Raw genomic sequence first — 272,331 nt, forward strand, 5'->3', positions numbered from 1 at the left:
ACAAAATTTTCAAGATGGCTGCACGCTGGTTCTCTGGCTCATAAGGTGAATAAGGTTACTGATATGAGTGGAGTCTTCATTGTAAAATTAGTGCTCATGATTTCCAACATTGCAAAATTACAGTTCATGTCTTTAAGAGTTAATCTTTTTTAATATGGAAAAAAAATAATGAGTGAACCTTTAAAGGGATACAGGATAAAGGCATCGACGTTTGGTTCTATGCAGCCTTCAAAGACTGGCAAGATAAACGTATCTTATTAGACAGATGCGATGCTTATATTGGATTCAGACGTGTCTTTCTGCTCTCCTATCTTCATAAAGTAAAGCCTCCGAAGGAAAAAATAACATCAGCTTTCAGATGCAGCTCATATTTGCACCAATGTAGTATGAGTCATCGGGTTATTCCACGCAAACAGAACAACTGCACACCGTGCATTGTAAGAGCTATGTTAGTATGCTAACCAACATAGCCACATGGAAAAGTAGGCAGTACTGTGTACAGGAGCTACGCCAGTTTTCCATTATGAACACACTCAAAAACATATTTTAGCCTATTTTTAAGAATTATCCATCACAATTGAATAACACATTTCCATCTAATTGAATTGAATAGTCTTGAAGAAAATTTAATTATTAAAACTTACATTTTGTAATGGACACTAATATATGAGGGACACACACACAACACAAGAAGAGATAGTTTGTGAGAAATGAGAGATTTTACTGATGCTGCTAAAACTTTTCATTCCATTATTACAAAAAAGCTTCAGTTTCACTGTACCATAATCCTTAAAAACATTCAATGCAAAGAATTACTAAACTAGGCTGAGGCTTTTCAAAGTAAATATTACAAATTCAACATTAAAACATGCTCTTAAAATGGATGACTCAAAATATGTTAACATGCAAAATAAAAGTCTTTTGCAAGTGTACCAAAGCACAAAAACTATAGCAAAAACACTCAAATAAAACTTCATCAATGGTGCAAATAGGAAGTATTAATAAAAAATTCTTTTTGATTGCCATGGCCATTAAATAAGGCTGTTGGTTAAAGATCAGAAGGCATATTATTGAATGTGTAGACGTGCATAAAGTGTGTGTGTGGGTGGATTTGGGTGGTTTATGAGGAAATTATTTTAAGATACAAACTGGTAATTACAAGGGTATTGTGATAAATGTGAATAATGAGGACATTTGTAGTGTCCCCATAGTTCAAATCACCTTAAAATCATACTAAACTATGTTTTTTTGAAAATGTAAAAATCATTGTGTCTATGGAGAGTCCTCATAAGTATAGCCGCACCAACGTGTGTGTGTGTGTGTGTGTGTGTGTGTGTGTGTGTGTGTGTGTGTGTGTGTGTGTGTGTGTGTGTGTGTGTGTGAGTGAGTGAGTGTGTGAGTATGTTTTTATTAGAAGGAAGCGCTATTAAAAAGCTCTGTTGGATGCATCAATGTAGGAGTGGAGGTCAGGGCCCACTGGGTACATTGGAGGAGTTATTACACATGTCTGCAAGAGTCTTTATATCTGCTTTGCGACTGTCCATGACAGGCTGGAGGGAAGATAATATGTGTCTGTGCTGAATACAAAAGAGAAATGTTGTGCTTTTGGCTCCTCCAGCCATTCACAGCTGCAACAAAGACACTTTCAATAAAGTTTTTATCACCCCAAAGGCAGAGCCAAAGGTTTCTCTGAACCAATAGGAGAGCTCCATAAGCACAGTGCAGTGAGAAAGCAAACACAATGAGGATTAGAGAAGATAAAGCTGTAAACAAGAGATCACTGTTTAGTGCTCATTTTGTCCAGTGTGTTTAAACGATTAGTTCACACTAGTCCAAAAAATGAAAATTCTCTCATCATTTACTCTCCCTCATGCCATCCTTGATGTATATGCATTTCTTTCTTTAACAGAACACAAATCAAGATTTTTTGGAAGAATATTTAATCTCAGTAGATGCAAAATCTCGAAGCTCCGAAAAGCATACCAAGGCATCATTAACGTTATCCATATGACTCCAGTGCATTAAATGTTGTATTATTAAGTGAAATGCTAGGTGTGTGTAAGAAATAGATCAATATTTAAAACTTTTTTGTACTATAAATGTTCACTTCAGGCCAGCTGTGGTGTGTGCACTCACAAAGGTCGAGGTCATGCAGCCACTAGTGTGAATCTTCAATTTCAGAATTCTGCCGAAGAAAGTAAGTCATACACATCTGGGATGGCATTAAGGTGAGTAAATGATGAGAGAAGTTTCATTTTTGGGAGAACTATCCCTTTAATCTGAGCCGCAACTCTGTCCAAGTAGCCCGAAGGCCTGTTCACACCAGGTCCAATAGCATGTAAGTAGAAAATATTAACAATATTTCGCATCACAACGATTCACTCTCTGTCCGATGCCAATGTTGTTCACCCAATCAACTGAAAAAATTGACCTAGCATTCAATAAAATGGCAAATCTTTTCCATATTTCAGACTCATATGAAGGACTTAATAGAGACGCATTGTTTCATGTTAAAATATTGTCATGCATATTTTCATGCCCAAAATATGGACTTGTGAATAGACTTTTAGCTATAGTAAGCACATCCTAAACCCAGCCTTATTCCTGATCATAACGCTAACCCCAGATTTTATTTTTGCCATTTGTTCTTGTGTGTTTTGGGTATTCATTTATAACAGCCTCCCCAGAACCACACCCTCTGTAGGCCGTGCTTCTCCCCTAAGGATCTCCAGAAATCCAAGTTTTGACATAAATTCTATCCGTAAGCCATCTGTGGGCTGGACCTCGCAGAATACGCCTTGTGAACCTGTAAAGAGGGAGAGAGAAAGAGAGATTAAATACTTGGCATTAAAGACTAACATAGTGTTTTCCAACCTTTTTTCTGCCACGGCACCCTTTATAACAATTAAAAAAATTCCACGGCACACCACTATCCCACATAAGCTAATCATCGTCAATATTTTTCCTTTTCTTAGCGTGTGTTTTTTCCCGGCTATGCAAACAAAAACAAAAAAACAAGTCATCCGTCATTTTGACGGACAGGGTCATAAAAATTCCGTCCTAATCTATTATTACCCATGATTTTAATATTCATATGTTAATGATAATAAGACATTTAATAGCTTTTATTTTAGTTCACATTTTCAATTTTAATCATGAACTTATAGGATGAGCATACTGCAGATTATACATTTATGTATTTATGAAGAGAACAGATGAACAACAGAGACACCACATGAAGCAGATGAATGTTTTTTCCCCCACAGTGATAGCGAAGGCCACTAAAACACGACAAATGAACAACGCAATATGACAAGAAACAAATACGATTAAAATATGAACAAAACACATAAAAAATGTACTGAACAGAACTCAATCAACAACTCAAACCTTCCTCCTGGTCCACATCGACTTAAACTGGGTGCTCGCCTGTGCGTAATGAAACGCATCAAGGGAGACTGATACTGAGGTAATTGTCATTAGATTTTGTGTCTTTGCCTCGGACAGACGACTTCTCGTGGCAGTTTTTATTTGGTTCTGGAGGCTGAACAAAGCGTCAAGCGCCTCATCGCCCTCCACATGACAAGATTTGCACAAAGCGTCACAGAGGGGCGATTTTAGGAGTTTGCAGCGTAAAAAAGCGGGAGGTGTGCACAATAAACATTGAAAACATGTATTTGGAAGAGAGAAAAAAAGATTGCAGTTGCTTTGATAGCAGAAAGTAATAAAAGGACTCGTTTATGTTTAAGTCTAAAGCATTTTCTTGGTGAATTTAAAATAGTTCAATAACTAGGGTCTCTGATATTCGTAAAGGATAAGGTAATTTTTAATTAAAAGAAATTATGAGACATTCAATGTCTCTTCACAAATGTGGACCGTTTTTAAATATTTCTTGTTGCTTAGTACTCTCAAAGACATTACTGGTGAAGCAAAAACGTGTGTGAAATACACTTTGGTGTAAAGCCACTTCATAGACTTCAGTGTATTCTGCAGCGCTGACGCGAGTCACGTGAAAGACCTTTAACGCATATAAATATCAGTCACTTTTCACAAAATTCCGTGTTTGGCGGCGAAGCATTTTTTCATAAAACACGGAAAATTCCGTGTTTGGCGGGGAAAGAGTTAACAGATTACAGCATTCACACTGCTCACTTAGCTCACTTGCTTTTGTATTGAATTACAAAAACCTAGTTACCACAGCTGTGATGGGGTTTCTAATATAGCTGCCGAGGGAGTGATAGTAAATTTAGCATCTTTTTCTCTTCTGACTGTCGCAATCCACCTCTATTATTTTTCCTCTTTTGGAAAGTAGTGGAAATGCAATTGTGGAGTCTTTCTTTAGCTCCTGGAGCAAATGAGTATCTGAAAAATGTATATCTGCAGTGGTCTCCCATTCACCCCTATAGAAGAGTAGCAGCTCTGTTGCGCAGCAGAAATATTATAGGTGTGAAATCACAACACAAGCCTGCTGCTGGAGTTAGGCTGCTGTTCTCTTATGCACTACTTCTACGTTCAGCATGAAACAGGCCTAAGAAAGAGCTGACGGAAGCTAAGAGTGTGTGATAGAGAGAATCATGATAGAAGGGAGGTGACATAAACCTTCGTCCTTCCTATACCATCTCATGCTGTCTCACCATTAGCTTTTAATGCCATCAGCAGGGCGGTCAGGAGGCTTCGACTAACGCTGCAGTCCACCAGCTCAGGAAGAGCCTCCAGTCTGAGCTGAGATGGGAAATGATACAGCAAGGAGTCTGGGTAGTCCTGTTCTTCATGGAAATACAGCAGTGCCTCCTAGAGGCATGGAGAAAGATGTGCCGTTAGAACAGTGTATGTGACTGAGAGTGTTACAATTTTCTCTGGTTCATCACTGTAATGGTAAGGGTGAGATGGATACTATTAGCACATTTTAGATGTCAGTTTCAGTGGTGTCTAAGGTGCGGCTATGTATTTAGCTATAACTCTGACCTTTGTTGCAGTATGCCCATTGGCTCCGTGGGAGCGTGAAGGATATTTGTCCCTCATAGCGGGCAGCCAGGTGGCCTGGCATCGTTTGGAAAAGGAGCTAACATCAAGAATGCCAACCGCACACCCACACACACCAAGTTCATCCTCCAGAACTAAGCTGTACTCTGGGCACAAGGCCAGAGATGCACCCAGACACCTGAAACACAAATACAGATTCTTGTGTTTTAATAGCTATGTTCTGAACTAGAGCCTGATATTTTACAGCCTTTTCAGGGCTCTCACTTACTGTACATCACAAATAAATGATTATATCTAATTTACTATTCAGCTTTACTTTCTTATTTTATGGTTAGCAAATCATTAGCTATGGATTTTCCCCTGTATTACCAGTTATAGTTTTAAAACCTCTTCCTGTTATTCTTACACATTTCTGTTGTGTGGATTACTTGTATGCTGCCTAAATATGCCTTTTGGACCGTCAAACAGCCAGCAGCCTGATGGCACCCGTTTACTTGCATTTTATGGACAAACAGAGCTGAAATGGGCTTATAAAATACTTCACTTCGGTTCTGCTGAAGAAGGAAAGTCATACACATCCGGGACTCAAAGGTAAGTAAATCATGAGAGAATTTTCATTTTGGGTGAACTAAGCCTTTAATGTCTCTTGGTTAGTCAAGCCCAACAACCCAAATTAGTGTTTTAAAGCTAATTATGAGAAGGCAAAATAAAAGGATATAAAAATCTTTTCTTACAGTGTCCTATTCGGTTGGAGCAAATGCATCTTTCAAACAATAAGAAACCAGGAGTTTTTAAATACTCAAGGTTTAGAGTGCTGTAATATACTTTTAAGAGAGTAGTGCTTGCCTGTCCCCAATAAAGTCTGGATGGGAGATGGCAGCATCCGGGCCCCCTCTACCCCCCTGGTGCAACTGACGCACCATTCGGTACAGCTCCACCTAAAGGTGTGAAAAATATAATGAAAGTTTGTGTGTAATGAAGAGAGAGTCGACAGTGGGTTTACAAGCATGCTTGTGTCACCTTGTCTTTTTGCTGGAATGGCCTTATGTTGAAAAGTCGACAAGTGGGAAAAAGAGGGGGTGGGTGACTGAATAACTCACTGCTGGTCCCCACAGGCAAAAGTATCTGACAAAGAAAGACAAAGACAATTTCAAATTGCAAGTATTTTCACAGTGGACTGTGAGATTTTATCATAATTTAATGAAAACCTTAACTATGCACTAAAAAAAACTCTGCAAAGTTAAGCCAATAATCTTGAAACTAATAACCTGAAAAACTGATATCACTCCCACCTGCACCTCTCCTGACAGTCCTCCTTTAAATACCCATGGCTCCGCCTCCACACCAAGAAGCTCCGCCCCTGAAGAGGCTCCACACCCTGTGAACAGTCCCAAACCACTGCAAAAACCAGTAAACTCCAACAAGATAATGAGAGGTATAAATAAAAATCTTTACGAGATCTAGGGATTAGCAGAAATTATGGACAGTATGCTATAGTGTTTTGGTAAATGTCTGGCACTGTAGGGTTTACTCACAGTGGAAGCAGTTCTTCCAGGAGCCTAATGGAGAACTTTCACTCATAATACGACCCTCTGCGAGAAAGGAAAGATGGTAATGAGAAAGAGATTGGAGAGGAAATGAGAGGCCAGAAGAATAGATTTTAGACATACAAACACAATGATTTAGACAAGTAGGACATGGATGAACATTCATTCTTGGTCCTGGAATAACATCCTATCAAACAATGATAGGCCTATCCCTATCCCAGGCCTAAACCCTAATCATAATCTACCCCTAAAATCTGTGGAAAATGATTGGTTAACATGAATGTTGTTCAAATCCTGACTCTACACTCTGATTGGATGAGAGAATTGCTGTTCTCTGAATAACATTAAGGATGTTAATCCAAGAATACATTATGATTAATCAATAATGCACATGACGAGATTCTCTCATCCATATTATCTCTTTCTCTAAAGGCCGATTTATACTTCTTCGTCAAGCCTCCGGCATAGGCTACACGTAGCTACAGCAGTTACGTAGCCGATATGCACCTTTTCAAAAATGTAACTGCATGTTGCATCAACACAGACCACAAAAGCTGTGATTGGTGCACTTTGTAACCATAGACCACCCCCCAGGATGATAACGTTTTATCAAATATTATTTTATTATCTATGTATTTCCAATCACACGTCGACGACCGTATTTTTGACAGTATGTAAACAGTAAATAATCACATTTCATAAGTTATAGAAATGAAACATTTCTAATTTGCCAGCAAATTAAAAAGGACCTAGTAAATGGTGGTTATATTGCCTACATGAATGAAGTCTTTGAAACGACGTGTTGGTCAAGCAAGTAGTTATTAATTAATTTAATGATTTCTTTTTCAGCATGGAACATCAAAATATTTATTTCTATTTAAGCGACTCATTTATTTTCTCCCTGCAATGCAGGCAAAATGTATAGTAAATAATATGTAGATAATAATTTAATAATTACTTTTGAATCCACAAATTACATTGTTACATTGCTTTTGTTTATTTATGAATGTATTATTAGCATTTTGAATGTACTTGCAGAATGACGCAGACACACCAACGCAGAACTATAAATTCAAACCAATATGCTGGCCACAACGTGGAGTCTACAATGCAGAAGCATAAATCAGCCTTAAAGGAATAGTTATCCCAAAAATGAAAATTCTCTCGTTCTTCACTTACCCTAATGCCACCCCACGTCTTTTTCAGCAGAACACAAATTAAGATTTTTTCTATGTTGGGTCTTAATAATGCAAGTAAATGGGTGCCATCACTTTGACAGTCCAAAAGTCACATTTAGGCAGCATAAAAGTAATCCACTTAATGTAATCAATGTCTTCTAAAGTGAATTGATAGGTTTATGTAAGAAACAAGTCTATAATAAAAATTTTTAGATTTTAACTTTAAATCGGCACTTCCGTCCAAGGCTCTGATGCAGTTTGAAATGGCAAAAATCTCGTGTGACATTCGTTCTTCTGTTGTAAATAAGCACCACATCCGAATTATCGCGTGAACTCACCGATGCGTTTAAGTCACGTGACAGTTACATGATGCGTCAACTTTTTAATAGTAATAATTCTCAATGTATTTGGGGGCCTGGGTATCTCAGCGAGTAAAGATGCTGACTACCACCCCTGGATTCATGAGATTGACTCCAGCCAGGTCTCCTAAGCAACTAAATTGACCTGGTTGCTAGGGAGGGTAGAGTCACATGTGGTAACCTCCTCGTGGTCGCTATAATGTGGTTCTCGCTCTCGTGTGGCGCGTGGTGAGTTGTGCGTGGATGCTGCAGAGAATAGTGTGAAGCCTCCACATGTGCTATGTCTCCACGTTAACACGCTCAACAAGCCACGTGATAATATGCGCGGATTGACGGTCACTACGCCACCATGAGGACTTGGGAATTCCAAACTGGGGAGAAAATGGGAGAAAATATGAATTTATTTTTTACACAAATGCATCGATTTGCTTCAGGAGACTTTCATTAATCGACTGCAGTCGTGTGGATTCCTTTTAATGTTGCCTGAATGTGACTTTTGGACCGTCAAAGTACTGGCACCTGTTTACTTGCATTATAAGGACCAGCTCTATCTTCTTCTAAAAAATATTTATTTGTGTTCTGCTGAAGAAAGACAGTTATTCACATCTGGGATGGCATTAGGGTAAGTGAATTAAACATTTTGGGTGAACTATTGCTTTAAGTCTCTCTCTTTCACTTACCCAACCAGCAGATGAAAGCTTTTGCCACCAGCAGGGTGTTTCTTAGGTCCCAGATGTAAGGGTAAAGGTCATAGAGAACAGCCCTATTACTGCTGTTGACCATAGCACTGTGCAGTGAAGCCACATCATCACATGCAGCCAGGAACCGGCCAGCACGGGCACGCCATTCCTCTACCTGAAAGAGGGAGACGTTAAAGGTAGTGGGAGAAACAAAGCTTTTCGAAACTTCAAGTCAATTGAACAAACAATCTACAATATCCTTGAATACATATATCTGAATATCTGCTGAATACATAGGCCATATATATATTGTAATTTGGGCTTTTTTTTATGATTATTGCTTTTAATTTAAGTTTGACTTCATACTAAATCAATATTGTAAATCAATCATACTAAATCAATGTATATATATCTTAAACAGATTGTGAAATTAAGATCTGTAAACAGAAAGGCTATGGGGACTATTTGTTCACAGTCAGCACAGCAGGACTCACACTAGTACAAGATACAACATGTGGTCAAGTTCATTGAACAGTAGACTATCTGATCATGTAAACGTTTTTGTTGACCATAGTTAATTCCAAGTTACAGATTCAACTTCTTTCGACCAAATAAATCCCCTTAATTAAATATCACTTAATTAATATTTATTATTATTATTAATTTCCAATAAACGCCACTCCAAAGCTTGACACCACACCCACTGTGTCTGTCTCTTGCTCTTGCACTCTTGCTCACAGCTGTTAGAAAAATCTAGCTGCACATATGGTGCCATTAACCAAACAGAATGTAATAAGTGATTTTAACCATTTTGATATATTCTGCCATTTTGCTAACCATTTTGCTAAACACACAGCCATACAATGATATTTTAAACAGGGATTGCCCAGCACAATAAACATGATTTCAATTTTATAGAACACAGACAACAATGACAAAGGAATAAGTCTAGTAAACAAAACATTATTTCAAGAGAAAGAAAAGAAAGTCAAGAAAATGGTCACCTTCTGTGGTGAGACCTTCTTGCCGTTTCCGTTCACACTGACCCAGTGACAGTTGGCTTTAAGCCACGTCAGGTCCTTCAGCAGACTCTGAGCAGGTGGCCCATGTTCATGCGGCAGATAGTACAGGCCAACCAGCAGCTGGACCTGGGCCTCACTTAGAGGAGACCTCCCAGAACACAATCCCCTACTTGAGGTCTTTTCATGGCTGGAGCTGCTGGAGACCTGGTTCTCCACAGATTTCAGATCTTGACTCGTAACAGGGTCCGCTGGGATCTCATCGCAAGCAAGGGCCCCTGAGCTCTGGGAGGAAGTTATTGGAGATTTGGGCTGGGCTCCATGTTGATTGTCTGAGCTATCGGATGACTTTGATTTAATAGGTCTTAAGGGCTTGAGATCGACCGGCCTCTCTTGACGTCCTACAAGATTTCCGAAAACAGAGAGCAATAGTTTTACTCAAAGACACATTTGTGTCTGCACTTACAGTATATGAGATTCTATGTGATGACTAAAAATACCAAAATATACATGACTAATGGCTTGATAAAGTTGTGTGGCCACTTTTCAGAATGCAACAGTACTAATGTGTTAAACTCAATTTTGTACAGTTACAATACCTGAATGTACAGAAAAAACTATAAGTAATTTTCACGATGACTTTCAAAAAGAGTGTGAGCACTTTCAAAACATTCCTGCTCAGTTTGAGGATTTGAATAGTTTGTCCAAACACATACAAACACAAATCTATTTGTCTGTTTGTCACTGATGGTGCAGAGTTTACAAATTTCACCATGAAAGCAATAGTAGATCTGACTATTAGCTTAGGTGGATATAGTACCAGGCTGCAGGGGAAGGCTGAGTTCTTTCATCCAGTCTTGTAGAGCAGCTGAGAGAGCTCTCTCCACACTGTAGGCCTCTTCATCACCTACAGAGGTCAAACTGGGTCAACAAAAGGCAGACATTTCTTGATTCATCTACTGAGAGCATGGTTCCTGAATTCTTTGGTTTAGGGTTTACACCAGTGATTCTGAAAGGGTGGGGTGTGCATGAAAGCCAGCACTAGTTTTCAAATCTCGTTCACTTTTACACATTTAAATTTGCCATGGTAACAATACATGCAAGAAGTTGTTTTTTTTTTTGTGCAATTTCTTCTCCACCTTATGTAGTGTAGTGCAGTGAATAGTCATCTAAAGTCAGATTGTCAGATTAATCAGCCAATCAGATTGATTTATTTGTTCTTGGTGGGTGTAGTCTTTTAGATAAGACCAGTCCAGGCCTTCTAGCTGGCCTTGAGTGATGCAAATTGCATTAAGTAATGTACATAATTTGAAAGCGAAGAGCGCGAGATCAAGACCGAGACGGCTGTCATCACTACCATTATTGAGAAAGGGATCCTCATTGCTTTATAAACTTGAGATGTTCTGCATGACCGTGTGATCGCTTTATTTATTAATTAGGAAAGGAGGGCTGATTTTGACTTCAATTCATTTGGTAAGTGCTTATTGCATTGTTATAGCAACATCAGGACTTTTCAAAGTGTAAATTGGGATGTCTTGAGCATTCAGTTAAATTTATTGCAAGCAACATTTAAAATCGCAAATATTATCAGATACCTTTTCCAGGTATTATAGACCTCCTTGGTAGATTCATGTTAAACATTATGATTTTTGAATGTCCATTCGAGAGACGTATCCAACTCTTTATTTAATAAATATTTCACAAAACAATAATGCTGCAGTTAAGATTAGAGCATTCAGTGTCGTTTCAATTTTGGCTTTCGTTCGTTGACGATTTTTGCCATCAGCTGGTATTATTAGTTGGCTGCGACATAATGTATGATGCCCATAAGGTGTTTTCTTAATGGCATGAATTGCACTGAAAGCCTAGACTTAAAATGCACAGGTCTCCACTGCTCACCACACAACAAAGACTTTCTTGTGGGGGGCCTGGATAGCTCAGCGAGTTAAGATGCTAACTACCACCACTAGAGTCACGAGTTAGAATCCAGGGCATGCTGAGTGACTCCAGCCAGGTCTCCTAAGTAACCAAATTGGCCCGGTTGCTAGGGAGGGTAATGGGGTCACATGGGGTAACCTCCTCATGGTCGCTATAATGTGGTTCGCTCTCGGTGGGGCAAGTGGTGAGTTGTGCATGGATGCCACGGAGAATAGCGTGAGCCTCCACATGTGCTATGTCTCTGCAGTAACACGCTCAACAAGCCACATTATAAGATGTGCGGATTAATGGTCTCAGATGAGGAGGCAACTGAGATTCGTCCTCCGCCACCCAGATTGAGATGAGTCACTACGCCACCACGAGGAATTAATAGCGCATTGGGAATTGGGCATTCCAATTTGGAGAGAAAAAGGGGAGATCTGTGTGTGCGACAGATTAAAATGGGTAAAGGAGAAGATTTTCAGTGAATTAAGACTTACATTTCTGTCCTTTCCTTGCACAATGAAATCATATGACTTTAGAAGGCTTGAAATATAGCACACTAGTGATATGGACAATTTTATGGTGCTTTTATTTGGTTTTGGAGCATTACAGTCACAATCACAATCCTCTTATGCCTCATCCTTGTGCTTCAGGATGAAAAAAGTCAAATTGGTTTGGAAAGACTTGAGGGTGAGAAGTGATAATAGAATAAAAAAATTTGGGTGAGCTGTTCATCCAACATTGCTTATACAAATCAGTATCGTTTTTTTTATGCATTTTATTTCTGAATATTTAAAAAAAGTATATCATTAAAAACAAATTTAACACAGAAAGGATACAGAAAATAACAGAACAATGTAGGCTTAGAGACAAAAAGTTAATTCATAATTATAAAAAAAAAAAAAAAGCATTCCAATGATTTCTAAGTTCATTCCAATTTTTTGTTTTTAATTACAGGGTGTATGTTTCAAAGGGGCCTTGACCAAAAAAAAACTGAGAACCACTGGTTCACACATTTTGCTATGTTACTGAGCATTTGAAAATATTTTCATGGATTCTAGTCCATCTTAGCCAGTCATTAGCTACAGTGTCCTCTTATCTGCTGCTAATATTATTCCTCTTTCCACACTCATTCTACTCTCACCTTTCCCCTCTTCTTTTCCTTCTTTATGCCAGCTCCCCAAGGTGTGCAGAGGGATGAAGTTGGCTTCAAACTCGCAGTTCGGATTTAGCAGCAGACCCCTCAGATGGGCCCTTAGTCCAGGGGGGCGACCCTTAAAAGGCCCCAGGAAGACACGTCGGGTGTCATAATCATTGGCATGGAGGTTGTCCCAAACGAGGGGAGGCCGTCGAAGCACAGATTGGACCTCAGCTAATGAATCAGCACTCAGTTCCCGTGATATCACTTTATTTCCTACAGGACAGTGATGAACAAACATGTGAATGCAGGAATTGTCCCTTAGCGAATATTCAGTTTCAGTACAAATTAACAAACATTTTTGTGCAGCCGAGTCATAACACAGGACCAGGGGCGGATCTACGGGGTGGCAAAGGGTGGCAGCTGCCACCCCTGGGATACAGTCTTGCCACCCCTGTTGCCACCCCATTTATAAATCAGATAATATTTTTTTAAGTATATTTTATGTTCATAGCCTACACGTTGAAGGCCAATGAGACCCGCACCAAACTCCTCTCAAACAGAAATCGCCGATTTAGAATCCCCTCCCCCTCACAATGGTTTCACCCATCACCAGCACGGCAGCGACCCCCGCGAAATTTCACCAGTCAGTCACGCCAGCAGAGCAGCTTGGATAGTGCATCGGAGTCGGAGAAGAGAGGCTGATAAGCAGCAGTGAGTTTTGAGGTAAGTTTTTGACACAAAGTCAAAAAAGTCCATAGCAGACAGTTAACCCTGCAACAACCACATTGTTACGTTATTTACATCCGCAATACTTTGTTGTCTCATCGAATTTGTCCATGATCGTCAGTCAGAATAAGGGTCTAGCGTTAGTCTAGCTCTTTGAGTGTGTTTAAACTAATGTTACTGCTGTCATGCATCCACTTTCCCAGCATCTATGACTATCCAATTTTGAAAAATGGTCAAAATGCCAAATTAAACTGAGATATCTAAGCAGTGTCATAAGCTGGTGATGCACAAGCACTGCACGTGTGACTCACGTACTCAGAGTAGGCTACTAGTCTAGACATTTGAAGCTGATGTCAGCACATCACATGCTTAGTGCATGAGATGTAATTGCTTAGATTCCAGTTAAATATTTCATTGGGTTTGCTGGTAGATGAACCAACATAAAGCTGAGGCCAGCACAGCATCTGATGCATGATTAACCACATTTGTCTTAGTAGCTTATGCAATTTGAAATGTATTTCTGTACAATTACTTCAACTTACTGAAGTGAGTGCATTTTTATTAAAAACAAAAATTCCACTACATTCCACATGATACTGGTATTTCATACAATGTATCAGTGCCATGACCAAACTTGCAAAAATCATGATCAACTAGAGGAAATAAACCGTAACATTGTTAACAGCTGTTCATGGCTCTGCAGCATTGTTAGTTAAAAACTTCTCATGATGGGAATACACAATAGTATGAACCTAGTTAAAGTATTTACATTTTACTAAGGATTAAGATTCAATTAACATGGATAGATGAATTGGAATTGTACAACATGGTTTTAACCAACATGCTATTTTTACGTTTGACAAACTGCAGGTCAGATTAGGATGCAAAATGAAAAGGTTTGGCATAGCCAAGTTCTTTCAACCCAAGAAAAAAGGGGGAACTAGACACAGGTGGAGAAGACAGGGAGAGAAGAAGGGAGACTGGAGAGAAGTTAGACAAAGATGAGCAGCACAAGAGACTGGAGCAGACCGAGGGCCAGAAGCAGACCAAGGTTCAGGAGCAGCAGGAGACACTAAGGCGGACTGAGGGCCAGAAGCAGTGTGAGGGGCAGGAGCAGCATGAGAGACTAGAGCAGACCGAGGGTCATGAGCAGGACGAGGGGCAGGGTCAATATGAGGGTCATGAGCAGCATGCGGGGCTGGAGCAGCCCACTGAAGAAGAGGGAAATGTAGGACGAGAGAGAGGGCAAATCAGTGAAGAGTGTGAAAGTGAAACTGGAGAGATGGCTAGGAGCAGCGAATGTCAAGCTGGCCCTCATGGTATGTTGAATCACTGCTGTAATAAAGACATGTCCAACTCTAGGCGGCAAAATTAAAACTGATCTTGTTTAGATAAATGCAACAAAAATTTTAATATGTTGTCAGTACTGTGATTTTGTTTTGTTTTCTCTTCTCAGATATATCAAAGCTGAAGGCAGATGATCCGACACAACCTGTGTTAAAGGTATTTCCCAAAACCATGCAGGGAGGGGCAAGGAGGAGCTTCCATGGACAGTGGTATGAGGAATATCCTTGGTTGGAATATTCAGTGGCCATGGACGCTGCGTATTGCTTTGCATGCCGGCATTTTTCGTCTAGCAAAACTGTTTATACCTCTTCTGCGGGATACAAAAACTGGTGCAAGGCCACTTTCAAAGATGGTGGCTTTAGTGTACATTCCAAATCTGAGGCGCATTTGAATGCAATGACCACATGGCGAGATCATCAAAAGATGATGAAACGCAACATATCAGTATTAGGCATGATGAATGATAAGAATCGCAAACAGATAAAAGAGAATCAACAATACATAAAGACTATAGGTCAGGTATTGTGTCTTACTGCAATACAGAATATAGCTCAGCGTGGACATAATGAAAATGATGAGTCTAGGAACAGAGGCAATTTCCTTGAGATTTTGCACGTAGTAGGAGATCATGATTCTTTTATTCAAAAAAGACTATCAGAAGGCCCCCGCAATGCGACGTATACTTCCAAAAATATCCAAAACGAAATATTACAAATCCTGGCAGGGATGGTCCAGGAGGACATACTAAAAGAAGTCAAATCGAGTCAGTACTTCTCTGTTACATCTGACTGAAACAAAAGATCTCAGCAAAAGGGAGCAGTTGTCCATAGTCTTAAGGTATTATTATGAGGGAGCTGTACGGGAGGGCTTCTTAGGCTTTTGGGAAGCCGAACATTTGGATGCCAGCTCCTTAGCTACCAAAATCATCTCTTCTTTGGAGCAGTATGGCCTTGAATACAAGGAGAATTTAGTGGGCCAAGGGTACGACGGCGCTGCAGTTATGAGTGGCCGGTGCTCAGGGGTGCAGACAAGAGTTAGACAAGTAGCCAAATATGCTTTTTATGTCCACTGCAATGCTCATTGCTTAAATTTGGTCATTGTCGATTAGCGTCAAAAAGGTCCCTGAGGCTGGGGAGTTTTTACTTTGCTCCAGCAATTGTATGTGTTTCTTTCCGGCTCTTATGTCCATCAAAAGTGGATTGAAGTACAAGCGGAGATGTTTAGTGGCCCCCCTAGAGAACTTCAAAGCCTCAGCGACACCAGATGGGCCTGTCGCGGCATTGCCTGTAGGAACCTTTTTGATAGATTGCCTGCAGTACTCAAAGTGTTGGATGACATATCATATGAGGTTGATCCTGAAAGATCTACGAAGGCCCGAGGGTTAATGTCTCAAATTGACCTGAACTTAATTGGGCTACTTGCCATATTTAGACAGGTGCTGGGTGACGCAAAGTTTTTGTCTGAGCTGCTACAGTCCCCAAACTTGGATCTCCTCAGAGCTGTAGACTTAATTGAGACCCTCAGGGAGACCTTTGAAGAGCATCGCAATGAGGATGAGTACTTTAATGAGCTGTGGAACACAGTAATCCACACATGTGAAACCTGCAACATCCCCATCACTGTTAGGCTAAAAAGAGCCAAACAGACACCCAGAGCACTAAATGACAGTTATGTCACATCCACACTTGGTCACAGAAGCCAAGTTAATGGCAAGGATGCCTTTAGAACAAACATATTCCTGCCCATAATGGACTCCATTATTGGGGAAATGCAGAAGCGTTTTTCAGCGCCCAGTTGCAATATAATGAAAGGCTTACAGGGGCTAAACCCAGTTAGCAATCACTTCTTAAAAGAGGATATTGTCTTGCTGCTTGCTGAAGCATATGGCTCAAATATTGAGGATCTGAAAAATGAAGTCGCTCAGGTTGAGAGGCTTTTTGCAAGGAGTAAAAGAGATGGAAAAAATTGCCCTTCATCTTTGATTGAACTGCTAGGTTATTTGGACCCTTTTAAAGAGGTGTTTTATGAGATGCATCGTTTATGCAAGATTGCAGCTGTTTTACCAGTTACCACAGCTGGATGTGAGCGCAGTTTTTCCACTCTAAAACTCGTAAAAATCACCTGCGCTCAACTATGCTAACTGAGAGATTGTCCCATTTAGCTGTGCTCAGCATTGAGAGTGACCGTGCAAAAGCAGTGGACTTAAACGAGTTTGTTCAACGCTTTTCTAGCATTCATGGAAACCGCCGTCTGCAATTGATTTAACCTGTACAGTTTAATAGTCATGTGCAATAAAATAACAGCATCTTGCAAATAAGAAAATTGCATTAGGTTATAATTTTATCAAGTTAGTGTTTTTCAGTTCAAGATGTTCTTTTTCGTATGTTTGCTGCATACAGTATGGAGCCTCACAAATGCCTGGAATCTATAAATGTTTATCTTGAGATGAAATGCCTAAACTATAGGCCTAGTTAATATGAATTCCATAGTTCCTTCTGGATTTTGAGGTCTTGCCTCAGAAAATTGTGTTTTTGATGTTTGCCCTCAAGTGATTAGCAGTTTAGAGAGAGAAAGAGAGAGAGAGAGAGTGTGTGTGTGTGTGTGTGTGTGTGAGAGAGAGATTAATTAAATGTACATAAGAATGTCAATTGTTGTATGTTATATTGTAATAAATCCAAAAATAATTTTGACTAAAAAGGTACTTCACTGAGTCTTTATTGAATCAGAGGGAAATGTTTTGACAGTCATGGTTATCATTGCAACAATCCTGCATTATAATCTTGTTTCAATCCAGATAACCTAAATCTATTGATGGTTTATGGTGAATGATTAAATCTGTCCATATTCCCTCAAAACTCACTAGAAGACATATTTTTATCTCCTGGGGAGCATACCCCAAACCCCCAATAATTGCTTTTTCACAAAGTACAATTTAAGTATAGACTACACAGACTGTTGATAGTGATTACACAGAGAAAGTGTCCACAATTCACAAATTAAGACCCACACCATCCAAAAACCCATCTACATCTCTGATTTGACTCCCACTCTGTGTAATGTAGTGTAGAGAACAAAACACATTCAATGAAAACCGTAGCATTTTAAATTATGAATAATTTCCATGGCCCCCCTCCTGAAACCTCATGCCACCCCTTTGCCACCCCAGGAAAAAATCTCTAGATCCGCCACTGCACAGGACAGCTTTCTACGCAGGAATTATTTGGCTATGTGTTACATAAACTGACACTGATTCAGGGTTATCATTGCTTTCATTTTTGTATTTTGTTTTTTTTTTCTAAACATTTTCTCATTTTTGTTTTCTAAAATGTATTTAGTTTAGTTCCATTAGTATTAATTCTATGGGCTGTATTTTTGTACCTGTGTTAGGCACTATCACATTTCATGTCTTTGGAATTACAGTGGAGCATAAAAGTATGTCCCTGACAATTACAGTTAAGCCATGATGTTGTGTGACTGTAGATCAATATGATTAAAATATACTTATATTCTCTATAACTTAACAGAGCCTACTGTACATCCAATCTGTTCCAACTACCTTTTCCATGTGTATAAAGAGCATGTCATAGAGCTATAACTGACATTTAAGAAGGACGTAGTTACTATGTTTCTGATTTCAGTGGGACAGTCTGATTTTTATGGCCTAACATATATTGTTCGCTGTTCATTTCCAGTGGTGCTGAAATTCTGCATATTGATGATTTACTCCATCTTTACTCTTTCTTTTCTTCATGGCACTTACAACTGTCGTTGCAGTGAGCCTTTTAATCTTAATTTCAAACAAATCTGATATAAGCAATATTTTTATTTCAGTCTGAATCCTCCTTTTACCTGTTGTAAAAACTTTAAACTTCGCCACATTAAGTATTTTGCCACAATAGTCAGTAGGTGTCGGATCCTGGATCCTCTCGATTGTTTAGGGCGCAAAGCTGCAAGAACATAAAGCATACAGCTCATTTACACTAGCTTCTAATGTCTTATGAATGGGATGTCTTCATTTATTACTTGTTATAAATTATATCCTTGCATGACCTCCTTGACCATGACCACTGACTTTACGCAGATGACGTATCACATAGCACTGCACTTAATACATTGTGGTCTTAAATTAGAGCCATGTGACTGTTTTATTTTTTTCAGTTTTGTCTAGTTTCCTGGGTATCTGGAATTTTTTAAGCCAAATTCCCAACTGAATTCCTGTATGAATGCCACAGCTTGTGTGTTGGAGCATATTTTACTGATGTCTCTCCCTTTCGAAGCCAATGAGCTCTACTGCTTTTCATGCCTGTAAAGACTGACTTCAGTGCAAGCCAATAGCATTAGAGTGCGGGCTGTTAAGGATGGTATGAATGGTAAATTGTAATGGTAAAAGATAAACTAATTTGTGTATGACTCATGAAAGAAGATCTGCTAAAAGACTGAATGAGATGGGGGAGTGTTGTTCGTTCAGTTCAGCATGTGAGTCAGTCACGTTCAACAAGGAGAGAAAGTGGTGAAATGCACTTAAGACACGTTTATAGGTCTTTTGTGGTGAAAATGGTTATGGTGTTTAAAGGCTATTTTTAAAGTGTCTTCGTACATTTGTAGATATGCAAATTCCATTTGTCTTTCTTTGTCGAGCTTTTATAGACTGACATTAGCGTGAGCCAATAGCATTCTAGAGTGGGCTGTGAAGTAGTATGTCATTGGTTGACCCATTTTGTATATAAGTGTTTTTTTACTTGGTTATAATTCTGTGAGTGCAGTAAAGACAAAATATACATATATTCAAGATCTATTCTCTAGAAGCAAGTCTAAATATCTTATATGCTTCTCCTCAGGTGAATGCATCTTTTTTTAAAGGATTTTTAGATATTATTTTCAACATTCTCAGAAATGTTTTTTTGTTCTGCAGTATAGCTGCTAAAGAAAATGTACATTGTTTTAGAGGAGTTTTAGATATTTCTATTGGAAAACAGGTAAAAACAAAAACAAATCAAAAACATATTTTGTTGCAGTGTATAATGGGGCGAAGACTTCACCTCTCTCAACTTTCTGTTCACTTCAATCTAGCTATTACTGACAAAACAAAAACTCTATCGTATTAATAAAGCTGCATAGTGCCAATTTTCTTCACGTTAAGAAATGCACATTGACATTAATTCTAATTCAATAAGTCACGAGACATCACGTTCTAATCTAGCTGCATTAAGCGTGCGCGCTCCAGGGATGAGCGTCCCCATGACAGAGTGTGCATCAGCCGGATGCAGTTTCAGTCTCTCCCCCTTAGATCGGGACAACACCACAACTCACAGAGAAGTCGCTGACCGCACAGAAAAATGACAGTTTCGGAGTTTGAGTTATGTACATGATCTGCTTCTGTATTATTTGACCTTTAATAAATCTATAACGCATTAAATATAACTGCATTTAAGATGTAACGTCAGGGTGTTTCCTTTAAAGATGTTCAACATGCAAGTTTTGCTTCAGCGGAGCGAAGTTCTTCTGTATTTACTTTATATTTTTGCATTATAATTCCCTCATACTTTGTGATCTACATCACCTGAAGCTGTTTGGAAAGTTTAGAGTGCATCTGGACTGTGAGCTGTGATTCTTCCTCTCCTCATTCAGGCATGAGCTGCAGTGCTGCTCTCATCATTACAGTTTAATGTGATCTCATGTTACGTTAAATGAGACCAAACGACTATTGGTCAATGAAAATTGCACAGTTCACAGTATGATAGATATGTTTGTTGTCATTTATGGGGAAAGACTTATGATGCTTTAACACTCTACAATGCTGAAGTCTCTTAGTAGAATTCTGATAAAGGATAATTAGATTGTTGACTGCTTTCGGTTCAATGCAATAACTTATAAACCGGTGATTTGGTGCTATCTACAGGCGCAAAGGCGTAACTTGATGTCACGAACCCCGCTCCTCTGCCCCATCCCTGCTTCGTCGCACACACACACTCCCTCGACCTCACTCCCTCGCTCCGCCCCCTCAAGCTTTTCACGCTCTTTTTGCTCGCTCAAGCCCTCATGCCCACTTTGCTCCTACTCGCTCACATGCTCGTAGGTTATCTCCCTTCCTCGAGTCCCTCACGCGTTTCCAATCCCCCAGAACATTATGACCACCTGCACTCGCGTCATCTGCACTCCTGCACATTAGTTTCACCTGCACTCGTCTCATCACCTGTCATGGTTTACACCTGCACTCGCCCCTATATCTATCACTACCCTTTCGTCTCACGTTGGTTGGTTATTGTATTTAGTTTCCCGTGTCTTTGCCCCCCGCTAGTCTCGTCTAGTTTTGACCTCATCTTGTCTTCCTCTTAGCTTGCCAGCTCCCCTTGTTCCCCTGTCTTTTGCTCCCACTGGTTATTCTTATTCTGATTACCCCGGCTTTGACCCCCTACGCTCTCGTTGACCACTCTCTCCTGGATTTGCCCCTTTACCCTATCTTGATTCCCCGGCTTCGATTTAACGCTCACCCTGACCATTCTTCACTGGATTTGCCCTGTTTTGGTACTGTTGCCTGCTTAGTTGGAATAAAGCAGTTTTCTCGGACATTGTGACTGTCTCGTCTTGTGTTTGTGTGTGGTTAGACTTGAAGATCTGGTCAGTGAACTAATCAATGAACAAATCTTAATTAATCATTTTGGTGAATGGAATCAAAAGAATCAAGTCACTGAAATGAATCAAAATCACCACTACTTATGAACTGTTAGGCCAAGACTCAAAAGATCATTGATTTCTAAAGAACACAGTGAAAAAGTCTCTTGAATCTCACCGGTCCAGATGATGGAGATGCCAGGGAGTAGGTCCTCTCCAATCATCAGAAGGTATGGAGACTTTGAGACACTAGGAGTGCAGAGAGAACTACAGTACTCTAGAGAGAGAAAAATAACAGCTCAGGACTGTTATGGAGGAGATAAAATGGAAGGGAAGGCACAGAGAAAGAGCATGGGACTTTTAGACTATTGGAAGGGAAGTGTTGCTTTTAGGGTACCATTCAGTAATGTATGTGTTGGATTATACATTGTAAAAAAGATACTTTAGAAACCATGTGGGGTTCCTCAAATGCCACAGTGGTGGGACCTGTTGGAGATCCTCCAGTCACCCAATAAAGTTTATAGCCTTCAAGCCTCATATATCCTATTTATTTTCTCAAGGAAGTTAAATACATATACTGTATATCAAAAGTTTTAAAGCATTTAACTTATGATGGGGTTACTGAAGGAACCGTTGACAGTGCTTAAAGTTCTTTAGAGTTCTTGTAAGAATTAAGAACAAGTTTCTCAGAGAACTGTAAATACAGTGCTTTGCATTATAATCTTAGCATAGTATCAATCCATCAAACTGGTTTATTGCTGTAATGAATTAGGATAAGAACTTGTAAATTAGATCTATCTATGTATTACCAGTTGGACAGAAAAGGAAGACCGGTGGCTCCCCCAAGAAATGGAAGATCTCATTGGCCACGGAGACCTGGGCGTGAGCAAATGAGGAAAAGGCTTCAGTATCAGACTGGCTCATGGAGTGATCAATGTCATCAAAAAGGAGGGCAAAGGCCTGACACCCCAGGTCTGCCACCTAGTGTTGGGTTAAAAAGAACAGAGAAAATTGGGACTGCAATACTTAAAATTGCAGAATAGTAAAACAAATGATGTAGGTGCTACAGCTGGACAGATGTTCACAAGAAATAAACTGTAACCCAGATCTGTGAGAGAATGAAGAAAGAGAGATCAAAAAGAAGAAAGTCAGACAAGCAGATAGAAGAGGAGAAAAGTTACCTGTCTAAGTTTGCGTTTGAGCAGTGTGAGGTCACAAGAGCTGGAAAAGACGATGTCTTGACCAGGGGAAAGAGCATATACAAACCTCAGTCCCCTCGACTCTGCTTCACAAACCAGAGCTTTCAACTGAGCTGTAGATCATGGGCGAAATAAAAATTGGATGGTTTCCAGGGGTTTTAAGAAAAAATTTGCCAGCATGAATTATATTAATATTATGGTAAAGAGAGAAAGAAAAAGGAAAAAATATCATTCCTATAAACAATTATAAACAGAAATATACTGGCAGTGCATATCAGCTGGCATCTTAAATATGACATGATTATGATATTTGCAACACTCTATAATATTATTTATAATATTATAGACCGTGGCCAGAGACCAGAAACGCTGGAGAGACCTTACTGCCTGATATGCTACTTAGCATAGGAAGATCTAAGTCTAAGTATAATACTTTTATACTGTATGATAATTGCATCACACTATACCTTATTATTGCAATACTTTTATGATTCGGTTTGTATTGAAATCATGAGCACAGAGACAAATATAACACTAAATAATAATAATTTTATTTAGTTTAATTTAGAAAAAAGCATAACTGGTTAAGATGTGAAATCCTACCCAGCACAGTAGTATTTTGCACCAATGGCTAAACTTCTTCAGGGTAATTTTCTATGGCCACAAATGACAGCCATGCTAATGAAGTTAAATGAAACCAATGTGTTTCCCAGCAACAGCAGCAGGACAGGACATCTACGTATCAGATATGACTGTAACCAGGTACACCTTATTTACAGTATGTACTTTTTACATCACCACAGTTTAAAATAAATCTGTCTGCCTTAAAAGCTTAATTGACTTCAACTCTTTTTACCAGTGTTTCTATATGCTGATATCTGAAGGAAATACTGGGATACAATATGAGGTTTATGATGGTGTGTAACTTTTACACATATGCTTCAACATACCCTCTTCGTCTGCTGAATACACCTCTCTCCATAGTAACCTGTGCTTCAGATCATCTTTAGGACCATACAGATACGTGTTCAAACCCCACATTTGCATCCTGTGTGAATGAGGGATAGAGAAAAGGAGAATAGAAAACATACATGAAGAGAAAATTGCTCCATCATGCTCTGAGAACATAAACCGTGTAAGAAGAGAGTAAGAGACAAACAGGAACCAGAAAGAGTGAGCAAGAGAGAAAGAGACATAAAATAGAGGTATCTATTGATCCCATAACTATTATGAACCATTAATAATATAAGAGGTCACATTTCCTGCTGAGAATGAGTCTGGCTTTAACAACAGCAGTGGGTCGATTTCTCTGCAGAGAAAAAACAGATCTGAATGATAGATCCCGCTATGAAATTCCACCCATCTGAGAAGAGAAATACTTTAACTATAATTATGTCAATGCCAATTTCTATGGCCTCTAATTAAAAGAAAAATCATGATTTCTGCAGAAAATAACAACCGTTTTAGTGCTGTAATCAAGGCAGTTCCCTATCTGTCACTCACTCGATATTATGTTGATGTAGTGACACTAGGGGTTGCCCTTGGGAGCTCCAAACACCTCAGATCTTTGAGAAAAGGCCAATGAGAATTGGGGAGTGGCATTTGCATTTGGGAATAAAAGGAGCTGGCCTGCAACCATTCATTCAGATTTTTTCTTCGGAGCCGAACGGTTGTGTTCAGTGAGCTGAATTCCTCTGCCGGTTCATTCACCTCTAAAAAGCAAATTGCTATTGGATACAGGGCCGACATCAGGATTTGGGGGGGTGCGACAGACTTTGACTGTGTGGAGTGCTTGTATGCTGCTTATACATGCTCATTGCTAACCTGAATATGAATAACTAATATTCTAATAAAGAGCATTTTCTTACTCTTAATGATTTTAGTTTTATTTATAAAAAAAAAACAAGAACAAAAACAGCAACCCCTAATTACTGCCCTCATCCACACCCACTCCAGCACCGTCCACCACCACCCACCCATCCTGGTGTTACTCACTCACTCACTGTTTAGGGATGCTAGTCTCTCCCTCAGTGGACCTGCTCTGTATGGTGGGGATGCTCGTCTCTTCCTCCGTTTCTGATAGAGGGTGATATCATAGGAAGAGTCTGATTATTCTCTTGCTGACTTCATGCCTACAAATGAGCTAATTGCAAGCTTTAGTAATTCCAGCAGGTTGCAATATAATTACCTTATAAGTAGGGATGGGTATTGTTAGGATTTTATCAATACTATTACTCTGATCGATACTCCTTTTCGGTTTGTTTTTATCAATTATTAAATAATTGATAAAAATATATTATTTTTAAAAGAATGTTGTTTCTAGAGTAGCAGCAAAGTCACTATATAAACTAATTATCTCACTGGAAACAAATCTAAAATGTCAATAAAATAATTGTATCCAATGGTTGTGAAGAAAGCAGTGAAGGCTGTCATCAAGGACCATCCTTGATGACACCAGGACCATCTGACTTGGCTATGCAATTCAGTTTGCCAGGTGTCCACCCCGGTTCTGTGGCATCAGATGCAATTGTCCCCTTAGTGCTGCCGGACTTAGAGAACGAGGGAGGAATGTGGCAGACCCTCCCTATGGTTTGCTTTCGATGGCCGGGCATATCAGTACAAGGTCCTCCCCTTCGGCCTGTCCCTGTCCCCTTGCATCTTCACGGAGGTCGAAGAGGCAGCTCTTGCCCTGGTAAGGGAAGTGGGCATCCGCATACTCAACTACTACGATGACTGGCTGATATTAGCTCACTCGCGAGAGTTGCTGTGTCCACACAGAGACCTGGTTCTCATGCACCTCAGCCGACCAGGGCTTCGGGTCAACTGGAAAAAGAGCAAGCTCTCCCCGGTTCAGAGCATCTCCTTTATTAGTTAGACCGAGTTAGACTCTGTCTCAATGATAGCGAGCCTCACAAGCGAGCATGTGCAGTTAGTGCTAAACTGCCTGAAGTCATTCAGGCACAAGACAGCGGTTCCACTGAAATACTTTCAGAGGCTCCTAGGGCATATGGCATCCTCATCGCTGGACGGGTTTATGCATATGAGACTGCTTCAGAACTGGCTTCAGACTTGAGTCCCGAGGTGGACATGGCGCTGTGGCACACATCGCGTGGCCATCACGCTGGGCTGCCACCACTTGTTCAGCCCTTGGACAGACCTTGCATTTCTGCAGGCCGGAGTCCCCCAAAAGCAAATGAGGCGTGTCGTGGTTACGATAGATGCCTCCAAGTTAGGCTGGGGCGCCGTATTCAACGTGCTTTATGCCCGGAAGTGGTGTGTGTTCACAAGTTGGTGTTCTTCCTGAGGCGAAGACTCCCAGACATGCGCAGTCGGGTCAGTGCATTCCTTCCTGCAAGAGATGTTGGAGGGGCAACTGTCCCCCTCCAGGCAAGAAAAAAATACAGGCAGCTGGCCGGGTGTATCGTTGCGTATAGTGCCTTTCCCCTCCATGAGCCGATGACGTGCGCTCCTTCCCCCCATGCGAGTTCACTAACCCGTGAACCCTGGATGTCCTTCTTCCCAAGCCCTCTGGCTCTCAAATTCAGCAGAGGAATTCATAGTCGGACCCAGTACGTGTGATAGCATGCCCTGTGCTGGGGTAGGTGCTCCACAGGTGCCGGTTACCCGGTAACCCCCTGTGATGTATCTTCCTATTGGTAGACCCGTGTCTCCCCGGTCGCTGTGTTTGTAGAGCTCCTCCCCTTCAAGGCAGGACCTACCACTGCACTGCTTCCATGTGCCGCTGTGAGCCCAGGACATATTTGCCACATGTTAACCACCCCTTCTTGCAGGATGTGGTCTCTGTGGGGTCTTTTCAATAGAAAAGAATAGGAAAGGAAAAGAACACCTTCCTCAACACATATAATGAGCGTTAAAACGCCCCAGCCGAAAAAAGTACTAAGTGGAGAGAAAACATAGAGAGAAAAGGCCACGGCTGGCATGGCCTGCTCCCATATTAGATACGTCTCTCCCCCCCACCCCGGAAATGTGGGGAACTACACAACATTTTTTGGGGCATTGGGGCCAGCTTGCACCTGCATCGGTGGTCCACGTAACACAGTTCAGCTGTTGTGCCGTTTTGTATAGGGACCCCTAGTGTCACTACATCGACACAACGTCGAGTGTGTGACAAATGAACGTCTCGGTCACTGTCGTAACCTCCGTTCCCTGATGGAAGGAACGAGACGTTGTGCCCCCTTTGCCACAATGCTGCACTACCCGCTGAAATGTCCGGGACCCTTTCTCGGATCCTCAGGACAAAACCTGAATGAGTGGTTGTGAGCCAGCTCCTTTTATACCCGTATGTCCAGGGGATTGGCATGCAAATTCCACTCGCCAATTCTCATTGGCCTTTTCTCAAAGATCTGAGGTGTTTGGGGCTCCCAAGAGCAACACTTAGTGTCAATACATCGACACAACATCTCATTCCCTGTATCAGGGAATGGAGGTTACGGCAGTAACGAGACGTTTTCAAACTTTGTTATATTGTTTTTTAACATTAAGATGAAAAATAAAAACTCTGAATGTTTGTACAAAGTCACATCTATTTTGAAATCTAAACCAGTTTCAAAGAGTAGAGTGATTGTGTTTGAGCATAACTGAAATGGTGAGATTCCACATGTGTGTGTGTGTGTGTGTGTGTGTGTGTGTGTGTGTGTGTGTGTGTGTGTGTGTGTGTGTGTGTGTATGTGTGTGAAGATATATGGAGCTACAGACTTGTTAATGAAGTACAGTAAGTGACTGTGAGAGTGTGTGTGTGTGTGTGAAGATATATGGGGCTCCAGACTTGTTAATGAAGTACAGTAAGTGATGGTGAGTGACTGTGAGTGTGTGAATGTGTGTGTGTGTGTGTGTGTGTGTGTGTGTGTGTGTGTGTGTGTGTGTGTGTGTGTGTGTGTGTGAATGTGTGTGTGAATGTGTGTGTGTGAGCGTGTATTTATCACTTTGTGGGGACCAAATGTCCCCATAAGGATAGTAAAACCCGAAATTTTTGACCTTGTGGGGACATTTTGTCGGTCCCCATGAGGAAAACAGCTTATAAATCATACTAAATTATGTTTTTTGAAAATGTAAAAATGCATAAAGTTTTCTGTGAGGGTTAGGTTTAGGGGTAGGGTTAGGTTTAGGGGATAGAATATAAAGTTTGTACAGTATAAAAACCATTATGTCTATGGAAAGTCCCCATAAAACATGGAAACACAACATGTGTGTGTGTGTGTGTGTGTGTGTGTGTGTGTGTGTGTGTGTGTGTGTGAATGTGTGTGTGAATGTGTGTGTGTGTGTGTGTGTGTGTGTGTCCTCTCAAGAGAAAAGCACTCTCTCTAAATAGACCGAGGCTCAGTTTGTGATTTTCAGAAATATTACAGAAACTCCCCAAAGGTTAACCTCAAGAAAGCGCCTACACACAAAAACATGTATACAAGCTAATTCTGAGTCTCTTCCTCTCCTTATCACGTACAATGCTAATGCACAAATATAATCTATCGCTTTGTGTGTCTATTCTTCACCGACATCTTTCCTGCTATCCCTCATCTACTCAGATTCTACTGCATCAGCACAGGTGCTCTGCTCTCAGTCAAGCGTGCAAAAGTTCTCATCACTTTCTCACCCCTCCTTTCTCCTGCACTATTAATCCTTTCATCCAGGGCCAGGTTTGGACCAGTGCCTCTCTCTATCTTTTCTTTCTCTGTGTGTGGGTAGGATGCTCTCACGCATCTCTCCTCTCGTCCTGTGCAGATGGATTCCCACACACTCTAATTTCTCTGTCAATGATCAGAAGCACTACACAGATATACATATATAAATTCACAAGTTCACTGGTTCATATAGTACTGGAGTGCACTAAGGTAAATGGAATTGGTGTGCTGTCCATAACATAGGGGCTCAAGCACAAGACTGGGCTCTAAGATACTTATGTTTGGAACAAGTATCAGATCATCACTAAACACTAATATATACAGAAAATACAGTATGTTTATGGCATTTAGAGCATATGAGCCACTGGCAAAATGGAGAAAGACAGTAAATTAATTCCAAATTATCAGTGAATCATTTAATGTCCTTAGCTAGGTAGAGCAGAACAACTTATTCGAGGTGAAATAATCTTTTTGGTGAGTGTGTTTAAACTGTTTGATTTGGGAAACACAACAATACTGTGTAAAATTTGCTACTGTATGTCAGGAGATTTCAACTCTTAAAGACCCAGGGACTCCCAATATTGAAAAAAAGCTAAATTAACAAATATTATTACCTCCAAAATGCTTAAAAAAGAGATAACATTTTGAAATATACAAATATTATATTCAAAATATTTATATTTTTAAAGAAAATCCTATGTTTTACATACCTGTCCATAGACCCACTAATACTATATGCTATACTTAATGTAAATATATATAAAAAAAAAAAATGTAAATGCACTAAGGTCTAATTTTATGGCATCAATTGAACTGAGAGACTACATGGAATATTGTAGTTTTTAAAATGCCAAAATGTAATTTGTTACACCGCAGGATTACTTACAGTAAGTGAACTGCAAATACTAAATGTAATTAAAAAAAGTGAAAAAGAAAGAATAAAAGTGGGGCCTGTGTAGCTCAGCAAGTATTGACGCTGACTACCACCCCTGGAGTCGTGAGTTCAAATCCAGGGCGTGCTGAGTGACTCCAGCCAGGTCTCCTAATCAATCAAATTGGCCCGGTTGCTAGGAAAGATAGAGTCACATGGGGTAACTTCTTAGTGGTCGCAATTAGTGATTCTCACTCTCAATGGGGCGCATGGTAATTTGTGCATGGATCGTGGAGAGTAGCATGAGCCTCCACATGCTGTGAGTCTCCACGGTGTCAAGCACAATGAGCCAAATGATAAGTTGCGTGGAATGATGGTCTCAGAAGCGGAGATAACTGAGACATGTGGTGGGTAACCACGCCACCATGAGGACCTACTAAGTAGTGGGAATTGGGCATTCCAAATTGGGAGAAAAGGGGATTACAGCTCCTCGCAACAGCACCTCCCTGGCAAATTCCCCTGAGGGGAATTAAAAATGTTCAGATCACACCAACATCTGCTAATCCAATCCGGCACACAGATAAACTGGTGCATGTGCATGTCTGCACGTGTTTGTGTGTGTGTGTGTGTGTGTGTGTGTGTGTGTGTGTGTGTGTGTGTGTGTGTGTGTGTGTGTGTGTGTGTGTGCTGGGTAAAGTGTGAGCCTGTTAATTAGCACTGCAGTAGAAAAAGGAAAACTACCTCTTGACTGAAGGGGAGCTGGGACAGAGCCATTATATTCATATTTATTCTGTTCCCATCTAAAATATCCCATTACATGATCAGAGTTCAAGAAAAAGTTCACCCAAAAATTTAAATTTTGTCACCATTTACAGACCCTTATGTTTCTGGCAAAATGTTAGCCTCAGTCACCTTCCACTCTATATGGAAAAAAGATGTAGTGAAAGTGAAAGGTGACAGACTAACATTTTGCCCAAAATCTCCTTTTGTGTTTCACAGAGGGAAGATAGTCATTTGGGTTTGGAACAACATGATGGGTGAGTAAATGACAGAATTTTCATTTTGGTGTGAACTATTCCTTTAATGAAACACTCTTGTTTCTTTCTTCTTCATGTAAATCTGTATCTTTTCAAGCCATATTTACTGTATCAAACCCTTATCTCTGAGAAATAGTCTCACTGTTCATCATAACACTCATTATAAGCATTATCATTATCTTATTTCTCTCTCTCTCTCTCTCTCTCTGTCTCTCTCACTCTTCTCTTTCTTATCTTACTTTACTTCACTCATGCTCTCAATTCACAGCTATAAGAGAACGATCAAAAACGGATCCACTCCTTGCAACTGGTTCCATTATGCAAATGTATGCAGATATGTGAAACTATGGCTCATGCTGGTGTGTCCGGTCATTAGCACATAAAAAGCCATTCACCTCTTTGCCAACACGTCATGACATAACACCTCTGTAACACACCAAATGCTCTCTCACAGTTCACCATAACTATGGTACCAACATGATCCAAACAAATAGCCCTTATTAGTGATGAGGCAAATTAATCGATATTTGGCCATTTTGAGATTATCAGATAAGGCATCAACAAATAGCTGTGGCCGATTGGCAAATGAGAAGAAATAGATCACTTTCTAGGTAAGTACATTTTGTTTTCAAAATTTTAGTGAATTTTGAGAATCATTGTTAAATAATTGTTCAATAACTGTTCAATAACTGTTCAATTAAATTCAGAAATTAATGTATGTACATCTTATTTTATTTATTTTTTCAATTTTATTATATTGTATATTAAATATATTGGCAATATATTTGCCATCAGCCTCCCTGCTCTAAAGATTTTGGTATTAGTATTAATATTACGCTGATATAACTTCAGAACTGCACAAAACAGACATGCAGTGTGATATTTTGATCTTCCTTTATTAATTCAAGCCTATAAAAAGAGTTTTAATCTCATCTCTGTCTGCTTTAAAAACCCTCAAGCATTCACTGATAAAATACTCACCACTGAAATAGAGCCTTCCTTTGCTCCATTGACCAGGGCCTCCCGTAAAAGCCTAAAGAGTAGAGTAAAAATTCAAAAATAGACACAGTCACACATATGTTTTCCTGTACTTGAACAAGGAGCCATTTAATAAGCAATGTCTGTTCTCTCTTACCTCTTTATTTTCCTCTTTATTCCAACCCACTCAAAACAGCATTTATGCAGCCTTTTAAATTATGGTCTTAATACTACTGGACCAGATTAGACCTGTCATATAATGCTAGCTACTCATTCTAGTGCATTACTAAAGTTTGCAACCGTGGAACAGAAGGGATGTGCCACTGTGGGTGACTAATCGACTAGTCGTCCATCAACTGACTAATATTTTTATTGGTGGTGATTTTAATGGGAGACGCAATTCTCAAATTCATTGAGAGAAGCAACTTCTTGGAGATGCTTTTGCATAATTATTGCTTGTTGTTCTTAAAAGTGAATAATAGTCTACAGTACACAGTTAAAACTTCTGTAAGAAATGTCATCCCTTTTATGCTTTAAATTTAGTCCTTTTATGCACCGCTTCTGTTTCAGCCATCAAAGCTTCACATCAATCATACATTACAAGATGACCGCTGTTGGACGTTAAATCCTCTGCTATGAGTAATGTTTCTGTATTTGTGAGGTGCTTTTGAGAAATTAAAGTCTTTTGTTAATTCTGTCTTTTGATTGACACTGTTTAAATAAATAGTCGCAGTAAAGAGGTTTAAACTGCTTCGTGAATTAGATGTGTACCCGCATCATTATCTTGTAGTTTTGTGCTTTTGAAAGCCCAGCAAGGATCAATCTGAGACTTCCAAGTGATCTGGCAACATTGGAACATGTCATTCTACATTCAGGATGTGCATAAGTGGTTTTGTGCATATTGGAGAGTTTCTTATTTCTTACTTCTCTTACTTTGATAGTTTTGTGCAATAAAATGCTATAGTTATTTAGCTTATATTTCTCGATGAATATAAAATATAATCGATGAATATCGATTAGTTTCATGTTTAAGTGCTGTGCTTAGCATTCCTATTCTGAATCATGTGTGATCGAGGTCACATGAACATAACGGAGCCTAATTATACACTATTATTATTCTTAACACCAACTAATCAACTAGTCGTTCAAACAACTGACCGACTAGTCGATTTTGACGCAATCCTAGTCAGAATAAACTACTGGCATCCAGCATGGTGGTATTTCACTGGTAAGCTAGGACAAACCACCGAGCCAATGAAGTAACACTGAGCTACAAACAGGAGATAGGCCAATAGACCTTTTTCACACTCTGGGATTTGGAACGCAGAAGTAAACTTTTGACAGCTGTGAATGGCAGTGAATGGGAGATCACAGCAAATATTATTTTCACTTACCCAAAAGGAGAAAAAAAAACTGTTACATCTGAATGTCTTTCCAGAAGAAGAAAAAATAGAGAGTGGTTGATTAAGACTGTCAGATGGGAGAAGATGCTAAATTTACTGTCACACTCTCAGCAGCTGCCATAGAAACCCCCTTGTAGCTTTGGTAGTTTATGTTTTAAAACTAATTCCAAGGTTTAAAAGAAAAATGAATACACTTACACTCATATAAAATGATCATATAAAAAGTTGATAGATTTACGCTGCGGAAACGCGTCATCACAGTCTGTGAAAAAGGTCTGTCCACCTTTTTCCTGAACGCGGAAGTGTTTAATTCCCGGTCTCCAGTGTTTTCTCTCACATCAGCGTATATTCTTAGCGGGTAATGTAATGTTTAAGGTATTACATAAAATGCGTGTAGATTAATTTTTTACACCAAGTAACACTTAAATAGTTGTTCTTCTCTGAATAGCTCCTTCTGGCAGTTTAAACTTGGCGTCTCGAGACCAGAAACAGAAAACAGGCAATTAGATTCATCATGGCGCCGCCCAGTGGTTGCTCATGAAAACTGTGGATTTGTGTGTAATGGTTTCTGGCCAGCTTCTTCCCTGCTTCAGACAAATGGAAATAAATACCCAGAATAATATGAATTGCCCTACTTGCCCATAAACGATAAATTGGACATTTTAATAGCTATTACCAGGAGACAAAATCACTACATACAACAGAGAGCTTATTTCAATATATAATGTGTCTATAAAGCGTATGATGCTTCATAAAATAACAACCAATTCACGTCAGCATGCTTTCATGAGACTGCACGAATAAATCCCATTTACTTGGTCGTGTTTATGTCTCCCACCCATGCATCTCGATGAATGATGTGTGTGTTGCTCAACTTACCCTCAACAATCCCGCATAAAAACTCGTCTCGCCCCTCCATCGTGGCTTTGATTGTCTATCGGCGCGCTGGTCGGGATGCGGATCTTCAGTCCTCAGCCGCGCATCCTCCTGTCTGCTACACACAGCGCGTGCGAACTGATCACGCCCCTCATTAATCCGGCTAATACCTGAATGTTGGACAATATGTCTTATTATTGCGAAAATGCGTTGTTTTTAATAATCAAACATTTGTAAACTGTCGGATGTTTCTTGTGTATGTCAGCTGTGGTCTTGGCTCCTCCTGTCACTCAATCCGAGAAGAGCAGCTGTCGCCACCTAACGGTTATTTAGAGTGTCACATCAACACAGCTCGCAATTTGATATAAAGACCCAAATCAAATGTAATCACAATCTGTCATAATAATGAGTCGCTAATGCACATGCAAGGTTAGCAAAACATAAATAAATGTAAGTAACTTTATATAGGCATGCTGTGAATCCTCTCGGCTCCTGCAGTCGTTGTGATGTGTGGTTGTCTTGGTTACACAGTGCACCATCTGCTTTGTATGTGGGTGCAAAACGGGCCGCGAACTTGATCGATGCTTCATTATGTTGGATCTCGTTTTGTAGATGTATTAGTGTGTTGTAACAGCTCGTATATGACTTTTTAGGATGTCATCAAAGAAGAAGAAGAGTGAGTCTGAGCGAAAGCAGGACGCAGACGTCGCAATACCAGAAGAATCCGAGAGAGCGACAGTATTACAGATTGAGTGAGTGGCTTTCTTTCTTCTGCTGAACACAAACAAAGATTTTCAGAAGCATATCTCAGCTCTGTTGGTCCATTCAATTCAAGTGAATTGTGGCTAGAACTTTGAAGCTTCAAAAAGCTCATAAAGGCAGCATAAATGTAATCCATATAACTCGAGTGGTTTAGTCCATGTCTTCAGAAGTGATATGATAGGTGTGAGTGAGAAACAGATCAATATTTAAGCCTTTTTTCTATATATCTCCACTTTTACTTTCTGTCAAGGTCCAGTCACCTTGTCAGGTTGAGTTTCTACCTGATGGGACCGTGGCAGTATCGGCCTGCCTTTGTGTTTTGTGTTCCCCCTTTGTGTGAGCGCATGGGTCCGGTTGTTTGGACTGCCGTGCGTGTCACCGCCGTGCGCTCTCCGGTGATGTCATGGTTCTGTCAGCCAGTCAGGTTGGGTTTTGTCTGACAAGGACCATGACATCATCCCCTGTCTGTCTTGTGGTTCGTGTTTTGTGTGGTAATGTCACGTCATGGCACCTTGCCAGGTTGTGTGTTCGCCTTATGAGGACCGTGGCATCAACGTTCCCTTGTCTGTTTCTGCCAAAGCGTGTTTAAGTTTTGCCCTTATGTGTTTCAGAGGTTGCTGTGCCTCAGGTGTTGCTGGCATGCTGAATCAGCGTTTCCGTGGCATGGGAACCCTGATTGTATTCATGGGAATACTGATCATTATAACCTTCAGCTGCGAGCAACAGCTGCCCCGTGTTTGTTTCTCTTATTTAAGCCCCCGCATGTGTCATGATGTTGGATCATTGTTTACTGCCACCGTGTGAGTTTACTGTTACTGTGGTGTCTGTAACAGTTATTGTTACGGGGGAGGATTCCTCAGATCTCTGCCCACGTCTCGGGGGAGGATCAGGTTTGCCTGGACTTGTTTTGATTTAAGTTTGAAAAGGAACTGTTTTGTGTTTGATTAATAAATCCAAATGATTGCACTTTCCCTCTGCTCTGGTGCTGCCTTGTCGCATCCTGACACTTTCACATTCATCTTCTTCTTTTGTATTTGCCGATTTTCATTCTTCATGCATATCGCCCCCTGCTGGCCAGGGAGGAGAATTTATAGTTAAAAGGACATAAATATTGATCTATTTCTCACCCACACCTATCATATCACTTCTGAAGACATGGATTAAACCACTGGAGTCATGTGGATTACTTTTATGCTGCCTTTATGTGCTTTTTGGAGCTTCAAAGTTTTGGACTTACAGTTTGGAGATATTCTTCTAAAAATCTTTGTTTGTGTTCTGCAGAAGAAATAAACTCATACACATCTGGGATGGCATGAGGTTGAGTAAATGATTAAATAATTTTCATTTTTGGGTGAACTATCCTTTTAATATCGCTCTGTGTTTGATCTGACCCCACAGATATGACACCATTTCTGAGAAACTGAGCACATTGAAAAGACAAGTTAAACAACTGTATCCTTTTACAAACAAATTCACGTTTACTTATATGACGGCAGTATTGGTTTTATATAAAGCTAATGATAAAGACTACAGACTGGGGGGCCTGGGTAGCTCAGTATGTATTGATGCTGACTACCACACCTGATGTCACAAGTTTGAATCCATGCCGTGCTGAGTGACTCCAGTCAGGCTTCATAAGCAACCAATTGGCGGGTGGGTACAGTCACGTTGGGGTAACCTCTCTGTGGTCGCTATAATGTGGTTCTCACTCTCGGTGGGGCACGTGGTGAGTTGTGCATGGATGCCATGGAGAACAGCATTCACACGCACTACATCTCCATGGTAACATGCTCAACAAGCCACGTGATAAGATGCATTTATTTATGGTCTCAGACGCAGAGGCAACTGAGATTCGTCCTCCGCCACCTGGATTGAGACGAGTCACTACGCCACCACGAGGACTTAGAGTGCATTGGGAATTGGGCATTCCAAACTGGGCAGAAAAAGGGGAGAAAAAAAAAGACTACAGACTAACCCAACCTCCTAAATAATGTTTTTGAATTAAAAATGTTGTAATATTTAATTTATGTAGCCAAGTGGAGAAATTTCATGTAATTTAACTCTAGTCATAAATTGGATTTGGCCCCTTTAAGACCAGAGTTTTGTGACACTAGAGTTTTGCAACGTCTGCTTTCCGGCACTCTCTTGTGTTAGAAGCATGAGAACATGCATAGTGCAAGAGAGCTCCCGGCTTTGTTCATCGTTTGAGTATTTTTGGGATTTCTTTTTTCCCCTTTTCAATACGGCCCCATCGATCGTTGTCCTTTTTCTGAGACAGCAGTCAGAAATTAAAACCCCAAAGGTTATTTTTTTGTATCATGTGTTGTTTTTTACAACCCAACTGTTACACCTGCAGCACCTGCTATCTCTACAGAACGCCGCCAGATGTCTCCATCTCCGGAATTCTAGCGCTCCCTTCACAAACTACATTTCCCATAATCCCCCGCTCAGACTGATTACTCACTCACCTGTTTAATGTAATCCCAGACTATTTAGTTCTCTGTTTACCTGCATTCAGTACCAAGTCTTGTTCTGTCTAGTCTGCAATTCTGAGCGTTATTTTTTTTTACTCCTGCCAACTTATCGTATTTCTCTCCCTGCTTGTAAGTTTTTGGACCTTTTGCCTGTTTATTGGATTACACTGTCTCTCAGATTTATTGGTTTGCATTTCTTGGACCGTCCACTTTGTACCAGACCCTTGCCTGTTTAGTCATCTACCCTTTTATTTGCTACTTTGTTGTACTGTTCTTATGTTTATTAAACTGCTCATGGATCTTAACATTACAGCCCTCAGTGCCCTGGGCGTCTTCGCTACATCAGCATATACAAATTATTTTATTTCATTTTTTCCAGTTGAGGTTGTCCCCAAATTATAATTTTGTCCACACGCACACAATTAAATTCTAAAAGAATTCAGATTTTTTTTTTTAAATAATTGAAAAATCGATTGACCACAGATATTGGATGAAAATTTCCACCTCAATGTCTATGCCCTGAAATCATATGAACATCATCCAGATGTCTATTTAATGTGTGTTTACATCTGGAAGACGTTTTTAGGTTGTTTGCTCATCTGCAATACGTTTGAGATGTTTGTTCTCGGATGTCATTAAGATATTCAGCAGATGTCTTTGAGACGTTCATGATTTCGAATGTTTGTAAATGTGATATTTTAAAGATATCTAGCAGGTGTTACTTAGAAGAATGTGATGCTTTTCTGATGAAGCGTTCTTAAACAGACGTCTCTGAGATGTATGTGTGATATCTGGGTAGAGGTTATGGCTCTGCCAGTATCACAACTCAAGTCTGTATTTGTGAAAGTGTTTGACAGTTTAACACACAACCAACTTCAGACGAAGAGAAAATGAGTTTCTTCAGAATGAGGTCAACCAGACCCATATGGAAAATGTGAGTTTCACAAGCAACATGAAAGATGCAGAAAAAGACATAAGAGACACACTTATCAGTATCTTATGTAAATTAAACCTTTTGAAACAGTTCTGAAATTAATGCATATTCTTTCTCTCTCTCAGTTCAATTAAATTCACTGGGCTTTATTGGCATGACATTGTTGCCAAAGCATTTTATAGAATAAATAAAATAAAAGCAAAATACTTTTTGTCCAATAACTTGGACAGTATATAATATAATTATTAGATACATAAATGACAATAATATTACAATTATTATTTATTTCACCACATCACAAAGTGTGTGTGTGTTTGTCCAGATCTTTCACTGTCCCTCAGGTTGTGGCATGTTGATACATATTGAGCAGCAAGATTTGCTCTGTCTCCTTCTCCTAGGAGTATTTTTAATTTTGAGATCTCTCTCTCTCTCTCTCTCTCTGCATAGAAGGAGCAGATCTCATATCTGTCTGAGAAGGCAGAGAGGAAACAGAATGCAATAGTGACTCTGAGTGATCAGAGCCAACAGGAGCTGAATGAGCTGAGGAGACAGGGACAGAAAATACAGGATGACTACAAGGAGCAAACCAATGGTCAGATATGTGTGTGTACTACACAAATAGTGTTGTTTAAATAGACCAATAAATTAACATTTGTGTAATAGGTACAAGTCCACATGCTCCCATACACTGGTTTTAAACTAGGGGTGTGTCCACATTGTTCTTACTCATTCCATTGTTTTTGTTGTTAACGACTTGATGTTGTTTAATGAGTCAATGGCTGCATCTGTTTTTTGAAGAAAAAAAAACAGTATATAAATGGAGTAGGGTGTCTGAATCATAAGAGTTCATGAAAAAGTATGCAAGAAATAACCAGATGACCTACTACAGTATTTCCAGTGACATTCTGAAGTACTCATCCACTGGACACCGTATTATCCTATAATGCCATTGAAGCTATAAAGACTTCACGTTCAAAAGACAATAAATAAATAAATAAATAAATAAAAAATTAAATAATTTTGTTTTTAACAGATGAGAAGTGCATCTTTCATCAAATGCAATATAATACTTGACTGTACACAATTCTGGATCCAGCTAAGAATTTTTCTTTTTTTTTTTACAGTGTTTAAACTAAATAGTTTTGCAAACCACAGGTTTCAGTATAGTAATTGCTCAGTACAGTTAGTTAGCCATAGGTAGTCCTTCAATAACTTCTGATGATGTGGAAACTTCAGATGTGGCATTTCATGTGTGTTGTTTGTGTTTTCAGAGTTGAAGAATAAGATTCTGCAGAAAGAAAATGAACTGACCCTGCTGAATTTAGAAATTGCAGACCTTAGAGAGAGTAAGGTACAGTAGCAGGATCACTTCTCTAATTCATTCATAAATTGTTTAGATATTTATCATTTCTGTGTGTTCTGGAAGCTGCTGTTGTACAGACAAATTCCTTGTGTGTACTTGACAATACCAAACCTGACAATAAATATCTTTCTGAATTTCTTTCTGAGTTTGTGGAAATCAATTTATAAATTTCCGGTTCAATTTCACAAATGTGTGTGTGTTTATGTGTTTCATAGACTCTTCAACAGCAGCAGTTGTGTCGAATAGCTGAGTTGGAGAGGGAGCTGGCTGCCATATACTGTCATAATACAGAGTCTTTAGTGGCTCTCAAAGCTGGCTTCCTACAAGAGAAGAAGAGCTATGAGCGACAGGCCACTAACAAGCTGCATGCTTTCAGCATTTCAGCTAAAAGGGTAGGTGAATCTTATCGCAATCAAGCATACATTTTTGCAAAATCCTGAATAAAACAGTACCAGAGGGTATGTTTCAAAACAGTTTCCATGTGAAATGCCCACTGGGTGGTGCCAAACCCTTATGAAAATTAACCATGTTTTTACTTTAGTAATATTTTGGAAACCATGTAATTTGAGGGAGCCCCTCCCTGGTTTTGTATTGAACAGGAAGTTCTTACCCCTATTTCGCCATTGCAAAGCATTTCTATCAAACTAACCGGAGAAGTTAACCCTCTGGGTTCTGAGGGTGTTTTGGGCCCTGGAGAAGTTTTGACATGCCTTGACATTTGTGCTTTTTTCAGTTGCTTAAAAACACATTAATGGCTAAAGTCTGATAACACTGTATTCAGCACAAACTGGGCTACAATAATATGTGTACAACATGTGTGTACATGTTTGTATTTTTGAGAAAATAACATTTATGCGTCATAAAAAGTCATTGAAATAAAGCCATATAACACATTAGGGTTGTGCCGATAGACGATGATATCAGGGATCGACGATAGTCAGAGATATCACCAATAGCTGATGCCTTTGACGATATCAAGACGATATTTGGCACGTTTTTCATTAATGTATTATTATTATTATTATTATTATTAGGCTATTATTATTATCATCAAATTAATATTATAATTAATTTGCCCTGCCATATTTTCACATCGACATCACCGCATATAACCGACACTTGCGTGTATTGGCGATCTCACAGGCTGACGATAGGACGATCTGACAATGAAGAATAACACATACTAAACATTTGTAAACAAGCCTTTTGAGAACTGGATCTAGTAGCCTAGAGTTTTTGCTACAAAATGATGTGAAAACCATCCTGATCACTCATTAATACAAAACAATATATTAATTGAACTTTTGTGAGACACTTTTAGTGTTGAAAGGTCATATGCGAGGAGGCGTGAACTATCATGAATATTGAGGTTATTTACACCTGAGGAGACAAAAGACCCCTCCTCTGGGCCCATCACTGAGGAATGTGACAGAAAGAAAATGAATGTGAGGAGACTTAATGATCAAAATCAAGTTTTAAGTTAAAAGAAGTAATCTGACTATATATTTTCTTTACATAAAGATTTAATTTTAGACCTACACTACCATTTAAAAGAAGTCTCTTCTGCTCACCAAGACGGCAATTATTTGATCCAAAATACACTAAAAACGGTGATATTGTAAACTCCTTTTACAATTTAAAAGAACAGTTTTCTATTTTAATATATTTTGTAAAATGCGTTTGTGATCAAAGCTGAATTTTCAGTATCATTACTGCAGTCTTCAGTGTCACATGATACTTCAGAAATCATTATAATATGCTGATTTTCTAATATGGGCATATTTAAAGTGCATTTTACTAATTTAACCTGAACACATATTTGCAAGCACAAGCTTTGTTGATGATAACGAGGCAGCATAAACACTAGTTAAAATATACTCTAAACATTCATATTATTTTTATATCATATCATATTACATACCATATTTATATCACACAGCATACAATTTAAATACCTGCTTTACAGCATTTAAACAGCATTTAATGTAACTAAAACTTGCTTATTAGGAGTCATATTTCAAATGTCAATACTCTGAATCCTGTCTGGAAATGTTTATATAAAATATCATGTCAACTAATGAAAATTAAATGACTTACTCGTCCGAAATTGTATCCTTGGCTGGATAAAGTCTCTCTTCAACATACAAACGTTCACCGGAGTCCCTCTCTTCTTCTGAGGAAAAGTTTTACTCTTCGTCACTATACAGGAGTTTTCTCACTTGTGTATCGTGCTGTCTTTCAAACGTGCAGAAAAGTGAATGAAGTGAATGAGTCGGGGTCGAATATGTGTTTTAAATTTGAATTGTTTTATTTAAAAGTAGACATTTTAAGCTTTCTTTAGACATATGTTTCATGTTTGTGTGTTAAGTATTCGTGGAGTTTAAGTTCATTTTTGTGACATGTTTCTGAAATATGCTCGTGAACACGGAGACTGCTGACAGCTCACCCTTTTTATTTTCTTTATTTTACAAAAGCACAAGGTTTTGTCGTTATTGTGAGTGTACACAAATAAAAGTAGACACTTTATAGTCTCAAATGATGTCTTACACTTATCTGTATACTCAAAAATAACTGAGAATTTTATGTTGTTTCCGCTGTAATGACGAAAATTTAATTGTAACATGGGACCTCCCGAGCAGCAAGTAGGGGTGCTAATCATGTTTCATGATGTAGGGTTTCTTGGTTCAGGTTTGGGGAATGTACAATTAATATTAATGATTGTAATCAATGATTAATCATACGGTTTGAACCAGATACCAATACATTCTAAATTGCCCCAAAACAGGGGTTATATAGCCCAAAAGTCTGCTTCAGATATATATAGATAATTAACACAACGAATTATAATTAATTAGGAAATATACATCATATGCATACAGGCTGTATTAATTTTCAGAACACCTTAATGGAATTAATCCGTACTGCAACTAACCAGTTCGTCCAGCAAACCACTTTGCTAAATACTCGTGATCAATTCTCCAGAAGGTTTATTCTTAGTATAAGCTTACTTAATCAAAGCACGTTAACTTACTTTGATAATATCAGCTCGTAGCTTTAGATCGCATATTAAAGAGGCTTTGTTTCATGACCAACAAACACAGACAATCAAGCGTATAATTGGGTTTAATACAAGGAACTAGGATATATCACTACACTTAAACAAACATAGAACACATTTAACAACAAACATTTAACGCGGGAAGTTCAAAACGTCTTAAAGAGTAGTTGTTGACTGAGGGAGCTGAGTTTTGTCCGAAGACAAGGAAAAGACTGAGATAAACGCCAAATAAAATAAAAGACAAAGATAGAAAAACGAGAGAGCTTGAAAAGAGAGAAGAGCGAAGAGGAAGAGAGTGATTCCACACCAGGTCCTGACTTTTAAGGTAGGGAGGTCACGCCTCCTTTGGGAGGAATGACCCAATGAGGCTCCTCAGTTTTGGCGCGAGGTGGTTCCCTTTGTCTTGTCAAGGCTACTCATTTGCCTAATTTATGACAGGGCCAGGATGTGGTTGGAATCACTCAAAAGATGGTAAAACATAGCAGAATACATTTTAATGTAACCTTATATATATATTCAGCTAGGGCGTGTCGTAAGGTTTAATTTGATACCAAGAAACTTGTATTTGGTACACTTAAAAGTGAATATATATTCTTAGACCCTTTATATAAGCCCCCAGAGTTTATCTTAACTAGTTTGATATAATAGCAGAAATACCCAAGCATAAGGGAATAAAACATATTTCCTTAAAACTAAGCCATTTCTTGGTTTTAAATGGTATGAGTGTATAGATTTTCAGTGTGTAGATGGCGATATCACGAGTGTCTCTGGAGAGGCTCTTTGGGTTGTAAAAACGTCAAGAAGCATTCTAACTCCCAGACTTGCTGGCACTACCTGGTGATTTAGATGGGGAGTCACAGGGTGTGGGGGTTTTAGGATCCTTCGCACAAATGTGTGCATTGCATTCAGAATTAATGAGTTCATGATTTTCCGTTCATACTCTTCAGTGACTTTTATTTTGAAGTTTTGTATCCATGTTCACTGTTTTCTGTCATGTAATTCCCCTGTTGTGTCATGTGACCCTCTTGTTTTCATTAGTCTTGTCTTGTCATTGGTTAATGTTTCATTAATCTTGTTATCCTGTTTATTAGTTCAGTTTTTGTTTGTCTTGTGTTTAGTCTTGTTAACCTTCATAAAGCTTCACTTTCCCATCACTAGTTTATTTACAATAACAAAACAAAAGCAAGTCCTAAAAAGGACTAACCTTGTGTATTTAAGCCATTATGCTTGCCTTTGTCCCCAGTCAAGAATTGTTATTGTAATGTTTATGTTAAGTGATGTCCAGTCAATTTATGGTATCGTCCAGTCTTTTTAGGACTTGCTTTTGTTTTGTTACTGTAAATAAACTAGTGATGGGAAAGTGAAGCTTTATGAAGCATCAAGGCTTTAAACACAAATGTATGAGAATAAATTAGTAATTGATTATTAATGTGTAGATATACGTAAACAAACCTCTCTACTTCATGCTACCGGAAGTGGAATTCCTTGGACTCAGTATATAGACTTTGTTCATTAATAAGTGTTTCGGCCTTTTCTGTTGGAGTAGCAGATGAGAGCCTCCGCTCTTCTATAGAGGATTCTGTCCCCACCATAATGGCCACCTCCTCAGTGTCATCCGCAGTCCTGGCTGCCAGGTCAGAGTCATCCCCCAGCTCCGCCCGGTCTTCTGGCTGTCTGCATCTCTACCCTGGTCTACTGGTCAGGGGCAGCTGTGGCTCAGGTGGTAGAGCAGGTTGTCCACTAATTGCCGGTTTGGTGGTTCGATTCCCAGCCCACATGACTCCACATGCCAAAGTGTCCTTGGGCAAGACACTGAACCCCAAATTGCTGTCAATGGCAGGCAAGCGCCATCAATGGTATGCGTGTGCCTGCATGCATGCATGTAAAGCGCTATGAATACTGCTAAGATTAAAAAGGCACTATATAAGTGCAGACCATTTACTGGATGTCCACCTGATTCCCCCATTGACTTATACGCTGAAACATTGCTTGGTGCAGAACCATCTGGAATAATATGAAACAATGCAACAGTCCCCTCTTTACAGCCTGAACTTCTTCAGAGCATTGAATCTTTGTGACACCTGCGCTAAAAACAATTTAGATGCATCGCAAAGAATGAAACGGAACGCAGGTGTCTCAACATGCGTTTTGACAATTTTAAGTTCTTTTTAGCTTGACACAGCGTTTAAACAGTGCCTGTCCTGCGTGAGATGCTGAAGAAACAGCGAGACATGGCGCAACAGTCAAAGACATTTGTCCAGCATGTGTTTACATTAGAAAAAAATAGGGGAAAACAGAACAGACGTGCACAAAAACACGGTGTGAACAGCCCAAACTCATCAGTTCGCGTGTGACTGAGAGCGCGTGCGCGAAACAAGTTCGGTAGTTTATTTTTTTTCATTAGATACAAACCTGAACCGGACCTAAACCCGAAGTCCTACTTGAAAAACTGACCAGAACCCAGCCCAAAACCTGGTCCCGTAAGGCCCGGGTCTAAATTTCATTAAATGTGTTCAGAAGAGTTGTTTGTTATGGATCATTTTTGAAGTATGTGTGGAGTTTGACCAAGTTTGTGCACATGTGCGAGAACTGGGTATGTCCATTTTTTATTAATCATATCTTATTTAATGATTTGTAATCCAAATAAGTGTAATTTGTGTTATATGTGACAATATGAGAATTCTATTGTTTTAAACTGTTGTACATGTCCTTAAAGCCTGGTTAGAAATGCATAAAATGCTTTGAGAGATTTAAGCAAGTACTTGAATGTATAAAATGTTGTGAATGATACAAGCATGTATTAAGGTGATGTTTGCTGAAGCATATGGGTAGACTAATGCTTTGTATTTTCTTTTTGACATTAGCCTCTACCATATTTCATAACCGTATTTCATTGTACTGTATTTTTTTCTACAGTTTACATTGTGCTGAAATTCACAGAATCATTTTTGCTCTCATTTGGAACTTTTTTGTGACTTTTTGAGTCACATTTACAAATCACTTATCTTCAAATAAGTACAAAAACATGGTTTTAGATTGTATTTTTATTTATTTTTCTGTGCTGCCCCATCAATCGTGTTTTTTTAATTTATTTTTTATTAAATTTTTTATGTATATAAACCGCCGTCAAAATAAAACCCCAAAAAAGATTATTTTCAACCCACCGGCTACAATTGTAAATAAGCTGCACTAGGGTTCATCACATTGTCTTTGTGTGCTCCATGCCCTGCCAGTCTGCCATTACATAACAGTGATAACTTTTCTTTTCCTATTAATTTTCATAAGGGAAAGTGACTTTCCCAATAGAGATGAGGCTTTACTAAGGTTAAAATGATCATATATCGTCAGGAGGACTAGGAGTGACACAAATTCTAATTTTTAAATTCAAACATTTAAATGTACATAAATAAGGCCTCAGTTCATTGATTACTCCCACAAGTGAATCTTTCAGTGACATTTTTAACTCAGTTGGCAAAAAGACAAAGAAAAGCAATTGACAAGTACTTCTTTCTTTTTTTTTCAAATGCAATTTAAAAGTTGCATTTAAAAATATTTTTTTAGTTTATTGTTTTATTTAACTACATTGTAAAACAAATAATTAAATGAAGCACTTTAAAATGTCTTTATTTGTCAATAAAAAAAAATATTTATGTGTTATTTAAATAAATTTGAATATGTGAATTAAACAACTTTGTTTAACAAATGAATGTCTATTAAACCGTCTATTTAAAAGGGGGATTTAATGTTTGAATTAATAGATTTATCATTCAATTCTTAATTTTATTTTAAGTAGTCCTCCATAATCTCCAAATAGATAGTTCTATTTAATTGAATGCATGTTTTTATTAAATATAACACCTGAAATACCCTTACCTGGAGTTTTACATTTCAAATCCAAAATGAAACTTCAAAAGGGACCATTGCATATTTTGATGTATTTTAGCTTTTTACAGTGCATTAAGGGTACATTCTGTCAGTTTGTTTTTCCTGGGATGTGTTTCCTGGTTGTCAGACCCATGACTATGGCATTGCAATCGCTCTATCACTCTAATCACGCTATCAGAAAACCTTAAAACAGGTATACAGGGAAATATTTCACTTCACATAAAATTAAAATCTGTTATAATCTACCCTTACGCTGCTCTTTTTCATACAACCTGTGCACTATACAGTACTGTAAGTGTCTATAAGCATTACAATATTGGTGTGTGGAACAATAAGTTATTTTATTGCCACTTTGTTCACCCCTCTCTTTCCCTAGGAGGTGCCACGATACCTGATGTCCCACCAGAAGGAAGTGTTTCAGGAGAATCAGTGCCTGCTTGAGACATTAAAACAGCTAGTCCCTAGAGCTGAAACACTAAACAGACAACATGATCTTCTGCAGACACAGCGTCGGCAACTGCTGCTGGAGAGAGAAAATATGCAGTGGCTTCACTGTCAGCGTTTTCCCCCTCGCTCAAAATCCATAAAACCAACAGAAACGAACAGAAAGAACACCCCAAAAGATTCCACCAGTAACCAACAGCATGAAGATCAGTAAGAGATGTTGGCCTGTTCAGCAATTACATTTATCAAACTCTTGCTTTCTTTTCTGTTTGGTTTAAACCTGCCCTTTATTTTACTAAGACCTATGCTGGAGCCAGTTCTCTAACAAAAATAAACATTGCACATCACTTTTGACTAGTTGCTTTAAATAAACAAATTAACTTAATTAAGTCCTTAAAGGGATAGTTCACCCAAAAATGACAATTCTGTCATCAGTTACTTTACCTCATGCCATGTGCATGACATTCTTTCTTCTGCAGAACACAAATTAAGATTTTTAGAAGAATATTTCAACTCTGTAGGTCAAAAAAGTGAATGGGTGCCAAATTGTTGACGCTCCAAAAAGCACAAAGGTATCATAAAAGTAATCAACATGACTCCAGTGTTTTAATCAACATTTTCAGAAGCAATATGATAGGTGTGGGTGAGAAGATGATCAATATTGATGTCCTTTTTTTTCCTGAAATTCTTCTCCCTGCCACACAGGGGCAATATGCATGAAGAATGTGAATCACCAAAAACACAAGAAGAAGAATGCGAAAGTTATCTGTTTCTCCCCCACACCTCTCATATCACTTCTAAACACATGGATTTAACTAATGGAGTCATATGGATTACTTTTATGCTGCATTTATGTGATTTTTGGAGTGTCAACTCTTTGGCACCCATTCACTTGCATTGTTCTGACCTACAGAGCTGAAATATTCTTCTAAAAATTATCATTTGTGTTCAGCAGAAGAAAGAAAGTCAAAAACATGGGATGGCATGAGTGTGAGTTAATGATGAGGGAAATCTTTTGGGTGAACTATCCCTTAAACCATTTACTTTCTCCCCTATCTTTACCTACTAAAGTGAAATTATTGTGGATAACAGCCTGTTGCTTGTAAATCTATGATTAAATGTTTAAAAAACTAACTTAAAACAAATAACCTTGTTTACGTACTGTGTGCTGGCAAAACATTTACTAAATGATAGGACGGGGTTCTTTAATGTCATTAATACAGAGATAACACTCAACACATTAAGGAGAGCACTGACACTGCAGGAGACTAAATGAAGCCCTTTGAAATGTGAAAAGGAAAATTATAATTAAACATTCCAAATTAAACTGTAAACGCTGGTCACATAATCCACTAAAACATTTTATTTGGTATAGCACAATCACAAAGTACTAAATTACACTCAAGAAAAACTAAAGATGTCAAGAGACTTTACGCATGAAAAGAAATTAAATCTGCAGTAAGTAAAGTGTCAAATTCTTCAATTGCTCATGTAGCACTCAATGGGCCTTATTCATAGGAGGTTTAAAAATCTAATGTTCATATCGTTCATATGATCTAAGCTAAAGAAGCACAATTTAGGATACCATTATTGATAGATTTTACTGCTGATTTGAAATATGTTCTTTGATCGTAATCTTGAACAATAGTTTCAGTCATTCACCATTCAAGTATAGGACCTGCACTTTTATCCTGCTTGAATCCAAAGAAAACAGCTATCCAGGTGTGTTCCCAAGATAGCCTATGAGTGAACTGACTTGCCTTGAAAGAGACTTTGGCAGAAATGAATAAAAGCTATTCTCACATACTGTATTAACTTTATTAGGAAAATCATCAGGCTGAGTAAATACTGTCCTGAATGACTGGATATAAATCCTTTGTTATAACAAGAAGCTGTTTTAAATACACTATATGACATCCAAACATGACACTTTTTTGAGCTTTTAATTTAAAAGCCATTTGGCCCTGTTTCTCAACCTTTCCATCTGAAGGGGTTTTCTTCCTGAGTTGCAGGATAACGAGGAACAAACTTCATAGCAGGGCGGTAGTGAGGGAATGTATTCCTGGACCAATCAATTGTTGTTTAGTATACACAGTATTTCCGTATATGAATGGCCATAAGTGGTTTGGTCTGGTATCATTTGTTGGTTCAAGTTTCTGCTGTCTTGTAAATTAGATGTGATGTTTTCCAAGGTAATAAAGGGACAAAGCCCTCTGGTGTAATCTAGTTTGTGTTTATACAGTAAGAATCCTTTGGTCAGTTTGTTTCTGCTGTAAATGGTTAGTATATTTGAAGTACAGTCCCAGATCACTTCCAGCTTCCATGGAAAAGTAGCTTGGAATTCACATGGCACTGTAACAGTCTCTGTATATCTATGCAACGAATTGTAATAATTCGATTGAGAGTCATATATTGTGTGCAAAGATGAGATTGTTTTGTTCTTAATCTTCAGTCCGTAGACATCAGAATAATTCCCGTTGGTGGCGCTTTTGTTACAAAGCCCAATTGTCCAGTCACAGTGTTCAGAGAGTCGAAGGAACCAGCGCAAACTGCTTTCATTTGTTTGAAGACAGCGAATTGTCTGCATCCCATGTGATGCTCTATTAGGCTGGGTCGGGTTTGTGGGGGAGAAGTTGTAGAACAAAGTTTTAAGGTCTTTAGAAAGAGTCATCCCAGACCCAAGAGTCTTTGGGTCAAAGGCCATCTCTGAGACAGGATTCGATTCATACTGAGGGACTGGGTGGTTTTCTGGATCAATAAAAGCAAGAAACTTTCCCTGGAGTTTGTCCACCTGCTCCTCAATGATTTGTGCATTCTTTCTGATCTCCTCAACTAATTGAATGCGAGCAGTTTTTGACTCCAAACCCTGCCTCAGATCCACCATGCGAGCCTCCTCTAGAGCCTTGTGCACACTGGAAAATCTCTGCAAGAAGATGAAATGATCCTCTTCCTTTAGAGCAGAACTGACAGCTTGCTGGGCAGTGTGAAGTGCCCCTAGTCTGGCTGAAACTGAGGTTTGTAAACTTGTGAAGACCTGATCTTTCAGGAGCGATCCAGTCTTTACTAGCTGACTAACAGAGTTCTCCAGAATCTGCCTTTGGCCCTTGTTCCAACTTTCCAGATTATTTGCCTGATCCTGCCTCTCAGCCAGCGCCTTAAACTCTTCCCTCAGTTTACCCACCAGGTCCTTATGGGCAGTCTGTAGTGTCTTCATGTTATGTAGGCGATGTCCGTCCTCAATTGCACAAGACATGCATACCAGCACATGATCATCCAGACAGTAGTATTCCACTAGCTTGCCGTGAGCTGAGCATCTGCTGACTACTTGACCAGTAGAGGCTGGAAGCACAGGCTTGGTTAAAGGATGGGTTTGCAGCAGCACTGGAGAAGTCAGGTGGGGTTGCAGGTGCAGAGCACACATGGAAACTTCACATTTCAAACATGTCTTCAGTGCCAGGGTTTCCCCCTCCACACATAAGTCACACATCACATATGAGGCTGTCTTGGACACTTCAACCTTGGTTGACATACTTGCTGCAGGTCTTATCAGACTCCCTTCAAATACTCAGAATGTTTTTGTCAAAAATGTACTAAGATCTCTGTCTGTCCTCACTCTGACTCTGTATGGAGAGTCTTTTTAACTTTCTCAGGTTCCTTATATATGCAGAGAGTGACCTTTGGTTGCTGTTCACTTAATATTTTATGGTAGATGAAATATTATACCTAAATGATACCTAATCAAATACAGAGATGTTTACGATGGATCATTTGTGACCTTTGTCCTATAGTTTGAGGAGAAGGCATTTACTTATACAGGCAAATATTATCTTTGGCCTTCCTCGTGACTTATGTTTCACTTTAAATATTAACCCTTAAATGCATACCTTGGGTCTTTACAGACCCGGGACCTCATTCCACCCCCTGTACCTCGTACAATTTGTATTTTATTGAGTTGTGCCCACACCTCTTTAGTATTCCTCAATCTCTTATAAACAGTGTAACACACACACACACACACACACACACACACACACACACACACACAAATGCCAAAACTGCCAACAACAAAAAAAGAGCAGAAAAACAAATCAAAATTATAATGGTTTAGGTATTGGGTCTTTTGAGACCTGAGACGTGTTTTTTTCACACTTCTATAAATTACCATTTTTATGATTATTTCATATTTAAGTTTACTATCACAGGATATCTATTAAAACTATTCACAGGGTTTCAACAAGCTTTGGAAGGAGCCTTAAAAGTTTCCATATCTTGCGTAGATATCTGTATTTTCCAAATTGACTGCATGGGGTGAGTACTGCAGGTTCGTCAGCACTGCACGGGTGGCCCGGTACTGCTCTGCTCTCGCTCAACAGCCAGCAGATGCTGGGTTGTCACAATTTTGTAGTATTTGGTGTTTCCCATGTGCAGCATTAAATGACAGCGTGACCATTTAGTCACATAAACATATTCTACCGAACTGTCGGCTGCTCGACCGGCCCACCGGGAAAAGTCCCAGTGCTCACAATGGCACAATGTTGTCTCACAGAAAATCAATGTGATATAGTAGTTATTTTTGTGAATATATAAATACCTATCCTGTAATAGCAAACTTATATAGATATAAAATAATCCTAATAATTTGATTTATGGAAGCACAAATAAGTGACACTATTACTTACATCTCTGGCCATTAATAACACTATACACGTTTGGTCATTAGAAATTGAAATATATTCCACTACAGATTACAGAATTCATGCTGTAAAATGTAATTTGTAACATATTCCATTAGATTACTCAAGCTCAGTAAAGTATTCTAAATACTTTGGATTACTTCAGCACTGGCAGATGTTTTCACTTAAACTATAAGTGAAAATAAAAACTCAGTAAGACAAAATACACATGTTAAAAATACATTCTCTGAAATTCCTAAATATTTTATGCAGTGTTGTTTCTAAAACAAGATTAATCAAATTGATTTTGTTTTAAGGATTTTTAAATATTTTTACTGGAAAACAATACAACAATTATTATCAAGAATATAATATTTCTTGATAAAAAATATGATCGTGTCTGTAACGTGCATGTAAAATGTTTAGAAATAGCATTTTAGCTTAGCGTAAAACTGACAATTTACACAAGGTTTATTTCTATTTCTTCTGCTCCAAACTTACTTCAAACGTACTTCTCTGTCTGCTCGTATGAATGTAACACATCATAAGAAAGTGTTTCACCACTGTTCAAATGCACTTTGGATCACATAATTTATATGTATAAATGTTTTCCATCTGAAAGGACTAAATATTAAATGAAACAAATGACAATAAAATGCAATTGTAATCTCTTAAGTAATCTAAATACTTTTTGAATGTAACTGTATTCTAAATACCAATTATTTAAATTGTTTACTGTAGTGGAATTTTGTATTTTAAATACATATTCCCGTTACAAGTATTCCGTTACTCCCCAGCCCTGTATATATACATACACACTATGCATGTTAATGTGCATGTAAACATAATGTGCCGAATACTTTGGCAATGTGAGGCTTTTTTTGTCATGCAAAGAAGACTCCTTGACTCTTGAACGAGCATAACTTTTAGGTGTAAATAGAACTTTTGTATGTGGCGATCTCTTTTTGAATGTCAAAGGGACACATGAACATTTATCGAGAGCGCAAATACACCGCCGGCATGGAGCTTTTATTTTGAAGCAACTCTAGCTTCACATGCCAATGATGCGACAAACCAAACCTGTGACAGCCCTCAACTGTGCGACCCAAAGGCGAATGCGGTTGCCAGGGAAATACGCTTTTATTTCGCCGTATTTCTTAAGTAACCACCTTTCTTGAGGTCTAATACTCCGGGCTGTGTCCGAGCTGTCTATTTGACTTTATATGCCTGTGTGTGAAGCCTGTGTAAAAGCCACCCCAAGCTCTTGTGTTAGCTCGCTTGCTAGTCAGCCTTTGTTCCATATCCAGACCAGTGTGGCCATCCTTTAGGATTCAGCCTTCAGCTCCTGCATGCAACTTCCTATAGAATTATTCTCGCAAATGAAACTCGTTGCATCGTTGGCGCCGTCGTACGTGGACTTTGTTTTGGGAGAAATCTAGCTTGCGTATGAATTACGTCTTGGCTCGGTCTTGCACAGGTAGCGATGGAGCAATGCTCAAGCACACGGGCTTCACCTCCAGACCCAGTGACGTGTCCTGAGAGCCCAGCGGGAAACACTGGCGGGCACGCCGGGGAGACCGTCAAGGATGCGTACGAGTGTCGGATTTGTGGTTATAAAGCGCTAGACGTTAAATGCCTCAGTCAACATCTGCACGCCGCGCATCCAGTCACCAGCATTTCGGACTCGAACTCGGTGAGGAGTGAAGACGATGACACCCCAGAACAGGAGCGTGGCAAAGGTGTGCATGATGGGGCGACGTCTTGCTTAAATGGTGAACTAAGCTCACGACTGGAAAAGAGCCCTGTCAAGGATAAAGTGAGTAAACTTAAGTGTGCATGTCATTACTATGTACGTACATGTGTGTGTTAGAGGCGTGGACCATTAGTGTGGTCAAGAATTAGACATGTTCACTATAGGTTTCTATTGTACCAAGACGTTTTAGTGCCACATTAAAATAAAGTTTTTGAGAATAATTTTGTCACATGCGTCAATACTGAGGTTTATGTACTGAAAAGATCATTTAAAAAAAAATACTCACCGAGTATTTAACACAGAACAATTACTTGCATATAACACTACTATAATGAACATGTTTTCAGTTTCTGAGTTTGTCTCATTAAAAGCTGAAATTCTTAAAAAATAATCTGTTTTTAATTTTTTTTTTTTTTAAATAAGCAGTTTAGTATTTTTTTTTAATATTTATTAATTTAATATTAGTTTAAAAATGTTTATGTGGCGTTATCAACACAAATTTAGCCATTTTGTTGTTTGTAAACAACAACAAAAACAGAGAGGATATATTGCTCTTGTATGCTCTGTTTTTCAAAAAATTATGAAACCAAATTTGACATTTGTTCCAACTTCGCGTGAGTTTCAAACTAGGAATGTGCAAAACTAACAATTTTTATATTCAACTAGTTGGTCGGATGTTTGAACAACTAGTTGATGTTATGAATAATAATGTAAAAAATTAAAGTGGCCCCAGTCAGACACCCTTTAGAGAGATGTATGGACGCTGAGGCTGCAGTGGTTCAACCATCTGTGTACCTAATCAAGATTCATCAGACCAGGCAATGTTTTTCCTGACTATAACTGTCCAGTTTTGGTGAGCCTGTGCCCACAGCAGCCTCAGCTTTCTGTTCTTGGGTGACAGAAGAGGAATTCGACGTGGTCTTCTGCTGTTGTAGCCCATCTGCCTCAAGGTTCGGCATGTTGTGTATTCTGAGACAGGGGCAGATCTACCGGGCTGGCATGGGATGGCAAATGCCACCCAAAGAAAAACTGCCACCCAAATGTATTAAATATATTATAAATGTAAGTATATTATCGTTGATTTTGACATTGTGTAGGGGTTTATTCATGTCAAACTGCCTAAATTCTCACCGAACGCACAAATGACTACAGACCCAGTGATTGTTTACAGCAGCAGCCAATCACAGCATCGACCAATTGCCTACCTACTATAGGCCTTTATCACAGTCCACGTGTCGTCACATCCGGCTCCGAATATTAGCGTAACTTAACATCTGCCCGTTGATCTGTCTATGGATGATCACAGTTTTTCTAAATAAATTAAGCCTTATTGGATGCACTTGGCAGTACACATCAGCCATTTAATAATTTTTTTTGGAATAGCTCAGCATTTCACCATGTGTTATCTAGCACTTTAATATGTAATAGTATCTGAGCGAGGCAATTATCAGCACAGAGTTGTCCCTGTTCACTCCCAGAGGATTATTGTTCTCAACTCAAGTCCGAAGAGACTGCGTTTAAATGTTTTAATGTTGTTGTTTTCACTTTTGTAAATATAATTGTAGTACAGTTGTAGACACTGGGACATTTTCATCTCTATGATTTATTTACATTGCATTCGGTCGCGACTCGTGAGCAGACGCTTTAATCATAGTACTCAAACCATGAGGATATAACCCCACGTTTACAATGATTTAACCAGTTGATTTCTGCAATCGGACTCTGGGATGGAAACGTTTCTTTATTTGAACATTTTTAATACATGGAGATTACAAGTAAGTAAGTATATGAAAGTAATGTGATCATTATCATCGCAAATAATCTCTAGAATTTTTACTCCGAATATAAATAGTTTTTTTTGTGCCTTATTATATACACTTGTCCTGTTCTAATGCTCTTTAATGTGTAAATGTACTATTTTTTGTATTATATTCTTGCATTCCTCTAATAAAAACATAGTTATACTCTGTGAAGTGGTCCCTGCTTACATATAATCCTGTTTAAAATAATAAAACAACATGACATAGTTTTCTATTCTTCATTACCCCTAATGATTGTAAGGTGAGGTAGGTCTGTTTAGATGAAGCATTTGAGATTATTGTACATAAAATAGGCCATAATAGTCCAGCGCTATGGGCACTGCCATTTAAACAAACTGCAGCGGTAGTTGTTTTACACAACTAAGTGAAGCTTCCGCTCTGCGAACGCGGAAGTGTGATAAAGGCCCATTATAGCACGTGTACAGTGTTTGGGCTGATGAGTTTATTTCCTCAAGAACAGTGACCACACTGACAAATATGTGAAAAAAGTTAAAAGATGAATTTCTCAGTTGTTTCCAAGTATTCACTGAATGATTAGATACATCGTTGTCAGTTAAGGGTTGAGACGGGTGAGATGTATCCTCACCAATTTTTTAAATTGCTTTCGTCAGATATGTGTGGATCTCCAGTTCTTGAGTTAGAGTTTCTGTTTCATCTGTGTGTGTATTGACTGACGATCGGCACTGGAATGAGTTATTTTGAATGTTAGGATAATTGTTCGTTGCAGCTGTTATCAGAGTCATTAGTGTCAGCAGTTTTGACACAGCTCAGGCTCTTTTACGTGTCCTCCATTGTGATGGCCTTCTCGGACATATTGTTTGTGTAGTGTGTGTGTTATTTCTCTTTCTCTGCCTCTCTCTTAATTGCTCTCAGGTGTGGGTTATCCAGGTGAGCTGATTGTTGATTGGGCGCACCGGTACGCCAGTGTGTTTCCTCCCTATATAAATGGAGCGTTTCATGGCTGGGTTGCGTGATGGGAGATGGTTGTTCACACGCGCACATTATGGGTTCCTGCTGCTGGAGAGTTTGTGGTTGTCGCTGTCTGAATTTCAGAGTTCACTCTTCTTTCATATTGAAAGTATATCAATACATTGTCAATAAATGTGTCTGTTTCCGCTACTCTCTTCTACCCACATCTGTTATTGCATTTTATTTTTAAAATGTAACACCTATCCACTGACATACAGATGCAGTCTTGTTTTATTAAAATGGAAAGTTATATTTGGGCGAATTAGAATCCAAAACCTATAAAAACTAAAGACAAAAAGTTATTGTTAGATCAGTCAGTCATGTGCTGTTCAATGTATTCATCTACTGACTAACAAAATCCCAATTACCATATTATGTGAAATATTTATTTGGGTGCTTGAATTAGTCATTATGCATGACTTGATCAAAACAGGTCATTTAAGGTCATTTAAAAGAATCTTTTACTGTGCATAACATAATTAAGCACTGTGCCCCCCCCCCAGTACAATGTTCTGTACAGTTTATCTTTATTTAGTCCTAACTTTGTGTTAATGTTCCTTTTTTATTTGATAATTCCAGCTGTTACAAATGTGATGGGCCTACAGGACTTTATTAGCAGAATAACATGGGTTACACATGCATTTCCCATCCATGGGTACACTTAACAAAGGTGGTGATGTTTAGTCCAGATTGACGGTTCTATATGTGAAGCATAGGAACATGACAATATCTTAGTTCTCTGGAGGTAGAAATTTTATTACTTATTTTTTATTATGCAAGCATTTTTGGCACCATACCAGCTACATTCACACAGTCAGTTTTTGGGATTGACAACCATATTTACTTACAGGTGAGAGTCTTGGAATGTCCCATTCATACAACAGCGTACAGTAGCAGTTTAAATACTGTCTGTATGAACAAACAACCAAAGTCACAACTGTATTCTAACAGCTGTAACCATAGTGACTGTGATTAAAAGATGGGGATGTCCATAACACTGGCATGTCTTATCACAATTGCTGCCACGTTATTAGATAAATGAGTCCAATCTAAGCGCGAGTTCATCCATCAGATCATAATGAACCAAAAGTGCAGCTTATGTGTCGCGCGGCTCGTGTCCGTGAGCAGCCAGTGGAAAACAGCGTCTGAATCTTCGGATGACATGCAGCTTATTTCTCTGTCTCCATGAGTTAAAAACCCCAACATGAACCACAGGAGACACATGCGTTTACAGTGCAGCGTGTCTCTTACTGTACATGACGTAACTAACAACTAGTTGTCCAGTACGTTTCCTTTCACACAGCACAGGTTTGCCAAGAATGCGGTTGTGAGATATGAAAATGTGCGGGTGTCAGTTTGGTTATAGAATGCGGTTGTAAATAAGTGTCCTGTGTGTGAATGTAACTGTATTAAGAGCTCAAAACAGATCCGACAACCGTATTCTGCTGCTGTGTGAATGTAGCCACCAAGTAAACTCTAGATACTGTTGTGTAGGGTTGCACGATAATGGTTAAAATGATCATCATGATTATTTTGGTTACAAAAAATTTAATCACGATTATTCTGCCCATATGAAGCTGTATTTATTTATTTTTATTGCAGGGCTGCATGATTTGGACAAAAAAATTATAAATAGTTTTGCCACCGCTTTGATGTTTTTTTCTTAAATAAAAAATACAATTACACTAAACTGTAGGGCTGAGCAAAAAAACATATTTTTCGATTATTTGTTTTTATTTTTATTTGGTCGATTCAATATCGATTCTGAAAAGCAGTGGATCAGTCTTTGTGGACTGGGTCTGATCTTGAATCCTTTTATTAATAGCTTCTCATCTAGATATCTCTCTCTCAGCATTTCCTTCTTCCTAGTTGCAGTTTGTGAGTGGAGTGCATCTAACTTGTACAGTAGGGAAGGGCGATCGATACTAAAGCATTGATACTTCCGATGCTGACGTGGTATCAAGAATATCGATCCTCACATAAAAATATTGATTCTGGAGTTTTTCTTATCTAGGGATCTTATTATTTATATAACATGAATATTAATGCATCTCATAAGCTTCGAAGTGGAAAATAATAATTATATTGGCAAATTGATGCATGGCACCAGAACTGTTTTTCCTTCTGCTCATCTTGACATGCAGAAATGCTAATATACAGTGCATCCGGAAAGTATTCACAGCGCTTTACTTTTTACACATTTTGTTATGTTACAGCCTTATTCCAAAATTCTACAAACAATACCCCATAATGACAACGGGAAAGAAGTTTGTTTGAAATCTTTGCAAATTTATTAAAAATAAAAAACAAAACAAAAATCACATGTACTTTATTCACAGCCTTTGCTTTGTTGAAGCACCTTTGGCACAATTACAGCCTCAAGTCTTTTGTGTATGATGCCAAGTTTGGCACACCTATTTTTGGGCAGTTTCTCCCATACTCTTTGCAGGACCTCTAAAGCTGCATCAGGTTGGATGGGGAGCGTCGGTGCAAAGCCATTTTTAGATCTCTCCAGAGATGTTCAATCAGGTTCAAGTCTGGACTCTGGCTGTACCACTCAAGGACATTCACAGAGTTGTCCCGTAGCCACTCCTTTGTTATCTTGGCTGTTTGCTTAGGGTTGTTGTTCTGTTGGAAGATGAACCTTCGCCCCAGTCTGAGGTCCAGAGTGCTCTGGAGCAGGTTTTCATCAAGGATGTCTCTGTACATTGCTGCATTCATCTTTCCCTCGATGCCGACTGGTCTCCCAGTTCCTGTCGCTGAAAAACATCCCCACAGCATGATGCTGCCACCACCATGCTTCACTGTAGGGATGGTATCGGCCAGGTGATGAGCGGTGCCTGGTTTCCTCCAGATATGACGCTTGCATTGAGGCTAAAGAGTTCAATATTTGTTTCATCAGACCAGAGAACTTTGTTTCTCATGGTCTGAGAAATCACAGGGTCAGACTGAGAGTCCTTCAGGTGCCTTTTGGCAAAATCCAGGAGGGCTGTCATGTGCCTTTTACTGAGGAGTGGCTTCCGTCTGGAGTGCTACAGAGATGGTTGTTCTTCTGGAAGGTTCTCTTCTCTCCACAGATAAATGCTGAAGCTCTGTCAGAGTGACCATCGGGTTCTTGGTCACCTCCCTGACTAAGGCCCTTCTCCCCCGATCGCTCAGTTTGGCCGGTCGGCCAGCACTAGTAAGAGTTCTGCTGGTTCCAAACTTCTTCCATTTACGGATGATGGAGGCCACTGTGCTCATTAGGACCTTCAATGGTGCAGAAATGTTTCCGTAACCTTCCCCAGATCTGTGCCTCGATACAATCCTGTCTCGGAGGTCTACAGACAATTCCTTGAACTTCATGGCTTGGTTTGTGCTCAGACATGCACTGTTAACTGTGGGACCTTATATAGATGGGTGTGTGCCTTTCCAAATCATGTCCAATCAACTGAATTTACCACAGGTGGACTCCAATCAAGTTGTAGAAACATCTCAAGGATGATCAGTGGAAACAGGATGCACCTGAGATCAATTTAGAGTGTCATGGCAAAGGCTGTGAATAATTATGTACATGTGATTATTTATTTATTTTATTTTTTATAAATTTGCAAAGATTTCAAACAAACTTCTTTCACGTTGTCATTATGGGATATTGTTTGTAGAATTTAGAGGAAAATAATTAATTTAATACATTTTGGAGTAAGGCTGTAACATAACAAAATGTGGAAAAAGTAAAGCGCGGTGAATACTTTCCGGATGCACTGTAGGTGTACATGTGTTACTAATAAAGTGGTCACTGAGTATATACAGTATGTGCTACATACACTCTCCAATCACTTTATTAGGTACCAAATCCAATCATGTGGCAGCAGTGCAATGCATGAAATTATTCAGATACAGGTCAGGAGATTCACATCAACCATCAGAATGGGGAAAAATGTGATCTCAGTGATTTCAAAAGTGGCATGATTGTTGGTTCCAGACAGGCTAGTTTGAGTATTTCTGTAACTGCTGATCTTCTGGGATTTTCATACACAACATTCTCTAGAATTTACTCCTAATGGTGCCAAATACAAAACAACATCCAGTGAGTGACAGTAATGAGGATGAAAATGCCTTGTTTATGAGAGATCAACAGAGAATGGTCAGACTGGTTCGAGCTGACAAAGTCTACGGTAGCTCAGAAAATCACTCAATTGTACAATGTACAATTGTAGTGAGCAGAATAAAATCTCAGACCGCACATCATGTCGAACCTTGAGTCGGACGTTGGGCACTTTATTAGTACCACAGTGTTCCAAATAAAGTGCTCAGAGACTCTGAAATGTTAAGAGATGAAAGGAAATTGCATCCTTTTGACATTTTCACTTCAACTTTAACAATCAGAGAGAATTTGTCATGTACATTTATTCATATTTTTGTTTCTCAATCCCTTCAGCCAATCTCCCATGAAGAATCTGAATCTGCTTCACTTCAGAACCCTGAAGATTCAAATGAGACGTTATCCTCCATGGAGGCCCAAGAAGAAGAAGAGAGGATGGAAGTCTCACCTGGTCCCAAAGCCACTGAGAGCTTAACGGCTGTATTACCTCAGGAGAAGTCCCCTTGCTCTTCATTGTCTAAGCAGGCTTGCCAAAAGAGGCAAAATGCCTCCACTGGCACATCGACCCACAACAAAACTAACTTGGTCTGTCTCCCATTGGTATCGGATGGATTAAAACTTATTTGGGTTCGCTCTGAGCAGATCCATGAGCTGGATGCTGTGTCAGAACTTGTGGAAGCATTTAACGAATTCCCATACCCTACCCCACAGGAGGCAAGTGCTCTAGCTCGAAGATGTGCATTACAGCCAGAGCGGGTTAAAACATGGTTCATGATGCAACGGGTACGCTATGGAATCAGCTGGGGTGACGACGATATCCAGGAAACACGACGCAAGCTGTGGTGCATTCAGAAGAGAAATGTAGTGGAGGAATGTGTGGAACTAAACGATGAGGAGGATGAGCTGCATGATAATTCAGGAAATGAGAGGAGCCTAGATGGACAGCAGCAGGCAGATAAACCGCCACCAGTAGCCGAGGCCCATATTTATCAGAGAGACCACACCCCCAAACCCAGCCAAACTGTTCCTCAGCACAGCACCAGTGACCAACACCGCTTTGATGTTAGTCAGTACAATAAAACTCCCCAATACAACAATGGTGTTCAGCAGTTCCTCAATTCTAATGTTGTGTACAATAATGGTGTTCAGCTCTCATCCCAAGTTCCTCAAGTTATTACTCAGTTCCAGACTAACAGTAGAAACATAACCCTTCATAATACTGGAGTCCAACTCATTGATGCTCATGGACAATCACAATATATGATTATGAATAACCAACACTCTGCAACTCCGTACCATTCAGGACCACACCAACTTTCCGAGCTTTCAAAGTCTTTGCACAGCCTTCCGGGGAAGAAATCTAAAGCTCAGCTGATGGCCCTGCGCCGCAGTTTTGTTCGGAAGTCATGGCCCACTGACGCCGAAGTCGAACGTCTTCAGGGAGCAACCGGACTGAATCGCCGTGAAATTCGGAAATGGTTTGCAGATAGCCGCTACCAGCTTCGCAGGAATGGCCGGGCTTGGATAGCCAAGCTTGCAAAGCTGAATCGATCATTTCAACAAACTGGACAGAACTCTCAGAGTGAGCTGCCTAGTGGGAGTTTATATAGCAACAATGAGGTTGCAAACACTGAGTTGGGCTTTGAGGTTGATGTGGGTGATGACGACGAAGAGGGGGCAGACAACCAATCGGTTGAGACCAGAGAAGAAGTAAGTGATGAAGGCGAGTTCGATGATGGCAATGCTTCCATTCAACAAAACTCTGCAGACCGCTCCCCCTCTCCTTCTGCTCCTTCTCCATCATCATTCATGCATGGCCGGGTAGAATCCAGTGTGCGACTTCGTAAAAAGACAAGGGAACAGTTGGAAATATTGAGACAAAGCTTCCTTCGCTGCCAGTGGCCCACAAGTGATGACTACCTGATTCTGCAGCAGAAGACGGGCCTTACGCGGACAGAGATTATCCAGTGGTATGGAGACACTCGATACCACATCAAACACAATCAGATGCGCTGGATGACTTCACAGGAGAGACAACGCATCATAGAAGTCATAACCCAACAGCAGAAAAGGGGCGGAAAGTATTCACGCCCCAAAGTTTTGATGGAGGGTATGGGCTCTGGGTTGAGTTTGGGGGATTCTTCTTTAATTAATGGAGGGGGAGGAGGTGAAACAGCAACATGGGATGACTTCTTTAGAGGAAGTACACCAGTTCTTCCCTAGGGTGAATGTTTGCCAAGGCATTTGAAGCTGTGCAGATAGGTGGAAACTTAACTCCACATCACTGCCAAAGATGTTACACAAAAAGTTCAACTTTTTAATTTTCTTCCTTATTTTTCTGGATGTTTTTACTCCAAAATTAATGCTATGATCCAGGGCCTTGTACTGTAGAAACTCTTTCACAACATTGTTATGCAATAACTATCTCCAAACTTAAGTATCTTACTTGAATCAAAATATTTAGTATTAAGGCCAAAACATACTCTATGCAAGTACGTGTTTGCAGACGCACCTTGCTACGTAAGCTCGATTTTACACCTGTTGCATTGTGAAATATGTCAGTCCTTAATTCATAACTCAACACAACTACACACTGTATTCTCAGAGTTGCCACAAGGGGCGCTATATCAGATTTTCGTCTTTCAATCAACTACTGTCATGGTGGACTAAGGCAGCGATTTGAGTTGAAACTTTTAGAAAAAATACAGACACATAATTGTCCCCAGTCCATTCAGAAAATGTAACTCTGTATACAGCCTCCTAAGGCAACATTTTCCTGGTTTCGGACGCAGCACCAGTTTCGTGGTCATGCCTAAAAACATCTATTTCCCTCATGTGGTCTGAGGCTTGTAACCACAAGAGCAACGCAAGAACGCATGTAACATATGTACAACGGGACCACGTGTTGGTCATGCGTTCGCCAAGTACTCGTGTTTGCTTGAAGTATGTTTCGGCCTTTAGAATGTGTACCTTAAAGTGATCAAAACTAAAATTGTGTGCGGCAAGGCACTGAATTAATGTATAATGTAAAATGTATTTTATTTTGTAGCTTGTTTTATCAGAGTTATATTCATCGTGGTTCTCAGTGTGATTCAACAGAGCGAATGCATGTGTGTTTCCATTTTAATATTTAGGTTTCACTTCGAGCTTGGATATGTAGATGTTTGCTTTTACAAAGTTCAATTGTATGTAAGGTTCTAAGCATAACTAGAAACTTTTAAATCCACAGTGCTTTACACAGCTTTGTTTCTAAAATAACTCTTTGATGGAAACCATGTGTTGACAGAAAAATACTAATTTATGTGCTTGATTTTATTCCAATCATGTGCTTGATTTTATTTCAATCATAATACTCTGTCTTTTTTTATTATTATTTAATACTAATTAAAATTTTGTAGTATCAAATAAGTTTATTAGTCTATGCATTGAGTAAACTGACTAGAGAGACTGTCCTTTTGTGCTCAAGCTTTTTGTACCAATTTGGTTTTACTTAATAAATTGATCTTAAAAACATGGAAAAAGTGTTTGTTGTAACTGTTCACTATTTCTGAACATTTATTTATCTATTTACATTGCCATACAGATGTTATTAACATGTAAACTTAAAGAACGCTAAGCATGAAATTACATTTGCATCTATGCATTTGGCAAACTCTGGATTAAAAAAAAAAAAAAAAAAAAGTAATTTTACAGTGCATTCGAGGTATGGGTTTGTGAGTTTCCTGGTGTCATAAACCAGTTGAGCTACAAGAACCCCTAAATAAACATTTATAAATTAAATGAAATACACAGAATCAGTTTATGGTAACTGTTAAGCCCTGAACAAATCCTTACAATATATTCATTAATTAGAAGTGTATTGTCACTAAAGGTTTTCTTAAAGGCATAGTTCACCCAAAAAGGAAAATCCTCTCATCATTAACTCACCCTCATGCCATCCTAGATATGCATGACTTTCTTTCTTCTGTAGAACACAAATTAAGATATACAGAAGAATATTTAAGCCCTGTTAGTCTATACAATCCAAGTGAATGTGTGCCAAAATGTTTATGCTCCAAAAAGCAAATAAATGCATAATAAAAGTAATCCATATAACTCCAGTGTTTTTATCCAAATGATCATAAGTTATATGATAGGTGTGGATGAGAAACATCAAAATGCAAGTCCTATTTTGTTTGAAATTCTTCTCCCTGCCAGTAAGGGGCAGTATGCATGAAGAACGTGAATCACCAAGAAGAAAGTGAAAGAGATCTGTTTCTCACCCACACCTGTCATATCGAATCTGAAGATACTGATTTAACCACTAGAGTCTTAAATTGTTTGGCACCCATTCTCTTGCGTTGTATGGACCAAACAAGCTGAGAAATTCTTCTAAAAATCTTCATTTGAGTTCAGCCGATGAAAGAAAGTCAGACACACCTGGGATGGCATAAGGATGAGTAAATAATGAGAGAATTTACATTTTGGGGTGAACTATTCTATAAAGGGGTTTCATGTAACCGGCTACAGTTTTAGAAATATTTTTTTTTCCTGGAGTAAATGGTAATTCTACATTTAAATTTCCCCACAGACAGTGACAGCCTACAAATGGAACCAAAATATACATCCATGTCTAGGAAACATCCCCAAAGTCTCAGATCAACATCTCTCCCTCAGTTACAATTGCAGTGAAATTCATGTCCATTGAATTTACATCTCTCATTTTATTTCAAGTATGCCGTGTGACTGATAGGTCTGCCATGCTGCGCTTCAAGAAAATCCGCCCCCTGGACAATACGACGAATCACATTTGCGGATGTGATCAACATGTGTCCAGCAGCGTGGAGGAGAGAGGACATGAACCTGAGTGCCTCCCTGAGAGAGTTGGGATGAGAACAAAAGAAATGCAGCGTATGAGTAAACAATATGGCTTGATACAAGTTACTTTGTACAAAGAATTAGTATAATAAACCACTGTTTTAGTTACTACAAAGATGACGAATTAGGCCTTTGAGAAACCCTACATGCTAGAGTTTCCATCTCTATGGCAGTACAAAGAGGGAAACTTCTACTATGCCTTCTTACCTCAGGAATTTCTTGGGTCCGAGGCATTGAAAATCAGCACTGACAGAGTAAAGCCCTTGGTATGTGGCTTTCACATTCAGAGAGCCAAATACATCTTTGGGGCTATTCCGGTAAAGATCAAAGGTGACCTGAGCAATATCTCTTCCTGTCCTTGGCTTGTGGTCACCTGGTTTGCTTTGACCTCTCCTTTGATGCAACTAGGGGGGATAGAAGAGTAAAGTGAAAATATATGGTACTGAACAAGACCATCCTTAAGAAAGTCACTAAACAATTTAATTTAAACCAAATTATTTGAATTGGTTTAAATACATAATAGCACAGCACATATTAGACTTAATTTGTCAAATGCATAAACATGGTTATGGTTGCTTCATATTGGGATGTGTTATACTGTGGAGATTCTCATAATCCTGCTGATGAAGTCACTTGGATGAGAGGTGAAACAGCTTCAAGCAACCAGAGATAAATCCTGAAGTCACAAACAAATTCTGCTTGACATAAAACACGTACAGGATGAGGTCTCCAGGTCTCTCCAGAGTTAAGCCCCATGAAAACCGTGTTGTCTGGCAGGGCCATGAGAAACTCATCCGAGTCGACCTCTGTCCCATCCTCCTCACACACCAAAGTCAGCGCAGTAGATATCAAGAGAGCCTGGGTTGCCTGAAGCACAAATAACACTATGACACAAGTCTGTGCCAAAACATTTGCAGAATGAAAATGTCCCACAAGGTTTATCTTGAATAGACTTTAAAGCATATCTGTGTTTTTCACATGTCTGTGTAGTTTCTCAGTTACCCAAGTCTTTGTAAGATGTCTAGTAAATTAAATTAAATTTGATAGAGCCCCTGCAAACCCCTCCAGGCAGGATTAACTGATGCACAGTATCTACTTCTATAGGACAATGATGAACAGATATTAGGCAAGGCAACCAGATGGTTTTAGAGAGGAGTGAGACAGGCCATCTAAAATGACACCTGCGACACTGATTGTCAGCTGACTACAATGCTATCTATCATCATTACTGTGATGATCACAATTCACACCAGTGCAAAAACTCCCAAAACAATTTGTGAGTCATATGACATTATTGACATTATTAAACAATTGGTGATGTTTCTTGGATGAGTAGCAAAATGTCTTAGCAACAGAGAATCTCTTCCAGTTGAATCCAAATAAATTTTTCTAGACAGTATCCTCTTCAAGTTTCTGCTTGTTAACAAGTCATAAATGTTTTTTATTAAATGAATATTTCAGGTTCAATACAAGTTAAGCTCAATCGACAGCATTTGTGGCATAATGTTGATTACCACAAAAATTAATTTTGACTCGTCCCTCCTTTCCTTTAAAAAGAAAAATATCTGCATTACAGTGAGGCACTTACAATGAAAGTGAATGGGGGCCAATATGTAAACATTCAAATACACACTGTATCAAAAGTATAGCCACAAGACATAAACAATATGTGTGTTAACATGATTTTAGTGAAATAAAATCACTTACTAACCTTTTCTGTGTAAAATTATCTAATTTTACTACTTTGTTGCCATAACAACGCAATGGTTTAAACCATAAAAGGACCGTAAAAAGGAAGATTTAAACAACTTTTCAGCTCAAAAATAATTTAAGTGAATTTTAATTGAGTTTTAACAGAAGATTTAATGTATTTTGTTTTATACGATTATAAGCTTTACATTTCTGCCTTTAAACCCTCCAAAAATTGGCCCCATTCACTTCCATTGTAAGTGCCTCACTGTAACCAAAATCTTTGCTATTTTTTTTTTAAGAAAAGGAGGGTCGAGTCAAAATGAATTTGAGTTAATCAACAATATACCACAAATACTGTCGATTGAGCTTAACTTGTATTGAACCTCCAATATCCCTTTAACCCTGATGGATTAACCTTTTCAAACCATGGCCAGGTCTGAGAGGAGGCATTGCCCCCCTAGATTTTCTTTGTGCCCTCCAGAAACTTCTGATGCCCCCAACCCTGGTTGGACTACAAAATGAGAGAACCTTTTGACCACCCTAAAGATCTCATCCTAGTACCAGCATTGTTCCAACCCCATCTACCAGCCCCCCAACATGGGTGTATTGTCCTGTTATCTTTCATTTTCTTGCCTTCTCTTTAAGCTCCTCTAGAGTTCCTGCAGTGACTCCTTTTTTGACCTCTCTGTTCCAGGAGCACACTCTGAATGGACGTTGAGGGGCGGACCACACCCGCCGAGACACTGACCTGAGTAAGAGTGAAGAGTGGGGATGAGAGAAGGACAACATGTCAAAAACAGACAGGAATATGTTTAAAAAGAAGAGAACAAGAAAAAGTAAAAAGCTGGTTGCTGTTGTTAAGAGTGTTGAAGATATAGCGGATAATCAAATCAATGGCTGCTTTAAAAGTGGGGCACAGCACATGGCAAAGTGATGTAATCAAACAGTCTTTTATCTGAAGAGCCGTCGATGGAGCATATTGTGAAAGACCAACAGTTAAAGTCCATATTTCAAGCCTATGGATAAACATTTAGAAAACCATTTAAACTTATTAAAATACGTCAAATATATATTTGTTTGTTTGTTTTACCAACGACTGTGGTCAAATTGATTAATAAGTATATAGTCAGGTTGGTTTTAGTCAAAACATACTTAGTAGATAAATATATTGTAAAATAAACAGTTCTGAATGTTCATTAAATGATGTCAGTAAACTTACTTTAAAAAAGAGGATGTTGTTTCCATCATGGTCTTTGTTGTTTCAGTTGTTTACAGTCCCTTCAGTCTCAAAATGACTGTCTGGAGTAAATACTGAGTGGCAGTTGTTGTAGACTAACATTATCTGAGAATCTGGCCAGGTGGACTTTGAGTTTACTGGATGATTTAGTCTGGTAGTCTGTGTCATTGGCCAAGGTCTCCGCTATGACTGTACTTGTGCGTTTAGGGGCGTAGGTATTACCAGGGTTGTGAGAGTTACTTTTGAAATGTAGTTCACTACAGATTACAGAATTCATGCTGTAAAATGTAATTTGTAACATATTCCATTAGATTACTCAAGGTCAGTAACATATTCTAAAGACTTTGGATTACTTCTTCAGCACTGGCAGATTTTTTCACTTGTTTTGATAATAAAAACTCAGTAAGACAAAATACACATGTTAAAAATACATTCTCTGAAAAACCTAAATATCTCATGCAGTGTTGTTTCTAAAACAAGATAAATCAAATTGATTTTGTTTGAAGGATTTTTTAGATATTTTTACATGAAAACAATACAACAATTATTATCAAGAATAAAAGATTTGCCCCTAATATCAAAGATCTTAATAGAATAAAAGAAATTATGATCTAATGTGATTTTTCTTGATATAAAATATGATCGTGTCTGGTAACTTGTGCATGTAAAATGGCTATAAATAGCATTAGCTTAGCATAATGCTAAATTCACACAAGGTTTATTTCTATTTCTTCTGCTCCAAACTTACTTCAAACTTACTTCTCTGTCTGCTGGAATGTAACACATCATAAGAAAGTGTTTCATCGCTGTTCAAATGCATTTTGAATCGCATCATTTATATGTATACATTTTTTCCATCTGAAAGGACTAAATATTCAATTAAACAAATGACAATAAAATGCAAAGTAATTTCTTCAGTAATCAAAATACTTTTTGAGTGTAACTGTATTCTAATTACCAATTATTTAAATTGTAACTGTATTGGAATATAGTTACTTGTATTTTAAATACATAACTCTGTTACATGTATTCTGTTACTCACCAACCCTGATTATTACCATTTAAATATGCAACTGTCAAACGTTTGGAAGAATGTTAATGTTCTGAATTAAAAATGAGATTAATCCATCTGTAGAGTTGTATGGTGTTGAACTCTTATTCTGATGGGTTTGATTGAGGCAGGACAGATGTCAACCCAGGTTGACCAATCGCGTTCCAGACCCACCCACATGTGCTCGTCAAATGAGCAATAAACAAAAGAAAAGTTTGTTTTTATAACAAACCAAATGTACACGGACCACGCATAATATCATTTAAATTAAAGAATCGGCATTCATAAAAACAAAATAAAAGTTAATTTACCCATTCCAATTTTTAAGGCCAGAGATGTTTTTTTTTTTAACTTAATAACAACTTTAGCGTTTTTACCATAGGAGAGACCGTACGTTCAACTAGCGTGTTACGACAGTGAGTCACCGTTTGCGGATATCATACAAATGAATTGGGAGTGCCATAAACTGACAAGAACGTGTCGCAAAAGTATATTGTAGTAAACTTCACACATAGCTCATTTTAAAAGAATTGTTTTGTAAAACGTATTAAAGATTAGCGGACAGGCTGTCAATTAATTACGTGATGAACTGTTTCATCACAAAATCAGTTCATTCATTGCACTACAACACCTCTTCCATAGAAGACAGAAAGATAAATAATGCCTCTGGTCTCATTGTCAGGCGAGTGTGCCGCCCAGAGAATATACTTGGAAGAACACTTGGTAGTAGGGCTTTTGACAGGGCTCTGTAGTCTCTCTTCCCACCACACCGGAAGCAGTATTTTCGTCACTTTGGCGCGAGTAGTGTTTTTTTGACAGATGTTGTTATTATTTTCATTTGGAAGATTTCTGTTTTCCAACGTGCGGTTAGTAGTTTGTAAATAACGGTAGATCATACCCAGAAGACAGAAGAGTTTTAGTACTTTACAACTGCGCTGTGTCCTTTGAATGTTGTAGATTTTCAGTTGTACACTGTTCAACTTTTACGGGCAGTAGTGCTGTAAAGTAACAGTTTTACAAAACACTCGAGGTGCTCGTTTTCAGGACGGACAGGACAATGAAAGCAACGACACACTCGAAAGATGCAGGTAGGCCGATTTAATATAGCTCGTTATACTAATTAGTCAATGATAAAGGTATCATATGATGAGTTGTTACGTTGGTGTTCGTGGTGCATTCACTCACTTGCATAAAAATGTAAAATCTTACACCTCATACTTTATTTTCTTTGTCCGCATAACAGAGCATAATTAATTATATAGATTAAAGTTTCAGAGCTATGAATGTTTTTTGAAACTTTTTTTATCAATTTTTTCTTATTCTTTTGTTTTTATTTTCTCTTAACGATTGGGAGGCTACATCAAGTATAAATATTTATTTATTAGGGCTGTCAATCGATTACAATTTTTTATCAAATTAATTACATGGTGTCCCGATTAATTAATCGCATTAATCGCATATACAAATATTTGCTGAGAAAGCCCCTCATATAACAATAACTCAATATATAAATATTATACATATTTATATCAATATATAATTATACTTATATATATATATAGTAAAAAATATTCAGATAATTAAAATGCATTACATTCTTGTGGCAGAAGAGTTAATTGATAAGACCATACAAAAAGCGGCTTTAGAATATAATGTATTGTTTACAGTTTTCACGATTACATAATCGCGGCAGTCGTAATCGCATTAGTTTTTCAATTAATTGTGCTGCCCTAGACTATACCATATAAAACTGATTCCCTGCAGCAGCAAAAATGTGTTAAAGGCATGACAGATTTCTGATGGCATATTTATTAAGCAGTCATTAAATGTAACATAAGAAGGAATCAATATAGAGAATGTGTTTTTATGTTTACTGCTTTTCAAAAATTTGACTGGTTTGTAAAATAATTTGATGAATTCTGTGATGATTGCCATGTGCTTTTCTCAAGGATGATGTGCATTTGTTTCTGAGTTGTCTAAAAGTCATCCAATGGGCTGCTTCACCAGTGCATGTTTAAAAGGTGCATGCAAGTAACACATTTGTAAAATATTCTAATGCAATTCTACATCTGATATTTCAGAAGTGTGATGTATATTACTATCAGCGAGGTCACTGAGGAAAGCCTGTTCATTAAAAGTTCTTAAATATCTTTTTATAATCCTAGAGTTTGATCTTTCCAGTCTAGTACTTCTAACGCAGGCTAGACGACAATGATCACTAAGGCCAAGCCCAAAAACTCCAGAAGCAGCATTTTGTCCCCCCTTTTGGACAGAATAAAATCTATCAATGTTGATATTGAATGATCCTTCAGATTAGGTCTGGTCGGCTCATCAATAAACTGTTACAGATTGAGATTGTCACTCATTTCTTTTAGACTATTTGTATCATTTGCCAACCAATTTAGGTTAAAGTCGCATAGATCTAGCATCTCTGAGTTACTGGACTGCACAAATAAGTCTGCTAATTCATTAATTGCACTAGAGACAGCTGAGGATGGTCTATATATATACCCACCACATTAATTTAATTATTACTAGATTAATACATTTTCAGAGCAGTAAATTCAAAAGAATGAGGTATAGTGACCACATTTAAAACAGTAACAGGTAAACATGATTTGACATGTATATTTTTTATATAGTTATAGAGTTTTTATATAGTATGTTTATTAAAATAAAATTGCCCTCATAAAAGTAAAAAATGCCCCTGAGAATCAAATGCAGAGAGCAAATATTGACCCGTTATTGTAAAGTTGTTTTCTGACACTGACAATATCAGTTGGAGATTTCAAATTCAGAATTTCAAAAGTACGGGACGGTTTTATTTGTAGGCCTATTTTATTAAAGTAGTCATTTATTTCAGCAGATCCACCGCTGCCTCTGTCAGCTCTGCAGCTCTTGGCTCCACCCCTACGCCTGGTGTCTGCAGCCATGTGGAAGGTGATGCAGCAGAGGGATGCTTTTCAATATGGGAAACTGGAGGAGATTATAACATTAATCTCTGAGACTGTCCCTGGTTTGCTCAATTACAGACATCAGGCCAGGCTGACAATGGGTTTACGGGCACTGGTAAGACTACTGAAATGTCACTAGATACATTAGTATTACTACTAAACATGGCATTAGATATACATACAAAAATTCTGTGATTCTCTAACTTTTGGACACTTAAAGCTCCACTTTTTTGTTTTGACTGTTCAACGCAATGTTTACATGCGCTTATTTTCGGCAGTCCAAATAAATTCAATCCGATTGCAGATTCTGAATGTACTGTTTAAATGTACTATAAACTTTGCAATACATGTATTCTGAACAAAACTTCAGCACATGCAAAGAGCATTAGTCGTCGCGTTCTTTAGATGTGGAGAAAGGCTGAAAAAGCCACCCTGACAGTGTATGGCACATAATTAGGGTTTTTGCTTTGTTGAGATATATAAAAATATGCTAGGCAGAAAAGCTTTCTTCTTATGTTGCTCACATTATTCGGCACACAAATAATTAGAAGAAGAGTCCTATATCCTGTCTGGCTTAAACATATTTGCCTCATGCCCTTTCCTCCTCTAATATTACTGTCTGCATCTCTGAATATGAGTACAAAGTAAAGACTGGTGGGTGAGAAGTGGAATTGAAACAAAATAATAGGCACTTAAGCAACAGCTGCGGAAAAATCACTAAGCAATAACGTCGACAGAATGGAGCATTTAATCATTTAATATAAAAACTAATATAATACAGCAAGAGAAGGGGTGCTTGCAGTGTTAAATAACTGTCAGAAGGAGTTTTTATTCTTGTATGATATAAATAGCCTATGTCTAAAACCTAGATATTAATGTTATTAATTATTTTATATATATATATGTATGTATGTATGTATGTATGTCACATTCACGCAGTGGAACACAGAACTCCGTAACTGCACCTGCTGCTTAACATTTCCATTAAGAATGACACAGCTTTATGTCATACATATGTGCTCTGGCATTAATAGTAAAGACAGCTTTTTTTTTCACCTTGCTATTTTGCAGCTGATCTTGGAGAAGCTTCATCAGTCAGATCCTCCTGACACTCCAAATGTCCTCCAGGAGCTGGGCAAGCTGCAAGCTTTCTCCATTACCAACAGAAAGGTGAGGGCAGCTTAAACACTGTGCAGAATCTCTTTTTGTTTTGTTATTATTCTGCTATCTTGTTTACTTCTCTGCTTCATCCAGCTTGTTATGGGCTAAATTCTTGGAGCTTTCTTGCATCTGAGATCACAATAGTTGCATGCACGCACACACACGCACACACCCATACCCACACAGTAAGTGCTCTTCCTATTCTTATCATCAGAATAAGGATCAGAAGGTGGAGGAAGCTAAACGCAACTTCCACTCCATGGTGCACTCTCTCCTAAAGAATCCAGCAACTAGAAAACAATTCTTCAAGGTAATAAGCTGACTATCTAGTCAAATGTTCCTTAGTGACTCTTTCAGACACACTTATGTGGACTGACATTGTTTTGACTTTGACTGTAGGAGGATTTTCAGGTTCAGTATGGAGGGCATTACGTGGCCAATCTAGAGAAGCTACTTTGGGAGTTTCTAAACCGATTGGATCAGCTATTACCTGCTCCAGATCTTTCTCAGGTACAATTCGTTTAGTTCAGAAATGTCTATATTTTCCATTTTAAAAGGTTAGTTCAACCAAAAATAAAATTCTCATTATTTACACTCATGCCATCCCAGATGTCTGTGAATTCTTTCTTCAGTAGAACACAAGTATTTCCACTTTGTAAGTCCATACAATGCAAGTGGATGGTGATCAGCTCTTTAAACTCCAAAAAGAGTATTTTAAGTAATCCATATGACACCAGTGGCCATGACGTAGGCACGCTGGCATGTTCACATTAGAACTGATGCGATACAACCAGAAGTGCAGCTCGATTTGTTTTTACAACAGGACGGTGTTCACAAGCTTCATTGGTTTTGCTTTAATATGAACATACCAGCACGCTTACATCACGCAAAAACTGGCTGGCGACTGGAATTAATATTTATAGTGAAAAGTGACCCTAGCTGGGATTTGAACCCACCTATCAGCCCTGATTCTTAACCATAATTATCATGATAATTACTGTATCGTGAGGTGGTTGGCGATACCAAGCCCTAATACCAATACATGCAGTATACTGCCCATAGTCAGTCCACTCCAGTTCTTTCATGGCTTTTGATTTCTTCACAGCTGTTGATTGTCACAGGCTGGTTATCATTTCATTGTGACCAAAGGGGGAAAGTTAGCATATTAGCTTGAAGGTAGCAAAATAAGCTAAAAATTCCACCTTGTAATGTAAAGATTAGAGTCAACCCCAACCCTGTTGAATACTACTCAGTAAGGCTGAACAATATGGATGGAAAATGCAATATGTGTTAAGTAGATATACAGTGCATTCAGATAGTATTCAGACCCCTTCATTTTTTTTTTCGTATTTTATGTTTCAGCCTTATGCTAAAATGCTTTCAATTATTTATTTATTTTAAATTCACATAAATTTACATTCAACCCCCATAATGACAAGGCAAAAAAACTGATTTTTGATATCTTGCAAATATATTAAAAAGAAAAAACTGAAATATCACATTGACATAAGTATTCAGACCTCTTGCTATGACTCTTAAAATTTTTGTCATCTTTGAGATTTTTCTACACTTTGATTGGAGTCCACCTGTATCAAATTACATTTATTGGAAATGATTTGGAAAGGCACACACATGTATATACAGTGCATCCGGAAAGTATTCACAGCGCTTCACTTTTTCCACATTTTGTTATGTTACAACCAAAATCCTACAAACAATACCCCATAATGACAACATTAAAGAAGTGTTTGAAATCTTTGCAAATGTATTTAAAATATAAAATGTAACAACACACATGTATATAAGTATTCACAGTCTTTGCTCAATACTTTGTTGAAGCACCTTTGGCACAATTACAGACTCAAGTCTTTTTGTGTATGATGCTACAAGCTTGGCACACCTATTTTTGGGCAGTTTCTCCCATTCTTCTTTGCAGGACCTCTCAAGCTCATCAGGTCAGATGGGAGCGTCGGTGCACAGCCATTTTCAGATCTCTCCAGAGATGTTCAATCGGGTTAAGTCTGGGCTCTGGCTGGGTCACTCAAGGACATTCACAGAGTTGTCCCGTAGCCACTCCTTTGTTATCTTGGCTGTGTGCTTAGGGGCGATGTCCTGTTGGAAGATGAACCTTCACCCCAGTCTGAGGTCCAGAGCGCTCTGGAGCAGGTTTTCATCAAGGATGTCTCTATACATTGCTGCATTCATCTTTCCCTCGATCCTGACTAGTCTCCCAGTTCCTGCCACTGAAAAATATCCCCACAGCATGATGATGCCACCACCATGCTTCACTGTAGGGATGGTATCGGCCAGGTGATGAGCGGTGCCTGGTTTCCTCCAGACATGACGCTTGCCATTCAGACCAAGGAGTTCAATGTTTGCTTCATCAGACCAGAGAATTTGGTTTTTCATGGTCTGAGAGTCCTTCAGGTGCCTTTTGGCAAACTCCAGGCGGGCTGTCATGTGCCTTTTACTGAGAAGTGGCTTCCGTCTGGAGTGCTGCAGAGATGGTTGTTCTTCTGGAAGGTTCTCCTCTCTCCACAGAGAAATGCTGGAGCTCTGTCAGAGTGACCATCGGGTTCTTGGACACCTCCCTGACTAAGGTTCTTCTCCCCAATCACTCAGTTTGGCCGGGCGGCCAGCACTAGTAAGAGTCCTGGTGGTTCCAAACCTCCATTTACGGATGATGGAGGCCACTGTGCTCATTGGGACCTTCAATGCTGCAGAAACTGTTCTGTACCCTTCCCCAGATCTGTGCCTCAATACAATCCTGTCTCGGAGGTCTACAGACAATTCCTTGGACTTCATGGCTTGGTTTGTGCTCCGAGATGCACTGTTAACTGCGGGACCTTATATAGACAGGTGTGTGCCTTTCCAAATAATGTCCAATCAACTGAATTTACCACAGGTGGACTCCAATCAAGTTGTAGAAACATCTCAAGGATGATCAGTGGAAACGGGATGCATTTTGGAGTGGTGGTTTTGTAGTGGGCTAAAGCACATAACTGGTAATAAGAAGGTCACTGGTTCGATCCCCACAGCCACCACCATTGTGTCCTTGAGCAAGGCACTTACCTCCAGGTTGCTCCGGGGTGGTATTGTCCCTGTAATAAGTGCACTGTAAGTCGCTTTGGATAAAAGCGTCTGCCAAATGCATAAATGTAAATTTGGAGTGTCATGGCAAAGGCTGTGAATAACTATGTACATGTGATTTATTTTTTATTTATTTTTTTCATTTTTTATTTTGAATAAATTTGCAAATATTTCAAACAAATATCTTTAACGTTGTCATTATGGGGTATTGTTTGTAGAATTTTGAGTAAAATAATGAATTTAATCCATTTTGGAATAAGGCTGTAACATAACAAAATGCAGAAAAAGTGAAGCGCTGTGAATACTTTCCGGATGCACTGTATAAGGTCTCACAGCTGAAAATGCATATCAGAGCAAAATCCAAGCCATGAGGTCAAAGGAACTGGCTGCAGAGCTGACAGACCGGATTGTGTCGAGGTACAGATATGGGGAAGGCTATAGAAATTTTTTGGCTGAATTGAAGGTTCCCAAGAGACCACAGTGGCCTCTATAATTGTTAAATGAAAAAAGTTTGAAACAATCAGGACTCTTCCTAGAGCTGGCCACACGACCAAAGTGTCACCAAGCAATCAGAGGAGAAGGGCCTTGGTAAGAGAGGTGACCAAGAACCTGATGGTTACTCTGGTTGAGCTCCAGAGATCATGTGTGCAGATGGGAGAAACCTGCAGAAGTACTACCATCACTACAACACTCCATCGATCTGGGCATTATGGCAGAGTGGCCAGACGGAAGTCTTCCTGCAAGACACAAATAAGCACCTAATGGACTCTCAGACAGTGAGAAACAGGATTCTCTAGTCTGATGAAATGAAGACATCAGACCAGAGAATCAGTTCCAATCGTCATGTATGGAGGAAACCAGGCACCGCTCATCACCTGTCCAATACAATCCCAACGGTGAAGCATGGTGGTGGTCGCATCATGCTGTGTGGGTGTCTTTCAGTGGAAGGGACTGGTCAGGGTTGAAGGAAATCTGAACAGCATAATACAGAGATATCCTTAATGAAAACCTGGTCCAGAGTGCTCAGGACCTCAGACTGGGCCGAAGGTTCACCTTCCAACAGGACAATGACCCCAAGCACACAGCCAAGACAATGCAAGAGTGGCTACGGGACAACTCTGTGAATGTCCTTGAGTGGCCCAGCCAGAGCCTGGACTTGAACCCAATCAAACATCTCTGGAGAGATCTGAAAATGGCTGTCCACTGATGGTCCCCATCCAACCTGACTGTGCTTGAGAGGATCTGCAGAGAAGAATAGCAGAATATCCCCAAATCCAGGTGTGTAAAGCTCGTCACATCAAACCCAAAATGACTTTGAGGCTTTAATCACTGCCAAAGATGCTTCAACTAAGTCAGTGCGATTATTTCAGTTTTTTATTTTTAATTAATTTACAAAGTTATCAGAAATCAGATTTTTGCTTTGTCATTTTGGGTATGGAGTGTATATTGATGTGAAAAAATAAATAATTGAAAGCATTTTAGTTTAAGGTTGCAACATAAAATGTGAAAAAATTAAGGGGTCTGAATTGTTTCTGAAAGCACTGTAATATAATATTATGATGACGTCATTGGAGTGTGCAGAGCATTGGAACCCCACCACTCAAATATACAGAAGTTTATTGAGAAAGACAAAAAGACTTCACAATCATAGTTGTCTTGTTCCAAATTGCATATAGACTTCATATAATGCACAGTTTAACCATTAGTTGCATATCCACAAATGTGACGCACTCCCATCATTTGATTCAGTAGTGTTTTTTTGGAGAAACAATTTTAGGCTCTGCTTTCAAATGATGTAAATGTTATCACCCAATTCAGCAAAAAAAAAAAAAAAGTATGCTCTTTAATACTGTGACCACTCACGGTACCTGCCCATTCAAAAGGAGCGAGGTGCTACACACCCTCTCTCTGACTTCTATTATGAAAAAACATCAGAGGGTATGCTCAAAGATACAATACAACTTAATAATATTTGTGAACTCGTATGTAATCATATAATCTGTGAATATTAAAATGACATTGAGAAAATGAGTGGGGAATTCCTTGTGCTTTGGACCTTTACATCAAGTGACATACACCTAGTCTATTCTTTGCTATCTGCGTCACCATAAATGCTACTTTTTGAAGACGTGTTTTTTTTTATTTATTTATTTTTTATTTTTTTTTTATTAAATTATACGCTGAACTTTCTATATAAAAAATGTGCAGTTCTATGTTACTTTTATTTCATTGTTTTTTTTTTTATTGTCCTGTTTGTGTCAGACGGTCTCATGGCTCAGTGCTTCCCCAGCTGTTCTGGAGGAGTGTGCACGCTCAGCCTCTCAGCCCCAGCTCCTCAGAACTCTTTTGCAGCATGAGAAATGCCTTGGACACCTCGGGTCAGGTATGTTTGGTTGTTGAAAACAGGGACTAAAAACAGACTGGCTTTTATTAGTTTTTTCTGATTAGAGTATATTTGTCCGGTGTTCTGCTACAACTTTCCCAATTGGTAACCGGTTAAAACTAAATTAAAGAATGGTTAACACTTTTTTTTTTTTTTAAATGACAACACTGTGCTAAGGGTGAGTAATATACCAGTTGCAGTGTTACCAGATCGCTCAAGAAAAAAAGTAGGACCTGGTCTGCAAAAATAAGCTCAAAAAACTTGCCTTACTCAAAATAAGTGAAAAGAAGCAATTCAGCCATTTTTTCCCCATGTGGGGGAATTGTCAGCATAGAAATCTTAAGAAAAATATAAAATAAAACTATATAAATATAACTATATAAAATAATGTGTTTTCAGTAAAAGTATTCTTTTTGTTATCCTTTTATTTTATTTTATTATTTATCCCCTTTTTCTCCCAATTTGTAATGCCCAATTCCCACTACTTAGTAGGTCCTTGTGGTGGCAAACAGGCCAATTTGGTGACTTAGGAGACCTGGCTGGAGTCACTCGGCACGCCCAGGATTTGAACTTGCGACTCCAAGTGTGGTAGTCAGCGTCAATACTCGCTGAGCTACACAGGCCCCAGAAAATGTATTCTTAATAATAAACATAGATGCACAGATCTGGAAAAAAATTAAGAGGCCACTCCAAATATTTCTTAAATCAGCATCTCAACATGTATGGCAGCCATTCCATTCTGGTGTCTGTTGAATTCCAACACAAGCACACCTTACACTGAGACCGAGACAAGACCAATCTCGAGTACTACAACAATGGCTAGTGGTACCTCAAAAGTAATTGGAATCAAAAAATAACTATTGACCATGCCAATAGAGTTGAAAAGATAAGTTGTCAGTGAGGAAAAGAAGGGTTCAATTCTGGCTTTGCCATCATCAAATGGTTAGATGGAGACCTGCAGAGGCCTTCAAGCCACAGTGCCGCATGCTTGTTTCATTGGACCAACATTGGATGAAGAAATATTCATCAATCGAAAAAGTTGATCGATCGAGGGAGGGACCGACCACTTCTCCTACCAATCACTTTGGGCGATTTAAAGAGCGCACTCACAAAATGTGACAACATCCATTGCAACGAGGTCAACTCCACCTTACTCTTAACATTTCCTTAGTAAAACTTGCTCTTAGCAATTTTGTGAAATGGCTTTAGGCAAAATCTCCTAGCTAGGAACACCACCTTGGGTGTGTATTATTTTTAAACAATTTGAAACAGGCCATTGTCGATTATTCCTCATATAATTTAGACTTGTCCCTCCTTTTCTTTAAAAAAAAATTATCAAAAATTAGGTACATTGAAGCACTTGAAGGAAGTGAATGGGGTCTAGTTTTTAGAAACTAGAAAAGGTTTTGCCTTAAGACATAAACAATATTTGTGTAAACATGATTTTAGTGTGATTTTAAATAATTTACTAACCTTTTCTGTGTTAAGTTATTGCCAATTTTACAACATTGTAGCGCATTAAGCGACTGTAAAAGTGACGATTTAAATTACTTTACAGCTCAAATAATACACAAGTTCCTTTATCAAATTAAAAACTTCAAATTTCTGCCTTTTAAAGCCTCCAAACATTTTCCCCATTCACTTCCATTGTAAGTGCCTCAATGTAACAGAGTTTTGCATGTTATAGAAGAAGAGGGAGGAGTCTAAATACAATTTTGTGGGAATCAACATAAGACCACAAATGCTGTCGATTGAGCTTCACTTGTATTGAACCTGGAATATTCCTTAAGTCAAAGAAATGTGTGATGCAGCTATTTACTTCAGAATCAAACCACATGCTTATCATGTCCAAATAAAAAGAGAGAAGCCTCATTTGTTGGACAACAGGAAGTGGGTGTTATTCTGAAAATGTAATGAGATAAACCATTTAGACTTTGGTTTCATGAAAAAATTATCTGAATGAATTAACCGGTTACCAGCATTTAAAAATAACGTTTGCACTCTGGAACACTTGAAAGGGACTTTGTAATTGTTTACAGTTACTTTTTGCAAAAACTTTGTTTGTTATACTTTTCTTCCTCTGACTTTATTTCTCATTATCAGCATCTCTTCTGTCCTCCACTGGTGAATCGATCCTATCCTCGCTTTCTCTTCCTCTTTCTGGCAAAGTGCCGCAGACCGTCCAATCAGAATCCACTCCCAAATCTAACACCGTCATAAGTCCTGCCTTTTTAACACCCAGAGCTACTTGTAGAACAGCAAAAGAAGCCCTTTCGCAGGTTGCACCTGTGATTGGGTCAATTACCAATGAAGATCTCCAAAACAATGTCCTAACAAAGAAAGAAGCACCCAGTGTAGGAAGAGAATTTAAATCAGGCTTGGATAGATCCAAAAATACTGGGACCAAACAAAGCTCATGTTCTGAGAAAGAGATTTTAGTGAAGGATCCAGAACAGGATTGTTTTGTTGGGAATATGCTGGTCACAGTCCTCAGTCAGTCATCAGATAGTGGAGAAGAAGTGGAGGGGGACAACAAAGAAAATAGAAGTGATAGAGAGAGGAGTATTGAACGTGAAAGCAGACTTCCTAGAAAGAACGGACACAGAGAAAAAGGGAGAGATGTTCAGAGAGAGTGTTCACCTAAGACAAAAACCCAAGGCATGGGCTCACAGGAAGAGGTAGATGTCAGTGCTCTCCACATTTCCTGTATGAAGCGACAACTCCGAGTTGTCATTCCCAGATTGAACCTCAGCAGTGTCAATCTTCCGGTCCACCTCAATCACCTGTCTGATAAGGAAGATGACACCAGATCTCCATGTCAAGCTAACGTAAACGATATATCCAGAGCGGGAAACAGTGACTCTGGGACACGGAAGAGGAAATTTATTTCAACTCCTGAAAAGCATCTGGTGGACATGATCAATAAACCGTAAGTAAATGACCATATATTATATTATACAGTTGTTTGAAAATGGCAATTCAAATACATTGGATTTCAAATTCATGTTGTATTGTTGTGTCTAAGATGATCTTTATAATTCTTGTAACCATTTCAAATTGTCTGGATGGCTCTAAGAACCTTGTCTGCCTCTCCGTGTATCCCCCTTGTTCTGCATCGTAAAATGGCAACCCCAGGTAACAATACATTTGGTAATTACCGCTCTTATGCTTACACAAGTCGTCTTTCCCCAGTTGATCAGATTACACTTTTGGTTTGACATCTATTTTAGAAACACCGTCTTCTATAACTGATTCAACTGATGGCATGATAGTCGACTCGGAGGATGAGGCAACAGATAAAGTGAGGAGAACGGTTTGTAACCACACCTATATTATTAAAACATCCAAATAAACGTTTTGGTGGTAGTCATCTAAAGCGATCGAAGGGACAGGCCTCTCAAGAGTGCTGGAGTTACGGCAGAAATCTGTGGCCACGTACATATTGCAACTAAACACAGTTTTCGCTATTCTTCTTAGTGCGTAATCATGTTATGTAAACAGAGTTTGGTTATTTACAGGAGCATTAAACACGCTCTTCAACTGGAAAAACTCTAAAATAATTTTCATTCAATCCGTGTATTGGACTGCATGTCTGAGATGTGTGTCTCTCTTCTCCAGGAGCAGTGCTAGCAAATCTGAGGCAGAAGTATGTGTCTTAAGTCATTCACAGATTTTGGTACAAATCTGTGTGTCTCTACTTCATTTGCTCCCGCCAGCCCTGTGGTCTATGGGTAACCCATACATCACAGAGAGCAGCAGCTTGCCAAGCATGAACAAAACACTGTGCTTCCGATGATGACAGTTTACTTACTATTGCTGCAAAACAACATGTCTTCAGTCTCTATTATTTGATTTAAAAATACAAAAACAACACCAAACAGGTTAAATTGATGTTATGTTACTACTATATCACAGTTTTCCTTACATTGCACTGTGTACGTGGCTTATATGTGCTATTTATGGACAAGTTTGCTCTGTTAGGATAGCACAGTTCATATCTCATAATCATTTAATCAGTTTATATGTTCATATTTATACTTGAAATTTGCTCATTTTGACAGTTCTGACCACTTGTGATTTTATTTCCCTCGGATTGTCAGGTGTTCACTCAGCACCATTACAGAACAAATAATGGCACTTATGTGCCCACTCTGCAGGAGTTCTGGAATCCTATGTTCTATTGCCGAGATATGGTGTCCCCTGGAAACAGATGTTGATAGAGTGAAATGGGAATGTCACACTTGCTTATAGATGGTGCTACAGTTTTTGCAATTATGAATAATCTATGTAGTTTCATTTTTTTAATAGACTGTTTTGTAACGGAGGAGTACTGAATGTTGTTTTAAAAGTATGCACATTTATCATTGTCACATTTAAATGTGTATCATGTGTAATGTTATGTATGTTGTTATTAATAAATGTACAATATGTCTTTTAAAATAAAGAATTTTGTTTTCAGCTATATCGGCTCTGTCCTCTTTGAGGAAAAACTATAAATTTTAAACAATTTCCCAACAGGTGTAGAAAACCTGGAAATATCAGGGAATTTTACAATTGTGATTTCCAGACATGGGAAAGTCGTGGAAATGTAAAAAAATCAAATAAGTCATGTAAATATGTGTGTGTGTGTGTGTGTGTGTGAATGGGAAAATAAATCATGAAGTAAATGGTTTTGGAGCTTTGCATAAGAAAATCCACTAAAAACAATCAATACAATGAAGCAAAAATCATTTTATTACAATGATGATTTTTAAATTTGTGATGCAGTTGCATACCACATGAACTGTTACAAAATGTGTTAATCATATTAGCAGTTTTCCCTCAGATATGCAAGCGCATCATTAACATCTACGAGACCACCATACACTGCGGCACTTAGAGTCTGCAGTTCCAGCCTCCGGTTACAGTGACTGTCTCTCCTGTGATATACGAGGCTTCGCCTGAGCACAAGAATGCAATTACCCCACCAACATCCTCTGGTTGCCCAAGTCTAAAAGCGTAAAACATACAAATTGAGTTGCTTGTGCCACACAGAAGGAGACTTCTGAAAACTCTCATAAAGGATTGGAAATAAATGTTCTTACTTATAGATTTCATTAATTTTGTATTAGCAAGGAAAGAAAGGATAGACCTTTTGATGCACGTGTGCTTCATGATCTCATCCACCAAACTCTCATCCACCCACATCTGTAGAAGAACAGTGTCAAGCAAAGCTCACTTTAAACACTGTTAAAGCTTGATGTACTTGATGTATAACCTACTATTAAAATGGCTCACAGTAAATTATAACTATGGACAGGGATGAATTTCTCAAACGTACGTTAGCATTGAAACTGCTAAAATTAACAGACAGATGTTTTCTTGACTGATTGTGAAAACATCTTTAATGGTCATGATGGTAAGGCAATGATGAAAAGCGAAGTGTGCACCTCTATTGACAGAAAAAATAAGAATATTTGCAAATGTCTAGCCCATTCAGGCCGCTCAAACTAACATATTGCCATTCTTTTTGGTGCTGCTAGTGCCATATACACCGATCAGTCACAATATTAAAACCACCTGCCTAATATTGTGTTGGTCCCCCTCGTGCTGCCAAAACCACCCCAACCCGCATCTCAGAGTTGATATTCTTCTCACCACAATTGTACAGAGCGGTTATCTGAGTTACCATAGACTTTGTCAGTTCAAACCAGTCTGGCCATTCTCTGTTGACCTCATCAACAAGACATTTCACAGAACTGTCGCTCACTGGATGTTTTTTGTTTTTGGCACCATTCTGAGTAAACTCTAGAAAATGTTGTGTGTGAAAATCCAAGGAGATCAGCAGTTACAGAAATACTCAAACCAGCCCATCAGGCACCAACAATCATGCCACGGTCCAAACCACTGAGATCACATTTTTTCCCCATTCTGATGATTGATGTGATCATTAACTGAAGCTCCTGACCCATATCTGCATGATACCATTGGCTGATTAGATAATCGCATGTATGATTGTGGGTGCCAGATGGGCTGGTTTTTGTGTAAGTGCTGATCTGGGATTTTCACGCACAACAGTGCCATCCCAGATGGGTGACTTTTTTTTCCTTCTGCAGAACACAAAAGAAGATTTTTAGCTCTGTAGGTCCATTCAATGCAAGTGAATGGTGACCAGGCTGTTGTAGCTCCAAAAAGCATATACAAGCAGCATAAAAGTCATCCATACGACTACAGTGGTTTATTTCATGTCTTTAGAAGTGATTTGTGAGGGTGAGAAACAGATCAATATTTATTAATTTATTGTATCTCCTTGTTCACTTTCACTTCCAGTGGAGACTTCTAGTATAAAAAGGACTTAAATATTAATCTGTTTCTCACCCACACTTATCATTGTGTTTCAGAAGACATTAATTAAACCATTGGGGTTAAATGGATTACTTATATGCTGCCTTTATGTGCTTCTTGGACATTCAAAGTTCTGGCCACAATTCACTTGCATTGCATGGACCAACAGTGCTTAAATATTCTTCTAAAATCTTAATTTGTGTTCTGCAGGAGAAAGAAAGTCATACACATCTGAGATGGCATGAGCGTGAGTATATGTTGAGAGGATTTTCATTTTGGGTGATGTATCGCTTTAAGGCTTACATGCTGGTGCTAAGAACAAGGAGAAATACTCTGGTACCATGACAGTGTAGCACTTACAATTGAAATTATCATTATGAGTGCACAACATCAAATATAATTTGGGATTTAGGAGAGGGCTGAAAAAAAATAGAAGTGTAAGAAATCCTTACAGCAGAGCTGAAACGGGTTTTGATGACGCCTGGGGCAACACAGTTGACACGGATGTTGCTCTGGGCGAGATCAGGAGCGAGCGCACGGGTCAAACCAAGCAGAGCTGTCTTACTCACACTGTAGGGGCCCAGATTCTAAGAGTCAAAAAAGTGACATCAAGATGAACTCTCAAATACAGCTAAATGTATTACAGAAGATAAAAGTTTCCAACCCCAATTGGAACACTATTGTTGGTTTTAAATTTGCCAATGCCCAGGCTATTGCATGCTTAAACTTTACATACATTACATTAAAGAAAGTATATGGTAACTTATGGATCTTCATACTTGAAAAGGCTGATACCCTGCTACTGAAGACACAATCACAACTGACCCACCCCTGCAAAATAAAAAAAAATAAAAGTATTTTCAGTGAGCCTTAAATGAAAAGGTTATCATGAAACACTTATTTTCTCATGTGCTTATCTCACCCTCTTTTCACCATGTGAGGAGTGACTAATTTGGTCAAAAGGAATGCAGCTTTCACATTCACCCCAAGTATCTGAGGAAAAAGCAAACAATATAATGATATACATACTGAAGTTAGGGAAAGAATTATTAAAATAATTGAATTATATTTTTAAAGTGGTGAAAAGTGACATGCTGAAATGGGGGGTTTCATGTCACTAAATTCTCTGCATAGAACAAACATTTAATCATCAAGGCTAAGAACGTGGTCATACTTTGTCCCAGACTTCCTCTGTGGAGTCTAAAATGTTCCCAAAAAATGGGTTTACTGCTGCGTTAGACACCAGTATGTCCACACCACCACACTGCTCTACTGTCTGCAATGAAAATGACATCATTTAGTGATTTAGCGATTAACATTTAAATCAGTTTGTAAGCAAAACAATCGTTATATATTTGCAGCAATACACAAACTTAATAAAAGTTAATTGTTACGTTTGCACACTTACCCACTCTGTTTTCTCTTCCATACATGTTTCCCGAATTCATTTTTTGCAAAACAAACACAAAGAACAACAACCAAAAAATCTCACCATGTTAATGAGCTTTTCTCTCTCCTCCGCATTCCCCACATTGCAAGTGGTCCCGATTACTTGTATATTTTTGCTGCGCAAGAGTGACACAGCCTTGTCAACATTGGTTTGCCTTCGACTGCTCACAACAACATGGGCTCCCCTCTGGCCCAAGGCCTCAGCAGCTGCAAGTCCAATCCTGAAAAAGACCACAGTCTGAATGTTACACCACTATTTAGAATCCATTTTAAAGGAATATTCCAGGTTCAATACAAGTTAAGCTCAATCAACAGCATTTGTAGCATAATGTTGATTACCACAAAAATTAATTTCGACTTGTCTGTCATTTTCTTAAAAAAATAATTTTTTTAAAAGGTTACAGAGAGGCACTTATCATGGAAGTGAATGTGACCAGTTTTTGGAGGGTTTAAAGGCAGATATGTGACGCTTTAAGTCTTATAAAAGTACCTACTTTAATTCTTCTGTTAAAACTCATGTATTGTTTGAGCTATAAAGTTGTTTAAATTGTCATTTTTACAATCATTTTATGGTTTGTTGACTACATCGTCATGGCAAAGAAGTTGTAAAATAGGCAATAACTTTACACAGAAAGGGTGTTTAAGTGCTTTTTTCACACATAAATTATGATGACAGGCACATATTGTTTACGTCTTGTGGCTATACTTTTGAAACAGTGATTATTTTAACATAAAAAATTGCCACCATTCACTTTCATTTTAAATGCTTCACTGTAACTGATTTTTTTTAAAGAAAAGGGGCAAGTAAAAATTATTTTTTGTAGTAATCAATATTATGCCTCAAACGCTGTCCACTGAGCTTAACTTGTAATATTCCTTTAACAGTCAATCACATTTTATTTTATATTAACATTTTTGTTTTAATAGCTATCATACGAGTCAGTAAGACTCATTCATGCAACACAAGCAGGACGAATTTCTATGTAATAGTTTCTCATTTATTTCAACTGCGTATTGTGTTGTGACAACTGCGCACACTTAATTTAAAGGGGTCATGACATGTGTTTTTTTTATTTTATTATAATTATTTTAATGTTCCTTGTGGTTCACTTATAATATTAGTAAAGTTTTTTTGTTTGTTTTGTTTTTTTCACACAAAAAAAGGAACATTTTTGTAAAACGTGATAATTTTTCACCCTCATTCTGACCCTCTGTCAGAAATAATAATTAGTAATAATAAGTATTAATAATAGTAATGTCTTTTTGCTGCTGCTTCTCCTTTAAGACTTGACAGTAAACACCCACTGTTATGATTGGCTCTCTGCTCTTGACTGACTAGGGCTGTGTTTCCCAAAAGCATGGATCATAGGGATCATTGGCACCAATAGTTTCTACGATCAACTTAAGCTTGCAGTGCTTTTGGGGAACTGAACCCTGCTCTCTCCTTGCCATCTCACTGATCACCACTACGGATGTGCTGTTGTGAAGGCGGTAAGATGCAAATGTCTACCACAGTGTGACATCACAATGTACAGCAAGTAGGAAATGGGTCATTTTGACAGCTTGGTTTCAACAATAGTTTTTGTTTTTTTTACTTTTACTTTTTAAGTTTTTATAATATAATGACCTCTTATATGTCCAAAGATAAAGGAAAATGTGATGCCTTCTGTCATGACCCCTTTAAAGGATCTGCAGCTGTGGGCTAATAATGGAAAATCAGGCGTCATACCCATCGGTGGATGCAGTTATTATAGCAACTTTTCCTGTTAGACTGTGATGGGACATCATTCTTCTACCAGAAAGAAGATTTGACCACAGGCACCTGCTTACAGCCTTCAACATTGCTTTCAGACAGACAGAACAAGATCAAAGGAATATACGTTTATCCCATTCTATCTTTTACACCTCAATGCAATGATATATTTATTATTCCTTGAGTCTGCAAAACAGTGGGTCAAAGGTCATCTAGAGTAAAAGCTACAGACAGGTTCATATAACAGTTTTACTGTAGCGTTAATAATATTTTATTCCCTGACAAAATAAATACGTTTTAATAAACTATTTCAGTAACAAGTTATCGTGCTTAATGTTAGCGTTAAGTTAAACAAACACTTCACAACAAAACTACGACCAAAGTCACCACAAATGAATATGTTTACTATTAAAACTTAATAAAAATTGCGATAATGAAAAACGACAGCATATGACTCTTACCAAGAGTAGCGGTTTTTTACCTAAGAGGGGCGCAAGTCTGCTGTTCTCAAGGCACTTTTTCGGTAAGAAATGATCAACGCCTCTCGACGTCATCATTACTCTCGGAATACAATCAGGGAGTGGAATGGGCACTCAGTTTTTGTTTGGCTCAACAATGGGCGGGAATGAATACTACGGAGCAGAGAGCCAAAGTCACTTTCAAGGCGAGTCAGTCCACTCGCTGGCCATATTTGAAACGCTCCGGCAGCTATTTCCATGCTAACAAGCGACAGCTCATTTCTACTTGAATGAGGAAGAACAAAATCTCAAAAATGTTACGATCAAATAACTTTTTTCAAATTAGCATTAAAAATCTGACAACAACCATATCTTAAAGCATGCTTCTTTACGTCAAATTGCGCTAAAAACAAAACAAAATAAAAAAATGCAATTTTCCCTGCTTGTTCCGTGTGAAACTTCACCATTGATATTAACAATTGTATGAGAAACTCTTTATATATACCATGGCATTGAAGTAAATCCTTATATTAATTCCACTCAACTGTAAAACAATATTTATTGTCTTCCTAATTAAGCTCTCCATATCAATCCAAAATATTGTTGTATGTACAATGAAGAAATAATTGAAAAATGGTTTCCTTGTCATTTTTACAGAAGTCACAAGATTAATCAATATTTTATTTAAAAAGCTCCAACACATGTTTTACTGGATATATTCTATGTATTATTTTGAATGAAACTCCTTTTACTTTATTATTGACATAGAATCACTGTTCTCCAGGCTTAAAGCCCATTCAAATCTACAAACACAGAAGAAAAATGAGCTGGAGGGTATGTGATGTTATTTGAGACTTTGTCTTGCAAAATATTTGTATTAACAATAAATATTTTGTTTTTAATGTCAATAAGATTTGGATTGTTATCCCACCATGCATTCTTGAGAAGAATCATTACCTTTTGGGGGATTGCATTCATTACAATTGCAAATGCCTTAGGTCTAACCGGTATTTTCAATTAGTTAAAAATTCAAGTATCATAACTCTATACCTCTAGACCACACAATCCTTTTTAGATAGTGCGGCTTAATTTTCCAAATAAAATTAAAAAGCATTTTATCCAATTTCTTTGAAACTTTTGGGGGAATATCCAGTACATAGACTGATCTGGAGATTTCTTCCACTTTTGACAAAAGTACCCTCCCCTGAATCGACAAATCCCCTTGTAACCTCTTATTAAACTTCTTACTAATTTTATCAATAATTATATTAAAAACCTTATAGATAAGAACTCCAAGTTATGTCACTTTATTTTCAATTGGAATACCGCATATATTAGTTAAGCTGAATTTTTATGAAGGGGAAACAAAACAGATTTATTCGTATTAATTTTGTGTCCTGACCAGTCTGAAAACTCTTTAATGCAGCTCACTGCTATAATAACTTCACTCCTATCTTTCAGGAATAAGGCAAAGCAACTGACACAACTCTTTTCCTAAAGCAGTAATGTCTTGAAAATGTCCTTTCTTAAAGTGAAGAGCCATTATTTGAGTTGCTAACAACAAAAAAAAAGAAGAAAAAAAAGGAGAAATTTGACATCCTTGTCTTATCCCTCTGTCCATTTCAAATCTATTAAAAGTCCCCTTTGCCAATTTCACTGAATTGGTGCATCCCTTGTATAATGTTTTGATATCTTTCAAAAAAGAATTACCAAACCCATAAAATGCCATTGCTTTAAACAGAAAATCATGTTCGATGTTATCAAAGGCCTTGTGAAAATCAATAAATAAAATAAAATATGCATTCACTGTAGTCCACCATATCTAATATCAATCTAATATTATTACTAATGTGCCTTCCTTGGATAAATCCAGTCTGTTCTTCGTCAATAATATTACTAAAAACTTCTTTGTAATCTTTTAGCAAAAAATGTCTGCAAATACCTTGGCATCATTATTTAACAAACTAACTGGTCTTCAATTTTCTAAAATATATATATTTTTAATTCGGTTTCGGAATGAATGTAACCCAACTGATAATCAATGGTACAATGCTTGCATTTGTGCTGCAGGTGTATGATTATCAAAAGAGAGTATCATTTACCATGTGTTGGTTTTATACACCTGTTTCTGCAGGCATCAGTTAAACAAACTTTAGTATCATGTAATGTAGGAACTTTGACTCATTTATCGATATTACTTAAGCTGTCCTCTATGCACTTATAAAATATACTATGCACTCAGCCATGTAGTGTATGAGTTTTCAAAGTGTAGTATCATCCCAAATGGAGCACTTAATGTTTTTTTTTTGTTTTTTTTTACTACACAAAAGCATTCGCCATTTAACAGCTGACGGAAGTGACGTTTCAAATGCACATGATGTATTGCCTTTACTGAGTTTTTTGTGACGTCATGCACCTGCATCTCAGTCAAAAATTCCCGTATGAGTTTTCCAGTTGGAATTCTGACTTCAAGTGGTGTTCCATTGCACTTTTCCTAGTAGGAAGTTGGAAAATCTGACTTTCTGAGTTGAATGGAATGCAGCATAAACCAATTAGCATATCATCACAACAGTGGTTCCAGCAGAAACATAATGATGAGTTAACACCAGAAAACAATACAAGATACATGAGAAAATTTGACATGATCGGAGTGGAGTGTTGCTTATTGTTTTTCATGCTTTAACTAAAAAAATCCTTTTGCAAAGAACTTTGTGTGGAGTTTATGACATCCGCTGATGAAGTAGTACATAGACGCCATTGTCATGTGGTTGCATAACTGCATATTTGGTTGTACTGGATAAGGATTTAAGTGATTTTATATGAATGTTTGGGGCTAATATAATTTGTATATCAATTGCCAAAACTTAAATATCTCCATTAACCCAGAAAATATGTTTAGATTTGAATACAGATCAATGGAGGATTCGGCTCTCTGAGCCACCATGCGCCCCCTGGAGGAAGACAAGCTCTTTGTCTCAAGAACATTTGAATTATCTTACTACATTTTCCGAGAGGGTCCTCTGCAGACTGTAGCGCGATGACATAGTGGATTTAAATCTCTGGATATTGGATTTTGGTGATGTAGTGCATTTTTTGTTTTTTATGCATTACAGTGAGTATGTTTACTTTGTCTTGAAGTATTATACTGAGACATTTGTTTAAGTTAGCTATTATTATTTGTATATTAACATTTAGTGGTCAAACATACTTGGAAGTATGCAAAAGTTAAATTAAAGTGAATCTGGAGCACTTTAAAAATGACGCGCTCAGCACAGGGAACTGAATGGGGCACATCTGTTTCCCTGAGCATGAGATGGAGTTGTGCAGCACAGAACAGTTCTGAATACACTGTAATAATGCTTATACATAATACAGACCGGACAGAGCAGCATACATAGTCTTTGAAGTGAACCGCTTGATTTATTATTAATTTAATTACATCGCATTTAATGATCATACAATGTCATTGGGATTTTATTTTAATTAATTGTACAGCCCTAATATATAAATGTGTGTGTGTTATATGAATATATACTATATTAATGACCGGTACGCTACAGTAATAAAACGTAACATTAATATGTGAATACGCATGCACATTAAAACATCCACTATGTCACTGGGGCCTGGGTAGCTCAGCGAGTGTTGACGCTGATTACCACTCCTGGAGATGCGAGTTCACATCCAGGGTGGGCTGGGTGACTCCGGCCAGGTCTCCTAAGCAACCAAATTGGCCTGGTTGCCAGGGAGGGCAGAGTCACATGGGGTAACCTCCCTGTGGTCGTGATTAGGGGTTCTCGCTCTCAATGGGGCGCAAGGTAAGTTGTGCGTGGATTGCGGAGAGTAACATGAGTCTCCTCATGCTGTGAGTCTCTGCGGTGTCATGCACAACAAGCCACATAATAAAATGCGTGAATTGATGGTCTCAAAAGTGGAGGCAACTTAGACTTGTCCTCCACCACCTGGAATGAGGTGAGTAACAGCACCACCACGAGGACCTACTAAGAAGTGGGAATTGGGCATTCCAAATTGGGTAAGTTTTATAAAAAAAAAGGAAAATATCCACTACGTCACAAAAAGTCAATACGCATGGGATTAGATCCACTTCGTCATCGCGCTACAGTCTGCAACGAGGAGTACTTGGGAGATACTTGCATTTTCTGCCCATTAGTCATAACTCGTGGAAATGATCGCTTGTGCAATGCTCTGATGATCCATTTTCTTATCCATTAGCCACAAAGTGTAAAAATCCATGTAATAAATAAGTAGGATGTTATGTGTCCATTTATTCATTTCAATTTGAGTAAAGTTGGTCATTGATAACAAATAAAAATAAACCTCTCGCTCCATTTAGGGTGGATCATCACACATTTTAGCCTTCAATCAACACCAGCATTGTTACTGTACTTGTAACTGTACTGTTACTGCAACCCCATATAGTGGTTTTGCGCTGGCACTTAGTCTGATTTAAATTTTAAATACTTTTTACATACAAAAAGGGGTTTTAACATAAATTAGGCATGTAATTGTGATGATAAATAGGCAGGTAACCACAATTTAGTGTAATTTTGTAGTCAAGGACTCTAACACATAAAAAAAGAGAGTAACAATTACTTGAAATTTAGAATTTTTAGTTCAACCTTGAAACTATTTTTCTTATGGAAAAAGAAGACATATGCAAATATTCCAATGAGATGTAAATGCATCCACAAAGGCAACAATGCACAATGGACATAAGCACAAAGGAAAATCAAATTGCAATATTTTAGAAATGTATTTACTTCTCGTGCACAACTCTAGTTTGTTTAATATCCAATTGTCTGGTGCTGAGGTAGAGAGCTGTTATAGGAAATGTCAAATCTGGGTTTCGTTTTCAGTGTTGTGGTAATTATTTAAAAAAAAGTTATTATAAAATCTAATGTCAGAATTAAATATTACATATTAATGTGATCCTTCATATTGAGATTGGTTATGTGTTTGGCTTATTTTAATAATTCAATTGAAAATAGTTCAAAACAAGACATGCGTGCGGACTGTTAATTAGTAATGTTGCAGTATGGCTAACCATAAAAAGCTCTAAATTTAGAGGGATAGTTCTTCATTTGTGTTCAGATGATGAAAGAAAGTCATACATAGCTGGGATGTCATACACATCAGAATGGCACGAGGGTGTTCTAACCCTTTAAGCTCTGTTCTGGAAACCAAAAACTAGCATTTCAGAATGTTCTGGGAACCAAAAACTAGCATTTCAGAATGTTCTGGGAACCAAAAACTAGCATTTCAGAATGTTCTGGGAACCAAAAACTAGCATTTCAGAATGTTCTGGAAACCAAAAACTAGCATTTCAGAATGTTCTGGGAACCAAAAACTAGCATTTCAGAATGTTCTGGGAACCAAAAATTGTTAATTGTTCTTGTATTCAAAGCATTTGTTTACCGTACCATCTGAAGCTGATTTCTAAAAAGATTATATTTATGAACTATGTATGTCACAGCAAATTATCATACTCAATCCCAACACAGCTCCCCATCAAATATTGGACAAGTGAGCTTCTATGAATCGATCAATCTAAAGCCGTCTTTACACTGCTAAGATAAGGCTACTCTGTGCCTGCTCAGACTTCTGTGTAAAAACGCAATGCTGCATCAAAGCCAGACTAAATTATGCCTGCTCTGACCCACCTCAGCCCTCAGTGTCAAATGTTTGTTTTAGTTCTGTGTAAATGAAATGCAGCAGTATAGCAGACATAAACTTTTTTGTTGTCATGATAGAGCATATATTTCATAATTTATAGTTTAATATTTAAAAGCCAGATCATGCAGATTTGCACTGTACAACATAAGGAAGATCAGACCTTTCCTATCTTAGCATGCTGCACAAGTCCTTGTCCAGGGGCGGAGCCAGGAGTTTTTCACAGGAGTGGCCTGGCAGGGGCCAGCGATCAGTCTGTGGTGGCACAGAAATTTTCAGGCAGTACATGTTAGGTGTTGTGCTCAAAAATGGCAATTACGAGTGGGGTGGTCAATGGGGTGGCCAGGCTTCAGTCCATAGTCAATGGGGCGGCTGTGGCTCAGGTGTTAGAGCGGGCTGGCGGTTAAATTCCCGGCCCCCACGACTCCACATGCCGAAGTGTCCTTTAGCTAGACACTGAACCCCAAGTTGCTCACAATGGCAGGCCTTGCATGGTAGCTCTGCCACAATTGGTGTATGAGTGTGAATGTGTGTGTGAATGGGTGAATGGGATACAGCTTTGGTAACCTCTACGGTAAAAAAAGGCACTATATAAGTGCAGTCCATTTACCATTTACCCCTAGCTCCGCCACTGTAATTGTCCAAGCTTATGTCATATCTAGACTGGACTACTGCAATGCTCTTCTGGCAGGACTTCCTGCATAGTTAAACCTCTGCAATTGATCCAGAACGCAGTGGTATGTTTGGTTTTCAACAAGCCCAAGAGAGCACATGCAACACTTCTATTCATAAAACTGCACTGGATGCCAAAGTTGCTCTTTCGAGCATTGATGATCGGATACGAAACAGCCACTGGTTCCGCAACCCGCTTTCTACTTCAAGTCTATGTGTCCTCCCGAACTGCTGATCCTCTAACCATTTCAAGACACATCTAAAGACACATCTCTTTCAATCCTAATGCACTAACTGTTTTTTATTCCTTCTTCATTCTTCCTAAATTAATAAAAGTCTCAATCCATTCTTTCACACTGTCTCTCACCTTCCTCCCTACTTGTACTTCTCTGAGCAATTTGAAAATGTGTATTGCAGCACTTCTCACATTATTGCCCTTTGGGACTAATCACTTTTGCTGTATTCCTCATTTGGATAAACGTGAGTGCTTAATGAGCAAATGTAAAAGTATAATTTCATATTACGTTTCATTACATATTTCTGTATTCATAACTTTATATTTACAGCATTAATCTCATAACAGTATTTATGCTCTTTTAATTACTGTGTAAATGCATTTATGCCAGCAGCATTAAACTGTCTGTGTAAATATACCCTTTCTTGGTTTATGTGCCACCACATATACCAGTGTCAGTTGGCACAAGAGTGTTCCACTAGAGGGCGTGATGTTCCATTAAGAGTCGTGCGGTGTCGCGCGCAATGAGGGGGAGCAACCATATGCGCTCAACTGTAATTCAAAACCAAGAAGGCCAGGGGTAGGGCGAAGCCTGGTGGAGCGAGGCGTGTATCCCCAAAGAAAGAAAGAAAAATAACAGCCGTGCGTTGCAGTCTTTTGAGGAAAGATGATATGTAAGGTTTGACTCGACTGCTGTATTTCAAGATGATTTTTCCAGTCATGTGAACGGTAAGACGTGCATTGCTTATTTAGTTCATATTTTCCTCAGGGTTATCGCCTTTTTGTTCGCGTCTTTATGCTGGAAATAAAATGCATCTCATATTGTGAAAATGTTTTATTTTTTAATATCTCTACCTCTGGTTTGTCCTACGAATGAGCTTTTCCTTGTTTTCTCTGTTTCTCCGTTCTTGATGCCCTTTGTTTATCTCATTGGGCGTCCAGTGCATCTAGTCTTATTGGATGCGAAACGAAACGTGGCTTAAACGGTTGTGATATTTCTGCTCTCTTTTTTGCTGATACAGTCTACTGTCATTCAGTATTCGCGAAAGAGCTTGAAATAGACTTGTGCAGATGGATTATAAACTGTCTGTGTATTCAAATTATATGTATTTGTCCTGTTGTAAAAGGCCAGTGTCCTTGTCTTTAGTAGGCTGCTGTGTCCAAATTGAAAATTGTTTTACTAATACATTCCATGCATTTAGTGTGTGTGTGTGTAAAACGAATGCAGAACGATGTCTGGTATTACGTAATTACTAAGGTATTATGATATTGAATAGCCCACTGGCCAATCAGGATCTACAAATTCAAATATGAAATTGAATTTGTTGTTCCCAAAAGTGAAAACAATCCAGTTTTGTCTGAACACCACTGCTCCATCCTCATGGCTGGTCTGACTAGTTTAACCACTACAGCTCATTGCCTTGGAGGGTTTTAACAAAGTGTGGAATTGAAACACTTGAATGTTGTTTTGCATACAATATTGTCATCAACACACACACACACACACACACACACACACACACACATGCTTAAATGGTTGCTCTAAATGGGGACATACCATTGACCCTTACTATAATTATAATAAACTAACCCACACCCTAAACAAAACACTTACAGAAAACATTTTGCATCATTAAAAATTTTTAAATCATTATTTCATGTATATATAGATTGTTGTTCTAAACGAGCACGTCCCAAAATGTCCCCAAAGGATTTTTTATTTGATTCCCATTTGGCTACTAAATTGTCCCAAAACTATAGCTAAGTACACACTTACACAAACACGTTTGCACAGCGATCTAAATTGGGACATACCATAGATGACTTCTAGTTTTTATATAAAGCTAAATATAATTCATATATATTTAACCCACACCCTAAACCTAACCCTAGCAGTAAATATTTTGCATTCTTTTTTATTTTTTATTATGAATTATAATTTAAAGGTGCACTAAGTAACTTCCTGTCATCTTGGACTTCATTGACACCTAGTGGTGTGGATGCTGCATCATTCAAAATCAGAAGTTTTCACATACAGTATTTCATTGTAGAAATTCACTATTTACAATCAGACATGATTAATTTAATCGAAGAGTGAAAGTGACTCCAACTAGGTATTCTAAGCAACCAAATTGGCCCGGTTGCTAGGGAGGATAGAGTCACATGTGGTAACCTCCACGTGGTCACTATAATGTGGTTCTCGCTCTCGGTGGGGCGCGTGGTGAGTTGTGTGTGGATGCTGCGGAGAATAAGTTGAAACCTCCACATGCACTGTCTCCATGGTAACATGCTCAACAAGCCATGTGATAAGATGCACAGATTGACCGTCGCAGACGTGGAGGCAACTGAAATTCGTCCTCCACCACCCAGATATAGAGTCGAGTCACTGCGCCACCATGAGGACTTGGAGCGCATTGGAAATTGGGCATTCCAAATTGGGGAGAAAATAAAAAATTCAAGAGTGAAAGTGTACAAGAACAAGACTAGTTACTGAGATTAAGCAAGTAGTATTCAGCTGGTCATGTGATTCTAATATGGCAGCCCCCATGAGTCCTCATCTCATGTGAGTGCTCGGGATTTTCTACATACTTTATGTTTCAAAATTACATTTCATTTCTTTTGAAGTAAAAATTTAATGGGGAAAAATTACTGCGTGCACCTTTAATTTATCTATGGATATTTGTTTATTTGTTTGTTCCCAAAATAGCCCTGATTAGGTTCACATTTGGGTATATAATTGTCCCCAAATTATAGCTAAGTACACACATGCACACACACAGAAAGAAAAGTGATGGCATGGAAAAAATAAATAAAGGTGCCACCACCATGACACTGCTATCGTCGTAACACAAATCAAAAGTGTTGATATTTATCAGTAAAATATATATTTTTCATCCACTAGGTTCCAAATGGTCAGATGTGATGAAAGTCACAGACTGCAAAGGAGGCTGGTCATGCTTTTGTGAACTCGATCTTTCTGGATGTAAAGGCCATCGTATTTACCACCACTGCATAGTTCAGGTTAATGGAAAACCAGATGTGTAAAACATGCGGATGAGTCACACAGTCTGCATGTGAACTGGATACCGGTTCTCTGGAGAGCCCATGTGGATTTAACGAACCCCAATCTGCGGAGAGCCAGATGCAACCATGTCCCTTTCGGTGAGTGTGTGTTTATATGAATGTAAATTTGACAGCTTTATATGTAAGCTTTGGTATTAAGTCACCACTGTAAAACCCTCTGTTGTCCAAACTGATAATATTCAGACTTATTCGTTCATTGGAGGAGGGGGAACTGGGGCTCAGCTTGCCCCACAGCACTATGTCCCATGGGGGGATGAGAGGGAAATTTAGAGGTAAAAAGAATGACAAAAGGACCGGGGGACAGATGTTGAACCCCTCCCCCACCCGTTTTTCTCATTATCATCAACTCAGCAGCTCTTTCTCTTAATCACTATTTCACGCTCTCCTATAATCACAGACCTCTGCCCTTACTTATGCATCCTCTCTATCAATATTGATTTACCCATGAAGGCAGAAGTGTGGTGTTCTGAATGCAAAAATACCATAAGGCCAACCAATTACATCAGTAACATCCCTCTAATATAATATAGCTCGTATGCACTGGCCTTTTTTGGAGACATTTAATAGAGTAATTCTCTGATACGTATGCCAAGAAATAGGTCAGAGATTAAATTGCTATCTGCTGTCCATCTTTTTTAAGCTGCTTGACTTTTGTTTCTTAACCTTAGCTTTATTCATTTGTTAGTGTCCTTTTTAAATGCGGAGAGATTTGTTTATATTCTCATACATTTCACACATGGCCTTCTTCACTCTGATGTTGTCATGATGGTCTGTTACTTCAGTTTGTTAAACAAACCTGGGCTGATATGTTCAGGATTGATCCTCTATTTTATTTCCTTTTTCTGACTTATCTTACAAACACATTGTGGCTAAAACTCTGCTGAGGCAGAGTCAGCTGAAAGCTAAAATAAATAGATTTTAACTGAGTACATTGAATTTAAACAACAACTTGATTATGTTGTTGCTTTAATGAAATCTAGCATTTCTAGTATACTGGGAGCCACAATGGAAAGGAGAAGGTGAGAACCGGCTTGGCAATATAAATAATAGTTTAATGAAAAACTGAACCAAAAACACACAAACATAAACACACAGAGCAGCTGCCTGTTATTCTCTCTCTCTCTCGAACAGTCGTCACCGGCCGCCTTTATCCCTTGCACACCCCATCAGGCTGTTTGGGGACCGGGCGCACGTTGTTCCAGCCCGTCCCCCCCTCCTCCGCTCTACACACTACTCTCTCTTTGAATGAGCGCTGTGACTGAAAGGGGGAGCGCTGTATGTCTGCTGGTGTATTTGAGCATTTCTGCATGTTAAAAATAGTTCCAGTGCCATGCAACAATTCGCTAATAAAATAATTGTTCTATTATCTAAATAATAAGATCACTAGTTTAAAAAAAATCTGAATAGATATATTTATGTGTGGATCGATACTCTTGATTCCACATCAGTATCGGAAGTAACCTAACTGCCGTCTCTCCCCATTCTTCTTCTGTAAGAGCCTTTATTCTAATTTGTCTCTTTTCATGAAATATTTATTTATGTTTTAACTATGTTATTTATGCAGTGGTTTTATGTTTCTGTACACGTTTTAGTATTTAAAGCCTTTTCTTTGGGGGTATTTACACTTGGTCACTTACATGGAGATATGGTTTTTTTCAGGCCGATGCCGATCTTTTGAAATCTGGGTCGGCCGATGCCCGATAAATGCTGCCGATTTATTTTGGCTGATATGTGCTTGTTTTTAACCTCTTATTTGAACCTTTTATTTGAAAGATAAAATGTAACACAAATAATTACTTAAGATAGACAACATTTCTCAACAAATACATTTATTGAACACTTGACACTTAAATTAAAAATGTATAATGTAAAAACATATTGTATAAATAATGTATAACAAATATATTAAATAAACGAAGCAGGTGTTCGACTGCTCGAGACTGAAGGTTGAGATCCAAATGCAGCTTTAATTAAGGGGCAATCCAGACACGTAATCCAATATTCAGAGCATCCAAGAGAAGCACAGGCATAACAGGGATGGGTATCGTTAAGGTTTTAATGGTATTACTATCTTACCAATACTGCTTATCGATCCGGTACTTCAACGGTATTCTTAACGGTTCTTTTTGTTATATATATATATATATATATATATATATATATATATATATATATATATATATATTAAACAAAGATAAACGTTATATAGGCACAGTGATTTAATTTCAGGAAGGTCTACTAACATTACTGTTCAGGTGTGGTCTAAAAATAAATCTAATAAAGTAATAAATTGTAAAATAACACTGCATAGTTTATCATAGATAGATTAAGGCGCGCCGCCTTGGGAACGGTATCTCTTGCGCTCTTTTTATTATTAAACGCGTCCCGCAATTTAGCAACAGTAGCTAGACTGCATTTTACAACAATCACCGATCGTGCTGAGTCTGACCTTAAGTTTGAGTTTTAGGGAGAAATGTCAGTGCACCGCTGTGAAGGGAAGGAAGACAGAATGCGACTTATGTATAAATATTATTTTTATAATCTTTGGAAGATGAAATCTAAAATAAAATCAGACTAATAATCACAGATCTAAAGTGTAAACAGGCTACGTTTGAATGCTTAGTTCTGTCCTCCGTCGTCACTCATTAAGCAGGGCTCGTGTTGAGATCTCTCCATCTCTGACTGCGAATAGTTAAATTGCATCACAGACGAATGGTTTCATATTATTATAGGCCTACATAAAAATGTCTGGCGAGATAAAATACCTTTCTCTTTATAGCAATAATACATGTATTTTCTTAATTTCTCCAGTACCGACAGCAGAACCGATAACGTCCGAGCTTACCAAAGCCAGTCCTTCAATAGCCTATAGTGTACTGGTATCTTTTTTTATTACATATTTCTCTGCATTGAGTGACAACCCTCTCAAATATAAGACACACAAACAGAACAAATAAAAGTCTCAGATTCACTGTCTGTAATTGCAAAATTGTTGCTTACTTATTGTGACATGATAGCAACCCTTCTGCTGTGATAATGCAACTTCAACTACGCTATCAATATCCAAAGTAGCCGAACGTCATGTCACGTTTTTTCTTGAAGTTGGCAGTAACATATCAAAAGTTTTTAATTAAATATAAAGGCGTTATACAAATTTAATCCTTATTAAATAATACACAAAAATTCATTTGGATTGGATACAAGAATGTCCATTGTATGGGACAAACATATTCAGTGTAAAGCATAAGCACTTAGTAAACAAACTTCCAGTACCAGGATAATGGGTGTCAGCATAGAGCTAAAATCGTATTATTTGATTCCAAGTGACTTTGCCCAGTGCGGGTGTGTGTCTGTGTGCGCGCACTGTCGCTTGTCGTAGTTAAGATTGCAGATTGCAATCTGACTAGCAAAATGCATGTAGTGACCAAGTGTAAATACCTCCTTAGGTTCCTTCACCTCCTCTCCTCTCAATCTCAATCTTTCTTCACCCTTCCCATAAAACATTTCTCTTTTAATGAATCAGTTTGAAAATCGTACACGTCTTAAATATTATATCTATTACTGTCTTTTAGACTGTGCTTGCGAAGGCACTTTTTGACAATGCCGCTGAAAGCCCAGAGGAGTTGGCATTCCGTAAAGGTGATATCCTGATGGTTCTCGACCAGGAGCAGGAAGGTGGGCCTGGATGGTGGCTTTGCTCCCTCCATGGACGGCAAGGCATTGCCCCTGCCAACCGGCTACGCCTCCTTCAAACCAATCAGACTCCCACTTCAAGCGCAGGTACAGAAACCCGAAGGGCTCCTAGTGTCGATTCGGTCCATGCATCACCTAGCCAACAGAGCTGCATAAATGGACTGAGTATTGAAGATTCAGATGGGGTGTATCTCTCCCCACCCAGCTTGGCAGAAGGGGTGTACCAGAGCCCTGGGACTGCTCCTGCCGCAGTCAGGTCTGGGGAGTTACGCCACTCTGATGGAGCGAGGCCACGATCACATTCTAGTTCTGGTTCCAGGCCTCGTCCAGACTGGGGGGATATGAGTGTGGCAGGGCGACCTCGCTCACCCTCTCTTAAAGGACGGGGTGGCGAGTCAGGGACGGTCTACCAGACACCCACCTCACCTGCACCTCACAGATCACAGGATGCATTGGCATCAGATTCAGTGTACCTGACTCCAAGTGCCGTTCCCAGGTCTGCAGCAGAAACAACAGGGGAAGCAAGGTATTTCACTTCAATTGATGCAGGGGCTGGGCATTCCGATGGATGCTACTTGGTGCCTAGGCCAGCTGTAACTGCGCTGACCAATGAGAATTTATATCAGACTCCTTCGAGTGGTGTCCCAGTAGCAGGGCAGTGTGTACCAGGAATGACTTCAAGACTTACAGATGGGATTACACACAAAAGCACCTCTTCTCAATGTAAGACTAGCCAGGATGCACCAGGGATGTGCCAAACCCCAACCCCACCTGGGGGAGCAATATCAAGGACTCCTCAAGCTGAGCGAAAACACCCCTCTGGAACTGTAGGAGTCTCTGCAGTCTCAACACCAGGACAGAACCTTAAAAAGACACCTCCTTCTGCCAGAGGATCCCTGAAGCCTCAGGGTACTTCTTCAACTCCCTCTGTTAGTAGAGGAAAACTGCCCCAGGCTGGCGTGAGAGAATCCCCTCTACTTGCCAGGACAGGAATTTCTGGAGTACCAGGGTCTCCAAACTTTAGACGCAAACCCCCTCCACCAGCACCACCAGTTAGAAGTGTAACCAGGAAGGATTTAACTCCGTCTACTCCGATTCCAGCCACCAAAACTGTTCTCCAGGCAAAACCTGCTCCCCCACAGACAAGCATATTAGAAGATGAGAGACAGGGACGTAAAAATGGACATACACAAGTGGACGAGATGAAAAAGAACAGTGACACAGTGACCAAGAAGGAGTGTGCAAATTCTCATGATGAGAAACTCAGTGATGAGGTGAGGAAAACTTGATGGGAAAGAGGTAGGATAATATTGTGTATGATGTAGTTCTTTGGATATAGTAGAGATGATTGCTGATGCATAACCTTGTGGTCTTCAGGTATATGATACACCTCCCACCAATAGGTGGCAACATCCTGTTCCTGCGGTGCCTTCTGAGGAGGAGGAGGAGGATGATGGGATCTATAACACCCCTCGTGCTATACCCCTACACACCGACCAGTCTTCTGAGGTGAGAAGTAGGGTTGCCACTTTTGACATTTTAAAATAAGGGACACTAAAATGGGGGGTCACAGCCCCTAACCACATCCTCCACAGTTTTAGTAATAAATGCGTAAAGAGTTAATATGCGTTATTATTAAAAAACGGGTGGCAACCCTAGAGATAGCATGTCATACATGTCAAGAAGAATTCACCCAAAAATGTAATCTCTGTCATCGCTTTCTCATCTCCACGTAGTTCCAAACACGTATGAGTTTCTTTCTTCTGTAGAACACAAAAAAGATGTTGCTGCTGCTCTGTTTCATAAATTGTAAGTGAATAAGCGTCTATAAAAAACATGATAAAAGAAGTCCATATGACTTGTGCGCTATATTCCAAGTTTTTTGAAGTCATGCTATATATTTGTGAGAGGAATAGACTGATATTTAAATCATTGTTCACTGAAAATCTTGACCTCTGCAGAAACTCTCTTAGCTTTCTCGCACAATCAGTTATGAGACAATTGAGAACCACTGGCCAGTGTTGATATCGTCAATCATTACTTTTGAAATGTTTATTGACATTAGTTAGTCATTTTATTGTTGTTTTTGACAGTGATAACGAAGATGAGATGGAAAAAGATGCTTCATGGCAATATGGGGTGCAGGGCGGACAGGGGGAAAATCATGTCATGTGGGTTTGGCAGCAGTGTGTTTTTGCTGTACCCTTCTGCATATCGCGGCATCGTCTCACGGTCCCCTTCATCATATTGCGTCCCATTTTAGCATATTGCAGCCCCGTTTCGCAGTCCCTGTTCTCATGATGGCCAGTCTGCCTCTGATGGGGTGTATATCTCGGTTTCAATTAAAACATACTGTTGATCAAAATTTCACAACAAAATATAATACTGCAAGATATTAACAAGACATGTTAAATGATATTTAACATATTAACAGAATGAATATGTTTGATTCATGTTAGAAAACTGTAAGTAGTTTATACATTTTTCAAAATATTTGGTGGTCTGTTATATATAAGTGTGTGCTGTTACAGTTTGATACACGTTTTTGTCATTTAACATATTATCGTCAAATAAAATATGTTATTTTTGTCATCTAAAATAATAATCAGAGTAAAATTTACTCAAATGAATGAATATGACATGATTAAATTTAAAAAAAATTGAAAGGACAGTTTCCTGAATAATGACAGTTTATGATTTAAAAATCCTGTCAATTGGGATTATCATCATTGACGTCAAACCTGGAACAATGAATCTTAACACAGCATACTTGAATATACAGTACAAGAACCGAAATTAGATTTTAGAGCTGCGGTGGAGGGATGATTTTATATATTAGAGTAAAAATTAAATGTCCTAGTGTTCTTATAGTCCATAAGGCCAAAGTATACTTCGGTTGTCTGCATTGCTGATTGATCCACGCACAGTCGCAAATCCAGTCATCAGCGCCGTCTGCGCGGACTGTCTGCGTGTGGCCCAGATATTCTCAACACGCGGACAGTCCTTGTCTGTGATCATCGCCGCATGCACCTGCCGTTGCCTGTACTAAAAGAGTATCGTGAAGCAGTCGCAGTGCATTTGTGTCGAAAGCATTTGCGGTTCGAAAATTATTCTTTTAAAGTATACCCGTGTATTTACTCTTGCAGTTTTTTTCTCTAGCTATTTTGTTTTTCCTCTTCTCTCTTTCTTGCTGTCTTGCCCTTTGTTTTTAAACCACACCTTTTCTTCTGCTATGAGCTAATCCCATGTAACACTTTTTTCCTGTTCACACAAGTCACACCCACCTGTCGGGTTGAGCAGATCAGCCAGACCCGAGAGCTGATCTGCTTGGCTCTTTTTTGCAATGACATAGAGAACTCAACAGTAAATTAACGTAACAGCCATATAATTAGGGGTTATTATACAAGGGATTTTTGTTCTTGATCCACAGAAATTGTAATGTTTCACCAGTCAGTGTGTCAACTGTGAAACCTGTTATTTATTCAGTTGCTGGTCTTTAGTTGTACTGCTGCTCTAGTTGCATATTGATGATGATCACACACAGGAACTTCACAAGGTCATGTAAACTTTGCACCATTTGAGAACACACACTACGCTGAACAGTAGCCAAGGCTTTCCCACATAGAAGTCAAAGAATCAGAGGTTTTATGCACAGAGTGCATGATTAGTGCCAGCTTGCTTTTAAAATTACACTGTAGTTGAACTGAATGGAGTCTGGATTCACATTTATAAACAGTGAGTAACATTGTCTTTCTCTCTCTCAGATATATGATGTTCCCACTCTGGCCCTGAATTCCTCTTCAGACCATCAGCAGCAAACTTACAATATTCCAGGATCGCCTGCTGTGGGTGGAGATGCAGAGGATGAGGATGTATACAGTGTTCCCAGTCTCCCTGGTTTACCCTTGGAGGCAAGCGAGATGCCAGGATTGCCTGCAGAAACTGCTGGAAATGGACGGGCCTATTCCATTTCCAGCCCCAGAAAGCAAAACTCAGTCTTTGAAGATGTGTCAGAACTGGACGGAAGCATCTACAACATGCCTGCCCTCACTCTGGAAATCCCAACACGCCGGTTGTCTGTATCGAGCACCGGCTCTGCAGACATCCAGTGGAAAGCCTCTCTTTCTGCTCTTGTCCAATCTGCACTGACCTCCGCCTCTCTCCCCACCACCTCTTCCAGAGAACTGGCTGCTGCATTAGCTGAGATCCTCTCTGTCTGGAAGACCGGCCATGTTTGTGATGTGCCTCCAGTTCTCCAGCAGGCCTGGTCCCGTCTCTCAGACCTACTTCCTGCTCTCTCTGTGTGCGGGACTGCCCCTCCAGCCAATGGTCTACTCTCGATGGTCAGCTGTGCTCTTGAAGACTCTGCCTTACTTTTACAGAGTCAAACACGGCCCCGCCTGCCTTCCCAGGAGTCTCTGTCTCGGAGACCTCTGCCTGCTTTACCAGTGGCAGAGGTCAAACCAATTGCAGGTGACATGGGGTCACGGAAGGGCAGCTGGATCCAGGAACGACCACTTCCACCTCCACCACCAGCAGCCTTCCCATTGCCCCCAACACAAATCTTTTTAGCCCCTACCATAGGAAGAGTGCAAGATGAGGAACAAGGGAATGAGTATGCAGGAATCGGCCTAACTCCTACACCAGCGCCTTCATATCCTGTAGGTGATAGTGTGGGCTACGTCAAACTGCAGGTTAGACACCTGTTTTATGGAGAAATTATGTTTAAAAGTACAGTATTGACATTGTTAGTTCATGTGAACTAATAAAAGAATAGAATTTAAAGTGCTACCCAAATTTTATTAATTAAGTACAATATTTCAACCTTTCAAGTAGAGTTCAATGGATAGTGGATTTTGCCTATTGCCTATTTTTTAAGATACATTTTTTAGATAGCAGAAAAAAATCACTTTCGTCCTTTGAGCCAGCTTTATACTGTAGAATCGAGCCTGTCTAACTGAAGAATCCTCCAGCATCAACCACACAAGAATATATATTATTTTTTTTTAATTTGTCAACTATAGGCATATAATTTTGCAGATTACGATAGTTCCAAAAGGCATCTAACAGCACAGATTAACCGATATATTGATCTACCTTTACTTTAAAGTCTTCATCATGCAATGGATTGAAACATACTTGTGCAATAAAACTGATTTACTCTTTTCACCACCCTTTCTTTACCTGTCACTCATTTGTTTCCATCTCTTTCACGCTCACTCAATCTTTCATTTTCTCACCCATTTCCCACTCTGTCTTGTTTACTGTCTCCCACTCAATCAGATATTTCCTTTTCACTTTTCTGTTCATACTTTGGTGTCTGCATATTTTGAATAATTTCTGATACATGCTTTTCTCTGTTTGTGGAATTTAATATGTTTTGTTGTTCTTAATCAGGGAAAACCTGAGCCTCCACCAGACACCCAAACAGAGCACAGTTCTTTACCGCTTATCACCGCAACTGATAATAAAGTACGTTTTTAAATATCTGTTTTCCCCCCTTAGATTTTGTACTATATATGTTTAAGTACAGAATATTATTGTGTGTACATAAACAATCTCCTTCTCTGTGTCTCTCCAGTTGAGTCCTTCTCCCACTGTCCCGGTCTCTCAGTCTCTAGAGGATTCAGAGCTTCTCTCATTCTACTCATCTCAAAGTCTCTCTCATCTTTCTTGCCTTGCTAATGCCATCGACTCCCTGTTCACAAGCGTCCAAGTGAGCCAGCCACCTCGAGTCTTTGTTTCCAGAGGGAAGAGTCTCATTGTTACTGCACACAAACTTGTCTTCATTGGGGATACGCTTGCACGCCTTCTCAGCTCTTCAGACCTCAGGGCAAAGGTTAGGTCATAAATACTTGAGTTAAGAGTTTTTGTCCGTGAATCCAACAAGGAAAGAGTGTGATATGGTGACTTATTAAATGTCATTTAGGATTCATGCCACAACAAGATCTAATTAGACACACCTAATACTTGCAATCCATGCAACTTCTGTTTTGTTGGAATAGCATGCACGTACGTATGTGAGTGAGTCATGGTCTCGATAATGTGACTGTATTTTACCCGGGTGCATAAGTCAACATGATCAGTCTGGGAAGTGAACAAGCTATTAGTAAACATGTTGACTGGTCAGTTTTCAGCAGTGCAGTTGTAAACAGGTGACTTTATTTAAACGCATTGAAACACAGAGCACTGTTTGTCTCCTCAGGTCACCACCTCCAGTGGACGCCTATGTCAAGCTCTGAAGGCTGTTGTTGTGGCAACCAAGGGAGCAGCCCAGAATTATCCTTCAGTCCCTGCTACACAAGAAATGGTGGACAGAGTAGCTGATCTATCGCAGCATGCGGCTGGATTCTCTGGGCTTTTGCAGCGATTAGCTGAGATTTCTTGATGCCATTTGTGATTTGTATAACCTTTATTCTTTATCACAGTGGAATGACTTATCATTTTCATTTTATATATATATATATATATTTCTTTTTGATTATGTTTGAGAAGGTATTGAGAAAGTGTGTTACTGCTTGTATTGGTTCATTGGTGATAAAATGCTGATCCATTGATCAAAACAGTTAGTGGGTTTGTGTTGAGTGTATCAGCTTGTCTGTGTGGGTTTTGAAACTTTAGACTGGTGTTTTCTCTTTTTTTTTTTCATATTTTTGGTGGTGCCAAGCACAACGTTTTTAATAACTTATTGATAGATGTTATTTTTAAAGATGTTTGCAACCTCAGGCGCATTTTCTAATAGCTTTATTTCATTCCCTTATCATGTGATCTCACCATAGAGTTATAACTGACAATAACAGTGGTCCTCAAAGAGAAAGTCTCCACTTAAAGGGATGGTTCACCGATAAATTTAAATCGAAGCTCTAAAAAGCACCTACAGGCAGCATAAAATTAATCCATATGACTCCAGTGGCTATCCATGTCTTCTGAAATGATACAGTTGATAAGTGTGGATGAGAAACAGATCAATATTTAAAATCTTCTTTACTATATATCTCCATCTTTGACCAGCCCTCACCAGTAGGTATGCATGAAGAATGCAAAAAAATCAAATAAATTGAAAGTTGAGATTTATAGTAAAAAAGGACTTAAATATGTATTTTTTTCTCACCCACACCTATCACGAAGACATGGATTAAACCACTGGATTCATGGATTACTTTATGCTGCTTTTATGTGCTTCTTGGGCCTTCAGATTTCTGTCACCATTCACTTGTATTGTTTGGACTTGCAGTGCTGAGATAATCTTCTAGAAATCTTTGTTTGTGTTCTGTAGAAAAAAGTAAGTCATACACGTCTGGGATGGCATGAGTGTGAGAAAATGAGGAGAGAATTTTCATTTTTTTTGTGAACTATCCCTTTAAATGCCCTCATTTAAACTGATTACCTAATAATTCTGTTTGTTTGTAAATGTGAAGTGGCCTTGGTGATATAGAGTTAAATGAAGTGACTGATTGGACAGCCCAGGAGGTTGAAGTTTTGTGACAAATGTAACTGAAACAACTGGGACATTTGTTCAGATAGGGCTAACCCTCCGTAATAGTGCAGTTACAGAAGTAGAAGGAATTGTGAAGAAAAGAAAGATTTTGTATGAGAAATGAATTAATTTATTGCATTTTTAGGAGAGATATTAGATTGAGTTCTTTCCCATGACACTGATTCAGATATAAACCTGTCTGTCAGGTTCACTCACCTTCTCCCTTTTTTACTTACACACTCTTTGTGTCACTAACAGTTTTTCTTCCCGTAATTCTCACACTCAGATTCTGCCAAGTTTCTTCTTGCACAAATAGTACTATACAGGGTTTTCTTTTTTAAATAGGCTATGCAGCATTCCTGAAACAGCAATATATACAGGATCTACTAGCTTCTACTGTGGCATTCAAAATGCTTGAGCAAAAATTCAACAGGAATATTTTAATATGCCGACAGAACTGCAAACTGCTTGGTTCTAACCAATATGGGCTTTGTGTATCTTCACTGGAACAGTGCTTACGCAGGTTGAAACATGCACCTGTTTCCCTCCTGTCTCGGAACAATCAAGTCAGTGTCATAAACACTCACTCATGTTTACATGTCACCCTTATAGCCTGCACCTCAGAGACCATTCCTCCATATAGTTAAACACACATCTCTCATTTCTGTATTCAGGATTTACATGTCAGCTGCCAGTGTAATACTTTCAGTGGTATTCTTGCGGTTCGACTTAGGTTATATTAGGTTAGAAATTAGATGTGTTAATTTGTGAAAGGCAAAAAATGGTACATGTAAAGAAACCACAGAGATGAGAAAGAACTAGTAGTCTACCCAGGGACATCTGCACCTATTTCATAATCTGGGTTATTGTGTCTGTCTTTACAGTGATCATTATCCAGAAAAATATTTTGCAAGTTAACATGTCAGCCATGCAATTTCAAAGTTCACACCTCAAGTAGCCTTTCCCCTTTTTTTTTAGATATGTACCGCTTACTTTAAAAAAAAAAAAAAAGTATTGTCTGCTCTACCTTGTGGCCTGTTAAGTTTTACATATTTGTCAGTCCTTTCATGGTGGTGTTTGAAAGTGGTGGAATCTTCAGTTGAATGCATCAAGTTCTGAAGCTGGTTTATTCTAGTGCTAGTGTGAGTGTGTGTGAGTTGCCTCAAAGTGCCATCTGGTGGGCTTTATCAGTATTGATATATAACTTGGTTAGCTTAAAGGGATAGGTCACCCAAAAATGAAAATTCTCTCATCATTTACTCACCCTCATGCCATCCCAAATGTTTATGACTTTCTTTCTGCAGCAGAACACAAATTAAGATTTTTAGAAGAATATCTCCAAACTGTTGGTCCTCACAATGCAAGTGAATGTTGACCAACACTTTGAAGCTCCAAAAAGCACATAAAAGCTGCATAAAGGTAATCCATATGACTTTAATCCATGTCTTCAGAAGGGATATAATAGGTGTGGGTGAGAAACAAGGCAATATTTATGACATTTTTTTTTTTACTATAAATCTCCACTTTCACTAGCCATCCTATCCGATTTTCTCTCTTTAGAGTTAATTTGTTTTTGGTGATTTGCATTCTTTGTCCATATCACCACCTACTGGGGAGGGAGGAGAATTTACAGAAAAAAGGACTTAATTATTGATCCGTTTCTCACTCACACCTATCATATCTCTATTGAAGACATAGATTTGCACTATGGATTAATTTTGCAGAGCTGAAATATTCTTTTAAAAATCTTTGGTTGTCCATTATCTGGTTGGTCATACACATCTGAGTTTGCATGGGGGAAGTAAATGATGAGAGATTTTTGAGTGAAATATCCCTTTAAAACAAGAACACAGAGCCCCTCCAATGGTAATTCAGATTTTACTTTCAAACATTTTCTGGTGGTTTAAGCCAAATAATGTTTGAAACAGCTCCTACTGTATAAAAACAAATAGTTATGTATATATAATCATTGCAATTATACAATAGTTCTTTCCTCAGCATACTTTTCTCTCTCAAGGTGGTATATTAAGTGCTCACAGCAATTCTTAGATTTCATGGCCCAATATAGTTATATTTATTTGATTTTGTAAACCAAACGTCTGCTTGTCACATATAACCAGGGATGTTTTCATGCAACTTTGCTTTTATGATTCAAAGTTTGCTCTAAGAATGTTTTAATTTTTAATTTTTTGGCATCAGAATGTATTTTTGACATGCATTTTGTGCTTCTTTACTAGTCCATTTTGACATTTTGTTTGTAAGATGTGCTCCACAGGTACTTTGCATATATGAAGTTCTTTGAAACTTGTCTTCAAAATAACTTCAAATAATTTTTTGTTACAGAACACAGACAACCAGTTGTGTTTTAATGTTTTGTAATGCTATACACAATAGCTCTTTGTTTCTATGTTAAGAATGTGTAGAAAATTGACCTGCACATCACTTTGTAATGTAATGTCAGATTGTTTTTGTACAGTGCAATACAGTCTGAATGACTCGATAGTTGTATGCCTGCCTCGCTCTCTCCTAGGCAAGATATTCTGTTTGAAATAGAGTCTTCAGAGTCTGTTTAGGATATGCCAGTCACAAATAATTGTACCAGCTCATGTGGGTGTGGAGGGTAATGAGGAGGTGGATGGTATGGCTAAGCATGCTCGGAAACATACTATTATATGTTAGTCAGAAGTTAAGTAATTAAAGGAGTGGTAAAAGGGATTTGGCATAAGATAAATGGAATAAGGAAGTTAAGGGACAACATCTGTACAATATTCAAAGTCAAGTTGCATATGAGATGATTATATATGGAAATAGAAGGGATGACACAATATTAACAAGACTCCAGATTGGACACTGTGCTCAAAATAACATTGGTAATCTTGAATCTGATTGCTGCAATAAATGTGGTCTTTCTGGAACAGCTGAACTGTTAAATTGTGTTGCATATGACAGACTAAGATTTCAGCTAATAGAAGAATGATAGTCAATGGGTATTAATTGTGTCTATTCAGAGAATCTGCTAAATAATCATTCAAACGTGGATAATGCTCTTTTAATTTATCTTAAACAAATTTGCATGGTTTGTGCATTACCCAGTAGGTAATGCACCAAAAGGTGTTTTGCCAACCATCATAAAACCAGAAGAAGCTCTACAAGCGGTGACGCACAGCGCGCTCGTGCACAGCCACAGAAGTTCGAGCGCAGCAAAATGGCGGAACTCGAGGATGTAACGTTAGACGGTAAACCGCTTCATTCGCTTCGTGTTGCGGATTTAAAAGCCGCACTGGAGCAAAGAGGCCTCGCCAAAAGTGGACAGAAAAATGCACTCATTAAACGGCTGAAAGGGGTGAGTTTGGTCGAGGGGCGGGGTGTACAAATCGTGCGCTGTCTGTCAAGTTGAGCCGGAGACGAGCAGGCCAAGTGTCGGTGCTTAGCGAGCGGGAATGTTTGTCGAGTGCGTGTGCAGTGTTCAGCGCGTTAACCGCATATCCGCGCCGCTCAACAGTTGTTTTGCACACTGGAGAGTTATAACAAGTTGTTTAAAAGATAAAATAACGTTGTATTTTGTAAACAGTCTGTGGAAAAGCCCGAGGTCTCTGAGTTGACATCGTGCACGCGCGTCGTATGTTTGTAATGGGGGCGCGCGCGGGGTGCAGGGGGCGCGCTTGTCAGGCTCATGCGTTGGATGCGCTCTTGACAGTTCTAGCCAGGAAACGTTCATAAACAGAAGATTATAGCCATCTATTTCGAGTTGTTTCTTTCCTTTTATGGCAGCAACATAATTACGATCTATAGTCACTGTCCTTAATCCAGTAAGAATGTTTCTTGGCCAGTTTTATGTAAATCGTTTGGTTTGAAGTAGCGCGCATTTAAGAGTGTAACTCTTTCACTAGTCACTCTTTCAGAATCGCATTAACATGAACCGTTTTCTATTGTAGTGCCTATGTTCCGCCGTTTCTTTGCGCAATGACCGGTAAATTGTCTTATTAACACAAGCATCTGCCAAGGATGTGTTTAGCCAGTGTCACTCCCATCTCTATTATAAACACTTGATTTAGCCTCATGAGCATTGCACTGTCGTATGAAGTCGGTTATATTTAGCTCGTCTAGTAAGTGAGAAATATGGGCTACATGCTACTGTCTAGAATATTTACGTATCTTAAGCAATGTGTTTATAAGACTTAAAGGAACATTCCTGGTTCAGTACAATTAAGCTCAGTCGACAGCATTTGTGGCATAATATTGACTACCAGAAAAATTATTTTGACTTGTTCCTCCTTTTATTTTTTATTTTTATTACAGTGGATAGTGAATGAGGGCCATCTTTTTATCGTTAAAATACTCAGTTTCAAAAGTATAGTCACAAGACATAAACAGTATGCATGTTAGCATAATTTATGTGTGATAAAATCAATTAATAACCTTTTCTGTGTAAAGTTAAGTCAAATTTTACAACTTTGTTGCCGTGATGATGTAATGCCATAAACACTAAAACCATAAAAAGACTGTAAAAATGACTTTACAGCTTAAATAATACATGAGTTTTAACAGAAGATTTAATGTGTGATTTTATAAAATTATAATCTTCAGATTTCTGCCTTTTAAACCCTCTAAAAATTGGCCCCATTCACTCCCAATGAAGTTCCTCAACGATACCTCAGTTTTTGCTTTTTTTAAAGAAAAGAGAGAGAGACGTGTATTTTTGTGGTAATCAATATTATGCCACAAATGTTGTTGGTTGAGGTTCACTTTTATTGAAGCTGGAATTTTCCTTTAAGCAGCTGAACAGAGTGCATGAAATCAAAATAGATTATTTGTTTACTTGTTCATGTAGCCCAATCTGATATGTTGTACAGAATTTTTATTTTTTAAGATTTAGTCATTTTTGCCCTCTGGTTTTAATTTTAGGAGCATTTAAAAAAATAAATAAAATAAAAATAATAATCTTTAACATTGTGTTTCCCTTTATGTCAAATTCTCAAATTTAATTTAAATGTATTAATGTATATTCCAAATTCATTCTGTAAGGTTGTTACCTATACAATTAAATCTGCATCAAACCCCAAATATTTAAAGTTTAATTAATTGTTTTAAACATTACACAGTTCAATTACGAATCTTAAAAGCGTGAATCTTAAAAATAGGTAAAATCTTGGAGTGTAATGGGGCATTTTTTGCCCATACATTGTCCATTTTGAGGGAATTTTTCCTCAAGCCCCCATTAATGTCTGACTGTGATGTACAAGCTCAGCTGAACTCATTGGGGAAACGTCTGTAAATGCATGATTAGTTGAATTTACCATTGCTGATGACATTTAAGCAAGAATGGGAGGAAGCAGCATGTTTTCTATTGCTTTATTTTAAATGTGCATCTTTGCTGTGTTTGTAAAGGCCCTCATGTTGGAGAATCTCCAACGATCATCCACCCATCACATTGGTCTTCAGCCCAACTCTCAGGTAAAAGAAGCTCTTTTCAACCCTTCTTTTAGACTATAATACAGTCACTATTGAAAAGCTGTATAAAACCATCATAAATCTGTGTGGAGGAAATCAGTCTGTAGTGGATATCTGGGAAATGACTGTGGCTGAAGTGAGTTCTCTTTCTGTGTATCTTAGATAGGAGAGGAGATGAGTCAGAACAGCTTTATACAACAGTACCTGGCCAAACAGCAGGAGCTCCTTCGACAGAAACTGGAGAAAGAAGCCCGCGAAGCAGGGGGAGATGGTAAGCAGACCCACATGTACACACAGGTTTGTAACACTGACTACACAATCTGTGAAATGTATGTATACCCCCTACAATTCGGGTGGCGGAGGACGAATCTCAGTTGCCTCCACGTCTGAGACAGTCAATCCATTCATCTTATCATGTGGCTTGTTGAGCGCGTTACCGCGGAGACGGCGTGTGTGTGGAGGCTTCAAGTTCCCATGCTCAACTCACCATGTGCCCCACTGAGAGCGAGAAAATTACAGCAACCAAAAGGAGGTTACCCCATGTGACTCTCCCCTTCTTTAGCAACTGGGCCAATTTGGTTGCTTGGGAGACCTGGCTGGAGTCAATCGGCATGCCCTGGATTCGAACTCGTGACTCCAGGGATGGTAGTTAGCATCTGTATACATTCTTAACATACATGACACACCATGTTCATAGTGTCATATGCTCATTTTGTGTTTCCAATGATGAGCCTGCCATGCTAATACTGATGCACCAGAGTTTGACTTTGTCTCTCTGGGTGTAAGTGAGTTCAACTTAGTTCTCACACTTGCAGTGTGCTCTGAGGAAATATTAAGTAGCTTTCAATCACGGACATGCAATCATTCTTTCTGTTCTTTTAATTTGTCCTGAGCTTATGAAAGCATTTCGGTTTCTACATGTGACCACTGATATTGCTTTCAGACACACAGAGTCCTGCTGGCCCAGAAGAAGAGGATGACCACTCTCCAACTAAAGATAGCACTTCCTATCTGCCAGACAAGGTGAGTATACACACACACACACACACACACACACAGCGTCTTTATCTTGGTTTAAAACCAACTTAATTGCTTGCACACAGTAAATCTTTACTTGGTGTTTTACTTTGATTAATTTGACCAGCATATACACAAACTGATTTTTGTGACTTATAATTTACACATTATCTGGCCATAGACCGAATCTTAAGGCCCCAGCACACTCACAGGGAAGTGCTTTTTTGTTCAGAGCCAAAAAGAAGCTTGAAACTGTTTAGCAATGACATACTGTTTGCGAACATTCAGACACTGGCCACACCACTCTGGGAGGCATTTAGAGGCACATTTATATATGAGGATGCTCAAATACATGTAAAACATAAATTAATATGACATTAAAATGTGTTACCAATGACTTCATGCCTCATTCTATGAGTAGAATTCAGAGAAGATCAGTAAAAGAAACCATTTTAACTACTCAATGATTATTTATAGTACAGCATGGCCAAAAGTATTGGCAGTGACATAAAATTTGTGTTTTGCAAATTTTTCTGCTTCAGTTGTTGTGGTGTTGATTCACATTGTTTCTAGATTATTTTGCAGAGTGAACAGATGCATTTTAAATAATTGCAAAAAGCTTTATTGGCCAAAAAAATTTACTTTATCACAAAAACCCACATTTCACTGTTTTTTGGACAAAATGACCAGCTAACATCATTTCACTAATCATATCAGCATCACCTGGGAAAGTGTGAATGAGTACAAGTCAGGTGAAATCACTCTATCATTCTGACTGGATTATAAGAGCAGACTGATTGCTATAAAAGGAGGGAAGAAGTGCTTCCAATCATTGTGTTCTTGTTTGCAATGGTTACCTCTAAAGAAAGACGTGCAACCATCATCACTTTGCATCAAAATGGCCTCACATGCAATGAAATTGCTGCAAAGAATATTGCACCTGAAAGAACCATTTACTGGATCATCAAGAACTTCAAGGAGTGAGGTTCAACTGCAGTGAAGAAGGCTTCAGGACGTCCCAGAGTGTCCAGCAGGCGCCAGGACCATCTCCTCCTGAGGAGTCAGCTACGGAATCGTGTCACCACCGGTGCAGAGCTTGCTCAATATTGGCTGCAGGTTGGTGTGAGTGCATCTGCACGCACAGTGAGGTGAAGACTTTTGGACAATGGCCTGGTGTCAAGAAGGGCAGCAAAGAAGCCACTTCTCTCCAAGATAAACCTAAAGGACAGACTGAAATTCTGCAATAAGTACAAGGATTGGACAGCAGAAGACTGGTGCAAAGATATTTTCTCTGATGAAGCCCCCTTCCGACTGTTTGGGACATCTGGAAAATCAATTGTCCGGAGAAGAAAAGGTGAACGCTACCATGAATCCTGTGTCGTGCCAACAATGAAGCATCCTGAGACCATCCATGTGTGGGCTGTCTCACAATTCTGCCCAAAAACAACTCCCCAGATCTTAATCCCATAGAGAACCTGTGGTCAGTCCTCAAAAGGCGAGTGGACAAACAGAAGCCCACAAATTGTGATCAATTCCGAGCACTAATATGTCAAGAATGGATCGCCATCAATCAGGATTTGGGCCAGAAGCTGATGTCCAGCATGCCAGAGCGAATTGCAGAGGTTATGAAGAACAAGGGTCAACACTGTAAATATTGACTCTTTGCATATATTGAGTGTTTTTGCCAATAAAAACCTTTAAAACTCAAATGCTCATCATTGTTTTCCAGTATACCATAGAAACATGTTAAAAAATTATCTACAAATACTGAAGCAGCAAACTTTGCAAAACACAAAATTTATGTCACTGCCAATACTTTATTTACTTTTTAATTACGGCTGTAGTAGGCATGCAGTAGATAATGTTTAATTTGTATATGTTTACCTTGTGCATTCATGAAGCTAACATGCTATACGTGGCAGTAATATGCTCCATTTACACTGTTTTTGTATTTATGATGACGCTGATACTACTGCAAAGATGGATGGATAAAAATGTGTCAAGGGGCAGAATACAGACAAAATATTGATTATGGGCATATCTTTGGGCAGTGTGAATGGGTTCAGCTGCAGGAGGCACATGAGTGAAGTAGCATATCAAACAATAGAGTGAATGGGCACTTAAGTGTTTTTGAGTAGATTTGATTACTTTTGAAGATGAATAAAAAAGCATGACATGTTCTTTGAAAATATCTCTACATGAACAACTGTACAGGTGTAGGTAACTCTGCACACTGGTGTGTTCATGTTGACTGATCTTAACTGACTGAATGTGAATTATTTGTCAGACTTTAAAATAGGTGGAGCTTTAGGTCACACTGAAAGTTGACATCGATCAATGGCAGTAAGGTGGTGTTTAGCGGGCTGTAAGAATTTTTCCTGAAAACTTGTGCTGGTGAGCTGTTACAAACCACGGAAACAAACTCAAAAATGCCTTCTTTTTGGTCAGATTTTGTTCTAAATGACAACACTGTAGAGTACTACATTATTAGTAATAGCTGAAAGCACCATCCAATCAGCAAAAATGTTAAAAAACAAAAAGGACACACAAGGAGCAGTGAATATGTTGAACTTGTTTAAAAGTTAAAGTGGTTTCAAATTACTTTTCTGATTGTTTTGGATTTATTTTCCAGCATCACGGCGTTATCTCTCATCTTTCTCTTACCCAAGTGGAAGGAGGTGGTGAGGATCATGGAGGAGGGTTGCCACAGGATTTACTGGGATCACACAGACTGGATATGGGCCCTGCACCTGTGTCTCAAGAGTCAACTGACTCCAAAGCTGGGAGGATCAGACATCCTTTTCTCCCCAGCCATGAGGAGGTTGCCACATCCTCTCCTCCACGTGCAGTTGCCTCCTTGTCTGTTCGAGTGATTGGACAACCTGAGCGTCAAGGCCTGCCACTCATAATGCCTCGTACCTTAGAGAGAGAAGGAACAGCACCTGTTGAAGCTGGTCCTGCCCATTCTGTGTTACATCTCAGCCGTTCTGCGAGAGCCGTGGCTTGTCCTCAAGTTGACAGTGATGAAGATGAAGAGGATGATGATGACAGTGACGAAGATGATGAGTGGGGTCCTTCCTCTCATGAGAAAAAGAATGTCCGGGCACCTCCTGTACACCCTCCACCTGCCGCAGCCCCCCAGCGATCCCGGCGAAAGCTTCAGCCCCCACAGCACATCCCTCCCCAGCCTCAACCAATCCACCAGCCTCCTCTGCAGCTCCGCCAACCCACTCCTCCCCCATCGCCACCTCCAGAGCTCTCTTTCCCCCTACCGGACACACCCAAACAGAGCCCCAATGACCAAGATGAACCAGCAGGTCTAGGAGAAGGTGCTGCTCCTGGGGCGGGCACCATGCCCTCTCCTCCGTCCCTCAAGAGACAAGTGTCCAGCTCTAGTTCTAGATCCAGCAGCCCAGAACCCCGGTCCACACACACACCTGGTCCTCTTAGCCTGCTGGTACACAAAATGGAGTGTAAGGGCATGTTTGATGGTGGACAGAAGGTAGGGAAGGAAGGAGAAGGAGAGATGGAAGTTGATGAGCAGGAGGATGGCGAGGCAACAGAAGGGCCTGGAGTGATCGCTCTCAGTGAACGGCAAGATAAAGTTCTTAAGCTTTGCAAGCCACAGGTGTCTCTGTCAGTACCCACAATGCCCCCTGCTCCGCATGATGATGATTCTGAGTTGGAGAAAGAGAGAGGACATCAAAGAGAGGGAGATGAGCAAAACAATGAGGAGAACGTAAAAGAGAAAGTGGGTAAGACATCTGCACCATTCCATACAACATTACCCACCACTTTCCCACATAAGAGACCACAAATGTTCTCAGAAGTCCCCCCACCTGAGTCACTTACATCACCCTCAAACCCTAAGCAAGTGTCAGTCCTCACCACGAGCCCTAAGTGCTCTGAAGATGTTGCTCTGGAGACAGAAGGCTCAAGTAAAATGCCTGAATCAAAACACAATAAGGATGACAAAGAAGTTAAGATTCTGGAGAAACTGGCATATATACAGTCAGCTGGAGTGACTAAAGAGAATAAAAAGGCCCTATCTTCACCCCCTCCATCTGCAGAAGGGAAAACAGAAAAAAAAAGAGAGCTTGCACGGAGAGGAAAATCAAATGAACGGCGCTCATCAACGTCAAGTCAGTCATCATCTGACTCTGATTCAGGATCATCATCCTCTCGTTCTTCAAGCTCTCCTTCACGGGATAAATCCAGCACACACAGCCGAAAGAAGGTGTGTTATTGGCTTATCCACATTCATCATTTAGTCATGAAATCCTCTTGGATATTTCTGCCTTTCTTGTGTTCTTATGATGAGCCTGCCATGCTAATACTGATGCACCAGTTTGACTGTGTCTCTCTGGGTGTAAATGAGTTCAGCACAACTTCTCACACTGGCAGTGTGATCTGAGGAAAAACACAAAGGAGGCTTATTGTTTTAAGAATTTTTTTTTTATAAATATTTGAAATATATAAATAAATATTAGGGCTGTCGATTTAATGTGTTCATTCAGTGCGATTTTAATTTAATTAAAAATAACGCAATTAATCGCAATGCCCCCGGACGGTAATAAGGAAGAGAGATGAGAAATGCAAGCTTGTACTACTAACGGTTTACTCCAGAGGGCAGTAAGTGAAACTTCAGCTGTGTGGGCAACATGCAGTTTATACAGTGAAGAAAACAACCATCCAGCAGACAGAACAACATAAACATGCGTTACATTCTTGCGTTCAAAACACTTGGAGCGCAAATGCGAACTAGGGGATCTCAAGATGTGTTCTAAGTATTAAACTATATTAAACTATATTAAAGTTAACACCTAAACATTTTTGTTTATGACGCAACGCACCCGAAATGCTACACAAGCATGTCTGACACAGGTGTAAATTGACAGGCCCTTAAACAAGCCCTCATAATAAATCTCGAACTGATTGACAAGTTCACTTGTGTAATGGATTGCTGTGAACTGAGTGTCAATGATTGACTTATGATCAATAATACGGTAGTAAACAATACATTGTATTCTAAAGCCACTTTTTGTATTGTCCTATCAATGATTAACTCTTCTGCCACAAGAATGTAATGCATTTTAATTATCTGAATATATATATATATATTAGTGGTGTCAAAAATACCGGTACTCCGGTATCAAGTCGTTACTGAAACAAAAAATGTTTACGATACCAGAATTTCTGAAGGTACTGAGTACCGGGTCTACCCTGTACCCATGCAGAGTCGGGAACGTTTGAACTCTCACAACAAGCAAAAGATGGCGACAAGCAAAGCTGCTGTGGATTCTCAACTGAATATTGTCGAAAAAAAAAAAAAAGTGGAAAAAGCCAGGTTTGAAAATTCTTTGTCTTTGAGGCTGATGAAAAGGGAAACATCATAGATCAGCAGAAACCTATTTGTAAACGCTGCTTTTGCAATTTGAAAGGAGGAAACACATCAAACGTAATAAAGCACCTGAAAGACAGACACCCAGATTTATTCAAGCAACCAAACAGGTTAATTTAAAAGCATATTATCATTTGCATTAGGGCTGAAACGATTAGTTGACATTATCGACAACATCAAAATAAAAAAATTACGAGAAATTTTCATTGTCGAATAGTCGTTTGATCTCATTTAACGTAAAGTGAAATCATATTAAACGAATGACGTGCGAGAGCAGCACTGCAGTTCACGCCTGATTGAGGAGAGGAAGAATTACACAGATCACAATCCAGATGCACACTAAACTTTCACAGCTTCTTATGTAGATCCCAAAGTATTATTGAATTATATAAAAAAAAAAAATAAATAAAAAAAAAAAGGAAATTCGGAAGCAGTCTCGTTTTGGAATAAGCGGAGCAGGAGCTCTTTAAAGGAAACGTGTGTTACATCTTAAAAGTAGTTATTTTAATGCGTTATAGCTTTATTAAAGTTCAAATAATACAGAGGCAGCTCATGTTAATAACTATAAATATATATATATATTTCTCTGTGTGGTCGATGCCTCTTCTATGAGTTGCGTGAATGTCCCGATCTAAGTGGGAGAGATTGAAACTACACCCGGCTTAGAGGGACTCTGCCTCGGGGACACTCATCCCTAGAGCACGGACGCTTAATGCAGCTAGATTATAACGTGATTGCTTGTGACTTATTTAATCATAATATGTCACTGCATTTCTTATCATGAAGAAAATTGCCAATATGCAGCTTTATTAATATGAGAGCACTTTAAACATTAGTTTGGAAATGTTTTTTTATTAATTCTATTGTATGCTTGTTTATTTTAGAACTTAAAGTAAAAGTTGCAAATGTTGAAGCAAATCTTATATAAGTGTTAAAATACTATAAGCATACATTGTACAGTTTTGTTATTATTCAAAAATAATATATTTAAAGTGTTGCTCAATGGCATATTTCTGTTCTTAGTTCTGCTGCTAATGTTTTGTAGACTTTGTTAATAAAAGAGTGGTGTTTAGTAACCCGTTTTTACTTTGGTACCGAAAATGGTATCGAGTACTGTGAAATTTCAATGGTATTGGTACTGACTACTGAAATTTTGGTACAGTGACAACACAAATAAATATATATTAGGGCTGTCAATCGATAACAATTTTTAATCAAATTAATTACATGGGGTCCCGATTAATTAATCGCATATACAAATATTTGCTGAGAAAGCCCCTCATATAACAATAATTAAATATATAATGATGAAATAATTATACATAGTTATCTTTAAATATTAAAAAATTATATATATATATAAAATATTCAGATAATTAAAATGCATAACATTCTTACAATGCAATGCAAAAAGCTGCTTTAGAATACAATGTATTGTTTACTACCATATTATTGATCATAAGTCAATCACAGTTCACAGTAATCCATTTCACAAGTGAATTTGTCAATCAGTTGGAGATTTGTTATGAGGGCTTGTTTAAGAACCGTCAATTTACACCTGTGTCAGACTTTTTTTTTTTTTTTTTTTAGAAACAAGGTACTACAGATATATTTTACAATAATGCCAAGACATTATATTCATTACATAGTTCAATGCTTTGGAGTTGTTGGAGGTACAAAGAGTATTTAAATAATATATTTAAAATTCTCCAAAATACTACTGTGTGGGCACATTCCCAAAAATGGTGAGGGGCAGATTTATCTACAGCAATACAGAAGGAGCAAAGTGCAGTCTATTTCAGGGAGCATGTTTCTTAAATAAAGATTGACAGGGTAAAAACGGTGTAACAGTTTAAAGGACACCTCCTTAACCTTGTTGGTAATTAAATAATTGTGAGGTAAAGACCATACGATAGGGTGACCACCTGGCTATTATTGTACTAGGTGAATAAATATTGATTTTATATTAGATGTATTTTTGCAGTGATGTTAAATGTTAATGACGGCGCTGTGAACGTCACTCAGTTTGGCATAGGGTCTACGATACAAACTCGTTTTAACAGCACAGACCTACACAATGTAAATATATTGAAGTGAAAATAATAATCTAATCGTTAAAAAGCACATTTCCAAATAAGCACATCAAATTCCATTATTAAAGACTAGAACGATTAAATGTGATCTTACCGGATTTAGTGCATCTTGAATTTTTTTTGTCTGATCTGGCTGCTTCGAGTAGGGCCTTCTCATTCATTATGACTGTAGAACTCCTGACAGGTGTAGGTGTTCACTTTCACCAGGAGTTCACTTTTGATGAGGTCCACAGATGCTCAGTTCCTTGTCTCTGTCCACGCAGCGGTCATCAGTGAAAACACCCTCTCCACGAATGCGTTGGTGACATGAATGCTCAAAGATATCAGAGCTGTCATGTTTGGGACACTGAACTGCTTCAGCAGAGCTGTCTGTGAAACTTCGGTGGCATACTCTGCACTCTCCTTTTTTAGGGTCACTTGTAACTGGTGTTAACCATGTATATATTGTCTCCAATTCTTTATTATACAAACAAAGACAATTTTTCTTTTCGGTAGCTCCGTACAGGGGCGAAACTTTCATCAAAATGTTGGGGGGGACAATAACAATTCTCAAGAGCAATTTTTGAAGGGGACACCAAGGTTTTTTTTGTTGTTGCCCCGTTTGCATTTGTATTATTTTATTTCTTAAACAATTATTTAAGAATATTTCATTATATTATTTACAATACACATATTTTAATGATATTTTAGGGGGGGGACAACCCTCAGATAGGAGGGGTCCTGACTCCCCCCGCGATTTCCGCCTATGGCTCCGTATAAACCCATTTTTTCTGTAGCAGTTTTTTTTTTTTTTTTTTTTCAGTGTTTTCCCGCTCTGGCAAGAAAAAAAGGCTGCGCTGCGCATGTTCAGTTTTCTTATTAACTTTTTTTTAATGTGATTTTGTAATTAAAGGACGATGAAATAAAATGATTGCGTAATAATAATAATAATAATAATAATAATAATAATAAAGATAAAAAATTATACAGACAAAATTGAAATGCGGGACACTGCTTATGACTTGCAGGACAAAGCTTCCAATTTCGGGACACCATACGATATGCTTGTCGCGTCTCGGGTGTGTTGCGTCATAAAAATAACATGTTTAGGTCACTGTGTCAAGTTAAATATAGTTTAATACTCAATCTTTAAACACACATTGAAATCCCTTAGTAACGCATATCTGTGTTGTTTTCTTCACTGTATAACCGTGTGTTGCTCACACAGCTGAAATTTCACTTATTGCCCTCTGGAGTAAACAGGTGGTACTACAAGCATGCGATTTAAATGTGTCAATGTTTTTAACGCGTTATTTTTGTATAATTAATCGTGCGTTATTAACTCGTTAACTCGACAGCCCTAATATATATTACACACAGTATCTCACAAAAGTGAGTACACCCCTCACATTTTTGTAAATATTTGATTATATCTTTTCATGTGACAACAGTGAAGAAATTACACTTTGCTGCAATGTAAAGTTGTGAGTGTACAGCTTGTATAACAGTGTAAATTTGCTATCCCCTCAAAATAACTCAACACACAGCCATTAATGTCTAAACCACTGGCAACAAAAGTGAGTACACCCCTAAGTGAAAATGTCCAAATGGAACAAATAAATAAATGGCACCTCATGGCGAAGAACTCTCTGAAGATCTGATAAAAAGACTGGTTGCTCTACATAAAGATGGCCTAGGCTTTAAGAAGATTGCCAAGACCCTGACACTGAGCTGCAGCACGGTGGCCAAGACCATACAGCGGTTTAACAGGACAGGTACCACTCAGAACAGGCCTCGCCATGGTCGACCAAAGAAGTTGAGTGCTCGTGCTCAGCGTCATATCCAGAGGCTGTCTTTGGGAAATAGACATATGAGTGCTGCCAGTATTGCTGCAGAGGTTGAAGGGCTGGGGGGTCAGCCTGTCAGTGCTCAGACCATACGCCGCACACTGCATCAAATTGGTCTGCATGGCTGTCGTCCCAGAAGGAAGCCTCTTCTAAAGATGATGCACAAGAAAGCCCGCAAACAGTTTGCTGAAGACAAGCAGACTAAGGACATGGATTACTGGAACCATGTCCTGTGGTCTGATGAGACCAAGATAAACTTATTTGGTTCAGATGGTGTCAAGCGTGTGGTGGAAACCAGGTGAGGAGTACAAAGACAAGTGTGTCTTGCCTACAGTCAAGCATGGTGGTGGGAGTGTCATGTTCTGGGGCTACATGAGTGCTGCCAGCACTGGGGAGCTACAGTTCATTGAGAGAACCATGAATGCCAACATGTACTGTGACATACTGAAGCAGAGCATGATCCCCTCCGTTCGGAGACTGGGTCGCAGGGCAGTATTCCAGCATGATATCCCCAATCACACCTCCAAGACGACCACTGCCTTGCTAAAGAAGCTGAGGGTGAAGGTGATGAACTGGCCAAGCATGTCTCCAGACCTAAACCCTATTGAGCATCTGTGGGGCATCCTCAAATGGAAGGTGGAGGAGCTCATGGTCTCTAACATCCACCAGCTCCGTGATGTCATCATGGAGGAGGGGAAGAGGACTCCAGTGGCAACCTGTGAAGCTCTGGTGAACTCCATGCTCAAGAGGGTTAAAGCAGTGCTGGAAAATAATGGTGGCCACACAAAATATTGACACTTTGGGTCCAATTTGGACATTTTCACTTAGGGGTGTTCTCACTTTTGTTGCCAGCTGTACACTGACTACTTTACATTGTAGCAAAGTGTCATTTCTTCAGTGTTGTCACATGAAAAGATTTGATCAAATACTATAAATACACCCCTCAAAAAAATGTGAGGGTTGTACTCACTTTTGTGAGATGTGTGTGTGTGTGTGTGTGTGTGTGTGTGTGTGTGTGTGTGTGTGTGTGTGTGTGTGTGTGTGTAATAATAACAATAAATATATAAAGATGACTATGTATAATTATTTCATCATTATATATTGAATTATTGTTATATGAGGGGCTTTCTCAGCAAATATTTGTATATGCGATTAATTGGGACACCATGTAAACATTTTAATCGATTGACAGCCCTTATATATATATATATTATATTATATTATTTATTTATTTATTTTATTTTTTTTAAGCTTTCTGATTTTTGGGAAGACTTTACTGTAATAATGATTCTAGAGAGTTTATTTTTTCCCCTCAAACTAGGACCAGGAGGAGAAGAGCAGAAGGGCATATGTTAAAGAAGGAAAGAAGACTCAATCTTCCAGGTCAGCAGCATCTTTCATACACAATTTCATTGCAGTAAAAACCCACAAACACCGTAAACAAAATCTTATCCTAATAGATTTTATAATATACATGCATAATACATAACAGTGTGTGTATTTCTTTTACTTTTGTGCTGTTCACCTGTCGTTCAGGATAATAATAAATTAATGCCTTTCTGTTAAAGAGCTTTTTTTTTTTTTTTTTATTCCCAATTACCATTTATAACCATACATGCATTTCCTAACCATTTGCATTGTCTTTTCCATTGCAATCTCTGGAATTAGAGTAACTGTAGTTTAAATGCAGTTCTCAGTTGGGCCACCCAGCCTGTGTGAGCAGGGCCATATTAACGCATGGGCTTACCGGAGCTTAAGCCCTGGGGCCCCTGTCAATGTTCGGGCAGGCATGTAAACGTGTTCAGAGGGAGGCGCTGATGTAAACACAGAGAAGGTGCGCAACCGTTAAACCCGTCCGTGTAGCACATGGTGATTGAGTGTGAACTCTGATTCACAAATCATGACAGCAAACCAAGCAGGCGATCCAGGCAGTTTAAACTGTCAGGAGATTGAGGCTCACGCTGGATATGCGTGAGTGCAACTTCAAGGCTGCTTCCGAAACAAGGAAAATGCTGCCGCTGGAGGCTGTGTATGGAGGTAGGAAGAAAATATGGAGCTTTTCAAAATGTTCGGAGACCAGTTTCATTAAGAGTTCCATTCATTCAGAACCGTTGTCAGTTAAGCCATTAACTAATTAGGTAGTTGTCATGCATAGTTTAGCGTGATTGCCCATTTGCCCTCATTCACAGCTTCCCATCAGGACATGCAGCAGATGGAAGTCCCGACATGACCTGTTTGTGCCAGTGAACCACATTTACTGCTAGAGCAATTTTCACTTAAATTGGGTAAAAGGGATTTGTAAATATTTTGTGTTGCACACAGAGTTGTGAAATTAACAATTACAGCTTTCTTAAAATCCATCGTTTTATGATGCACATAGAGACTCCATTATTGTTGTGCAGGGGATGAGTATTGTGATGGGTCATTCACAATTTTTTTTTAATATTTCAGTACGGTTACGTTTTCGGCCATTAAAGTGGAGGGTGAAAATTTTTTAACATCTTGACATTATTTTTTTTTTAATAAAGGACAACTTGAATATTGTTTAATTTTGTTTCATGAATGAAGTGTTGTAAAACCATTGTAAGTAACACCAGTGAAAAAGTATTGGATATATACACCACGGATCATACTAAAATCAATAAATCATACCATTAAACCAAAAACATATTTCGATAAAAAGCTTTACATTTTTCAACATTGTGGGGAAAATCTCTATATGCACATTGAGCGGCCTTTTCTTCCTCTGAACTTTGACCTTGAAAGTGTTTTTTCCTGAAAGTCAAGGGACCTGTTTGTCACCATATTTTGATAATGACCCTGATACTGAATAACAATAATTGTTTTATTCTGACGCATAATCAGAAATGAAACCATTTCTCGACCTCCTTATTTCTCGTTCCTGCTCGAGCACGGTCTTATGATTAAAGGAAACGAACTACTAAAATAATTAGATAACCATTATCGTGCCTTCAGGGACGGTCACTCATTCGAGCAGCAGTTGAATCTAGTGCTCTGGGAAGTGAGAGGCTGGATGTATTTTTAATCTGGCGTTCTAAATGACAGCCGCTCAACCGGCGTGGCCGTGGAAGAGGGGTCCTGCCCGCTCTGCTCACACTACCCCCACCCCGCAAGCGCTGCTCAACATGGCTGCTCAGTGAGCGCCGCCGTGCTTTTACCGACGCATTGCACAAGAGAGAGGGACTCAGAGAAAACAGATTCGTTGGACGCCCACTTCTCAGATTTCTTCCTACGCATCCGTGACCGGCTGAACGGTATAGAGTCGGCCTTCGCGTCCCGGTGTTAGCTTGGCATTATGCTGTCGGACGGCAACAAAAACGGGTAAGGGTCGAGACGGACAGAGAGAGGGTTTCTAGAAATACCCTCCAGCGTTTGGTTGGCACATCGTTGATTTGATGGACGTTTATCTCACTATCTTATATTGTCTGTGAAGTGTCCTTTGTTTATAAATATAATTTCTCCCAGGGACTGTCTCGCGCAGCAGAATTTTATGGATCATAATGTTCTGATCGTTCTTTCGAACGCTTTTAAAATGCTGTTTTGGTAGCAAGCTCACTATGTTTTGAAACGACATTGCCACGGAAATACAGAACACTGTGTTGGGGGAAGGGGATCTTGCTCAGGCGCTTGGATTCATTAAAGGATGCGGGTAATTTACTGGCATGTTTAATCACGAGAGGCGCGTGTAGCGATAAATTAGTAATTGAGATACCCATGTCCACAATAGCCTGTACTAAAAGGCTGTGTAGAAAACTAATTATGAATAAATGCCGGCGTTGCTTGCATTTCGCCTTTGTCCGTTTAAAAATGAAATTATTTATGAGAGCTGGCTGGTGTGACCAAGAAACACATAGTAATGTTCAGAGGCATAACTGCAGGGAGGGCAGCCGATCTAGGGACCGGGGTGAGAAGGGGCTGGCAGCAGTCGACTAAAAGAAACCTAAAAATTAATGGGTCTTCCCCCAAGGAGAGGGCCCAGCAGTTTCTTTACACTGGGGCCCACAATAACCATGTTACGGCACTGGTAATAATGTATATGTGTATTAGTAAGTTTTTAATATTTTCTGTGAGGGGGAAACCAACTCCCTAACACTTTTTAGAGGAATAGTTAAAAAATAATTCTCTCATCATTTACTCGGCAATATGCCATCCCAAACGTATAACTTTCTTTGTTTTGCAGAACACAAACAAAGATATTTTTGGGAGATATTATGTAAATTTTCAATGCAAGACAGTGGGGACAAACCCTCTTGCTCCTAAAGGACATAGGCTAAAGGCAGCAAAAAGGTAATCCATACAACTCAAGTGGTTTAATCCACATCTCCTGAATCATGAGTTGAAGCTCGATAAGACTTCCTCGAGCTTGAGGCATGTGCAGAATATCTGCCCATGTACACATGCTGTACACATGGTCTGCGCAAGTGCAAGGAAGTGCTATCAAGCTAGGGAACTTAAGATGGCAAGATTTATGGAGAAATAAATGTACATTTTAGTCTCTTCTCATCAAAACTGATCATAAAGCTTCAGAAGACATTGATTGAACCACTTAAATCATTTGGATTAGGGTTATGCTGCCTTTGTCCATTTTTGAGAATGGACCCTAGTGATTGAATTTATAGATGTATTCACATCATATCTCCAGTAAAATATCTTTGTGTTCTGCAGAAGAAAAGCGTCACATGTTTGAGACGACATAAGGGTGAGTAAATAATGAGAGTATTATCATTTTAGGGTGAACTATTTTTAAGTAGGGTGTTTTTATGCTTTGCTCTCGTTGAGGCATTCACAGTCCTCAAGGGAAAGGGGATATGTACACTAGTATGTAATGACATCAGTGATGGAACTCAAAGAAATTTGGTGTCTTAAAACACATCTTAAACTTACTGCCTAAGATAAACTCTTTAGAAATGGCAGCGTATATACTGTTTAAGACATAATTTTAAATGCACTAAGGTTGAAGTCATTAAAACAAATTTAACCACTCCACAGATTTCATATTGCCAAACTATAGTTTTGGCAAGTCGTTTAGGACATCTACTTTGTGCTTGACATGAGTAATTTTGCCAACATTTGTTTACAGACAGATTGTTTAACTTTTAATTTCATCACAATTCCAATGGGTCAGAAGTTTACATTCAAGTTAGCTGTGCCTTTAGGGGCCTGGGTAGCTCAGTGAGTATTGATGATGATGACTACCACTCCTGGAGTCGTGAATTTGAATCCAATGGTGTGCTGAGTGACTCCAGTCAGGTCTCCTAAGCAACCAAATTGGCCCGGTTGTTAGGGTGGGTAGTGTCACATGGGGTACTCGTGGTAGCAATTAGTGGTTCTCACTCTCAATGGGGCATGTGATAAGTTGTGCATGGATCACAGAGAATAGCATGAGCCTCCACATGCAGGGAGTCTCCACGGTGTCATGCACAATGAGCCACGTGATAAGATGCATGGATGGTCTCTGAAGCGGGGCAACTGAGACTGGTCTTCCGCAACCCGGATTGAGGTGAGTAACCGTGCCACCATGAGGACTTACTAAGTAGTGGGAATTGGGCATACGAAATTGGGGAGAATAAGGGATTTAAAAAAAGCTGTGCCTTTTAAACAGCTTGGAAAATTCCAGAAAATTAAATCCTTTAGGCAATTAGCCTATTAGCTTATGATCGGCTAATTGGTGTCAAATGGGAGTCTACCTGTGGATGTATTTTAAGGCCTACCTTCAAACTCAAGTGCCTCTTTGCTTGACATCATGGGAAAATCTAAAGAAATCAGCAAAAAAATTGTGGACCTCCACAAGACCGGTTCATCCTTGGTAGCAATTTCCAAATGCCTGGAGGTACCACTTTATCTGTATAAACAATAGTACTGAAGTATAAATGACATGGGACCACGCAACCATCGCATTATGTCTCCTAGAGGTGAGTGTAGTTTGGTGTGAAGAGTGCAAATCCCAGAACAGCAAAGGACCTAGTGAAGATGCTGGAGGAAACGGGTAGACAAGTATCTACAGTATCTCACAAAAGTGAGTAAACCCCTCACATTTTTTGGACATTTTCACTTAGGGGTGTACTCACTTTTGTGTGTTGAGTTATTTTGAAGGGACAGCAAATTTACACTGTTATACAAGCTGTACACTCACAACTTTACATTGTAGCAAAGTGTAATTTCTTCAGTGTTGTCACATGAAAAGATATAATCAAATATTTACAAAAATATGAGGGGTGTACTCACTTTTGTGAGATACTGTATATCGACAGTAAAACGGGTTCTAAATTGACATAACCTGAAAGGCTGCTCTCCAAGGAAGAAGCCACTGCTCCAAAACTGCCATAAAAAAGCCAAACTACAGTTTACAAGTGCACATGGGGACAAAGATCTTACTTTTTGGAGAAATGTATTCTGGTTTGATGAAACAAATATTTAATTGTTTGGCCATAATGACCATCATTATGTTTGGTGGAAAAAGGGTGAGACTTGTAAGCCAAAGAACACCATCCCAACTGTGAAGCATGGGGGTACTTTGCTGTAGGAGGGACTGGTGCACTTGACAAAATGGATGGCATCATGAGGAAGGAAAATTATGTGGATATATTAAAGTAACATCTCAAGACATCAGCCGGGTATTTAAAGCTCGAAAATGGGTCTTCCAAACAGACAATGTCCCCAAGCATACCCCCAAAGTTGTTTCAAAATGGCTTAAGGACAACAAAGTCAAGATATTGGAGTGGCCATCACAAAGCCCTGACCTCAATCCGAAATTTGTGGGCAGAACTGAAAAAGCATGTGCGAGCAAGGAGGCCCACAAACCTGACATGGTTACACCAGTTCTGTCTGGAGGAATGGGCCAAATTTCCAGCAACTTATTGTGAGAAGCTTGTGGAAGGCTACCCAAAACTTTTGACCCAAATTAAACAATTTAAGGGCAATGCTACCAAATACTAACAAAGTGTATGTAAACTTCTGACCTACTGGGAATGTGATGAAAGAAATAAAAGCTGAAATAATTAATTTTTTCTACTATTATTCTGACATTTTACATTCTTAAAATAAAGTAGTGGTCCTAACTTAGATAAGACAGGAAAAGTTTTCTACGATTAAATGTCAGGAATTGTGAAAAACTGAGTTTAAATATATTTGGCTAAGCTGTATGTAAGCTTCTGACTTAAACTGTATGCTTGTTTTTAAGCAGTGTTACCTTATTATTTATACATTTTTCACAAGTGTCTGTGTTAATGTACAGAAAATTACCACTGTAGTTCTGTTTCAGGTTGTCTTTCTGTTTTTTCTCCTGATGGTTGCCAACTTTGCATTCATGTGTAAATGTCAAGCATTCTTAAGCGCTTGGCTTTTATGTCCCCCTTCCCCTCAGCATATGTTGACTGCTTTAATACAAAGGGAAAACTTTTGGTCTCAGAACACGGAGATGGTCTCCTCTCCTCAGGGCAATCACCATCAGGGTTGTTGTTGTTGTTGTTGTTGTTGTTGTTGTTGTTGGCTAGGTATTGCACAGGTGTGTGTATGTTTATGTGAGAGAGGAGGGAATTGGTTACTTATAGAACAATGAAAGTGATTGAATCCCCTGTAGGTACAAGAGTGCTGTGTGGCTTAGGGATGCCTTGATTATACGGTTTTACTATTAACCGCAATTAAAAATATCACTTAATTTAACCATAAGAATTTAGAATCCATGGGTAAAAACCGTGAAATGCTTTATTTACATGTGGGAAAAAATATAAAATAGGCCTATAATGTATAAATCTATAATATAAGAGTTTTTCGTAAGATTTTGTAGCCTAAATGGGAAAACTCTTGTGCCTGTGTGGGTACTGGAGCTGTTGCTATGGTTACGGAAGTTGGCCACATAGTGCTTTAATGGCCAGGTGTCACAAACTGATTTTGAACTTTCAATTCATGTGAAACTGAAGCTTAAACACGTGAATTCCAAAATATAACAGAGGAATTTTATTTACAAGACTTGTATCCATCAAAAAAGCGGCTTAAAATAGGACTTGGCAGCATTTAAATGTCTGACTGAACTGAAGACATTGGATGTAAAATGAGCAGAGAGAAGTGATACTGTAGATACACATTCTACAAATTGTACAGGATGCTCCCATTCATCCAACAACAAGCTAGTAAGTTAAACATTTTAGCTGTGATGAATTAAAGATGGCATTGTGTTGTAGTTATTATCAGTGTGTAAACTTGAAAAACTGCGTCTTAAATCGTCCCCAATTATTTAAAGCATTGCTTCTGTACAAATTCAATGCAGTCAACAATAAATGTAAATTTTTGTCAGACTTTAAGTTGTCTGCTGTAAATAATGTTCATGTTATGATGCATTGCCCAAATGTTTATTTGTGAGGTGATGTGGACCGTATTTAGAGTCTGTTGCTGATTATTAATGGTGGGGTGTCTGACAGAAAATGGATTGCTTTAATAAACTGATGCAGAAGAAAAAAACTGTTGAATGGGAGGAACGACATGTTTCGCACCCACAATAATCTTACATGGACACTTTTGAAGCACTCTGGTTACACTAGCTGTGTTTCCGTCAAACTGTTTTTATGCGCCTTTTGAAAATGGGGATAGGAAATCTTGAATGGAAAGGCTTGATATGCAAATAAATTCAACATTCGCATAAAATTGAATGCGCTAGGGAAGGTATATTTTCTAGAGTTTAATTAGTTAATGCGCATTAAAGTGATGGAAACGGCTTAGTCACATGAATTGTGATGTGTCATGACCAAGCGCAATGGCAATGCTCGTCAGATGGTGTAGGTGTGAGCTTGACGTGACTGCCTCAACTAATGGCCTGACTATGGCACACATTTCTTGAAATGTAGCCCTTGTGCTAAATGCTTCACCCACAGGTCGTTGTTAAAGTGGGTCCCCACAATCCACCAGAACTGTTTTGAGTGCGGGCGCTCCCAGGTATATGGAGGCTGTCGGCGAATTGGAACAGCCATTTGAGCCCTCATTATGTGAGCTAATGCACTTATTCTGCGACATCTCCTGGCAGCATTTAATATAATGTACAATTAAATTTTTTACAGCAAATACAACTCCCCAAAGCAAAGAGGACGTTCAGTTGCTCCATGACAAAAATATGGGCTCCCTCAAAGATAATGCGCATTCACAGTTCATGGGAATTCGAGATGTTTACCATTTTCTTTAGTCTAATTTTCAGAAATGTGCATTAAAAATTCGAAACATTTTGATGGAAACCCAGCTACTGAATTTTGTTATTTTTTTGTGTGTATCAGTTTTCTTCTTATAGGTCCTCCCTTAGCATCCACATATCCTCCAGAAATATTAGACATTCAGTTGTTATATGATAAGCATTTTTTGCATCAGTGCTTTTGCATAACAGAAAAATGTGCAAATATCGTTAAACCGGTTAACAGCGATTTTAAAAAAATTATCAGATAGTGATCTAACCTTTAAATACTGACACCTCATCATCCCTAGTGTGGTTCAATTCCCCTGATAGTGGTTAATTTGCTAAGGTCTACTACATTTGTTGCATGCAGTGAAGACAAGTGGAAACACTGATTTATATGAATAGGAAGTTTAGAGGCATTATACGGAGTATAGATGGTAATTAATGAAAGTTATTATTAGTACAAAGAACTGATGGTTGATAATGAAGGTCATCAGCTGTTATAGTGCATTGATGGTCCTGGGTCACAGATGTTTTTTAGGGAAAGGACAACAAGAGTTTAGTTTGTTCTCCCTCTATTTGTAATCTTAAAGAATCAGACAGCATGGATGTTTTGTTTCCACTTTCAACGATTGCAAGTGTTGCTATCCCTGGCAACCCAGCCAACTTACCCCTCAGTCTCTTTCTGTCTCTCTCTTTCTCTTGTTCTCTGACTCTTTCTCTCTAGGGAGGTAAAACAGGAAACTCTCTCTGAGCCTACAGGCCAAGTTGCCATGGAGCTGGAGAGCTGCTCTGACTTGGAGAGTGCCAAGCAACAGTCAGGCCACCAGGGGGCAGATGCCAGTGAGACTCACGCAGAGGAGGTAAGGAGATTGGTGGAAATAATAAACCAGAATGGGCGTGGGTTTGAGTAACTTAAGTTTTAGAGGCCGTTCTAGTTTAATGTCTGGGGGGTCTAAGTTAGCTCAGGTCCCTTTCTGAAAGGTTAGCTCATGGTTGGGTATTAAGAATATCGCTCACTCTCTACACTTCTGTTACTTTCGATCCCTCCTAACTCTGTAGCAGCAGTGGTGACTTTAGAGTGTCAGGGATGTGGGTGGCTGGCTAATAACGCTTGAAATTAGACACTTTTTTTTTTTTTGGTCATTATGCGTGAGAGTAGATAAATCAGTGCTTATTTAAGATGTGAGTTTTAAATTCAGATTTCATGTTTCTAACAAATAGACCTATACATATGTTTATCTTCACACAAAAAAAACGTAAATCTTCAAAAATTCTGCCGTAATATACATTTTGACCTTTTGTAATAAGTCTAAAAGAGCTAAAAGCACTATTTGAGATCAACCTGTTAGAGCCCAGAGTATATGATTTGTAATGAGCTGAATGTTAGATTATGAACCCTGACAGAGAGTAGTGAGAAAAGTAGGCTTTAGACACTCTGCCCCCCCCCCTTATTCCTGCTATTTCTTTCTATCTTCCACTCTACAACTCTGTAAATCTCTCACTTTTGTTTTGTTTTGTCTCTCATTATCTCTCGATCTGGTAGTATGACTGTTTTGTGGTTTAAAATCCCATTGATTGCTTTGTTGTGAAGGTGCCCTCCCCTCTTCCATTGCTCATACTGGTACCTGCATTCTGCTACCACCTCTTCTCTTCCACCTCCATCACCTGCCCCCTATGCCCAAGTGTCTCGGCTGTACCTGAGCTAGGCCCCCAGAGTCGCCACTGCACACTTAGCTTGGTGGAACCTGATGGAACATTGGCCACTGCCTCTCGTCATAGAAACTGTTGTGGCCTCCTGATTGGACTGCTTGGGAGAAGGCAAAGCACTGGTGAGATGTGGGAGGCTTCAGTCGCATTTTGCAAAAGAAAGAACACCGCAAGCTTCCTGCCATGGCTTATCTACAAAGACATTTTCAAAGTGTTTATGCAAGACACAAGCACAAAAAATGCAAGATGGACTTCTCCTGTAAACATGTTGGACACACAGCTGCCGCTATTTCTGCCCACATTTCTGGGCTTATATCAATAAACTGATATCTAAAAAGACTCATTGCACAGCCATCTGCGGTTTCTCACATGCCTGTGGACTGATCTCAGACTTCAGAGATTCAATCACTCTGAGCTGGCAAACAAGGCTTATGGACTACCCATTGGATTTACTAGTCATTGTTCCTTTACATTTCGGGTCTCATCAGTTGCCTGGTCCGGTTTTTTCGACAGCCATCAATTGCATGCAGTGACTTTTTTTGAAGGGATTGTGCCCTTTTCAGAGAAATCCAAATGGATATTCTGCAATGTTTTTAAGAACTATAAGCTCCAGTTTATATGGAAATAAAATTTTGCAGATACTCAAGGATCCTGATGATGAGCATGTGGACAGTACCTGTATTATCCAGCATGAGACTATTTGCTATATATATATATATATAAAAAAAAAGAGAAACTGTCTTTGGCAAGTGTGTAAAAAAGGACTACCATGTTATTTCATGCACATTGTGATGATTACCAGAATTGTGGCTCGTCAAATTAAACTGGATTTATTCTTGGTGTGAACAGTCATGCCATCAAAAATGCACAAGTTACCATCAAGTTTACATGGGCTGGAGAGATATCTCTCTCTATTATAAATTCCTGTCATCCATCTTTTGCCAAAGACTTCCACTTCTCATTAAACACCCAACCAAACCTTCAAAGACTTTCAAAGACCATTTGAATCATTATTCCCAAACCTCACAAGTGCAAATGACCATTGAAACCTAATGTGCTGCAAAAAGAGCAGTTCCTGTCAGCCGGCCAATCAGCACACTCAATTGTGATCGTATCTCGCCCTCACTCCTCAGCCTCCTCTGATTGGACTTTGTTGCCTAGATACAGTGCACACTGCTGTACGGTTGGGCCATAGCTGAGCCAGAGAGGAATCAGGTGTCAATGGTACCAGGAAAACCCTTTTTTTCCCAAGATGTATTTGTTTTTAAATAAAATAAGGTGGAAAGAAGGCTTTTTTTGCTATGATAAAATTGGTCTCAGGAGTTTGAGATTTGTTTTTATTTTGTTAATCCTTAAGTGTAAATTGATAGTGATTTAAGCTTGGGTGGGAAGTATCTGTATTTTACAGTACATATTATAAATTAGGGAAGTTGGTCAAGCATGTCAAACTATTTTAAAAACAGGGCAATAGCATTGCAAGGGGAAGGATATCATAAGTTTGTGTCTGTCAAAGCAATCTGTAAATTTTTGGTTTAACTGATGCTGTGCATTTGTTCCTCCCCCTTTTTCTCATTCCCCTCCTTTTTCCAACGTCTCGTTTGTCTGTTGTGTCTGTCTCCATCTCTCCCTCCACACATCCATTGGGATCTCGTTTCTCCTCCTTTCTATTTCATTTCAGAGTTCCACCGCAAAATCGTTTGCTGCCCGTAAGATCTCGTTGAGCAGTAAGTGTGTCTGTGAATTCTTCGATGACGAATTGTATGGTCCGCTAGATTCGGCTATAATGCACCAGTTATTTGTGCTAATGTGTGTCTGTTTCTGTGTACAATTTTGTAAATGTGTGTTTTTCTCTGCTGCAGATAAAGCAGAGAATGCTTCGGCTGAGACTGAGTCTGTGGGTGGAGCCAACAGGAAGAGAAGGTGGGGTTCCAGTACAGCTGTCACCGCCAAGAAGCCGTCAATCAGCATTACCACTGAATCGCTGAAGGTGAATTTTTAAGTGAATCGTTGCCTTTTAGATGGGGTTCTACTCCTAGTTGCCCATTTTCCTGTAGGGTATAGTTCCAGCGCTGCTCCACTACACCTGGCTATAATTTTAAAGTAAAGCCTTAACGGTCTAGACTTTGATTATACTTTGCAAGTGGGATCCATAAAGTGCAAAAAGAATGAATACTTGTAAATGCAAGTGAACCTGGTTAGCAGCTTCATGGTTAAATTGAATCAAATATTTTAGTCCATGATCAGTTGTGGCAATAGACCATTTCAAAGGCTATTCGTCGGTTGAAGGAAGTGGTCTTGGTCCTTTGAACATTTCCGGCTAGTTGTCATACGCATTCAAAACAACATCAGGAGGTGCTTCATTCATAGTGACTTTAACACGATTAAAGTTTATACTATTGTCATGAAATGTCAGTATTAAAATGCAGACCATGTTGTTTGGTGGATGGATGCCTGGAACTAATGAAAAAGTGAACTTCTGCAATAAAGCGAGATTAGTTGCTGGATAAGTACAGTACTAACAACAGGGTTCGCGCAGAGTCTTGAAAGTTTAGAAAATGCTTTATTTTCACAGTACGGTTTTCAAGGTTTGAAATATGCTTGAATTTTATTATGTTCCTTTTAAAATGCTTGATTTTTCCTTAGGTTGTCGACAGTTATAAAATATATTAAGTTATTTAGAATTTTAAATAGGTATTATACAGTCGTTATGTTTGTGGTGTCTCTAGAGCGCACATGCGCCACTCCGCAACTTGCTTTGATGGTGTATGCACACGGAAGTCCTGCAGGTTTACACTGTGGTAAAATGCCGCTGAAGAAATTGAAACAAAGTAAAATTAATTTGAGGAGGAGTGATCAACAATAAGGGAATCATGCCTCCTAAGTGTGCAAAAAAAAAAAAAAAAAAAGACATAATTGGATGTTTGCACTTATTAGCACCAAGCTAAAGATTACATTAAAACTTGAAATTACTTTGGAATAGTTTACAATCAATATGTGTCATCAGATGAATACTTAAAAGTTGGGCAGAAAATCAATGTATGTTGGGCTAAGTTAATAAAAATATAATAGAAATTGCGATATGACCTGTGTAATTTATTAACCCCATAAACACTGAATGGCCCAAACAAACTCCATCCTTCTCGGTAGTGTTTTGAGTTTGGTTTGCTATCAGTGCACTGTGCTTTTTTTTTCTATAATGTGTGCTGAGAACGCGAAGTGCTACGAAATCACATTATTTTCACCAAAATAAAAACATTCTTGTAATTGTGAAACTGGGGCACAGAAGAGGAGGTGGTGGCATTAAACCACATTGCAAATAAGTGGATTTTTTTTTTATTATGCAAGAAATACAAATATCTTAAGTTTACTGTAAAAAAGGTTTAATATTACCAGTGCTTCATGAATGTAATGAAATTATGACAGAAATATTACTGTTGTAGTATTAAACAATTTTAAATAATCATTTAATATTGCATTACAGTAGTATATTATTAACGTTTGCTTTTGAAATCTTGTAAAAGTTGTCATGACGTCCCTGCATGAAGCTTTACGTTAAATAATTTAGTACAATTTGTAGTTAAATGATGTTGCTTATCGGCTATGCATTGATATGTTGGCACATTTACCGATTTGAATATGATAATCACAAATGTATATTTATATATAAATTATTCTTCAAATAACTCAAAGCAGAAGACATGACTTTATCATTTTAAACTTGCAGAAATCCTATTTTACTGATAAGCTGTGTTACATGTTCTAAGTTTTGAGTTGGTGCTCCAGCTGGGCTTTACAATTATTGCTTAGCCTACATATTTTAGCTGTCAGAACAGCTGAACTCATTCAATATTAATAATATAATATTCTTTAAATCAGTCTGATAATTGCAGCCATGTGGTCTTCTGGTGTGGGGGAAAACAATCACATTAAATTAATTTCTGCTGCAGATGTGCATAATTAGAGGTGAGATTCCACATGCATCACATATCTTGTCACTTAATAGCTTGTTTTTCAAAGCAGTCTTCTTTTAGCCATTATTCAAATAGCTGGGAACAAAATGTCAGATGTAGAATTTTTCCTTTTATTTTAAGTGTTTAAAGAAATACCACACACACAAAACAACCTTCTTTAAAAATAGCCAAATCTGTTTGATATTTATTTGCATTTTCCACATGGAAAAAAATAAGCACATTAACCCAGATTTGTTTAAACCAATTGTGATTCACACCCTATAGATAACCAGCATTGCCGAATTTGTTTTAATGCAAGACTTTGGTTGTAATCATATTAAGGATTCTAGACTTCACTGTGTGTGGGTTTAAATTAATTCTTGATATGTATAGATGGATGGATAGATAGATTAGGCAATGCTTGAAATCACAGAAGATGCTTTTTTTTTATCATTGACTATTTCTCAGTTAACATTTAGATTTAGATAATATTTAAAGCTTCAATGTGCTTGGAAAAAGGTTTAAGGTACCTTAAAAATGCTTAAAAATTGGTTCTTGCTCTAAATGGGGTGTGTGGTAATATGTGCGTGGATCGGAGAGAGTAGCATGAGCTCAACTCCATGTACTCATCAAACCAGCCCATTATGGTTGATGTGAACCATTAATTGAAGCTCCTGACCCGTATATGCATGATTTTATTTGGGCTGGTTTGAGTATTTCTGTAACTGCTGATCTTCTGGGATTTTCACACACAACAGTCTCTAGAATTTACTCAGAATGGTGCCAAAAACATCCAGTGAGCAACAGTTTTGTGGACGGAAATGTCTTGTTGATGAGAGAGACCAACAGAGAATGGCTAGACTGGTTCGAACTGATAAAGTCTGCGGTAACTCAGATAACCGCTCTATACAATTGTGCTGAGAAGAATATCATCTCTGAATGTTATTCTGAGATGCGGGTTGGCACTGTTTTGGCGGCACACATTTTTTATTTGAATCAAAACGGAAAGTCTTGGGGTGTGATGTCATATCATATTGCACCTACTCATTGCAGTGTCTCTAGTGTTGTAGTGCTTTAAGTTTAGTGTGACTGCACATTAAAGACTGATTAGCTGGTTAAGGTGTGTTTGATTAGAGTTGTTGTAGCTATACTCTGTAGAAAGGTGGACCTCCAAGGGTAGTATTGAGTACCACTGATGTATAACTTGATTAGCATATTAATTGAGAAGATGCTATTACTATGTGTTGGTAGTGCTTAGTTTTGTAGTTGTTTGGAAGTAATAACAAAGAAGTTCTTCCTCTCCTCCAGACACTGATTCCAGACATCAAGCCCCTCCAGGAGGCAGTGGTTGAACTGCACCCAGGTGAGGGACGTCTCTCTGGGGATGAGGATTCAGCAAGGCCTCATGACCGGGAGGAACCAGAGGAGGACCAGGGCCTCAAGATCAGACGCACAGTGACACAGGTCAGCATGCCAAAAATTCATATTTTATTGGCCACAAGGTTCTTGCTGACTTGAGAAACAAAAATATGTCCAAAATGTGTACAATTACATTTTGACCAGAACAGGGAGCAGGCAAAATGGAACAGTGACTCCCACAATTAAATTGTTGCATCAAACGGCTTAAGCCCCAGTCACACGACACTTCGTACTTCATTCTCTCCCATTGAAGCGCATTCGAATGCGGGAGACCGGAAATGAAAGCTCGTGCGAAGAAATATTACGTTCTGCAGCGGACAAATGTTCAAGTTGGGTGAACTCTGACCTGTGAATCCATTTAACGAGGGGGGCGCTTCACCAATAGATCAAAACATCAAAAACTGACCTCTTGGCTCAATATAAAGAATACATATTTCAAAGCGGCGTCTTTTATTGTTCTCAGGGGACAATATATTTTACCATTTTGAACATAATGTGTATTATGCTATTGACTTCCCAAAAGCCTTTCAGAATGTTGTCATCAACTCTTTAATGTTCAAATGTTTTGTTTTAATTATTTTAATTTCTCAACTGTGGTCCAGGTCGTTTCATCTGATAAATATGAGAATGGGCAAAAGGAGATGGTGGGTGATGAAGATGAGGAAGAACAAAAATGGGCAAAAGGAGATAAGGAAAAACGCTGTAGGAAACTGGAGAGCTCCTCTGATGCAATGGAAACACATGAGGGAAATGTTAAAAAAGGTGACTATCCTTTGAAAAAATTGTGTCATTCAAACTGCTTATGACATGAAGTCTGTTCATAGCTAAAGTTCAGATTCTTTCTTTTGAACAACCTCTTTATTTTTTTTGTAGTCTTGGTGTACTTGTATCTTGGTTTTTTCCTTCCTGCTAACAGGAATTTAGCTACTGGCTAATATATTTCTCTCTTTCTCCTAGTCACTCCCAACGATTCTTTGGTTCGACGCTCAATTAGTCAGCAGAAATCAGGCGTGTCCATAACTATAGACGATCCCATTAGAACAGGTCGCCATCTGTCGCCACCTCACGGAAAAACCTCCAACATCATACACGTCTGCAACCTGGTGAGGGGACACTCTGCTCATGTTACGGCTCATTGTTGCAGTTTAATGTATGGATGCACAATAAAAAAAATAAATTTTAAAGTACATGTACGAATGTTGTCTGCTCACATGGAGTGTAAATTGTAGCATTGACCGCAATAATAATGTCTGACTAAAAATAGTGCATTTCTACAACGACATCAGTAGTTAAGAACATCTGTTTTTTTTGACAGATTTTTCTGAAAATGCCAGGGGTTATTTGCATCCTTAAGTTTCTTCAGTAACTTTTCTTTGCTATATAATGCTAGAGGGTCAGATATGTTTTGTGTTTTAGGTGGTGTCATTAGACATTTTGCTGATGTTATATCCCATGACCTTTTAATTTATTTTGCTCTAGGTGCGACCTTTTACCTTAGGACAATTGAAGGAGTTGTTAAATCAGACAGGTACATTGGTGGAGGAGGGTTTTTGGATTGACAAGATCAAATCACACTGTTATGTCACGGTAAGATTCCTTAGATATTTTACTCATAAAAATGCTCCAATGCCAAAAACCGATACAATCTGACGTACTAATGTCATTACAACATTCACATTCAGCCCACAAATTAAAATCATGTCATGCTCGAGTGAGATTATTTAACTACAAAAGCTGCGATTTAATGAGATAAATGTATAGTTTGGATAAAATTAAAATGTTAGCACTTGAGAATGTGTGGGAGACACTTTTAAAGCTCCTCTTAGGCTCATACAGGCACCATCATGAGAATCTCACGCTGTTTGTTGCAGATGACATAGTAAACAGGGTGCAAATTCATGTTGTAGGGTGAGACATATACAGAGTACATATTTAATTAAATGGCAGTCTTTTGCAGTTTAATCACTAACTTTCGTTTAGTAACTGTATTATACTTAAAGGGTAACTAAACACCTGCTCAGAGTCTGACTCCACCCACTAAAAATATTTGAAAATGCTGGAAAAGTGGGCAGACCCCGGCGGGGATAGAGGGAACGAACCGAGTGCGGGGCTGAGTGGGGGGTTGGGGGGCACCTGAGACTCGTAGTGACGGATTAATTGACAGCTGCTGTCAGACTCTGTTATTATTATTCCTCACACGGTCGCAAGACGACATGTACATGAATCTGGCGTGGTGAGCTGGAACCTGCTTACGTCAGCTGTCACCGCTTACGTCACGAAGTACCGCAACAGCCAATAGGAAAATTCAACTGCAGTAGCCACCGTTCAACCTGAAGAGGGCAGCACTCAGACGTTTTTACACCATATATTGTAGAATTAAAACACTTTATACACAAATGTCAAAAAAATTACTTGAATCAATGACCAGTACTAATAAAGCCCCATGCTTACAGATCATTAACTAAAAAAAGTTGGTTTAGGGTTTAGTTACCCTTTAAGCAGTATCTAACATCTGTGACGCTCTGTTATGCAGCAAAGATGTTAGATACTGCTTAAGTATAATACAGTTACTAAACTGGACAAAATATAACTACAATGTTGTCATTTGGATTGTGCCATGAGGTTCTGTATATAAGCACTTCAATTGATAAAAAATGGTTTTAAATAAATCGTTTATCCACCATTTTAATGATAAAATTGGAATAAACGGTTGATATGGAGTTTTGGGAGAAAAAACAAGGTATCGGACTCTGTATCGATGAGTACCAAAAATGAAATATCGTTACTCATTCTCAAAATAATGTTTTTTTTAATATATAGTTTTCTGTTCTATTAATGCCTACATGAAACCTCAGACCATTTCTGAACTCTCTTTTTTCCTTTCTGTCTCTTTCAATCTCCATGTCATTTCCTCTCTCAGTACTCCAGTAAAGAGGAAGCAGTGGCCACTCGAGAAGCACTGCATGGTGTAAAATGGCCTGCCAGTAATCCTAAAGTACTGCGCGTGGAATTCTGTGAGCAAGATGAGGTCTGAACAGTTTTTCTATCTAAACCATCTCAGTTGCTTTCTTTCCTGTCAACATTTTCTTGTACCCTTCTTCATTCGTTTTCATCTTGCAAGCTTCCCTTTTTGGTGTATTTTGTTCTCTTTAGTTGAACTTCCATAAAGGTCTCGTGTCTAGTAACCGTGCTGGTGACGTTCATGACCCTCAAGCCTCAGGATCTCCTATCCGTCCCACTGCCCCTCCCCCACTTATGCCCACCCATCGTGAAAAGGAACGAGAAAGAAATAGAGATGATGGGGCTTCAGCTGTGAGAGACCAATGGGCAGAGAGAGAAAGAGCAATGGAAAGGAGAGAGAGGACTCGTTCGGAGCGCGAATGGGATCGGGATAAATTGAAGGATTTTGGGAGAGAGGACAGAGACGCAACCAAAAAGTCAAGGTCACAGGACAGGGACAGAAGGCGCAGAGGGAGAAGTAAAGAAAAGAGAACAGAAAAAAAAGGTTAGGAAAAGATAATCAGAAGTTTGGGGTTTTAACTCTTGCAAGCCTCCAAACTTTTTTTTTTTTAGAAACAATGTTAAAATTAAAGAAAAAATAAATATATTTACAATTTGTACATCTAAAAGTATTGTTGCAAAGCATATGCATCACTGGTGGCATTTCGTCTCATCCTCCTTTTTTGACTTGCTTTGCCATTCTCTAATTTCTGCAACCTCCTTCACTCGCCAGGTAAACTAGAAGAGCCTCCTGCAAAACTTCTTGATGATTTGTTCCACAAAACTAAAGCAGCTCCCTGTATATACTGGCTACCCCTCACAGAGGAACAGGTCAGGATGACACTCACACAGTGACAGAACTAAATGATCTCAAACTTCCTCAGTCTCATTTAAAGTCTTTGCTGTTTCTTTCCAGGCAACACAGAGAGCTCTGGAGCGTGCTGAACGAATCAAGGAGCGAGAGAAGAGGAGGAAGGAACTCCAGGATGAGGAGGACAAAAAACGAGAGGAGCGTCAGGAGAAAGCAAAAGGCCGTGACAGAGAGGGAGGAAACATAGGGGGTGGAGGAGGAGGTGGTGGTGGTTTGGTTGGACGTTCTGCTGAGGAAGATAGAGACAGGGAGAGAGAAAGAGAGAGACAAAGGGGTAGGGAGGAAGAAAGGAGGAGAGATGGCCACAGAAGCCGAGGTAGTGACTCCAAAACTGCAGGGGGCAGCAGAAACTCACAGAGCCGTAGCAACATCTCCAGAGATAGACGTCGCTGAGTGAATGTGTGTGAGTGTAGTGTAGTGTAATGTGTGGGAGCGATTTGTAAGATCAGATTTGCCTGCGTGGTGATGGCTCAAAGTATAAAATGCCAGTCCTTTTGACACATTAACATACTTTTCTTTTTCCAAATGTAATGTCATCAGCCTTTCACTCCTGTGCACATCAGCACATACCTCAGTCTTTCCACTCATTAACTGATTAATCTGCTGTAAAGCAGCACTATTAAGAGGATGCAGTCTTTTTTTTTGTTTTAATAAATCTCAAATGAAACTCCACAGGACTGGTAATATTTGGCTTATTTTCTAAATTAATTAAGAGTGTGTGAATATGTGAGTGTGTCGATTGTCAGGCTGACAAACACCAAAGCCTAGGAAGACTATAATAATTATAATATATTTTCTTCTCTCAGCCCCAGATTCTCCACTTTAGTTTTTGTTCAATTAGTGCCACTTTAGCCTGGTGTGTAGATAATTCAGTGTGTAATTATTGGACTTTAAATTCTTTGGCTTTAAAATGGTGGTTTTACAATTTTTATTTTATCCACTTGGTCAGAATTTCCATTTGAATGGGAAAAGTCCCCACCCAAATGTGTTGGCCCATATTTTAGCCAGCCCTTGCTGACATGCTTTTTTTTTCTCTCAAGATCTAAATGTTTTAAAATAACTACTGATGTCCAGTAAAGAAGCCGCACTGTAGAGGATTCATTAGACAGAGATTCTTAATGCATCTCACCACCTCACCCTCCTCGTCTGTCCTCCTCTTGTCCTGGTCTTATGAAGTTGTTTACAGTTCATCTCTGTGAATCATACAAGGCAGACATATAACCTTTATAGAGAAAATGGCAAGAGGCCTTTTAATAATTACAATTTTAATGTTTTAGTTTTGAAGACAAATTGCAAAATATTCTCTTTTTGGATTATTTTCTTTATGACTGTGCAGAATGTACAAAATCATTAAAAACTTAAGGACATTTTGTTTCTGTGTTTTTAATTCTCAAGCGTATTAAAGAAAGGTAGCAGTTATCATGGTCAGAAATGTGGATACCTTTTGTCTATTTCCTAAAATAGATTTTTACCCCACCCCCCTATTGTAATGAGGATATCAAAGTCAGTATTGGACAACTGTCAGGAAACTGATTTTGTATCTTAAATGCTCGTTTTTTTTATGGCTGTAATTCATATTTGAGTTGTCCTGGTGTAGTGTTTGAACTGAAAATTGCAAGAATACAGAGTGAACAGTTTATTAATTAAAACAGATACAGGAAAGCTTTTTAGTCTTTTGCAATCACTTTCTTAAAAAAAAAAAAAATAATAATCTTAATAGGTAAACATATTTAAGTGCAAAATCTTTGCTAGTGATATTAAATATAGAAAAATAAGCAAAAAAGTCCCTTGTTTTTTCCCTACAGCAGATATGGGAGTAAAAGAGTATTCTGTGATATTTTAACGCTCAGTGTAGTGAATAACTCAACAGATGTGAATAATCTGAAGCGCAGAGAACTTTTGTTCAGCAGGATTCAGTTGGTGCATTTCCCAAACACTAGGGGGCAACATTACCTTCACAAGTGCTGTGATTTGTGTTTGAAATGTTCTATGACCTCAAAACATGGAGTTGGCATAGAAGAGAGTGAGTGGTTACACAACATTTACAGTGATCGCTAGTGTGCATATGGCAGTACAAAGTTTGTGTTGGTCTGGCACATTAGTTCTCATTTCAGTGTGTATCGTGAGGGGGGATGTCATGTGCACACCCTGCTCATGTGACAAGAGTGGCAGAGGAGATGGGAGTCCATAGGGAAGCACTGAGATCCAGGCTCATCTGAGAGTTGCTTCCCACACTCCTAAAGAAAGAGAGTAAGGGAGGATTACAAGCCTATGTGATAACATTCTTTTTTTCCCAAACAGACATGGTCTTATCTGAAATGAAACCAAACATGACGATCAGCTTATCCAAACTATTAAATACCCACCTCACAGTGATAACACTCAAAGTGATAGTCTTTGTTCATAGACACCACTCTGAGAATCTCCTCACTGCCCTGAAACAGACACACCAGACAAACATAATCAATATACCTCTAAAATGTCCTCCAGAAATCACTAGCATTAATTGAAAGCAGTTTACAAGAAGGGAATTATTTACCTCAGCAGGTAAGATGGGTTGTAAACAGGCAGCACATTTGGGAGCAAATATTCTAAGGACAAAAAATGCAAAAGTGTAAAGGGGGGTGTTATAAGTATTGTATCTTTTTCTCCCTCTTCTTGGATAAATAAACTAGAAAAATAATGTGCATTATTTGTAATATGTTATCCCCAACCTTCAACAACAATTTTTGACGATGTCCTAACACATAGCTCACAACTAATACAATCTCATTCTGGCCATGCCATTCATTGCCTTGTTCAAACTTAACAGACCTATTGTAGTCAGAGACGCAGTAGACATTGTTCCTGTAGTCCACTGTGAATGGCACTCCATCCAAAGACTTAGAGCAGATAGTACAGCGGAAACATCCTGGGTGATAGGAGTTCCCCAGAGCCTGTAGAATCTGAGTTAAATGTATAAACAGGTGTGAACACCCTGATCTATACTGTTTTCCAACATCGTAAATGAGCTCACACAGACACTACAGACCTGCTCCAAGATGAGGTGACCACAAACACAGCACTTCTCAGCTGCCTCCTGGAAGCCTGAGAACTGGAAATAGCAAAAAGTTATGTAACATTCATTGTACATCGATCAGCCACAACATTAAAACCACCTGCCTAATATTGTGTAGGTCCCCCTCGTGCCACCAAAACAGCGTCAACCCACATCACAGAATAACATTCTCAGATGCTATTCTTCTCACCATAATTGTACAGAGTGGTTATCTGAGTTACTGTAGACTTTGTCAGTTCAAACCAGTCTGGCCATTCTCTGTTGAACTCCCTCATCAACAAGACATTTGTTGTCCACTAAATAACTTAAAACACTTACCAAGACAAATGCTAGAAATACCACATAAATAAATCTCACAATTCAAAATGAATCACTTTTAACCAGAGGTCTTCCTTACCATGTAGTCTTCCTTACAGTACACGGCGCCACTGACATTGTAAAAGTCCTTGTTTCTGAGAGTTCGCCCTAAAAACGGGAAGAGACAGACATGTCCAGATCATGATAGAGGAATCTACATGTTTTGGTTACATTTTCCCCCAAAATAATTTATTTTTAAGTCTCATTACTGTTATCAATCACCCAAAAATTCTCATTACCATAACGCGTCAGGGCATTTTACTTTTGTAATTCCCATTATGGTGATTCTCTGTATTGTAATACGGTGTGTTTTAATTAAATAAGCATACATTAAACCAGGAGGTGCTCTTGACAGATTTCCTGAGATTCACCCGGATACTGACACAAATAGAGCGAGCACATTAGCACACTGACTTCAACTGTACACTACCGGTCAAAAGTTTTGAAACACGACTGAAATGTTTCTCATGATCTTAAAAATCTTTTGATCTGAAGGTGTGTTTAAATGCTTGAAATTAGTTTTGTAGACAAAAATATAATTAATTTCATTACAAAATGAAAATTGTGTGTGTGTGTGTGTGTGTGTGTGTAAAATATATATATATAAAAGGTTTTTGAAATGGACGACTTAGACCAAATAATAAAGAAAAGCAGCTAATAAGTGGCCAACATAGATGGGAACTCCTTCAATACTGTTTAAAAAGCATCCCAGGGTGATTCCTCAAGAAGTTGGTTGAGAAAATGTCAAGAGTTCATGTCTGCAAATTCTAGACAAAGGGTGACTACTCTGAAGATGCTAAAATATAACACATCTTTGATAAATTAAACTATGGGAATTATGTTGTGACTAAAAAATCAAAAATTTATGTTATTCCATAGTTTTGATGACTTAACTATTAATCTAAAATGTGAAAAATTATAATAAAGAATAAGTGTTTCCAAATATTTGACCTGTTGTGTGTAATCTGTACAGGTCCTTCTCAAAAACTTAGCATATTGTGATAAAGGTCATTATTTTCCATAATGTAATGATAAAAATTAAACTTTCATATATTTTAGATTCATTGCACACCAACTGAAATATTTCAGGTCTTTTATTGTTTTAATACTGATGACTTTGGCATACAGCTCATGAAAACCCAAAATTCCTATCTCAAAATTAGCATATCATGAAAAGGGTCTCTAAACGATCTATTAACCTAATCATCTGAATCAACTAATTAACTCTAAACACCTGCAAAAGATTCCTGAGGCTTTTAAAAACTCCCAGCCTGTTTCATTACTCAAAACCGAAATCATGGGTAAGACTGCCGACCTGACTGCTGTCCAGAAGGCCATCATTGACACCCTCAAGCAAGAGGGTAAGACACAGAAAGAAATTTCTGAACAAATAGGCTGTTCCCAGAGTGCTGTATCAAGGCACCTCGGTGGGAAAGAAAAAGTGTGGCAAAAAACGCTACACAACGAGAAGAGGTGACCGGACCCTGAGGAAGATTGTGGAGAAGGACCGATTCCAGACCTTGGGGGACCTGCGGAAGCAGTGGACTGAGTCTGGAGTAGAAACATCCAGAGCCACCGTGCACAGGCGTGTGCAGGAAATGGGCTACAGAGAAGCAGCACTGGACTGTTGCTCAGTGGTCCAAAGTACAATTTTCGGATGAAAGCAAATTTTGCATGTCATTCGGAAATCAAGGTGCCAGAGTCTGGAGGAAGACTGGGGAAAAGGAAATGCCAAAATGCCTGAAGTCCAGTGTCAAGTACCCACAGTCAGTGATGGTCTGGGGTGCCATGTCAGCTGCTGGTGTTGGTCCACTGTGTTTTATCAAGGGCAGGGTCAATGCAGCTAGCTATCAGGAGATTTTGGAGCACTTCATGCTTCCATCTGCTGAAAAGCTTTATGGAGATGATGATTTCATTTTTCAGCACGACCTGGCACCTGCTCACAGTGCCAAAACCACTGGTAAATGGTTTACTGACCATGGTATTACTGTGCTCAATTGACCTGCCAACTCTCCTGACCTGAACCCCATAGAGAATTTGTGGGATATTGTGAAGAGAAAGTTGAGAGACACAAGACCCAACACTCTGGATGAGCTTAAGACCGCTATCGAAGCATCCTGGGCCTCCATAACACCTCAGCAGTGCCACAGGCTGATTGCCTCCATGCCACGCCGCATTGAAGCAGTCATTTCTGCAAAAGGATTCCCAACCAAGTATTGAGTGCATAACTGAACATAATTATTTGAAGGTTGACTTTTTTTGTATTAAAAACACTTCTTTTATTGGTCAGATGAAATATGCTAATTTTTTTGAGATAGGAATTTTGGGTTTTCATGAGCTGTATGCCAAAATCATCAGTATTAAAACAATAAAAGACCTGAAATATTTCAGTTGGTGTGCAATGAATCTAAAATATATGAAAGTTCAATTTTTATCATTACATTATGGAAAATAATGACCTTTATCACAATATGCTAATTTTTTGAGAAGGACCTGTATATGTATATATATCTTCTAGAAAATGAAACAGTTTATATTTTTTTACAATAGTTTTGACATTCACATTGTTTACATTCATTAAAGCAATGCAAATAAAATATGGTCATTATGATATTGTCATTACTGTAACATGATTATTTTTTAAATATTATTGAAATTGTAAAATGATTTTATACATCACAGTAGTACTCTCATGGTACTGCATTTTCACTTTTTATTTCAGTTTTTTGTTAATAATTGTTCAATTGCATGATTTTTACAGTAAAAACATGTCTGTAAAATGTCTGAAAATGTTACATCAATGTGAATTATGTCCTTAATGGTGCACTCAGCGATTCCTGAGAAACACTGTTGATATTTGAACTCAACTGCCATGACAAACACACCCCTCCCTTCAGTGCTCCTTTGGAAGCTCCGCCCCCCAAATTCATTCATTTTACCTCTCGGGAGTCTCTCCACCTCTGAAAAGCCTTGCCGATGTTGACGCCACTCCTAGCCCTCGACTTATCATAATCCTTTAGTTTATAGTCATCTGACCCTTTTCTCTTGGTCTGTTTCTCAGCCATTTGTCCTCAGAGTTAAGAAAGTTCGCATCAGCCAGATTTGCTGTTGCTTTTCTAATGAATTTTCCTCTCGCTCTGCCCCCACCCCCCATCCTGTGCACACGCAATAACCACCCCGTTTCTGATTGGCTGGGGTATGATTGTGTGGATCGGTATGATCCACTTTGTTTTTGTCCCATTTACAGAGCCAGTGCAGTAGAAATACTAGACTTCTTGTCAGCCCACCCACAGAACGGACAGCTAGCAGACAGTGAGGAGATATTTGCAGAATTTAACAAAAAGTGTATTGGATTAGAATTACTGAGTGCACCTTTATGTGTCCTGAAAATTGTTATTACAAGGCAAAAAAACAAAAACAATGTAGGCTCCATTTTATTTTATTCTTTATATAGTTTATTTTCTTTTATGCAAAATATAATTTCAGATTAGTTTTGTTAAATATGACCAGAACATTTTCTTGATAGCTTTCATGATAATTACTCACATGACTTATTGGTGACTGATAACTTACCACAGGAAATGCATGTGAAGCAACGGGTGTGATAGAGGCTGTCCAGAGCCTGACAGGCATTATCTGCACCATATACACCTTTACCACACTTCACGCATGTACCTGAAAGCAAACATACAACCACAAACACAGTCTGAGTACACTAAACAGAGGCATCAAAAACAAGATGCTACTACACCCTTTAAAGGCATTCCTCCCATACAAACGCACACCTCAAACGGGTATCTACGACGCTATGGTCATTATCCAATCATACCAATTACACAGAAATACTGCGGCGGATCTGTCTGGACACAAATACATGTCTGTGGAGCATTGTATGATCTTTCCTGAAAATAACAACCAGTGAGTTTGTTTCTTGTAGTAACGGTGGTGCACACATACACACACTAATAAATCTGATCTGAGCTCAGAAACCAATTCATTACATGATAAAGTAATGAAAACAATTCAGTAATGTGTCTGAATGAGGTAATGTCTTCAACTTTACACAGGTGCTTTTCAGATAACAGAGAGATTTCCTTGTTGCAACAAAAAGTGCTACACACACAGAAGGCACAAACACAAGCCCAACCCTCTCAATTCAGTGTGTGAGAGAGCCTTCCCTCAGGACTCAAATACCTGAACTATACAAGCACACGCCAGCACACGCTAACACATGAACATACCCTCGCTCAAACGGTGCCTGGCCATGAGCCAATAACACTCACTCACTCACTCTTACACACACACACACACACACACACACACACACACACACACACACACACACACACACACACACACACACACACACACACACACACACACACACACACACACACACACACACACACACACACACACACACACTGAACCCTCCTCTTAACCAAGCCTCTGTCCTATTGTATTACTCACCACTCTCTGGTATGACCACTGTAGAACAGAGCCTGTAATTTGGGGTCATGCATAATCACTACGCTTGCTATAGGAAGATATTTTTGCCTGTGCAGTCTGTTCAGAACTCTACATAGTCTTGGGTGGAGGGGTTATATATTTGCTCAGTGACATGTAAGTTAGTTATTATGGTTAGTTAGAGAAATGAGCTGAAAATAAAGCCTAGTGTGTATTTTCTGCACTTATCATCTGACTGGATTCGTCTTGATGATGGCAGGATCGCTCAACAGCTTTTAGTCTCAGAGAGGAAGCCTCTGCAAGTTTTAGCAGGTCTGAAGCAGTCCTCATTTCACCACATCACACATCACAGCTAATGCCAGAGACACATCATCAGTCATAACAGGACAAGAAATAGTTAGTGATCTCACCAAAGTACTCCTGTCGGTCCATCGATAAATCCCTCCCAGCCGTCTGTTCCTCCAGGGATTTCCCTGGCACTCCAGAAGGGGCTGTAGTAGGTGCAGAGTTGGCGGTGTTGGATATGGACTGTTCTTTTAGGGTCAGACCTCCACGTAAAACTTCTCCTTCCAGGACAGCATCTCTCAACAGCAGGCGGGTGAGCTCTTGCTGGTAACGGGTTCCTGGCAAGTCAGAGTTCCGTACCGTCTCACCCACCGCATCTCTTCTTGATCTTCTCTGGTCAGTACCCCCCCATTCCAGATCAGCACGGTGGTAGGTCACTGCGTGCGCACACAATGCAGGTGGATACGAGTGACGACTGTCATGCACACAGCTTCCAACCCCTGACACCCCTTCAAGATAGTCCCTCCAAACTTCCATTGGGGTTGCTCCTGTTATCCCAGATGCTAATACAGGGTACACCTGACATGAGGTGGGGCCACCAAGTTGGGTAGAGGAGAGCTGCAGCTGCTGGGCAGGCCCAGGTGTATGACGGGTGTCATAGCCCAAGCTGATGCCGCTTGTCCGGTTACTGCTGCACCGACTTCCCATGGGGCTCCCACCACCTCCACTAGCAGTACTGCTAGCAAAACTCGAGCGAGGACTCGCCAACACCGATTCCTGCAAACTGAAAGAGGAGCAAGGGCTTAATGCTGGCGCAGGGGGGAAGAAAAAAAACCCTACTCCACTGTCATGGGTCCTCTGTGGGGGGTGAGAGAGGGAAGCAGGTCGGCCACTGTCCCAGGGTTCACCACCAGAGCTCAGACGCTTGTAGAACAGAGCTTCCTGCAGGGACAAGCGCTTATGGCGCTCTAGTTCATACAGGAAGCTGGGCTCCGTGGCAGCTGAACGTGCTGCCGAGTTGTGTGTCAGGTACGGAGGTGGTACGGAAGACAGCGGTGGTGGCTGGGCGAGAAGCTGCTGACGGCGAACAAGCTGCTGGAGCTCCAGCGAGTAACGCCGCTGGTTCAAGGCTATGCGAGAATTCGGATTGTACGCCCCCTGTGGGTCACCTTCGCCTCTCCTCACCTGGTCACAGGTTCCGCGCCCCTCCACAGTTTCAGGCAGGTAGCATGACGCTCTCTGCTGGGGCGACCGGCGCCGCAGCGGGGCAAGAGTAGAGGGGAGATGTTCAATTACAGGCCCACATTCTTCAGGTACAGTGGTCGAGGTGGTATTTGAGGGTGTGATTCGCTGAGAAGCGGCCCCCTTGCCAGATCTTCCACCTGAATGTCCACAAACCTCTCCAGAGGTGGAGCAGGAGGAGAGTGGAAACGGAGATGTACTCACGGCTGGGTTGATCTGTGTCACATTTCCATTACTGGCATTGTTGCCATTACTGTTGTTATTTGCATTAGCCAACTCGTTTTTCTTTTTGCTGAATTTGACACTTCCAGAGTCAGACAGTTTTAACTTCTGCTTCAGTTTGCTGCCTAGTCGATCCATTGTGTTTAATATTAGCTCAACTACAATATAAAATGAATTACAAATTGAATTGTGCTTACATGCCACCTGAAAACGACGCTTTACGTTTAAATAGTGTATGCCATAAATACAGTGAAATACAGTGTTTCAACCGCAGATGAAATAACAGAACCAAAGATGGACTGTGTAACCTTTACATCCAAACAAGACATAACAAAATAAGAAAACAACAACAACAACCGACTGTTAAAAACTAATACTTTGTGCTGAGCTAAAAAATAAATATTTAACTTTGAAGATAAATAAAAACACTTATGTCATTTTCTGCAGGCTACATGTCGCACAGGTCAGACTTCAGCAGAAGCAGTTTGCATGTGAAGTATTTGCTGGACATGCGTGTGAACAGGAGCATGTAACTCCATTTGTTTGCGATCCCTTTCGTAGCTACTTGTGGCCTTGTCTTCGGCAGTAAACAAATGAATGTGTGGGAAAACACAGTTTACAGTCAGGTTTCAAAGAGTCTTTACTTCTCGTCCAGGACAACGTCAAATATGCACGCCACAGCCCTGTAGAACTGATCCTAAATAACAATAAATCCACCCGTCGGTAACACTGATCCGTCGCAACTGTGTTTGGATGCAAGTCTTGTAATCGCCGGCTTTGTTTCAGTGGATTTAACTAAACGGAGCTGTCGATCAGTTAAAGAGAAGAACGGAGATCAAATACTGAACCGTCCAGCGTGGTCCTCGTAAACACAGCTTAAGCGGAGACTTTGTCTCAACTAGCGGCTTTCAAAACGGGCAAGTTGAAACGCTTTTCTGTGCGGGTCATTTTGGTTCGTTTCTTTGAACCCAAAAGCGTTTGTTCCGCCCGAAGAGTACACGGCAGATCAAAGTCTACCGTTTCCCCGCTGGATTTCCACTTTGCCCAGTCCAGTTTGAAATAAAATGATCATTATTCCCAAAATAAAATTGTGGAAGTCTCCAAAAGCGCGTAAAAAATAAATAAATAATAATAATTACAACTTCAAAAAGTGAAAGAAGTTCTCATGTCGCTCACCCAAACATACTGACAATGACGAACACGCACTGCGCGCTCTACGCCGGAAAAAGTGCACCAAAATGTTCAACGTACAGTTTCTTTCTTTCCAAAATTTTTCCTACCTCCCCCTTTCTTCCTCTGTGGCTTATTTCCCCGACCGGAACACCTTTCCCCCGGGCGCCGCGCATGAATAGCATATCCCACTATTTCGTCACACAGCACAACTTCTTTACAAGATTGCGTCCTATTGGTCCAGGAGCAACCTTAACATAACAGCTAAATGTTTTAAGTGTATCCATTGTCATTGCGACGAAACACTTTGAGGGGAAAAGCATTTCAACTGCCGAGAGCATCCAAGAAGCAACCCTTATCACGTGGATCCTCTTTTGTTTGCAGCTTCCTCAGATGTTTGTATGAATGTGACGGACAGTCGAGTAAATGTCGTTTGTATGACTTTAAACAGTGTTTAAATAAACAACAGAACCCCTAAAATGTTTTGTGTCCCACGTTTCCAACCCTAAGGTCTAATTGTTCGTGCCTTTGGTCTGTGGAATGTGCGGAAGGATATCTGCACGTTCCCTGGGATGGCGTGAGTCGGCCGCATGTGTGCTCTTCGCGAGCGCAACAATGTGGCCGTTTTTTCCTTTCTTCCCTCGCGGAAAATGCCTCTCACTGCTCCATAGTTACCGAGTGTCGTAAATTCCGGTGACAACTGACCTGCTGTCGTATGGTTACTGTATTCAACCCCACCGAGACCCTCAAAAGACCTAGCGCTGTTCTATTGTTTAAAACCACATTTTCCCTACCCTGGAGCTCCCTCCTCCCTTTCTTGTGTTGTCTCCTGCGGTTAGTGGGAGCGCGCACGGCCGCGCGCTGGGTTGCAAGTGCGGACTTGTCTGTGAGCTCACGCGGGAATTTTTCTGCACTTACTCAGCAGCAGCACTGCTCGCTCGGATACACAGGAGGAATGAAGGTCTGCGGCGGTGGTGAAAGGCAATGTACCATTTAAGCTCTAGAGGCGCCGTTGTGTTTTGTCATCTCGAGACATAAAAACATTAGCATAGAAAATTTTAAGTAAATGAACCTTTATCAACTCTTACAACTAAAAGCACGCGTCTATATATCAGTGGTATATCTTTGTTTGGTCTGCTGTGATAAGGATTCAAATAATCCGTGTGTAGTTTATTCTGCAGGCGAATCAGACAAATTTAATGCGATCGTAGCATCATCTACTGGTAGAAAAAAAAATAACTCACGCCAGAGATCTTTTATTCTTCTCTAAAACTGAATTCTGTGTTTTACCTCGGAAGAGCGCGTAACGGTCAACTAGCGTGTTACGACAGTAAGGCGCCGTTTGCGGATAGTATAAAATGGAATGGGGAGAGCCGTAAATTGATACCTGCCTGTCGCAAAATTGTCCGTTGCTAAATAAAACATCAATTTAATCGTAGTAAACGGCACACATAGTTCACGCAAAAAGTATTGTTTAGTGTATTACATGTTACACTAGGTGGTTGATTCATTAAGTGATGAGCTGTTGCCTAAAAAAAAAAGATTATTTAGCACACTAAAGCATCTCGTCAACCATTCATAAAAACGGCCTCTGGTCAGCTCGACAGTGTACTACCATAGAATGTCTGTGGGCCCGCCGCTTTATGCATTTGGGTCTAACATTGTAGCTAAAAATGATAGAAGCGCTCTGGCTTAAAGGAATATTCCGGGTTCAGCATTTGTGGCATAATTTTGATTACCACAAAACATTTATTTTAAAATATATTTTCCTAAAAATAATAATAATAATAAATCGAGGTTACAGTGAGGTACTTACAATGGAAGTGAATGTGACCAGTTTTTGGAGGGTTTGAAAGCAGAAATGTGAATCTTATAATTTATAAAAGCCCTTACATTAATTATGTGGTTAAAACTTGTGTATTATTTGAGCTGTAAAGTTGGTCGAATAGTCATTTTTACTGTCGTTTTAGTGTTTTGGGGTTTGTTGACATTACATCGTCATGGCAACGAAGTTGTAAAATTGGATATAACTTTACACAGAACATGTTAACAAGCATATTGTTAAATCTTGTGTCTACACTTTTGAGAGAGAGACAGACATTTGTTCAATACAGAATTTGTTCTACTCTGTTATTTTTCATGCTCATATAAATGCTTTGGCAATACAGTGTACAATTTGTCATGCCAATAAAGCTCATTTGAATTGAATTGACAGACATACAGCACGAAGAGTGAGAGAGAACTAGAAGAGCTATTAAGGGAAAATTTACCCAAGTTGACATTCCTGTAACAATCTGATGTAAGATCTTTGATAGTATTATAATGCCTATTGCTCTGTACGGATGTGAGGTTTGGGGTCCACTCTGTATGGCAGATTACTGGAGATGGGACAAACACCCCATAGATTCCCTGCATGCAGAATTCTGTAGAAACATTCGAAGAGTTAAGAGAAGAACAGCTACTAATGCATACTGGGCAGAACTAGGCAGATACCCCCTTATTATACATATTGAAAAACGATCCCTCAAAAAAAGACATACACCTAAATTCAAGTTCCCCTAACACACTGCAACATGAAGCCCTTAAAACCCAAGAGCTGAAGCCTAAAACCAGTCCCCTTTGTCAGCTGGCTCTGAAACGCACAAACCCACTAACAACTAACAAACATCAGTTTCAGACCAGCACTGCTGAACAAAACCAGATCAGAATAAACCAAATCATAAATTCATATTTGGACCATTGGGAAAATGAAAGTAAAAACCAAAGCAAACTGGAATGTTATCAGGCCCTAAACAGAACATATAATCTGGCAGAATATCTGCACACTGTAAGAGATCCAAAACAGAGACGGATCCTCACCAAATACAGACTCAGTGATCACAGTCTGGCCATAGAAAAAGGCAGACACAGACAAACATGGCTTCCAAAGGAAGAACAAGTCTGTGCTCACTGTGACACGGGTGAGGTCGAGACAGAGGCACACTTTCTCCTTCACTGTGAGAAATTTACAGAGGTGAGAGAGAAATATCTCAACTCTCAAACCACAGTTTTCCAGTTCAGCAGAAACAGGTAAGATGCTGGTGTTACTGGGGGAGGACCATCATGCATCAGTTGCAGCTAAATTCATTTTTGAGCTGCACACCCTCAGAAACCAGTCACTGCCTTAATGTACTTCATTCACAGTACTTGTATTTACTTATGTTCATAATGTCCTGTTAAATGCGTATTTTATTTTATATTGTATAATGTATATTGCTATTATAGTTTTTATTTTATTTTATTCATTACCTGGCACCTTATTTTAATTCTATCTTTATTATTATGTGTTACCATTTTATTATTATTATTTGTCTTGTCATTATCTGTTTTGTGTATTAATGCTTTGGCAATATTGTATGTAAACACAATCATGCCAATAAAGTACTTTTAAATTGAAAATTGAGAGACAGACATACAGCACGCAGAGTGAGAGAGACAGACATACAGCACGCAGAGTGAGAGAAAGACAGACATACAGCACGCAGAGTGAGAGAGAGACAGACATACAGCACGCAGAGTGAGAGAAAGACAGACATACAGCATGCAGAGTGAGAGAGAGACAGACATACAGCATGCAGAGTGAGAGAGAGACAGACATACAGCACCCAGAGTGAGAGAGAGACAGACATACAGCACGCAGAGTGAGAGAGACAGACATACAGCACCCAGAGTGAGAGAGAGACAGACATACAGCACGCAGAGTGAGAGAGAGACAGACATACAGCACCCAGAGTGAGAGAGAGACAGACATACAGCACCCAGAGTGAGAGAGAGACAGACATACAACACGCAGAGTGAGAGAGACAGACATACAGCACGCAGAGTGAGAGAGAGACAGACATACAGCACGCAGAGTGAGAGAGAGACAGACATACAGCACGCAGAGTGAGAGAGAGACAGACATACAGCATGCAGAGTGAGAGAGAGACAGACATACAGCACGCAGAGTGAGAGAGAGACAGACATACAGCATGCAGAGTGAGAGAGAGACAGACATACAGCATGCAGAGTGAGAGAGAGACAGACATACAGCACGCAGAGTGAGAGAGACAGACATACAGCACGCAGAGTGAGGGAGACAGACATACAGCATGCAGAGTGAGAGAGAGACAGACATACAGCACGCAGAATGAGTGAGAGAGACAGACATACAGCACGCAGAGTGAGAGAGAGACAGACATACAGCATGCAGAGTGTGAGAGAGACAGACATACAGCACGCAGAGTGAGAGAGACAGACATACAGCATGCAGAGCGAGAGATAGACAGACATACAGCATGCAGAGCGAGAGAGAGAGATAGACAGACAGACAGCATGCAGAGAGAGAGAGATAGACAGACATACAGCATGCAGAGTGAGAGAGAGACAGACATACAGCATGCAGAGTGAGAGAGAGACAGACATACAGCATGCAGAGTGTGAGAGAGACAGACATACAGCACGCAGAGTGAGAGAGACAGACATACAGCACGCAGAGTGAGAGAGAGACAGACATTCAGCATGCAGAGTGAGAGAGAGACAGACATACAGCACGCAGAGGGAGAGAGAGACAGACATACAGCACGCAGAGTGAGAGAGACAGACATACAGCATGCAGAGCGAGAGATAGACAGACATACAGCATGCAGAGCGAGCGAGAGAGAGATAGACAGACAGACAGCATGCAGAGAGAGAGAGAGAGAGATAGACAGACATACAGCACGCAGAGCAGAGAGAGAGATAGACAGACATACATCATGCAGAGCGAGAGAGAGAGATAGACAGACATACAGCATGCAGAGCGAGAGAGAGAGATAGACAGACATACAGCATGCAGAGCGAGAGAGAGAGATAGACAGACATACAGCATGCAGAGCGAGAGAGAGAGAGAGACAGACATACAGCATGCAGAGCGAGAGAGAGAGATAGACAGACATACAGCATGCAGAGAGAGAGAGATAGACAGACATACAGCATGCAGAGCGAGAGAGAGAGAGATAGACAGACATACAGCATGCAGAGCAGAGAGAGAGAGAGAGACAGACAGACATACAGCATGCAGAGAAAGAGAAAATTCATGTCTATGATGCGCTAGATTGAATTCCGTTTCTTGTAGTGCACTTCAATATGAACAGCCAAATCCCGGACATTTAGGGAATCTAGAAATCCAACCGGATGCTTTATTAAGGTTCGAAAAAGAGGACATGTCCGTGAAAGAGGGTGTATGGTCATCATAGGTTCCATTTAAAAATCTTCTGTTCCCTTACAACTTCAGTCCACTTGACATTGCATTTACTAACGCATATGGGGAGTGCCTTCATACACAACCTATTTGAAACCTCTCTACAATAACGCTAATATTTTAATATTGGCTATGGTGTTTGAGCCCTGCCTGTTTTGGAGCTCCAGCGAGTAACACCGCTGGTTCAAGGCTATGCGAGAATTCGGGCTGTACGCCCCCTGAGGGTCACCTTCGCCTCTCCTCACCTGGTCACAGGTTCCGCAGTGCCAAAACTACTAGTAACTGGTTTGCTGACCATGTCATTACTGTGCTTGATTGGCCAGCCAACTCGCCTTACCTGAACCCCATAGAGAATCTATGGGGTATTGTCAAGAGGAAAATGAGAGACACCAAACCCAACAATACAGACAAGCTGAAGGCCCCTATCAAAGCAACATGGGCTTTCATAACACCTCAGCAGTGCCACAAGCTGATTGCCGCCATGCCACGCCCCATTGATGCTGTAATTCGTGCAAAAGGAGCCGCTACCAAGTATTGAGTGCATAAATTAACATACTTTTCAGATGGTCGACCTTCCTAATTTTTTATAAAATGGTGGATATTCATAATTTTTTTGATGCACCTGTAAATAAGACAACCAAAGACTGCTTTACAAAACATATCAGTATTCATACAACAAATAAAAAGCATAAAACAAGAGATTAAAAAAATGAGAAAGAACCTGTGGTAGTAGTAGATAATTTTTTTTATCTTAAAACAGCATTTACTCGACTGCATATTGTATGCCACACTGGCTGATAAATGACCAACATGACCAAAAGTATTAGGTAAGAACAAACAAAATAAGGTGATTACTGGGCGAGAAGGATAACAAAGAGGTAATATTTTGTAATTATGATGCTGATATTAAGTTATCTTATACACGTTATATAACGTTGAATACTTTCACTTATACTAAAATAAATGTATGCTTCACTCATGTTTCACTATCTGATAATAATAAATAACTTGTGTTGAAAAAATTCCCTTGACGTCATCATGGCGAAAATACACCGAGCGCTCGGGTAGGCGGGTGTGACTCCTGGTCGTGATGAACTCTAGCCTAAAAGACCACTCTGAAGCGGTATTCGCACTAGTGTGAGTTAAGTGCACTGAGTTTTGGCATGTTTTAGACATGGGACAGTTCAATTTAAAGTACTTTATTGGCATGATTGTGTTTACATACAATATTGCCAAAGCATTATTTAACAGTCTTGACAGTTAACAGTCTTGGGTATTGGCACTGGGCGTTTATATTGTCCCTCTCGCGTACCGTAGTAGACTGTGGAATCCAAAATGGCAGCTCCATTGAGGACGTTTTGTTCAGCAGGTGAGAAAGCGAGTTATTTAACATATAGTGATTTTGCTTAGTTTAAAATTAAATCTCATTATCAAACTGAGTGCGAAATGTACTAAACGTTATTCCTTCAAAGGTATGGCTTTGTATCCCTGAACTGTCAATGGTGTAACTGCTCCTGTGACAAATACATCTCAACTGAGTAAACTACTCTTAAATGTACAGTATTGTTTTTATTTTAAAAAATGTTTTCAGTGTTGACGCAGTCTATACGCCCGTTTTCATCGACGTGTGTGACCCATGCAGGAGAGAAATGGAGACTGGAGTGAGTTAAAGTTTGAGATGAACAATCATCATTTCCATAACATTTTAATGTTTTTATGATATATCTTAAACTGCTAAGTTCCCCTTTTGCTTGCAGAAATGGTTTAGCACGCAGTGGATCGGAGTATGGACCACTAACAGATCTGCCTGACTGGTCATATGCAGGTGAGTGTCATCATAGTCATTGGCAACAAGAGAATGTTAAATATTAATGTTAATTTCCTATTGTGTATGCGTGTTATGAGTGCTTGGGTCAGATTCCTCGTGTGAATGTAAATACAGGATCAAGAGTGATTTGTTGATGTATATGATGACATTCAGATGGCAGGCATGCACCTCTACTTAAAGGACAGATCAGAAGACAAAAGCAGAGAGAGGAGTTTGCGGTAAGACTCCGACTTGGACCAGTCATCATGATTAACAATTGTTTTCTGCTGAGATTTCTGAAATTAATATTTTGGCCAATGATGTGACACATTTTTTTTGTCCAGATCTATGGAGGACAAAACATGCAAAAATAATAAATAAACACATATATAATTAAATGTAATAATACGAAAATAAAGGAATATTTGTTTTGATAAAACAAATATAATTCGTTTTTAATGAAAGTTATTCCTGAATTTATTTTTGTATGACTTTTTTTTCCTTATTATTTTCTCTTTTTATTTTTATTCTTTAAAACTTTTTTTATTCTTTGTTTTTTTTTAAATTATTATTCATTTATGCATTCATTTATTTTTATATTGATTTATTCCCACATGTATTTATTTCTATATTTAAATATTCCCACATTTATTTTTGTATTTATTCTTACATTTCTGTCTCTTGTATGATAATGATGTGGGCGTGTCCTGCTCACCATTGGCTTAACGTAGAAGCGTGTGCTCGATTACTCTTGACTTGTTTTGATGTGACGTCAGGTCATCGCCGTATCGTGTAAACTAAAGCTGTTTGTGTTGCTAAAAACATAAGAGCTGAAGTCAATTCAAGATTTATTGGTTATAAATCACAAAATAAATGGGGAGCTGTTTCAAAAACAAATCCACAAAATGAGCAAGCTTCATAAATTATATGATTTAAACTTATGCTTTTCTTTTTTTTCTGCTTATATAACTATTGATTTATGTTGTTATGATTGTTCATTGTAAAAGATACAACCATGCTTCATTTCCCTGATCGTTTATGTAGGCCTATGTATAAAAATCTATAGCTGATGCTTCACATGTATCTAGAGAGTTGCGCAACTTGTGAATGAAGTCGATAACCGCAAATCAAATGACTGTTTAGTTTAGAGTAGAGGTGCTTATTGATGTTTTAGGAGAGCTGTAGGCCGGTATGAATGTCGAAGCACATCCTGGTTGTTAAACTCTCTGCAAAAATTTTCCCTGCATATTTAAAATCTGTGCGAGTCAGAGGGTGCTGTGGTGGGACGTCCATCTGCTTCCGATAAGTGCTATTGAGCTCTTAACCAATGATGCACTGGAGCTCCGCAAGGACCGCCTCCCTCATTTACATGTTGCACACAGAGAAGTACAAATAAATACATGAATAAATAAATAAATATATATGGGAATATATAAATATGGAAATAAATATATGTGGGAATAAATAAATATAAAAAATAAATTAACACATAAATAAAAAAAATATGCAAAATGAATAAATAATTAAAAGTTAAAAAGAATAAAAATAAAGTTAAAAATAAATATAGAAAATAATAAAGGAATAAAGTTATACAATAATAAATTCAGGAATAAATTTAATTAAAAACTAATTATATTTGTTTTATCAAGACATTTATTCCTTTATTTATTTTTTTATTATTTTATTTATTTATTAGTTATGCAGATTTGGGCCTCCATACAAATCTATTAAATTATTCAAAAATACAATTATTCAAAACAATGCAATTCAGACAACTGTTATTTGAATAAACCTCTATGATGTGTATATTTTCAATTTCTGTGTTTATAGTCATTTTTATTTTATTTTTTTGTCATGTGGTGAAATGTCATGAGTAGTGCATAATAATCTTTTAGTATTATTCCTAAAACAAATAAGCAGTTGTGTTTGAAAATATGATTGATTTGGTGGACAAATGTGTTTTAAAATATCAAAGTCATGTTGTGTAACCAACATGTAGGTAGCCATTTTATTGATTATGTTGACAAAAAAACATAAAACAGAGAGGACACCTTTAGACCCCTTAGACTGAGTGCGAAGTTTAAAAAAAAAATCTGATATTTAAAAATGTTCTGAAAAGGCACATTTTGTTTTGGTCATGTGATGTAGCTCTGAGAAAATGTTTTGATACTTTTGACTTAAAAATTAATGATGTAAAAAAAATTGTCAAGGTTTGTGTTTTACTTTGAAAAATGTGTTTGAAAACTTTTTTTTACATTTATAATTAAGTTGTTTACACATGTATTCAAGGTGCAAAAAACACTTTTATACCTTTTTACTAGATGGTTACGCCACATGACATTTTTAAAGCCTTACATTTCTTTATTTTGAAAATGCTATAAAGGTTTTTGAAAAAAGGCATGAAAACAAATTGGACACATTTCTAAGAATTGACATGTGTTTTAAACTAGATTTAGAAAACATTTCTAATTTTGTCAATGTCTCATTTACATGTAGAGCAGAGCGGTATATCTCAATGCAGAGGTGGATAAAGGGATGGAGCGATGGCAGGAGAAGAAGGAAGAGGAGCGACTGAAAGTGGAGCAGTTGAAATCTTTAATGCTGAAACCTAAAGGCAATTTACTTTTAAAGAACAAATAATAAAGCTATTTGAAAAATGAGGTGGAAGCTGGTGCATGATTTCAATATTTAAGGCTGATTAAATGCCAAAAGGATGCATATTCACATTTTTGTTAGTGGGAAAATTACTAACCAAATTTTGTTTTGATTGTTCTCAGGACTGTAAGCAGGCAGGCATTTGAAGGAATAGTTCACACAAAAATTTAAATTCTCTTCTTATACACTTACCCTGATGCCATCCCAGATGTGTAAGACTGTCTTTTTCAGCAGAAAACAAATTAAGATTTTTATAAGATAGAGCTCGGTTGGGTCCTTATAATGCACGTAAATGGGTGCCATCGCTTTGATAGTCCAAAAGTCACATTCAGGCAACATAAAAGTAATACACACGACAGAAGAACGAATGACACGCGAGAGTTTGGCCATTTCAAGCAGCATCAGAGCCCTGGAAGGAAGTGCCGATTTAAAGTTAAAATCATTTTAATTATCGACTTGTTTCTTACATAAACCTATCGATTCACTTTAGAAGACATTCACTGAATGACTGGAGTTGTGTGAATTACTTTTATGTTGCCTGAATGTGACTTTTGGACTGTCAAAGTACTGGCACCCGTTTACTTGCATTATAAGGACCTGGCAGAGCTCTATCTGCTTCTAAAAATATTTATTTGTGTTCTGCTGAAGACCGTCTTGGTCTTCCACATCTGGGATGGCAGATCACTTGTAAACAGCGCAGCTCTTCAGTCTGTGACACTCGTGCATCAGTTCTTGCGTGTTTCAAATGCCAATGCGAGTATGTCACACACGCATACCGCTTCTGACAGGAAGCATGATTTAGAGTTAAAGAAGACATTCATTTAACCACTGGAGTCATATAGGCAGGGGCGTGTCTAGGGGGAGGCTGGGGGAGGCAGTGCCTACGCTAGTATAAGCTCTGCCTCCCCTGAGAATTTGAGAAATAATCTGTCCATCTGTTGTTTTTAGTGTAGCCCCGAATGTATTTTGAATAGTTGACTGACAAATATGAAACCGCACAAAAGCCTATGTAAACCCCCGAAATCATAAGTTGCCTTATTTCATTGTGCTTTGGCTTTGCACATACTGCATACAGCCTGTAAAAATAGACATAGGCATAATCTAGCATATAGAATAAGTTCCTTTGCTGTCGGTAGCCTATGGGCGACTCCGTTTCTTCCTCTGTTGAATATGCTGCAGGTAGAGGAGGAGCTTGCACAGTCTTTGACATCAACTAACGTTACTTAGTGGCTAGTTAACGGCAATTAGTAGGAAAGACAGCAAAAATTAAGCAAATGAGGCTTTGGGGATTTTTCCGAAAGAAGTCAGTGGGTAAGAATTCGCATTTGTTTTTGTCCTTAAAGTCTTAAGATCATCATCTAGCTGACTTTCACCCACAGTAGGCTAAACCTCAAGAGTTGTAGCCTCTAACCTTCTTGTTTACATTGACTCAGCTTGGTAGCTCCGAGTTGACGCAGTTGCCCCTCACGCCGGAGACAGCGGTTCGAGCCCAGTTCGGAGTGTACTTTTCTTGTTTATCAGGTGTTGTTTTCGCTAAGGATAACCAATAAGCATTAACATAAAATGTATGTGTGACTTGTTTTGTGATATTAGTTTGTAGGAAATATACACTTTGATTTGATTAAATGGTTTTGTAGAGTGTAGCAAAACAGACTGAGGAGCAGCAGCTGTGCCAGAATCAGGCATGGAAACTGGTAACAATTAATAAGTCACTTTACTTTAGAGAAAGTTAAAAGTGAAACATTGTTTATCCCAATGATCCTAATGAAAGGATTTTGACAGATGAATTATTCTCATAGAGATGATGAGAATTATATACAGTTCGATGCCATAGTGTGTCAATGAACTTAGACTAAAGTCATTCATGTATTGCTTTAACTTCGGATCTTATACATCATTTTGACTATTTATGTCAAAAAATATAAATTATTTATGTTCGATATTTTGTTTACCTCACTTTACTCACTATAATGTAACTCTTTTGTGATGACTTTATGTTAATGTACATGAAAATTCAAGAGTCATGATAGATATTAGGGCAATCCCACTGATCTGCTCTTCCCAATACATTTTCTTCAATGGTATTGGTCTACAATTTGACATATGTAGCACTTGATGAATTAGTTGTTTGAAGCTGATTTGCAATAAGTTATGTGCTGTATCTGTTCTTTTGCATCACAGATGATTCAGGGAGGAGAGAGGATGTTGAGGATAGTACTAGAGTGGAAGATTTAGGAACTGTAGAAACAGGCCCAGCAAGAGCAAAACTCAAAGAATACCCTCTCACCAGCTTTGGACTACAGGGAAGTGGTTGCTAGTGTGAAAATAAAATTGTCTGGGCTAAGCCCGGATGTCCTTCAATGCTGGAAACGCCTCTGCATCTGATGATAAATTACAATTTAAAAGTGGATTGTTTTGTGCATATTTTTCCATCTCTAGCAGATGAGTGAGGTCTGACACAACAAAAATCCAGTTTAAGCCCTATAGTCTAATAGGGGCCCTGTGCCTATCTCTGGGTTCCTGGCTTAGAAAAAGATATGCACTAAAACAGATTGTGTGTAGTATAGCTTAATTTTGCGCCGATGTTTTCAATTGTTTATGTTGCCCCCCCCCCCAAACATGATATCCTGGTAACCCCTCTGCATATAGATGATTTTTATGCTAACTGACTGATTTTTGTAGCTTCAAAAGAGAAATCTCCATACACTTGCATTTTAAGGACCTACTGAGCTAAGATATTTTTCTGGTTCTGTTCTGGTGAAGAAAGTCAGTCATACACACCTGGGATGTCATGAAGGTGAGTAAATAATGAGACAGTTTTTATTTAGGTGAACTATCCCTTTTAAAATACATTTTTAGAAGGACAGTCAACCGGGAGCAACTAAGTGCCTTGCTCAAGAGAACAATCAGGATAGCTTGTCCATGGAGACAAGAGGCATTTCTTTTCAAAAGCAACATTTCACAAAAATAAAATTATTAGTTTGTTTTATAAATCTAAATTCAAAATTAAGACAAAAATAGTTTGATGCTTTCTGTCAAATGTGTGAAACTTATCCATAGTAGCCTGTGGGAGCAGAAGGTCACTGTTGGTCAGAACTTGTGTGCTATGAACCTTCAAGCTTTGTGTTACAAGCCCAGACCTTCAATCACTCCCCACACCACCCTAAGTGCTGTGAATAAGTGAAACTTGAAACGAAGATTCTTGACTTTGTTCAAATATGCAAGTTGCTTAGTTAGCTTCCGAAGCATCCACCTCATTTGAACTTTGTATAGATGCTTTGTGAGGACCAGTAGTTAGTAGCAAGATGACATTTTCTTTTCTGTATAAATAGCAATCAAGTGCTACTTGAAACTATTCACTGAAGGACAAATCCTGGCAAAACTGCTGCAGCACATTATGTAGACTGTCTGTTAATCTGTTTTTGCTTTACAAATACTATATTGATGTTTCATTTGATGTTTGTTAAAGAACTATTCACTAGGAAAACACTACAAGCTTTTGAACTGAACCAACAAATGGTTATTTACTAGATAAATATACATTTGGTACAAACAGTCAGTTTGGTCGATCATAATGTATCACTCCACTAGGTTGCAGTGTTTGTCCAACTACTTGCTGATCTCAGCAGCCATTTATTTATCTCTGACCATTCTTCCAGATGGGTTAAAAGATCTAGGCAGGCTGAAATATTTAGTTTTTTCTGCTTTTCATCAATGTTTGTATTTTTATTTTCAACATGAATATATTAAAATGTATTTCTTATGACATGTTATAAGCTTTCAATTGCTTTCAAGGTGCACAACTACAGACTAAGAGTGAGATGATATTTAAGGCTTTGCCAAACTGTCTCCAGCTTGAGAAAGTAATTAAAGGTGTTTCTATAGTGACTATTATATATTAGCCGCAAAATGTCAATCCACTTTTTTCCTCCATCTAAATCTTGAAAATTAATCAGCGTAACCATGGAATATGGGGAAATATGAGATTAATCTACTGTAGCCTTGATCTTAAACAATTTTTGGATTTGACTTTTTAAACGTTTTTAGTCTTGAGGTTTTCATGATAAGAACAGGAGCTCAGACACACTAAGACATACTGTGTCATTGTCTGTTACTATCACAGTAGACTTGGTTTGTTGTGCTCTCTCTCTATCCCACAAACAGGTCTTCCTGCTGATTTCAGCAGCCTCTCTCCACAATTATGGCTCCAGTTGCTGAACTGCAGATTTTTATTCCTCTGGTGATTTACTGGACGCTGGATCAGTTTCAACCATTTTTGCCAGCATTCCTAAGACACTTTTTTGGTGTGAGATGTTTGAAGCTGACAAACAGTAAGAAATCTCCCACACAAATCTCTCACACCACTTGACCTCAAATGTTTATTTTTATTCTGTTTTATTAAACAATATTATTACGATCACATATAGACATATGTGGAATTCATCAAGACATTTTTATCTTGTTTTTTACATTATCTTTGATTTTCAACAACTATTGTTTCGCCCTTTTGTCCCTGGACTCCCTGCCTTCTTTTTCTCTCTCACTCTCTCCCTCTCTCGTGTTGTTTTGGTTTTTAACACAATGAGATCCAGATGTTGTAGAAGTGCAGGAAAGAGAGAGAGAGAGCAGTGGACAGGAAGGGTTAAGAGCAGGAGAAAAGTGAGAAATTAAGGACGAGGTCAATGTACTGTCAGCTAACATGCATGAAAAGAGAAGATCAAAGAAAGCACACATGCACATTAGAGTATATGGAGACAAAGTGTGTGAAGATGGCAGATTGGGAGGCTAGAGGTGTTGGACACAACAATAAGGTTACAGTATGTTACTGTTTGGGCTTGGCCTGGGGTTTTGGATTCAGCAATACACTTCCTCTGCTTCATGTGTATGTGTAAGGGAGAGACAGAAAGAAATAGGGCAGAGAGAGAGAGAGAGAGTTAACAGAGGTTATGGGGACTGACACAAACTAAAATACTACATCCCTAACAGTATAGGCTACTAGCTAACAGTATTGTATGTCAGGTCCCTTATAACTATACCCACATGAAATCGGCACACTTTTTCACATATTCTGAGTCGTTTGTTCTTGTGTGTGTGAGATGACATCGAGCAGAGCACTCTGAAGTGTGCAGCACATACAAACTATGTGTTTATTAAATTAAATCACAGCTTTACAGGGATTAATAATCACATTGTGATTCTTTTGTATCAAACTGCTTATCCGGAGGTGAGAATCTACCATCAGAAACACACAGAAACACCAAAATAAAAGCTCAAGTTAAATGGAAGTGTTTTTGCTTAAATATTACACTTGATGTGCACATAAAATGTCCTGGAAAATTGTGCCTTGAAAAGAGTGGAAACCCTGTTTTTATTTTAGTAAATGTCCATCGGCCTGTTTTCTTCAGAAAATGTATAAAGAAATGGTCTATTTCTTTGTGCATTAGAGTGCTGCTGATCATAGTTTTGTTGCTTTACCACCGTACACAAACATAAGACTTGCAAAAGGGTTCTTCAACTTAGTCATCTGCTTTCCTATTCCTCTCCTTCTGCCTTATTCACCTCTTCTGTTCACCTCTCAGAAAGAGTGTAGCAATGTGTGGAAAGGAACAGTACTGTATATAGTAATGTAGGTTACATACTGTACACATTGTCTCAATTGCAAGCAGCTGTCCAGGCCACGTCCTGTTCACCAGCTCAGTCTCTCTCTCACTCTCTCTCTCTCTCTCTCTCTCTCTGTATGTGTGTGTGTGTGTGCATTTTCCCCTGGCCACCCCACCAGACAAGTACCAAGCACACCAAACATGAGTGCCAAAGCTCTACCACACCACCTTACCCAGAGCCAGACTTCCTTTCCAGTCTTCATTCAAATTCATCTGTTCATCAGATTAATGAAGCACTGGATGAGCAAATGCCTTGGGATAATTAACGAAAGTGTTAGTGAAATGTAAAGTATATAATCTGCATGTTTATAGAGAAAATCCATGTGCTGAACATGTTAATGAGGGGTTGCCACAATTACTACAAAACCAAAACCTGATGTTTTGAAGGCAGAGAAACAGCAAGCAATTCGTCAGAGATGGATAGTGTGCCAAAACACATAGAACGAAATAAAGAGTCATCAGAAGTAATTAGAAAAGCCAGTCTTCATCCCATCTTTCACCAGACTGAACTGGCATTATTTTTTATTGGACAAGTACAGTCTTGCTACAGTATGTATTTGGGAAGTGATAAGTCATGCAAAGAGCAAAACACAGAGGGAGAGATGGATTCAAAGATGAGGGGAGAAAGAGAAAGGGAGGAGGCAGGAAAAACAGCACAGAGATATTTGTGGTTGGGGCATTCAGTTTAAAGCCTCATAAAAGAGAACAATTTTGCTGTGAGTGAAGAAATGGGTAAGGAGGAGGGGAGGGGAGGGAAGGAAAGTGAAAATGGCAAAGCACAGTTTTTTCTGTCTCTCTCAGCTGGAACAGCTTTAAGACACTTTGGAGGGAAAAAAAAGACTTATGATGACTTATGCCTTATGACTTTCCTGTCCCTTGTGCTCCCTGATGAGTACAGACACAAACCTTCCAGTTATATGAACTCTATATGAATTTTCACACGTAAGTTCGGGAAGAGTTTGCTTATCTAGACCTGCCAAACATATCCCATGAATACTGTATATAAGCAGCTGCTTCCCTCGCACTGATGACAATTCTTTCGGCATCCTGATACCTCTGCCACCTTCCACCTTTATTTTTCATTATACAAATTATAATTCAAAATGGTCTATTTCTTGCTTTAGTCAGTTCAGTCATTACAGTGTTTGGAAAGATTTTGCATGTTAATGTGGGTATGACTCATTTATAAGAAATTTATAAGCAATGCTGCTGCTGCAGCAGATCAAGTAAAGACTTGCTACTGCTAGAAAAAAATATACAAACATACTGAGTATGTTACATATGGACATGCACATGACATGCCGCATTGTGCATGTTTGACCATGCTTTTGCACAACTAAACTTTACAAACCATCCCCATGTAGCATAATTAGACCAGTGGTGCTGGGGTGGAGGTGGGTTTCAGAAAAAAAAAAAACTCAGGCTGCAGTAACACCGCCTAATCATCATCAATGAGCAAAACTCATCAAGTTAAATGTTAGACAAAGAGAGAGAGAGAGACGCAAGTTTATTGGCTACCCCAATATATGTCAAAGGACCCATCATCTTACATCATTCGAGCTGATTGGCTCAACATGCCACATGGGAGCAAACCAATTGGCTAAACAAGAACAAATTAAAAAAAGTTTGCGCCACATAGAGTTGCATGGCTGAACTTTGGTCATATAATCCGCAGGTGGGGAGATCTCAGATCTCACGTCCAGTCCCATGCTCAAGCTGCATCATTATAGACAGCACGTTAAATCTGTTTACCGTAATGCACTCCAGGATATATGAACTAGTGAACTCCTTAAATTATACTATATTATTTTAACTTTGCGCTTACAGTCCTGTACTATTGTACTATTCCCATCCTCAATTGCAATTTTATACAGTAGCACTACTTGTATTTGTTGCTTGTTTGTATAATTTGTGTATATCACTTTGGATAAAAGCATCTGCTTAATACATGTATATAAATGTAACAAGCTAAAACCTAAAAAAAATAAAAAAAATAACTCTGCTGGGAAGTTTGTGATATTGACAGTGGCTCCTCTAATCACACACACTCACAGATAATCTACCAACAACACACACAAATTTGCTTAATGAACAATTATAACTTTTTATCATAATAGGAAAAGGTATGTGTATGTATATGTATATGTATATGGATGATTGACTCATGGGACTCATTTAATTAAGGTAGAGGAAAAATGAATTTTACAAAAAAATGAACTTTATTTCATTTTAATTTCCAGTACAAAAAAGTATGAAACAGGCAACATTTAATTCCTTTACATTTACACTGTATTATTATCATTAAAAATATCATTAATATTATCATTGTTGAAACTACTAAGAAACTTCTAATACCAATGTTTGAAGCCCTAATACAGAAAACCCACAGCACCATCACTGATCATAAATAATTCTTTATTTGTTTCTGCTGTTTTAAGTATCCTCTCGGCAAGCTGCAGAGAAAGAAAATGTCTTTCAAAGAGACAATCTCACCTCCAGCTCCATTTACTATTGAATAGTTTTTTCTTAAACCTGACATTAAAGGATTGGAAAGTAACTTGAAGTCACATTCTGCCTGTGTCCAGCAGGACTTGAAATGTCAATTAAAAAAAAGGCAAGACTACACATGGAGAACAATAATAACAATAACCATGGTTATAATTACAATGCTGGTCATTAATATAATATTATTAATCATAGTAAAATGCAACAAATGTCTTCATAACAATAGTATTTAAATTTGAAACAGATGGACAGCTCTGCTCTATATGTGTAATTAAAAACTGGCTTACTCCAGGAGCAGAGCCGACTCCTCTCTTCCTGAACTTTGACATTAAACCTCTGACCTTTCACGTAGTAGGTCTCTACAGTAAAGACATACTTTGTGTAGACACAGAAGTGGATGAAATGTCCAAATCTATCCATGTCCATTGAAGGGTGGGTACAAGAAAGAATGGTCAATTTTGGTAGTCTTTTCATATAAGCAATTCAATGAAAAAGACTGTCGGGGGAAACAGGATGTAAAAAAGCAATGTCTGAGTTTATAAAGTAAATCAAAGTGAGATGAAGATCATTTAATGTATAGAACATGTTAATCATACAGCCACGGGGCTGGAGTCAAGTTTGGTTCAGGAGAGGGAGATTTCAGAGAGGATCAAGAACGGATTGAATATTAAAAAGAAGACTAAAGGAACAAAAGTGCATTTCATTGAGTGATAAACAGAAAACCTGTCTCTTTTTTCTTCCCTCTCCATTCTGGGCATTTATTAATGGCAGAGCAGTACATGTAAATAAAAAACAGACAATACACACGCTTTCCTTTACTTTTATTACCTCTCCCCCATGTGCACCTGTAAAACAATCTTGGTCTGGCATTCACTCCATCCTAATACAATTTCTCCCATTCAACAACTTTCAAAGTGCCATCTACTTGTATTGCTTTTATTCCTCCTCCATCCATCTTTCTCTTGTCTTTCTGTGCTTTTTGTGTCCTTTTCTAAACCTTATCCAGCAGAGAGCGGTGACAGTAGAGTAGGCGTCGAGGGGTGCCATAGCGACGGAAGAAAAGCAGAGCTCCAAAAGTGACAAGCACACAGGCCAAAAGGAAGAGAGGAATCACAATGGTTGCTGCACCTGCCACACCCCTGGACTCATCCACCTCAATGATGATCACTTCCTCATCGGTTCCGCTTCTATTCTTGGGCTCCTCACCTTCACAGCCCATCCAGTCAGTGAGAACTGATTTGGGGTAGCCTGGCTCCACCTTCAGCTGCTGATTGTTGAACTTCCAGTATTTATTGACTTTGTAAAAGTAGGTGTAGGCTGATGAATTGTGACAAAGAGCAAAAAGTATAATCAATAACAGTGGATTCAATAAATGTAAATAATCTCTAAAAATATTACACATTACTAATTATGCTTTTGTGGTCTGCAGAAGAAAAAAAGTCATAGGGGTTTGAAACGAATTGAGGATGAGTAAATCATGACAGAATTTTCATTTTTGGGTGAGCTATTCCTTTAATTACACAAGTATACACATGCACACACATTAACACTCACGTACCTCCGTCCTCACTCATGATGGCCCCCTTGATATTGTCTGGAACTCCTTTCCACACATTGATGGGTTTGGGATAGTCTGGATCCACCGATCTGCTTTTCTCGTTGAAACGGTAATACCTGAGATTCAGGAATGTTGCAGAGGAAGATAAAAAAAGAAAGGGAGAATTTAACATAAACGGAAGTGGGAATATTTTATCACAATATGACTCAAAACCTTGTGAAATATTTATCAGAATCAGACACTGAGTAATACATGTTTGGTGACGCTGGAAACTTACTTGCTTCCTCTGAAGAAGTAAGTGTTGCCTGTGGGTGTGTAGTAAACAGCTGCGTCCAGCTTGTCTCTAGGAAGGCCTGTGCCAAGCTCCTTGAATGTTTTTGGATAGCCTTCATCCATTTTGGCCTCACTGAAAACCCAGTATTTATCACCTAAATAGAGGCCAAACAAACATTACTGCTCCACTTATTAAAGTCAGAGATACATCAACCACAATGAAGCGGAAATACAGAAGGCAGACATGACATACCCTTGAAAAAAACAAACTTTCCATCGGAACGTTCGTAGGCTGCATTGATAGAGGGAGGCAAACCCTTCCAGAAGTGTCCAATGGGCATGGGATACCCCTGCTGAGGTTTTCCATCATGCATTCTCCAGAACCACTTCTCCTGTGGGGTAGAGATGAGGTGTGAACACAAAATACACACCACATGTACGCATAGTTCTTTCCTTCAATGGTCTTATTATGAATGTGTCAAAGGAAATGTGAAGGCAATTCCAGTGCATTTAGTCATGCCGCACCTTGAAGACGAACATCTCTCCTCTCAGAAAAGCAATGGTGTCGAAGTGTCCCTCACATACGTCAGGGCCAAAGGAAGGGCGGTCTGGAGTGGGGGGACGGGGTGCTGGAGGTTGAGGCACTTCACCAGAGCGAGCACCTGCCGACAGAAGCACAGGCTGGTTTAGTGATGTCAGTAGATAAATAATATAAACTAGATAATTTTGAGTTTATTGAGCTTAAATCAATACAAAGGTTAACAACAAAATTGTTTTTGTGAACTGTGGAGTATTTGGACGATACAGTATATACTGAATAATCACAATATATTTATTTACATTTTGCTAGTAATATTAGCTAAATTAGGCAATAATGTGAATATATCTTTTTTATTGGCCAAAATGGATGTTTGGTCAAAACTGAGAAATCATAGAATAAAGATTATCATCAGGCTGAGAAATATAAAGATATCATTTGGCACTATATCCACTATATCTCTGTGCAGCTCTAATTCTACAGCAAGTTCTTCAAATGCATCTATTCAATGCAAAATATCTACCATATATTTGCTGGATTCCCCGCCTGTCATCATCGGGCAGCACAAAGTTCTCTGTGGCCATCCATTGATAAAACGGTGCCATGATGGCAGAGGGATCGCCTGAGTGCTCCAAACCAAGAGCATGACCTAATTCATGCACGGCCACCAAGAACACGTCATTACCTGAGAGAGAGGGAGAGAGATAGCAATGAGGTCACAGACAGATCCTCTAAACATAAAGAGTCAAAATGTATATGCGCACAATCCAGTCAGTTTATTTCCGCATTCCCCTTAGTGTTTGCTCACCTCCCTGGTCAACGTTGCCTGTTGTCCAAGGCTCTGCTGCGTCAAAATGGGTATCACCTCCAATACCGTGACCAGGGAAGTATGCGTGGGCCAGGAAACCCCCCTCGCCATCAAATGGGGTGCTGTCTCCATGAAAGCCCTCAGCAAATGTGAGCATGATATCTGCAAACTTGTCCACCTTGCCCCTGATTTGACTGAATGGAATTTCACGGAACTTGAGCGGCGTCACAGCCTCCCAGACCTTAAAGGCCTTCCGGATGGCCTCGTGTGTGGCCTGTTCGCCAACCTTAGGAGTGTAGTTCTGAATACTGAGAGAAAAGCAGAGATGTCAATTACTTTATTTGTGCTTATTAGAAAATTGTTTTGTGTGCTTTTTCAGGAAGGAACTGCAAAAAAAATTATTTCTGAAACAGAACGTAATGTCTAATACCTCCTTCCACTTCTGAAAAAGAAGAAGCAGACATTCTTGTTTCATGAATTTTGCTAAAAACAACATCATGCTTTACGTGTTCTGAATGCGTAAAGGGACAGTTCACCCAAAAATAAATTTCAGGCAGAATGAGAGCCTCAGTCACCATTCACTTTCATTGTTTGCTAAAACAAAACAAAAAATGCAATGAAAGTGAATGGTGACTATACTGCCCACTATCATACAACATCTCCTTTGTTTTCCATTGAACAAGTCATGCACATTTTGAACAATACACATTTTCACTATTCTTTCAAGCTCTGAGAATGATTGATTCATTTTATTTGTACTCTAAAAAATGCACGGAGAGAAGGCAAACACACTCAACACATAAACAATGATGTGACACTTGCGTTTCCTTTTAAAATTCTCTTCATGACACAGAGTGTCACAGTTTTATATTCATTAAAAGTTACAAAAATGTTCTCCTTAAGTTGTATTTTACACATGCATACCTAAAGGTGATTTCTGTTTTGTCCCATTTTAGGCCCTGGATGACGTAGCGTTTCTTTCTTAGGTTGCTCTTCAGTTCAGAACCAAACTTATCTGGAACACCACACCTCGGCCGCTGCATCGCCCTGACAACATCATGACCATGCAAGACACATGATACATCACTCAATCAACTAAGAAAACTGACTCCAAATCAAACTCTCTATAAAAGTCATATTCCATTGGTTTGTTCCTGTAAAACGTCAAATACATAACCATTTTTGTCGGTCAATACCATGCATAGCAAAGTTATGTACTGTAGTACACATTATCCTTAAATTATCACTATTAGCATGTAAGAAATGTGTAAGACCCCTGACTGCATAAACTCCAGTGTTCAGAGGTGCACAAGACGTGCTTACTTGAGTGTATCCTGGTCCATGGAACCGGTCACAGTGAGGCCATAGAAATTCTGCATGGCAGATATAGCAGAGCTGATGGATTTAGGAGAGCGGATTGCTTGAGCCCGAACATCGCCAGGTGGGAGATACCCATACTGCTGGAGCCATGCCTGAGTGAGTTACATAAATGCACTATAAGACACATTTATATGCAGATTTATCTTACTTGTCCTTCTCATCATTAGAACGAAGCCAAATTCAGTTTGGGAATTTCCACAATACAAATCGTTCCAAAGCAGTTTTACACAGAATATTGCGAGAAAAAAAAAAGAAATCAACATGAATCACTGTTGCAGTGCACACACACACAGACACACGCACAAATAAAAGCTCTGGAATACATCTCCACTTCTGTCAAAGCATGAAAAAGTACAGATTTCACAGCTGTCATTGCTGTTAAAGTGACCTCAGTTAAATGGAGGTCGAGCTGAATTTATTAAAGTTTACTCACTGTTCCAAATGTCTCAGTGCAGAACCAAATCCTCCTGACATGCTGTCTGAATTCATGAAAATTTAATTGAACACAAAACTGCCTGAATCAACACACAGTGTAAACAAAATGATGTGCGCTTATGACCTGGTTAAACTTTTTTGGATGAGTGCGTGTGTGCAGGCCTAAAGATCTTGAAACTTTTATAAGTGATAGTTTATGACTTTGACTTTAAAGATGAATCTGTATGTATATTTCAAACCTAGCCATAATTAGGGGACACATTTTCCAGGGGAAAAAAGGCACCAGAACTTTGCTCAATTTGACAAACCTTGTGGAAAACAAATACACAAAATAATTCTTAAATGCTAGAAAAAAAATATATATATATATATATATATATATATATACGGTTTTGGTTGTGTTAGTCTCTAGTCATTATAATTTGATTTATATATAAAAACAAAATATTAAAAAGAAAAAGTCAATAGTAAGTCCTATTATTACCAAGTAAATGAGTAATCTACTATATATATGTATGTGACAGCATCATTGAACTTAAAGGTGTGTGGGAGGATACTGCACTTAAATAGAAAACAGACGTACTTCCAATTCAAACAGTTTCTCAGCTCTCACTCTTTCTACCTAACAAAAATAAACTCTGACAACATGAAAGGAGAGAGGAAAAAGAGAAGTAAAAAGAAAACGAACAGACTACAACAAATCAAAATCTAAAAATATCTCATAGCCGGATGTACGGCAATGCCAGCCTAATTATGTAGCTTCAAAGGTCTTTGTCTTCGTAAAGTTCTGAGAGAGTGGAAAGAGGTAAATGGCTCTTCTAATTATAGGTGATTTGACAAACACTCACACAAACCAAAGTCTACTAAAAGAGGCATCTATGTGCTTTGTAACTAAATTATTTGTGTCCTTGCCTTAGAGATGGAAATTGACACATGTATGCTTAAAAATGTAAAAAAAAAAAACATATTTATAGGTTTTCTTTTGTTGAATGTCCCTTCTGTATGAGAGATGGCTTGTGAAGAAAATCTGCCTTCATTGTAGGTGTCATATCTGACAATTAGGAAGATGACAACTAGCCCTTAGCAAAAATCAATCTTACAGTTCCATTGTCAGAGCTTTGCATTATATGAATGTATACAGATGGTTACAGTCTATTGGGTAATGATCTGGACTGCTAACAGAAAGGTTACATGTTTACAGTCTGTGTGTTTTAGGCTGAGAGTGTAAATGCCTCATTTTAAGGATCAGACAGCCAGTGTCTCCATTCCAACCGCAAAGAGTGTCAGCAAAAATAACTAGTACTTCAATGTGACCTCATACCTCAAACTGCTTTTCTCCTTTTACTCTTTCTCTTTGCTTCTATTTTAAAAGCTTCAGGAGACATTTAATAGTACCTGAATATAGATATTGCTACAGACTGATTATCGAAATTTTAAACCTTTGCCCCCAGTGGCTGAAGCTGGAATTGTTGCTAAGGTAAATGTCCAGAATGTGACGCCAAAAGCGAGTTGTATATTTAGTTGTAAATGACGTAATACAGTCAACAGCAATGCATATTGTTTAACCCTACTTCTTAACCCAAACCCCAAACCTAAATCTTACTATCAGTGTAGAAAAAATGCAATCTCAGAATTGTACTCACAGCAGTTTTAATTGAATGGAATTGCTTCCTGGTTTACATGGGACGAGAACTCAAGTCTCAGAGATCAGTAGCACCACAGTGAAAGGTGGACATGCTTGAATTGTCTGATGGGAGATGGCGCTTGTCAATTTTATGTCAGAATAGGGGCGATTTCAGGGTACATTTGGAAGCGCCGATTTCCAGTGTGATCATGTTGATTGCTACCAACCCACTGCCGCTACAGACAGGAATGAGATGAGGAAAGGGATGAAGATGATGGGCAATTCAGATTTAAAGGGTTGGAAAATAAAACCTGATTATTTTCATAAAGCAATACGGCTCAATTCTACACTGATCTACAAATTATACTCCACAAAATACAAAACACTGTAAAAACACTGGAATGAACTTGCATTTTACTGTTGATCAAACATGATGTGGTGTCAATGCTAGATGGTAGTACTCAAATTAATAAATCCATACCTAGAGGGCAATATCACAGGTCTGTATACCGTAAATCATTGTGGGCCATTCACACTGTAGTTTTTTGGGAGTAGTCTACATTGACCCTATCGAATGAGGAATAACAGTTCTGGATAACATACTATAGTTTGGTGTTAGCCTGGTCACCTTTGCCCCATTTTTCTTTTTCTCTATCCATCCCACAATTCCTCCCTCTTTCTGAGTACTCTCTGTGTGTGGTGGCACCGGTCTGGTGACGCACTCCATTTTTGTAAAAACACTCTTAAGTCACGAGGATGAAAAATTTCCCTCTCTCTCGCTTCTTCTGAAGCCCACTCTTCTCCCTCCCCAAAAGAGTCAGGTCTCCTCTTACTGCTGCCAGCAATCCCAGCATGCCCCACTGCCATGGAACTCCCAGTGGTGGGCGTCAAAGCTTCTATTTAGAAGCCCTCCGCTGTTCCCCTGACTGAGGAAGAGCGAATCACTGTGTGGCCATGCATCAGCTATTACCATGCACAGACAGGTAGCCTTTATTGAGTTTACTGAGTCTCAGTCTGTCTGGGAAGGGTTTATGTAATAATCAAGGCTGAAGCTGCCATTACACACAGGTCTGGGAACGGATTTAATTCCTGGGATCTTTAGCATCAACCATTAACTCCATGATAGTGACTGGCCTGCTATGACCTCAGTGCCGCAATACCAGCCAGGTTAACACATGCTACACTAGCAGAAAAACAAAAATCAGCCCTCAAAAACTAAATACAGCCCTTAAGACTTTGAAATGAATTCCAAGCCATTGTGCAAAAGGTATTATACAATGGGTTACTTTCTGAGATGGCTGTTTCTAAAAATCATAATTGAATTGGTTTAATGGTATTGCAGCATCGAAAACACATTCCACGTTGGGAAGCGGAATGTGTTGTTTTACTGGAATGCTGTGACTACAGTTTTAACACTGCACAGTTAAAGGGATAGTTCACCCAAAAATTTACATTTTGTCATTATTTACTCAATCTCATTTTGTTCCACACCAGAATGTTCTTTCGTCCACTAAACACAAAAGGATGTTAGAAGCAATCTTTCTTCCATACAATGAAAGTGAATGGTAACTAAACAGCCCTCTATATTACGAGTAAATCACTCACATATGTGACTAAATATCGCACTATGCGACTAAAACATGTATTTTATAAGCCACAGGCTAGTAAATATTTAGATTTAGTCACCAGTGATTGAGTTGTGTAGTGTCGAAGCACCGTGATCCTTTTACTGGATAAGATGCTGGCGATTAAGAAGCTGGATTCAGCCTCATCTTTGACTGCTTGTCTCTCGTGAGCGTGCATTCTGAAGGAAATTGACCTTGTTGGCTCTCCATAACTTTAGTTGAGAAGAAATAAGAAATTGTCGTTGCATTTAACAACGTCAACTCTGACTTAAATTAAACTTGTTATGACGGTTTTCACAACATTCTCCATTTTACAGCTTGGCCACAAAACAGTATGCGTCTGTTGTACAATGTTGTACTGAACTTGTATAATAAAATTGTGAACATATAATTCAATACATATTATTCAAGTAAAAGTTTCCTTTTGATTTGTTCTGCATATTGTGTGTCTAAAAATGAAAACCACACACTCCATTTTAATTTCATGTCTCTTTTAAAATCCTTTCGGTTATTTTACAGTCATGTGGTGATCAAAAAGTAAAAACAAAACTCGAATCATACATTGCACGGATGAAGGAAAAACCACAGTGCAACTTGCTCATTAATGTGCTCATTCAGCCACAAACATTTGCTGGTGGAGCTGCCGTTTTCTTAAAGAGACAGTAGCAATTCAGTGCATGTTAAACATATCAATGTACACTCAACGTAAATCTCACAGGTGCATATAAACATACTGTAAAGGCATCAATGGAAAGGAGGAGGTGAGAACTGGCTTTTCAATATAAATAATAGTTTAATGATAAACTTAAAAGAAGACACAAACACACACATAACGGACATGTCCACTAACGATCTCTCTCTCCCGCACGATCCCCTGCAGTCGACCTTTAAACCTCAGAGGCTTGATTAGCCTAATACGGGACCGGGTGTGTATGATCACGACCCGGCCCCGCCCTCCTCCCTGCCACACATACATGTAACAAAATGCGGTAATGTAGTAAGTGTAATTAATGTGTAAATACATACATATTTAAAGCCACAATCATGTATTATGAAATATTTTAACTTCAGAATTTCACTGTAAATATTATTAAGAATTTAACAAAAAGACTTGTGCCGCATCTATGCAAGAGTTTGTTTTTTTTGCATAGTAGTTTTGATAAAATTAGCACTTACAATTTTTACAATATAATTATTAAATGAGTGTTATAGGCTTAATTTTGTTTTTATTATTAGGTTCCAACTTGTGAATATTTTGTTGAATTGTTTTTATGAAATTTCAAAAAGTGACAACAGCTTTTATTATTATTAAAAAAAGCAATTTTACAACATCATATAAATTGATAGAATGTGAAATACACAAGCTAAAATGTGATTAAAATAATCAAATGTATACTTAAAAGTCAAATGTGAAAATAAAATGTACAATCTTGCATACTACATTGCATGAAGTCATATATATATATATATATATATATATATATATATATATATATATATATATGTGTGTGTGTGTGTGTGTGTGTGTGTGTGTGTGTGTGTGAAGATGTCCCCTTCTCGGTTTGCTTTATTTATTTTTTCAGTTTTCAGTTGCATGATGGTTACATGTCAGGTAAGTAAAATTTACAAGCCAACAACATGTTCGTAGAGTGTTGCTAAAGGCCAAAGTATACTTCGGTTGTCAGCGTTACTGTTCGGAACGCTCTCAGTATACATGACACAAATTTCGTCATCAGATTTATTCAGCACAGAGTTTCTCTACACGCGGACAGTCCACATCTGTGGGCATCGTTGATACATGTGCCTGCCATTGACTGTACTAAAAGAGTTCAGCTATGCAGATTCCAACAAAGCTTTCCTGAGATAAAAAAGTGCGTATGAGTCCAGTGCATTCATATTCACTTGTGGCCAAAAGAGTATCCTTTAAAAGTCTGAGTGCTTGACTGTATGTGAGACGACCTGTAATGCGGAAAAATTAAGTATACCCGAGCCTTGAGGTTAACATTCGTCTCCACATCTCCTTTTGTGTTCTACTTCAGAAAGAAAGTCAAACAGGTATAAAACAACATGAGAGTGAGTAAACGATGGCAACATTTTCATTTATGGGTGAACTATCCATTTAAAACTGTGCACAGCCCTCCATTGGTCTAAAACTCTGATAGTTCTTCTGCAGAAAAGATTGATGTCAAACTTTCCAGGCTTGGAAAAAAAAAAGCTGCTTTATGATTTTTACAGCTGACCTGCTCTTAAGGAAGCTGAATTGGAAAGATAAAGAAAACTTTAACCTACATAGAAAAAGAAGATTAACAAAACCTTCAGTGAGAATCCAAGAGATAAAAAAGTTCAAATGTAAAAACAAAGATGAAGGGTAGAAGAAAAATAAGAAAACAGGAGGGCAGAGGTGAGTTTGAGTGTGCAAGAGAAGGACTGAGTCAGTCGTTCCCTCTCGTCTGTGCCAATGGAAAAAACAGAACATTTTATACATTAGCCCCTGCGTCTTGGTCTCACTCACATCTGTATGTGGAGGATCAGATCGCTGACCCATTTAACTGAACACTAGAACTAATACCAGAATAATACTCCTCAACCACACTGAGTATAAAACAATCCACATCAACAATGACACAAACTTACTTTCGGTTCTATTAATCTCAGCACTAATCAGCAGAAGTTGAGTGTCCAATTCAGTTACAGATTAAATACTGGTACATTATAATCCATATAATACTGTATATTCTAAAACTACTGTACATAAACATTTACATGGATACAAATAACAAATGTGTATGAACATTATTTGACTAAAGTCTTTCTGAATCTTTCACTGAAATCACAACACATGATTTGTTATGACTAGAGGTCAACGATTTTGCCAATACCGATAACTAAGATTGTGGAAAAGGCTGATACCCGATTAATCAGACAATAGTTTTAAAAATGTATTCGTTATGTGTTAAAAAAAAATCTTAGTCTTTCCTTACTGTGATAGTCATGCATATAGAGGCTATAGGAGTCCAAAATGAGTACAATCCCAGATGTGTGTTGACATATTACACTAGAATCACTGTTAAGTAAAATTGTCATATGGGCTATAAATACTGTATAAGCAGTAATTTATCAATAGTTGGTCATCAGCGATCGCTTGTCAATTGCCATCTGAATCTTTTTTTCTTTTTTTGCGGTTTTGAACAACAAAGCAAGGAAGAAAGTCAAAAATCAGCTTACAACCAAGTCAATTGGAAAAATCACAAATATCCCTTAGTGTCGATAGAGCGTTGTTGTTGTACATAAAACATGTTCAAACAATGCAAGGAATGCAAAAAAATTCTAAATTAGCAGGATCACTTGGTACATCATGTCCTGCACAATAGAGGAGGTAGAGGAGGCATGGGAAAAGTTGTTTGAATTTCTTTCTTCTGCAGAACACAAATTAAAATTTTTAGAAGAATATTTCAGATCTTTTGGTCCATACAATGAAAATGAATCAATAAAAAAATACTGAAGCTCCACAAATCACATAAATCAGCATAAAGGTAATCTAATCCATGTGTCTCCAGTGATTTAATTAATGTTTTCAGAAGCGCTATGATAGATGTGGTGAGAAACAGATCAATATTTAATTCCTTTATTATATTTAATTCTCCTCCCTGCTCAGTCAATCCTCCACTTTAACTTTCACTTCATGTGTTTTTGGTGATTCACATTCTTCATGCATATCGCCATCTACTGGGCAGGGAGAAGAATTTCCAGCAAAAATGTATTTAAATATTGATCTGTTTCTCACCCACACTTATCATATCACTTTTGAAGTCATGGGTTAAAACCACTGGAGTTGTATGTATTACTTTTATGCTGCTTTTATGTGCTTTTTGGAGCGTCAACATTTTGGCACCCCTTCCCTTACATTAAATGGATCTACAGAGCTGAAATATTCTTCTAAAAATCTTAATTTGTGTTCTGAAGAAAGTAAGTCATAGACAGATGGCATGAGGGCGAGTAAATGATGAAAGAATTTTCATTTTTGGGTGAATTATTTCTTTAAATAGCACATGGGGGGCCACATTGTCCTCCTTTTGAGATACAATGTTCAACATTGATTTAGTTCTTGTATATGTAGGACAATATAAAAAAAATATATATTATTAAAACTGTTTTATTCTATTACATTAATACTTTTAAATCTACTCAAGTTATTCGGCCAAAACTAGTGAGTGGATTTCTCGTTTCCTTGTTATTATTGTTTGATTAATTGCCTTTAAATGACTAGACGGTGCTCAATTTGGTTACATGTACACTTCAAGTCCGACATTTTGATGCAAATACGCTTTTGTCCCACTGTTTAAATTCACTTTAGACACATTAATGCCTCACCAAGATGGGCATTGGTGGAATTATAAAGTGTATTTGATCATTTAAGCACATTAGCGCTCAAACATTAGCCACCTGTCAATCAAACAACACGCAGCTACAGACGTCAGAAAATAAAAAGTCAATCTTTTATATTTCATCTAGATCTAACAACAAGTGGTGCTCTTGCTATCGTGACTGATGTAATGAACAGCCCTGTTCTAGATGTATAACATAGGCTAAATATAGAAACTTCTCAAATGTTTGATCGAGGACATCTCTCTTTTTTTAGATAAACATCAGACTGTTTTATTGCCCAGCTCTATTGATAACATTACATTAATCTCTCACATCAACCCAATAATCTCAGTGAACGATAGTTAAATTACAGGCTACACTATAGACACAGAATCTAGTAAACATATTGAAATTTACCTCGATATGTTTCTTTAAATTAGAGGCAGTATTAATGCTGATATCTGGCTTGAGCAAGTTAAACTCACATGACACGATCAAGCAATTGATCTTTTTTAGGTGCGGCTGTGATGTTCAGGTGTAAACTGTGCTTGAGGCATCCACACATCCATAACAGATGGCACCAAATCTGCAGCTGCCGTTCAAGTTTTTTACGTGTGATTTGTTTGGATGGGAGTCACAAGACTCTCCCTAGCCAATCACGTTGATAGATAAAAATTAAATCAGGACAGGGAACTAGTGAACACAGACAGTGGGAAAATAGCGCAGTAAAAGTACAGTTACAGTACTTTTCGAACTACTCAAGTAAAAGTATACAAAATTTTAACTACTTAAAAAAGTACAATTCCTGGGAAAAAGTAGTTAATAACAGTAACGTGAGTATTTGTAATTCATTACTTTACACCCCTGGTCCCCAAACATCCAGCCCCCCGCCAATCCCACACTGAAGGGTCTACCCCATTTAGGAATGATTTCCAGATTCTAAAGAAATTACCTACTCTCAGTTGAACCACCCCAGTCAGTCTTTCCAGTGGGAGAAATTTCAGAATTACCTCTACCCACAGAGATATGGTTGTTTTTTGTCAGAAATCCAAAGTTTTAAAAGGGTCAGTCTATCTGTGTCTTTTTGATAACATTTTGCATTAATAACTGTAAATTAGTCCATAAACTGTGATGGGACAGAGTCTTGGCCCTGTTACAATGCTCTTTAGGTAAACACTCAAATTGAGCTTTTTGTAGCCAAATTATTCACCAGAAGATGGGTTTTGGCCACAGAGGAACTATATAATCATTGTCACTTTTGACGATAGCCGATAGCTTTAAAAAGCAACTATCGGCACTGATTAATCTGTAAATATATATTGCTCTATCTCTAGATATGACTGCACATAACAGGAAACATTGCATCCATATATACTGTACAAGCTTCTTCAAGCCATGAAGAGACAACAAAGTTATACAGCATCGGTTATACTTCTCAAACAAATACATCATCTCTCATCTATGGTCTGGAGAGGGGCACAATACACAGCTGTTTTCCATAAGTAACATTGCTGAAACACATTTTTGCAGTATTCAAAACAACTGCACTTGTAACATCACTAAAAGTGCAGGGCGTTTGTCTGAGGGACTGCTAAACGTTGGTGATTCCTGACAAATTCATAATAAAATATATCTGGTTCATACTTAAACTAAAATATAAATAACTGCACAGTAAAATGTTCGCAAATAATGTCTGTGATTGCTTTAAAAGAAGACCAACTTTGATGTGTCTAAGTTAGTGGTGTAGTTTCCAATGAGTAAACAAAGGCATCTGTAATGCAGAATTGACTCACAAAAAACAATTATTATGAAACATTTTATTATAAAATACTGTGATACATGTAACCAAACACCAAATGTCTGAAGAGTGCGTTGGGACTTTCGCATGCGTTCGGCATTAACCTTTTGCATGAACTTTCCCTCTGATCACGCGACTCTGAGTCCAGGTGGAGACTGTTTTTGTCTGTTAAAATCTCAGGAAAGCTTTGTTGGAATCTGCATAGCTGAATTTTTTCCACACTAGTCTTGGGTACATCTCTTAACCATCTTAAAAATGTGAATGAGTTTGGGAGAAAGGAATGAAGGGGTGAAACTAGAGAGTGCTTTTCTACGCTTCAGAATTTTGGCACCAATTCACTTGCATTGAGCTGAAATATACTTCTAAAATCTTCATTTGAGTTCAGTAGAAGAAAGAAAGTCATTCACATCTGGAATGACGAGGGTGAGTAAATTATGAGAGAATTTTCATTTTTGGGTGAACCATCCCTTTAAATCCCCTCTCTGATCTTGTTTATATCTTTAAGATTTCCTGGCTTGCATCTGTGACAGAGATTTAAAAAACTTCCAGAAAAGCAGTCACTCGTTCTCTTCCCCCCACAGTTATGTATCTACCAGACACTTGGGCCTACTTCTGAAACAGACATTAGGTTGTCTAAGGTTGGCTAGAGGGTGTATGAAGTAAACCTGATATAACTACCTATTACCCTCCTATGTTCAGTCAAAACACACTTAAAGGTGAAATGTGAATCTGTGAATGGTACATTACGACTGGAGATGCTGCAGGACAGGCATACATGCACAGAATTAGGTTTATAACACCTTAATAACTATCCATCACTGGCTAAATATTTACCCTGATATTTAGGGTCTGAAAAGACACAGCTCCAGGGGCATCTTCATCTCACATCTCATCTGTATTAGATTTCGATTGTTTACGAGTGCCATTAATGAAGGAAATCTTGTTTTGCGGAAACATGCATGTATTTGCGTCCAATAAGACAGACTTGACAGATAGACAGACACACATGCATACACACAGTACTAGAAGAATAGGGTCTGTGCATTACCTCTGGTCTGACTTCTTTGTCACTTGATCCGCTTTGCACTAGAAATACGCTTGCGAGCGCGAGCGTCAGTAGCCGCTGTACCGTCTGGAGTCTCGCGAACATCCCGGAATGCGCTAAATTACAGTCAACCCAAAAACTTGCCACACAAAATGCTCTTGGGCTTCCGTCCTGAAACTTTTTAGTCAGTCACACCATCCCAAAGTAAAAAAAAAAATAAATAATAAAAAAAACGTTTTCCTTAAATTCGGGAGAACTAAGTCCAAAGAACAAAAATAATTTTAAACGATAATGGCTCAATTATAAAATATGCATAATCATAAAAAATAAAAAAAAACTTTTCCACACGGAAAACTGTATCCTAAAGGTCTCAGCCTAACACTCGCAGGACAATGCAATCTTAGAGAAACAAGATAATCCGATAACCACTCCAGAGGCGACAAGAATGAATCTCTGAGCTACATTTAGTTGTTTCTCATCTAGCATTGGTTTTTTCTTTTGTCCTCGTCTGATCACTCCAGAGGCGGTGTTCAGTGTCAGATTGGAGACGTGGTTGTTTCTTACGTCCCCTGTGGTAATCTTCCTGCACTACAGACAGAGCATGAAACTGGGAGGAGTGAAAAGAGGATCGACCCGGCAGATGAGCATTTTCTCTTGCATGTACAGGATGCATCAGGATAATCAGCATGTTCACAAACTACAAAAATCCTAATAGTTAATTTCTTAGCAACACTGAACAACATCCTCCTTATTTATGTTAAAGGGATAGTTCACCCACTGGCGACCTGTCCAGGGTGTCCCCCGCCTTTCGCCCAATGTTAGCTGGGATAGGCTCCAGCCCCCCGCGACCCTGTACACAGGATAAGCGGTTGACGATGGATGGATGGATGGATGGATGGATAGTTCACCCAAAAATTTTAATTATCTCATTATTTACCCTCATGCCATCCCAGAAGTGTTTTACTTTCTTTCATCTGCAGAACACAAATGAAGATTTTTAGAGAAATACCTCAGCTCTGTAGGTTCATATACAGAGCCATCTTTGTAAATCAGAAGCATTCCAGTGGTGTAATCTGTAACTTCAGAAGTGTTTGTGATAGGTGTGGGTGAGAAACAGATCAATATTTAAGTTCTTTTATTTTTTTACATAAATCTCCACTTTCATTTTCACTTTAACATTCTTCTTCTTTTGTTTTTGTTTGCTTTTTTTCATATCACACACAAACTGGTCAGGGCTGGTCAAATGTGGAGATTTATATATATATATATATATATATATAAATGTGTTTCTCACCCACACCTATCATATGACTTCCGAAAATATGGATTAACACTACAGTCATATGGATTACTTTTATGCTGCCTTAATGGGATTTTTGAAGATGAAAAGATCTGGCCACCATTCACTTTGTATGAACCAACAGTGCTGAAATATTATTTTAAAAATCATAGGCCTAATTTGTGTTCTGCAGAAGAAAGAAAGTCAAACATATCTGGGATGACATGAGGGTGAGTAAATGTTTAGAGAATTTTCTATGTTGTGTGAACTATCCCTTTAAAAACCCTGCAAAATGGTTAAACGTGCATGACAAAATCGAGGATAAAGTGCTAAATGAGGACATCTAGTGGTACAGTGTGAACACGCAGAAGGCGGTGCGTATTGCGTCACAGTGACGGTGGTGTCTTGTCTCCCGCATATGACACACAGACATTACGGAAGTGCACTGGCACGCATGTCAACAAGAAAGACGGAGAAAAGGTACGGTAAAGACGAAGTTCCTGAACACTGCGTCAACACAAAATAGTCCAGTTACTATTACTAGTTTAAACTGTGACATCGGGTCTTATTTGTTTAATTTTATGAAACAAAGAAAGTCAGTTAGAGAGAGAGAGAGAGACAGACAGACAGACAGAGAGAGAGAGAGAAGCTAGTCAAGTCGAAAATGAAACTTTCCGAACAATGCGTCAGTTTAGACGCTATTTCTAACTTTTATACGTTGACGCCTAAAGAAATTATCTTAAAATATTTTCTTAGTAAAGGACGAAATGTCACTGAATGGGTTGGCTTTTTCGTGTATAAATACAGTGAGCTGCAGCTCAGCCAAACACCGAGTGACGTCACTGTTGTTGGGAAGAGAGCGAGACAGGAAGCTGTTCAGCATCAGCCTTGAGCATGACGTTCTGCTTTGGAAATATAAACCATTTATGACGCCATTGATACAATTTTGATACCGAATTCACATTTTGATGGTTTTCGAGCTCTTGCCACAGAGTTCTGATTTAATCCGTTTTTGTACCCTAAAGGTAGCGCACAGCAAGTTTCCATGTTCTCTGTGAGTGTTTTGTTTGAAATGGTAGTTTACATGTTTCTTTTTGCCTTCACAGATAAAAACGTCCAACAAGACACATCGGTGACGATGGTGCCTCTATTTGTGGCGAGCTGATGGATCTACCGACCCTGTTTGTTGCTTGAATTGTGTTTTAATTTGTATTTTGTGAGCCAACGACGCTCATAGTCTTGTTAGAATGTGTCTTTCCTACAGCCTTAGCATCTTAGGTCTTTTAGTTTTAACAGGTGAGATATCCTCCTAAGATAGTTGAAACTGTGTTATTAGATGTCAGTGGCAGATTGAAATATGAAACTTGCCTGGACCAAAGATTATGTAAATTGGTTTATGGGTCCAGCAAGGCCAGCCACTCAAAGGCTGATTGTGTTGACTGTTGTCATTCCTACAGTCATTTATCTATACTTTATAATGGATGACATTGAGTCACATTTAGCAGGCCAGATCTTTTATGTGCTAAACCCTTGCATTTCTTTCACCTACAGTTCCCTGCACTCTGGAGCTGGCCTTCAGTAATGGTAAGGGACAGTTTAACACTATGACCCTGTCCCAAATGGCACCATAAACCCTTGCAATTCTCCTCCAAGTCCGCATTTTGTTGACTTTGTGTGGGGCATAGCCTACTGCCTGAATGAGGTATTCCGGACAAATCATTATCAAAGTCCATAGATTATTTGCTCTAGCCATCAGTCGATGATATGTAATGTATGTATATGTATTTTTCATGTAGCCTGCACAATCTATGTTCAGTTATATTTGTCTTTTTGTGGTTTGACCACTTAAACCTATTCAAAGCTACATATGATATTATGCAGAAAAACTGCATAATAAACATCATTTCTAATTGTTTAGTTTGCACAGTTACACCAGTTTCATACACTAACCTGCAAACTCCTCGACGTCAGTTTGTTCAGTCTTAACAAAATACAAAAACATTCATAACTTTTGTGTGTATGGACTAGATAAAACATTTAGAATGCCATTTGCACCTGGATCAACACGCCCTTCAGTATTAAGTACAATAATTGTTATATCACCCCCTTGTGGTCCCGTAAAGCTATTATGCTAGACTACATTAAACGGAAGGCCAACTGACAGTGAAATTGAAAGTGCACAAATTAGGCTTCTAATTTAAATGTAGGCAGATGTGAATATGTCCATGCTTCCAAAACTTAAGAATATAATGTGCCAATCAATAATCAAGGTATCAATATTTTATGTCATTCCTTATAACAAGCACTTCTTTCGGTGAGTTCCTTCAGTTATTTGATCACACATTCTTTCTTGTATACTTGGACAGACAAATGAAGACTGTAGCTTGATTATGCAAAAGCTTGCAGTAGCTCGATTTATAACAGATAACTATAATTGTTTTCATGCAAACAAACTGAGTGTGGGCTTGGCCGAAGAGCACATTGATGGAGCATAGCAGCCACAAAGAGGGTGCTAGTGAGCACTTTTCTGAAACTTCAAATGGGACCTCTTATGGTCTTCTCGACTTAAAAGAGTCCACATCAAGTGTGCCATGTGGGACAGGGCCTCTGTGCACTTTCTCTCTCTGTGTGTGTGTATACTTTTTTTCTTTTCTTCAGTTTGAACACACCTTATTTTGAACCACATCTAAAGTCACCATTACTAAACAAGATATTCCTGATTTTGATTAGTCATCAAGCATAGTGATTTAATTATGCTTGCTTTCTATCTGCGTTGTACTGTCTGTTTCAGCTCATTGTGTGCATTCACCCAAAATACTGCTACCCAGACAAGGAGAGATTCATAACTCTGCCCACCATGTCTGGTCGTCCCGCCCACTCAATTGCAGTTGGCTGATAACCTCAAAAGTTGGGGAGCGTGTCATCATTAGGTACCATTGGTCTTCTCTTTGGTGGATTTTTGTGAAAAATAAAGAAATAAATAATGCAACATAAAGAATCTGTACTGCAGACATTTGAACTTGTGAAATTTGAAAGTATGCTGTTGTTGAGTGTAATACCAGTTTGTAAACCAGTATTGTGTATGTAGATGTAAAAGACAATGTTTAGAAAATCAGCCTTTTGCCATTAACAGGGTGATAGATTGCTTTGATGCTTACATTGTAATGTTTCATTTTCAATTATCTGTAATTTTTTTTTGCCTCCCTCTCTTTTGAAGTTTTTCCGAGTTGAACATGAGGTGTGGGCGAGAATGGGTATCTGTGGCCCCTCTCACTGGCAGGCCCAATAAATTCTGTGGTTCCCAGTTGCCAGAACCATTTGAGATGGCGGGGGGAAACATAACCGTGACGCACCACTTCCTCCCCCATTTTTACCCAGTATCAGTGTTCCATCTTTCATATATTAAAGGTACATTGGAACATATTTAAGGGGTTCTGAGCACTTTCCCCTGGAAGACTGTAAAATCACCATTTAATAAAAATGTCCTTAAAGGAATAGTTCACCCAAAAATGAAAATTCTCTCATAATTTACTCACTCTAAAGGCATCCAAGATGTAAATTACTCTGCTCTTTTGGTCCATACAATGCAAGAGAATGGGTGCCAACATTTTTAAGCTCCAAAAATGACCATGAATCGGCATAAAAGTATTCCGTATGACTCCAGTGGTTAAATCAATGTCTTCAGAAGTGATATGACGTGTGGATGAGAAACAGATAAATATTTATGTCCTTTATACTATTAATTCTCTTCCCTGCTCAGTTAATCTCCACTTTAACTTTCACATTCTTCATGTGTTTTTGGTGATTCACATTCTTTGTGCATATCGCCCACTATTGGGCAGGGAGAAGAATTTCAAGCAAAAAAGGACTTATCATTTTGATCTGATATTACTTCTAATATATGGATTTAACCACTAGAGTCTTATGGATTACTTTTATGATGGCTATATGTGCTATTTTTGGAGCGTCAACATTTTGGCACCCATTCACTTGCATTGTATGGACCTACAGAGCTGAAATATTCTTCTAAAAATCATAATTTTTGTTCTCCTGAAGAAAGAAAGCCATGCACATCTGGGATGGCATGAGGATGAGTAAAAGATGAGAGAATATTCATTTATGGGTGAACTATCCCTTTGAATGACACAAGATCTTATTTTGGCTAAATTGTCAAATCATGTTTACATCATGGTCTCTCTTTCTCAATCTATCTGCCTTTAACCATTTTTCTCTCTTTCTATTTCTTTCCCAACTTCAGACTCAGGTCCCTGTTTTCCAGGCGAGTTTGAATGTTACAGTGAACGCTGTCTCCCAGCCTCATGGCGGTGTAACGGGCAGGTCGAGTGCCTTGGTGAGGGGGATGAGCTTGGTTCTGACGAGGATGGATGCGATGAGATCACCCCTGAACCTCACATAGACTATATAAATCCCCTCCCTCCCACAGAAACTACCACCATGGCTATTCCATTAACCAATACAGATGTGCCACCACCTAAAGAACCTGTCTTTCACCTGGTGCCCCAAGGAGGGCCATGTGGGGGTTACTTGGATGCATTTTATGGGTCATTCACCCCTCCTGTTTTAACAGGACACCCGTTGGAGTGTGTGTGGACGGTTGACCCACGAGACTCGCGGCCACTTAAACTAGAGCTCCAGCAACTTGATCTGGGTCCTGGAGACACAATCATAATCACAGACCAGCCCCATGGAACAGGCAACATCATTAAATCGGTGAGTAAGTGGTAAGAGTTTAGCGTTTGTGATTGTGTGCTATAACTAATTTCAGCATTTTTGAATCTGGGCCTGCCAGTGACACCCTCCCATTGACCGTTACAGATCAACTTTGTGTCCAATAACAAAGCAGTAGAGGTGGAATCCCGCACCGGCTTGCTTTCCCTGATCTTCCATATGCTGCCTGGATCGGATGGGCGGGGCTTTAATGCGACCTATCGCATTAGGGATTACTGCCTTCCATGGGAGGGACTTTGTTGGGGATCAGAGGGAGGCTGTTACAGCCTGAAGCAGCGTTGCAATGGACACTGGGACTGTCCTGAAACAGGCCTGGATGAGGAAGGGTGCGGGGTCTGCCCGGCTGGACACTTCCCCTGTGGGATGGGTGGTATGCAGAAAGCAGGTCACCAGCAGGGCAGACCAAACTGCTTCTCTATCCATGAGCGTTGCAACTACCAGCTCAACTGTGCAGATGGTAGTGATGAGAGAGAATGCACCATCTGCCAACCTGGGACATTTCACTGCGACAGTGACAGGTTTGTGTGTTTATATAATGGGTGTATGTATATTTTATTGCTTTCGGTTCACTGATTGGTTGTGTTTCTTTGTTTATCTAAAATTGCTTGAATAGGTGTGTATTTGAGAGCTGGCGCTGTGACGGACAGATGGACTGTAAGGACGGCACAGATGAGCTAAACTGCACTGTGACCCTTCCAAGAAAGGTGATCACAGCGGCTACTGTTGGAAGCTTAGTTTGCGGACTGCTGCTTGTCATTGCAATGGGCTGCACCTGCAAGCTGTATTCACTGCGCACTCGAGAGTACAGGTAAACCCAGTTAAACCAATGCTGACTAATAGATTTCAATTTCAAGATGAAACAATCTCACATTAGTTTAGAGTGTTCAGTATTTTATGGAATGTCAGATTTTGTCATCTGAAAGGTCCTAAAACATAGTCCTAAGTGACTTATTTACCACATATAATTTATAAGTAATTGATGTCGTCTGGTCAGTCACATCTAACACAAAAACACATATGCTTACACAATGGTGCATGCAGCTGTATGGCCGTATGCACTGTTTGTACCATGAGTGCTGCGAATGACCCGAGAAACATTTACTCTGAATATTTAATCAGTCAAGAAGTGTGTCTCGTACTTCTGTTGGTGAATGAATAATTATTTATCAGGTAATTAGCCACATGGGCTTGCAAAACATTCTGAATCGATTCGTGATTCAGTACAATTCGTTCGGAGTGCTCTCTCGCTGAACCATTTGGAGGGGTTTCTCACACAGTAAAAAAGTATTGTGATAATTAAAAAACAAAGAACAAACAGCGCTGGATACAGTTGAAATTTTCCTACATATCAACTGAAACAAAAGGCTGTCTTTTTGAGAAGTAACTCTGAGAAACTACAGCTAGTCCTGTGAACAAGGGGCTGATCAAACCCAATGTTATTTAGCATCTTCATGCTTTTTCAATCGTTTTCAACTTAAACATTCACTAGATGGATGTCTTTTCACAACTGCACCATGTTTCACTGTGTTTTTAGTATCTCTCATGGGAGCGCTGCATTTTTAGACACTGTGTTCATTTAAAAAGACTTCAACAGATAAAAACGTGTCTCGAGACACCTGCATTCCGCTCTATTCGTTGTGGTGTGTTTTGCTTTTTTTAGCGCGAGAATGTGTTTGTTCTGAATGGTTACAGGAAGAAATTCTTTAGCTAATAGATACATGTATGCTACTCATACTTGAAAGAAAAAACAATGCTTCTCCGAAAGTCACCAGAATTTAATACTTGTTTTTGCAAAAACAAAAATGGAACCATGCCCCTAGACCCCCAGATATAAGGTTATAATATTCAGATTTCTGTGCGTACCATCAGATAAAATCCTGCATACACCCATGTGCTTACACACAAAAAGGTGAAATCATTGGTCATAGAAATGGTAGTAGCATTTTTAAGTTGCCTATTCAGTGTAGATCCACCATAACATTATTGTGCTAACAAACCACTGGTACTCTAAACTCCTCACATCCCCACAAAATTATGCTTCATCGCACCCCTTGTAAAAACTTTCAGTCAGTGAGCCAGACAATTAGTGCATTGAAAATATAGTTTCAAATTTCAGAAATGATGTTAACATTAATGAATACAATAAAACCGGGCCCTGGATAGCTCAGCGAGTATTGACGCTGACTACCACCCCTGGAGTCGCGAATTTGAATCCAGGGCATGCCGAGTGTCTCCAGCCAGGTCTCCAAAGCAACCAAATTGGCCCGGTTGCTAGGGAGGGTAGAGTCACATGGGGTAACCTCCTCGTGGTCGGATTAGTGGTTTTCGCTCTCAATGGGGCTTGTGGTAAGTTGATCGCGGAGGGTAGCATGAGCCTTCACATGTGGAGACTCTGCGGTGTCATATGTAATGAGCCATGTGATAAGATGCGCTGATTGACTGTTTCAGAAGTGGAGGCAACTGTGTGCCACCACGAGGACCTACTAAGTAGTGGGAATTGGGCATTCCAAATTGGGAGAAAAGGGGATAAAAAAATTATATAAAAAAATACAATAAAACAAGCAAATAGTTACAATCCCAGACTAAATGTCTAGTTGTATGTGCATGCACATAGTTACGTATGTTATAAACAGATGTGGTTTGTTTTTGTTGTGTTTTTTTAATGATAAACTAAATATTAAATGTAGCAGATGCTCCCGATTAAAACGAGCCTAAAAACGATGTGTAGATCTTGAGGTAATCTTCATGGTGCGACTTGATATGCTGATTCGCTGAAGTGAAGTCTGCTGCTCACAGATCTCAAGCAACCACTGTCAGGCTATAAATGCGACTTATTCACAGGTGTATTTTATGTTATTTATTTTATCAATAACACTATTTTGACCAAGTGTGACTTAACCACAATCTCTGATTTTTTTATTAAGATCAGTCATTATGTGATACAGTTGAAGTCAGAAGTTTACATACACTTAGGTTGAAGTCATTAAAACTAATTTTTTAACCACTCCACAGATTTAATATTGGCAGCCTATAGTTTTGGCAAGTCATTTGGACATCAACTTTGTGCAAAATACAATTGGTTACAGACAGATTGCATACAAGTTAACTGTGCAATCTGTCAAGTTAAGAAAAATGTCAAGCCTTTAGACAATTATCCAATTAGCTTCTGATAGGCTAATTGTAGTCAATTGTAGGTGTACCTGTGGATGTATTTTAAGTCCTACCTTCAAACTCAGTGCCTCTTTGCTTGACATCATGGGAAAATTACCTCCACAAGTATGGTTCATCCATAGGAGCAATTTTCAAATGCCTGAAGTTACCACATTTATTTGTACAAACAATAGTATGCAAGTATAAACATAATGGAACCATGCAGCCATAGGAAGGAAATACATTTTGGCTCCTAGAGATTAATGTAGTTTGTTACGAAAAGTGCAAATAAATCCCAGAACAACAGCAAAGGAACTTGTGAAGATGCTGGAGGAAACAGGTAGACAAGTATCTATATCTACAGTAAATGAGTCCTATATTCACATAACCTGAAAGGCTGCTTCTAAAATATCCACATTTCTTGAAAGCATACAGGTAGATTATCTTTATACATTACAGAATCCATCCAGCTTAAAAAACATATTTTTGATGTACATTTTTACCAATGGATGAATCTCACCGAAGTCACATTTTACACTCTAATAATGTTAATTATTAATAATAATTATGCACATGGGGACAAAGATTACTTTTTGGAGAAATGTCCTCTGGTCTAATGAAACAAAAGTTGAACTGTTTGGCCATAATGACCATCGATACGTTTGGAGGAAAAGGGTGAGGCTTGCAATTCGAAGAACACCATCCCAACTGTGAAGCATGGGTGTGGCAGCATCATGTTGTGGGGGTGCTTTACTGCAGGAGGGACTGGTGCACTTCACGAAATAGATGGCATCATGAGGAAGGAAATTATGTGGATATATTGAAGGAACATCTCAAGACATCAGCCAGGAAGTTAAAGCTCAGTCGCAAATGGGTCTTCCTAATGGACAATGACCCCAAGAATACCTCAAAATTGATGGCAAAATGGCTTAAGGACAACAAAGTCAAGGTATTGGTGTGGCCATCACAAAGCCCTGACCTCAATCCGATAGAAAATTTGTGGAACTAAAGACGTGTGTGAGCAAGGAGGCCTACAAACCTGACTCGGTTACACCAGTTCTGTCTGGAGGAATGGGCCAAAATTTCAGCAACTTATTGTGAGAAGCTTGTGGATATCTTTTTTAATTTTTTTTTAATTAAACAATTTAAAGGCAATGCAACCAAATACTAACAAAGTTTATGTAAACTTCTGACCCACTGGGAATATGATGAAAGAAATAAAACCTGAAATAAATTATTCTCTCTACTATTATTCTGACATTTCACTTTCTTAAAATAAAATAGTGATCCTGACTGACCTGATTCAGGGAATGATTTCTATGATTAAATGTCAGGAGTTGTGAAAAATAGTTTAAAAGTATTTGGCTACGGTGTATGTAACCTTCTGACTTCAACTGTATATACAGTACATTTTAAATGGTCTGTCTTGTCTGCATTTTTATAAACCTTTTTTTTCCCTCAGCATGTTCGCACCAATCAATAGGCAGGAGGCAGAACTGATCCAGCAGCAGGCCCCGCCCTCCTATGGTCAGCTGATTGCTCAGGGAATCATTCCACCAGTGGAAGACTTCCCTACTGAAAACCCAAATGAAGTAAGTGTTCTCAAATTTTTTAATATCAGTAAGCCAATATTTAGGTGGGTCTAATTCAAAAAGCCTGAGAGTATGTATATATATATGTAACTTTTACATTAAAGTTACTTTTTGTTTTGTTGCTCCTATGACTATTATAAAGTACCTGTATCATAAACTAATACTTTTTGTTCCCCTTATTTGTGGTGCTTCTATTGAATGGATGTTTTGTTTACACAATTTGATTCTACATTTTAGACTGTCTCACTCTCTCTGAGAGGAATACTGCAGCTTCTCAGGCAAGACAATGATTCCTCTCCACGGCGAAGACGCAGGCCGCGGTTTGTCCGCAGATTTGTCCGTCGCCTGCGAAGGTGGGGCTTAATTCCCCGGCCTGTCCCCAGGCCGACACAGACCACAGCCTCTGCCTCGCAACAGACAGAGGCTCCTACTTCTGCCTCTGTGCCCAGCCAGTCAAGTCCTGGAGTTTCCTCAGTGGCTGTAGAAGTTGCCAGTCAGCTCTTGCCTCAGAAACTGTGTTTATCCCATCAGACAGAGCTGCAACAGCAGCAAGCAGAGGCTTCATCCCCTGTCCAGTCTCTCAGTTCCCAGGAAACACAACAGACCCCACCCATAACTGTGCCACCTAGTAGCCCCTCCCTGGCATCTCTCTTCCACACGCTGGGGAGGAGTATCTCCCGTTTCAGACCCTCCCCGTCCCCTACCTCTCTTCCTCTCTCTGCTTCCCCCTCTTTTTCCTCTTCCTCGGAAGATGAAGTGCTGTTGATCCCTCTTTCTGATGACACAACCTCTGAAGATGATATTCCCATGCTGACATGAGCTACTCTTATTTAAACCATTCTTTCTGCTCTGTCTTCATTTTCTCTCCCTACACGTTGTTCTCTCTCTCCTTGCTTCCCTCCCTTTCAGCACATCACCATGTTTGCTACTTGTGCTGGCTTGGTGCCTTTAATGAATGCATCTGTGTTCCTTACTTGAGAAAAGACATGAGAAAAAGTATTGAAAAACGTTTGCCAAAATATATGACAAGCGTTTGTGTGCACTTATTTAAAGTGTTTGACGTGAGAAGAAAAAAAATCATTTGCACAGAGAATCTTCCCCCAGTTGGCTTAGGAAATGCCTTTGCCACAAAGTTCATATTCTCAAATCGGACAGGCTAAGAATGATTTTATTTTTATTTGCTTTTTATTTCTTAAGACATGGTTGTGTGTGTGTGTGTGTGTGTGTGTGTGTGTGTATATACAGGTGAGTTTACCTCATAATGCTACAGGCCACATATTTTCTTGTGTGTGTTCCTAAGAAGTGCCTTTGATTTGAACTTCCTGTAAATCACTACACAGTACGTGACTGTTTATGTGATTGCATGTAGGGCCAAACACACTTGCACAAAGGTTTTAACATAGATGTAGAACTCACCCTCGCTATGTATATTGTAGTGCATGGCAACTGTGGCAATAACGTAATAAAAAAGAGTGTGTGAAAGAGAGAGAAAGAGAGTGGACTATCTGGAAGTGGCTAGCCTCACTGTAAAGACAATCCCTCTTGGTGCTTGAGGTTTCACTCTCACCTCTGTTTGCACCACCAACATGAATGGCATCACTATATTATCACTATGACTTGACAATGTCTTTCAATATCTTGAAAATTACATATTTCTTACTTCCAAATTCCTGGCTCGTTGAATAACAACAGACGATTTGTCGTAGTGCCATATCTCTAGTCATATGTTTTCAGCTGCTCTTACAATCTCTCATTCACTCCTCCTCTTACCCTTTTGATGGATGTTTTTTTACATAATGTATATTATTAATGCCAAGATGTTAAACTTTCAGCTGCCAAATGGTGATGGATGAATTTCACTGTATATATTTGCTAAACCATCAAGAAAATTCACAAAGATTAAAATTATTTGCACTTTTAGTCCTAAAAAGCTTTTTATCTGTTGTTTTAAATGCAGTGCTTCTGTTTTCTACATAGTGTGCTATTTGGGGGAATCTTAACTAAATCTGTCAAGAACATGTAATATTTCACTGCAAAATCAAAACAAAGAAAGAAGTTGTTTTGCTGAAATGAAGAAAAGTACTGCTAAGATTTTTTAATGATGACTATTTCCATGACATTAAGATTTGTTTTCACCCAAATTGATTTTTACAATAATACACACAAACAAACTCATTCTCACTCTCTTGCTGAAACGAGGAAAAAAATGACATTATTTAAATCTTAAGTATTTAAGGAAAATAGGAATTTCAAAAAACTAACAAAGATCAATAATAATACTGAGAATTTAGGAGGATATGTGCTTAATTGTTATGAAATTAATGTCACAATCCAAAAAAATAAAAATAGACTAAAATAGACTCAAGATTCTTTAGGTTATTACTGAGTAATAATAATAATTAATATTATTAGTGTAAAATGTGACTTCGGTGAGATTCATCCATTTGTAAAAATGTACATCAAGAATACGTTTTTTTTTTTAACTGGATGGATTCTGTAATGTATAAAGATAATCTACCTGTATGCTTTCAAGAAATGTGTATATTTTAGAAAGACTCAAAAAGACTTGGAGATGCCATGACAAGTGCTAAAGCTGGAGAAGGTCTCTTGAATGGAAGCAATGTGTCACTAGTTCAACTGAATCCAACAGAGGTGAATGTGCTGTTAGCACTTCAAAGGTTTCTCTGTCAGTAGTGCCAGTCAGTTTCTTTACATCCTGAGAAGTATCTGTTCATTCAGCTTAAAAGAGGAACACTGCAATGAAACAGCTGGTAAGCAGAAGCAGGAATGATACAATATTTGAGGGCCATCTAGAAACAGAATACAATTTTGTATTCAAGGTTAATTCTGAAATTATTGCTTTATTAAAAAAAAAAAAAAAAATTTACGAGGAAAATCTGAAATGGTAACGCTTAACATTAGAGCTTATACAGTACTGTTTGTGTGTCTTTATAAGTATATTGTTTATAATATTATGATCTTATTTGCGTAAAAAATGGGAGTAGATGTTTATTTTGGTTTTTCATGTGGACTTACAGATGATGGCTCATCAACATTGTGTTTGCATTGCCTTCTACTGTTGCCATAGTTTCCTTGTTTTTGGGGGAAGTGCATCTTTAACAAAGTTCAGAGATCAATCAATATTGTCTCCTCACCCATTGATCAATACAACTCTGCTCATTGGTCTATGAGTAAAACTACAATCAACTATCAAACGCCCCAAATGTCTAACCATCTGAGATCACAAAGAGCAGTCTGGATCAAGACCTGGATTCCAAGAGAAAGTCCTACACTGGGAGACAGCGAGATTATTATCAGCAGTAAATGAGGCTGTGAGCAAAGTATCCAGTTTACTGTCAGGTGTGTGATTGTGTTGTGTAAAGTAACCCCCATGACAACTCTTGAGATAGAAATGTGTTTTTGGATCTGTTTGGCTATAGTAACTTCTTTGAGGATGTTTGTGTTCACATTGAGACAGGTTCCAGATAGACAGCTCCTGAAAAGAGACACAACAAATACTGTAAATTCCTCTGGAGAAACACTAGCACCATTAACCACATGAAGTATTTTAAAGATATCTCTCTTAAAACTGGGCCTGCACTAACTTTATCAATGGTTTGCAATGCACCATTAGTAAACATTTAAGTGATATTGTTTGGGCCCATGATTGGCAATTCACATATGTAGTCATATCCCTCTACCAATACATTTCTAGTACACTACTGGTACTAAAGTCATTATATGAGCCAACGAGTATCAATCTTCAGATGTGGTGGAGCTAATGAGAACTACAGATCCGAGAGCTGCCTTGGTGTGACTGTAAGTCTCCTTTCATGCATACGTAAACGCACACGTTACTCAGAATATTTATCTTCAAAATAAATGTCTGCCTTTATATGACAGATCCCAGATGAGCACCTCAGTGGCTGTGCTGTGTATCCTCATCCTGACCAGCCAGTCTCGAGAGAGCTGAAGTCAGAGGGGGTGGGAGTACCCGACACTGACTTCCTGCTTTGTGTTCACACACACAACACAGATAAATGTTTAGCAGAGGAAGAGACTGAAATTTGGTACATTCATAGAATGTTACAATTGTGTCATACATTATCTGAGGTGACTGAATTGGGATGTCATTACAGTAATACAGGTTTTTGTATGATGTCTGTGACACTTTTACACTCTCTTGTCTCTCTCAGTCCAGTGTCCTGGTCTATTCTGCTCACTGTCAGACAGACCTTGATGGACGACCTCTAGCAGGGGTCATGGTCATCTGCAGAGAGCAGCTCAGTGTGGAAAGATACACGCATAAATATGTTTGTTTGAGAGAGTGATGCTGAGGGTCTTTTCCTGTTGGATGGTTATTGTGGTTATTTTGTGGAAACATAAGTACGTGATTAAGTCTTTTTATCATCTTTGTTGTTGAACAGACAGTGCTTCACAAGCTTTTCTATTTGCTGGGCTTCAGTAAAGAGCTCTTCAGTAAGTGGAGGGATTGTTTTCCTTCATCTGAATGAAGGAAAGACTGAGTACATTCTGTTCAATCCAGACTCATCCAATAGGTCTCTCAGTTTTGGTCCTCTAACAACTCAGTTTGCACCCAATGTGCGTAACCTGGGTGTTATTTTTGACAAAGGTATGCAGTACGATAAACAGATTAGTGCAGTTGTGAAGGCGAGCTTTTACCAGTTAAGGCTCCTGAGTAAGGTCAAACCATTTCTGTCCAGAGCTGACCTTGAAAAAGCCATTCATGCCTTCATCAGTTCGAGGATGGACTACTGCAATGCCCTCTACATTGGATTGAATCAGTCACTTCTCAATAGGCTTCAACTGGTACAAAACGCAGCAGCACGTCTCCTCTGCAATGCCACCAAACGCTCACATGTCACCCCGATCCTCCGCTCACTCCACTGGCTCCCGGTGTGGTTTAGGGTGGAGTATAAGGTCCTGCTGTTCGTGTTCAAGGCCATTAATGGTTTGGCCCCGGCCTATCTCACAGAATTACTAACGGTCCACCAACCAGCCAGAATCTTGTGCTCCTCTGAACACACCTCTCTGGTGATTCCATAGTTTAAATATATAAAGTTTGGAGGTCGGTCATTTGCCGTCCAAGGCCCAAAACTGTGGAACGCACTTCAACCACACTTACGAAGTATCACCATGTTGAGTGTTTTTAACTCACAGTTGAAAACACATCTATTTAGACAAGCTTTTAACACGTAGCCTCCGACTTGACTCGATTGCTATTTTTATGTACACTTATGTTTTTTTTTTTTTTTTTATATATATACTGTTGTCTATTGATGTTTTTACTGGAAAGCGCCTTGTGCACCTTTTGGCTGTTTTAAGGCGCTCTACAAATAAAATTTGATTGATTGATTGATTCCCTCTCCTCTCAGAGTCAGTAATACTGCTTCACTTTCCTCTCATCATAATTGGGTGTGGTAGTGTTTGTTACAGTATCTATGCACAGTGCAACACATAAAGTAGGGTTTCATAAATCTGTTATAGAAGTTTAATGATCCATAAAGGATGTCTGGAATACATTAGGGTAAACTGATTCATGACGGAGGGGCTCGAGCACCAGACTGGCTTTGAGCTCTGAGATTTTTCTTTTTGATTTATCAAAACTATATTTAAAAAATATTGTAATATTTTGTCTGTATGTTCAATACAGTTCCATTCATTTTTTTTTTTTTAACCATTATTTCATATGTCAGTCTTTACAGGGTTAATACTTTTTAATAAGTTTGAGAGCTTAAACATGAGCTTTGGAATCACACACATCCCTTTCCACTCTGTGTGTCTGTTTAATTTTTGTTTCTTTTAACATTGTATATATGTATTACTCATCACCTTTTCTCTTATCACATGGGTTTCATTTTGCACACCGTACATACACCCCTTTTTATTCCACCACATCTTCAATGTTGGTTGTCACTTACCATGGCACATTTACATGATTTATTTGTATACATTTATAAAGACCATCTAGGTTTGTTACATGTATAATACTGTAGCCCAGTTATATAATTATGTATTGCTTGTAATTGTTGTTATTGTGTAATAAAGTAGGTGTGGACTGCTGGTCTCATGGTCAGGTGAACAGTACTCTCCAAAAAATGTTGGACACGATGCACAAAGATGTTAAGGTAAAAGCAATTTGTTCATAGTGTTTTATATAGCCAGATTATACAGGACTAGCTTCTTCTCTGCAATCTCCTCCTCTATAGGAACAGTCTTGTGAGTCGTGTGGCCTCCTCCTCTATAGGAACAGTCTTGTGAGTCGTGTGGCCTCCTCCTCTATAGGAACAGTCTTGTGAGTCGTGTGGCCTCCTCCTCTATAGGAACAGTCTTGTGAGTCGTGTGGCCTGCCTCAGTGCAGACACGACACATTCTTATCTAATCATCTCTACAGCACAGCTCCAGAGGTTTCTCATGATTCTGACATAATCCTCCAGATTCTACACAGGGTCAATCAGTTTGTTTGGAAACGTTCTGATGAGGCTCCAGATGGGTCTCACAGTAAGATGTCTGACACACAAGGCGGGACTTCAGGGCTTTCACTTTCTTCTCAGTAGATTTGTTACCGAACACTTACATTTTTTTCCTCCTATAGTTTCCTGCAAGTTCTCTGAGTGTGGTAATAATTTTAAGGGTTCGGTCTCTTTGGGAAGTTTTCTTTACAAAGTGGGCAGTTGCTGTCCTGAATGTTGTTCCAGCCTTTTGTCAGTCAGGTCTTGCAGAAGTTGTGGAGTAGTGACTGGATTACATCCAGACAGATCGAGCATTGAAGTTTGTAATTCCAGGGATCTTCAGAAGGTTTGAGAAATCATAATCATATTTTTTATTCTTAATCCCGTAAGGAAAACAAAATCATTCTGATTGCCGTTTATGTATTATTTTCTGATTTGTAAATATTTCCATGTGAGGTGTTTACATACCATGAAAACATGCTCAGTAACAGAAAACGTTATCTCATAAACATAAACTGCAGAAACTCCCTGAAAATTAACATTAGAGTGTAACCCAATTTTCAACTTCTGAAGTTACAACTTGACATTGTTATTCTGGTAGTCATGAAGGTGCTGTGTACTTACATTCAAGCAGATCCGTCATGCTTGTTTTTCTGACAACTCTTCTTGGTGGCTGCGAGAATTCTGCAACTGGCTTCCCAATCTTCACACCTCTTTTTAATGACTAATTATTCCATTTAGCATTAGGATTTTGCCCAAATGTGCAGTGGACACTTTTATAACAAAAATAAGAGAGTGACTAAGAAACTTGTACAGGAAGTACTCTGCATTCAATTTACTGGCAACATAATTGTAGGTAAAACTAGTTGTAATTTATTTATTAAATATTTTATTTATATGTAGTATTTATTACACTCAATTCTTAAAATGCAATTATACTGTCTTATATAACCTGTTACATTCAGTACAGACAGGTTTCCTTTATGTTAAATTTCGATACTTACCTAAATGTTTCCTCAAGAATATGGCTGAACCCCAAATTGTGTGTCTCTTTTGCTGGAAAGAATGGATGGAGAGGGGTGATGCCAATCTTGGTGACCTTTATTAAAATGCTGCTTTGAGATCATTTGAAAATATAACACAGCAATTTGGGATTTCTAGGTCTACATTTTTCAGGTATTTTCAGCTGCACAATCTACTTTTTACTTTTTTTGGTGGTAGTACAGAGCCACCTAAAGCTGCAGACACCCTCTGTATGGTGCTCACGGCCTTTGAAAATGGACATGAATTGACAGTGTTATTCCTCGTTGATTCAGAGTCTTGGTGATGGGCATTAACAGCTCTTAGGTTATGGGAAAGCGATTGGAACTTGGTATTGGAGGATGGGGTGGGAAAGAATATTTCAAAATCTGAAAACTATGTCTAGGGATGTAAGGGTATGACTTATTCAGTTTAATATTTTGCATAGTTTCTTCTGGAATCCCTCTAGATTGTTTAGGCTTGGTTTAAAAGACATGCCCACCTGCTGGTGATGTCAGTTGGAGGATGAAGATGAAGTCATGCTCAGCGGTTCTGTGTTAAGATTCAAGAATTCTGGGTAAGAGTCCAGAATTTTATCTGTGAGGCTTTAAATACTCAAATTTCATTCTGCCCCAGATTATTTATATTGGGTGATGTGGCGGTTATATAAGTAGGTTACAAAAAGTCCAAACTAGTGTAATGACTGGCATACAGACTATTCTTAGAGGATGGAAGTCAATTGGTGCTACCTCATTTCAAGAATGGTTCACCGAATTGGGCAGGGTGGCGGCATATACAAATATGTCACATAGAAAGCTTGGCAGATTAGATGCATATGGTAAGAAATGGAACAGTTTTTTCTGGAAACATGATACAAAAATAATTGATTGTGAAAATTTAAATTCGATTGTATCGAATGGATCATGAAAACTGGGTGTTATATACCAGATTGGAGCCAAGAATTTGGAGGTTAGGAAGTTGACAAATTGGCTGATGTTAGCCGAAAAGGAAAATAATTTCAGATGGGAAATAATTTTATTTTCAAGATTCTTCTTTAATTTGAATAATGTGAACATTTTCTACTTTTCTGTAAGCTTTCATGGGTAAATAATCCATTTATGTCTCAAATGTCCAGAACAAATATGTTGTCCAGCAAAAAAAGTTAGATAAAGTAATAAACAGCAAAATATATTGTCGATTATCCATGATGAAATATAGGGGATTTTCCAACAACACCTCGATCCACCTTCTAAGTCTTCTAGGAAGAGATATTCAACGCAACAGTGGGGAAGGTGTGTGGGATCACAAAATAGACTGAATGCCTATGGATGAGCACTCAGTCTGTATAATGAGACCAATAGTTTGCAATAGATCTTTTTCACACTCTGGGTTTTGGAATACAGAAGTAAACGATTGCAGTATAACTTTTGACAGCGGTGAATGGGAGTCAAGAGCAAATATTATTTTCACTTACCATTTGCTTCAAGAGCAAAAGAAAAAGTCATTTGAATGACTTCCCAGAAGAAGAAGAAATAGAGAGCAGTGGATTAAGACAGGGAGATGGGAGAAGATGCTAAATTTACTGTCACACTCTCAGCAGCTGAAATCAAAACCCCTGGTTTTATAACCCTCTGTGGTAATACATTTTTTAAAACAAATTACAGGGTAATATAACACAAAGAATAATAAACTGGCACTCAATATTTAAAAAACATTATCATATAAAAACGTTTGCTAGATTTATGCAGCTAAATAAGGTGGAAACGCATCATCACAGTCTGTGAAAAAAGTATTTTAGTCCACTGTAAGGTGAGCTTTTACATTTGGGTTGCAGAGGGCAGCCAAAATATGCAGCAGAATTTAAGAGGTTAAGGAAGTAAATATGGTTTGATTTTATGATTTTATGAAATTTGGAAAATATTTACAATAAAATTCAAACAAGAAAGGCAAGTGGTTTTCCCACAAATCATTTCAGGGAGAAACTCACCAATTCCTGTAATTTTCATCATAGCATGATTGAGAGATTCTTGATGCTTTTTCAGAGCTCTTCTCAAAGGGTCTACACTCAGTTCCTGTGTTTAAAGGGCTGCACAGTGATGGGTAACTACAGCAGGAGAGAGGAGACATGTCTGAGTCTCATGAGGAGTGTTGTGCTGTGATGTAAGCAGAGAGAGAGAGAGAGAGAGAGACACTGACCTGTAGGAGGTGGAGGTGATCCTCAGTGTGAGAGCTGCTCCAGCTCAGTGTCTCTCCTCTTTAGCTCTGTGATTTCCAGCGCTTCATTTAACTCTTCAGCCTGATTCTCTGCTGCTTTCTGCTTTTGCTCCATCACATCAATCTATTAGATCAGCGAAGAGCTGAATACTATCTGCTCTCTCTTTCTTTGTCTTGTCCTTAAAAATGTATCAATCAGTGTTATTAACAGAACTACTAGAGCATTATAAGTACCACACAGAGAGCAGTTAGTAGTGTAGTTAAAATGTAATTTAATGACCCCAGACTGACCCCAATGAGTTGCATGGAGCATTTAATATCTTCAATTTTCTTCTTCCTTTGTTGAATCATCAAATGAACTTCTGCCTGCCTCTGCCCCAACTGAGGCTTAACAGAGATGAAATGTTTTTATTTTAAGCCAATGTTATAAAAGGCTGGTTAAATATAAATGACACTAGGATGTTGCATAGATAAATGAATGCGTCTCACCTTCCTCTTTCCACTCTCCTCCTCAACAGCAACAAATGTTGTGTTTTTTGTGGTCGGTTTTGATACAGGAAAGACACACACACACACACACACACACACACACACACACACACACACACACACACACACACACACACACAAACGATCATCTCTACAGAACAGCTCCAAAGGGCTCTGGTGTTTCTGGCATGTATAATCCTGCAGATAATGCACAAGGTCGATCAGTTTGTATGTCTTTCATTTTGCTACATTGTCATGAGGCGCTAAATTTGTTTTACAGAAAGATCCTTCACAATGCAGACAAGACTTTACAGCTCCTCTCTTTGTTTTTGTACAGGCATCACATGGTACCTCTCCAGGTTTAACAGGACTCTCCCCCCTCTTCAGTTGGTCAATAATGAATCTGATCTCTCTGTTAATCCCAAGGTCTGGTCTCAAGTGGAAGTTTTTCATGCAAAGAAGACAATGACATGCCACACTGTTGTCCCAATGTGTACTGATACATTTTTTGTATAAAGTTGTGTCCACATGGGATGGTTGCTGGGTCGGTGAAAACATCCTGGCAAACTGAACACAGCAACTGATCTGCACTGAGGATTCTGCTGGAAGAAGCCATCACTGGTAGGAGAAGGAATAAAATGATTATACAAACACAAAGTACAAATACAGTATTTCACTCTCTCTGTCCCTCCCTTTAACACAAACTCAACCTGTCGAATCCGTTTTGTGACAGCATATAAAATTCAACACACATGCACTACAAATTTGATTTCATAATTGTAAACAAATGTAGAAAGATTGAAAGTCTCTTTCGAATTGCAAAATCTTCTCCAATTATTCATACAATGTCAGTAAACACTCTAATAATGTAAGAGTGATAAATAACAAGCAGTGCGTGAGAGAAATATTACTGACAAACTAAAAAAAATCAATTCTCACCTACAGTAGGTCCGTGTGGCTTCAATGCTGCTCTGGTATGCCTCTGTGCATTGTACACGTGCTGTTGTAAATTACTTTTCAAGACCTGATATCATAACCCCTCTCATGTAATTATGTTTTAAAACTTTCTTTATTCTGGTTTATTGCACAATAATACATTTATCTCAAAGTTAGGTTGTCCCTACTTCCAATGAATTGGGAAAAATGTTTTCAGGAAGTAGAAAACTGTGGGAGAATATCTGAGAAGTCTTTTGAATTATCTGTAAGTGTTCTGTAATACTTTTACTCTAATGGCCATCTGATTATCATAGATTTAAATCTATGATAGATCGAGTTGACCACTTCAACAAATTAACAATAAGATTTCCACATTTAGAGAGAGTGTGTACAAATAAAATATATAACATAATTTAACAGTATTTCAATAAGTGGAGTCACGTGACCCCATGCGAGGATTGGACGTGTGAATGGCAAGCTCTGCGCGCTTTGCTAGTTTTAACACTTTTAATGACATTAACCGGTGAGACTCGATACACTCTGTTCCATAACTGTTCTAGGAGGACAATATGTCAAAGAATTCAAAATTGTAGGGCTCTGGAGATATTACGTGCTCAAGCTGATACCCCTGAGCAGGCCATAGGCCCGGGAGTTCATGTCAGAGAGATGTGGGAAATGCGGCGAGAGATTTTGAATATGTCGGTAATGCTGACGATTGTCGTTGCTGACTTGGAGGATCTTGCTGTGATACGTCGATCGGTCACTGCCATGGAGGCAAAATTTACTGATATGATTACAAGAGTGGGGGATGACGAGAAAAGGATTGATTATCAGGAGTCATCGGAGAGGGAATTATCTGCTAATCCGCTAGCAACCAAGGTGGATTTGGAGCTTGTCTGGGAGAAGTTGGAGGATTTGGAAAACTGTTGCTGGCAGAATAATGTCTGTATCGTCAGAATTCCTGAGGGCAAAAAAAAGAGCAGGATATGGTGAAAATCATAGATGGGCTCTTTCTGAGTCAGCTCGATATAGCATGCCATAAGCTGGAAATTGAGCGAGCTCACAGGGTTCCGGTTTAGCCCCGATGTACCGAATGGCCGAATAGACCGGCTCACTGAACATTCGTTTGATTGTCTGAAGAATCTCCACGCTCTTTTTGTGCTTGTTTGCAACACACCTTCGGGACGGTTTGTGGATGAATCTACATGCTCTTTGTGTTTAGTCTGCACTAAGCTGGACTATCGGCTGGAGTTTATTTTGTGTAGTATATCTGGCTAAGTCATTGGTGTAAGTAATTTGCTTACATTCATGTTGCAGCCGAATGGACCAGCTCACTGAACATTCGTTTGACTGTCTGAAGAATCTATGTGCTCTTTTTGTGCTGTTCCGCCTAGCGGCTGAAGTTTATTTTGTAGAATAATACACCTTTAGGACAGATTTATGGATGAAGCTACACGCTCTGTGTTCTACCTTTTGGCTGGAGTTTTTTTTGTTGATTATATTTTGCTGTGTAATTCTGTCTCACAAAATGTTTATAGAAACTTGAGCAATCTGATGGCAAAGTTGTCGTGGGGGTTCTCATAGGTGTGCATGGACTGTTTGAGTTTGGAGGGATGGACACCAGTTGGCGCTGTCGTGTGTGGGGTTAATGCATGTTTTTATTTTTTCTGTTTGTTTGGTTCTTGGGAATGTTCAGGTTTTGTCTGTTGCCCTACTTTTGGAATGTAGTCTTTACAATCCTGTTTTTGACACACAATCAATTTTTTCTTACATTTCAAAATGTCAAATGTTAATATGAGTTGGGCGCCTGGGTATCTCAGCGAGTAAAGACGCTGAGTACCACCCCTGGAGTCACAATTTCGAATCCATGGCGTGCTGAGTGACTCCAGCCAGGTCTCCTAGGCAACCAAATTGGCCCAGTTGCTAGAGAGGGTAGAGTCACATGGGTAACCTCCTCGTGGTTGCTATAATGTGCTTCGCTCTTGGTGGGGGCGCATGGTGAGTTGTGCGTGGATGTTGCAGAACATAGCGTGAAGCCTGCACATGCGTTATGTCTCTACGGTAACATGCTCAACAAGCCATGTGCTAAGATGCATGGATTGACGGTCTCAGACACGGAATAAAATAAGATTCATCCTCCACCACCCGGATTGAGGCTAGTCACTACGCCACCATGAGGACTTAAAGCGCATTAAAGCAAATTGGGCATTCCAAATTGGGGATAGTTTTTTTATATATGAGTGGATTGTCTCTCTCCATGTGGAATGTGAATGGGTTTGGGCACCCCATACAAAGATGGAAGGTTATTTCTCTTCTTAAGCATAAGAAATATGATATAGTGTTTCTTCAAGAAACGCACCTTTCCCCACAGGAAGCTGAAAAATATGTGAAGATATGGGGTGGACATGGTTTCTTTAGTGCTGGCTCGAGTAAGAGCAGGGGAGTCATTACACTGATAAGTAAACATCTACAATTCAAATGTCTCAAACAGAGTAAAGATAAATTAGGAAGAGTCATTATTGTTTTAGCTGAAATTCAGGGACAAAGTCTTATTTTGGCAAATATTTATGGTCCTAATGTTGATGATCAGAGCTTTTATATAGATCTTGAAGGGATGTTGCAAGCTGCTGGCACCCCTCATGATATAATATCGGGAGGAGACTTTAATCTTTTGATGGACTCAGTCCTTGATCATAGTGAAGATAAATTGTGCAAGCGCCCTAGAGGAACAGTGACGCTTCACAGGATGTGTAAAATCTTGGTCTTACAGATATTTTGAGACTTTTGAACCCATCTGGTAGGGACTATACATTTTTTCTTCAGTCCATAAGATTTACACTAGAATAGATTTTTTTTTTATTTCTAGATCCCTCATTTCATCTGTTGTTGATTGCTCAACTGGAAACATTTTAGTCTCAGATCACATCCTGGTGTGTTCAGAGGTGTTGCCACATACAGAGAAAAATAAATCATATAGTTGGTGCTTTAATGTATCCCTTTTACAAAATCCTGAATTCCAACAAATATTAAAGGCTGAAATCAATGTTTATATGGAGACCAACTGGTCCTCAGTATCCTCTCTGGGCTTGGATTGGGAGGCACTTAAGGTGGTTCTTAGGGGCCGGATCATAAATTATGCCTCATTCACCAAAAAATCCAAAGCACAAGAACTCGTGGAATTGGAAGGGAATATTAAAAGTGCCGAGGCAGAGCTGAAGCACAGTATGTCATCTAATGGCCTCAGAGAATAGACCAACTGTAATACAGATATAATACTATTTTATCATGGAAGATGGGGTTTTGGCTATTCAGGCAAGACAGTCATACTTTGAGTTGGGGGTATGCTTCTGGCTAGATATATAAAACAGGGAGTCTTTTTCTACCATTCCCTCAGTGAAATCTGATGGTGGTGAAATATTTACATTGGCCATTGATATTAATAATGCTTTTAAATAATTCTATCTTGATCTCTATAGTTTAATATCTTCATCTACTGAGGAAGATATTAGAAACTTTGTGGAACAATTAGAACTTCCTAAACTGACGACTGAGCAAGAAAATTGATTCTGAGTTAAGCTTGGAGGAGTTTGGCGAGGTAATTAAGGACTTGACTACAGACTAGGCTCTGGGGCCAGATGGCTTTGCCGCTTAAGTTTTTAGATCTAATGCTATAGAACTGGCACTTTTTCTAGAAGTTTATAAGGAATCATGAAAGAATGGAAAGCTTCCGCCAACCATGACACAAGCCCGGATAAGTCTGATTCTTAAAACTGACAAAGATCCAAGCGAGTGTAAGAGTTACCATCCAATTAACCTGATCCAGCTAGACATTAAAATAATCAAAAGCCATTTTGGCTAACCGATTAATTCAAGTTATGACATCTCTTATACATATAGATCAGTTGGGGTTTATTCTGGGCCATAACTCTTCTGATAACATTAGGCATTTTATCAATATCATGTGGTCAGTGGCGAATGATCAGACTCCAGTCACTGCCATCTCACTTATGCTGAAAAGGCGTTTGATATGGTAGAAAGGGATTATCTTTATAAGATTTTTTAAATATACAGGTTCAGGAATACTTTTATTGGATGTATTGATTGATTTCAGATTATTTTACTCTGGACAGGGGCACTCAGCAGGGTTCCACCCCTTTACTCATTATTGTTCTGTCTTGCCCTTGTAGGATATATATTATGCGACATTTAGATGGGAACCATTAAGGCACCCTCATTCTCACACTATTATACAGTCAGGTCCATAAATATTGGGACATCGACACAATTCTAATCTTTTTGGCTCTATACACCACCACAATGGATTTGAAATGAAATGAAACTTTCAGCTTTAATTTGAGGGTATTTACATCCAAATCAGGTGAACGGTGTAGGAATTACAACAGTTTGTATATGTGCCTCCCACTTTTTAAGGGACCAAAAGTAATGGGACAATTGGCTGCTCAGCTGTTCCATGGCCAGGTGTGTGTTATTCCCTCATATTTACAAGGAGCAGATAAAAGGTCCAGAGTTCATTTCAAGTGTGCTATTTGCATTTGGAATCTGTTGCTGTCAACTCTCAATATCAGATCCAAAGAGCTGTCACTATCAGTGAAGCAAGCCATCATTAGGCTGAAAAATCAAAACAAACCCATCAGAGAGATAGCAAAAACATTAGGTGTGGCCAAATCAACTGTTTGGAACATTCTTAAAAAGAAAGAACGCACCGGTGAGCTCAGCAACACCAGAAGACCCGAAAGACCACGGAAAACAACTGTGGTGGATGACCGAAGAATTCTTTCCCTGGTGAAGAAAACACCCTTCACAACAGTTGGCCAGATCAAGAACACTCTCCAGGAGGTAGGTGTATGTGTGTCAAAGTCAACAATCAAGAGAAGACTTCACCAGAGTGAATACAGAGGGTTCACCACAAGATGTAAACCATTGGTGTGCCTCAAAAACAGGAAGGCCAGATTAGAGTTTGCCAAATAACATCTAAAAAAGCCTTCACAGTTCTGGAACAACATCCTATGGACCGATGAGACAAAGATCAACTTGTACCAGAGTGATGGGAAGAGAAGAGTATGGAGAAGGAAAGGAACTGCTCATGATGCAAAGCATACCACCTCATCAGTGAAGCATGGTGGTGGTAGTGTCATGGCGTGGGCATGTATGGCTGCCAATGGTTCTCTTGTATTTATTGATGATGTGACTGCTGACAAAAGCAGCAGGATGAATTCTGAAGTGTTTCGGGCAGTATTATCTGCTCATATTCAGCCAAATGCTTCAGAACTCATTGGACGGCGCTTCACAGTACAGATGGACAATGACCGAAGCATACTGCGAAAGCAACCAAAGAGTTTTTTTAAGGGAAAGAAGTGGAATGCAGAGGTGTGGACTCGAGTCGCGTGACTTGACTCTGACTCGAGTCACTAATTTGATGACTCGCGACTCGACTCGATAGAATCAAAAAAGACTTGCGACTCGACTTAGACTTTGACAGCAATGACTTGCAACTTGACTTGGACTTCAGCCCTCTGACTTGGAAATACTTATACTTTTTAAAACCAAAGATAAGAGTTGTATAATTAAAAATGTGCAGTAAATCAACAATTAATTTCCCAAATAAACGATTAATTTGATTTACAAATCTGCATTTCAACGCTCCTTATTCAACCAATCAGACAACCAACCAATCAGCTTCCATGAAAGCTGGACCAAGTTTGAAGACCGCGGCGCGCATTTAAGGACAAGGACACAGCAAAAATGATTCCAAAGGTGATATAATTGGGATATACAGCGTTAAAGGCAACAAAAGGATTGCAACATGTAGAACCTGTGGTTCCAAAATTACAGACACCTCGTCGACAACGTCCAATTTTGTGAGGCATCTGAAAATCCACAGACAGAGGTAAGTTGTTAACTAATTTACGTCAGCTATGGTTCAGTAACATACATGTCTATGGCAGCACATGGCAGATTTACAGGCTAACAAAGTCTGCATATCGAACCGCAAATTTTTTTTACTGCGGTCAGTAGCGTTTAACGTGTTATAGCAATTGGTGTAATGGACTAAATCTACCCAGTGTTTTATCACGCTGTTGTATGACCTCGATAAAGGAACGTCATTTATTGTGACCACACACGTTAGTGCTTTTTGAGCATATCTGGTCAGAACGTGCATGTAAACACACTCATGCTTTTGCGGACGCGCTGGTCCTCTGTCATGCGTTTAGCTATGTTTATTTAATTATATTGGTTATGGTTCTAAAAATCACAAAACCGATCATTTACTCTGTTCGCAGCCCTTTACAGTATATAACCAGGGCCGGACTGGGACACAATTTCAGGCCGGGAAATCCTACACCCATCCAGGCCATCCTATGCACCCAAATAAAATGTAGAAACACGGACAACCTTGTATTTCATACAATATTTTAATTTTTTTCTTTTCTTATTTTGCTTCTACCTGTCATCTCACTCCCTGGCTGAATCTGATGTGTGATCATTGCACCACAGCTAGGTTGGCTGTCTCCACCTTCATTTGATTAAAAAAAAAAAAAAGGAAATTTGTATTACCTTATTAAATGTATGCATCATCTTTCATGTCAAATTCTTACATTTGATCAATAAATTCACTAGGGCTATTACCCGTCAAATAAAAAAATGTGCACTGCAATTACAACTGCAATAAATAATGTTATGAGATTGATGTTTTAAATAAATGTTTGTATATAAAAAAAAAATGCAATAGGCCCTACTTAAACATTAAACTAAACCGCCAATAGGTGGCGGCAAGTGACCGTCTTAATTAGTGAGTCATTCATACAAAAGATTCGTTCAAAACGCTGAATCATTCAGTAACAAAACACTGCTGTAGCTTTCCTTTGGAACTATTTTAGTCGGTGAAAGATAACAAAAACAGTTAATATGGTTTGTGTCTAAAATGAAAGTAACTTAATAATAAATATTAACTACGCTACTTGTTTATTGAACAATAAATTCAATGTAACATTTTCAATCGTGAAAATATTCAGCAAAACAGCTCCCTTAGTTGTGTTATGTTAAACTAAATCATATGTTAATAAAAAAAACAACAATTAGAATTTTTACCTTCAGTACATTTCTTCTGTGAGTTTTCTGTGTGCACTCATTTGTTTTGATTTCTCCACGAATGTAACGTTAGATGGGCGCAACTGCTTACATTTGCTAGCAGTTCAATACTAAGTTAACGAAGAAAAAAGTATTTACAGATGAAACTGACCTGCACTTGAAGCCCTGAACAGGTCAGTAATTTTGCAACATTTTGCTGCTTCTTCTTGGAGTGCTTTCTTTTTTTTCTTCCTTTCCCTCTCTGCTCCACCTGGCCGTTTTCTCTCCATCATCGAGTGCTCCTCGCATTTTCTGTTTAACCGTTTGTCTGAGGCGTAAAGTCGAATCGTAGCCTTGCCAGTCAAGATTAACAGATTCATGATTTTTTTATTTTATTGTTATTAATATTAATAATAATTTTATTGAATGATGAATTCAAAAATGATCACTGGTAAAGGTAGTAATATAAAATAATAATAATTAAAAAAAAATATATATATATTTTAAAAACGCTGGCTGGCAGCAGGCCAACTTAGTCGCCAGGCCAGCGGGAATTGTCCCAGTGCTCCCGATGGCCAGTCCGGGCCTGTATATAACTCATATATGCAACTTAAATGTCTGCAATTAGCCACTGCCTGGTAATATTTCAGATTTCATTCACCAGTTCAGCATGTTCAGCATCCTTTCACTGCGTGTTTAGAGTAAAAGTTTGGTTTGCCTTAATGTGTGTCCAAAGATAAGATCCATGTATCATCTTTATTACCCTCTTTGGTCTTTACAGGTAGATAGCGATTAAAAAAAAATAAATGATAAAATTAGATTATAAATTAGAAACTTCTAGATAAAATTTGTATAAATTTACTATAGTAATTAATACTCTGATACTAATTTGCACAAAGCGCACTAATGACTTGTTTAAGACTTGAAGCTAAAAGTTGAGGACTTGTAAATTGACTTGGACTTGCCTGCCTAGACTTGGGACTTGACTTGGGACTTGACTTGGGACTTGCCTGCCTTGACTTGCCTGCCTTGACTTGCCTGCCTTGACTTGCCTGCCTTGACTTGGGACTTGACTTGGGACTTTTGACTTGGGACTTGACTTGGGACTTGACTTGAGACTTGGAAAACAATGACTTGGTCCCACCTCTGGTGGAATGTTATGCAGTGGCCAAGTCAATCACCTGACCTGAATCTGATTGAGCATGCATTTCACTTGCTGAAGACAAAACTGAAGGGAAAATGCCCCAAGAACAAGCAGAAACTGAAGACAGTTGCAGTAGAGGCCTGGCAGAGCATCACCAGGGATGAAACCCAGCGTCTGGTGATGTCTATGCGTTCCAGACTTCAGGCTGTAATTGACTGCAAAGGATTTGCAACCAAGTATTAAAAAGTGAAAGTTTGATTTATGATTGTTAATCTGTCCCATTACTTTTGGTCCCTTAAAAAGTGGGAGGCACATATACAAACTGTTGTAATTCCTACACCGTTCACCTTATTTGGATGTAAATACCCTCAAATTAAAGCTGAAAGTCTGCAGTTAAAGCACATCTTGTTCGTTTAATTTCAAATCCATTGTGGGGGTGTATAGAGCTAAAAAGATTAGAATTGTGTCGATGTCCCAATATTTATGGACCTGACTGTAGGATATTTAGGGGTTGATGAATCTAGACAGGAACTGTTAACATGCCTGCATTCTCACACCATTAGATGAAAGGGTATTTGGTATGCTAAATTTAGAAGGGAATTTAGGGTCTCGAAATATGTGAGCTATGAACTAAATTAAACTGTCCTTATTGTACCTTATTAGGTAATTAAATGTATAATGGAATTAGTCTCATTCGACAACCATTATAAATTAGATAAATGACAAATAAATAGATTATTTGTCTGAATAATCCACCATTAAAATCGTAATACAACGTCTCGTTGTATCCGCTCACAATTTCTACTTTAAGGAATTAGCATTAATAAGTGAATTATGATTAATTGTGAGCGGATACAACTAGACGTTGTATTACGATTTTAATGATGAATAAATTATGATTAAATCACTTATTGTAGTGATATTATTCTCACAGTGTAACGTAATCAATGGAAAGGAGGAGGCGAGAACCGGCTTTTCAATATAAATAATAGTTTCATGATAAACTTTAAAGAAGACACAAACACACACACGACGGACATGTCCACTAACGATCTCTCTCTCCCGCACGATCCCCTGCAGTCGACCTTTAAACCTCAGAGGCTTGATATGGGACCGGGTGTGTATGATCATGGCTTATTGAAAATAATATCACCCGTATTTAGCATACATTGAAGTGAAATCTTTTAGAAACAGGGATAAGATTATTTATTAAAACATACCACAGTTCAAATCATCTTTGAATAGGCCTACAGACAAACTTTATTGCTATTCTAAACATAAAACTAACCTAACACATAGCCTATACATGAGAAAGGTTGATGAAAAGAATGTGAAATAAATGATCATTAAAGTGAAAATGAACTTTATGGAGTCTGTCGACAATGCCTTAAGAACCATTTATCCTTCTTTGAGTCTACATCGATTTGCTATCGGATTACCCAAAGTATTTAACAATACACCAGCACTTTGAGCACACTATTGGAGATGTACCAGCGTGTTGTGGTGTTTCCTTGCGTTCTTTTGTGTTGCTTGGTTCTTGGTCAAAAGTTTGTTCTGTCAATGTTTTGGACCTCTGTAAAATCTGAGTTTTCATGTGAAAATGCTTTACAATCTTCATATTGGAACAGAATTGGCACATGTTCGACATTTAGCCCTGGATCAATTAATTACACCACATAAGAGCCTGATTTTTTGAGCATATTAAAAAAATTCACAACACACACAAAAATAATGAATCTGAAGAAAATCAAATACTGATCAGATAAAACATTAAAGCACAACAACTGCCAAAAGACTATCAATAAAATAAAAAGAAATCAAAGTAAAAATGTTGCAGGGTTTTGCAGTTTATTCTGTGAACAGTTTACCCTGAATCCTCCCATTAAGTATTTAGGTCCTAATCTCACCTCAATGGACAACTGATGTCAGCCCTGTTTGACCTTTTGAATTACTTTTTTCAAATCTGTCCTTTTAGGCAATGCACTGGCATTGATTTTTGGATTTATCACCATGGTTTTGCATCATGATATCAATATCCTGATGATTGGTATAATACTAAAAACTGACATTATTATTATTTTTTGTGACAGTACAATACCTTAAACAAGCCTGTGGCATAAGCGCAAATGGTGTAGAAAAGGTTTCATTTTGCATTCAAACAGGATTTTTAATGGGTAAAATGACCAATGGGGTTGCATTTTTACCATTAGCATTACTACATGGGCTGAAGAATGGATAGAGTTTCTCAGTAAAACACTGACCAGTGAAAGAGTAGATGTGATACAAAGATTCCACATCATAAAAGCAGACCAGACCCCCCTCATAATCCACAAACACCCCCACTTTCTGGGGCTTCACTTTTAGAGAGAGAGAGACAGAGGGAGATTCACAAGCCTGATACTCATTCCCATTCATTAGGCCAACAGTCCAATTTCCATCCTCAGGACTCAGTGTCATTTTCTGCTTCCTGTAAATGGATTCTCTGGCTACTCCTAAAACCCAGTTAGTTTTCTTTTCTATCTGTACTTCGTAATAAAATCTGCCCGAAGAGAAGCCCTCCTTTCCCAGGACTATGATGTAATTTGTGAATCTCTTTCGGTTTTCTGGAACATTCAGCTTTTTGGTGACTTTGATACGTCCTTGTTTTGCCTGTTTTCTATCTTCAGACAGGATGAGAGTAGGATGAGCTGTATCGGGATCAAAAGACACATCCACTGAGGGGGAGAAAGATCAAATTAATGACAGCATTAAAATGCAAAGGTTCACTCAAAGTGTATGGATCACAGAAGTTAAATCATGTGTGTTAAAAACTACATTTGTATGTGAATGAGGTAATAATATGAGATCATACACTGTACACACTGTACCTGCATAATGCTGCAGTCTCTTCAGTACTGTGTAAAATGGGAATAATTTTATTTTTAAAAGCAAAAACATTTGAAACTACACCTGAAAAAAATTTATTAAAGGAATAGTTCACCCAAAAGTTCTTTCATAATTTACTCCTCATTTGACGTATTGTCATTCCAAACCCCTTATGACTTTCTTTCTAACGCAGAACACAAAAATAAATATTTTAATGAATATCCCTTTTTAATGAATATCCCTTTTCAATGCAGAGACATTTGATAGTGACTCACTTAAATGCCAAAAAAAAGGACCCAAAAGTATCAATTGTAGTCCATGGAATGAAATTAGTGTGAATAAATTATGACAGAATTTTTAAGTCTTGTTCTGAAGTTGAAGTCTCTTCAACAATTGAAATCTTATACAGTTAAATGTTGTGCATACATCACTTTTAAAGTGTTACCTGTTTCACTTAATTTCTCATCCATAGTCTCCTTCAAATGAATCAAAGCTCTCATCAATGTGTCCATATTCACATGAGTGTTAATGTTGATCTTAGTCCAGTTCTTGGTATTTAAAGGGTTGAACAGAGAACGGTAATACTACAGCAGGAGAGAGGAAAGAGAGAAATGTCTGAGCATGAGGAGTGTTTTGCTGTGAAGTGAGCAGAGAGAGAGAGAGACACTGACCTGTAGGAGGTGGAGGTGATCCTCAGTGTGTGAGAGCTGCTCCAGCTCAGTGTCTCTCCTCTTTAGCTCTGTGATTTCCTTCTCCAGCTCTTTAATGAGTGCTTTAGCCTGCATTTCTGCTGCTTTCTGCTTCAGCTCCATCACATCAAGCAGCTCAGCCTCACATCTCTCAATAGAGCAAATCAGACCAGTAAGGACTGTGGAGCAGTAAGTTTTCTCTTTATCTGCATTTTCCTAAAGAAAGAGATGACAAAATGTATTCTGCAGGACTATTACCAAAACTCTTTTTCAAAGCTCATTATTGCAGCTATAACATTTTCTAATTCTTCAAGACTCACTTTTCTGAGCTGTACTGACTGTTCAATCTCTTGAATTTTCTTCTTTCTATCCTGTATCATCTGATGTACTTCTGTCAACTTCTTCTCTACCTGAGCCTATGGACAAAAGTAATTGTGGTAAGTTCATATTAACCTCTTAAATTATGTTAATCTTTTTAGTGTTTCATACCTTCCTCGCCTCACTACTCTCTTCAATAGGAACAGTGTTGTGAGGCTTGTGGTCTGTCAAACTGCAGAACAGACACACACATATCCGATCATGTAAACAGAACCACTCCAGAGGTCTCTTGTGTTTCTGACACATATAGTCCTCCAAATTATCAACAGGCTTGATCAGTTTGTGCTTCTTCAGTTTTGCCACTGTGTAATGAGGCTCAAGGTGAGTCTCACAGTAAGTCACGCCGCAGTCCAAACACGATTTCTGAGCCTTTTGCTTTATATTTGTACAGGCATCACATTGAACTTCTCCAGGTTTGGCAGGATTTTTCCTTCTCTTAAACTGTTCCACAACCTCCCTAAATGTTATATTGATCTTAAGATTGGGTCTTAAGGGGAATTTTTCTATACAAACGGGGCAAAAGCATTGCAGACTGCTGTCCCAGCAATCTTTCAGACAGATCTTGCAGAAGTTGTGTCCACATGGAGTGGTGACTGGATCAGTGAACACATCCAGACAAATTGAACACTGGAGCTCTTCAAAAAGTAGACCACAGGAGGAAGCCATAACTGAAGCAGAGGTAAAAGCACAACCAGTTTAATAACACATAGGGCTCTATTTTCATGACCACGCTAAGTGCAGCATTACGTGCAACAACCGTGCGCTATGTCTACCAATTTTTTTTGAGAGTGCTTTTCTAAGTGACATTTTTGGGCCAGCGCAAAGTGCAAGTTGGCATGGGTGTAGTGTTCATGCTATCTGTGGGTGAAAGTGCATATAATGTGGTTGTATTGTATGGTAATGAAGTGGTGCATAGCGCAATCTTCCTGAGAAATAGGTCATTGCACTAAGATGTTTGAGAAGCATGTCTCATCACAGAGCAAAGTCTAAATTTAGTTCATGCATTTGCAGTTTGGAGATTCCACCAGCAGGTGGTAATAAAGTTCATGCCCAAACTCTGAAAATATTGTGAAACTTAAAATAATGTCCCTGAAAAAACAGTGGTTTATTATACAAACATTTATGAGATATGTGTTAAACTATCTGTAGATTATAATTTATTTTGTTTATTGTTGTTATTATTATCATGTTTAAATTTTAATTGTATTTATGATCTAATTTGTATTGGTATTTTTCACCAGTACTTTTTTTATTAATCTTTAACAATGAATATATTTTCATTTAGTTTGAAGTGTATTCTAAATTTTTATTTTTTTTATTAATTTTTTTGCCACGTTTCAATAAATGAATTTAACTTTATAAGCAAAATTGACATAAAGAATTGAAGTGCATACAAAAATTTACAGCCTAACCTGGAAGGCAGATACAATCACTGTTAATGCTATCCATGGTTTGTGTGTCAGTAGATCACAATTATTAATAATACCTACATTCTCTATAATTTAACAGAGTGTACATCCAAGTCCTTATGAAAACCCCATTTCCCATACATACAAAAAGGAGCATCAAGGTCATAGAAATATGCATGTCATGCAACAAGGACGCAGCTAATGCACAAAAGAGCGCAAGTCCATATTTCTATTCTTGTAATTCATTGTATACAGTCCATTTACACTATCAACTCCTTATGAATTTGTTTTCTTTGTTTATATCATTTACATTTATGCATTTGGCAGACACTTTTATCCAAAGCGACTTACAGTGCAATTTGTTACAGGGATAATCCCCCGGAGCAACCTGAAGTTAAGTGCCTTGCTCAAGGACACAATGGTGGTGGCTGTGGGGATCGAACCAGCGACCTTCTGATTAATAGTTATGTGCTTTAGCCCACTACGCCACCACCACTCTTATTAAGAACCACTGAATTAAATTGCACTAGACCCAGCCCATTAGCGCTTTGTGCACGTGATGTTGCCAAACCCACTTGCACCAAGACTTAACTGCGCATTCTTGCAAACAAATAAAAAAATCGTCATAGCCATGCCCACTGACTTTGTGCATATGATGTATTGCATAGCTCTGCACTTAGCGATCTTAAAATAGGGCCCTAATAAGAATAACAACACTAATTATTAAGCATTTTAACATTAACAGTACAATAAGATTATACCCAGATACTGTAGCACATGTACATCGCCAATATGTCAGTTAAGAGTCATCTGGCAAGCATCATATTCTAATTAACATCTGATAGACATCTTTAAAAGATCACATTTACAAACATTCTAAATCATAAAAGTCTCATAGACATCTGCTGAATGTCTTGTTGACATCAGAGAGGAATCCTCTTAAAGACATAGGCCTATTGCAGTAAAGCTCACAATCTTAGACACCTGGCTGATGTACAGTACATGAGCTATCAGGGTAATTATACTTCCACTGTTACATGTTAGTATATATAGTCATACAAGATTTTGTATGTGTAATGTTCAAAGAAATATTCAGGGGTCAATACAAGTGAAGCTCAATCGACAAAGTTTTACTGCATAATGTTGATTACCACAAAATTTATTTCAACTTTTTTTTTTAAGAAAAAAGGAAACAAGCAAAAATCAAGATTGCAGCGAGGCACTTATAATGAGTTACCAGCTGTATTTCTGTGTGTTTGTTTTTCATTTCCCCATGTGTCGTTTAACTGAAGCTGAGCAGCCATGATCAGCATTGCCATGGTAACAATTGGCTGATCAGCGACAGCTGTGGCAGTTTCCCTTCTGCCTTTTTAAACTCGCCTGTAGTGTTAGTTACCTCATGCTGTCTTGCCTCGGACTTGTCTCTCTGTTGTGCTGTTTTCTCCAGTGTCAGCTTCGATTGGTTGGATTTATTGCCTGCCATTGGATTGCTCACATTCCCTCGCTACGCTTGCTTCCCTTGCCAGGGAGTTCAGCCTCACCACACCACCACTCTCTTCCGGTCAAGTTCAAATTGCTTATCTTCACCTCACTGCAGTCTGTGCTGGTTGTCTTCATCATTATTTGCTTCTGATGTTAAGAAACTGTGAACTGTTCCTCAGCATCTTGGGTCCCTCTTAACGATCGGTGACCGAACAATCTGGCCAACAATGACCCAGTGGAGGATGCCGGTCTTCGTGCTGCCCTCACCCAACAGGAAGCATTGCTGGGGCTCCTACAGAAAAAGATTACTTCCACTAATCAAGCTCTGGAGATGATTTCTGCTCAGTTGGCGGAGTTGACGTCCATGGTGCAACAGCTTCCCGGATGACGGCACGCTCAGCACTCCTCACACCCTCCGCCAGGTCATCGGAGCATTTGTTGGAGGCAGAGCCCATTCAGATCGGGAGAACACACCTCGCTCCTTAGGAGAAACAAAGGCACCTCAGAGTCTGTGTCTCTGTACGCCTCGGCCACATTTTAGCAACTTGCCCCATAAAAGGTGCAGTTCGCTAGTAGATAAGGGGTTACTGGTGAGCACAACTCCATTCAACAAATTCCCTGGATCATGCACTCTCCTCCCAGCACGAATTCAGTGGGGTTCTTCTAGTCAAGTTGTCTCGGTCTTAGTGAACTCCGGAACAGAGGGCAACATCCTGGATATTGAGATTGCCTCCAATTGGTTCCACCATTCCCCTGGAGCGCCCATCACCGCCCACACCTTCAATGGAACTCCACTGTCATTGGTCACGCACAACACCCAGCGACTGACCCTCATTTCCGTGAACCATTCAGAACTCATCACTTTCTTCCTCCTCAAATGACTGTCCTCTCCAGTCATGCATGGACACCCCTGGCTGGTAATCCACAACCCTCACAAGTACTGGGTACTTCTCTGCCATGGGGCCAGCTTTACTCACTTTCAGTTCCAGAGAGGGAGGCCATGGAATGGTACATCAATGGTCCTTCCTCTTCACCAGCAGGGGCGGGGTTCTTTTTTGTGGAGAAGGATGGGGCACTTAGACCCAGCATTGATTATTGGGGGCTGAATTATATCACAGGGAAGAATCGTTATCTTTGGCATTGATGTCTTCAGCCTTCGAGCTTGTGCAGGCAACTACGATCTTTAAAAAGTTGGACCAGTGCAGTGCTTATCACCAGCAGTCTGGATGAGGGCCTTTAACACCACTAGGGGGCTTTCAGGGGCTTGTGAATGACATGCTTTGGGACATGGTCGATCAGTTTGTTTCTGTTTATTTGTATGATATTCAGATCTTCTCCCAGAATATCCAAGACATTGTCATTTCCCCGAACCCTCATGACAATTTTTGGTAGAGGTGGATGCGTCAGAGGTGGGCGTTGGGGTGGTCGTATCACAGTGCTTTCGCTCAGACGAGAGGTTGCACCTGTATTCATACTTTTCGTATTGTCTCATGCACCTGGAATGGAATTACGATGAAGGCAATCGTGAGTTGTTGGCAGTTAGGCTTGCATTGGGTGAGTGGTGCCATTGATTGGAGGATTCGGGGTACCTTTCATGGTGTGGACCGATCATAAGAACCTCGAGCCTATTTGCGTGGCAAAACTTCAAAATTATAGGCAGGCACTAGTTCCACGATTGATCCCGCACACACGTCCTACAGCGGGGCCATTCATCCAACAGCCTGCCACCCGGGGAGCAATCGTACTCAGGCCTTGATTAGACAGACATTCTTGTGGCTACCTCTTGCATGACAGTTGTGGCTGCTTGCCCCGTTTGTTCTACCAATAAGACCTCCCAACGCCCTCCAGCGGGGCTTCTGCAACCGCTTTCAGTCCCTTCGAGACCCTGGCCTCACATTACCATATATTGTGTTACTGGTTTACCCTGTCCCATGGGAACATGGTTATTTTGTTGACAGAATACTTAGAATTCTGTCAACAGCTGGGGGTGTAGGTTATCTGGGTTTCATCCCCAGACCAATGTTCAAGCGGAGCAGGTGAACCAGGACATGTAGAGGGCACTGCATTGTATGGCTTCTCGGAATACCTCATCTTGGAGATCCCAGCTGGCCTGGGTTGAGTATGCCACTCCTTGCCTCTATCGTCTAAAGGCTTATCACCCTTCCAGTGTTGCCTGGGATATCAGCAGCCATTATTCCCAGAGCAGGAACCTGATGTCATCTTTCCCACTGCCCACATTGCCCACCGCTAAAGGACTGGAGGACCGTCACAAGACCCAAGCCGACTGACAGCGTTCTAAGCCCCCAGTCTAAGACAACTGATTTTGTTTGTTTTTCATTTCCCAACGTGTCACTCAGCAGCCGTGATTGCCATTGCCATGGCAACATTGGCCCGCGGCTGATTAGCAGATCACTGACAGCTGTGGCGGTTTTCCCTTCTCCCTATTTAAAATCTCCAGTGTGTCATGTTCGTTTCCAGATTGTTGTGTAGTGTTTGAGTTACCTCACACTGTGTCGCCTCGGTCTTGTCTCTCCGCTGAGCTGTTTTCTCCAGTGTCAACTTCGGTTTGTTGGATTTATTGCCTGCCCTTGGTTCCTTTCCTCAAGTTCCTTCAATGCGCTGGCTGCTCACATGTGTACTTCACTTGCCAGGGGGTCCAGTCTCACCACACCACACCACCCCTCTCCTCCAGTTCAAGTTGCTTATCTTCACCACACTGCAGTTTGTGCTGGTTGTCTTCTTCAGTTTTGCTCAGTTATTATTTGCTTCTGTTGTTAATAAACTGTAAACCATCTTAAAGATCGGTGGATTTTTGGAGGGTATTAAGGCAGAAATTAACCATTAAAATTTTTTATTTAATAAAAGCATTTACATTAATTTGTTAACTTGTGTATTATTTGAGCAGTAAAGTTGTTTAAATCATTGTTTTACAGTCGTTTTAGCGTTTACTGCATTGCATGGTCATGGCAATGAGGTTGTAAAATAAAAAAACTTTACAACAGAAAAGGTTAGTAAGCGATTTTTATCAAAATAAAATCATATTAACAAGCATTTTTTTCCCGCTTATGGTTCACAAGAGATTGTCTGAAAAGTCCACACACTGTGCTAAAACGTCAATGGTGTCCAAGTGTTCAATGCAATTGCCTTGCATGTTCTGTCTTAAACACTTATTAAAAAACACATTTACACATCCTAAAGATTGTATGCAGAACTTACACTTTAATTAATTAATTAATATTTAGACACCTCCAACGTTTTTGTGCAATTGGTGGAATTTTCGTATGGTCCCTTACAGCGTTAGTTAATTAAATGTGTCCATCATAGCATTTTAAGGCATAATTCTCCAGCAACAACAAGTGTTGACTGTTTGAGTTCAATGTTTTATAGTCTTTAACCTAACTGTGCTAATGGTATCATTATAAAATTGTCGGCTCCAGAGAGCATGGGTAGGAGAAACCAAATAACAAATGAATTACGAGCCAACAACTTCTGGAGATAAGATAAGGATACATTCGCATCTTTGGACCTGCCAGCTCCAGTTTCAATTCTACTTAGTGTGGATTATACAGAATGTGCTGGTGTAAGTGTAAGTTAAGTTACTTTTATTGCACAATTTCCCACAGTATTATCATGAAACCCAATCTGGATCTGATTTTCTGTCTTATCAAATGCTCCTGTGCTCAAATCTTTAGAGATCGCTCTTATTTGGCAAGCATCCATTATCAAATATTTTTTGTATGTGTATTTGTCGGGCTTTCATTTCAGGAACAACATACAGTACACAATTACACTGGAAGTTTGGAATAATGTACAGATTTTGCTCTTATTGAAAGAAATTGGTACTTTTATTTACTAAAGTTGTATTCAGCTGATCACAATGTATAGTCAGAACATTAATAACGTGAAAAATAACGATTACAATTTGAATAAAATGTTCAGAACTTCTTAAACTACTTCAAAGTGATCGCATTAAAAAAATCCTCCATGTGCAGCAATGACAGCTTTGCAGATCCTTGTTATTCTAGCTGTCAGTTTGTCCAGATACTCAGGTGTCATTTCACCCCACACTTCCTGTAGCTCTTGCCATAGATGTGGCTGTCTTTTTGGGCACTTCTCACGCACCTTACAGTCTAACTGATCCCACAAATACTCAATGGGGTTAAGATCCATAACACTCTTTTCCCAATTATCGGTTATCCAATGTCTGTGTTTCCTTGACTCTCTAACACTTTCTTTGTGTTTTTCTGTTTAAAAGTGGCTTTTTCTTTGCAATTCTTCCCATGAGGCCTCCTGAGTCTTCTCTTTACTGTTGTACATGAAACTGGTGTTGAGCGGGTAGAATTCAATGAAGCTGTCAGCGGAGGACATGTGAGGCGTCTATTTCTCAAACTAGAGACTCTGATGTACTTATCCTCTTGTTTAGTTGTACATCTGGTCTTCCACATCTCTTTCTGTCCTTGTTAGAGCCAGTTGTCCTTCATCTTTGAAGACTGTAGTGTACACTTTTGTATGATAGCTTCAGTTTTTTGGCAATTTCAAGCATCGTATAGCCTTCATTCCTCAAAACAATGATTGACTGATAAGTTTCTAGAGAAAGCAGTTTCTCTTTTTTGCCATTTTTGACCTAATATTGACCTTAAGACATGCCAGTCAAGTCAAGTCAATTTTATTTGTATAGCGCCTTTCACAACACACATCGTTTCAAAGCAGCTTTACAGAAGATCAGCATTAACAGATGATAAAACTAATGTCTACAATGTCAATGAATCATCATTGTGTAATTAGATAAAATACGATTGTTTATCGTGTTTAAAAATAAGTAATTAGTAATTGTATTAATAACCCCAGTGAGCAAGCCGAAGGCGACTGTGGCAAGGAACACAAAACTCCATAAGATGTAGATTAATGGAGAAAAATAACATTGAGAGAAACCAGACTCACTGTGGGGGCCAGTTCCACACTGACTAACATCATGAATATAATGTAAATATTACTTATGTATACTTAAAGTCATGGTTTAAAATTATTAAACTAAGTAAGTGTTAAGGGTCAGTGTTTAAACATCGATTTTGTTTGAATTGTAAGATTATTGCATACTGTGGCAACTCAAAAATAAACACAAAAACAATGTTAAGCTTCATTTAACAAACAAATATCTTTCAGCTGTGTTTAATGTAATAGCAAGTGATTTTCTAGTAGCAATTGAGCAATTTATTATGATTACTCAAGGATAAGGTGTTGGAGTGATGGCTGATGGAAATGCGGTTTGTCTAGATTTGATCAAAATTACTTTTTTTCAAATAGTGATTACATCCTGATGTGATCTGTTGAAAGACACTTTGGTGAAATAAAGTACCAATTTCTTTCCAAAACATAAAGCATACTTTATTTATAATGAGGTTTTTTTTCCCACAGTACAGTGCAGAAACAAGACACATGTAGTGCAACAAGTTTGGTAAAAAAAACAAAAACAATGAAGCGACCCTGATGAAACACAGGAACAGATGTAAAGATTGAAACAGGTATGAAGAAACGGCAGCTAATGTTAGACAGGGGCACACCACACCTGAAATGGCAAATTTATTATGAATACACTTTAAAACATAAAATTGGAACCCTTATAAACCACCCCACTAAAGCAATGCCTTCCCTTCAGTGAGAAAGTCACTCATAAACCAAGCTCACCACATCAACGCAACCTAATAATACAGATTAATATTGGTAGCGTTGGTTTCTGGCGCAACAATAAAAAGCAAACGCGCAACTCACCGGGGGAAGAGAACAAAACTGCAGAGTTGATCCTGCTAATTCTCTTGCTAACAAAATGCAAGAGAATCACTAAATAGGTTACAGTGAAGATAACAAACACAACGCCCTTTTTATGAACACCATTAATCAATGATAATAGCAACAGCATTCTCTAATAAGAGGCGCACACAACAGCGCTAAATAAGGAATGCGCATAGACACTGACAGACATCATTTTAAACTCATAGTAATTGAGATAGATACATACATTTAAACATTTACTTGTTCTGGACCATTTAAAGCGAACTAGTAAATTAAAAAAAACTGCTTAATTCTTAGAAGAATCTTAAAGGAATTGGTGACAATTTACAAGATCTGTACATATTAAAGATTACTGATGAACATTTATCGTAAAACCTTGATGTAGCCCACAATTAATTTAAGAAATGTACCGCATTAGTCATTCTAAAGAACAGCATGGCAACATGGCTTAGTAAAACCAGAATATTAGGGTGTAGGCTCTACTGACAAATTTAAACATTTGTCATGAGCCTGTTTGTTTATATATTTTTAAATAAGAAAATGCACTTCAATTTGGTGAATGTATGCTTATCTTTAAACACAATGGCATGTCCGCAAATATTAAAACATGTTTTGTAGGCGTATAGTGGACATTTAAGGTATAACACAGTTGCACTAAGAACACCCGCCCATTACATGGTCACAATTAAAATAATATATAATTAATTATTACAATTATAAACGTCTGTCAGAAGGCTGACGCCGCATTTACTGTTTGCAGTCCTTCATGTTAAATTATAGTCCAAGTTTTTATTTAAACCACCTCAGATGCAAGTTTAAAGTTAATCCATAACTGACATTTAAATCGGAGTTTAAATTAATGGAGCAACAGGACTAAAATAAATCTAGATTGACTGCAGTTTAAATCAGGATCAAAACGATGGTATAAATGTAACCCTGATTATTTAAAACAAAGTTTAAAGTTTGGTGCAACAGAATGATCAGATAAACCTGGATTTAATCTAAATTTAAGAATAATATGCTTGTCGGTATCGCCGAAGTGTCCAAAATGTGCTCTCGCGAAAAAGTATACGTTTGGAATTATTAAATATGGAGGCCCAAACCTGCATAAATAATACATAAATGTAATAATAAAAAAATAAATAAAGGAATAAATGTCTTGATAAAACAAATATAATTCGTTTTTAATTAAATTTATTCCTGAATTTATTATTGTATGACTTTATTCCTTTATTATTTTCTATATTTATTTTTAACTTTATTTTTATTCTTTTTATCTTTTAATTATTTATTCATTTTGCATATTTTTTTTATTTATGTGTTAATTTATTTTTTATATTTATTTATTCCCACATATATTTATTTACATATTTATATATTCCCATATATATTTATTTATTTATTCATGTATTTATTTGTACTTTTCTGTGTGCAACATGTAAATGAGGGAGGCGGTCCTTGCGGAGCTCCAGTGCATCATTGGTTAAGAGCTCAATAGCACTTATCGAAAGCAGATGGACGTCCCACCACAGCACCCACTGACTCGCACAGATTTTTAATATGCAGGGAAACTTTTGCAGAGTTTAACAATCCAGGATGTGCTTCGACATTCATACCGGCCTACAGCTCTCCTAAAACATCAATAAGCACCTCTACTCTAAACAGAAACAGTCATTTGATTTGCGGTTATCGACTTCATTCACAAGTTGCGCAACTCTCTAGATACATGTGAAGCGTCAGCTAAAGATTTTTATTTTTATTTTTTAATGCAGAAATTCTCTCTCTCTCTCTCTCTCTCTCTCTCTATATATATATATACATAAACGATCAGGGAAACGAAGCATGTTTGTATCTTTTACAATGAACAATCATAACAACAGAAATCAATATTATGGATTTGCGGACATCAAAATATGAAGTTATATACACAGAAAAAAAAGAAAAGCATGAAGGTTAAATCATATAATTTATGAAACTTGCTCATTTTGTGGATTTGATTTAGAAACAGCTCCCCATATATTTTGTGATTTATAACCAATAAATCTTGAATTGACTTAAGCTCTTATGTTTTTAGCAACACAAACAGCTTTAGTTTACACGATATGGCCATGACCTGTGACGTCAGGTCATGGCCATATCGTGTAAACCAGAGCCATAATATAGAGAGAGTTGCGACAACTCCATTGACTCCAATGGAACGTTTTTTTTACAGCAATGGCGGCTCGTGGAGCCTCTCAATAGTTCCCGGAAGTAGCAGCAAACACATGCCGCGCCGTAGAGATGAAGCAGAACAAACCGTTTGCGACGCACTTTTAAAAGGTGAGACGTTTAAAGAATAATATTAGCTTATTCTGTATATTATCAGTACATCTAAATAAAAATAACTTGTAAATTAAAACCTTATAGGACCTAGTTGAGTATTACTCATTAAATTAGGAGATAAGGGATGTTATCGGATAACTAACAGATTAGGCAAGGATTGGAGCTGGATAAAGTTAGTAACGAACACCCTATTAATTGTAAAATATGTTCTCTTGATTCAGTTTCATTCATCGTTTTTTTTTTAAAAAAAAAGTAATATCGTAATATGTTATTACAATTTAAAATAACTGTTTTCTATTTTAAAATGTAATTTACTCCTGTGATGCCAAGCTGAATTTTCAGCCTCATTACTTTTGAACGGCAGTTTATATACGAGTATGCTTAAGTTGTTTTAAAGCTGAATATATTGTGTATATGAATAAGTATTGTAAGAATTATACATTAGATATATAATATTTATAATACATAAATAATTATACTACTATATATAGAATTGTAAGAATTGTAAACAATAAGCTTCATTTCACTAAATTTTACATTTACGTAACTGCTGCTAAGAGTTAATAGTTCATTGACCCATTGTGCGGTGCGAGCTGGAAATCACCTGTCACCAGCCTGTCTCTGTACTATCTGAAAAGTCATAAATATGACATTTGTTACCATGAGATTAGTGAAAACAATGAACATGAGGTAACATAAAAAGGCAACAGAAACCCTAGCCTGAAATAAGTTGAGGCAAAAATACAGGAAATAAATACAGGTGGGAATAAATAAATATAAAAATAAATGAATGCATAAATAAATAATAATAAAAAAAACAAATGAAAGAATAAAAAAAGTTTTAAAGAATAAAAATAAAAAGAGAAAATAAAGGAAAAAAAGTCATACAAAAATAAATTCAGGAATAAATTTCATTTAAAACTAATTATATTTATTTTATCAAGACATTTATTCCTTTATTTTCTTATTATTACATTTATTTATGAATGTATTTATTATTTTTGCATGTTTTGTCCTCCATAATTAAACACTAGAAGTCGAAATGCTAAAGACGTAGCCTACTCTAACATATCTGTAGGCCTACTTTTTAAACTGCCAGTTTATGTATTGTCATGTAACGCAGTTTGCATGTTTGATCAGGTGATACAAAAGCTATGTTATAATTAAGTAAAAATAGACTGAAAAACTACTTACGGATTCACTAATATAAGTCGAAATGAATCCTGTATGAATTGGTCATGCCAGTAATTTTTCCGGACTGCACTTTCCACGCCGATAAAGATGATAACCTTATATCTAAACACACTGTAAAAAAAAATAACCCCTTGTTGTAGCATGCATACAGATCTTCAAGTAAAAGGCCAGTGAGTCTGCACAGCCCAGCCTGTGAACCCTTTCGCGTTCGTCGTCGTCTTCTGTTATTTGTTTAGGGGTTGGCAACCAACTAGAAGGTGCATTTCCGCCACCTACTGGACTGGAGTCAAATGGAGCACAACTTGGTTGAGGGAAAATAATAGGCCTAATAATAATAAATAAATTAAAAAAAGTCAGTTAAACCCTATTTACCAATCCTGTAACATTAAACAATCTAAATAATTCCCTATGAATTCTATAATCGGTTTCTTCTCCTAATATATCCTTGAGAGGATAATTACTTCTCCCCTTTCTTTTATAATTGCAATCTTTCTCTATTGTATGCTGTACATTCTAGCAATACATGTTTCACTGTTTCTGGGTGTCCACGCTTTTCACATTCTCCCGTTTCGTGTTTCCCTATTGTATATAAACTTTAATTAAGTGTTGTATGACCAATTCGCAATCTAGTCATTATCACATCCTTTTTCCAGTTATTCATTTTTCTTCTTTCCACCCCTACATTTCCTTGTATAGGCCTACTATGCCTTCCTCTTATTTCATTATCCCACATTCTCTGCCCATTCTTTTTTTACTTCTGTTAAAATCACCTTTTCACTTTAGTTTTTTCTAAAGCTCTTCAAGTGTCTGAATTGGATGTTGGCCAATGAGAGGACAGCAAATAGAGATGCGCATCACTTCAAACAAATGCGCATGGACTGATGCGTGTTTTCCCAAGCTTTTTATGCTGTATTATGAGTGTTTATGTAATCATGTAAAACAAATGTCATGCGTCTGCGGGAGTTTGGTAATTAAGGCTCGTCACCTGGGTTGTAATTATCTCTAACACCTGTCTCTCATCATAGTGATGGTGGAAGGAGCTAAAAGGCTCGCCAGACCGTCAGAGAAAGGCCGCAGCCGTTCCGCAACAAATCCGTATCTGGTAGGTATTGAAGGACGGCAGAGCACGGATCCGACACGCAGCGGAGCCGTTCCGCAGTTGGTGGAAATCCGGGGTAACAGACAGCATTTACCGCAGCCTCTTACAGAAAGTGTTGGAATAAGTGTGGACACTTTCGTTTTTGTTAAGTTAACTTTAGTGGTAGTTAACCTGATAACATAAGGCATTGCACTTACCTAAATAAATTATGTGCTTATTTATATTGTGTTAGTGAAATATACACAACATTTGTTTACCTGAGGGTCAGTGGTAATGAAATGTAAATTGAGCCAAGGCAACGGAGTAAATGTGCACTGGGCGGATAAGCAACACTGACAGAGGAGAATAATGTAAAGAGTCTTAAATGTGTTTATGAAAATTCAGCATTCAAATTAATTATTAACCTACATTTGTCTATTTAAAGGGATAGTTCACCCGAAAAAGAAAATTATTTCACTCACCCTCATGCCATCCCAGATGTGTATGACTTTCTTTTGCTGGTCTCAAATTAAGATTTTTCAGAAGAATATTTCAGCTTTGTAGGTTCATACAATCAAGTGAAAGGTGACCAAAACTTTGAAGATCCAAAAAGCACATAAATCAGCATAAAACTAATCTATAAAACTCCAGTGGTTAAATCCATGTCTTCAGAAGTGATATGATAGGTGTGGGTGAGAAACAGACAATATTTAATTACTTTGTTTTACTATAAATCTCCACTGTTGACAAGCCCTGACCAGTAGATGGCGATATGCATGAAGAATGTGAATCGCCAAAAACAAAAGAAGAATGTGAAAGTGGAGATTTATACTAAAAAAGGACTTAAATATTGATCTATTTCTCACCTACACCTATCATATCACTTCTGAAGACGGATTAAACCACTGGAGTCTTATGGATTAATTTTATGCTGCCTTTATGTGCTTTTTGGAGCTTAAAAATGTTGACACTTATTCACTTGCATTGTATGTGACCTACAGGGTAGAAGAAAGTCAAACACATCTGGGATGAAATAATTTTTTGGAGGGCGAACTATCCCTTTAACTGTAGTTCCATGTGAAGTACTACTTATGTATCACAGTTTATATTTCTGCCTGTTATTTTGAATGTCATTTAGAATTTTTTATTTAATTGTATTAAATTTGTGCTTGACCTGTTCTTGTAAATAAAACTGTGGCCAAGCATGAATCAAAATCTGAACCTAAGACCGTCACGTAACAATTATTATTAAAACTAGGCTAATATATGAACTAAATAGTACAACATTAAAAATAAAACTGCAAAAAGATATAATGATATTTATACAATTATTGTACATTTGTACAGGTGTGTGTTTGTTGCCACATTTATAAAGCCTAATAGTCAGGTTGCCGCCATTCAGACACTAGTCCCTCAGTTAGGTCTGGCACTGATGTTGATCCATTGATGTCCAATTTATCCCAAAGGTATTTACAGGTCTGGCTTTGTGCACAGTCCACAAACTTTTGTCCATGTTTTCTATTTTCTTGTGCTTCATTTTTAAATATAAGATAAAGTAAACTACAATGTTTATGTGAGTGAGTGATTTATTTCACAACAACACAGGAAAACAATAACACTTGATGAAAACCAAAAATATTTGAAGTGAAATGATTCAAAATGACATATTTGAAACAGATCAGATTTAACAACAATATAAAAGATACAAATCAACATGGATCAAATTCAACTGTCCACTAATCAGCCAACATCTGACTTTCTTTCACATTTCATTATTATTTGCACCAGCTACAACTTTAATCACAATCAGAGACACTTGAATCAATGAGAACAGTAACTGCAGTAGAATGCTAAAATACTGTATGATGTGTGTAAAAAAACTAATAAAGATGTAAATATTTAATTATTAAGGTTAATTAAGCTGTGTTCATGATACAACTGTGCCAAAATGCATACAATTATACTAATATTATGACAGGAATGGATGAAAACTTAAAAGGTTTGTGTAACACCCCTGTATTTGTTACATACATCTATCACATATGATAAGCAGTTTTACAAGCAGTTATCAGATGTCATTGTATGTGGAAGTATAAAAATACTATGGCTTTGGTCAACACATATATGCTATAGAATAGAATGTTAATATATAACAAAAGTCTATAGCACATAGTATAATAGACTTATAACTCTGTAATAATCCTTTAAATGTTCTGAGTTGGTCCAGTGAGAGAGAATAGAATGGAAATAGTTAACAGCAGGGTCAGAAATTAAGGGTGTATTGTAGTAAAAATGCCACTGAAAATGATCAAAAAATAAATTGCTCCCGAAATACAAAACGTAAAGGCAAAAAATGCCCTTGTAATGAATTCTTCTGTTTTTTATTTCTAAAATTTGATATAGTTCTTTATGAGGAGTCGTGTAAGCAATAATTGTTGAAAAGCCTCTTACAAACACTAGTGAAATAAAGGTATTTATATAAACATGAGTGAAATTCATTCATAAAAGATTCTTATAAACAACAGTGAAACAAAAATATTCATAAAACTGATTCTGTTGACTTAACTAAATTTACACATTTCTTGCTGAAAGTGTCTTTCAACCATTACTTCAACACTTCTCATATACACTTTTGAAATATGAATGAATTTCACTAATATTTATATCAATATCTACATTTCAGAAGTGTTTGTAAGAGGCTTTTCAACAATTATGGCCTACACGGCTCCTCATAGTTCTTAATATTTTATTATGCTCCTAGTTGTACATACTGTATTAAGACATAAATATGAGTTGTTGCTGATTTAATTCTTAGGGTAAGAAGTAATACATTCTCAGTCTTCAGAATTTGTATGTACTTAATGTTCAAATGTATGTATATGACATAAACAGATGAGACACGGTTTATGTTTGACTGACAATGGTTAGAAAAAAGTATGCCCTCATAAAGGTAAAACATTCCCCTAAATATCAAATCCTGGGGGAAATATTATGTTAATGTTCAACTTAATTTCTGACACTCGTTAACAGTATTAGAAAACTCAAGTTACACATAGAAAAACATCAGGCATAGACATTCAGCTTAACAATACATTTTAAAATAGTACCTGAAGTATCTGGATAAAATATAAGGCTCTAATAGCATTTGGGCTAAAGTTTAAGACAAATGATCAGAAGACAACTTCAGTTAGGCTGTGACCCATACGTTGCACAAAACATACACTTTCAGTTAAGGGTAATTAATTAAATAAATGTTCTAATCTTAGCCTTTCCTAAAATATAGTAAATATTTAGAATAGATGAAATGCAAGAAAAAAGTTGTTGTGTCCTTGTTAACTCCTGGTTAAACTTTGCAAATTCCAAGTTAGTTGAAAATTTCACAGCCATGTAAACCGTAAAATACACATTAAATCCCTAAATAAGGATATGAGGTGAGGCACATGATCATGCATATGTGTGCAGCTGTCTTCACACTGCAGCCAGAAGAATATGACCTTTGCGATAATTGGCATAATTTGGCCCAATAAGGACCCAGTCAGACCTCAGATATGGCCTGCCTTAGTTATCATTTCCATACACGGTGTTGAGTTGTTGGGTCACCCGAATGAAGGTGGTACGACGACTTAACTCTTTCAGCTTACCAGCGCCCACATATGTACAGGTGGAGCGAACTCCTCCCAGCACATCTCTTACTGTCACCTCCACAGGCCCTTTGTAAGGCACTTCAACCGTCTTACCCTCCGATGCCCTTAAAATACAAATATGATGGTTAATTACAATATCAATCCAAACAAAAAGAAGAATTAAGTGTGTTAAATGTCTGATAGTCACCCCTTAAACCAGTCTAGAGAGCTCTGCAATTTAAATCACACTGGCTAACAAAGTTGATATTCAGGTCTGCCCACTTCTGATTTACCTACTATTTATTCAAGTTGAATAAATAGCATTCATTCTAAATTCAGCTATGGTAATCAATTAAGCCTATCAGCTTGAACGATGCAAGCTGATAGGTCCTTTGGCATGTAATCTGTTAGCCAATTAACTTTTAAGTCTCACATTTAAATTCCCTCAGTTCTTTGCAGAAAGCTGGTTTCACTGCAGCTCTGCCAGTTTTCTCTCTCAAACCCTCCTCCTCCCCAGCATCACTTGTCTATGCATGTCTAATTGTGCAGTAGTAACATGTCCTACATGCTTAATGCTGCACGACGTATGTTTGTCTAATTGTGTAGCAGTAGCAGCATGTCTTACATGATTAACACAGTGTGTCTGTGTATGTTCAAGCAGTAGCAAGTCTTTATCATTGCTCTGCAGCAGCAGTGTAAGCAAATCTAGTCTGCCAGGACCAAACCTAACAATTTGTCACCATTATTACACCTTAAATTTATTCTGAGTGTTGTCATGACTGAATTAGGATTAAAATAAAATATCTACATGCTCCATCAAAATGTCTTCTCTCAGCTGTGCTCACCTGTACTCTGCTACGCCTCCTGCATGCTTCTTCATGGCTGTGTCCGAACTCATGCCATAAAACAGTTTATACTTCTTGCCATTCTTCTCTATGATTTCACCCCCACACTCAGAATGACCTGCAAGCATTCCTCCCAGCATCACAAAGTCCGCCCCCGCACCTGTCAATCACACAGATGACCCAAAAAATTCAAGTCTCATGTACCTGTAACAATGCATCACATAAGAATTGCTCTCAAGTACACATCTGTTACAAGCTTAGATTTGCCCTCACATGAGTTTTGATTGTCTTGGCATTGTTTCTGTTTTAATGTTTTATAATTATGACGTTTAATTCTAAGTGTTACTAAGACTCACCAAATGCTTTGGAAACATCACCTGGGCATGTACATCCACCATCCTACAAAAAGACCAAAAATGGATGAGTCCCACATAAGGACAAGATCAAAGATAATTGTTTTTCTACAAAGCATGCAAGTAGCATGTTGGGTCTGAATTATTATTCATTCATTCAGCAAACACAAGCACACTGAAAGAGTCTCACAGATATAATATGTCCACCCAGGCCATGTGCAGCATCAGCACACTCAATGACTGCACTCAGCTGTGGATAACCCACACCCGTCTTCTTACGAGTGGTACACACAGAACCTACACACACAAAGAGGTGAAAAACATGCAAAACCTAGCATGAGCTACTCTGTGTGAAGAATAAAGTAATACACATTTTACATGATCTGAAACTGTTACCTGGGCCAATCCCCACTTTGATGATATCAGCACCAGCAAGAATCAGTTCTTCTACCATCTCTCCTGTGACCACATTGCCTGCCTACAGGATATCAAAATATCAATATAATTGCTAATGGGATTATGTTAATATTTTTTTTTACAGGTAACTCACCATTATAATGTGAGTGGGGAACTTTTGCCTCACGTCTTTCACAAAGTGGACAAAGTGTTCAGAGTAACCATTGGCAACATCGACACATATGTACTGAACCTGAGGTACAGCAGCCAGAATGTCCCCCAGTCTCTCAAAATCTCCTTCACCTGTCCCTGTGCTGACTGCAACACTCTAGAGAGAAAGAAAGAAAGCATGAAAAAATTATGTGATAGTAAGTCAGGTCACTTAAATATCAATCTCAAGCATAGCAGAGCAGATTTAAAATCTAGCAAAGATTTTGCTCACCTGTACGCATTCTGGGTTCTTTGTTGCAAACTCCTTCCAGTCATCCACACAATAATGCTTATGGATAGCTGTAAAGAGACTAAACTAAAAGAAAACAAAAATCAATATATATAGCAGCGGACTTAAAGGGATAGTTCACCAAAAAATACAAATTCTGCCATGCTAGATGTGTATGACTTTCTTTCTTCTGCTGAACACAAAGATTTTCAGAAGAAAATTTCAGCTATGTTGGTCCATTCAATGTAAGTAAATGGGTGCCAAAATTATCTCTTATGTTTAGACGCTCTAAAAAGCACATGTGGCCTTCATAAATGTAATCTATATGACTCCAGTGGATTAATTAATGTATTCTGAGACAAAACGCTAAGTGTAAGGAATAGATCAATATTTAAAACTTTTTTTACAAAAAATTCACAAGGGTCGCGGTCACGCAGCCTTGCATGCTAGACATAAGCACGCTAGCAAGTTCACGCGGGAACTGACAAGAGAAATTTGAAAATATTGAAGCACAGTGTTGCATCAGATAAGCATTGATAATCATACACAGACGCCTCATTTACTTGGTTTGGATACGTCAACTGCAGAGCCACCTTGGAATGGTCAACATGGAGAGCTGTTTGATTCGTTTTGAATGCAAGTGAATGGAGGAGATGCCTCAGACCGAACTCCTTGCTAAGACTGCTGCATAAACTGCAGTCCGTAGAAACAGCTGCTAATAAGGAATCTACATATCTTTGCAGAGGATGCTTTCGTGCTTACACCACACGAGAGGCAGTTTGAATGCCACCCTCATCAATGTACAAACCTCTTTTTTTTTTTAAAAGTTTGAAATATTTATCTTTTTTTTTTTTTTACACATACTTGCCGTTTAGCGTCAGAAGAGATTAATTAGTTCACTCATATTAATCCAAGTCATATGGATTACTTTTATCATGACTAAACATGCTTTTTGGAGCTTCATAAATTTGGCCCCCATTAACTTTATGGACCTACAGAGCTGAAATATTCTTCCAAAAATCTTCATTTGGGATGGCACCAAGGCAAGTACATGATGAGAAAATTTTCATTTTGGGTGAACTATACCTTTAAGCCCCGTTCACACCCGACACAGAGCGATAAAGTGACAGGATGTCATTCATTTTCAAAGAGAGCAGAGCGACTTCCGGTGACAGAAGCGACAGTGATGTTGGCAACAAGATGTGCCCGTGGCGAGTGACACGACAAAGCTGAGAAAAATTTAACTCTATGCAAATGATGAGCAACATTCATAATCAGCTACAACGAGCGATAAGGTAGTGTTTGTCTTGTTAATGGTTTGCTGCAATGAGCACTGCAGCATGTTATATAAAACACTTTAGCTTGCAGAATGTTCATTTTTAGAAGCAACAGAACTGATTCCTTGTCAAATTAGAATGACATCTTAGTTTTACCAGCAGTATAATCTGTAATCAGCATTTCAAAAGATACTATGGCCAGATGTGCATTCCAACATTAACGTAAGAGTGACAGCAGAAGGAACGCCCACCAGCAACTTCACAGTACAGAGACTAGCGCCACCAAGCGTCATTGGCGGTGTGAACGGGGCTTTATGAAAACAACACAAAATCGAATTAAAAAGCTTTCCTGTTAAAGAAAAAGTTCACCCAAAAATTACAATTCTTGCATAATTTACTCACCCTCATTTCCTCTTAGGGAACACAAAAGGAGATGTTTTAATGAGATGTGATGTCTGTTTGTTTTTTTCAATACAATGCCATAAGTTTTGGTTTGAAACCACTCAAAATGTAGGTCATTTTTCAGAGAAAAAATTAAAATGTATGTCTGTTGCACGTTCATATAAGAAGCTTGTTCACAGTGTCTTACGTATTCAAGCATTAAAACATCTCTTTTGTTCCACCTAAGAACAAAGTCATACGGGTTTGGAATTAAGTAACTAAATTATGACAGAATTCTAAAGAAAAACTGAGTGTCAGGAGTCAACTTATCTACAGACCCTAAGAAGTCAAAGGTCAAAGTACCAAGGCAGAACAAAATACTGGCCACAAACTCCCCAACACTTCACACAGATACTTCCTCCCCTTATAAAAGCTCTAATTCCTTTAATGAGTATTTATTTATTTTGTATTGACATTATGGGGCTGGTTTTTCAAGTCTGTGCTGTCATATATGAGTTATATAAAGAGAATAAAGGAGTTCAGGGAATCCAGCCACACCTGATGTAAAGCTAAGGCCATTTCAAACGTCCCCACAGTGTCCATGTTGGCGGCTACAATGGGAATCCCATGATAACTGCCCTTTGAGTTTCTGAATGAGAAACTACGTGTGAGATCCACCTGAGACAGAAGAGAATGTTGATTTTGCACCATAAGTGACTGCAATGAAATCTCAATTAAAAATGGGCCTACAATGTAAATTATTTTAACAATGTCTAAAATGAAAAAGCAAGGGTGGCAAACCTCACTGCGAGATTTGAGAGTGCTTCTTTTGGGACGGAGCAGCACGTCCTTGAAGTCGAGTTTGATGTCATTTTCGATTCGTGGCATGGCTGCTGAAGAGGATGGCCTTGAGACTGCTCCAACCGTATCTCACTGTCTGTGAAAACACAAGAAAAGAGAAAGACAAACATTCCCAATACTTCAGATTTGGGAGCTACAGAGGTTGGGGATACATGTAATAACTTTTTTTGTTGCAAACTCTCAAACTATGTTAAAACTCTTTGTAATACTTGCTGATAGCATTTCAGGCATGATTAAAAAAAAACAATCTATCATAAAGTCATACAATTAAAGAACCCATAATTATCATGCATCTGGTTATGTATTCTGCACATGTCCTGGCTGTCAAGTAATCTAGGCCATTTAATCTATTATTGCTATTTTTCTGTCACCTTGACACATAATTGATTTATTGATAATAACAAAAGTGCAAATGTGTCATTGTATGTATTTCACTACATACAATATTATCCTACCTGTCTGTCCCCGTACACCTCCTTGAAGAACTGTATGAAAGAGACTGAAATAGGTTTCCGGTGTTGAAATCTGTCATTTTTGGAGACCGGATCTTTACGGCTGTCAGCGCATGTAGTCTTATAACTGAGGGGGTCGAATGCACATTCAGCTCAAGCGTTCCGTGAAGAACTACAAAAGGCTTGAATCCCACTGTCGCAATAACTGTCGCATTTTTATGTTTTTTCTTGCGTTTGGCTTCAACTGACACATTTTGTTATTTAGTGTTTGTTTGTATGTTATTTAGTATTTTGTGAGTATTTAAATAACACAATATAAAATACATTTAATTTCTAAGTCAGGTTATTATCAAAGAATGATGTTATTCTAGAGGTCTTCAACAACCTCCGCGTTTTGAACATATTTCGGTCAGCTAGCGTGTTACGACAAGCATACTGCCGTCACGGCAGAGTCGTATACTGACATCTTCCTGTCGCAAAATTGTCCACGAATTGTCTCTTATAAAACAGCAACTATCGTAGTATACTCCATATATAGTTAATTCAAAAACGTTTTTTTAATTTTTTTATTTAAAACATGTTTAAGATTAGCGGGTGAGCTGCTTCTTCACAAAAGCACATTCAAGCATCAACTCCTTAGACATCCATTAAAAAAATGGCCTCTGCTCTCCTAGGCAGTGTACTATCATAGAATGTCTATCAAAGTATTGGGCTGAGGTCGGAATGGCATACAACAATACTACTCATACTGTTTCTACCATAGCCAAATAATGCAAAAGTAGTAAGAGTAGTATGGGAATTATGCCATTCCGACCTCAGCATCGATGTTTATGGGAGCGCCACGTTATTCATTTTGTTGCTAACGTTGTGGGCTGACCCTTGGTAGAAGGGCTCTTGTGATTCTCCACATTCACTTCGGAACCTTTTGTGTGGACTCGAGAGTGGTAGGAATTATTTTTCAGTGACGCAGGAACTTCGAATATCATTGAAAATTTGTGCGAATAATTGATCAGAGGTGTTTCAGATTCTTCAACCACCAGTTGTTTTTTTTTCTATATATATGTACGTGTTTCTAGAACAGAGGAAATCACAATGCTAATTAAAGTCAAGGTAAGAAGATGCATCTCATAAAATATAGTAAAGCACTGCATGCCAGGCACATAGATATTTTCTATCTTTCAAAGTACTTTATTCATACGTAGTACTGTGAACATAATTGAACAATTTGTTGTGTCTAAATGATGACGGCCATGAACCCTTCAGAGGGAAGGCTTGTGTCTATTTTTATAATATTTAATGATTAACAGTCTTCTGCACTGTTTTTAAAGACGCTCACTGGAAAAGAAATTGAGATTGACATCGAGCCCACAGACAAGGTAATATACAGTGTACATAATCTTCAACGATTCAGAGCTAATGCCATTTTCTATCAATTGCTCAGTTAACAGTAAAGTGTGTTTGATTTGATGTGCTTTGCATTTGTATGCATTGATTTGTTTGTTTTATTCAGGTGGAGAGAATAAAAGAGAGAGTGGAGGAGAAAGAGGGAATACCACCCCAGCAACAGAGACTCATTTACAGTGGGAAACAGATGTAAGGCACCACACACACACACACACACACACACACACACGTTGGTGCAGCTATCCTTACGAGGACTCTCCATAGACATAATGATTTTATACTGTATAATGATTTTATACTTATTTTACTGTAAAAACTATAGATTCTGTCCCCTAAACCTAACCCTAACCCTTACAAAACACTTTTTACATTTTCCACAAAAAAAAAAAAAAATTGAATATGTTTTTTAAGTTATTTTAATTATGGGGACACTAGAAATGTCCTCATAAACCACATTTATAGCATAATACCCTTGTAATTACCAGTTTGTAACCTAAAACAATTTCCTTGTAAACCACCCACCCACTCACACACAGCACAAACCAGAGATCTTTTAATCTTACACCCTGTCTACACTGGACGCGTCAACGCGAACGCTCTAAACCGTTTAATTTGTGTAGTAGCGACAACACGTGCAGCGCAAAATGGAACGGGACACCCGTTTATTGTCCATGGACTCTTCCAGTGTAGAGAGCATCACTGATTATAATTCAAACACTCATTTTCCAAATCCAAACACTCCATTTTTCAGGAACGATGAGAAAACGGCAGCAGACTACAAGATCCAGGGCGGCTCAGTGCTGCATCTGGTTCTTGCACTAAGAGGTGGGCAGGTCCACCTGCAGCCCAACAGCATCTTCCCAACTATGTAATCGCCAGTCCTACCTTGACCACCACAGATATCCAGTTAATATACTTGCACATGCCACAAGAAACCGCTGGAACCGTATGGTGGTTTGACGAGTGGCAGCCAATATATTCTTTGTGGGAAAATTCATCGACTTCATCCTGTAGAAGTCACACCCCCTTAATTTGTTTAGAGCATAAATGTGCTCTTTTTGTTAAGTTTACAAGGAGTGTTAGAAATCAAGTTAAAACTGTATGAGTTTGTCAATAAAAAGTAATGCAAACATTTAAGCATGTTGTGACTGTGTGTTTATTTTAACATCTTTCACAAGTTTTATTACGACCATTTTGTGAATAGATCACATCTGCACTCTTAATACATTCTGAAACAGACATGACATCTGAAAACAGTGAACCGAAACAGGGGTTAAATTGGGCCGGTACGGTCCGGATCGGCATGGTCAACATGATCAAAAGTATTTCAAGTTCATTGTGATTCGCTCTAGTCAGTTGCGGACACTGGTAGAGGCAGAATACGAGAGCAGCATGAGGCAACGCGTCCCCGAAATCTGACGCGCGTCCCGCTCTCCGTTCCAAAGAAATCGTGTAATATGCCATCTTCAATCCACTGATATGCAGTAGCGATTTCGCTTAGTTTTACTAAAAAGCTGTATTTAAAGCGACATCAAGCACAGACCAAAACACTGTAAAAGGTTTCACTGTTATTTGCATATTTTTGTGTGTCCTCGATTTTGGTTGATTCAGCATTTATTTTTCTTTTGAAAAAATAAATAAATAATGTTTGCTAGCAAATATACAGTGGGATTCACTAGTATCATACTACCATGCCACAGTGAAGAATTGTAAACTCTTGTATAATTTAATGCAAATGTTTTCATTGCACATGATATTATCAGAAAAACACTTTGAGTAAAAGGTAGTTGTCTAGAAGGTGTCTGTTTCCACTGCTATGAACAATGTGCATTTAGCCTTCTTTTAAATTGTAACATAATTAGATTTAACTGTAGCATGTTCTAATCCAGTGGTTCTCAACCTTTTTGACTCCAAGGTCCCCTACTGTCCAAGACAATCTTTGAAGGCCCCCTCGCCCGAAACTAGACGTGTCTGATTAAAATAATTAATCATGGATCATTTTTTATTCTAGAAGTTTCAGAAAGAGTCTGTTTATAATTTGTAGGCATATCTTAAGCTATTTTTTTTTTAGCATTTTAATTAAGTTTAATTATTTTAATTATTTTAATATTTCCTATTTTAAATACATTTTAAGTCAGCTTGAGGCTCTCTACACCAGACCACCTGCTCATGGACATACAGAGCTGAAATATTTTTCTAAAAATCTTAATTTGAGTTCAGCAGAATATAAAAAGTCATACACATCTGTGATGGCATGAGGGTGAGTAAATGATGACAGAATTTTCATTTTTGTGTGAACTTTCACTTTAATATGTGCATATCAAAACACACAGATCTTTTTTTGTCTCAGCATATATATTTGTTTATCTTTTAATATATACATTTAAAACAAATACAAAACTTGTAAGAAACGAGAGAACTCTGATAGAAACCCCCAGACAGTTATGAATAGTGGTAATTTGAACTTTGAAATCTTTATTAGTTCAGACTGTAAATACTGAAATGTGAATATAATCTATATAGGTCATTCAATAATAGAGTTATATAGATGTGACAAGGATATTCAAAATATTAGCATCAATCATTTGTTACTGGTAAAATATACAGAAAACCCATTTTGTATTGTTTTCAGTATCACCTGTTCTAGAGTGTTAGAAAGTCTGAACCCATCAGGACTGCCAATATGAAAGTCACATTATCTATATAACACAGACATTGTGTTATTGCATTTGCAGCACAATAGGCAGTTCTCAGAAGCAGCTAAACTTGAAAGTTACATACAATGATCAAAGATTATTATCAAAATGTCTGTATGCAGTCAGTGTTTAATTAACTGTACTGATAATGACAGGTCTTGCTGCAATCTGAATAAGAGAGGAACTATCAAAAAGGCAGTGTTTACTGTGTTGGGGGAAGGTTAAAGATTGGTGGGAAGAAGCTCATGCAACATGACAATGAATTACACTGTGATCTATATATTCTCTTGCTTTTTATACAGCATACTCCCAATAATACTAGGATGGTTAAAGCAACAGTTTGCCCCCAAAAATAAAACCCAACAAATTTGTTATTTTATAATACAATTTATTGGGTAAAACTTGCTTGTTAAAATAACCCAACAATGGGTCGGTGCTATTTCAACCCACCATTGGGCTATGTGTTGGGTCATTTTTAACCCAACTGATTTTAGTGAATAACGACTGAATACAATTGTGTGCATATACAGTATCTTGAATAAGTAATGCATATGGTCGCAATTTTAGTGGACTATATGTGTCTTTAACAAGTATAGTCATTACTTGGAATAGTCTACGTTGAGGACAGAAATGTTCAATTTATCTGTTATTGATATATATATATATATCCAAAATGTTCATATGTTTTACATCCACATTTTTAAAGACCTTGAGTTACGTATTATTAGGGTCAATCTGGGTTGAAGTTACATTACTGAGGTGATGGGAACATGGTTTGTTTCACATTTGATAAGTTATTGCTAATACAGCACACTGATGTCTTTGTCAGTTTGTTCTCTAAATGTCAGGGGAATCCGTGATTTGCTGAAAAAGGAAAGCAGTGTTTTTATTTTGCAGGAAATTTAAATGTGACTTCTATTATATTCAAGAAACACATGCTTCTTTGTTAGATTATAATTTTTGGAAGAGTCAATAGGGAGATGATTTATGGATGTCACAGAGTTGCAGTCTTAAAAGGTACATTTAAGGGGAAAATAATTCAAACTAAATTGCATGACCCAGGTAGATGGGTGATATTGGTAATAGAAAAGAATGCTGACATTTTTATTTTGGGGAATGTCTGTGCAACTAACTTTACCACACAATATAAAGCTTTATTTTTAAATTGAGAAGACCAGATTAAAAAAATAGTAAAAAAAATTTGCAATGCAAAACTAATGGGATTTTAATACAATATGGGAAAACGTTTGGTTACATATGTAACCTCCGTTCCCCGAGGGAGGGAACGACACGTTGTGTCGGAGAAGCGACACTAGGGGTCTCTCTTGAGCACTGATATCCACCTCTGATCTATGAAAAAAGGCCAATGAGAGTTGGCAGCCAGTATTTGCATGTCCCGCCCCCGGACATACGGGTATTTAAGCGGCGCAAATACGGGAGTTCATTCAGGATTTTTCTGAGGAGCCGGAAATGGTCCGGCCACAACAGTGGCTTGGTTCAGCGACATGGCGGAGGAAAGACACAACGTGTCGTTCCCTCCCTCGGGGAACGGAGATTACATACGTAACCAAACGTTCCCCTTCTGTCGCTCTCTCCACGTTGTGTCGGAGAAGCGACACTAGGGGACCCATTCCAATCTTGCCATGTGCTGAACCGTGTACGTGGACTACCGATACAGAAGCGGGCAGGGATTCATCCAGTGCCACGCATCATCTGTACCTGGCTGCACGTACCCTTCCCCAATGCCCCATACGAACATCGGGATCCTTCTAGTTACCCTGAGAGGGGAACAAGGCGATGTTTGCCAACATGGGAATGGGCCAGCCTGGCTGGGCCTTTTTTCTCTCTATGTTCTCGCATAGAGCAATCACGGCCGGGCCCTTACACGCATATAGGGAAGGGGGTCTTAACCAGACCCTGCGGAGACCACACCTGCCCTTTTTCTTGGGGAGGAAAAGTGGTAGACATGTCACACGGCCGTCTTAGGACTCGTGTGGAAGGTATGGTGCGGTGGTAGATCCAGCCTCGGAAGGGGGGAGTTGCTACAGCATGGCGACCGGGGCAGCTGTAACTGCCTAAGGGAGACACGGGGGTCCGCTCGTAAGGGGACAGAACCGTGGAATTACACACAGGGGGAGTCCGAGCAGGAGGCCTTACCTGTGGAGCACCTATACCAGTACAGGGTAGCCATCAGGGTACCTGCAGTGGCTTGGGTCGGCGAGTTCCTCCGCTGAACCGCGGACCCGGAGGGCTGGGGAGGAATCGACCAGGGTCCCGACTTCGGAGTGGGCGCCCTGGGAAAAAAGGGTCACTACTTAACCTTGACGTCAGGAAAAGGGCGCAGGGCGCAAGCGATCCACCCGGCTGGTCAGTCTACGTGTTACCGAGTTCTACGGGCTCGGACCTGAGAAAACACGAGACGCAACCGACTCAACGCGGAGGTTGTAAAACCTCGCGAAGGTGTTGGGTGTTGCCCAACCCGCGGCTCTACAGATGTCTGCTAGGGAGGTGCCCTTGGCCAGTGCCCACGGCCAGTGCCCACGAGGACGCAACACCCCTTGTTGAGTGAGCTCGGACCCGCAAGGGTAGGGGCACGGCCTGGGTGTGATAAGCCAGTGTGATGGCGTCAACAACCCAGTGGGCGAGCCTCTGTTTAGAGACGGCATTCCCTTTCTGCCGTCCCCCAAAGCAGACAAAGAGCTGCTCAGAGCATCTGGTGCTCTGTGTGCGGTCCATTTAAATGCGCAGGGCGCGCACTGGACATAGCAACGAAAGGGCTGGGTCTGCCTCCTCCTGGGGCAGCGCTTGCAGGTTCACTACCTGATCTCGGAATGGTGTGGTAGGAACCTTGGTCACATAGCCCGGTCGCAACCTTAGGATCACAGACGTATCCGCCGGACTGAACTCCAGGCAAGTGTCGCTGACAGAGAACGCATGCAGGTCCCCGACCCTCTTGATAGAGGTGAGCGCGATCAGCAGGGCCGTCTTAAGAGAGAGGGCCCTGAGTCCAATTGATTCAAGCGGCTCGAAGGGGGTCTCTGGAGTCCTGCCAAGACTACTGAGAGATCCCAGGAGGGAACTAGGCCTGGCCGGGAGGGATTCAACCTCCGGGCGCCTCTCAGGAACCTGAGGATCAGGTCGTGCTTACCCAAAGACTTGCCGTCTACAGGATCGTGGTGGGCAGCAATGGCGGCAACATACACCTTGAGGGTGGATGGGGACAGCCTCCTGTCCAGCCTCTCCTGTAGGAACAGGAGCACTGACTTGATCGCGCATCTCTGCGGGTCTTCGGTTCGGGAAGACACCAATCTGCGAACGAGCGCCACTTTAGGGTGTACAGGTGCCTGGTAGAGGGGGCTCTGGCTTGGTTGATTGTATTCACAACGGTCGCCGGTAAGCCGGCTAGCTCTTCCGCATCCCGTCCAGGGACCAGACGTGGAGGTTCCAGAGGTCTGGGCGCGGGTGCCAGAGCGTGCCCCGTCCCTGAGAGAGGAGGTCCTTTCTCAGGGGAATTTGCCAGGGAGGAGCTGTCGCGAGAAGTCTGAGTTCCGAGAACCAAGTCCGAGTGGGCCAGTAGGGGGCCACTAACGTGACTTGCTCCTCGTCCTCCCTGACCTTGCACAGCACCGGTGCAAGAAGGCTCACTGGGGGAAATGCGTACTTGCGCAGCCCCGAGGGCCAGCTGTGTGCCAGCGCGTCTGTCCCAAGGGGAGCCTCTGTTAGGGTGTACCAGAGCGGGCAGTGGGAGGTTTTCTGGGAGGCAAACAGGTCTACCTGGGCCTTGCCAAACCATTCCCAAATCAGCTGGACCGACTGGGGGTGAAGCCTCCACTCCCCGCCGGGCAGGCGTTGTCGTGATAGTGCGCCCGCTACGACGTTGAGCTTGCCGGGGATGTGAGTGGCATGCAGTGACTTGAGTCGCTGCTGGCTCCATAGGAGGAGACGGCGGGCGAGTTGTGACATGTGGCGGGAGCGTACGCCGCCTTGGCGATTTATGTACGTCACCACCGTGGTGCTGTCCGATCTCATGAGGACGTGTTTTTCCCGAACTAACGGGAGGAACTTCCTGAGAGCAAGAAGGACGGTCAGCAACTCCAGGCAGTTGATGTGCCAACGCATCGGGGCCCTTTTCCAACGGCCCGCTGCTGCGTGCCTGCTGCACACGGCACCCCACCCGGACCGGGAGGCATCGGTTGTGACCAAAACGCGTCGGGACACCTGCTGCAGGGGCACTCCTGCCCGTAAAAAGCAGAGGTCTGTCCAGGGTCGGAGTGTTTTGAGGCAGGCGGGGGTGATCCTTACCCGATGCGTGCCGTGGTGCCATGCTTGTCTCGGGACTCGAGTCTGGAGCCAGTGCTGGAGTGGTCTCATATGCATCAACCCCAGCGGCGCGACCGCCGCGGAGGACGCCATATGCCCCAGGAGCCTCTGGAAAAGTTTTAGAGGGACCACTGTGCCTGGCTTGAAGGAAGCGAGGCAGTCCCGCACCGACTGAGCACGCTCGCTCGTGAGACGTGCTGTTATCGAGACTGAGTCTAACTCCAACCCGAGAAAAGAGATGCTCTGAACCGGAGTGAGCTTGCTCTTTTCCCAGTTGACCTGAAGCCCCAAGCGGCCGAGGTGCCGGAGCGCCTGTTCTCTGTGTGTGCATAGTAACTCTCGAGAGTGTGCTAGGATGAGCCAGTTGTCGAGGTAGTTGAGAATGCGGATGCCGTAAGAAGGGTCGGTGTCGTGGCAGAATTGAGACGTGGAAGTACGCGTCCTTCAGGTCTACCGCTGCGAACCAATCTAGATGCTGAACACCAGCCAGAATATTTCTCTGCGTGAGCATTTTGAATGTGAGTTTTAACAAGGCCCGATTGAAAACTCGCAGGTCCAGGATTGGTCGTAAGCCGCCGCCTTTCTTGGGTACAATGAAGTAAGGGCTGTAGAAACCCTTCCTCATATCGGTTGGAGGGACGGGCTCTACCGCGCCCTTGGCTAAGAGGGTCACGATTTCCGTGCGCAGGGAACTGGCATGCTCGCCGTGTACTGCGGAAAAGCGGACGCCCCTGAAGGGGGCGGAGCCGGGCAAACTGAATTGCGTAACCGAGTCGAATGGTCCGGTGCAGCCAGCGTGACGCGTTGGGAAGCGAAAACCACACTTCCCAGCTCTGCGCTAGGGGCACCAAAGGGACGAGTATTTTGGACGTACCCGGTGGGGCCTTGCAGCGGGGCGGAACAGGTAATGCAGCGTCGGGTGGCTTCGTTGCGGCCTGAGGCTGAGGTGCTGAGAATAGACTCAAAGCACTTACCTTGCTCCACGCGCCCGGCAGGGGGCGGGTTTGTGACTGAGGAGGAGGTCTGATGTTGGCGTCCTCTGGACTCGTCTGAACCGGCCGGCCGGGGGACAGTCGTGGACTGTCGTAATCTGAAAGCAGATTGCCGTGAGAACGGCATTTGCGGGCCAGGTGACCCAGAGGCAAGGGTGGTGAGAGTGGAGCGGGTGGCACCTAGACGAGCGGAGAGCGGGGCACTCCACGTAGACGTCAGCTCGTCATGCACCTCCGGGAAAAACGTGACCGGGGGATGCGTGGCCGCGAATGGCGCGCTGCCCCCAGGAACCAGTCATCCAACCGTGAAGGCTGTGGGGAGGATGGAGGGTTCCAATCCAACCCCACGCTCACGGTGGCCCGGGAAAGCATGTCAGACATCTGAGCGTCGCCTCAGCCTGGGCCTGCTGGCCCGAAGGCGGCAGTCCAGGGGAGTCCTCGGCATCAGACATCACACTCTCCGATACAGCGGCGAGCTCATCTGCTTCGGGCTCGGGAGGATAGACAGCCGGGCCGTGAGGCGAGCCGCTATCGCCGCGAGCGTAGACTGGGACCAGCGAGCGTGTCGGGGAACGGGAGGTTCGCGGGGGGCTACCCGGCGAAACTGCACCCGCTGCCGCCCCCAAATCGCCCCCAGCGCCAACCGCATCATCCTCAATCCCGTGGGAAGAAGGAGCAATGCGGGGTGCAGCTGGGGTGGATTGCTCTCTGTTGAAAGCAAGCCGCGACCGCAACGTGGTCATGGTCATGTTCTCGTAGTGAGAACATGAGCCATCCACAAACGCCGCCTCAGTGTGGTCACGGCCCAAACACATGAGACAGCACCTGTGGCCGTCTGAAGCGGAGAGCACTCTACCGCATCCAGGAACAACACAGGGGCGGAAGGGCATCTTGAAAAAGACGCGTCCTGAAAAGGACGTTCAACGCCGCTGTGTTTTGCTCTTTTAGAGAAATTCACTCTTTTAGGGAAATAACTCTTTTAATACACAGTATGTGTGTGTGTCTGCGCTGTCGAAGCGCTCAGGGGCAACAATGCACGCCGTGCAAAGTAGGAGAAAGCCGCTGTTGTGCGCCGTCAAATCCAGCAGCATGCAGATCGTCAGAGGAAACAGGAACGTAATAGTGGTGTGTAACTGGCAGCAAACTGCAGACAGACCATCGGCTCCGAAGAAATTTTCTGAATGAACTCCCGTATTTGCGCCGCTTAAATACCCGTATGTCCGGGGGCGGGACATGCAAATACTGGCTGCCAACTCTCATTGGCCTTTTTTCATAGATCAGAGGTGGATATCGGCGCTCAAGAGAGACCCCTAGTGTCGCTTCTCCGACACAACGTGGAGAGAGCGACAGAAAGGGAAGGATTGTTTTCCTCCTCGTCCAAATGTCAGATCTGTTCTTCCAGAATTTAATAATTTATGTTCTACTTTTGACTTAATTGATATGGAGACATAAGTATCCAGATAAATTCAGTTTACATGGTGTAAAAAGACTCAACAGTCAAGTATAGAATATTGGTTAATTTCAATGTATTTAGTGAATTATGTTAAAGAGGACTCTATAGAACCTTCTGTTCTTACAGATCACAAAGGCATTTTTCTCTCACTAGATACAACAAAATCCAATGATGTAAAAACTTTTACATTCTGGAAAATGAACCAGAACGTATTGACAGATGAGCAGTTCAAAGATGATGTTAAAAATATAATTAGAGAAAGTTGGAATGAGGCCAATTCAACAAATGTTTTCGGTTTAAATTTGGAATTAATTAAATATGAAATCAGAGTATTAGCCAGAAGGAGAGGAAAAGAATTAACAAAACATAGGGAAAAAAAATTAAGAACAAATTATATGCGAAATTATAAATCTTTCTGGAAATTGCAGTTTAGATCAAGAAGGGAAAATAAATTATTAAAATAAATGACCAAAAGCGTGCCTTTATTAGATCAAGGAAGAAATGGTTAGAAGAAGGAGAAAAAAGAAATGTATAACTCACATCTATGGTCAAACTGAGTATTAATGGACAGTTAACAGAAAATACTATGGAAATATCAAGATATGTGGCCAAATTTTATGTGTATTCTTATGACAACAAATTGAGTAATGCACAGTCTTTCTTAGATTATATTAAAGAGGATGCTAAAAAGATAAGTGAGTCTTCTATGGAAATGTGTGACCAAGAGATATCTTTAAACGAAGTACTTCATTGTTGTAAAGAATCAGACATGTCGGGCAGATCCATTTGCAACAATACTTTAATGGGCAGACTTCAAGGAAACGTAAACTTCTCAGCAAAGAGCAAACACAAGGCAAAGGTCCAGTCTGATGCCCGGGAGAGGGTTCAAGTCAGGGGAGCAGGTCCGGCTGGATCCGAGATCGGCAGCAGGCGACAGAGAGGCGTGAAACAGGCTTGGTTCGGGGCAGGCGGCGAGATATCAGAGTTCAGTAGCAGGCACGGGTCGTTAGGCAGGCTGCAGACAGGCAGAAAGGTTAGTAACAGGCTGGGATCGGAACAACAGAGTCACTTAGAGAATGCTCAGACATGCAACATGGGGGAAACAATACTTCGCACAAGATGCCGAGTTAATCAGGCAGATATAGTCTCAGGGCGAGGGTTTAATGCGTGACAGCTGGGGAGCAATCAAGGCGTAATGATCCATACTGCGCTGAAGCATGAAGCTCTTAGTACTCAGGGGATAGAGCGCGAGAGCGCATGGAGTTAGCAGAGCAGGGCGCGGTAACAGAGCCCCCCTCCTGCGAGCGCCTCCTGGCGCGAGGAAACTGATGACGGCGCGGTCTGCCGCGAGGTCGAGGAGCCGGCCTGTCAGGGTGATGGCGGTGGAAGTCTTGAGTGAGGGACGGGTCTAGTATGTCATTGGCATTGACCCAGGAATGTTCCTCTGGCCCAAAGCCCTCCCAATCGACGAGGTATTGGAGATGCCCACCGCGACGCCTAGAGTCCAGCAGACAATGCACCTGGTAGGTCTCTTCGCCCTCTAACAGGATAGGTTGGGTGGCCGTCTCCTCTGAGTCCTCTCTGCGCTCTACAGATTGAGCAGAGGCTGGTTTGAGCAGGGAGACGTGGAACGTGGGTGAGACGCGCATGTGTCTGGGCAGGTCCAGACGAAACGACACAGGGGTAATTTCATGGACGATCTTGAATGGGCCCAAGAATCTCGGACTTAGTTTCTTGCAAGGCAGCCTGAGGCGTAGGTCTCGTGTGGATAGCCACACCCATTGGCCGGGCTGGTAAACAGGTCCTGCCCTGTGATGCCTGTCTGCCCTCTCCTTGCCGCGTCTTATAGCACGCTGGAGGTGAGTGTGGGCCAAGTTCCAGGTCCTCTCGCTCCGCCGGAGCCAATCATCCACGGCAGGGATGCTGGTGGGCTCACCTGACCAGGGGAACAGTGGGGGCTGGAACCCGAGGACGCATTGGAAAGGGGTCATCCCGGTAGAGTGCTTGCGGATGGAGTTCTGGGCATATTCGGCCCACATCAGGAAACGATGCCAATCCCCCTGCTGACGATGGCAGTAGGAGCGAAGGAAGCGGGAAATCTCCTGGTTGAGGCGCTCCACTTGTCCGTTGGCCTGGGGGTGGTACCCCGATGTGAGACTCACGTTGATCTGTAGTCTCCCACAGAAGGCATTCCAGACGCGGGAAGTGAACTGGGGTCCCCTGTCAGACACAATGTCCTCTGGTAACCCGTAGAACCGAAAGACATAGTTACACAGATGTTCCGCCGTCTGCAGAGCGGTGGGTAGCCTGGGGAGCGGGATGAGCCGGCATGCCTTAGAGAAGCGGTCGATGACGGTCAGAATGGTTGTGTAGCCCTCTGAGGGGGGCAGATCCGTGATGAAGTCCACCGCGATGTGGGACCAAGGCCGTTGGGGAACAGGCAGGGGTTGAAGGAGGCCCGCGGGTAGCAGCCGAGAGGATTTCTGGGTGTTACAGACCCTACAGAGGCGAATGAATTCGCTCGTGTCTCGAGTGAGCGTGGGCCACCAGTACCGGTTCTGAAGGAGCTGGGTTGTGGCAGTGATCCCGGGGTGCCCGGAACAGGGAAGGGCGTGCACGTGGTTTATCACCTTGTCGCGGAGGGTTTCTGGTACAAAGATCCTCCCAGTGGGGCAGCCTGAGGGAATCTTGAGGTCAGCGTTGGCCTGGGTGCACTCGGTCTCGAGGTCCCATTGAACTGGTCCGAGGACGAGAGCTGGGTTGATGATGGGTTCTGGAGTCGGGACCTCCGTTTCGGAGTCGAACAGTCAAGACAGAGAATCAGCCTTGGCGTTCTTTGCACCGGGGCGGTAACTCACTGTGAAGTGGAACCGGGAAAAGAAGAGAGACCACCGGGCTTGATGTGCGTTCAGTCTCTTGGCCGTACGCAGGTACTCCAGATTCTTGTGGTCTGTGTACACAGAGAATGGGTGAGTCGCTCCCTCGAGCCAATGGCGCCACTCCTCGAATGCTGACTTCGCTAACAACTCGCGGTCTCCGACGTCATAGTTCCTCTCTGCTGAACTCAACTTCCTGGAGTAGAAAGCGCAGGGATACAGCTTGGGGGGGTCGCCCTGACGTTGGGAGAGTACCACTCCTAGCCCGGTGTTCGAAGCGTCCACCTCCACCATGAAGGGTAGCTCAGGGTTAGGATGGTGCAAAATGGGAGCAGAAGTGAAGCTGTTCTTGAGCTGCTTAAAAGCCCGGGAGGCAGCCTCGTTCCAAGCTAGCCCTCTCGTGCCCTTCCGAACCAGAGCTGTTAACGGAGCTGCTATGGAGCTGAAGCCTCTGATGAAGCGGCGATAGAAATTGGCGAAGCCCAGGAAGTGCTGCAACCCCTTTAGGGTGGCGGGTTGGGGCCAGTCTACGACTGCTCTCACCTTATTCTCATCCATGGCCACGCCCTCCGGGCGGATGACGTACCCCAGAAAGGTTGTAGATGTCTGATGGAAGTCACACTTCTCTATCTTGGCGTAGAGTTGGAACCAAAGGAGCCTTTGAAGTACCGTGCGGACATGCTGGACGTGGGCTTCATGGGTGTCAGAATAAATCAAAATGTCATTTATGTAGACGATTACACTTCGGTGGAGCAGATCACGGAGGACGTCGTTGACGAAGGATTGGAAGACGGCAGGGCTGTTAGAAAGGCCGAAAGGCATGACGAGATATTCATAGTGCCCAGTGCTCGTGGAGAAGGCAGTCTTCCATTCGTCCCCCTCTCGGATTCGAACCAGGTTATAGGCGGAGTGCAGGTCCAGCTTGGTGTAATATTTGGCCGTGCGAAGAAGCTCCAGAGCGGCCGGTACCAGCGGCAATGGGTAACGGAACTTCATGGTGCATTCGTTCAGTGCTCTGTAGTCGATGCAGGGTCGCAGTCCTCCATCTTTTTTTTTGACAAAGAAGAACCCTGCTGACAGAGGGGAAGTGGAGGGACGGATGAACCCCTTTGCGAGCTCCTCCTCCACGTATTTCCGCATGGCCTCGGTCTCAGGTTGGGACAGTGAGAAGATGCGGCCTCTGGGTGGTGTGTTATTGGGTACGAGGTCTATGGCGCAGTCGTATTCCCGATGGGGCGGTAGCTTGATGGCTTTGGCCTTGCTGAAGACCTCGGCTAGATCGTGGTATACGGCGGGTAGGCGAGATAGCACGGCGTCGTCTCGGGGTTCGGGAATGCCTTGGACCCTTAAGGGCTTGACGACAGCCAGACACCTCGAAAAACACCTCTCTCCCCAGCTGATTATCTGCCCGGTATTCCACTCCAACTGAGGGTTGTGCTTCCTTAGCCAGGGCAAGCCCAGGATGACCGGAGTGTGAGGAGCTTGGAGAACGTAGAACTGGACCTCCTCATGATGGAGTTGGCCGGTACGCATGCAAGCGCCTGGGTCATGTGTGTGATGCATCCTGTGCCGAGGGGACGTCCGTCGACAGCCTCTACTGACAGCGGAGGTGTGCAAGAAATGAGGGCTATCTCGTGAACCTGGGCAAAACTGTAGACATGAAATTACCGGCTGCCCCGGAGTCAATCAGGGCTACGGTATTGACAGCTTGCCCCCTTATAGTGAATTCAAGAGGCACTGATACACAGGTGAGAGGATTTAAACAGTCAAGGGTCAGACTCACCATGGTTCTGTCTTTGTGTGCTGGTCGCAGGGGGCAGTGCAGACGGAAGTGACCGGAACCCCCGCAGTACAGGCATAGGTTCAGAGATCGGCGGCGCTCCCTCTCCTCCTTGGAGATGTGTGAGGCGTTGATCTGCATCGGCTCGTAGGTCTCAGCAGACCAGTTAGAAGCACGTGGTGCGGGACTGACGCGCACAGCGCTCGTTGGGTGGAGACTGGGGCGTCGTGAGTGCATCAGGTTGTCCAGCTGGATGGTGAGATGAACAAACTGATCCAAATCCTTTTCTTCGTCGCGACAGGCCAGCTCCGCTTGTAAATCGTGTCGGAGACCCCTTCGGAAGACCACCTTGAGAGTGTTCTCTGTCCAGTTGGTTTGGGCTGCTAGCGTCCGAAATTTGAGGGCGTACTCTGAGGCGGGCGATCTCCCCTGTGAGAGTTCCAAGAGAAGATCCTTGGCTCCTTTCCCCTCCTTGGCATGCTCGAACACAGCTTGGAAACCTTCCAGAAATTCTCCGTAGGAAGAGAAGACGGACCCATCTGGTTTCCAGACCGCGGTGATCCATTCCAACGCGCGACCGGTGAGTAGCGTGCACACGAAGGCGATTTTGCTGGCATCTGTGGCGTGCAGGGCTGTCTGCTGGGCGAGATACAAAGAGCATTGAAGAATAAAGCCCCTGCATTTACCTGGGTCACCCTCATACCTCTCAGGGCACGCGAGGTGCGGGTTGGAGCTCGCAGTGTGCGGCTGGTCTAGCGAGAGAGGCGGCGCGGTGAGTGTTGGAGCGGTCGTGGGTGCCGCGATGGACTTCTGCAGGGCTCGTACCACTGAGACCAATTCCTCCGTGAGCTTGGTCAGGCGGGATAACTGGTGATGATGGGCGGCCAGCTGAGAGGCTTGGTTGGTGACAGCGGCCGACAGAGCAGTTATTGTCGCTGGATCCTCGTTCGGCGAAGTATTCTGTAAAGAATCAGACATGTCGGGCAGATCCATTTGTAACAATACTTTAATGGGCAGACTTCAAGGAAACGTAAACTTCTCAGCAAAGAGCCAACACAAGGCAAAGGTCCAGTCTGATGCCCGGGAGAGGGTTCAAGTCAGGGGAGCAGGTACGGCTGGATCCGAGATTGGCAGCAGGCGACAGAGAGGCGTGAAACAGGCTTGGTTCGGGGCAGGCGGCGAGATATCAGAGTTCAGTAGCAGGCACGGGTCGTTAGGCAGGCTGCAGACAGGCAGAAAGGTTAGTAACAGGCTGGGATCGGAACAACAGAGTCACTTAGAGAATGCTCAGACATGCAACATGGGGAAACAATACTTTGCACAAGATGCTGTGTTAATCAGGCAGATATAGTCTCAGGGCGAGGGTTTAATGCGGGACAGCTGGGGAGCAATCAAGGCGTAATGATCCATACTGCGCTGAAGCATGAAGCTCTTAGTACTCAGGGGATAGAGCGCGAGAGCGCGTGGAGTTAGCAGAGCAGGGCGCCGTAACAATTGTATTAACAAACTTAAAGACATTAAGTTACCCGGGAATGATGGTTTGATTAGTGAATTTTATAAATATTTTCAAAACAAATTGTCACCTTTTTTGTTAGCTGTTTTTAGAGAAGCTACAATATGGTTGTTTACCAGGTTCACTGAGACAAGGTTTGATAACTTTATTCCCAAAGCCCAAGAAAACTGGCACCTGATTACATTGATTAATAACGATGCAAAAATGTTCGCACATATATTTGCTGAAAGACTAAAGGGATGTCTTGATCCCATTATTGATGAATGCCAATCAGGATTTATGAGAGGTCGACACATTTGAAATAATATAAGGCTCATTTTGCATTTAATTGATTACAACAATTTTATTACAGATAATAGTTTTATATTATTTGTTATTATTATTAGTTATATTATTTTAAAGCATTTGATACTATTGCTCATAATTTCATGTTTGAGACCTTAATTTATTTGGTTTTGGAGAATTCTTTAAACAAGCTATTCGAACATTATATAATCATGTACTCTCTTGTTAAACATAATGAACATTTTTACCATTAATTATACAAGACAATCTTACATTTTACATCTAAAATGTATTTATTTTTTACATCATTTCATTGTAAAAACTACTGAATTGTCTTTTAAAATATATTAAAAAAATGTTACTGTATATTTTACAGTAAATATTTCTTAATCAATTAACATTTTATTTCTGTAGCATTTTTACAGTGTTTTACTGTTAAAATTACAGACATTTATTTACAGTGTGACTGTCACAGCTCAATTAAGTTGACATATGGAACAACATCAAGGTTTAAAATCATAAGAGGCATACAACAGGGCTGCCCAATCTCACCCTTTCTATTTTTACTTGTAACACAAACTATGGCCATACATATTAAAAGAGATTTTTTTTGTGGTAAACTTTTGGAGAAAGAAATAAAATGCTCCCAATGAGCGGACGATACTACCCTTTTTTTTTTTTTATGAAAGTGAATTAAAAAAAGCTATTGATTGTCTTAATACTTTCTCATCTGTATCTGGTTTGTTTTTAAACATTACAAAATGTGTTTTGTTTCCTTTGAGAACTTGTTACCTTAATAACATACATGGTATATCAGTGAAGGAGGTTGTAGATCTGTAAAGAAATAATTTGAATTTTACACCAATTATTGGGAAAATTAAACAAAAATGTAATTCATGGTTAATGAGAGATCTATCATTGAAGGGTAGAATATTATTATCCAAAACTGAAGGGTCATCATGCTTAGTGTATACAGCTCTTGCTCTAGATGTTCCACAATCAGTCATAAGAGAAGTAGATTATATTTTGTTTAATTTCATCTGGAAGAACAGACTGCATTATCTAAAATGGATGATTCTATGCAATCCAATTGAAGAAGGTGGTCTGAATGTACTTGATTTTAATATTGCTAACTGCATATTTAAGAATAAATGGATGAAGAATTATTTGTGCTTTAAAGATAAACTATGGAATATCATCCCTGACCTGATATTTGAAAAGTTGGGAGGTTTTTTTAGATGTAATATTGAAGGTTCCGATAAAGCTATCTTGTTTTCATAGACAGGTCTTTTTTTATTATGGATGCTCATTTATAAACATAACTTCTCCCCACACAAATCTGTAGTTTGGAATAACAAGAATATTGTATTTAAAAACAAATCTTTATTTTTTAGAAACTGGTATGAAAATGGTATTGTACTGGTGAGAGATTTATTTAAGAGTAATGGACAACTTCTTAATTATTGTGAATTCCTTAATTACTATAAGATTCCATTAACTGCTAAAGAGTTTGCAGTAGTTTTTGATGCCATTCCTGGTGGCCTTATTCAACTCTTATCAGGTGATATATCCTCTGAGTATATCTCATACTCAAATTATTAATGGTATTAATGGTTAACAACTTATTTATAAAAACAATATGCAGAAATACATTGTTACCTTAATGCAAACCATATTGGAATTCATTGTATAATCAGTTTGAATGGAAAGAGGTTTGGAAGTTACCTAGTAAATACTGTCTCACCAATAAAGTTAAAGAAATCACATATAAAGTTATTCATTTAATTTACCCAGTGAGACAAGTAGTCTCAAGATTTTTTAGAGACAGACTACATGTGTCTTTTGTAACTTAGAGGAAGAATCCATAAAACATTTATTCTTTGAATGTGTGTTTACCCAATTTTTTGGGGATTGATATTGAATATATAATACTTAAACACACAAAATTAAAAATTCAGCTAACTGATAAAGATATATTTAGAGTTTAGAAGAAAATTTGGTGATTAATCTGTTCATTATATATGGAAAATACCATATACACAAACAAAAATGGGCAAACAATAAACATCATACCGTTTAAAACTGAACTGATGAATTATATTGAGACTAAAAGATGCAGAGGCAAAACGAATGTATAGAATACTTGAAACCTTTTCTCTTGTTAATCCATTTTAAGGTATCCCCTGGCTTTATTTGGTTTATTATTATTTGTTGTTTTTTCCTCTATCTTTTCTGTTTATACTCTTTGATGCTACTATGATTGTAACAGTAAGTACTTTGTGATCCTCTGTATGTATTTAAAAAAAATGATAGAAGAGACGAGACTTCTGTTTTAATCAATGTGTGAAATTGTAACGCCCAGCTAAGAAGCGCTGAGCGACCAACAGTCAACGGATGTGGAAAGGAAGTCCCGCCTTAGAGCTAAAAGAACCAATCACCTTTTAGATACAGACATCGCCTGTCAATCAACTCGCTAACGCGCATGCACATGCTATACAATCCGGGAAAATTGCGTGTTTTAGCGTAGTATGAGGTTAAAAAATTTATTTTTTTATTAATAATTTCTGATTCCAACATTATCACCGTTTATTTCTGATTTGAAATATGTTCTTTGATCCTAATTTTGACGAACCATTTGTCAGATTTCGGTCTTTCAACATTCAAGTAGGTAGGATCTGCACTGGCATGACTGGAAATAACCTTCCAAAAGTGTAATAACTTATACAGTAATAATAGCCTTCAGATAGCTTTGCTTACTTTAAACCCCTAATACATTGAATTTACTCAGAGCAGACAAGTACATTTCTCAATTTAATTGAGCATTTGTTTCTTTCAAAAGAGTTTACTTAATGTGTTGTTCACACTTAACCATTTAAGGTATGCGAGTAGACTTAACTCAGATTTTCTATTACAGTATATTGTTGTTTCTGCTTTATAATTTCAATGGAATTGACACAAATTTAGAAAAGATGACTGAAAATAGAAAGAAAATTTCAAGTGATTCTTGGTCTATCATTAAATAAACTTTATTCCCTACAAATTGCACATAAAACTGCACTTCAGCTACACACATTCATGTGTGCAAAGAGAACTTGGATGCACTTAACAGGATTCAACTTCACTAAAGGGAACACTGATTAATGTGATTTCACAAGTCCAAACATCACTGAACAGCTATTTGCAACAAAAAAAACATCATAAATACTCATAAAGAGCTAAAACTCATATCTTAAGTTCTGTTAATTCTTAATAACAACCATTTAAATGCCACCATAATTTCCCTTTGACCAAGCATTATAAAATTATTCAAGTGCAAGCATGGGTGTGCCCCACAGCCTCAGTTTTGTTAAACCAGTTGATCAAGATCTTCCATTACTACAAACACATTGAAGCACATGACAAGCTTTCAAAATAAAAGAATTGCAAGTCCAAAAAAAAAGAAACACCAAACATGCAAAAAGCACAGATGTTAGATGTGACCTGAGAAAAGTAAATCTTCAGGAAAACTGACACATGACACAGACGTGATCCTTGTTTGCCTTCAAGTAAATTAACTATTCTGGGCATTTGATACATAATGCATCTTAATGTGAAATGATGAACTTGCTGGTAATTCATTAAATAATGTAGGCCTATGATCTTTTTAACTAAATCATTGTTTTGTGTTCAACAGACTTTTAAAAGTTTTTTTTCTCTCTTTTCTTATTTCTTTAGGACTGAGAGAGATAAACCTATCCATGTTCAGTCCATTTGTGGATTGTGTAAGCAGGCAGTAGCGGTTTTAGGCACGGGCGAACCGGGCATTCGCCCGGGGCGGCATTTTTTCATGTCACATGGGGGGCGGTACGAGCAGTTATAAAAAAAATTAAAAAAAAGAATCCTCTGCGCCGTGAAGTGGTTTTCTACATAGAGGTTTTCTATTATCTATCATTTCACTGTGTGGGGAATTGGCAAATTGGCGCCGCTGCGTGCTGAGATGGTGCCGTGTGTGAGAAGGGGAAAGGGGAGGGGGCGTAGCAGGCAGGGGATAGTTCACCTCTGGGTGACTGACTGGGGGGTCCACTGTATAACTGAGCAATACGCTAATGAAATTAGTGGGCTAAAGTCAGTCACACTCGACTTTCTTCCAAATAACGCACATTTTATTCATAATATTATAAATATAGGCCTATAGTTCCTGCACATTTTTGTTTTTCTGTGTGAAATGGCTAATAAAAATAAGTAATACAAAACGATTATGTGGTCACCTCACAAAGGTGAATTGGTTTAGTCTTGACTTCTGGCCGTGATTCGTAACGTGGTGAGTGAGTGACAGTGTTGGGGGGCAGGGGATGGGAAATCTGTTGATTGTCGAGTGCCAAATAAACAGGGATGGATAGGAAAAGGTCAAAGCCATCAGGTGCACAATTTAGAAAAAAAAAAAGAAAAGAAGAAGAGGAGAAACAAGCAAAAGATGAAGGTATGCAACTATGTTCTCTCTGTGATATGATTACGGTATCCATGTTGTCATGAATGAAGGGCTAATGTTAATTGTTGGTAACTCTTACGTTTGTTAGCCAATTTGCTATGATGCTTGCTATGCTTATACAACAATAATTCGGTTTTAAGTCAACAGACACGAGATATAATTTCACCATAATATTGTGCTTTGCAACCAAACTGTTACACATTCAGTTATTATTCATTTCCATCAGTTGGGTTACGTTAGGCCCTGTAATTAGCCAACGGAATTGTTTTTAAATCTGTAGGTAGTTTCAAAGAGACGACATTTGCTATTTATTTACTACTTATTTGCTACATGACACATGCCATGAATATGAAGGAGGTTTTTATGCATGTTTATGACAACTGTTATTAAGTGTCACATTAAGTGTCAACGTTGTCGTTGATGCTGCCACGTCAGCCATCAAGGAGAGATTTTCCACATTGGAAAATGTGGGAAAGAAATTCGGGGTTTTGACAAATTTCCCAAGTCTTGCAGGTGAGGAGCTGGCAGAGCAATGTGAGGCACTAGGCAGCACACTGCACTTTAAGGGGCACTCTGATGTGGACAGTAGAGAGCTTGTGCAGGAAATTAAGAACTTCCCTGAACTGCCATCAAAGACCATGAGCCTCCTTGAGCTTATCACTTTTATGCATGATAAGGATCTGTCGGAGATCTACCCCAATTTTTGGACTGCTGTCAGGATTGCACTTACTCTGCCAGTCACTGTGGCTCAAGCAGAGAGGAGCTTTTCAAAACTAAAGTTGATCAAGTCATACCTGAGATCAACCATGTCCCAGGAACGGCTCACTGGCCTTGCTGTCATCAGTATCAATCACTCAATAGGGGAGCAGATTTCATACGATGACATCATTGATGATTTTGCATCAAGGAAAGCCAGAAAATTCAGGTTTTAGTTTTAGTTTGTGTTTTCTGTTCTTAGTGCAATAGTGTAATAATTAGATTCTCTTTAGTGTGTTTTCACATTTGTGTGTAATATATAATATATATATTCTATTCTATATTGTATTTGTATATTATACTTAATGTGTTATATTATTGTTGCTCTCTGCACTTGTTACATTTTTTATATATCTGATTGTATATATGTTTGGCACATTTATGTATATAGTGTATATTTAAGTTCTGATAACTGTCATAGTTTGCCAAAAGACAATGAACACAATTCTGCACAATGTCGGATGTTAGGAAGGATTTGTGCAATTGAGAAATATAAATCAAAGGTGGTCTCGCCCAGGGTGCAACTCAATGTAGAACCGCCACTGTAAGCAGGTTCTGAAAGATCCCGTCTCTATTACCTGTGGAGACATTACCTACGTGGTGGCCAGGGGGGGCACCGCCACCCCCCTGAAATTCGATTGGCCACCCCAGGTGCCCCCCCTATAAGATGTCTTGTGATTGGTTCATTTTACGGCCAATCAGTTTATAGACTACTGAAGTTCATGATTCAAAGAAGTGCAGCTCCAGAGAAACAACGGTCGTCGCGGACTTGGACTTTTACTTTATCAAGTGTGGGAAGTCAAGACACCAAACAAAGAGCTGATAGGTAACCTTTATGTATGGTTTAATATGTTTGTATGGTTTTCTCAGATCAATGTTTTTACCCCGTCAGGCTCTGCTCGCGTTGGTCGTGGTTGATTTCAATCCAATGTTCAGTCAAAGTTTAATAAAACACAATTTGGATATTTTGTGACAGTGACCACAGTTTATTTTGTGACAGTGACCACATAGCAAGATTGCACCAAATGACAATATGCACAGAATGTTCCAAAAAAATAAACAATAATAATAATAATAATTGTCTGGTGACACGTACGTTACTTGTTAATGCATGATGAGAGTAAGTCAGGCCTAACTTAGTCATTTACACGTGAAATGACATGGATGCATTCTGTGCATTTCATTCACAATTTGAAATTTTTTTGTTGAGATTGAGAATAACAGACACACATAAGTGTTTCTTTTTTGAAGGCAGGAAAGAGAGCAGTGCCAAGCCATGAAAAGAAGTAAAGATATAGGGAGTTTCTTTCAAAGAAAAAAAACAAAACAAGTGTAGAGGCAGAAGCAACTGAAGAAAATGTTACTCGCCAAGAAGAAAATGTCAGGCAGCAAGAAAAAATTGTCACTGGAACAGAATCAGCCAGCAAGGAATCAACAGGCCAGACAGACAGTGATGCCAGTGGACCCAGCCGACAGCAGTGGCCTTCATTTTCCTCTGTGCTTCCTGCAACTTCAAGTATGTGAAGTGTTGAGGGAATTGTAGGGATATTTGAGAAATATTACATTTCATTTGTATGAAGCAAACTAAAACGGTAGTAATCATTGCATGTACATGAATTTGCCCTAAAAATACCATGAGCGTATTTATTCTGCTATAGTACTCACAGAGCTTGTTTTGTTTTCTCATTGATGCAATATTTACTTGTGACATTTCATAATTTCTCAGGATCAACGTTTGGTGGGGATAAACAAGCACCTTCATCCCCAACAGAATGCAAAGGTATGTATAGTTGTAGTTGAGACCTGAAAGTTCTTTTGCACATGTTCAGCAAGTGATGTTAAATGATGTTTGATGTCTACTCTGTTGATTATTATTTTACTGTATCTGCAGATAATTCAGCTGTAAGTGACCTGTCTGAATTTGAAGACCACGAAGAAACTTTGTGTCAGCATAGGTCAGGGGGTGATGGTGACAGACCTCAGGCACTACATGCCAACATCTCCACAGATCGCATTCTGCCAGGACCACATGGTATGCTCCAGTTTTTTTTTTACTGACATATTTCTAGAAGGTATTGTCTAAATGGGTGTTAATGATGAGCTTGTGTATTTTAATTAAATTCCTAAAACCTTAAAAATGACCGATTGCCTTCATATTATCTATGGTCTATGGTTATGTAACTAACTTTCATTCGAACTTAATTTGCAGAATCAATTGTATGTATTCTAGGTTGATTTAATTGACAAACTACACCTTCTGCACTGATAATTATTTTAATTATTACTCATTGTTTAAATTGATTGAGGACTCCTGGTAGTCTAGTCATTGCTATAAGAAGACCATTCTCTTTATTTGCAGACATTTCACAGTCTCGGGCAGCAGGACCAACACAGCCGCACTTGAAGGTGTTCCCTCGAACCATGAAGGGCGACCAGAAAAGAGCTTTCAACAAAATGTGGTACACACAACACCAATGGCTGGAGTATTCTGTAAGCCGAGACTTTGCATATTGTTTTCCGTGTCGACACTTTTCTCTCCCTGGTATTCAAGAGACTTCATTCACATCATCACTGGGCTATTCTAACTGGAAGAAGGCAATGTATAAAGATGGAGGTTTCAGGGGACATGAAAAATCTGAAAATCATGTTAATACCATGATAGCATGGAAGGAACACAAAAAAAGAATCTTGACAGACACTTCAATGTTAAATGCCCTCGATAAGAAACACCAAGAAGTAGTCGAACAAAATCGTACCTACATTAAAACAGTTGCTGAGGTACTTTTGTTTACTGCAATGCAAAACATTTCACAAAGGGGACACCTTGAGACTGATGCATCTACAAAAAAAGGAAACTTTTTAGGCATTATGGATTTGATTGCTAAGCATAGTCCACTAATTGACAAGAAATTAAAAGCTGTGGGGAATGTAAAATACACAAGTAACACTATACAAAATGAAATTCTTGAATGTCTGTCAGATATGGTACGGGAAAGCATCATCAGTGAAGTCAAGGAAAACAAATATTTTTCCATCATTGCAGATGAAACAAAGGACTTAAAAAAGAAAGAGCAACTGTCATTAGTACTTAGGTACTATTATAATGGTGCAGTCCATGAAAGCTTCCTTGATTTCAAGCAAGCTACTGAGCTTGATGCAGAGGGACTCACTCAAAAAATAATACAATGCCTGGAGACGTATGGACTTGAGTACAGGTCAAATCTAGTGGGGCAAGGTTACGATGGGGCCTCAGTCATGTCAGGGAGACACTCTGGAGTTGCAGCAAGGATTAAAGCTGAAACAAATCACGCTTTTTATGTGCACTGCAACGCACATTGTCTTAACCTTGTTCTCGTTGACTCAACAAAATCAGTGCCTGAGTCTGAAACCTTCTTTTCTTTGCTACAGAAATTGTATGTGTACATGTCAGGCTCCTATGTGCACCAGAAATGGCTCTCTGTGCAAAAGGAAATGTATCAAGGTGCCCCAAGAGAGCTACAAAGGCTCAGTGACACCAGGTGGGCATGTCGGTACCAGGCTTGCAAAAACATTAAGGACAGACTGCCTGCTGTATTGCGTGTGCTACATGATATTGATGTGGAGAACAGAGGAGAACGCTCTGTGGAGGCACGGGGTTTACTTGCCCAACTGGATCTTACCTTTTTCGGAACACTTGTCATCTTTTCAAAAGTCCTTGGAGAGGCAAAATTCCTTGCAGACATGCTTCAGTCAACATCTCTTGATTTAGCGAAGGCCGTGGACTTAGTTGAAGCATTTTAAGACACCCTCCAAGACCTAAGAAGTGATTCATCTTTTGATGAAATCTGGAAAGACACTGTAAACACTGGAAAGCAGTGCAATGTTGCAGTAGAAACTGTGGTGAAAAGACCACAAAAAATTTGTTCTAGATTGAGCAGGTCAATTGTTGAATCCACTGTTGGACAGCAGAGGTGTAAGGAAGGAGACATGGAACTGTTCAGAAGTGGTATATTCTTCCCCATTCTGGACTGTCTGAGTGGGGAGATGCAGAGGCGTTTCAGTAAGTCAAACTGCAGTATAATGCAAGGTATACAAGCACTGAACCCTAAAAGCAGAAACTTTTTGGATGAAGAGACCATTTTTAGCTTTGCTAGGATTTCCAAATGTGATACTGATGACATAAAACATGAACTGCATCAAGTGAGGAGGGTGTTAGAAAGGAAATTCCAGACTGGAATTGAATTGTCTAGTCTCCTAGAGTTTACCATCTTCCTTGAGCCATTCAAAGAAGTGTTTTATCAGCTTTTTTGTTTGTGCTGCATAGCTGTGGCCTTACCAGTCAGCAGTGCAAGTTGTGAGCGCAGCTTCTCTGCACTTAAGCTCATAAAAACACATTTACGCACTACCATGACTGATGACAGACTCAGTAATCTTGGAGTCTTAAGCATTGAGGAGAGCCAAATGTCTTGACTTAGATGATTTTGTTAGACGGTTTGCCAGTCACCACCGAAACAGAAGAATCCAGCTGTTTTAGTTGAGGTCTGCCTTCTTTCTTTTTCGACTGTTTTCCTCTCTTTCTGCTACTGTTTTTATTGTTTCTAAACTAAAGACTGTTCTTTAATATATTAGCAGAGCACAATGTAATGGTTCCATATTTTATTTTTAAACTGTGGTGTTTTCATTTGAACTGTTACAGTGCTAAAACTTTAACTCTGTGTTACTCAGCTTTTTTGTAAATTAATCTGAAAGAAATGTTGAATGAAACACTATGATGTTTTGGCCAAACCATTTGAAT

The 272,331-nt window shown here is 39.2% G+C and overlaps 15 protein-coding genes, 2 non-coding genes and 1 pseudogene across 28 annotated transcripts; 10 read left to right on the plus strand and 8 right to left on the minus strand.

Annotated features, from left to right (window-relative positions):
• Nucleotides 1-680: 680 nt before the first annotated feature.
• Nucleotides 681-33,792, minus strand: si:dkey-183c6.8 (protein O-GlcNAcase). Of its 2 annotated transcripts, none has more exons than XM_052128435.1 (17): nt 33,516-33,792; nt 31,237-31,288; nt 23,662-23,759; nt 22,694-22,824; nt 22,322-22,493; nt 21,691-21,789; nt 12,831-13,100; nt 10,587-10,673; nt 9,752-10,167; nt 8,748-8,922; nt 6,519-6,575; nt 6,276-6,361; nt 6,004-6,108; nt 5,830-5,921; nt 4,966-5,161; nt 4,635-4,761; nt 681-2,806 (listed from the first exon to the last, which is right to left on the minus strand). In XM_052128435.1, the coding sequence occupies exons 1-17, from the start codon at nt 33,553-33,555 to the stop codon at nt 2,670-2,672; spliced, it is 2,340 nt and encodes a 779-aa protein (XP_051984395.1). In that variant the 5' UTR covers nt 33,556-33,792; the 3' UTR covers nt 681-2,669. The 2 variants fall into 2 exon arrangements, with proteins under 2 accessions (XP_051984395.1, XP_051984335.1); XM_052128375.1 differs by having other exon boundaries at nt 4,635-4,791.
• Nucleotides 33,793-34,077: 285 nt separating this feature from the next.
• On the plus strand, nt 34,078-46,733 carry ccdc166 (coiled-coil domain containing 166). The gene is made up of 7 exons (XM_052137703.1): nt 34,078-34,264; nt 35,673-35,726; nt 37,628-37,682; nt 38,130-38,274; nt 38,954-39,033; nt 39,261-39,437; nt 46,365-46,733. The coding sequence occupies exons 1-7, from the start codon at nt 34,167-34,169 to the stop codon at nt 46,644-46,646; spliced, it is 891 nt and encodes a 296-aa protein (XP_051993663.1). The 5' UTR covers nt 34,078-34,166; the 3' UTR covers nt 46,647-46,733.
• A 1,770-nt stretch (nt 46,734-48,503) lies between these two features.
• Nucleotides 48,504-49,961, minus strand: si:dkey-183c6.9 (E3 ubiquitin-protein ligase TRIM11). The gene has a single exon (XM_052128686.1). It carries the CDS (start codon nt 49,959-49,961, stop codon nt 48,504-48,506), a length of 1,458 nt encoding a protein of 485 aa, XP_051984646.1.
• A 2,217-nt stretch (nt 49,962-52,178) lies between these two features.
• homezb (homeobox and leucine zipper encoding b) lies at nt 52,179-63,518 on the plus strand. The gene is made up of 2 exons (XM_052137835.1): nt 52,179-52,921; nt 60,068-63,518. Exons 1-2 carry the CDS (start codon nt 52,589-52,591, stop codon nt 61,952-61,954), a joined length of 2,220 nt encoding a protein of 739 aa, XP_051993795.1. The 5' UTR covers nt 52,179-52,588; the 3' UTR covers nt 61,955-63,518.
• Nucleotides 63,312-67,653, minus strand: LOC127651819 (cell death activator CIDE-B-like). Its single transcript, XM_052137848.1, has 5 exons — nt 67,500-67,653; nt 66,914-67,028; nt 65,306-65,455; nt 64,796-64,992; nt 63,312-64,585 (listed from the first exon to the last, which is right to left on the minus strand). Exons 1-5 carry the CDS (start codon nt 67,526-67,528, stop codon nt 64,435-64,437), a joined length of 642 nt encoding a protein of 213 aa, XP_051993808.1. The 5' UTR covers nt 67,529-67,653; the 3' UTR covers nt 63,312-64,434.
• A 1,673-nt stretch (nt 67,654-69,326) lies between these two features.
• Nucleotides 69,327-82,610, plus strand: LOC127642103 (uncharacterized). Of its 8 annotated transcripts, none has more exons than XM_052125512.1 (10): nt 69,327-69,656; nt 71,432-71,637; nt 72,594-72,692; nt 72,898-72,993; nt 73,083-73,193; nt 78,036-78,156; nt 80,260-81,085; nt 81,233-81,291; nt 81,387-81,469; nt 81,775-82,610. In XM_052125512.1, exons 1-10 carry the CDS (start codon nt 69,626-69,628, stop codon nt 81,784-81,786), a joined length of 1,644 nt encoding a protein of 547 aa, XP_051981472.1. In that variant the 5' UTR covers nt 69,327-69,625; the 3' UTR covers nt 81,787-82,610. The 8 variants fall into 8 exon arrangements, 7 of the variants coding, with proteins under 7 accessions (XP_051981472.1, XP_051981032.1, XP_051981547.1 ...); XM_052125072.1 differs by having other exon boundaries at nt 82,257-82,610; XM_052125587.1 differs by having other exon boundaries at nt 81,387-81,457.
• A 278-nt stretch (nt 82,611-82,888) lies between these two features.
• Nucleotides 82,889-88,202, minus strand: LOC127649781 (dehydrogenase/reductase SDR family member 4-like; annotated as a pseudogene).
• Nucleotides 88,203-95,272: 7,070 nt separating this feature from the next.
• Nucleotides 95,273-111,898, plus strand: LOC127646819 (embryonal Fyn-associated substrate-like). Its single transcript, XM_052130725.1, has 8 exons — nt 95,273-95,467; nt 97,641-97,900; nt 101,395-102,789; nt 102,893-103,024; nt 105,280-106,209; nt 106,913-106,987; nt 107,097-107,354; nt 107,721-111,898. Exons 2-8 carry the CDS (start codon nt 97,889-97,891, stop codon nt 107,901-107,903), a joined length of 2,985 nt encoding a protein of 994 aa, XP_051986685.1. The 5' UTR covers nt 95,273-95,467; nt 97,641-97,888; the 3' UTR covers nt 107,904-111,898.
• A 278-nt stretch (nt 111,899-112,176) lies between these two features.
• Nucleotides 112,177-146,285, plus strand: LOC127626742 (apoptotic chromatin condensation inducer in the nucleus-like). The gene is made up of 17 exons (XM_052102779.1): nt 112,177-112,335; nt 114,381-114,446; nt 114,606-114,714; nt 115,387-115,466; nt 118,093-119,697; nt 126,102-126,163; nt 134,686-134,821; nt 137,347-137,392; nt 137,528-137,655; nt 140,927-141,082; nt 141,640-141,799; nt 141,995-142,140; nt 142,517-142,624; nt 143,958-144,065; nt 144,191-144,542; nt 144,771-144,868; nt 144,954-146,285. Exons 1-17 carry the CDS (start codon nt 112,198-112,200, stop codon nt 145,299-145,301), a joined length of 3,846 nt encoding a protein of 1,281 aa, XP_051958739.1. The 5' UTR covers nt 112,177-112,197; the 3' UTR covers nt 145,302-146,285.
• On the plus strand, nt 115,162-115,273 carry LOC127652010 (small nucleolar RNA U6-53/MBII-28). Its single transcript, XR_007971648.1, has one exon. It is a non-coding gene; the product is annotated as a small nucleolar RNA U6-53/MBII-28 (small nucleolar RNA).
• Nucleotides 119,769-119,879, plus strand: LOC127652003 (small nucleolar RNA U6-53/MBII-28). Its single transcript, XR_007971646.1, has one exon. It is a non-coding gene; the product is annotated as a small nucleolar RNA U6-53/MBII-28 (small nucleolar RNA).
• Nucleotides 146,286-146,559: 274 nt separating the features above from the next.
• LOC127626808 (LIM domain-containing protein ajuba-like) lies at nt 146,560-156,831 on the minus strand. The gene is made up of 8 exons (XM_052102908.1): nt 153,201-156,831; nt 151,897-151,998; nt 148,364-148,431; nt 147,940-148,002; nt 147,723-147,853; nt 147,448-147,499; nt 147,275-147,343; nt 146,560-147,145 (listed from the first exon to the last, which is right to left on the minus strand). Exons 1-8 carry the CDS (start codon nt 154,675-154,677, stop codon nt 147,044-147,046), a joined length of 2,064 nt encoding a protein of 687 aa, XP_051958868.1. The 5' UTR covers nt 154,678-156,831; the 3' UTR covers nt 146,560-147,043.
• A 5,184-nt stretch (nt 156,832-162,015) lies between these two features.
• LOC127649971 (39S ribosomal protein L52, mitochondrial-like) lies at nt 162,016-165,435 on the plus strand. Of its 2 annotated transcripts, none has more exons than XM_052135111.1 (6): nt 162,016-162,106; nt 162,287-162,338; nt 162,561-162,630; nt 162,709-162,794; nt 162,951-163,015; nt 165,273-165,435. In XM_052135111.1, exons 2-6 carry the CDS (start codon nt 162,305-162,307, stop codon nt 165,414-165,416), a joined length of 399 nt encoding a protein of 132 aa, XP_051991071.1. In that variant the 5' UTR covers nt 162,016-162,106; nt 162,287-162,304; the 3' UTR covers nt 165,417-165,435. The 2 variants fall into 2 exon arrangements, with proteins under 2 accessions (XP_051991071.1, XP_051991072.1); XM_052135112.1 differs by having other exon boundaries at nt 162,727-162,794.
• Nucleotides 165,436-173,311: 7,876 nt separating this feature from the next.
• Nucleotides 173,312-189,616, minus strand: LOC127649789 (matrix metalloproteinase-14-like). The gene is made up of 10 exons (XM_052135028.1): nt 189,049-189,616; nt 178,097-178,245; nt 177,698-177,820; nt 176,774-177,081; nt 176,489-176,650; nt 175,953-176,089; nt 175,681-175,819; nt 175,432-175,582; nt 175,155-175,270; nt 173,312-174,913 (listed from the first exon to the last, which is right to left on the minus strand). The coding sequence occupies exons 1-10, from the start codon at nt 189,148-189,150 to the stop codon at nt 174,588-174,590; spliced, it is 1,713 nt and encodes a 570-aa protein (XP_051990988.1). The 5' UTR covers nt 189,151-189,616; the 3' UTR covers nt 173,312-174,587.
• Nucleotides 189,617-190,750: 1,134 nt separating this feature from the next.
• LOC127651476 (low-density lipoprotein receptor-related protein 10-like) lies at nt 190,751-202,070 on the plus strand. Of its 2 annotated transcripts, none has more exons than XM_052137324.1 (10): nt 190,751-190,804; nt 191,431-191,620; nt 191,876-191,908; nt 193,116-193,254; nt 193,542-193,732; nt 194,583-195,055; nt 195,161-195,591; nt 195,687-195,881; nt 199,686-199,815; nt 200,053-202,070. In XM_052137324.1, the coding sequence occupies exons 2-10, from the start codon at nt 191,572-191,574 to the stop codon at nt 200,632-200,634; spliced, it is 2,223 nt and encodes a 740-aa protein (XP_051993284.1). In that variant the 5' UTR covers nt 190,751-190,804; nt 191,431-191,571; the 3' UTR covers nt 200,635-202,070. The 2 variants fall into 2 exon arrangements, with proteins under 2 accessions (XP_051993284.1, XP_051993293.1); XM_052137333.1 differs by lacking the exon at nt 190,751-190,804 and adding an exon at nt 191,242-191,349.
• An 18,307-nt stretch (nt 202,071-220,377) lies between these two features.
• On the minus strand, nt 220,378-235,454 carry LOC127651330 (E3 ubiquitin-protein ligase TRIM39-like). Of its 2 annotated transcripts, XM_052137111.1 has the most exons (7): nt 235,310-235,454; nt 223,224-223,780; nt 223,055-223,150; nt 222,717-222,950; nt 222,491-222,629; nt 222,048-222,074; nt 220,378-221,894 (listed from the first exon to the last, which is right to left on the minus strand). In XM_052137111.1, exons 2-7 carry the CDS (start codon nt 223,776-223,778, stop codon nt 221,335-221,337), a joined length of 1,611 nt encoding a protein of 536 aa, XP_051993071.1. In that variant the 5' UTR covers nt 223,779-223,780; nt 235,310-235,454; the 3' UTR covers nt 220,378-221,334. The 2 variants fall into 2 exon arrangements, with proteins under 2 accessions (XP_051993071.1, XP_051993074.1); XM_052137114.1 differs by lacking the exons at nt 222,048-222,074; nt 235,310-235,454 and having other exon boundaries at nt 223,224-224,274.
• A 2,511-nt stretch (nt 235,455-237,965) lies between these two features.
• LOC127649842 (GMP reductase 2-like) lies at nt 237,966-245,547 on the minus strand. Its single transcript, XM_052135102.1, has 10 exons — nt 245,018-245,547; nt 244,503-244,638; nt 244,260-244,379; nt 242,047-242,130; nt 241,759-241,932; nt 241,605-241,686; nt 241,399-241,505; nt 241,212-241,254; nt 240,856-241,015; nt 237,966-240,135 (listed from the first exon to the last, which is right to left on the minus strand). Exons 2-10 carry the CDS (start codon nt 244,587-244,589, stop codon nt 239,946-239,948), a joined length of 1,047 nt encoding a protein of 348 aa, XP_051991062.1. The 5' UTR covers nt 244,590-244,638; nt 245,018-245,547; the 3' UTR covers nt 237,966-239,945.
• A 422-nt stretch (nt 245,548-245,969) lies between these two features.
• Nucleotides 245,970-247,555, plus strand: LOC127649858 (NEDD8-like). Its single transcript, XM_052135104.1, has 4 exons — nt 245,970-246,124; nt 246,343-246,390; nt 246,525-246,607; nt 247,170-247,555. Exons 1-4 carry the CDS (start codon nt 246,107-246,109, stop codon nt 247,288-247,290), a joined length of 270 nt encoding a protein of 89 aa, XP_051991064.1. The 5' UTR covers nt 245,970-246,106; the 3' UTR covers nt 247,291-247,555.
• Nucleotides 247,556-272,331: the final 24,776 nt, after the last annotated feature.

This window comes from Xyrauchen texanus, chromosome 1 (genome assembly GCF_025860055.1).
Source record: "Xyrauchen texanus isolate HMW12.3.18 chromosome 1, RBS_HiC_50CHRs, whole genome shotgun sequence".
NCBI lineage: Eukaryota > Metazoa > Chordata > Actinopteri > Cypriniformes > Catostomidae > Xyrauchen > Xyrauchen texanus.

Coding starts and splice junctions, on each gene's coding strand:
- LOC127651476 (XM_052137324.1), top strand. CDS start 191,572: ATGTGTCTTTCCTACAGCCTTAGCATCTTAGGTCTTTTAGTTTTAACA. Junction 193,255..193,541: donor GGGGAGCGTGTCATCATTAG/GTACCATTGGTC, acceptor TCTCTTTTGAAG/TTTTTCCGAGTTGAACATGA. Junction 193,733..194,582: donor CCATCTTTCATATATTAAAG/GTACATTGGAAC, acceptor TCCCAACTTCAG/ACTCAGGTCCCTGTTTTCCA.
- LOC127649842 (XM_052135102.1), bottom strand. CDS start 244,589: ATGCCACGAATCGAAAATGACATCAAACTCGACTTCAAGGACGTGCTG. Junction 244,380..244,502: donor CTCTCAAATCTCGCAGTGAG/GTTTGCCACCCT, acceptor CTTCTGTCTCAG/GTGGATCTCACACGTAGTTT. Junction 240,136..240,855: donor GGAGGCGTAGCAGAGTACAG/GTGAGCACAGCT, acceptor TTGTATTTTAAG/GGCATCGGAGGGTAAGACGG.
- si:dkey-183c6.9 (XM_052128686.1), bottom strand. CDS start 49,961: ATGTCAACCAAGGTTGAAGTGTCCAAGACAGCCTCATATGTGATGTGT.
- LOC127646819 (XM_052130725.1), top strand. Junction 102,790..102,892: donor ATGAGAAACTCAGTGATGAG/GTGAGGAAAACT, acceptor TGTGGTCTTCAG/GTATATGATACACCTCCCAC. Junction 106,988..107,096: donor TCACCGCAACTGATAATAAA/GTACGTTTTTAA, acceptor GTGTCTCTCCAG/TTGAGTCCTTCTCCCACTGT.
- LOC127649858 (XM_052135104.1), top strand. Junction 246,391..246,524: donor ACATCGAGCCCACAGACAAG/GTAATATACAGT, acceptor TGTTTTATTCAG/GTGGAGAGAATAAAAGAGAG. Junction 246,608..247,169: donor ATTTACAGTGGGAAACAGAT/GTAAGGCACCAC, acceptor TCCATTTTTCAG/GAACGATGAGAAAACGGCAG.
- LOC127651330 (XM_052137111.1), bottom strand. CDS start 223,778: ATGGCTTCCTCCTGTGGTCTACTTTTTGAAGAGCTCCAGTGTTCAATT. Junction 222,075..222,490: donor TGAGAAATTAAGTGAAACAG/GTAACACTTTAA, acceptor CATTTTACACAG/TACTGAAGAGACTGCAGCAT. Junction 221,895..222,047: donor GAGACTGCAGCATTATGCAG/GTACAGTGTGTA, acceptor TCTCCCCCTCAG/TGGATGTGTCTTTTGATCCC.
- homezb (XM_052137835.1), top strand. CDS start 52,589: ATGGAGCAATGCTCAAGCACACGGGCTTCACCTCCAGACCCAGTGACG. Junction 52,922..60,067: donor AGAGCCCTGTCAAGGATAAA/GTGAGTAAACTT, acceptor CAATCCCTTCAG/CCAATCTCCCATGAAGAATC.
- LOC127626742 (XM_052102779.1), top strand. CDS start 112,198: ATGGCGGAACTCGAGGATGTAACGTTAGACGGTAAACCGCTTCATTCG. Junction 114,715..115,386: donor CCGCGAAGCAGGGGGAGATG/GTAAGCAGACCC, acceptor TATTGCTTTCAG/ACACACAGAGTCCTGCTGGC. Junction 142,141..142,516: donor TCATACACGTCTGCAACCTG/GTGAGGGGACAC, acceptor ATTTTGCTCTAG/GTGCGACCTTTTACCTTAGG.
- LOC127649789 (XM_052135028.1), bottom strand. CDS start 189,150: ATGTTCGCGAGACTCCAGACGGTACAGCGGCTACTGACGCTCGCGCTC. Junction 176,090..176,488: donor GGGAATCCAGCAAATATATG/GTAGATATTTTG, acceptor TTCTGTCGGCAG/GTGCTCGCTCTGGTGAAGTG. Junction 175,271..175,431: donor TACTTCTTCAGAGGAAGCAA/GTAAGTTTCCAG, acceptor CCTGAATCTCAG/GTATTACCGTTTCAACGAGA.
- LOC127626808 (XM_052102908.1), bottom strand. CDS start 154,677: ATGGATCGACTAGGCAGCAAACTGAAGCAGAAGTTAAAACTGTCTGAC. Junction 151,999..153,200: donor GGACCGACAGGAGTACTTTG/GTGAGATCACTA, acceptor GTTTGCTTTCAG/GTACATGCGTGAAGTGTGGT. Junction 147,146..147,274: donor TTGAGTGTTATCACTGTGAG/GTGGGTATTTAA, acceptor CTCTTTCTTTAG/GAGTGTGGGAAGCAACTCTC.
- LOC127651819 (XM_052137848.1), bottom strand. CDS start 67,528: ATGATGGAAACAACATCCTCTTTTTTAAA. Junction 67,029..67,499: donor ACAACATCCTCTTTTTTAAA/GTAAGTTTACTG, acceptor ACTCTTACTCAG/GTCAGTGTCTCGGCGGGTGT. Junction 64,993..65,305: donor AGACCTGGAGACCTCATCCT/GTACGTGTTTTA, acceptor TATCCCCCCTAG/TTGCATCAAAGGAGAGGTCA.
- LOC127642103 (XM_052125072.1), top strand. CDS start 69,626: ATGAAAGCAACGACACACTCGAAAGATGCAG. Junction 72,994..73,082: donor CTAGAAAACAATTCTTCAAG/GTAATAAGCTGA, acceptor CTTTGACTGTAG/GAGGATTTTCAGGTTCAGTA. Junction 81,292..81,386: donor TCGTAAAATGGCAACCCCAG/GTAACAATACAT, acceptor CATCTATTTTAG/AAACACCGTCTTCTATAACT.
- ccdc166 (XM_052137703.1), top strand. CDS start 34,167: ATGTCATCAAAGAAGAAGAAGAGTGAGTCTGAGCGAAAGCAGGACGCA. Junction 35,727..37,627: donor AAAAGACAAGTTAAACAACT/GTATCCTTTTAC, acceptor AACCAACTTCAG/ACGAAGAGAAAATGAGTTTC. Junction 39,438..46,364: donor TCAGCATTTCAGCTAAAAGG/GTAGGTGAATCT, acceptor CTCTTTCCCTAG/GAGGTGCCACGATACCTGAT.
- si:dkey-183c6.8 (XM_052128375.1), bottom strand. CDS start 33,555: ATGGAGGGGCGAGACGAGTTTTTATGCGGGATTGTTGAGG. Junction 6,362..6,518: donor CTGGAAGAACTGCTTCCACT/GTGAGTAAACCC, acceptor GACTGTTCACAG/GGTGTGGAGCCTCTTCAGGG. Junction 5,922..6,003: donor CATTCCAGCAAAAAGACAAG/GTGACACAAGCA, acceptor TCACACCTTTAG/GTGGAGCTGTACCGAATGGT.
- LOC127649971 (XM_052135111.1), top strand. CDS start 162,305: ATGGCAGCTCCATTGAGGACGTTTTGTTCAGCAG. Junction 162,795..162,950: donor GCCTGACTGGTCATATGCAG/GTGAGTGTCATC, acceptor GATGACATTCAG/ATGGCAGGCATGCACCTCTA. Junction 163,016..165,272: donor AGCAGAGAGAGGAGTTTGCG/GTAAGACTCCGA, acceptor ATTTACATGTAG/AGCAGAGCGGTATATCTCAA.